The following is a 277,233-nucleotide window of genomic DNA, read 5'->3' as shown; positions in this document are numbered from 1 at the left end:
TTCAGATTTAGATATAGCTCTCATATACATATATATTGCCGAATTTATAATTATAGTGTAGGTGCAGACTATAATATAGTCAGTTCCGCCCGACTTTTACCTTTCCTTACTAGTTTTCACTAAATTTTGTGTTTGATGTAGGGTCTTTGTTCCATAAAAGACGTATTTATTACCCGGTTTCGCTGAAATTTGAAACAGTGACTCCTCGTTAATCCTGCCAAAAAAGGTTTCAGATCAGACTATATTTGGATATGGACTGATCTTTCGACTTAAGGTCTAGAGTTCTTAAAAATTCATTCATTATCCGATTTCCTTAAAAATTGGCAAGTTGGTAGGTATAAAAATTTCAACTTGTCCGAATTTAATGCCTTTTTACTTGTTTCTTTTTTCAGCGCAGTATGCACCTCTGGCAAAATTTTCGTTACCTTAAGGAATGCATTGATATATCCTAAACGAATTTTCGGTACAGTTACCGAAAATTTCGCTTAAGGTACGCAGCTCAATTAAATTTGTTCTTTGCGTAACAAGGTAACATAACAAGCGTTAGTGAATTTTTTCTTGCAACTACAAATGCAAATTTATTTTAAAGTACCAAATAAAGCACATACATATGTACTCTATTTGCCAAAAATGATTAAAATTAGGCCAAAATTATAAATCGATGTTTTTCGCCATCTTGTGTTCTACACAAAAATTTTTCAGTGACGACACAAATGTCTTGGCTGCAAACGAAAATTTCGATAGAGGTTCATACTCAACTTTAAATGCAAATAAAATCATGCGTTAAGAGCGGTGTGCCTCGCAAACGAAATGTTTGTTGCCATAAGAAATGCATTGGCATATCCTAAGCGTAATTTTCAGTTTACTTCGCGTTACAGGGTTTTTTGTTTAATTGCAAGAAAACTATAGCTTTGAATATTCTTTGCACCACATAATGGATTTATTTCTACAAAAGAATGCTTAGCTTTGATAAAACTTTTACTTTTACAAAGAAAACAAGTAACAGCGTGCTAAGTTTGGCCGAGCCGAATCTTATATACCCTCCACTAGGATCGCATTTGTCAAATTCTTTTTCCGGTATCTCTATTAAGGCAAACAAAGGATAGAAGATGGGACTTGTGGTGCTATTGCAACTATATCAAGTTATGATCCGATTCAAACCATAATTTAATTGAATGTTGGAGACCCTAGTAGAAGATATTGTGTAAAATTTCAGCCAATTCGAATAAGATTGCGTCTTTTAGGGGCTCAAGAAGAAAAATAGGGAGATGGTTTTATGTAGCGAATTATATTATGTACTAGCCAAGAACGTAGCCAGTAGGTGAGCCCTCGGGTCAGAGCCCGCCCCAAAATGATTTTTTCTAAAATAAATTTAAATTAAATTTATTCTAAACAAAAATTTCAATAACATTTTTTGTAATGACAAAATTTTATATTCATAATATTTTATAAAGACAACATTTTGCTGATGCTAGGGCCTTAAAATTATTTTTCATAAGGACAAAAATATAATGAAATTCTTAGTAAAAACTACATTTTAATGAAATTTTTTCTAAAAAATTTTAATGATATTTTTCTAGAGACAAAATATCAGCGTAATATTCTTTTATGACAAAACTTCAGCACGGGCCGGACCCCCTCGAAAATATTTTTTTAAAATAAAATTTCTTTAAAGGACAAAATTTAAAAAAATTTTTATTTAATTTTAATGAATTTTTTTAAGGACTAACTTTCAGCGAAAAAATCTCTTCTAAAGACAACCTAGCGTCTAGATTATTTTTTAAACCCAAAATTTAAACTTTACATAAACATTTTTAAAGTCTTTTTGTTATGCTTATCTGTCCCAACCTAAAATCGTAAACTATTTTCTACAGACAAATTTGAATAAATATTTTTAAAAACAAAATTTAAATCCACTACGCCTGACTCTCGATTCCGTTGTCCGATTTTGATGAAATGTTATCTCTATATTTAAAAGAGACTCGTGATTGATTGATTGGTTGACTGACAGATTGACTGAACAACTGCCAGCTCAAACGGCCTAAGCTAGAGTCATGAAATTTGGCACGAATATGGGTCTTGGACCGTAGGCGCGCGTTAAACGGGGTTTTGTAATATTCGTAAGTTAAAGTACGAAGTGGTGACTTTTTACCCAGCACGAACAGATGGGGCTAGTTTTATGATTTTGGGCTCCAATTAAAAAGGTCTCGACAAAATAATGTTTGGTGACAAAAATTTAATTGAGCTAGAGCTTTGACTTTTCGAATTTAGGTACACTGTGGCAACCTAAATTGGGATGCCAAAAAACTTTTTGGACATTTAGAAACAAAAAAGTGCCCAAAAATTTGGCTTAAATGATTGTTGTTGCGAAATAAAGGGGTATATAGAAAAAATATGAAAAATAATAATGGAAACGGAAGAAACGTACGTTTAGCACCGTATTTGGTACCATTTCATACATTCTTTACGGATAGAACTAGAGTCCTGTAATTTACATGTAGATTCTACTAAGAAATATATGTTGACTAAGTGATTTTTTAACAAATCATACATTTTGGTATCAAAAAGCTTTTAGCTTAGCTTTTTTACTTTTACAGTGAACGGAGAAGGGTAAAATTAAGAAATTTGCAAAAAATTATCGATGTCTTGACAAATATACAATAAGTTGTACCAAATAAGAAATGTTCAAATCGTACCAGGAGTGGTACCATTTGGTAGATTGAGCTACAAATCTGAAATTTGGGATACAGGTACATCTTGGTAGTATGTACCGGACGACTAGAAGATTTTTTTTGATATTCGTTCATTTTGGTACTAAAACATACAAATTGCTACTTTATTTATAGACTCAGATACATCTGTGCAATTAGGGATACAGGTAAATCTTGGCAGTGTTTAACGGATGACTAGAGGATCGTTTTGAAAAAAAACGAAAAAAACTGTATTAAATGATTTTGGCATAAAATAGAACCTGCTGTCAAAAGAAGTAGGATTATTGCCATAAATTTAGAAACCTGCACCAAATAGCTATCACATTTTAAAAAAACATTGTAGTATCTTCACCAATTTCACAGTGATAAGAGTTTTGGCAATTTTCGATTTTGAAGCCCCATATTTCACTTTAGCTCCATATTTCCATGGTCGGCAAACTTGTTCGGTTTGGGGAATGGGGCGGCCACTCAGTGGCTTGGCTTTGAAAATATATATCAAATTCGTGTTCTACTCTAAAATACCTCTTATTTGATTCCCATATTGCAATGGTCAGCAAATACGTCCAATTTGAGTGGGGTTATGGGGGTGGGGTGGCCCCATAGAAACTTTTTCCCGAATATTGATATCAGATTCGTGCTTAAATCCCAAAGACCTTTCATTTGAGCCCATATTGCTATGGTCGCAAATTTGTCCTCTTTGGGAGGTGTTTTTGGGTAGGGGCGGCCCCCAAACACTTGGTCACACATTTGGATGTCAGATTCGTATTCTACACTCAATAAATAATTCCTGTTTGGAGGGTGTTTTGGGGAAGGGATGGACCCCTAAAAAATTGATCCCACATTTGGATACCAGATTCGTATTCTACTCGCAAATATCTTTCATTTGAGTTCTATATTGCGATGGTCGGTATATATGCCCGATTTGGGCGTGTTTTGGCGGTTGGGGTGGTCCCCCAAATACTTGGTCCGAAAATTGGATATCAGATACGTTTTTAAATCTTAAATATCTTTCATTTGAGTCCCATATTGTCGTGATTGGTCCATATTAATATTTGGTAGGTTTTGGGGGTGGACGGTTCCCCTAGTTACCCCATCCGAAATTTGGATTACAGTTTTTTTTTAAATTTAACCTACTATAAGAGAGCGCACAAAACTTCGCTTAAATCGCACCACCCATCTCCGAGATCTGGCATTTTTGAAAATTAGGGTAAGGGGGAGGGTCCGCCCCCATCAAATATAAAAAAATTTAGTACCCTGTATTCACCACGGGATCATTATGCACCCTCTGTGAAAATTTCAAGGGAATCAGTTCAGCCTGATTTATTACTTCCCCACAGAAACCTCTCAAATTTTTTGGAATTTTTTCCATTCCTATGCTTTTATTTTTCACTTAAATTATAGACTACTTATTTTATAACTAATTTGATCACAACATTGTCCAAAATTGACTTTGCCAAAAATTAAAATCCATTCCATATCATTTCTCCCATTTTAAGCATCCTATCTATTGGCGATATCGATATCTGATGCGGCGCACAGTCTTGTAACGATAACCATCTTGGGCTAATTCTGCGCTCTTGGTCTCGGGCATATCAGCGGCAGCAGCGTCGGCGGGCATCTCTTCGGCGGGAGGCAAGTAGGCGGCAGCAGCATTATCGGCTGCTGGCATATCAGCTTCACGTCTGTGACGACGCAATTTCAAACGGCGCACAGTTTTGTAACGATAGCCATCATCACCCAACACGGTTTTTAGATCAGGGGCCAATTCTACATCGACTGGAGGCAAGTAGTCCTTGGAGGGTTTTTCAATTTCCGAAACATCACGTCTGTGGCGGGAACGGAATTTCAAAGTTCGCACAGTCTTGTAACGATAACCATCTTCGGCCTTCTCTTCGCCCGGGGGCAGATACTCCTGAGTAGGTTCATTAACGGGAGGCAAATATTCCTGAGAGACATCACGACGATGACGGGAGCGTAATTTCAGCTTATGTACGGTTCTGTAGCGATAACCATCATCGGCCAACTTGGTTTCTGCTTTCTCCTCTGAGGGAGGTAAATATTCCTGATTGGGTTCATTGACTGGAGGCAAATATTCTTGGGAGACATCACGACGATGGCGGGCGCGATATTTCAATTTTCTTACAGTTTTATACCGGTAACCATCTTCAGCCAATTTAGCTGCATTGGCTTCCTCGGCTGGGGGTAAATATTCCTGGGAGGGTTCGTCTACAGCAGCATCAATGGCATTAGATTGGGCGGATACCACAACGGCTAGACACAAAGTCAACAGGGTTGCAAAGAGTTTCTGGAAAGGGAATATTTTTGGAATAAAAATCTCTTTAAGGATTAATCCAGGCCTTAAGAACACTTACCATTTTTTTCTTATTTGTTAGAAAAAAGTTTGAACAAAATCAAATTGTAACAATTTCTATTTTGTTTACTCTTCTTCTTGGCTTGGCTTGTAGGCCAATGATGCTTTATTTGAGTTGCCCCCAAGTATTTATAGTCCAAAACTTCTAACCAAGCTGTGGTTAAGTGGCCTAGCATCTCTAGACAAACCATTAATGGGGTGGCTGACTATATGTCTAATGGGACCATATGTGAGTGTGTGTGTGTGTGTGTGAGAGTATGTACTTGTGGGTGTCTACACCCAATTTTTTTTTTTTTTTTTTTACTTGGCTTTTGGCCATAATAAAAGTACGAATTATACCATAAGTGGGTAACCAAGCACTTATAACAAATTCTGAAGTACTTTAATAACCAACACTGCTCGAAATCGCTTTTCATTCATCCATCCGTCCATCCATCATATGGTGTACCACAATTCTAGACCATAAACTTTTGGGATATGCTTACAAAAACAAAACGAAGTACAAAATCATAGAACTGCGCAAACAGTCTTCTTGCTTATTTTGCCCATTTTTATTCTAACTGAAGTTTGGTTGATGTGCCTTTTTCGAAAAACAAATACGAAAAAATAAAACAATTTAAGGTTTATATTTGGGAATTTTTTTTTTCATTTGGCCACTTGAAACGATTTCATTTTAATCCCCCCAAAGAGTTAACTACAAATTGAAGTTGTTGAGATTATGGTTATTAGTGTTTCATTTAAATTTGATTTATTTGTTGGCTTTTTTATAAACGGATCAACGTCACGGTGTTAATGGCTTAGCTTAAAATTGCAATGTGAAGAGCTATGGATACGGATTTGACCATGTGTGAATTGCATAATTATAGCAATACAAAAGTAAATCGATGCACTATTTCCTAAACAAAAGCAAGTTCAATAGCTTGGAGAAGAGTAAACCAGCTTAGAAAACCAAAAGTCGGGAGGGGCCGACTATATAATACCCTATACCATCGAGTATATGTACTACTTTTAACATACATAACATAATGTCTAAATCTATTGTAGTCAGACTTTAATTTTGAATACCTGTTGAAATATCGAATAGAACCTTGCAAGATTTTCTTATGATAGGACTTGCATTTTGGCTCCTACAGTCTTAAAAGCATATATCAGCTAAAATATATATGTATATGGGATCTATACGTAAATGATTTTGATAAATTTGGTCACATATGTTGAGACGTCAAATGAAATACCTTTTGCAAAATTTTGTTAAGACCGGACGAAAATTGTGGCTTCTACAGCTTATAATTCCATATCGGTTGAAAGATATATATATATATATATATGGGGTCTATATAAATTTTAAACAATTTTCATGAAACTTTGCACACATATTGGGACGTCATATAAAACACCTCATGCTAAGTTTTGTTAAGATAGGGACAAAATGGGGACATATAAAGGGTGATTTTTTTGAGGTTGGGATTTTCATGCATTAGTATTTGACAGGTCACGTGGGATTTCAGACATGGTGTCAAAGAGAAAGATGCTCAGTATGCTTTGACATTTCATCATGAATAGACTTACTAACGAGCAACGCTTGCAATTCATTGAATTTTATTACCAAAATCAGTGTTCGGTTCGAAATGTGTTCATTCACCGTAACGTTGCGTCCAACAGCATCTTTGAAAAAATACGGTCCAATGATTCCACCAGCGTACAAACCACACCAAACAGTGCATTTTTCGGGATGCATGGGCAGTTCTTGAACGGCTTCTGGTTGCTCTTCACTCCAAATGCCGCAATTTTGCTTATTTACGTAGCCATTCAACCAGAAATGAGCCTCATCGCTGAACAAAATTTGTCAAAATTTGAACACATTTCGAACCGAACACTGATTTTGGTAATAAAATTCAATGATTTGCAAGCGTTGCTCGTTAGTAAGTCTATTCATGATGAAATGTCAAAGCATACTGAGCATCTTTCTCTTTGACACCATGTCTGAAATCCCACGTGATCTGTCAAATACTAATGCATGAAAATCCTAACCTCAAAAAAATCACCCTTTACAACCTTGAAAGGCCATATAGGATGAAAGATATATATTGAAGCTATACCTAAATCCGATTCATATGAAATTCACCCGAGATATCGAAAGCTTTAATTGCATTATTACTGCAAATCGACCGAGCGTATATATGAGAGGCAGCGACGCACTATGGCTCAGATTGAGGAAACAGGTAGTAAAAATAAAAATTTTTATGTACGACTACGAAATTTTGAAAGAACCTACCTTATGTAAAACATTCCAACGATTTAAAAAATTCTACCCACAAAAAAGTCAGATTTTTTGTTTAGGAGATACAGCGTTTAAAGTTTACATTTTTCGATTTTCAAAAAAAAAAACAATTATAAGGCATTTTGGACCGAGTTCAAGTGTTATATCTCGAAAACTAGTTAAAGAATTGTCATTTTTTATTTTTTGTATGGAAGGATATACTTAATAATTGTAGAATTATCAAAAACAAGTAAAAGCGTGCCAAGTTCGGCCGGGCCGATATACTATTTTCATAGCATGAAATACCATGCTGTGAAAATAGTATATCGCTTGACTAACAGTTGAACAATATAAGTGCCTTTATCTGACTCCCATATAATCTTTATTGGTCTACGAATTTAAGTTTGGATGTAAGATATACTCCATTCTTAAAATACTTTATTTCAGCCAGATAAGGGGTGATGCCCTAAACACATGGTCCTACATTCGGATATCAAATTGCTATTCTAAAAAAAAGTAATTATGGCCGATTTAGGGGTTTTTGGGGAGTGGGGTGATCCCCCAAACACTAAGTCCTGAAAATAAATCAGCAACGTGCTCTATTCTCATATATCGATATATCATTTATTTGAACCCCATATTGCCATTGGGCTCAAAATTGGATATCAAATACGTTTTCTAATTTCAAATAGCATTCATTTAAATACCTTATTGCAAAAGCCAGGAAATATGTCCGGTTTGGGGTATGGGCCTTAAAAACTGTGAATATCGAGCACCACTGTCTTGAAGACCCAAATTGTCTTGGTGAGCAAATAAATACGTCCTATTTGGGGGTTGTTATGGTGGTGGGACGTCCCCAAGACAGTTGGTCCCGAATGTTGATATCAGATTCATGGTATACTACCAAATACCTTTTATTAGAGCTCCATTTTTCCATAGTCGGCAAACATGACCGGTTTGGGGGCTATTTTGAGGGATGTGGCCACTCAGTGACTTGGCTTTGAAAATGTATATCAGATTCGTGTTCTACTCTAAAAACCTCTTATTTGGGTGGTCCCCCCAAACACTTAGTACGACAATTGGATATCAGATAGGTTTTCTAATCTTAAATACCTTTCATTTGAGTCCCGTGTTGTCGTGATTGGTCTATTTGCAAAGATTTGGGAACGGGGCGTCCCCCCTAGGTACCCCATCCGAAATTTGGATACCAAATTTTTGTTTTTAGGTTACTGTAAGAGAGCACACAAAATTTGTTTTAAACCGCACCACCCATTTCCGAGATCTGGCGTTTCTGAAAATTAGGCTAAGGGGGAGGGTCCGCATTCTCACGGCTCCACTCATGTTTCCGATTAGACAGTAACCTGTAATGACGGACACAATGACTGAGAAGTCTATTCTAGCCAATGGCAGTAAAGCGGTAGACATCTTCAAATCTAGATTAGGCCACATTGTTTTGGAATGCTCACATCCCCTTGTTTGTGATCACCTGTCATTCGTTGTCCTTCGGGACTGGTCCTGAAATCTTAGCTTTCACCCACAGATTCGACTATCCCTGGAATGTGTAGGGTAGGTCCTAGTTTCGCAAGCTCGTCCTCTTTACAATTCCCTCGGATATCTCTGTAGCCGGCACCCAGATCAGGTGAATTTTGAACTGTTCAGCCATCTCGTTGAGAGAACCGCGACAGTCGAGGGCGGTTTTTGTGTTCAGAAATACGTTCTCTAGGAATTTAATGGCTGCCTGAGTATATATTAATGCCAATCATCGTAATGACATTATATCTAAGCCATTCCATCACTTCCTTAATTTGCAATTGCAAGGATCTCCGCTTGATACATACTGCAGTGGTCGGGTTACCTTTTCGATATAACCAGTTCTAGATCTTTAGAGTACACCCCAAAGCCCACCTGGTCGTTTAGTTTGAACCATCCGTAGACAAGTCTATGTAACTTACATTATTTGAAAGCATTATTGTTTTACATTATTGAAAGCAACCTCAATGTCAAAAAATGCTACCATGCTGCTCCCGCGATAAGATATGTTTCTATCAACCTCTCAAGAGTCTTCAGCATAAAGGATGACAGACAAATAAGACGAAAATCTTTCGCCTTCTCGTGGTAGGCTTTTCCTGCTTTAGGAATGAAAACGACCTTCGTGTCCCTCCATCCCACAGGTATATATGACATTCTGACACAAGCAGAGTATATCTCCCTATGCCAGAAAACCAGTCTATCAAACACAGCTTCAGTTCAATTCAACCGGTGACACATCATCAGGGCCTGCCGACTTAAAGGAGTCGAAACTTCTTATCGCCCAAAGGATTTTCGGCTCAGACACAATTTCCCTAATAGCCTTCGACGAATGCATACCATTGACAACTTCTTCTATCGCCACGTTGTCCGTTGGAGAATTTCCCTGGAAATGTGTATCAACGAACGAGTAGTTCTAGTGATTTCTCCCTAGACATTGTCCATACATTCTCCGACTTCTGAATATACACCATACCATAATAGGTCTCGAGGATCTCGAGTATCCTCCACGGGGCTGCAGAATTTTACCCAGGATTTTTTCTGAGCCTTTCTCAGTTCGCCCTTTTATTTTCTTAGCTTAGCCTCATAGATGTCCCAATCGTGTGGTTCTCTCGTGGCTTTTGCTTTGTTGAAGAGTTTTTTGCAGTCCTACCTTAGACCAACCAGCTCTGGGGTCCACCATGGCGGTCAGAGTTTGCCCCTTGGGTTGGCACTAGGACATCCTGACACAAGAGAGTCATTCAGGGCCATCGTGATCCGCCTGGCCATTATGTCTATATCCTCCGTAGTTTCCACTTCCTTTTCTGGTCTAGAAGGGATAGGCGTGCTAAATTTGTGCCGAAATTTATCCCAATCCGCCTTTCTTCTGTTTAGCCGATGGACCACTTCGACATACTAAGAACATCGTTAATCAAACACGGGGTTGGCATATTACTCACATACAGACACATTACGCAAGCCAAATTTGATTCACGACCACTGCATACGGTATTTACGGAGGTCTCTACGAAAACCGATATGACTCATTTTCAATCCTCAGAACGTCGAGACGATCCATAATATCGGGTCTTAGACAAATATTTCGAAGTGTTACAAACGGAATGATTAGATAAGTATAATTATAGTTTAGAAATGATTAGTCTTTTAGACATAGATTCATATACGAATTCTTATGAAAATTTAACAGAAGTTGAACAAAAAGAATTTATTTTTTAGTTAAGAATTTTAAAACACTAAAGCTTTAAAAAGGGGTAAAACATTATTTGTCCCTATCTAGGGACAATCTATAAATCCACAAATAATTTTGTATGCAAATTATTTGGAAATTTCGTCGTTTATACAAAAGGTGCAAAATGGTTAGCGGCGGAGATCTCTTCTACTATTGTTTTCACATTTAAGTCTCTGGGAAGATCGGCATTTCTAATATAATACGGTGCATTGACAATGGTGCGCAGGATTTTATTTTTCGTTTTTTGTATTTTTTCTACATCGGTCTTTGAAGCACAGCCCCAAAGCTGAATTCCATACGCTCATATGGTTGTATATCAGTAGTTTGTTCTTTATTGATACTCTGTTTTAACTAGCAGTCAATAGTTTGCTATATTTCAATTTTATTTCTTTGTTTTTCTTTCTACATGTTCCTTCCACCTGATTTTGGTATGAAGGGTCATTCCAAGGTATTTGGCTGTGTTTGCATAAGACATTTTTACATTGTTTAAATATATCGGAGTTGGTGATATGTGTTTCTTTGTGAATATCATGTGAACTGATTTATTTTCATTAAGATGCATTCTCCATTTGCTACAATATGCATGTATTTCTTACATTGAAGGTTTGCAGTTGCTTCTTTTTCAGAATCTCCGGTACATAGTAGCGAATATAGCTATGGTTGAAGTGTGGGTAGGGATTGGAATATCTCTGGTTTATAAAAGAAATAAAACTGGCCCAAGAACACTTCCTTGTGGTACGCTGCATTCTTTAGGGAGATCGTTATACAGCAATCCAGTGTGCCATACTTTATCGAAAGCTTGTCCTACATTAAGGAATGTTTGTTTTCTATAGCATTCACTGCAATATCGATTATTCGATGTACTTGCTGTACAGTAGAATGATGGTTTCAGAAATCAAATTGGTGTTCAGGAATTAAGTTTCTTTGAGTTATGATAGGCTATAGCCTTTTTTCTCGATATTATCGGTAATAAGGATATAAGTCTGTATTATTTTGATTCGTTTTCCGTTTTATCAGGTTGGTGAATTACAATTATTTCGGCTATTTTCCAAGATAACGGGACGTATTGTAGGCGAAAACAGCCGTTTATTTTGTATAACAAGTATTTTAGTGCTTTTAACGGCAGTTTTTCTTTACTTTCTCCGTAATTAAATCATATCCTGGGGCTTTCTTTGTGTACAAGTTCTTTCAACTTAGCAGGATTGATTTGTTGGTTATTCGATCTTGCTATTTTGCAAAGGTTTTCATTGGAAGATGCCTGTAACGATTGGAAAATATTTTGAAAATATTCCGCAGACAATTCAGATTTTTCAAGAGGTTTATTGGTCCAGTTGCCATGAACGCTTTTAATTGGAGGTATTTGAGGCTTGCACTCTTGAAGGGGTTTTTTAGCTCGCCGCAAGCTGTAGTTTGTTTCTTTGGTGGCTGCTAAGTTTTGTACATTGGTCGACATTGTTTTATTTCTAATTTCTTTTGTGGCATTTTTAAGTTCCATGACAAGTCTGTTTAATGTTCTCTTATTTTGTGGTGTTCTTTGTTGTTGCCATTTTTTCTAGCCTTTCGTTTTTCATACAATAAATCTCTAATATGTTTAGGAAAATTGCTACATGCAAAATTATTTAGTTCGGATGTGCTGAAAAGCTGAGCATTGAATAGCTTCAATAAGTTTTCTTCAATTTGATAAGACGTTTTCAGAGACATATTTATTTTGAATTTTTCGTTGAGAGTGTGTTTAAAGAAATGCTAATTGGTTTTTTCGTTGAAAGGAAATTTCTATTATTGTGTCACTGACGGTTATTATTTTTGGAGAATGATCAGGTTATGATAATGATGTTGAATTTTGAACTTGTATATAGTTTTTTGAAATATTTTTCATTATGAAAAAATCTACAAGGTCGGGTATAAGTTCTCTATTTGTTGGCCAGTATGTTGGTTCATTGCCTGAATATATTTCACATTGGAATGATTTACATGCCTTGCATAGCTGTCTTCCTTTTGTAGTTGTTATTCTGGAACGCCACAGTATGTTTTTAGCGTTGAAATATCCACCCAAGATAAAGTGATTAGCACGAATTTAAGCATATCCATGTACTGTCTCGAATTGATCGAATGTCTTGGTGGTGAACATAATTCTCCTACGTTAAAGGATTTATTTTGCCTCAAACTAATAGACTCACAAGCTATTTGGAACATTTCCTGCACAATCCTTTCTTCCTCATAGTCCTCCCCTTCTTAGAAGGATGTAAAGCGTTGTAGAATTTATAGCCTTAAAATTGACAAATGATTGTTTTGTGAAATGGGTTTGAGACAGTAAAAGAATATCGATGTTTTCTGTTCTAAGAAAATATTCTATTTCGTGGACGCGGTTTATCAAACCATTACAGTTCCAAGCTGCAATACGTTGGACTGACATTTTAACATTTCAAATTTACATGTTTATCAATAGCATTCAACTTTTTCATTAGATTTTTATTTATTGCGGTCTGGAAATCCAGCCTTCTGTTAATTTTTTCTAACTTTTTTTTTAAATCACAGCCAAAACTTCTAAAGGAAGTTTTTGGCAATTGGCATTTGTCACCTGAGAAATAGTTCTTGGCCTAGATACTTCACAACTTACTTGTGATGTCACAGGTACCTGCTGTGTAAAATAATGCCGTACATTTAAGTTCGGTTGTTGAGCTTCACTGCTTCTTTAATTTTTATTTGGTTCTTTAGAAGCAAGGCCTTTTTTTCTTAATTTTTGTAATTCTTTCGCTACCCCGCAGCCTCCATAGCTTGCAGGATGGTTACCTTTGCAGTTTATACATTTTGGTGTTATAGTCTTTGGCATTTCGCAATATGCAGTACCTTCCCTTTGGCAGTTGTGCTTTGTATGGTTGAAACCTTGGCATCGGTTACATTGTGGAATAAGCTTTGTTTGAGGTTTGAGAGCTTCCACTTCGACCTTCAAACTAAGTATATTTGTGATGTTATATATGTCTTCAATTTTGTCATCTTTATGGAATGTTACTCGAAATAGATTTTTATACCCTCCACCATAGGATGGGGGGTATACTAATTTTGCCATTCTGTTTGTAACTACTCGAAATATTCGTCTGAGACCCCATTAAGTATAAATATTCTTGATCGTTGCGACATTTATGTCGATCTAGCCATGTCCGTCCGTCTGTCTGTCGAAAGCACGCTAACTTCCGAAGGAGTAAAGCTGGCTAGCTTGAAATTTTGCAAAAGTACTTCTTATTAGTGTAGGTCGGTTGGTATTGTAAATGGGCCATATCGGTCCACGTTTTGATATAGCTACCATACAAACCAATCTTGGGTCCTTGAGCCTCTAGAGTGCGCAATTCTTATCCGATTGGAATGAAATTTTGCACGACGTGTTTTGTTATGATATCCAACAACTTTGCCAAGCATGGTTCAAATCGGTCTATAACCTGATATAGCTGCCATATAAACCGATCTTGGGTCTTGACTTCTTGAGCGTCTAGAGTGCGCAATTCCTATCCGATATGGCTGAAATTTTGCATGACTTATTTTATTCTTACTTTCAACAACTGTGTCGAACTAGGTTCAAATCGGTTAATAACCTGATATAGCTGCCATATAAACCGATCTGGGATCTTGACTTCTTGAGCCTCTAGAGGTCGCAATTCTTATCCGATTTGCCTGAAATTTTGTACGACGGATCCTCTCAGGACCATCAACATACGTGTTTATTACGATCTGAATCGGTCTATAGCCCGATACAGCTCCCATATAAATCGATCGCTTTATTTTACTTCTTGAGCCCCCAAAGGGCGCAATTCTTATTCGAATTGGCTGACATTTTACACAGGTCTCCAATATATAATTTAATTGTGGTCCAAACCGGACCATATCTTTATATCGCTCTAATGGCAGAGAAAATCTTTTCTTATATCCTTTTTTGCCTAAGAAGAGATGCCAGGAAAAGAACTCGAATGGTAAAATAAAAATTTTTCCAAACAATTTTTGATGATTTCGTATTCCTTGTATATAAACCTGACCTTTTGATCTCATAAAGTCGGATTTTAGTTTTATATAGCCACTTTATGGACCTCGTTAGGTAGTTGTGTTGATGGCTTCGAACTCCATGACGACGGCAACCGTTCATTTTTGCCCGAATGTTGTGGGTTTTCAACTGAAAATTCCTCCCCAAATTTCCCCAAGTTTTGCTGTCAATCACCATCACATCCCTAAGTCCCAAATCCAAAACTTCGTCCCTATTTTCATACTGACAACTCTGTTGGTAGCTGTGATCGCCGATGGCCACTCTCCAATCGAGCCCCATAAACATTTTATTAAGGAACAGAGGCAAACTTCTTACATATCTAATTTTTAGCTCAATGATAAGTGACCTCTTTGTTATAGCCGATTCCGAACGGCGTACCGCTGTGCGACACCTCTTTACGTGTCATGGTATCTCACAAATGTCGCCACCATTAGGATAGGATAGCCACTGCGGACATTCCATCCTCATCGCTACGGTGGCCTCCATTTTTTGGGTCTGACGTCAAAGTAAATGCGTCATATTATCGGAAAAACATTGTGGAAACTGCTTTGGAGCAGTGGGCACACAAACTTTTCGGTCATAGATCATGGATGTACCAACAAGAATCTGCATTGTTACAATGCTCATTTCGTTCACACAGTGGCTATCAAATTCGCCAGATGCCAATCTGATTGCCTTTTAAAAAAAAATATGCTAGTATGAAATCGCTGAAGAAGGCCATTGTACGGAAATGAGCCAAAATGCCGGTAGTTTACAATCGTGCAGCTTGCAAATTTCGACCGGCTCTGACCAATAGCCAAGCCAAATGCCGATCATGTCGAACAAAAGTGAATGGATTCTGAATTTTAGATTACGTCCATATTCGTCATTTGTGTCAATGAAAATATTTTCACACCAAAAATGTTAACGTTTGAATTGGTAACACTTCGTGTCCACTAACCTGTATAAGTATCTCCCTCCTACTTATTTGGGATTTTTCGATGACTTTTCCTATGTTCATCAAAAGCTGTACCAATTATAGTCCGAATCGATCCAAAACCCGATATAGCTCCCATAGTAATCGTATCCCGATTATTCTTCTTGAGCCTCTCGAGGACGCAATTCTTATCCGATTTGGATGAAAACTTGCACAACATCATAATTTTGCATAGAGTAAATATCTGGTCTTGATAGATCTATCAGGTTTACCGCCGCCGAAATATCTCGTACGCTCGGAGGTCTTTCGAATGGTATGTGAAAAAGTCTAATTATTCTGTAGTTTGCTCACACTGTCTTGTCTTATAGACATTTTGCACAGCCGAGCTGATGAGCATGTCACCTCGATTGTTTGCAACCCATCGGTTCCAGTTGCCTTGTTATTCTTCAGCTGGGTTACTACTCTGGCAAGTCATTCTGACTACTCGATATACGTTTTATACAATCATTACAGATGGATTTGGGATATCCTCGTGGTCGATACTATTGGATATCCTTTTCGCTAACCTTTTCGCCCCATTTATTAAGCTCATTTCCTGTATTTTTAACTGTTGTCTAGCGTTCGAAGTCATCAATACAAATGTATGGCATGGTGGTAGTGTAATTGTGTGGACAAAAAATCTTGCATTACACAAAAACACATGTATTGGGAAAAGTAAAGCTAACCGACAGGGTTGTCGAGCGTGGTTAATATGGTGTTTACATCATGAAGGCGTTTTCGCAATAAATTCGGTATAAGTACAACATACGTACCTAGGGCCCTTGGAGCCTTCATATCTTATATGGCCAATGAGTAATTCTAATCAAATTACGAGACGCGGCCCGTAGTGGTTGGTGTGTGCAAAGAAAATCTCCGATCATTGAGCTCCTCTGGAAAGAGAAACAAACAAAAAGTGTAAAAATAAGTGATCTCCGCCCTAACAGGCACAAAAAAAATTGAACAGATTTTTTTGGTATGGTAAAATTGTTCAGCTTGAAGCCTTTGGTATTTTGTAAGAAAAAGGAAGTTTTTTTATTGCTCTTTCCCACTTATTTTTTTTCAAGCCATTTTCTAATCAGTCGTTCAATGGCCAACATTTCATTACATGGTTTAAAATGATTTCCATGTTCCTTAAATTGTTTAAACCCATAAAACATTAATAAAAAATATTTTTTCCATGCTTTTTCTATGTCACCTTCATTTAGAGGTTATTTCAATTATTTCAACATTGGATTGAATGCACTCCATTAATGTCTTTAGTATTTCTAATTCATTTTTTGCCAAGCATTCATTTCCTTTCCCGTTATAAGTAGCGAAATAACATTTTCATTATGTTAAAAACAATAATGGAAAATTGTGGTTTGAAAAACAACAACAACTATTATAATTGCAATTAAAACAACTCTAAAACACACATAAATCGAACGAGAGATACTGCTTTATACATAGTTGAGTTGCATATACGGAACATTAGTGGTGAATATATATATACCCAACCATTTACATGCAAAGCAGAGGAAAAAGAGTGAAGAGCAACTTAATAAATTAATTGATTGGAAATTGTGTGTGTAGCAAAAATATACACTTGGTATACACTTATATATTAATAATTAATAACCTATAAAAATGTTTACCGATTAATGATGGTAACGGCTGCGAGTAGGACTATAATCATGTCTCTCGTTGTGATTGCTCTTGTTTGTCAACTCCCAAATGTATGCTATAAAAACCAAGGTAGTTGTCAGCAAATAAATAGGCAAATATCATTGAACAATGATTCCAACGGCATAATCCTTGGGCAACCAATAAGTTTCAAACACACACACACACTCATAAAGCATGTCGTCCCCAGGGCCCAAAAATTCAACCTATAGTCCTTTGGTAGCAAACTGTTTTTTGCAGTTCACTGAAAAAAAAAATATTTTAGTTACCATAATTTTGAAGTTTGTTTCCCACGAAATTGGCTTTTCGCAATGATTCCCTTGCATTCAGCGGAAATCACAAAGACTCGATTGTGGCGGCTATCATTGTGGTGGCTGCATGCAATTTTGTTAAAATATGGCGTATGCTTAATTAAAAACGAACCTCTCTGGCAATTGCTATGTATACCCATACTCGAAGCTTTTAACTTTACAATTTATTGGGTTTCTAGCCCCGCTGGCTTCGTTGCCAATATTTGGCTCTTTTGACTACCGCATTCTTTCATTTACAGTAAACATATATTTGTATGTGTGCTTGCATGGTTGTAAAAAATATGAATGGGATTTCACGCCCTAAACGAATCAGGGTATAATTTTTCTTATTGGCCACAAGGCCCAGGGCTTTAAATAGTGTGACAGTGCCTTGACTTATCGGTGGTTTCAGAAGAGAGAAATTTTCAATATCAACAACTGGATTATTATTGTAAGTATGGATATGGAACAAAAGTTTATATGGAACAAAAGTTTCCTTGGAATATTTATTTTCGACAATTAAAGAACTTTAAGTGAAATACCATGCTACGAAAATAGTATATCGCTCGACAAACAGTTTAACAATATAAGTGCCTTTATCTGAATCCCATGTGATCTTTATTGGTCTACGAATTTAAGTTTGGATGTAAGGTGTACTCAATTCTTAAAATACTTTGTTTCAGCTCGATATTCTCATGATATCTGATTTAGGGGTGTTTTAGGGGGTGCGGTGGTCCTCCAAACACTTGGCCCTGAAAAAATATCAGCATCGTGCTCTTCTTTCAAATACCATTTATTTAAACCCCATATTGCCATCGGTTTAGGGGAGTTAAAAAAAAAATTTACCCTTTGGGAGGTGTTTTGGGCAAGGGGTGATGCTCTAAATACGTGGTCCTACATTTGGATATCAAATTCGTATTCAACTCCCAAACACCATTATTTGAGTTTCATATTGCGATGGTCAGCAAAAAATTGCTGTTTGTAGGGTATTTTGGGGAAGGGGTAGACCCCCAGAAAATTGGTTCCGAAAGTGGGTATCAATTTTTGCTCTACCCTCCAATACCTCTTATTTAAGCTCCACATTGAAATGGTCGGTAAATATGCCCGATTTTGGGGTGTTTTGGGGTTTGGAAAATCCCCAAGCCCGGAAAATATATCAGCAAAGTGCTCTATTCCCATATATTTATATATCATTTATTTGAACCCCATATTGCCATTAGCCTCCATATTGGATATCAAATTCGTTTTCTAATCTCATTTATACTCCTTATTGCAAAAGTCAGCAAATATGTCCGGTTTGGGGTATTGGCCCTAAAAACAATAAATAATTAGTTCCCTATCTTTAAGACCCAAATTGTTTGGTGAGCAAATACGTCCTATTTGGGCGTTTTAATAGTGGTGGGACGTCCCCTAGAATATTGGTCCCTAATGTTGATATCAGATACGTGGTCTACTCCCAAATACCTTTAATTTGAGCCCCATATTTTCATAGTCGGTAAACATGACCGGTTTGGGGGATGGGAGGCCACTCAGTATGTTGGTCTTGAAAATATATATGGGATTCGTGTTCTACTCTAAAAACCCTCTTATTCGAGCCTCATATTGCAGAAAATACTTACTATTTGGGTGGTGTTGTGGGGGTGGGGTGGCCCCATAGACACTTTTCCCGAATATTGATATCAGATTCGTGCTTTACTCCCAAAGACCTTTCATTTGAGACCCATATTTCTATGGTCGTAAATTTCTCCCCTTTGGTGTCTGTTTTTGAGGAGAGTCGGCCCCCCAAACACTTGGTCCCATATTTGGATATCAGATTCGAATTCTACACTCAAATACCTTTTATTTAAGCCCTATATTCCCATGGTCAGAAAATAATCCTGTTTGGGGGTGTATTGGGGAAGGGGTGGACCCCCAGAAACGTGGTCCCACATTTGGATATTAAATTCGTATTTTACTCGTCAATTCCTTTCATTTGAGTCCCATATCCCCTTGGTCGGTAAATATGTCCGATTTAGGGGTATTTTTGGGGTTGGGGTGGTCCCTCTAACAATTGGTCCGACAATTGGATATCAGATACGTTTTCTTAGCCTAAATACCTTTCATTTGAGTCCCATATTGACGTGATTGGTCTAAATATATGTTTGATAGGTTTTAGGATGGGGCCTCAGGTAGGTAGGTACCTCACCCGAAATTTGGATACCAAATTTTTATTTTTAGGGTACTATATGAGAGCACACAAAATTTCGCGTAAATCGAACCACCATGTGCTTCGCTACATCTTAAAGTGTTTGTGGCCCCCTTTCGACATGTTCCAAATTTGAAAATAATTTATATTCGTATTTAATTCTCAAATACCTCTCATTAGAATCGCATATTGTCCCGTTTGGTATACATGTCCATTTGGGGCAGAATTTCGGGTTGGGGCGACCCCCGGAAGTTGGCACAAATTTTGTTTGAGCATCACAGCCACACTGAGGACGACACCGTTTGATACACTGAATTTAATGCTACATCTAATGCCTCTGGACATTGCGGCAAGCCAAATTGCTGCTACCACTGCCGTGAGGATAAGGGAGCTTACTCGTTGGTCATGTGGAGGCTACGTACACTGTGTTATCCTTGATACAATGTCCGATGTTCCAGGCAGTGTGTATTACGCCCTGCCTAAACCTCTTTTGATAAAAAGTACTGTACCATTTTTATACCCTCCACCATAAGATGGGGGGTATACTAATTTCGTCATTCTGATTGTAACTACTCGAAATATTCGTCTGAGACCCCATAAAGTTTATATATTCTTGATCGTCGAGAAATTTTATGTCGATCTAGCCATGTCCGTATGTCTGTCCGTCCGTCTGTCTGCCGAAAGCACGCTAACTTCCGAAGGAGTAAAGCTAGCCGCTTGAAATACTTCTTATTAGTGTAGGTCGGTTGGTATTGTAAATGGGCCATATCGGTCCATGTTTTGATATAACTGCCATATAAACCGATCTTGGTTCTTGACTTCTTGAGCCTCTAGAGTGCGTAATTCTTATCCGATTGGAATGAAATTTTGCACGACGTGTTTCGTTATTATATCCAACAAGTGTGCCAAGTATGGTTCATATCGGTCCATAACCTGGTATAGCTGCCATATAAACCGATCTGGGGTCTTGACTTCTTGAGCCTCTAGAGGTCGCAATTATTATCCGATTTGCCTGAAATTTTGTACGACGGATTCTTTCATGACCATCAACATACGTGTTTATTATGATCTGAATCGGTCCATAGCCCGATACAGGTCCCATATAAATCGATCTCTCTATTTTACTTTTTGAGCTCACAAAGAGCGCAATTCTTATTGGAATTGGCTGACATTTTACACAGGTCTCCAACATATAATTTAATTGTGGTCCAAACAGGACCATATCTTGATATCGCGCAAATCTTTTCTTATATCCTGTTTTGCCTATGAAGAGATGCCGGGAAGAGAGCTCGACAAATGCGATCCATGGTGGAGGGTATATAAGATTGGGCCCGGCCGAACTTAGCACGCTTTTACTTGTTATATATAAGACTAGCTGCCTGGGCCCGCTCCGCTGCGCCTTCTTTTACTTTATATGAAACAAATTTTTTCTTGGAATATTTATTTTCGATAATTTAAGAGGTTTTTGTGAAATACCATGCTACGAAAATAGTATATCGCTTGACTAAGAGTTTAATAATATAGGTGACTTTATCTGAATCTCATATGATAATTATTGGTCTACGATTTTATGTTTTGATGTAAGGTGTACTCTATTCTTAAAATACTTTATTTCAGTCCGACATTCCCATTATATTTTCATCGATTTACATGATAGCAAGTACAATTAACTTTTCTATTTGCTTCCTGATCTTTAATATTACGGCTGAAGCATCGCCTTTTGAAGTCTTGCATTCTGCCCTTAGGGTGCTGTCGGCTCAACTATCTATCTATTTTTTTCAATTGCTCACAATTTTCTCTTCTTGTTTGTCAATATTGATATTCAGTTGTTAAAGCATACGCTAGCTTTATGTTCATGGTTTGCCTAAACAGAGAGTAGAGTATTAAGGCCCTTAACCATGTACTCCTTCATCCGATTTAATTCTGCTGCCTACCTTTGCATGTGTAATTATGCGTTATGTGCTAGCCCCAAATAAGTAAAAATAATAGTCGTGTTTTTTTTAAATTAGAACTTGAAAACATTTAACAATTTTCGTTAAAATGGGGAAAAATAGATTAGATAATCTCTATTTAAATTTTATGTGATGTAGTAGTGATAGTTCGTTAAAGACTTTTTAAGACAATTTGTAGTCCATTGTGGTATCACAGTAGTGACATATCAGATTCTCTGGTGGAACTTCAGCTAATGAACAGCTTCATGATTTTAAATAAATTTTCTAGAAAAATTAAATTTGAGTAAAGTGTTACTATGAAAAAAAAAAACACAAAGGATTGTGCATAGTTTTTTTGGAATATCAATCTTAAAAAAAAATTGTTTTAATGAAAATTAACAATTAAAAAAAGATAAAAGGCCGATTTGTTATTAATTTCATTGAAAGGAAATGTTAAAATAATTTTCCCTCACAGCTTTAATATAAACCTTTTCTAAAAAAAAGTAGGGGAAACATTTTTTTTTTTTAAATTTTTTATAAATATTCTGAAAAAGAAATTTGTGGAACCCAAAATTTTGTAAACATTCTCTGCCAAATTTTTATATATTTTTTTTAATCAATTTTGTATTAATCGATTTTAATATATAATTCTGATACAATTTTATTTAGACAACAAACTACGAAAAATATGAATTTTATGGTTTTTAACGAACCTCAAATATTCTTCTTGCCATCAAAGTCTCATTCCTATCACACATGCATTGTGACAAAAGATGATTTTTTATAACTCCCTAAAAGTATGCTACTTATTTTCAGCACTCTTAAAATTTCTTGTTTGCAACAAAAACATTTCTAATATTTGTTTTTGTTATATTACTGCTCCATGGATCGTAAAGCAACCAGGAGCAATAACATGGAGTTTTTGGGAGCCAGATATAAAATTCGAAAAAAATCTCCTAGCTTAACGAAGTGTTGATAATGCGAAAATCACAAATCACTACCAATACTTGCATAAATAATTAAAAAGTTATTATTGTTGGAATAACTTTATAAGGGATTTTCATCACACACACATGCACACAATTTAGCAATGCATGAATACCTTCTAGCCATGCTCGATTTACAGAAGCAGGCTACATTGGAATACCATATCTTTTTTTTTTTTTTGAAGCATGGAAACAGAATGTTATGAATGTGAGTTACCATGGAGAAGGTTATAGTTGTGAGTTTGATATTAAATGATTATATTTTGATATGAAACAAGAATATACATATATTTTTTATTGATTCAAATGACGAAAATGTGTGGAAATAATCTAAATTTCAGAATCCATAACCTTTTGCTTGATATGACCACATTTTTCCTCGTTTATTGCTCTGAGTTGGAAGTAGCAAGCTACAAGAATGAAATCTTCCTGTATTTTGACCCATTTCCCGTGCTGTGGCTCTCTCGGGCACATCCTTGCTGGCATACTTTTTTAGTCCTTACCGCGCCCTCTAGAATGGCTTGAATAGAAAAGTTTTACGGATTAGCAACTAGGAAATTGGACAGCCACTGTGTTAACGAAATATAATGGGGAACATGATTTTAATCCATTCATAGTTTACTCGTTTTTTATGTGATGGTGCCGTGCCTTATTGTTATGCTTGTGGTCTGCGAACGAAATTTTTGCTTGCCCACGGCTCCAAAGCAGCTTCCAAAATGTTTTCATCATAATAGGTTGCGTTTACTTTAACGCCAAGCTGGATAAAAACGATTGGTTAGAGGCAATCGGCGGTCACATCTACGACGATATGGGCATATCATAGCTTGAACTGGTAAATTACGTCGGTTGGCCGTTCGAAGGTTCAAATCCTCGTACGCGTGCTCGGTTAAGCAAATACGATTATTTTGAGAGTTTACGAATTACTTAATTGAGAAATCTTTTCGTCAGAAAGCACGGTGATCCGAAATTCACTATGTTCATGCAAGCACAGCTACTCCTATCCTCTTTCGAGTCGAATTTTTTTGAAAAGCCATATCTTTACCTTCAGTTTGTTTTTCAATATTTTCAGTTTTTTGGCCATTTAATTGCCACTGCGAAATGGATTTCGTTTCAGATCTTATAACACCACCTTGGCTTTTGGCTATTCAAATTACATTATAGGCGTCGTATGAACCACGAGCTCTATGCGCTGTATGGCGACGATAGCATAGTTACACGTATCAAAATACAACGGCTCCGTTGGCTAGGTCATATTGTCAGAAGCTCCAGCAAAGAAGTGTTTTGAAGTTGACCAAAAGCCCGATGGAAAGATCAAGTGGTGGGAGAAACCTCGAAATTTAGTGTCAGAGATTATAAAATGAGCGCAGAAGATTTTTGCGCCTGGAACGCTATTATACGCCTGGAACTCCACCGCACAAAAGTTCTTAAGCACAGAAAATCGTTAAATTGACAATTTGATTTGATTTAAAAAAGACTAAATGATGACTATTTAATAGGTAGTCACATAGTCAATTATAGAAAATTACAATTACGTTATCACTCCAAGTGAGTAGCAGTAACATTTAAATTAGCGCCATCTATTGACTGTTTGCAATTGGATCAACTGAATGGAGACGCTAACACGAATGAAGAGAGGGCAAAGTGGTCAAAATTGATCATGCAGCATTTATATATGTTATGGCAACCTATCAGTCTTTAAAATATAAAATATAGAATTTTCGCTGCGGTCGTTTATGGTATTATTTTCTAACTTTAGCAATAGGTGTATCAGGTATCAGGTGTATCAGGCCTTAGCAATAGGTGTATCAGGTAGTTTCAGTGGCTATCTTAACAGGTAACAGTTTCAGCGAACTGAGGCAAGAAATCCGATTTTTATGGGATTAAGACCCAAAATTAAAAGATCGGTCTAATGTCAGCTATATCTGTATGGTCTGATCTGATCATATCTGGATCGGCTGGTCGGCTGTGGGAAGGCTTAAGACCCTTTATCGGCAGATCGGTCTATGTAGCAGCTACATCCAAATATGGTCCGATTTGGCCCGTTCCAAAACGGTACCAGTATGCATTAAAAAGACGTATTTACGCCAAATTTCAGCTCAATATCTCTATTTTTGAAGGCTGTGAGTGATTAAAACAGACGGACGGACAAACACACGGACACCGTTAAATCGTCTCAGAATTTTACGATGATCCGAAATAATTATATTTTGTAGGGTCGGAAAATGATATTTCAATATGTTGCAAACGGAATGACTAAATGAATATACAAATTTATTTAGTAGAGTGCGAATATCCAGGTTTGTGTTTAACGGTTAGAGGGGAAGGCTCAACGAACGAACACAGAATCAGAGCTATTGGAGAGTAGGTTGCATTAAAAAGGTGATATTTGTCTACGATTTGAAAGCGAAAGCGCAGTGGGCGGGTATGATTGAAATTTTAGCTCGACGATAAAAAGCCTCCTATTTATAATCGAGTCCAAATGGCGTGCCGATACCCAGTGGCGGAATCACATATCGCTCCCAACATGCAGGCATATAAATATACCACCTTTAGGAGTTAATCCACCATTAGTCACAACTTCTAAAATATGCATGATGTAACATATATTTTCGACTTTTGGGCAAAAGGCTCTTATACTTGCCCACACAACTTCTTAAATTTGTTGTTTTAATATGTCTGCTTATCGGCTCCAAAAGATGCGATATTTACTGCTCCTCCATTTCCTAAATTATGGCAGGTAGACATGCCTCAATTTGAGCTCAAAAAGCTCAAAATGATCCAATGCATATTAATTTTAATATTCTCTTCTTAACTATATATAAAAGCCACGCGAGATTTACTGATTGACGGATCACTAAAGGCTAAAGCTAGAATTAAGATATTTTGCACGTATGTTGGTCTTAGGTCGCAGACGCGAAATAAGATTGAGTTTGACGATATTCGTTCGTTAAGGTACTAAATAGTACCAATATAGTATGAAATGGTGCATGTTTGTGCAGTGTGAACGGAAAGTGCTGCGAGAATCATTTAGGGCTAAATCAAAAAGCTATTGAAAAAATAAGATTTAGTGAAAGAAATCTTCAAAAATAGTACCGGAAGTGGGAGAAATAGTGCGTTTAGTGCTGCAATTGGTACTATTAGGAACTTCAGTTGTTGCTGAATGAAATCCCTCAAGATGACATTATTGGCATTTTATTTAGAAAGAACTTTCTTTCTTTTGGTTCATATTCCCCACAAAAATATAGAGTTTAAAGCTTATCCAAACATTTTTCATAAGCATTCTGCTTCATTATACCGTTCATTTAGATTCACAGAGTGCTAGTCTGTTACCTTAACATAGCCTAAAAGTATGCATTGAATAATTGAATACAGCCAAATGCCCAGAGCTTGCACATACACATACGGACAGCAACGACGAGACTGGGTGTCTGTTATTATTTAATTAAATAAATTTTTTAAATCTCACATCCCAAAAGCACGAAAACCCTAAACAGAAAAAATGCATTTAATTTCATATATAGTATTTTGAAATTGAGTTTTTGTCTGCCGCGTTTTGGGTTTTATTGTCGATGATTTTATAAATTTTATAAACGTGTTATGTTTTGGTTTTTTTGCATTATTTAAAATATCCCCGCCTCTCGCAACATAGAGAATGCATTTAATGCCAATAAAATATTTTAATAGTTGATGTATGGGTTTGGATCGCTAAATAGGATAAAAGGGGGATATGATTGTGTTCTCAGTTGTATTGCCTTTGTTAGAAAATCAGAAAAGTATTAAATTGTGGTTGGCAAAATATTTCAACAGTAATAAGAATCTGTGGTTGTGGCCATTTTTTGAATTTAGTTTTAAGAAATTTAGTAAAAGGTTTTTGATTTAAAAAAAATTAATATTATAAAAGGGATTAGGATATGCTATAATACTTTAAATTGTATGTAATAAATACATCAAGTTTAGGTAGAATGGGTAGACCATCCCGAAACGTGAGTTCACTCGAAGGCCAGTTCGGCCTATTGTGACACCTGGTAAGAAAAAAAGAAAAGGAACAAGTAAAAGGCGTATCCAAAGTTCGGGCCGGCCGAACCCACCACCTCGGGTATATATGTAAACCACCTTTCGTCAAAATCCGGTGAAAAATGCATACCTTATGTCCCATAGCAGTTATATCGAAATCTGTTCTGATTTGGACCAAATACTAATTAGTACAAGTCATTGTTCAATTGTGAATAACAAAATATTGGTCTTTTTAATAGCTATATCTAAAAATAAACCGAGCTGAACCATATACGACAAGGATGTCGAAAAGCCTAACATGAGCCACTGAGTCAAATTTCAGTGACATCGGATTATAAATCCGCCTTTTATGTGGTCAGGACTTTAAATCGAGATATCGGTCTACATGGCGGCTATATCCAAATCTGAACCAATTTACGACAAGTTGCAGAAAAATGACACAACTCACTGTCTCAAATTTCAGTGACATCGAATAATAAAATGCGCCTTTCATGGCCCCAAAAATTAAAACAGAGAGATCGGTCTATATGGCAGCTATATCCAAATCTGGACCGATCTGTGCCATATTGCAGAAGTATGTCAAGGGGCTTAGCTTAACTCACAGTCCTCACTGTGTAAGGACTTCGGCTCATAAAAGGCTCATTTATTGTCCGATTTCGTCAAATTTTGGGATTGTGTTCGCCCATCTTTTCTTCCTCAATTTGGCTCAGATCGGTCCAGATTTGTATAGAGCTGCCATGTAGACCGATATCTCGATTTAAAGTCCTGGCCCCATAAAAGGCGGATTTATATTCCGATGTCACTGAAATTTGACACAGTGAATAATGTTAAGTTTTTCGACCTCCGCGTCGAATATGGTTCAGATCGGTTTGTATTTGGATATGGATACCATATTTTTTTACGTGTTTAATAAACACATCACAATTTGTATACTATACACCACTACTGTGGTATAGGGTATTATAACATAGTGAATTTGTTTGTAACACCCAGAGGGAAGAGATATAGACCCATTGATATGTATACCGAACGATTCAGAATTACTTTCAAATTCGATTTAGCTATGTCTGTCCGTCTGTCCATTTCAAACAAACAACAGTTCGAAATTTTTAGCCGATCTTCTTCAAATTTGGTACAGGTATGTTTTCCTGCCTAGAGACGAAGCATATTGAAATTGATATAGCTCGCATATATATGTTCGTCCGATTTTAAGTAATAATGCAATAAAATGGGCATTTGTAAGCCGACTCTCTCGGAATTTGGTAGGAAGGATTTTCTCTTGACTCTTACTGGTGAATTTCATAGAAATCGGTTCAGATTTTGATATATACATATATATATAAATATAAATATATATATATATATATATATATATATATATATATATATATATATATATATATATATATATATATATATATATATATATATATATATATATATACATATATATATATATATATATATATATATATATACATATATATATATATATATATATATATATATATATATATATATATATATATATATACATATATATATATATATATATATATATATATATATATATATATATATATATATATATATATACATATATATAATTTCAACAATATCTATAAAGTTTAGTCGAAAAAGGTTCACATTAAGACATACCTCCAATGTATATGTTAGTCCGATTTTGAGAAATATTGCAAAAAAGCCCGATTTTTTCCTTTCCTTACTGGTTTTATTTGGACTAGATCGGTCCAGATTTCGATATAGCTACCATATAGATCGATCTCTCCATTTAAGGTCTTAGGCCCATACTTGGCGCATTTATTGGCCGATTTAGCAAAAATTTTATGTTCGACTTTTCGATATCCGTGTCGTATATGGTTAAGATCGGTTTATTTTTGGGTATAGAAACTAATGAAGATCAATATTTTGTTATACACAATTGAACAATGACTTGCACTTATTAGCATTTGGTGCAAATTGGATATAAGGTATTCATTTTTCACTGGATTTTGACGAAAGGTGGTTTACATATATACCCGATGTGGTGGGTATTCAAAGTTCCGCCCGGCCAATTTAACGCCTTTTAACTTGTTTTGTGTACACTTTTAGCAGAGTCCATGGTGGTGGGTTCCCATGACTCGACCCGGCACATTTTTAGTTGTTATATAAGCTAATTTGGTTCCTTGAGCCGATAATTTGCATGCTGAAAATGCCTCACAAAGGTTCAGCTTTTGATAAGCAATGCCCTTGAACATTCCGTTAATGAATAGTGGCAAACTTCTCGCATATGAAGCAGTGCTGTCCGATTCAAATTTTAAGCCCAATGATAAGGAACCTCCTTTTTATAGCGGAGTCTGAACGTCATGCTGAAGTGCGACATCTCTGTGGCCAGAAGCTATTACATGGCATGGTAATTCACAAATGTAGCCAACATTAGTAGGGGATAGCCACCGATGAAAATTTTTATGGCAGCATCCGTCATATAAACCAACGCCTTTATTCAGTATCAACATAAAGTTCGTTACAGGTCTGTGGTGTGAGCCAAATTTAACTCCGTGTTGTTATACCATCCATCACATAGAATGGGGGTATACTAATTTCGTCATTCCGTTTGTAACACTTCGAAATGTTAATCTAAGAACGAAATATTCATCTACAAAGAAATACGATCCATATAGTTTAATGTTTGAAGATTATTCCATGCAAATGTTGACCGCGACGGCGCCTGTGTGGCATGTGACACCGTCTTGTTGAAACCACATGTCATGCAAGTCAAGCTCTTGATTTTGAGCAAAAAAAAGTTGGAGATCATCTCACGGTAGCCCTCACCATTCACAGTTACTACGATTCGCATCATCTTTGAAGAAGTACGGGCCAATGGTGCCACCAGCCCATTAACCGGTTGGTTACATTTTTTCCAAATCCCTTTTACGTAGGATGTAGTTATTACAGCTTCCCGAATTCTGATATTTTGTATCCACTCAATTGCATCATTTTCGAATATTAACTCTCATTTTAATTTGTAATCTTTACCCATTAATACAAGCCACCAGCTTAATTACCATCGATATTTTACATTATTTGCAAAAATACAACATCACTGAATTTTGAATTGTGAAGGTATTGCTGTTGCATTGATGCTAAGGCGGCTGCTCATGCAATAATTTTGCCAACGTTTGCATATTTTTCCAGCAATTGTCTGGGCACTGAGGCGGAAATGAGTTTTTAAATGACTTCGTTGTACTTACACATGTACAAGTATATGCATATTTTTGTTTTTAGACCAATTCATTTTCATACGATTATTATTGGTATTGTTAATGGGCCAGAGGATGGATTGATAGGCAAGGTAAGAAGGCAGTAGATGCTTCAGGACTCCATAGAAGCACTCAATTCAGCAGCACAGTCGAGAGTGAAGCAAATATTTATGGACACTGAGAAAAAGAAGTTAGTCCTTAAAACAATTTATTGTAGATTAGAATTAAAATTAGATTTAGATTTAAACTAAAACACATTTGCACACCTGTTTCTAGTCCACGGGCTTATGCCACAGCGGGAAACTTGAAAAGGACGCACATTTAGAAACCTTTCATAAGGCCTATAATTCAAACTCAAACCAAGCAATACAAACTTTAAACGTCCTTACAAATTTTGCCATTATATAAGCCCTTGTATCGAATCTTTTTCGCTTTATGGCCTCACTTCGTGCAAAAGAAGAATAAACAAGTAAAAGCGTTCGGCCGGGCCGAATCTTATATATCCTCCACCATGGATCGCATTTGTCGAGTTCTTTTCCCGGCATCTCTTCTTAGGCAAAAACGGATATAAGAAAAGATTTGCTGTGCTATAAGTGCGATATCAGGATATGGTCCCGTTTGGACCACAATTAAATTATATGTTGGAGACCTGTGTAAAATGTCAGCCAATTCGAATAAGAATTGCGCCATTTGGGGGCTCAAGAAGTAAAAGAGGGGAATCGATTTATATGGGTGCTGTATCGGGCTATAGACCGAATCAGACCATAATAAAAACGTATGTTGATGGTCATGAGAGGATCTGTCTTACAAAATTTCAGGCAAATCGGATAATAATTGCGACCTCTGGAGGCTCAAGAAGTCAAGACCCAAGATTGATTTATATGGCAGCTATATCAGGTTAAGGACCGATTTGAATTATTCTTAGCACAGTTGTTGAAAGTAAAAATAAAATACGTCATGGAAAATTTCAGCCAAATCGGATAGGAATTGCGCTCTCTAGAAGCTTCAGAAGTCAAGTCCCCAGATGGGTTTATATGACAGCTATATCAGGTTATAAACCGATTTGAACCATATTTGGCAAATTTGTTGGATATCATAACAAAACACGTCGTGCAAAATTTCAATCCAATCCAATCCAATTGCGCACTCTAGAGGCTCAAGAAGTCAAGACCCAAGATCGGTTTATATGGCAGCTATATCAGGTTATGAACCGATTTGAACCATACTTGGCACAGTTGTTGGACATCATAATAAAACACGTTGTTCAAAATTTCATTCCAATCGGATAAGAATTGCGCCCTCTAGAGGCTCAAGAAGTCAAGACCCAAGATCGGTTTATATGGCAGCTATATCAGGTTATGAGCCGATTCGAACCAGACTTGGCACAGTTGTTGGATATCATAACAAAACACATCGTACAAAATTTCATTCCCATCGGATAAGAATTGCGTCGTCTAGAGGCTCAAGAAGTCAAGACCCAAAATCGGTTTATATGGCAGCTATATCAAAACATGGACCGATATGGCCCATTTACAATACCAACCGACCTACACTAATAAGAAGTATTTGTGCAAAATTTCAAACGGCTAGCTTTACTCCTTCGGAAGTTAGCGTGCTTTCGACAGACAGACGGACGGACGGACATGGCTTGATCGACATAAAATGTCACGACGATCAAGAATATATATACTTTATGGGGTCTCAGACGAATATTTCGAGTAGTTACAAACAGAATGACGAAATTAGTATACCCCCCATCTTATGGTGGAGGGTATAAAAAAACGTGCATTGTCAGTAAATGTTCGCTTAATATAGGAATCTCTGGAAATAAATATTTTTTGAGTGTATATTCAGATATTCATGTTCGCAAACATTTTTCGTCGATATGCATTGAGAAGTTAAATGCTAAAATTTACTTCAATGTGAGTGATATGAGTGTATGTATGATGCATGTTTGTGCGCATGTATTTCCAAGTGCATTTGTAATGCTTTTAATATAATGAGATATACTCGTAGTAGTCGTTTCCCCCCAATTTTATTAGGTTGAATGAAGCAAGGCCATTTCCAAATAAGAGGTTTATCAACAATGTCATCGTCATCCCATGTATATCGATACCATTGATATCTCTTGGTAATCAATTCAATTTCATAAGTAAACAATTAGTACTATGAACAAAACCTGCTTGGCATCAAAGGCACCACGAACCTCTTGTTGTTCTACAAACATATGGTTATTCACATATTAGTGCTGTTGTAAAAGTGAAAACTTTGTACACCGAAATAATCGCAGTAACTTATGGGAAGATAGGAAAGTAACAATTGGAATACTTGTAAAATCGTTTTTTAAACCCTACACCACTAGTATGATGAGTATTTTAGCTTTGGGCATATGTTTGCAACGCTAAGAAGAGCTAGACCTATGCTAAACAAATATATATATAAAAATTCATTTGAATTTGTTTGTAGGTTTGTTTGTTTGTTTGTGTGTTGCCTATAGACTCAGAAACGGCTGAACCGATTTTCTAGAAATTTTCATAAATGGTACATAATGATGCCGTGGTGAATACAGGGTACCACCTTTTTTTATATCTAAAGGGGGGGTGGACCCTCCCCTTAACCTTATTTTCAGAAACGCCAGATCTCGGTGGTGCGATTTAAGCGAAATTTTGTGTGCTCTCTTATAGTAACTTACCAACAAAAACCTACCAAATATATATATACACCAAGCACCACAATATGGGACTCAAATGAAAGGTATTTAAGATTAGAAAACGAATCTAATATCCAATTGTCGGACCAAGTGGTTGGGGGACCACCTCTACCCCCAAAACACCCCACAATCGGACATATAGACCGACCATGGCAATATGGGACTCAAATGAAAGGTATTTACGAGTAAAATACGAATCTGATATTCAAATGTCGGACCAAGTTCCTGTGGGTCCACCCCTTCCCCAAAACACCCCCAAACAGGACTTATTTACTGACCATGGCAATATGGGTCTTAAACTAAAGATATTTGAGTGTAAAATACGAATCTGATATCCAAATGCGGGACCAATTTTCTGGAGGTCCACCCCTTCCCAAAACAGGACTTATTTACTGGCCATGGCAATATGGGACTCAAATGAAAGGTATTTAAGATTAGAAAACGAATCTGATATCCAATTGTTGGAAAAATTTTTGGGGGACCACCCCAAACCCCAAAACACCCCAAAATTGGACAAATTTACGATCATAGCAATATGGGGCTCAAATAGAAGGTATTTGGAAGTAAAGAACGTATCTGCTTTCCAATTGTTGGTTCAAGTGTTTGGGGGACCACCCCACCCTCATAACACCACTGTCACTGAGTGGCCGACCCATCCCCCAAAACAGCCCCCAAACCGGACATATTTGCCGGCTATGGAAAAATGGGGCTCAAATGAAAGGTATTTGGGAGTAGACCATGAATCTGATATCAATATTCGGGACCAATTGTCTAGGGGACGTCCCACCACCATAATAACCACCATAATGACGTATTTGCTTAACAAGACAATTTGGGACTTCAAGACAGTGGAGCTCAATGTTCATAGTTTTTAGGGCGGAACATATTTGCTGGCTTTTAAGGGGTTCAAATGAAAGATATTTGAAATTAGGAAACGAATTTGATATCCAATTTTGAGGCTAATTGCAGTATAGGGTTTAAATAAATGATATATAGATATATGAGAATAGAGCACGTTGCTGATACATTTTCATATCCCCCTAAATCGGGGATATTTACCGATCACGTCAATGTGGGGCTTAAATGAAAGGTATTGGGGGGCAGAGCAAGAATTGATACCCTTTTTTGGTACCAATTTTCTGGCGGTCCACCCCTATTCCAAAATTCCCCACAAACAGCAAACAGGGCTCAAATAAAGGTATTTAAAAGGTATTTGGGATTAGAAAACAAATATGATAACCAATTTTGGGGCTTTATGAGCTTATGGTCACAGCCACAGTTTTAATACAATCTTTACAATTTTTTGCAAGAAGTGTTTCAATTAACGTCTCAATCATACATGTGCACAATTCTATCAAAATACTCATAAGTCTAAATTAAGATGTGGCTCACATGTACTTTTCATTTGTTATGCTATGGTTATTAAAGCCATAATTTGGATCCGATCTTTACAAAATATTGAATTAGATGTTTCAGTTAAAATTTTTTAACGTATGTGCAAAATTCTATTAAAATCGGTTCAGGTATAGATATATCCAGAATTTTAGTACGATCATAACAAAGAGTGTTTTTAAATTTATTCATTTTGTTATTTGCAACACATCGAAATAGGCATTTCCGACCCAAAGTATATACAGTGGTAAAGATATATCAGCCTACCTTTTCATAAGTAGCAGTTATGTTAATTGACATTAGCATAATTAGGTTATGATTTTACCCTATAAATTTGAAATAATTATAATACAGAAAACCATGGTAAACAATTTTAGCAACAAATCAACAACAGAAAAACTTTTTACAACCACCACCAAAGTATAGCGGTTATACTAATCTAGTCATTCCATTTGGAAATTTGATACTAGTACATCTGTTCTGACTTCCAACTTAATTGCCGAGTAAGATCCGAATCGGTAAAAAAAACTGGTATAGCCCCCATATAAACCGGTTCCCGGAATTTACTTCTTGGGCCCTAGAAGCCTCAATTTTCATTTAATTTGGTTGAAATTTTGCACAAAAACTCCTGCTATGACTTTCAACATTCATGTCAAGCATAATCCGAATTGGTCTATATACTGATAAAGCCCCTATATAAACCGATCCCCGCTTTTGACTCCTTGAGCCTTCTAGAGGCCTCAATTTTCGCCTGATGTGGCTGAATTTGACTTAAAGAATGAATTTGAATTTGACACAAAGACTTTTGCTACGACATCCCGCGTCCGTGCCAAGTATGATCCCAATCGGTTTATGTACTGATATAGGTCATCAAATACCAATTTCTTCGATATGACTACTTGGGACCATAGAATGTCTTTGAAATTTTGCCTTTAGGGAAAATTTGATCAACATTTTTTCATAAGGGAAAACTTAATCGAAGTTTTGTCTTTAGAAAATATTTTATTGGAATTTAGTCTTAAGAATTTATTGGAATTTAGTCTCTAGACCAGAAAAGGAAGTGGAAACTGTGGAGGGTATAGATATAATGGTCAATCGGATCACGAAGGCCCTAAATCACTCCTTTGAGTCAGCATGTCCTAGTGCCTAACCAAGGAGCAAACAGCAACAACTATGGTGGACCCCAGAACTGGTTGGTCCAAGGAAGGACTGCAGAAAAAACAAGTAAGAGCGTGCTAAGTTCGGCCGGGCCGAATCTTATATACACTCCACCATGGATCGCAATTGTCGAGTTTTATGCGCGGTATCTCTTTTAAGGCAAACAAAGAATATTGAATAAGAACTGTTATGCTATTGGAGCTATTTCAAGTTATAGTCCGATCCGGACCATAAATGAATGCTGAACATTGTAGAAGTCATGTAATATTTCAGTTAATTCTGATAAGAATTGCGCCTTGTAGGGGCTCAAGAAGTAAAATTGGGAGATCGGTTTATATGGGAGGTGTATCAAGCTATTGATCGATTCAGACCATATTAGACACGCATGTTGAAGGCCGATGTACAAAATTTCTGCCAAATCGGATGAGAATTGCGCCGTCCAGAGGCTCACGAAGTCAAGATCCCAAATCGGTTTATATGGCAGCTATATCAGTTTAGGTACCGATCTGCGCCATACTCAGCACAGTTATTGGGAGTCATAACGGAATATCTCATGCAAAATTTCAATTTCAAATCGTTCTCATCCGATTTGAAATTAAAATTTTGCGCGCTCTATAGGCTCAAGAAGTCAAGATCCAAGATCGGTTTTTATGACAGCTATACCAGATTATGAACCGATTTAAATCATACTAAACACATTTGTGTATTAAGACCCTAGATCGGTTTATATGGCATCTTTATCAAAACATGGACCGATTTGAGCCATACTTACCGCAATTGTTGGAAGTGATACCAAAAAACCACGTGCAAAAACAAAAACAATAAGAACCAGTATTATTTCCCAGATGCTGTAATTATTGTCAAACTACTCTCGCCATACGACAAAAACTATTTCTTGAAGACTTTAAGCGAATTCAGAAGGAACACCAAATAAAATCTATCCTTATCAATATTAGAGTTTCAAACGGAAACCAATTTTTATATTAAAGAAAACCTAACACATTCCAACTATCAGATCCTTCAAGCTGCAGTTCGATTGAGGAAACAAAATCAAGTACATTCGGCGTACACTTATCGCGGATTGGTCTATATCAAACACTTTGTTAATGATAACCCAATTTGCATTGAACACATCAATATGCTGGATACTCTTTTTCGCTCTGCTGAAACTAGTACAACATAACGCAGATACTTGCTATAACAATAATGGTGAGAATCTTTTTAATTAAATTTTTCATGAAATTAAACCCTTTTAAACTATATTTTATTTATTTTTATTTATCTTTCAAACAAAATAACGTTGCCTTTTCATACATAAATTTAAAATCAAAGATTTGTACTGTCTACAATTACATCTATGTTTCTCAATATGTTGTTTCCTCGTAATGAATGGGAAAATTCTAGAGACAATCTACACCTGATGGTTAGGGTTCTAGCGCGACAGAAGCCAGGACTGAAAATTGTGCATATAAATGCTCAGAGCCTTAAGAACAAAATTGATGATTTTCGCAATATATTTGAGAAATCCGATGTTGACGTTATTGCGGTCTCTGAGACATGGTTTCAACCACATTGTGGGAATAGACTGGTATCCGTAGATGGTTACAGGTTTTTAAGATCCGATCGGGATGGCGGAGGTGGTGGAGTTGCTATCTATATAAGACATGACATAGATTTCAGACCGATTGCTTCGTCTAGTTTAACAGACAAAATTGAATATATTTTTGCCGAACTGTACTGTTTGCGTAGAAAAGTTCTGGTTGGGGTTGTATACCGTCCGAACAAAAGAGTGCAATATAACGACTTGGTGAAGAGACTTGAGGATATAAACTGTCATTATAATGAAATTATAGTCACTGGAGACTTTAATAGTAATGTGCTTGAAGAGACACATTTGACGGGGAAAATGCAATATTCCAATACTGCCACATACTATACAACGACAACAGAGACTCTAATTGACTTTGTCTTCGTAAGTTCCAAGACAGATGTGAAGTTATATGATCAATTATCAACACCCCTATTTTCAAAACATGATTTATGCTTTTTGACTTATGGCGTTCCAATGGAATATACAGGTATAACATATACGTACAGAGACTATAGAAACATTGATTATAACTCACTACTTTGTGAAATTGACACCGTTGAGTGGCAGGAACTTTATGCCATGTCTTAGGTAGATGAACAGACTGCATTTCTTCAACGTAATGTGAGTCAGATTTTCGACAAATGTGTTCCCATGAAGACCCGAACTGTTTTTTCGAATGGTTTGACAATGATTTTAAAGTATTGATACGTAAAATAGATTGTGCGTACTCTCGATGGAGGCGTTTTAGAACACCCGAACTCTTTAAGGTTACAAGCGTGCGAGGAATCAGACCACTTCTTGTATAAAGATGAAGAAAATAGCTTATTTTAGTCGTACATTTCAAGAGGCATTGAACACCAAAGATACTTGGAGACATATTAAGTCAATTGGAATAGGAAGTGATAATGCATCAATTGGTAGACATGCTGATTTAGATGAGATTAATAGGAGTTTCTTAAACATATCTTTTTCTGAGCCAAACGTACATTTCTACGACAGTGAATTTATTAACGTAAACCATGGTAGTAACAACACCCCACCAGACCTACGTTTTGATTTTGAGCGTTTTGAACAAAGCGATATCGTTAGCGCTGTAGAATCGATTAAGTCTAATGCCATTGGTTCTGGTGGTATTGACCCGAGATTTTTAGGATAATTCTACCCTTTATTCTTCCGTATATGTGCCATCTTTTTAACAATATTATTTTAAGGAGTTGCTATCCACAGTCTTGGAAACGAGCAAGGATAGTTCCAATACCAAAGAATAACAAGGAATTTAGGCCAATAGCAATACTTCCATACGTCTCTAAGATATTTGAGACTTATTCAACCAGACAAGTATATGGTGTATCATTTAACTCGTTCCTTAAGATACGCTCGTTGCAAATAATCCACAAGATAATTTATACCAATGAACCGTCAAATCTGGCTTCTGTATTGCGTTTTGCCAACTCTACAAGAGGTAAACAAGTAATACAAATACGCCATCAATATCGTGTATCTGAACAACAGTTCCTTGTTAATGCTATACGTCTCTGGAATAATCTTCACAATAGTATTCAAATTATAAGTAATGAACGACGGTTCAAATATTTGATTTATAATCATTTTAATTAATTATTTGTTTTTGTTTTTTTATAACTATTTATTAATTTATTTGATAAGTAACTTTGATTAAATTGTAAAATTTTCTTTAAAGTTTCTTTTCCTTTAAAAAAAAAAACTGTTTTAACCTTTTTTTACTTAAATATTGTATCAGTAACTTTGCTTGAATTGTTTAATATTTTGTGCCAATTATTGTTCTATTTAAATGAAAACTTGTTGAACTCATTGTATTTATCAATTTACTAACCCATGCTTAATATAAGACACTGTCTTTTGTATGGGTTTTATCATAATAAAATAGAAATACCCAAGTTCGGTTTATATGGCAGCTATATCAAAACATGGACCGATTTGGCCCATTTACAATACTAACCGACCTTCACTAATAAAAAGTATTTGTGCAAAATTTCAAGCGGCTAGCTTTACCTTCGAATGTTAGCGTGCTTTCAACAGACAGACGAACGGACATGGCCAGATCGACTTGAAATGATATGACGATCAAGAATATATACATTTTATGGGGTCGTAGACGCATATTTCGAGGTGTTACAAACAAAATGACGAAATTAGTATACCCCTATCCTATGGTGGAGGGTATAAAAATAAGGCGAAATCCACCAGGGCACCACACACGAGGATTTTGTAAAGGCTGAGCTTAGAGAACACAAGGGCGAGCTGAGAATTCCTGGGTGGAATTCTGCAGCTTCGTGGAAGTTACATCTGAGGCCTCTGGGCTAAGGAAGATCCTATACTCGATACCTCGATATATTCAGAAGTCAGCGAATGCATGGACAATGTCATGTGAGGAAACACCAGAACTTCTCGCTGACACACAATTCCCTGGAAACTCCCAGCGAACATCGTGGCTCTAGAAGAGGTTGTCACAGGTTTTCTTTCGTCCGAGGTTATTGGGGAAATTGTGTGTAAGCCAAAAATCCCTTGGGCTATAAGAAGTTTCGACTCCTTTAAGTCACCAGGCCCTGATGATGTACCACCGGTTTAATTACAAGCTGTGTCCGACAGACTGGCTCATTGGCTTAGGGAGATATACCCTGCATGTATCACCATGTCATATATACCTGAGGGATGGTGGGACTCAAACGTAATTTTCAACCAAAAGCAGGAAAACCGTATGATACGAAAAATTTAAGGTGCTTTCGATAATCTAAAACCGACTACAATCATGAAGTAGCTGGAGTTTCTTGCTTCAACTCTTCCGTAAGAAAGTTTATTTATAACTTACTAAAAGATGCATTACGGCAGGCTTGCGATCTGTAGATCTAACAAGTAAAAGCGTTCTAAGTTCGGCCGAACCGAATATTGGGAACCCACCACCATGGATTCTACAAAAAATGTATAGAAAATATATAATTTTATTCTACATGCCAAACTTCTGTCAAACCAGCAAAAATTTCAACACCGCATGCAAAATTTCAGCCAAATCGAACAAAAATTGCGGCTTGTAAGAGCTCAAGAAGTCAAAGATAGCCCATTTGCAATCCCCAACGACCTACATCGATATTAAGAATCAATGCAAAATTTCAAGCGGCTAACTTTACGCATTCGACCTCTATCGTAGTTTCAACAGACGAAAGGACGGACATGGCTAGATCGACTCAGAAAGTCGAGACGATCAAGAATATATATACTTTATGGGGTCTTAGACGAATATTTCTAAGTGTTACAAACGGAATGACTAGATAAGTATACCCCCATCCGATGGTGGTGGGTATATAAAGATGGGTCAGCAGAGGAACACCTCAAGGAGGAGTACAGTCTCCCCTACTTTGGAACATAACCATAAACAATATATTATTGTCCCTGGAAGAAAATGGTGTAAAAGTGGTCGCGTATGCTGATGACGTGGTTACTGCGGTTGGGGAAAAGTTTCCCAGCACTCTTAGAGATATACTTTAGAAAGCTCTATGTGCCACAGCAAAGTTGGCTGCCGAAAGTGGTCTAGGCGTAAATCCGTGCAAGACAGAAGTAGTTCTTTTCAACAGGAGATACTAGTTACCTCAGTGGCACCTGTCTCCTTGGGAGTAGAGAATGTTCTGGAAGCATTCCAAAATTATGTGGCCTTATCTAGACTTGAAGAGGTCTACGTCTACAGACGTCTTAGTCATTGGGTCCGTCATGACAGGTCACTGTCAGATCGAAAAACATGCTGACAGCCTGAAGGTTGCCAGTAACGACTTTTGCCGAAGGTGTGAGGACGTCGAGGAAAAAGACACTATAGAACATATACTGTGTATGTGTCGCACCGGCAGTTAGAAGGAATTCCACTTTAAGTTTTCATTTCTCTGACAACTTGTGTGATTTAGCGGATGTGTACTTTCGCAAGTTATTGGGCTTGTTAAAGATTCTGATGTTCGTTTCTGGGGCCTCGATCCCCTAGCAACCCACAATGCCGCCGCGAGGAATATATTTAATGTAGTGTCATCACGATGTGATGTCATCACACTCCTAAATTTTGAATAAAAATGAAAATTGTGTTTTCATAATCTACTCCTTAACACCTTTCAGAAATTTTCGTCGCCCTGCCAACCGTTTCGCTATCCGCGCTCTTAACTCGGAATGTGCCGACCCGAAAGGCTTCCGGTTAACCAAGTTTGTTACGGCAGTCCCCTGGCCTTCACTGCCAAATCGTTTGCTTTTTCATTCCCCCTAACTCAGCCTGTGGCCCGCTCTCAAACGATGCGGATCGCCCATTCTCAGAGAAAGCGTAAATCTCCTTCTTACACTCCAAGACTGTTCGTGACTTTACCGTCCTGGTTGGTGTTGCCCTTATGGCAAGTTTACTGTCCGTAGAGATGATCACACTAGACGTCCTCGCGCGAACACCACACCACCTCAGGCATTCCGTGATATCCCGGATCGTATTTTCGTCAGGTAGTTTAAAACAGATCTCAGTCCCTGTGTTCTCAATGTAGACTCCCAGGCCAACTACAATATGTTCGCTAGCTTCGATCCATCCGTGTAACACGATCTTCCAGATTGCAATACTAGGTACGAAGATTAAGTTCTTTCACGAATTTATTATTGTTATATTTTGAATTATATTTTTTTCTTTAACATTATTTGTCAACCAAAGGGGAACTTTATGGCCAGAAGGCTGAATATCGGTGGAATGAAAGGTTTATATAAAAACGGTGCAAAAAATTTGTTCACTTCACTTCTTTCGGTGTATATGTTCCTATTAATACGAGTATCGTCTTTGAAATACTTCAAATTAAGTTTAGCATGATTATTACAAATTACAATGTTGAGTATACAAATTGTCCCTTTTGCATGACAAGATATTTTATGATAACATGTGGACTTTACTTAGATGGATATGTGAAACTTTGTATTCGTAAAAGTGCAAAAAAGACTATGTAATATTTTAATGTTTAATTTTTCAGTTAAGTGAAATATTCATAGTTTATTTATCGTTTCATTAATATGTAATATTCAAACATTTTTATACCCACCACCTTAGGATGGGAAGTATACTAATCTAGTCATTCCGTTTGTAGCACCATATCTGGATGTCGAACGAATAAAGATATTCGCTTGAAATTTTGCACAGACACTTCTTAGTAATGTAGATTCAGATTTGGATATAGCTGCCATACAAAGAGGTCCTGCGACTTGAATTCTTAACCCTCTAGAAGCCGACATTATTATGTGATTAGCAAAATTTTCTGTTCTGTTTCAACATCTTTTATTCGTGCCAAGTACGGGTCAAATCGGACTATAACCTGATATAGCTCCCATATGAACCAATCTCCTGATTTGACTTCTTGAGCTGTTGGAATTCGCAATTTTTATACGACCAAATCGGTGTATAACCTGACACATCTCCCATATAACCCTTTCTCCCGATTTAACGTTTTGAGCCGATGGGAGCCAAAATTACTGATTTGGTTGAAATTTTGACCTTTTTACTTTATCATTATTGTGGATGTTGGACTATCCACGATAAGTATTGTCCAAACCTGATATAGCGCCCATATAAACCGATCTCCCCAAGAGCTTTCTACGGCCCTAGAAGCAAACATATTTGTTGGCTTGGCAGATATTTAATACAAAACGTACAACTATGATCTTCAAAAGTTGTAATTTTATAAAAGTTTTTAGCAGAATCCAAGAGGTGGACACTCAAGATTCGGCCTGGCCGAATTTAACAAGCCCGAGGTAGGCGTATAGCGAGATTTATCTGAAAAAAGGTGCCAAAAACCGGAACCTCGATTTTTATTTTTGGGCCCCTTCTATACTTTATTTTACCCAACTCCACCACTGTGGTACAGAGTTTTATAATTTTGTGCATTTGTTTGCAACACTTAGAACACTCAGAAATAAGTGATTCATAGAATCTATATATATTAAAATTAATTTGTTTTTGTTTATTTGTTTGTTTGTGGGTTTGTAAATTTGTTTGTTCCATACAGACTCAAAAACGAGGGAGTGGTCTGGAAGGAGCAATAGGCAATATAATTTATTGATATTGGTAGGGGGGCGGACCCTCCCCCTTACCCTAAAAGTACGAACCCAAAATAAAAGTGAACTGATCGGGACAATATGGGATTCAAATTAAAGGTATTCAGGAGTAGACTACGAATTTCATATCAAAAATTGGATCCAAGTGACTGGGGCACGGACCCCAAAATCCCCTAAAATAGGTTTATTGGACGATAATGACAATATGGGACTCGAATGAAAAGTATTCGGGAGTAGATTACGACAATTGATCAGGAAGGAGGAAAATGGTTTTTAGTTTGTTGATATTGGAAGGGGGCGGATCGTCCCCCGTTACCCCAAAAACACTACATTAAAAAAGAAGTGGACCGATAGGGACAATTGAGGTATCAAATGAAAAGTATTGGGGAGTAGAATTCGAATATGGTATTAAAAATTGGGATGAAGTATGCGAGGGGTCGTCCAACCCCAAAAACTCCACAAAACAAACATATTGGATGTAAATATCAATATGGGACTCAAATGATAGGTATTCGGGACTAGACTACAAATAATGAATAAAAAATGAGGTCCAAGTAATTGGGGATCGACCCACCCTCAAATGGGAATATAATTCGATCCTAGCTAGATGAGCCTCGAATTAAAGGTATTTGGTAGCAGATTACGAATATAACATTAAACTATGAGTTTGAAATAGAAACCAGAAATAAAAACACATTGGTCTAAGCTGGTTAAACCAACAACAAAATGAAATTTTGTGACCAAACTAAAGAAGCGCAAATAAGTGAAAAGAAGCACGATCAGCACGTTGAGAAATATGTGGTTAATATGCACATATTGAAAAGTTATTCTATGGCAAGCGAAGTTTGTCTGGATAACAAGTCCTTATCTTTGTGTGTGTTGTTGATGTTAGATGACTGTTTGAAGAGATGTTGGCTGTTAGAATTTAAATTTCTCTTACAGCGCTATAAGAAAAGGTTGAATAATAAGACCCAACATTTCATTCAGAGGACATGCTTCTACCATTGCACTTTCACTAATTAGTGAGTGGGTGGAAGCATGTAATCTTTTGGTGGCATAGCAGTCTGACGAGGCCCCTGGCAAAGGCCGAAATCGCAATCACTGCAGCTCGCCCCTTGATACATTTAACACACCACAAATGTTGAGACTCTTTAAAGTGTTGTTGTTGTTTTGTTTTGAAATAGAAACAAGAAATAAAAACGTATGGTCTAAGCTGGTTAAACCAACAACAAAATTTAACTATGTGTCCAAGAATCTAGATGGTGCTTTACCTTCTAAAGTCGCCTCCAATAGTTTATTTGCGTCAATCAAATTTGTACTCAAGTGGCAGATGGAGTGCGGCGCCCCCCACCAAACGGCTGTAAACACCAATTATAACAATATGTGGTTAAATTTAAGGTATAATGTTGTAGATTGCGAATATAATATCTTTATTCTGCTCATATATCTAGCGGACCACCTCACCTCAAAACAGTTGACCAATTATAAAGCCCTAACAGGACACTGCCGCCATACCCCATTATGACGTTCAGTGTGATAGGAGCAGTTGCAAACCTTAACGTCATAGTAGCCGCTATTTTTAGCTCATCGACAAGGAGCCATCTTTTCCTAGAAAAGTCCAAACAACGTGCTGCTGGGCAACACTTTCATGTTCAAAAGTTTAACATGGTTTAATTACTATGAACTATCGCCACCACACCTAATATAAAGGCTGGAAAATTAGTTCTTTACCACTGAGATCGTTTTATATGGCAATTTGATTTGATTTTTAAAAATACTAAATTATGACTATTCAACAGTAGCCATATAGTCAGTTATAGACAACTAACACATGATGATCAATGTTATAGGCGCTAAGCCGCTCCAAGCGAGTAGCAGCATAGACAAAAGAAATCTATAGAATCATAGCAATGTGTTCAAAAAAAAGTTCTAACAGATGGGAAAAATGTCAAATTCTCAGTCATATATATGTGATTGCGTTAGCATCCGGGGTGACATGGAATGGAGAAGTTTTAAGTTATTTTATTAACCTTTTTGGGTATTAAAGTCTAAACCTTTCCCTTATCGATGGCAGCACTAACATTTAAATAAGCGCCATCTATTCTGTTTTAAAATGAATCAACTGAATAGAGACGCAACCACGAACAGAGAGAGGTCAGAGTGGTAAAAATTGATCATGCAGCATTCATCTTTGTTATGGCAACCTATTGGTCTGTAAAATAAAGAAAAATTAAGTAAAGGAATTTCGTTGGGGTTGTTTGCTGTATTATTTCTTAAATTTTTCACCCTAAGACGGGACTTAACAATAGTTGTATCGGGCAGTTTAAGTGGCTATCTTTGCCATAGATAAAAATTTATTTAGTAGGGTGCGAATATCCCAGTTTGTGTTAAACTTTAGAGGGGAAGGCTCAACGAACGTACACAGAATCAAAGCTATTGGAGAGTAGGTTACTCTACAGAGGTGACATTTTTCCACGTCTTGAAAGCGAAAGCTCAGTCGAACGGGTTTGAGTGAAAATTTAGCTCAAATTTAAGAAGCCTCCTTTTTATAGTCGAGCACAAGTGGCGTGCCGATAAGCACACATTTTTCGCTTTATAAAATCAGCTGTTTTCAATGACTTGGCGAACGAATCGAGTGACAACAAGTAAAAGCGTGAAAAGTTCGGCCGGGCCGAATCTTACTTACCCTCTACCATGAATCTTATTTGACATTTTTTTGCTCGATATCTCTTTATAGCCAAACAAAGGATAATCGATAAAAATTGCAAAGCTATTGGAGCTATTTCAGGTTATTAACTAATTCAGAACATGCTTGGTTTGGCTTTTGGAGACCATAGTAGATGTCGTTGTGCAAAATGTCAGCAAAAATTGGATAAGAATTGAGCCCTATAGTGGCTTAAGAATTAAAATCGGGAGATCGGTTAATATGGGAGCTATATCCGGTTATGGACCCATTCAGAACATGTTTGGCACGTATGTGGAAGGTCATAGGAGAAGTCGTTAAAATAATGTTTAGCCAAATCGCATATCTTGATATCGCTCTAATAGCAGAGCAAATCTTTTCATATATCCTTTTTTTGCCTAAGAAGAGATGCCGGGAAAAGAACTCAACAAATGCGATCCATGGTGGAGGGTATATAAGATTCGGCCCGGCCGAACTTAGCACGCTTTTACTTGTTATTTACTCTTATTACTACTGTCAACTATACAACACATACAGTCCACTTCATCGGAGAATAAAGCGAATAATTATTATATTTAGAAATAACTGAATGTGTTTTTATTTGCACGGTATTCTCCATCATTTGATGGTCCTCCTCACCAAATATCGAAATCAGTGACAAGCGGGATAGTGCGGAATAAATAATTTAAAACAAGACACAATTCGGAAAAAACAAATCATTTATTTCGGGTGCTAGTCAGCACAATACGCGTTTGTTTATTCCATTTGGAAGAGAAGTTGTTTAAAGAAGACATGACTACATTGGTGTATACGAGAAAGAAGAAAAACATCGGTTTTACATATATACATAGTCAACAAAATAGAATCTGAGTCTCGGTTGATGACGAAACAGGTGATGCGGTGATGAAATACATGGTTAACGAGGTTTAAACACAGACACAAGTTGAAAAGAAAATATAAAACATATATGTATGCGTGAGTGTAATAAGAAAAAGCTTTACAGAGAGAGGCAAGAATTTGAATGTTTAACGGTCGTTGTGAAATTATTTTATGTTAATGAAAAGAGCTTTCTGTTAAAGCCTCTGTGAATAATTGATACACGCAACAGCGCATGTACTCGTGGGTCTGTTAACAGCTTATGGTTGTATGCTCATGCTCAAATGCTTGTTTACATTTTGTTTGGCTAGCGAGCGATACTTGGTGTGTTTTTATATGAATGTGACAGAATCGATACGAGATACATACAAACACATAAATACATTTCGGTTTCTATGGAGATAAAAACTTTTCGGTTTGTTTACATACATTCAAACATTTGGTTGGTGGTTTTGATTACATACGGACACGGTTGTTGAAATACACATTTTTACAGGCTACTGACTGCACATCGGGACGCAGTTTTGGTATAATAACAGAACACACTAACACGTCACACAATTCAAAGTAAGTACTTTTTATACCCTCCACCATAAGATGGGGGGTATACTAATTTCGTCATTCTGGTTGTAACTACTCGAAATATTCGTCTGAGACCCCATAAAGTATATATATTCTTGATCGTCTTGACATTTTATGTCGATCTAGCCATGTCCGTCCGTCTGTCCGTCCGTCCGTCTGTCTGTCGAAAGCACGCTAACTTCCGAAGGAGCAAAGCTAGCCGCTTGAAATTTTGCACAAATACTTCTTATTACTGTAGGTCGGTTGGTATTGTAAATGGGCCATATCGGTCCATGTTTTGATATAGCTGCCATATAAACCGATCTTGGGTCTTGACTTCTTGAGCCTGTAGAGTGCGCAATTCTTATCCGATTGGAATGAAATTTCGCACGACGTGTTTTGTTGCGATATCCAAGAACTGTGCCAATTATGGTTCAAATCGGTTCATAACCTGATATAGCTGCCATATAAACCGATCTAGGTTTTGACTTCTTGAGCCTCTAGAGTGCGCAATTCTTATCCGATTGGAATGAAATTTTGCACGACGTGTTTTGTTACGATATCCAACAACTGTGCCAAATATGGTTCAAATCGGTTCATAACCTGATATAGCTGTCATATAAACAGATCTGGGGACTTGACTTCTTGAGCTTCTAGAGGGCGCAATTTCTATCCGATTTGGCTGAAATTTCGCAAGACGTTTTTATTGTTACTTTCAACAACTATGTCAAATAAAGTACAAGTCGGTTCATAACCTGATATAGCTGCCATATAAACCGATCTGGGATCTTGACTTCTTCAGCCTCTAGAGGTCGCAATTATTATCCGATTTGCCTGAAATTTTGTACGACGGATTCTCTCATGACCATTAACATACATACGTGTTTTTTATGGTCTGAATCGGTCTATAGACCGATACAGCTCCCATATAAATCGATCTCTCTATTTTACTTCTTGAGCCCCCAAAGGGCGCAAATCTTATTCGAATTGGCTGACATTTTACACAGGTCTCCAACATATAATTTAATTGTGGTCCAAACCGGACCATATCTTGATATCGCTCTAATAGCAGAGCAAATCTTTTCTTATATCCTTTTTTTTTGCCTAAGAAGAGATGCCGGGAAAAGAACTCGACAAATGCGATCCATGGTGGAGGGTATATAAGATTTGGCCGGCCGAACTTAGCACGCTTTTACTTGTTTTACCTATTAAAATGGCAATGCCATTGATGTCGAAATGTCGGATTGAGAAGGGTGCGATTACACGGGCATTTACATTTGTGGAAGATCCCCCTGCCCAGTTATTTGCAGAGCAGATCGAGTCTCGACTTAAACGGTTGGAGGCGGCATGGAATGAATTCATGAGATTGGTTGGCGAAATGTACGCATTTGAGGAACAGGGCGGTTTTATTGATCCGGAGCGAGACATCATGGAATATGAGGAAAATATTTGCACTGCCGGGGAAGGCTGAATCGTATGGTGAACGATTTGTGTCCTCGCGAATCTACACCGGAGCCTCAGCATGAAATGTTTTCTCGTCTAATGGAACAGCACTCAACTTTATTACATAGATTGGAATCGCCAAATAGTTCGCGCAATATGGGCGGGGAATTGCCAAAATTGAAAATAGAACCATTCACGGGCAGTTTTAAGGAATGGCCAGCTTTCAAGGATTTGTTTGTTAGATTCAAAACCTAATCTATCGAATGTCCAGAAATTTCACTATTTGAAATCCTTATTGAAAGCCGACGCGGCAAATCTCCGAAGTTTCATACACAACAGCATGGGAGAGACTTAAGGAACGTTTCAACAGACCACGTCATATCGTTAACTCTTATATTGGCACATTTATGGGCCTTTCTTCGATGAAGGAGGAGAATGCTGCTATGTTGCGCAAAATTGCCGATACAGCTAATGAAGTTATAACAGGTTTGGGGTCAATTGATTGCACGGAACGTGATCATTGGCTAATATACATTCTACAGAACAAGATTGACTCGGAATCCCGTCGAAAATGGACTGAATATTCCCGGGATGAATCAAAGCCTACAATAGCTACCTTTTTAAGTTTTTTGGATCGATACTGCGAGGATTTGGAACTGGGAAAAACATTTCTTCCACACATTCAGGTCATAAACGGAACTCATCTACAACATTGGTTGCAACCAACACTAAGCAAAATTGTAATGACTGTGGCTCTGATGCTCATCAGACACATTAGTGCACACATTTCCTCTCTATATCGGTCGAACAGCGACGAAAACTGGTTAAGGATAAGACTCTTTGTTTTAATTGCCTATCGCAACAGAAATGTCGTACCTGTCAAAGGAACCACCACACATTATTGCACCATACACAAGTTGCCTCATCCCAGCAGGCTCATTTTGCTGTTGCATTAGAAGAACCACCATCAGATGTCGATAACTTGGATACTGGAAGTCCCCAACAGGTTTCTTTGAATACCGTAATTTCTCAGACAGGCACAACATCTGGATTAAAGAGGAATCTTACGTTTATCCTTTCTTCGGCTTTAGTTTTTGTTCGAAACAACAAAGGAGACTTGCTTGACACTGGTTCAGAGTTGTCGTACATCTCGTCCTAATGCTTCACGAATTTTACTAGAAGACTTTTACGTCGATGACGTCATTACAGGAGCTTCAACAAAGGAAGAGCTTTTGGCAAACCGTGAAGAACTTGTCGATTTACTTTCACAAGCTGGTCTAGCGCTTAGTAAGTGGGTGTCCAACTGTGAAGAAATTGATCCACATGGCGAAGAAGAGAATCATTTTCTGCATACGGTCCAGAATACCGCGACAAAGGTTCTCGGTATTTATTGGAATTCCAACGAAGACAGTATTCGATATAAGATAAATCTGGACAACAATCGACATGCCACGAAAAGGAGAGTGATATCGGACGTCGCTCGGATCTTCGACCCCCTGGGTTAGTTTCGCCTATTGTTGTGAAATTTAAGATATTATTCCAAGAACTATGGTTGCTTAATCTTGGGTGGGATGAGCCTCTACCGCAAAATCTGGCACGACTTTGGCTCAAGTACAGAGATGATCTACAGAACCTCGTACACTTGAAGTTACCTCGATATGTACCAAACTCAACAGCACATACAACTGCACGGTTTTATTGATGCCTCCATTAAGGCATATGCGGCTGTTGTGTATTGCAGACTGGAAGATCAAAATGGAAATATCTACGTTTCTATTATCGCATCAAAGACACGTGTGGCACCATTGAAGCAAATATCGCTTCCGCGATTAGAGTTATGCGGCGCATTACTTCTTACACGTTTGATTAAATCGATTACGACATCATTGCCTCATAAGCAGGTTGGAACAAACGCATGATGCGACTCTACTGTGGTTCTATCTTGGCTGTCGATGCAACCAACCAAACTCAAAACATTTGTAGGCAACCGCACGTCGGAAATATTGGAGACACGTCAACACCAAAGAAAATCCAGTCAACTGTGCGTCGCGTGGTTTAATGGTTTAACAACTACTGGAGCTTGACCTTTGGTGGAACGGTCCATCATTTCTAAGACAGAAACTAAAAGATATTCCGTTGGAGGATATTCAACCCTCATTTGAGAACACGGACGTACAAGCAGAGGTGAAACCTGCTGCATCAAGCGTCACAAACCTGGCTACTACAACTACAATGCATCCTTTGGAACCTATTTTGCAAGACATTTCTAATTAATATAGACTTACACGGATAGCGGCTTATGTAAAACGATTCATCAACATGCGAGTAAATAAAATCAAGAACCCTGCTGAATTCCCAACATTTGAAAAGATTTAAGAAGGAAGAATCATTTGTCTCAGAATGGCGCAAAATAGTTTCGCAACGGAGAGAACTAGTTTGCTACAAGGGAGAGATATTGACATTCTGCAGTTCAACATCCAATAATTCTTCCAAAGGAGCACAAGATTACAAGCTTTATACTTCAAGAAGAACACATCAAGAATCTACATCCAAAAGTCTCTACACTTTTCGTTATAGTTCGACAAACATATTGGGTCATTGGGACTAGAAACTTGATCCGTCAACTCACACACAAATGCTTAAAGTGTTTTCGACACGCTAAACATATCACACAACAACGCATGGCTTATCTCCCCAAGGTACGCGTCACCCAGGCTTTTTCCTTTCAAAACACAGGATGCGACTGTGCCGGTCACTTCACGCTCAAACTACACAAAGGAAGAAACGCCAAAACCCCCAAAGGATACATATGCTTGTTTGTGACATCGGCTATTCACCTCGAATTGGTGAGCGACATAAGTACTGAATGTTTTTTGGCAGCTCTACGTCGTTTTATGTCACGTCGTGGCAAATGCTCCAACATCTATAGCGACAATGGGAGAAATTTTGTCGGCGCAAAACGCAAACTGAATGAAATGCTGCGACAACTATTGCACAATCTGATGACCACAACAGCCCCCCAACCCCACCCCAACCTCAAAACAGATATATTCGACATTCATGTCAATATGGGAAAAAATTAAAAGTAGATTACAAATATGGCACAAACCATTAGGTCCAAATAATGGGAGATCGCCCAAATACCATTAAATGGGCATATTAGCCGACCATGGCTATATGGAACTCAAATGAAAGGTATTAGAGAGTAGATTACGAATATGATATTAAAATTTGGGTTCAAGTGTGTCGCTTTTTCTCCTAAAGATACGTCAAATGGGTTATTTGACCCATTAGGACAATATGGGACTCAAATGAAAGATATTTGAGAGAAAACGAATTTGATATCCAATTTTGGAGCCAAGAGTTTGGGGAACGCCCGAAAGCACTCCTTAAACTGAACTTAATTTCCGTAGGGAATAAAGAACGAATTTGATATCTATTTTAGTGCAAAATGCCGGTGCCCGCCCCAGCCCCAAAACACCCTCCAAACGGTTCATATTTACCGGCCATGGCAATATGGAGCTCAAATTAAAGGGATTTGGAAGTGCAGCACGAATTTGATATCCATATTTGAGTCGAAATGTCTGAGGTGCCATCCTTCCCCTAATGAGAAAATTACCCTAAGGAAGAACATTATCACCAGGAACCGAGAAGGGGCAAATTCTCACACATCAATGAGTGCTTCCCGATTCAAGTTTAAAGTCAATGATAAGGGACCTTTTTTTATAGCCGAGTCCGAACGGCGTCCCGCAGTGCGACACCTCGCAAATGTCGCCAACATTAAGAGGGGATAAACACTGCTTTGTCCGATGTTCTTGCCAGGATTCGAACGCGTTCAGCGTCATAGGCTACAACGGCACGAATTCGATATCCGCATCCAGGGTGAAGTGTCACCCTAAAATGATATTAGGGAGTAAAAGAAGGCGCAGCGGAGAGGGCCCGGTTCGGCTAGTCTTATATATAAAAATCAATTTGTGTTTGTTTGTGTGTTCCCTATAGACTCAGAAACGACTGCACAATGATCCCGTGGTGAAAATAGGGTACTAAAATTTTTTGATATCTAAAGGGGAAACGGACACTCCCTCTTACCCTAATTTTCAGAAACGCCAGATCTCAGAGATGAGTGGTGCGATTTAAGCGAAATTTTGTGTGCTCTCTTATAGTAACCTTCAAACAAAAATTTGGTATTCAAATGTCGGATTGGGTAACTAAGGGGGCGCCCCAACCCTACGTAACAATGGAATTATTTAGAGGCGAAATCGGTGGATATTTTATTTCACATTCGGAACTGGTCAATTGGCAGCCTAGATCGTGCGATTTAACACTTTTAGACTATTTTTTGTGGGGCTATGTTAAAGTTCATATCTATGCAGACAATCTCGCTTCAATTTAAGCGTTGGAAGACAACATTAAAGCATTTATTCGTCAGATAGCGACCGAAATTTTGGAAAGAGTATGCCAAAATTGGACTAAGCGGATAGACCATTTGAAGCGCAGTCACGCCAATATTTGCATGAAATATCGATTTAAATAAGGATTTCATGCATTTTCAGTATTTTATTTTTATACCCTCCACCATAAGGTGGGGGGTATACTAATTTCGTCATTCTGTTTGTAACTACTCGAAATATTCGTCTGAGACTCCATGAAGTATATATATTCTTGATCGTCGCGACATTTTATGTCGATCTAGCCATGTCCGTCCGTCTGTCTGTCTGTCGAAAGCACGCTAACTTCCGAAGGAGTAAAGCTAGCCGCTTGAAATTTTGCACAAATACTTCTTATTAGTGTAGGTCGGTTCGTATTGTAAATGGGCCATATCGGTCCTGTTTTGATATAGCTGCCATTTAAACCGATCTTGGGTCTTGACTTCTTGAGCCTCTAGAGTGCGCAATTCCTATCCGATTGGGATGAAATTTTGCACGACGTGTTTTGTTATGATATCCAACAACTGTGCCAAGTATGGCTCAAATCGATCCATGTTTTGATATAGCTGCCAAATAAACCGATCTTGGGTCTTGACTACTTGAGCCTGTAGAGTGCGCAATTCTTATCCGATCCGAATGAAATTTTGCACGACGTGTTTTGTTATGATATCCAATAACTGTGCCAAGTATGGTTCAAATCGGTCCATAACCTGATATAGCTGCCATATAAACCGATCTGGGATCTTGACTTCTTGAGCCTCTAGAGTGCGCAATTCTTATCTGATTGGAATGAAATTTTGCACGACGTGTTTTGTTATGATATCCAATAACTGTGCCAAGTATGGTTCAAATCGGTCCATAACCTGATATAGCTGCCATATAAACCGATCTGGGATCTTGACTTCTTGAGCCTCTAGGCTCCCATATAAATCGATCTCTCTATTTTAATTCTTGAGCCCCCAAAGGGCGCAATTCTTATTCGAATTGGCTGACATTTTACACAGGTCTCCAACATGTAATAATATAATAATAGCAGTGCAAATCTTTTCTTATATCCTTTTTTGCCTAAGAAGAGATGATATGCTTCTAAGTGAAATGTTAACGAGATATGTCAACTCAAAAGCGTCCTATATGTGCTTCAAAATAGACAATTTTTATTAAAAAAATTGGAAAAACCCTTCGATTTCTCAAATTCTAAAGCCCAGATCCCCATTTGAGTTTATGTTTTTTAACTCCATATGTCTCCTAAAACCCATGCAAAATTTTATTTTGCACCTTACAATATTTTTGCAGAATGCATGATGGGAATAACAAGCATCCATATATTTCTTAGCATGTGGCTTTGTCTGTCTCTGATAGCCCTGGCCAACTGGTACTGGTTTAAGGATTTGATTAGTGTGTCAACCCACGCATTGTTAGAAACTGCCACGCATGGCGTTACATTGAAGAAACCTTTTATCTAGTGTATAATCTTACATATATAAATTTAATTTGATCGAATCGTCTGCTGTCCACGAAGACCATAAAGCACACAATGCATGTCATGGTGTTCATTAAGGCTACATAATTTTCCTTTTTAGTATAAATATTTATGCTACCCCTGTGATTTGAAGCACACATTTCCTTCAAGCCCAAAACAAATTCAACTGCAAACTTAGGAAGTTACGTAAAATTCTAAATTCATTTTTAATCCTTATGGAGCATCTGCAAATACATACTAGCCTTATTTCCATTCTTCTTTTTCATGGTACAACGAATGTGTTCATTTATCCTTTTAATTTATGCATTACGCTTGACATCACTATCACACTGTGGCTAATAAGTTCATATTCGTCTTTGGTGGTCAACTTTGTGTCTACGTGACCATATGCATTTAAAATAACAACACATAAGTATAAACGTGCTAAGCTCGGTCGGGCCGAATCTTGGACACCCACCACCATGTACTCCGATAAAAATTTGCCTTTATTAATTCAATTCGTATTTGTATGATTTCACAACAATCAAATCGTTATGTTACCTTATTATACCCATTACCGTAGGATAGGGGGTATATTCATTTAGTCATTTTGTTTGCAACACATCGAAATATCAAATTCCGACCCTGCAAAGTAAAATTCTAAGACGATTTAACTATGTCCGTGTGTCTGTCCGTCTGTCCGACCGTCTGTTGTAATCACTCTACCGGCTTCAAAAATTGATATATTGAGCTGAAATTTGGCACAGATACGTATTTTTGATGCACACTGGTTAAGTTCTTGAACGGGCCAATTCGGACCATATTTGGATATAGTTGCTATATAGACCGACTTTCCGATAAGGGGGTTAATGCCCATAAAAACTTAATTTTTAATCCGATTTTGCTGAAATTTGCTAAGTAGCTTAAGGCCTCTCGACATCTGACCCAAATATGGTTTAGATCGGACTATATTAACATACAGCTGCCAAATAAACCGATCTGCCGATAAAGCGTCTGAAGCCCATAAAAGCTTTATTTATTGCCCAATTTCGCTGAAATTTGAAACAATGAATTTTAAGCCTCTCGACATCTGACTTAAGTATGGTTTCGATCTCATTTTATTAAGATATAACTGCCATATAAACCGATCTACCGGTGAAGGGTCTGAAGCCCATAAAAGTTCTATTTTTTATCCGATTTTGCTGAAATTTAAAACAGTGAGTAGTTTAAGCCGACATCTGACCTAAATATGGTTAAGATCGGACTAAATTTAGATATAGCTGTCATATACACCGATCTGCCGATAAAGCGCCTGAAGGCCATAAAAGCTATATATATTGCTTTAAAACAGTGAGTAGTTTTGTGACTCCTAACATAGGACCCAAATATGGTTTGGATCGCACTTTATTTAGATATAGCTGCCATATAAACCGATCTGCCGATAAAGAGTCTGAAGCCCATAGAAGCTTTTTTTATCCGGTTTTGCTGAAATTTTAAACAGTGAGTAGTTTAAGGCCTCCCGACATCTGACCCAAATATGGTTCAGATCGGACTATACTTAGATATAGCTGCCCTATAGACAGATCTGCCGATAAAGGGTCTGAAGCCCTATTTATTATCCGATTTCGCTGAAATTTGAAACAGTTGGTAGTTTTAGGTCTCTCGATATCGACCCCAAATATAGTTTGGATCGGAATATATTTAGATATAGCTGCCATATAGACCGATCACCCGATAAAGGGTCTGAAGCTCATCAAAGCATTATTTTTTACCCAATTTCACTAAAATTTGACACAGTTATTAGTTTTAGCCCGCCCGCCATCCGACCCAAATATGATATAAATAGGACTGTGTTTAGATATAGCTGTCATATAGACCGATATGCCGGTTAAGGGTCTGAAGCTCATAGAAGCTTTATTTATTACCCGATTTTGTTGAAATTTGAATTACAAAATTCAACAGTGACTTGTAAAGGGTGATTTTTTTGAGGTTAGGATTTTCATGCATTAGTATTTGACAGATCACGTGGGATTTCAGACATGGTGTCAAAGAGAAAGATGCTCAGTATGCTTTGACATTTCATCATGAATAGACTTACTAACGAGCAACGCTTGCAAATCATTGAATTTTATTACCAAAATCAGTGTTCGGTTCGAAATGTGTTCAAATTTTGACAAATTTTGTTCAGCGATGAGGCTCATTTCTGGTTGAATGGCTACGTAAATAAGCAAAATTGCCGCATTTGGAGTGAAGAGCAACCAGAAGCCGTTCAAGAACTGCCCATGCATCCCGAAAAATGCACTGTTTGTTGTGGTTTGTACGCTGGTGGAATCATTGGACCGTATTTTTTCAAAGATGCTGTTGGACGCAACGTTACGGTGAATGAACACATTTCGAACCGAACACTGATTTTGGTAATAAAATTCAATGATTTGCAAGCGTTGCTCGTTAGTAAGTCTATTCATGATGAAATGTCAAAGCATACTGAGCATCGTTCTCTTTGACTCCATGTCTGAAATCCCACGTGATCTGTCAAATACTAATGCATGAAAATCCTAACCTCAAAAAAATCACCCTTTTTTTATAAGACCACTCAATGTCCGTGCCGAATTTGGGTACATAAGTTATCCAATTTTCATAAGATTGTGACGAATGGGGGTTTACATATATACCCGAGGTGGTGGGTATCCAAAGTTCGGCCCGGCCGAACTTCATGCCTTTTTACTTGTTTTTTGCTATTTTTATACCCTACACCACCACTGCGGTACAGTGCATTTAGTAAGTTAACAACGCTAAGAAGGAGAAGAGCTAGACCCACCGATCGGCTTAGAATCACTTTCAGATTCCATTTAGCTATTTCCGTCTGTCCATGTATTCTTGTAATCAAGGTTCATGCCTCATTTGTTGTCCGATTTTCATGAAATTTTGCACAAGTCACTTTTTTGGTCCAAGGACGAACGCTATAACTATTGTATATTTTGAAAGAAATCGGGTCAGATTTAGATATAACTCCTATATATATCTTTCATCCTATATGCCCTTTTAAACCACAATCTTGGTCTGATCTTCACAAAATTTGGCATGAAGTGTTTTTGGACGTCGGAATAAATGTGTAAAATTTCATCAAAACCGGTTCAGATTTGATTATAACTCCCATATATTTCTTTCATCCGATGTGGCCTTTTCAGTCTTTAGTATCCACACTTTTGGTCCGATTTTACAAAATTCAGCATAAGATGTTTCGATTTAGATATATATCCCATATATATCTTTCATCCGATATGGCCTATTAAGGCTGTAGAAGCCACTATTTTGGTCAGATTTTTACCAAATTTAGCTTGTGTTTATTTTGACATCCTGATAAATGGAAAACCAATTTCATTTTAATCGTTTCAGATTTACATATACCTCCCATATATATCTTTCATCCGATATGACGTTTTAAAGCTGTAGAAGCCACAATTTTGGTACTATCTTTACCAAATTTTCCACGAAGTGTTTTGTTTGACGTCCCAATATGTGTGCAATATTTAATAAAAATCGGTGCAGATTTAAATATAGGTTAGGTTAGGTAGGAGTGGCAGTCCTTTGCAGAGTCACTTAGACAATTTTAAGTCCATTGTGATACCCCAGTAGCACAATACGAATCCAACTCGGGTGCCGGAGTTCTTCTTTTTAGCCGATATTTGCTTTTATACCTTCGGCTGCCAGAATTTGAGTCCTATTGTAAAAACATCTTGCTGTTTTATTCGATATTTTAGTAAGTATACAAAATGAAAGACTGACAAGACTTAGGATAAGGTTCTATACATTGAAAGTAGTAGGTAGACTCGGTGGTGTAGGGTATTATATAGTCGGCTACGCCCGACTTTAGCCTTTCCATACTGGTTTGATTTTTGTTTTTGCTTTTTTTATAATAATAATAAGTCAATAACTTAAATATAGATCGTATATATATATATATATATATTTTTTTTTTGTTTGCCACGAATATGTATAAAAACAATAACAATATCCCACACTTTAATATAAGATTACTAGCATCCCGATGGACAGCTTCGCTAGCCAAAACCTGGATTAAGAAGTTTTGTTATAATTGCGTGAAGAATTTCAAAAATCCGTCACGTTTTTGAAAGAAAGTACCGAAATTACTTTGTAAAGACAAATTACATTTTAAAGACAACATTATAGTTCAAAGACAAAATTTCTATAAAAAAATTTCAATAAAATTTTTATAAAGACTAGATTTTAATGAACTGTTTTAAGAACTAAATTTCAATGAATCTATAGCTAACCTAACCTCGAGATTATTTTTTAAAGCCTAAATTTCAATAAAATTTTGCATTTTGCAAGACCACATTTTGCAAAAACATTTAAAAGTCTTTTTATTATGCTTATAGGTCTCAAACAACATTTTCCTAAAATTTTTTCAATATTTTGAGGACAAAAATTTAATACATTACGCCGAGGGTCGGGCGTTGTTCCGTTCCGACAAAATGGTTGTTCCCCTACAACAAAAAATTTTTTTCTTAATATTTTATGACCATTTAGCGAAAACTGCAGAATTTTGGCTTAAAATCGCACCTGCTGTCATGGATTATTTCCATAAATGTATTTTTTTAATATAGAAACCATCAACTGCAACAACACATTAAAACGGATTTCAGAAATCTCACTTCTAAAAAGTTTGCAACTGCAATAACGTGAAAATCTCTTCGTATTTTTGATTTTTAGTTCGACCACCTTTTCTTATTTTATCTCCAATAAATTAGGAAAACTTTATAAAGATATGAAGGAAATTATAACTATATACAGCAATAGTTGGATGCAATTTGTACTTACCTTCTTACTTTAATTGGCAATAACAGAACATTTGTTGCACTAGCCGAACGTACAATAGAATAGCGTTCCAAGCGCCACGATCTTCTGCGCTCATTCAAAAATCTCTGACACCAAGTTTCGAGGTGTCTCTCACCACTTGATCTTTCCATCGGGCTTTTGGTCCTCCCGGTTTGCGTGTACCACCGTGTTTGCCTTCAAAACACTTCTTTGCTGGACCTTCTTCATCCACTCTGACAACATGACCCAGCCAACGCAGCCGTTGTATTTTAATGCGTGTAACTATGCTATAGTTGTCATACAGCTCGTGGTTCATACGTCGCCTATATTCTCCATTAACGCAAACTGGTCCATATATTTTACGAAGAATCTCTATTTTTCAATACTTCAAGCACTGCCTCATCTGTTTTCAACCCATGCCTCAGAACCAAATAACAACACGGGTAGTATCAGTAATTTTCGTCAGTCGAGAGGTGGCCTTGTTGCTAAACAGATTACCTAGTCCAAAGTAGCATCTGTTATTGCCAGACCCATTTTCACTGACTCTCTTTCGATTCTTTGAAAGGCTGCAGTTACTTCTTCCGGTGGCAGACGTATAATGTTGTTGTCGTCGGCATAGGCGAATAGCATGTGTTCTCTTGTCATTAGTGTGCCATATTTATTCAGATGTGAATAATCTTCATCAGGAGGATATTAAAGATATCACACGAAAGGCTGTCTCCTTGTCTGGAACCTCGTTTGGAATTGAATAGTTCGGAGAGATTCTTTCCTATTCTTACTAAGGAACGCGTATCAGCAAGTGTCATGCTGCAGAGTCTTATTCATTTTGCAGGTCAAACTCAAACATGGCTTGAAATACCTTTGAACGTAAAGGGGTATCGAAAGCGGCTTTGTACTCAACAAAGAGATGGTAGGTTTGATTTGTCCTTCTCGGGTCTTTTCCAGGATTTGGCGCAGTATGAATATCTGGTCCAGGGGGGATTTACCAGGTCTAAAGCCGCATTGATAGGGCCCAATTATCTTATTGACTTTTGGTTTTAATCTTTCACACAGTACTCTCGAGAGTATCTTGTATGCGATGGGGAGGAGACTTATTCCTCTGCAGTTGGCATATTCCGTCTTGTCTCCTTTCTTGTGTACGGGACATAGTATGCTGAGGTTCCAATCATCGGGTATGCGTTCTATAGCCAGATTGCGCAGATAAGCTGATGCATACGCCTTATCACCGTGTCGCCTCCGGTCTTAAATAGTTCAGTGGATAACCCGTCGGTTCCTGCTGCTTTGTTGTTCTTTAGTCGGGTCACTTCTACTAGGACCTCATTCTGACTGAATTCATCATTTTGAATTTCCGGACTTCATTCTGACTCTTGTACATCTCAGTTCGCTCACACTCACGTCTTTCCATTTCCTTTTTCTTTCTGCGGAATTGACGTTTCTCCTCTCTCCTTTTTGTCGCGACACCCCTCCTTCATCAGGCGTTGCAAGTGATTGCAGGGTTGCTCAATATGAGGCATTCTTGTCTTCAGTAGCATCTCGATACTCTAGGTCGTGCCATAGGTTTCTTGGAGGAGTCTTCTACCCAAGTAGGGATTTCGCGGCATTTTCCATGGGGTGGGCAATAGTTTGCCACTGCGCCATTATATCATCGAAACAAGGAGTGCTTTCATCAAACATATGGGTTAGTCGAGTGGAGTATGCCGTTGCCATCTGTTGTGTTTGCAGCTTTTCAATTTCCAGCTTCCGTGCAGTGTCAGATCGTACTTTCCTCGCCATGTTCAAACGGGTGCGAACCTTTGCTGCAACAAGGTTGTGATCCGAATCTATATATCACAACGGGTGTTTGATCGGGTGACAGCCATGTGGCTTTGTGAATATTTTTATGTTGAAATCTGGTGCACTCAGCATTAATTTAAGAGCCAGTGCCACCTGACTCCTCACTGAGATTATCCTCTTAAAAATCGCTGACTGCCCGCACACACACACACATTTGCAGCTACTCCGCATAAAAACGGACCACCATCCGCAACCTGTAGACGCGCCCGGTAGCTTTCAGCTAAGCTTCCCGTGGTAACGATGGACACTGCACAATTCGGAGCTCAAAGTTCCAGCCTGTATGGTGCTCATAGTAACCCCGTGTCGGCCGGGGGATGCAATTTTTACCGGACATCTTTTCCATCAAAAACGGTATTTCGATCGATTTTAATTAATTTGGAAGAAGAACTTAGCGACATCATTTAAGCAGAATGTGGATGGTTATTCGTAATAATTAGTCCAAATTAATTTTTTGAAATGTTGAACAATTGTAATTGCTTAATGTTTTCAGTTTGTTTGCGTAAAATTGTATGGAAATAAATGTCATTTAAAACCAATAAACAGACACAAATAATAAACTGTTGAAATCGTAAAACTAGTTTGAGAGCAAAAATGAGCGCAAATGAAAAAATTTCATCAAAATACTGAAACTGATTCGCTGAAACTTTCACTATAAAACTAAGAAATTCGCAAAGACAACCACAGTTTGAAGGCCTATAAATAGTGTGTTGGCAATCAGTATAAAATTCAGCTCTAACGTTATTACCAAATGACACCACACATAGGTCATTTCCTGCACTCAATAGCGACCACAATTTAAAAAAAAGTTATCTTTACTATTTTCACAGTAACAGAAAAAATTTTGGCAAGTTTCGATTTTGAAAAAGGTATATTCTAACCCCCTAATATTTACTGTCAACTTGTAACCGTATTCTAATTTTTGTACCCAAAAATAAAATTTTTAATAATATTCTGGTCACTTAAAATTTATAGTAATGGTGTAATTCAAATACAATTTTGAGAGCTTTTGTATGTTTGAGTACATAAATATGTATACAAATAAAAAATATGTTTTAGTTGCCCAATACATTCTTTCAAGATACCAATTACACCACAATTAGCAAGTTTTCTTAAGGCTGCAATAATGTTTGTGGAATTGCTTAATTTAAGCAGGCCCCGTTCGCTGTTGGCGAAGATAAGCTATTCCGTACTATTTTACACTTCTTGGTACCAAAATGTAAGAATTTTGATAGATTATTTAGTTACCTATCATATATTTCATTCTTGTACCTACATGCCAAATTCCCTAGTTGTACATGCATGCCAAATTTCAGACCTCCATCTCTATCTATGAAGAAAGTACAACATGGTACCAATTTTGGTACCAAAATGTGCGAATGATGAATATATCATTTAGCCATCCATTATATCTTTCTTAGGTGAACCTTCAAGCCAGATTTCAGACCTAAAGCTTCATTGGAACAGAAAGTACAAAATGGTACCAATTTTGGCACCAAAATTTGCGAAATTTGATTAGATCATTATGTCATCCATCATATATTTCTTCTTATTTCTTACCTACGTGCCAAATTGCGGACCTCTAGCTCCTACCATAAAGAAAGTACCAAATAGTACCAATTTCGGTACCAAAATGTTTGAATTGTGTAAAACGCATTAAGTTGCCAAATGTTAGACCTTCAGCTCCATCTGCACAGAAAGTAGCAAATGGTACCAGTTTTGGTACCAAATTATACGAAATTTTAATAGATTATTTAGCCGACCATCATTTATTTGTAAGTTGTGCCAGCTTGCCAAATTTCAGACCTCTAGCTCCATCTGTAAAGAAAGTACCAAATGGTACCAATTTTTGTGCCAAAATGTGCGAATTTTGAACAGATCATTTAGTCACCCATCACATATTTGCTTGTTGTACCTACGTGCCAAATGTCAGACCTCTAGCTCCATATGTAAAGAAAATGTCAAATGGTACCAATTCAGGAACTAAACGTACGTTTTCTTCCGTTACCAGTACTATTTTTGCATTTTTACTTTTCATCTCATCCTTTTGCATCAGATGTCCTTAAGGGCAATGTTCGCCCATTTCGTACCTTTTGGAACTTTTTTGGCACCTAAATGTACAAACTTCCAAAAACTCTTATAACCACCCAATTAAGGTTGCCAACTTACAAAGAAAGTACCAAATAGTACCAATTGCGGTACTAACCGTACTATTTCTCCCACTTCCGGTACTATTTTCCAATTTTTTTTTATCAAACCTTATTTTTCGAGCCCAATAAGTTAATTCTAGCCCTTACCGTTCGCGTTGAGTAAATTTCTACTATTTCGTACTTTTTAGTACCTAATCGTACGAATATCACCAAATCTGGCCTTATCCCGTGTGCTCGATGAAAACTGAGGCTTTTATAGACTTGAGAAGTCAACTGAGGACATAGGTTTGTAAGGGGACTTTACCAGTTTATAGATCGACGCGGATCATACTCGGCAGTAATATTGGAAGCCAAAACCCAAGTCTTTTTGCAAATTTTAGCCAAATCATATGAAAATTTAGATCTCTAGGAGCTCAAGAAGTCAAAACTAGTGATCGGTTTATATGCGATATGGCCCATTTGCAATCCCCAACGACCTACATCGATAAGAAGTATCTGTGCAAAATTTCAAGCAGATATCTTTATTCGTTCAAACGCTATCGTGATCGACTCAGAATGTCTAGACACTCAAGAATATATACTTTATATGGCCCCAGGTAAATAATTCGAGGTGTTACAAACGGAATGACTAGATTAGTATACATCCATACTATGATGGTGGGTATAAAAATACCCATTCTGTGGAAACCTACAGCGGTTGGTGAAAGCCACAGAAACTGAAAAGCATGTGTGTTCCATTTGCGATGAGAAATGAAAAATCAAAAAAAGCACAGCAAAACCTTGGTGACCACAAACGCTTAATCTCGCAAGTGACGAATAGAAGAATATGGAAACCACCAAAGCTACTTTTATTACACTTTTTTGAAAGTATAGTTCGAAGCATATCAGTCTTTGCATATGCTTAGAATTTTAAAATTTCTCACATTCGCCAGAAATGAACTTTTTAGGCGAATGAATTTTAATTCAGTTTATGGGGTGAGGGGAAAGAAAATTTAAACTTCAACTTGTTTAAAATTGGCATCAATTGTTTATTTTTTAGTTTTTTTTTATATATAAATTCGTTAACATTTTAAAAATAAGTCTAAAAATACTTATAATCAATTGGCTTCTATATTAAACTAGACTTTATACAAAATATTGCCTTAAATACTAATTTGAAAACAATTCACAGACCGAAAGGCTACTTTTAAACCTTCTTGTCTGAACTTTAATGTTAGATATGTGTAAAATTTTACTATACTGCCTTAGACAACGATTTCCAATGATTAAAATGTACATTACAAATATCACAATGGTAAAAAGGGAATGTGTACATGTGTGTTACATACTTAAGAAGAATAAAAAGCTATTATACGTATAGAGAACAATTGCAACTAAAATACAAACAATAAGGACATGGAAATGCTTGGCATTAAGAGGGAATTACAAAATAAAACAAAAACTGTACACTTTACAAAATAAATAGGATATTTATGCTTTCGATTCTTATGTGTCTCACAGGATTTTAAATGCCTAACAACATTTGTTTGTGTGTGGGGACTTTCATTTCATTATTAAATGACATACATAGTACTGAACATTTTATTTTTTTTTTAATTAATTTCCATTATCTTTGCTAGCTATTAAAAAAATTCTCTCGTCTGCCATAGCTGTCATTATTGGACATGGCACACATATCGTGGGTTTTCACATTTGAAAATAAATTGTATTAAACAATCACACCGGTTGTCACCATCATTCCACTGATAGCAATAATATTAATAATGGTAAGCCATAAACATCCCTCACGTGCCTTTGACAGCTGGCGAAATGTCATTTAAGTACTTAACACTTTTAAACTCAAATCGCAGCAAAGTTTATTTTTTGTTTTTCAAATAAAAAAAAGTTTAAAACAAAAATCAAACTTAGGGCCAAATTCTTAGTAAATAGTAAAAATTTAAAATAAAGAAAAAATAAAATAAACGATTAAAAACAAAAACATGCAACATGGAAAGGCCCCTTGAACATTGCGAGTGTCAAAATGTGCCGAATAAATTGGAAAAAAAAACTTAATCGAAGGGCAAGTTATAATTCCGAATGGCAAATGGCGAATCCTGACTTACAGTATTATGGAGGTCATATCTTAGTCGTTGAACATCAGCGCACTAAAGTATAACCAATTATTGATTGAATTTGGCCCCGCATGAACAAATACACCTAAATAAAATATAATGCAGACTCGCAAAGAGATATATGGAGTGAAAGAAAGAGTAAGTGAGGGAGCTTATTTTATTGTAATAATTCCAAGCTGCTAAGGAAATAAGTTTTTCTGCGGATCACACAGCCAGCAAAACTTAAGCTGGACCCAACCCTCTCGCTCCTCCCACCCCCTTGATCAAACTCTGTTTTCTTTCTCTTCTCAAAAACCTCTCCAATGAGTAACTGGTTTTTATACTCTCTCTTAATGCCATCAGAGGCTCTGCTCACAGCTGTTATTCAGTTCCTTACATTTTCTCCCTTTTACCATTTTCCACCTTCCAATCTGGCTCAAAGGCTTGATTGGTGCGTTGCATATCCAAAGCTGCTGCCGCATGATTTGCATGATTGATATTGCGTGAAATTTGCGTAGAATGACGTATGCCATAGACAAAATAAATGACATAACCAATGAAGACCCATATTGAAAATCTTATCCAGGTGCCCAAGTCCAATTGGAACATTAAATACAAATTTGCAAAGACACTTAGACAGGGTACCAAGGGCACCAAAGGCACCTTAAAAGTTAACTCTATGGTGGACACCGGTTGGAAGCCAATGATAACAGCTATGAGAATCAACACTACACCCAAAATACTCAATGCTATGATACTGTCTGTGGAGCCAAACTCAAAGACCTTGTCCATGCTGCACCAAAGAATGCATACCACTCCAAATACCACTACGCCGACTTTGGTTATGGCCGAGCTTAAATCATTTGGCACACTATATGAATTGCCATTGAAGAATTGCTTAATGACGGTGGGGAAACGTATCGTTACATCTCTGCCCTCCATATCTTCGTCTTGATAGCGTAAAACCAAAACACAAACAGCCACAATACTATAGGCCAGCAGAGTGCCAATGGACATCATGTCAATTAGCTGCTCCAAATTGAAAAGCATGGCCATCAGAGCTGAAATGAAAAGAATTAAATGAGCGATAAACATAGGAATGTTTTCTTTTTGAAAAAACAAAAAAATAAAAGAAACAAGTAAAAAGGCGTTTAGTTCGGCAGGGCCGGACTTTGGATACCCACCACCTCGGATATATATGTAAACCACCTTTCGTCAAAATCCGGTGAAAAATGCAAAAATGCGATTTGGACCAAATGCTTATAAGTACAAGTCATTGTTCACCGGTGTATACCAAAATATTGGCCTTTTAAATAGCTATATATAAAAATAAACCGATATGACCATATACGACACGGATGTCGAAAAGCTTAGCATAAGTCACTGTGTCAAATTTCAGTGAAATCGGATTATAAATGCGCCTTTTATGGGGCAAGACTTTAAATCGAGATATCGGTCTATATAGCAGCTATATCCAAATTTGGACCAATTTGGGCCAAATTGAAAAAGAATATCGAAGGGCCTAACACAACTCACAGTCCCAAATTTCGGCGACATCGGACAATAAATGCGCCTTATATGGGCCCAACACCTTAAATCGAGAGATATGTCTATATGGCAGCTATATTCAAATCTGAATCGATCTGGGCGAAATTGAAGAAGGATTTTGAAAGGCCCAACACAACTCACTGTCCCAAATTTCGGCGACATCGGTCGATAAATGCGCCTTATATGGGCCAAAAACCATAAATCGAGAGATCTGTCTATATGGCAGCTATATCCAAATCTGGACCGATCTGGGCCAAATTGAAGAAAGATGTCGAAGGGTCTAACACAACGCACTGTCCCAAATTTCAGCAAAATTGGATAATAAATGTGGCTTTTATGGGCCTACGATCCTTAATCGGCGGATCGGTCTATATAGAAGCTATATCCAGATCTAGACCGATCTGGACCAAATTGAGGAAGGATTTCGAAGGGCCTAACAAAACTCACTGCCCCAAATTTCAGCAAAATCGGATAATAAATGTGGCTTTTATGGGCTTAAGACCCTTAATCGGCGGATCGATCTATATGGGGGCTATATCAAGATACAGTCCGATATATCTCATCTTCGAACTTAACCTGCTTATGGACAAAAAAAGAATCTGTGCAAAATTTCAGCTCAATATCTTCATTTTTAAAGACTGTAGCGTGATTTCAACAGACAGTCGGACGGACATGACTAGATCGTCTTAGATTTTTACGCTGATCAAGAATATATATACTTTATAGGGTCGGAAATGGATATTTCGATGTGTTGCAAAGGGAATGACAAAATGAATATACCCCCATACTTAGGTGGTGGGTATAAAAAAAATAAAAAGTAAATGCGTTCTAAGTTCGGCCGGGCCAAATCTTATATTCCATTCATCATGAATCAAATTGGAGGCCACCGTAGCGCAGAGGTTAGCATGTCCGCCTATGACGCTGAACGCCTGGGTTCGAATCCTGGCGAAACCATCAGAAAAAATTTTCAGCGGTGGTTTTCCCCTCCTAATGGGTTGTGAGGTACTATGCCATGTAAAACTTCTCTCCAAAGAGGTGTCCCACTGCGGAACGCCGTTCGGACTCGGCTATAGAAAGGAGGTCCCTTATTTTTGATCTTGAACTTGAATCGGACTGCACTCATTGATATGTGAGAAGTGTGCTCCTGTTCCTAAGTGGAATGTTAATGGGAAAAATTTGTATTTGTATGAATCAAATTTGTTGAGTTATTTGCCCGGTATCTCCTTTTAGGCATAGAAAGGATAACGGATAAGAAATGCTATGCTATTGGAACTATACACAAGTTATGGTCTGATTCGGACCATAATTGAATTGAAGAACTGCGCCCTTTAGGGGCTCAAGAAGTAAAATCGGGAAATCAGTTTATATGGCAGCTATATCAGGTTAAGGACCGATTCAGACCATACTTGGCATAGTAATTGCGACATAAAACAAAACAGTTTACGCAAAATTTCAGCTAAAACGGATAAAAATTGCGCCTTATAGGGGCTCAAGAAGTAAATTCGGGACAATCGGGACAGTTATATCAGGTTATGGACCGATTTACCAAGCCAATGTCCAAGGACCAAGCTTAGCACAAGGACCAAGCTAAGCACAAGTGTTGGAAGTCATAACAACACCCCATACAAAATGTCAGCCAAAACGAATAAGAATTGCACCCTCTAGTGGCTCAAGAAGTCAAGATACAAGAACGGTTTACAGCTACATCAATACATGAACAGATATGACCCATTTGCAATCCGGACGAACGGACATGGCTAGATCAACTTGAAATGTCATGATGATCGTCATAGAATATATATACTTTGTGGGGTTTAAACGAAAATTTGGAAGTGTTACAAACGGAATGACGAAATTAGTATACCATCCTATGGTGGAGGGTATAAAAACTAAAGTCAAATCACGATAGCTTTTGAATGAATGAAACTATTCGTTTGAAATTATGCACATATACTTCTTATTGAGACCACAGTGGCGCAGAGGTGAGCATGTACACCTACGACACCGCACGCTTGGGTTCAAATCCCGTCCGATCTGTGTGGTGTTCTTTGCTATCACGAGAAACTTAGCTGCGAGCTACCGGGCGCGTTCACAGGTTGCGGATAGTGGAATGCTCCATACGGAGAATCTGCAACGACAGTCGCGGACAATCAGTGGTATCCAGAGGAGAGTGAGAGGTCGGGTGACAGTAGTACTTCTAACTCATGTTAGTTGGGACTTGACTTCATGAGCCCCTTAAAGCCCGAATTTTTAACCGATTAGGTAGTGCAGTATTTTTATTCCCTCCAAAACCCATGGCAAACACTGGCAAGGTAGGTCTATAAATAGATATAGCCCCTGTGTACCCTATATGCTTTTTTATGGGCTATTTCGAAAGAAGGAATGCGACAATTTTAAAAATTTTTTTGATCCCAATCGATTGCTTTATTTGGTTGTAACTATGCAACTTACAAATGAAATTGCAGCAAACTATATGAAAAAGAAGAGATGACAAAAAATGATTTTCATTTTTTTCATTTCGTTCTTGTAAAATGAAAAGACCAGTATTCGGGCATACATTGCATAGGTAAACAAACGCATATTCATAATTTTGGAAGAACATTCGTCCCCGCGATGATTAAAACAATCTTCTAGTAAAAATCTTTACGGAATTGTTCTTCCGTATGAGTCGCAAAACACTCTTCAACGATATTATTGGGCAATCAATATGTGTGCGGATCTTTTAGCAACTCTTCTTGCACAACTTGCATTGAATAATGTTATTCGATGTTTTGTTTTGAGTGGTCACCGTTCATAACACCAAACAGAAATCTCACTTGGTTTATATTTATGACGTTGGTACTAAGTATGACGAATAATACAAAATTTGTCTTTTAAGATTTTTCGTATCGTTTTTTGGTATGCATTTTCAGATTTTTCAAGCGAATAACGTGCAACTCTTTTAGAACAAAATTTAACAAATATTCCAAAACAATTGTTTGATTCTCATCCAGGCAATTAATGCGCAACTATTGTAGAAAAGTATTTTAATAATCTTCCAATACACCCATTTTTTATTCGTCCACACGATTCTTGCGCCATTCCAATATCTTCCAAGGCTCTGATGACTTACTCTTTAGCAACTCATATGGAAGATTCCGAGAACACTTTTCCAGAAGACTCGTCTTTAGGACAAAACTTCTCACGACGGGGGAGTCGTCTACGATTTTTAGTCGAGCTCGTCTGCGATCATAACCTTCATCTAGAAGAACCGCTGATGATTTTTTGGCGATCGAAAATGTTTGCAGGCGTGTACATATAAGTGCATGGGCGATGAATGTTTGTATGTTTCGATACTGGGTTAAATTCTTTTCGATGCAACAAAGCCCCTTGAAGTCTTCATTTTATCCGATTTGGTTAAAAATTTGGTTCAGATTTAGATAAAGCTCCCGTATAATCCGATCTCCCAAATTGACGTCTTGAGCCCTGAAAGCCTCAATTTTTGTCCGATTTGGCTGAAATTTTGCATGTAGTGACTTTCAACAACTGTGAAAAATATGATCCAAATCGGTCTATAACCTGATATAGCTCCCACATAAACCGATCTCCCGATTTGACTTCTTGAGTCGTTACGAGCCCCAATTTTTGTCCTATTTGACAGAAATGTGACATGCGGCGTTCTGTTACGACTTCCAATAACTGTGCCAAATACGGTCCAAATCAGATTATAACCAGTCTTGCAGTGTAAGAAGGAGATTAACGCTTCTCTGAGGATGGGAAAATCCGCATCGGTTGGGTGCCGGGCCATAACTGAGTAAGGGGAAATGAAAGGGCAGACAATTTGGCGGTGAACTGCCATCAGTAAACTTGGTTAACCCGAAGCCTTTCGGGTCGACGCAGTCCGAGTTAAGGGAGTGGGCGACAAATGCACATGCAACATTGTGGAACAGCGAAACTGTCGGTAGGACGACGAAAATCCTATGGGGGGATCCAGATCTTGAGAAGACGAAGCTATTACTGAAAGGAAGCAAGAAGGAGGTCAGTATTGCTATTCGTATCATAACGGGACACATAGGACTACGAGCTCACTTATGTAAAATCGGTGCGGCAAGTGATAGCATGTGTAGGGCATGAGGGGAAGATGATGAGACGTTGGAGCATTTCCTTTGTCATTGCCCGGCTTTCGCGTACTACAGATACCGGTACTTAGGTGGAAACACAATATCAGACATGAACCAACTTAGGGAAGTGGTATTGAAAACAATTAAGGATTTCGTAAGTAGTACGGAATCCCTTACTTAAAATTTTCAGAGGGTACTTTATAGTTTTTAGAGCGCACAACAAGCCGATTATTGGCTTAGGTGTATGTCCGTAGTGGCATGGGGCGGATTAATATCTGCACCCTCTTTTCAACCTAACCCAATTCCATTTTTTGGACGAGATGAATATTTTATGTTTCTGTAAACAACACAAATAGCGCTCGTATGTCAAAATTTAAATTTGTCTGCAGTGTTCTGTTATGCCAAGTACGGTTCAAATTTGTCTATAACCTAATATAGCTCCCATATAAACCGACCTCCTGATTTGACTTCTTGACCCCTTGACTTGAACATACTGTTCTGTTATGACTTCCGACAACTATGCCAAATACCATCCAAATCGGTCTATAACCTGATGTAGCTCCCATATAAACCGGTCTACCGAATATCCTGCTGGTTTGACAGAACTTTGGCATGTAGAATAAAATGATGCCCTTCAACTAAATTTATTATATCCACCACCATAGGATGGGGGTATACTAATTTCGTCATTCAACACCTGGAAATATGTGTCTGAGACCCCATAAAGTATATATATATTTATAATCGTCATGTCATTTTAAATCGATCTAGCCATGTCCGTCCGTCCGCCTGTCTGTCGAAAGCACGCTAACTTTCGAAGAAGTAAAGCTAGACGCTTAACATTTTGCACAAATACTACTTATTAGTGTAAGTCAGTGGGTATTGTAAATGGACCAAATCGGTCCATGTTTTGATATAGCTGCCATATAAACCGATCTTGGGTCTTGACTTCTTGAGCTTTTAGAGGGCGCAATTCTCTTTAGATTTAAAGTAAATTTAGTGTTTTAGTATCTCTTTCAACAATTGTGCTGAGTATGATTCAAATTGGTTTATAATCTGGTATAGCTGTCATATAAACCGATTTGGATCTTGACTGATCCATCTGATTTTGCTGAATATTAGCATGAGGTGTTTCGTTATGACTTCCAATAACTGTGATAAGTGTGGCGTAAAACGGTATAGAACCTGATATAGCTGCCATGTAAACCGATCTGGGATCTTGACTTTCTGAGCCTCTAGAGGGCGTAATTCTCATCCGATTTGGCTGAAATTTTGTACAACGGATTCTCTCATAACCTTCAACATACGTGTCTAATATGATCTGAATCGATTAATAGCTTGATACAGCTCCCATATTAACCTATCTCCCGATTTTGCTTCTTGAGCCCCTACAAGGCGCAATTCTTATCCGAATGAACTGAAATATTACACAATGACTTTTACAATGTTCAGTAATCATTTATGGTCTGAATCGGACTATAACTTGATATAGCTCCAATAGCATAACAGTTCTTATTCAATATTCTTTGTTTGCCTAAAAGAGAACTCGACAAATGCGATCCATGGTGGAGGGTATATAAGATTCGTCCCGGCCGAACTTAGCACGCTCTTACTTGTTTTGTATAAATTTTTAGCAGAATCCACGGTGGTGGGTGCCAAAGATTCGTCCCGACCGAACTTAGCACGTGTTTACTTGTTTTTTTTTTCGTTATTATGTTTGTAACTCCTCGAAATATTAGTCTGAGACCCCATAAAGTATATATATTCTTGATCATCGTGACATTTTATGTCGATATAGCCATGTCTGCCTGTCGAAAGCACACTAACTTTCGAAGGAGTAAAGCTAGCCGCTTGAAATTTTGCACAAATACTTATTATAGGTTTAGGTTGGTTGGGATTGTAAATGGGCCATATCGGTTCATGTTTTGATATAGCTCCCATATAAACCGATCATGGATCTTGACTTCTTGAGTCACTAGATAGCGCAATTCTTATCCGATTTGGCTAAAATTTTGCATGATGTGTTTTGTTATGATTTCCCCGAACTTTGCTAAGTATGATTGATATAGCTGTCATATAAACCGATCTGGGGTCTTGAGTTCTTGAGCCTCTAGAATGCGTAATTCCTATCCGATTTTGCATAATGACTTTTACTATGATCTCCAATATTAATTTCATTATGGTCCATAACTTCATATAGCTCCAATAGCATAGCAATTATTTTCTTTTATCCTTTCCTTTACTTTGTTTGCCTGAAAACAGACACCGGGAAAAGAACTCGACAAATGCGATCTATGGTGGAGGGTACATAAGATTCGGCCCGGCCGAACTTAGCACGCTTTTACTTGTTAATTTTCAGTTATATACTTACATGCAAATATGCCCGATATAATGGTGGCCAACAAAGGAGTCTTGGTGTAGCTGTCAACCTTGGATAGTTTCTTGAAAATTATACCATCATTACCCATGGCATAGAGAACACGGGGCAACGGGAACATAGCACCCAAAAGACTAGTGCATAAGGCAAAAATGGCGCCAATTGTTACAATCCACTTGATAGTATTCCAACCAATACTATCAAATGCTTCTGGGAAAGGGGCATTTGGGTTCTAAAAGGAACATTGAGAACATTTTAGTAACATTGATATGAATATGAAAGCAAAATAAACTTACCTGTAGATAATAAGGTAACATCATGGTCAAAACTGTGGAAACACCGAAATATGCTAGAAAAATTATAATCAAAGAGATTACAATGGCCAAGGGAATGTTGCGTTTGGGATTGATGGCTTCTTCACCGGTAGTGGCAATACAATCAAAGCCCACAAAGCCATAAAAACATTTGGCGGCCCCAGCCATTACACCAGCAAATCCATAAGGCATAAAACCACCTTTGCCATATTTCTCTTCAGGTATTTCCGACTCGGGAATGGACCAATTAGCAGGATCCGCTGTAAAACGGAAAAACATAAGCAATATTTGTGATAATTACAGATAAATACATTTCAAAATCATTACCGTTCATGGCTCCGGCAACCAAAACAATAAGAATAGTTCCAATATTGACACTAGTAAATATATTGTTGAGAAAACTAGACTCTTTAACACCAAATGCCAATACACATGTCAGCACTAAGACCATGCCAAATCCCAAGAAATCGGGATAATCACCCAAGAAACCCACATTGATGGGCATGACCTCCTTCAAGGTCTTGGACATAGTCTCATTAATTAGGGAATCAAAATAGCCACTGAGACCTCGAGCAACAGAAGCAGTTCCTATTAACGAAAGGGAAGAAAAACAAAGAAAATAAATATATATAAAACTAGCTTCGGAATAAAATATTATTGCCAAGAACATTTTTAAATATTTTTCTTAGAACAAATAAAAAACTAGTTTAGAAGGTCAAATTTTAAAGAATATATTTTTATACCCTCCACCGTAGGATGGGGGTATACTAAATTCGTCATTCTTTTTGTAACTCCTCGAAATATTCGCCTTAGACTCCATAAAGTTTATATATTCTTGATCGTCATGACATTTCATGTCGATCTAACCATGTTCGTCTGTCTGTCTGTTGAAAGCACGTTCACAATCGAACGAGTAATGCTAGCCTCTTGACATTTTGCACAAATATTTCTTAAAGGTTTAGGTCGATTGGGATTGCAAATGGGCCATATCGGTCCATGTTTTCATATAGCAGCCATTAAAACCGATCTGGGGTCTTGACTTCTTGAGCCTCAAGAAGGCGCAATTCTTATCCGATTTAGCAGTAATTTTGCATGACGTGTTTCGTCACAACTTCCAACAACTGTGCCAAGTATGGTTCAAATCGGTACATAATATATATAGCTGCCATATAAACCGGTCTTGAATCTTGATTTCGTGAGCCACTAGAAGACGCAAGTCTTATCCGATTTGGCTGACATTTTGCACGAGATGTTTTGTTATGATTTTCAACGACTGTGCCAAGTATGGTTGAAATCGGTGCATAACCAGATATAGCTGTCATATAAACCGATCTTGGGTCTTGACTTCTTAAGCCTTTAGAGGGCGCAAATCCTATCCGATTTCGCTGAATTTTAGCATGACGTGTTTTGTTATGACTTTCAACAACTGTGCAATTTATGGTTCAAATCGGTTCATAAGCTAATATAGCTGTCATATAACCGATCTGGGATCTTCACTTCTTGAGCCTCAATAGGGCGCAATTATTATCTGATTTGGGTGAAATTTTTACAACATACGTGTCAAATATGGTCTTAATCGGTGTATAGTCCAGCTCCCCTATAAAACGATCTCCCTAATTTACTTTTTGAGACCCTAAAGGGTGCAATTCTTATTCGATTTGACTGAAATTTTACACAATGACTTCTACTATGGTCTCCAACATTCATTTCATTATGGTCCGAATCTGACCATAACTTGATATAGCTCCAATATTATTATCTTTTATTCCTTCCTTTACTTTGTTTGCCTGAAAAGAGACACCGGGAAAAGAACTCGACAAATGCGATCCATGGTAGAGGGTATATAAGATTCGGCCCGGCCGATCTCAGCACACTTTTACTTGTTTTTATTTGTTATGGCTACTAGAGCCGGTGGTTTGAATAAATCATTCATTTGACATTAGTCAAGCTTAAATGACCACCAGAATATGTATTGGGTTGACCAAAAAGTAATTGCGGATTTTTCATATAGTCGGCGTTGACAAATTTTTTCACAGCTTGTGACTCCGTAATTGCATTCTTTCTTCTGTCAGTTATCAGCTGTTACTTTTAGCTTGCTTTAGAAAAAAGTGTAAAAAAGTATATTTAATTAAAGTTCATTCTAAGTTTTATTAAAAATGCATTTACTTTCTTTTAAAAAATTCGCAATTATTTTTTGGGCAACCCAATATTAGGAGTAAATATTAACAGCTATCAAACCATAGGCCATAGGTATCACACCACTGGCACACGCGTTTCTGAGATGGTAAGTGCCTTCGTTAGTGTGTGGTGAATCATATGTGTCCGTCTGACCGGCCTACAGTTTTATGGCATGTTAATTGTTCTATTTCTGCGCACGTGGACAAATCTACCACTTCACACATGCGAGTCAGTTTTCTGAGCAGTATATTCTCAAACAATTCCAATTCTCAACTTTACATCAACATGATGAACAATAAATAAACGAATAGCACGAAAATCAAACAAATATTTTGTAATGTCCACACTCTACCTTTACTTTTACTTTAATTGTCTTAACTTAACGCCTCGATCCTCGACCTCGACCCTTCTAAACACACACACACACTCTACTCACCTATGACATATTCCAAAATTAAATTCCAGCCAATTGTAAAGGCCACAAACTCTCCAACGGTCACATAACTGTAGACATATGCACTGCCAGCCTTGGGTACTCGAGCTGCAAACTCAGCATAGCATATGCCAGCAAATGCCGATGCAACGGCAGCAATGAGAAAGGAGATTGTTACCGCAGGTCCTGCAATGTCGTACGCCACGGAGCCAGCCAACACATACACACCCAGACCCAAGGTACTGCCCACACCCAAAGCGGTCAAATCCAATAGACTAAGTACACGCGCCAATTGTGATTCACCCTCATTTATATCTTCAGTTTTCCGTCTAGTCAATGCATTCCAAATTTTTGACATGTTGTTGGTTCTGTGTTGTGATCGTTGTTCTTGATTTCGAAATGTAGAAAAAAATCTGAAATAAAAGGATGAAGTTTTCCAATAGTTAAAAAAAGTCAAATAAAAAGATCTATACCGGATTCATATTTCAAGATATCAATTCTTTATTCGTTATCTCTTCTCAAACACTTTTCGTTCATATGTCATATGAACGATGACCCACTTGGCCATAAATTTTAATGTAAATTTTTGATTCTACTTCTTAATATTTTTTATTCCAGTCCTGATTGTCCTACTCGATAAACCTGTCCGTTCGGATAGTTTTGAGTGTAGAAAACGAATCTGACATCCAAATGTGGGACCAAGTGTTTGGGGGCCGCCCCTACCTAAAAACACCTCCCAAAGGGGACAAATTTACGACCATACCAATATGGGGCTCAAATGAAAGGTCTTTGGGAGTAAAGCACGAATTTGATATCAATATTCGGGTAAAGCGAATATGGGGCCACCCCACCTCCACAACACCACCCAAATAGTAAGCATTTGCTGACTATTGCAATGTGATGCTCAAATAAGAGGGTTTTTGAAGTGGAACACGTATCCGATATATATTTTCAAGGCCAACTCACTGAGTGGCCGCCCATTCCACAAAACACCACCCAAGCAGGTCATGTTTGCCGACTATGGAAATATGGGACTCAAATTAATTGTATGCGGGAGCAGACCACGTATCTGATATCAACATCAGGGGCCAACTTTCTAGCGGACGTCCCATCACCATAACAACCCCCAAATAGGACGTATTTGCTCACCAAGACAATTTGGGTCTTAAAGAGAGTGGAACTAAATATTCATAGTTTTCAGGGCCAATACCCCAAACCGGACATATTTGCTGACTTTTGTAATAAGGAATTGAAATGATATTAAGAAATGAATTTTATATTAAATTTTTAGGGCAATGGCAATATGGGGTTCAAATAAATGATATATAGATATATGAGAATAGAGCACGTTGATGATATATTTTCCAGGCTTAGTGTTTGGGGGACCACCCCAATCCCCAAAACACCCCTAAATCGGGCATATTTACAGACCATGTCAATGTGGAGCTTATATGAAAGGTATTGGGGTGTAGAGCAAGAATTGATACCCATTTTTGGGACCAATTTTCTGGCGGTCTACCCCTTTCCCAACATACCCCACAAACAGCAATTATTTAATTAATATGGGGCTCAAATATAGGTATTTGGGAGTAGAATACGAATTTGATATCCAAATGTAGGACCATGTATTTAAGGCATCACCTCTTCCCCACAACACCCCCAAAGTGTAAAAATTTTTCAACCATGCCAATATGTGGCTCAAATGAAAGGTATTTGAGATTAGAAAACGAATTTGATAACCTATTTTAGGGCCATGAGTTTGGGGGACGCCTCATCCTGTAAACTTCTCTTGAGCCAATGGCAATATGGGGTTTAAATAAATGCGATTTGAAAGCAGAGCACAATGCTGATATTTTTTTAGGGCCAAGTATCTGGGTGACCGAAAACACCCCTAGTCAGACATCATGAGAATATCGGGGTGAAATGAAGTATTTTAAGAATGGAGTACACCTTACATCCAAACTTAAATTCGTAGACCAATAGATCATATGGGATTCTGATGAAGGCACTTATATTGTTAAACTGTTAGTCAAGTTAGCATGGTATTTCACTAAAAGATCTTTAATTGTCGAAAATAAATATTCCACGGAAACTTCAGCCAAAAAAATGTACGCATACTACCAGTGAATGCAAAACCAAAAATTTCTTGCTTTTCATTTCGTGCATCTTTGACGTTAGTCAAGAAAACGCGTGGATACAAGAAAATAAATTTTCCAAAAAAAAAATTCTTCAAAGTTGAAGATATGTATTTGCGGTTGCATGAAATTCAATAATTTTGAAAACAAAAATTATGACGTGAATTGGAGAAGTGCAAACAGGAAAGTGAAGAGCATTTTAGAAATTGAATAAGGTATTTATGTATATTAATGTTACCCTATGGTATTGGAATATTTATTTATTCATCTATAATTTAGCCAAACCACATGTCAGCATTTAGATAATACTTCGAGATATTATACGCGAAATGCTGAGGTTGGTATCCATTACAATTTATTTCAATCTAAAATTGTTCATTATATGTACACTTTACAGACACGACGATTGTATGAGACGTAAAGGAAGGCATACCTGTACACAATATTCTTTATGGACTTTGGTTTGAAGCCACATTTTCAAATATGTTCTTATTTGCCGCGGTAAAACAAAATGCAATCACGGTTGAATAATATTGACATGGGTTTCGCCAAAATTCTCTCCAGTGCAAGTCTGTTTGTTTGACATGATGGTTGCACCGATTGGCAACATGTCAAAATCATACGAGGGAAAAGTGCAAATATTTATTAAATTACCAAGTTAAAGCGTGCTAAGTTCGGCCGGGCCGAATCTTAAATACCCTCCACCATGGATCACATTTGTCAAGTTCTTTGAATGACTTTTGTGCTACTTCAAGTTATTGACCGATATGGACCGTACTTGTCATGGCTGTTAGAAGTCATAGAAAAATACCATCTCCAAAATTTCAGGCAAATCGAGTAAAAATTGCGCCCTCCAGTGGATCAGAGTGTCAAATTGGGAGATCAGTTTATACGGCAGCTATATTAGGTTATAAACCAATTAATATCATCCTTGGCACAGCCCGTTTTTCCAGTCAAACCAAAACAACAAAAGCAAAATTTCAACCAAATTGGATAAAGATTGCGCCCTCTAGAAAATCAAGAAGTCTAATCGGGAGATCGGCTTACATGGCGGCTATAGCAGGTTATGGACTGATTTAGACCATACTTTGCACAGTTGTTGGAAGTAATTTCTCAACGATACGTGCACATTTTCAGCCAAATCGGAGAAGAATTGAGTCCTCTAGAAGCTCAAGACGTATAATCGAGTGATCGGTTTATATGGTGGCTATATCAGGTTAGGGACTGATTTCGACAATACTCTGCACAGTTGTTTGAAGTCATTCCTCAGAGTTATGTGCAAATTTTAATCCAAATCGGATAAAAATTGTGTCCTCTAGAATCTCAAGAAGTCTAATCGGATGATCGATTTACATGGCGGCTATATCAGGTTATGAACTGATATCGACAATACTCTGCACAGTTGCTCGAAGTCATTCCTCAGAGTTATGTGCAAAATTTCAATTAAATCGGAAAAGAATTGCGCCCTCTAGAAGCTCGAAAAGTCTAATCGGGTGATGGGTTTATATGGCGGCTGTATCAGGTTATGCTCCGATTTGAACCAAACTTATTGCAGTTGTTGGGAGTGATACCAAAATACTACGTGCATAATTTTAGCCAAATCGAATGAGAATTGCGCCTTCTAGAAGCTCAAGAAGTCAATTTCCAAGATCGGTTTATATGGCTGCTCCGAATCCCAACCGACTTACACTAATAAGATATATTTGTGGCAAATTTCAAGCGTCTAACTTTACTCCTTCGAAAGTTTGCGTGCTTTCGACCGACGGACGGACGATAAAATGTCATGACGCTCAAGAATATATATACTTGATGGGGTCTTAGACGCATATTTCGAGGTGTTACAAACGGAATGACAAAAGTAGTTAATCCTATGGTGGATGGTATAATATTTATAATTAGCAAAATACATGCCGTCATCGAAGCTAAAAAAAAATAATTAAGATTTGTGTATGTATTTTTATACCCACCACCGAAGGATGGGGGTATATTCATTTTGTCATTCCGTTTGCAACACATCGAAATATCCATTTCCGACCCTATAAAGTATATATATTCTTGATCAGCGTAAAAATCTAAGACGATCTAGACATGTCCGTCCGTCTGTCTGTTGAAATCACGCTACAATCTTTAAAAATAGAGATATTGAGCTGAAATTTTGCACAGGTTCTTTTTTCGTCCATAAGCAGGTTAAGTTCGAAGATGGGCAATATCGGACTATATCTTCATATAGCCCCCATATAAACCGATCCGCCGATTTAGGGTCTTAGGCCCATAAAAGCCACATTTATTATCCGATTTTGCTGAAATTTGGGACAGTGAGTTGTGTTAGGCCCCTCAATATCCTTCGTCAATATGGTTCAGATCGGTCCAGATTTGGATATAGCTGCCATATAGACCGATCCTCCGAATTAGGGTCTTAAACCCATAAAATCCACATTTACTCTCCGATTTTGCTGAATTTTGGGACAGTGAGTTGTGTTAGGCCCCTCGACACCCTTCGTCAATTTGGCTCTGATCGGTTCAGATTTGGATATAGCTGCCATATAGACCGATCCTCCGATTTAGGGTCTTAGGCCCATAAAAGCCACATTTATTTTCCGATTTTGATGAAATTCAGGACAGTGAGTTGTGTTACGCCTCTCAATATCCTTCGTCAATTTGGTTCAGATCGGTACAGATTTGGATATAGCTGCCATATAGACCGATCCTCCGATTTAGGGTCTTAGGCCCATAAAAGCCAAATTTATTATCCGATTTTGCTGAAATTCGGGACAGTGAGTTGTGTTAGGCCCTTGGACATCTTTCTTCAATTTGGTCCAGATCGGTTCAGATTTGGATATAGCTGCCATATAGACCGATCCTCCGATTTAGGGTCTTAGGCCCATAAAAGCCACATTTATTATCCGATTTTGCTGAAATTTGGGACAGTGAGTTGTGTTAGGCCCTTCGACACCCTTCGTCAATTTGGCTCAGATCGGTTCAGATTTGGATATAGCTGCCATATAGACCGATCCTCAGATTTAGGGTCTTAGGCCCATGAAAGCCACTTTTATTATCCGATTTTGCTGAAATTTGGGACAGTAAATTGTGTTAGGCCCTTTGATATCCCTCATCAATTTGGCGCAGATCGGACCAATTTTGGATATAGCTGCCATATAGACCGATCTCTCGATTTCAGGTTTTGGGCCCATAAAATGCTCATTTATTGTCCGATGTCGCCGAAATTTGGAACAGTGAGTTAAGTTAAGCCCCTCGACATAATCCTGCAATATGGTACAGATCGGTTAAGATTTGGATATAGCTGTCATATAGACCGATCTCTCTTTTTAAGGTTTTAGGCCCATAAAAGGTGCATTTATCATCCGATGTCGCCGAAATTCAGGTATACAATTTTCACCGGATTTTGATGAAAGGTGGTTTACGTATATTCCCGAGGTGGTGGGTATTCAAAGTTCGGCCCGGCCGAACTTAACGCCTTTTTACTTGTTTTAAATTATTTGATTGAATTTTGTTTAACCATTCACAATATAGGGATTTCTGCAGGTGACCAAACGTATAAGAGAAAAAATCATGGCAATCCAGAACACAGACGTTCCACATAAGCCTGAACTCGTAATTTATTTATAACTTCGTTGTACAGGATAGATGTCATTTCCATAAAATTTTCGGTGCACTGCACTATAAAGTACTAAAATAAAACAGAGTTTATATCGAGTACAATTTCCCAAAACTGGTACAATTCGTTAAGAACTTCAACTGCTCCAAACTGTTATCAAAGCACTTTGATGACATATTTGCAGATATCAACACAAATTCTTTGAAAACGATAAAACCATAATAAATAGCAATACCTTTAATTAGAAGGAAATTACACTTAGAACTGCAGCTAAACAAACATGTTCCCAACAACGATACCTATACCGCCTTCAACAAGTGTTTTGGACAATATATTTTCTACTTTTTTTTTTGTTTGGCGAGCTTTTATTGCATTCAATAAGATTGAATTTTTTCAATTAATCATAAAACTTCAATAACGACAGTATGTTTTCTTAAAATATTAATGTTATTATATTTGTGTTCTCATACAATGAAAAAAAATATACTTGGGAACTGATAACAATGTGATTGAATCGGACAAAGTGATGGCTAACTCGTATTATTTGTAACTGACCAAAAATAGGCTTAAATATAGTATTTTCACTTTTAAACCACAAATTTATAAATGAGCAAGTAGACCATAAAAATAAAAATGGGTACACGCAAAAAAATAAAACGTTGGGAAACTTTTAGGACAAGCAAAATACTTTTACCACGAAAATTTGATTTTATTGCAACCATGTAACGTTTTGCTTCAACACATCTAACTAAATTTCTTTATTGTGAACCCTTTACCTGCTTCGTCTTCGGTAAAAGGGCATTCCTTTTGCTGTAAAACCAAAAACTCTTTAATTGCAAAAGAGCTGCGATAGCCCCAAACGATTATTTGTGTACTGGACCGTTAATTATTCTCTTGTGTCTCTCCTAGTAGAGAGAAAGGGTGAGTATTTGAGCATATAGACCAGAGGTTGGAAAAAATACTATCTAAATACTAATGCACATTACTTTGTATATACACAAGAAAATAATCCCAAGCAGATGCATAGACTTGCAAATAATTGCAGTTTTGTGCTCGTCACTGGTATAGACACATTCACAAGATTTTTTCCCAAAAATCATTGGAGCAAATGGCCGCCAGGTAAATGAATTTCTAAGGCACATACATTGTTAGGTAACATTTACGCGATATAGAAATTTCCATCACAAAGAAGGTATTTTAATGTGCAAAAAATAACAACAACATTTTTGTTTTATTTATAGCACAACGAATACAGTAGATCATAACACAAAACCATAATGGGTTGTTTGAAAATGGAAGTCTTTTAATATAATCGTCTATCATAACATCGAAAAAAAATCCAAATTCACTCTGAACGAATTCGAATTACCAACTGAGATATGCTTATAATTCGTAAAAATTTGAGTTTGAATTATGTTACAACATTAAGTTGTACTTGATGTTAAATTTATTTAAAAATAAAGAAGAACTAGTTAAAACTTCTAGTTCTATATATCAAACATGAAAACTAAAAAAAACTTTGTATTTGACAAAAATTCTTCGAAGAATTTATCGCAAAAAACATGTACTTTTATCTTAACCAAAGTCCAGCGTTTTTCAGAAAAGAAGTTTGCTTGGCGAAAATTTCCATCATGTCAAACGAATTATGTTTGACGTGTATGTTAGGTTAATTTTTGACAGATTAGTAGAATACAAAAAATATTTAAAATAAGAATCTTGGTGAATTCTAGGAATAAAGTACATCAAAATAGAAAATATGGTACAAAAAATTTAAATTTACCACTCAAAACAATGAAAAATAAACTTATGGGGAAGGAATTTCTTACCATGAAAAAGTTTGAACGTTTGAATTGAAATCAACTACTTTGAACCAAACTGACTTTGTTCTTAGAATATTAATGTTACAGGTAATGCATTCAGGGTATACATGGACTAATGTATGTTTAGAATTTATTGTGGAACAGTTTGTAAAATTTCGAATATTAGGCGCATACAAGTACTCACAAATAATTACGATCCTTCGCAAATATATTCCATACAACTTTTAAATTATTTCTGTCAAATTCGAAAGCCATAGAATGTAAGGTCTTCAAAGTTGTATGTAATGTTTAACTATATACGAATCAAAAGTATTGCAAACTAAAATGTTTGTACTGCAAGTCAACGTTATTAATGCAAAAAATGTATTTAACACCAAAAAATACTACATTTATGTATACTCAACTTAACTGTGGAAATAAATGTTCCCCACATGCACAACAAAATATTATATCTTGACCAAAAGAGTCTTGTTGCCCATCATGAAGTTTTAGCCATTTAATTGTTTTTTTTTTATATTCTGCATTGTTCACTCCCTATACTATGTATGTTAATAATGAAGCATCTAGGATTCTTTGGACGATTGTAAATTTATATTGATATTAATTAATTAGTCTTAACATTCCTCACAATTTTTATTCTTTTCCTACTCATTGGTATTTATTCAATTTGGTCGATAATGGGCGCGAGTCTTGATATCAATATTGAGAGGTTTTTATCAATGAATTTTATTTCTTTAATTTATGTTTTATTGCTGGTTTTTTTATATTTTATGGTGAGTGAACACAACAGTTCATATATATACAGCCAGATGAGGTGGCGATAAAACAAACCTTTCGTCGTCCAATGAAAAATGCATAATTTATGCCCCCATAGCAGCTATATGAAATATGGTCCGATTTGGACCAAATTCGGCACATACATTGAGTGGTCTAATAAGTACAAGTCATTGTTCAATCTTGTAGGACAAATTATTGGAATTTTTGGTAGTTATATCCAAATATAGACCGATCTGAAGCATATACGACACGGATGTTGAAAAGCCTAACATAAGTCACTGTGTAAATTTCAGCGAAATCGGATTATAAATGCGCTTTTTATGGGGCCAATACCTTAAATAGAGAGATCGGTCTTAAAGCAGCTATATCCAAATCTGAATCGATGAAGAAAGATGTCGAAGGGCCTAACACAACTCAATGTCCCAAATTCCGGCGACATCGAACAATAACAGCGCCTTTTATGGGCCCAAAACCCTAAATCGAGAGATCGGTCTATATGGCAGCTTTATCCAAATATGGACCATTCAGGGAAAATTGAAGAAGGATATCGACTGGCCTTACACAACTCACTGTCCCAAATTTCAGCAAAATCTGATAATAAATGTGGCTTTTATGGGCCTAAGACCCTTAATCTGTGGTTCGGTCTATGTGGGGGCTATATCAAGATATAGTCCAATATAGTCAATTTTCGAACTTAACCTGCTTATGAGCAAAAAAAAAGAATCTGTGCAAAGTTTCAGCTCAATATCTCTATTTTTGACGACTGTAGCGTGATTTCAGCAGACAGACGGACGGCGATTTACGGCGATCAAGAATACTTTGTAGGGTCGGAAATATACTTCATAGGGTCGGAAATAATTATTTCGATGCATTGCAAACGGACGACAAAATGAATATACCCCCATCCTTCGGTGGTGGGTATAAAAATTTCCTTAAAGTAGAAATGAAATGCCCAAAAATAATTATAGAAATATTAGAATAAATGTTGTATCTAAAAAAACAGTAAGGGCAGGCACAAGTCGGGCGGGCTGACTATATTATACCCTACATCACCGTACCATACATTACACTCCCAATACATGTAACCCATGATGAAATCTAGTCAGACTTCTGTTTTGCATACCTATTGAAATATTGAGTAGAACCACATCCTTAAAAGGCCATATCGGATGAAGGATATATATAAGAGCTACATCTAAAATTGAACCGATTTTAATGAAATTTCGCACACGTATATGATATGCATATGAAGACGTCCTCGGACCAAAATTGTGCCTTCTACAGCCTTAAAAGGCCACATCAAATGAAAGATATATATGGAAGCTATATCAACATCTAGACCGATTTTTAAAAAATTATATATACAAACTAGGACGTCAAATAAAACAGCTCATGCAACATTTTGTAAAGATCGGACCAAAATTATGGCTGCTACAGCCATAAAATTCCATATCGGATGAAAGTTATATATGAGAGCTATATCTAAATGTGGACGGACTTTGACGAAATTTTTCACACAAACGAGGACGTTAAATAAAATACCAATGCCAAATTTTGTAAAGATTAGACTAAAATTGTGACTTTAATAGCCTTAAAAGTCCATATCGGATGAAAGATATTAATTTTTCATTGCAAAAGACTTTTTTTTGGCCCAAGGACGAACGCTATTGATTTGTCAAAAAATAAATGCGACCTGTAACTTGATCACAAAAATACATGGACAGACAGACAGACATAGCTAAATCGAAGCAGGAAGTGATTGTAAGCCGATACTTATCAATGGTTCTAGCTCTTCTCCTTCTAAGCGTTGCAAACAGATGCACAGATACCCTCTACCACAGTGGTGGTGTAGGGTTTAAAAAGAATTATAACAAGTAAAAGCGTGCTAGGTTCGGTCGGGCCGAATCTTATATACCCTCCACCATTGATCGCATTTGTCGAGTTCTTTTCCACGCATCTCTTCTTAGGCAAAAAAGGATAAAAGAAAAGATTTGCTTTGCTATTAGGGCGATATCACGAAATGGAATTGTGTACGGACCACAATTCAATTATATGTTGGAGACCTTTGTAATATGTCAGCCAATTCGAATAAGAACTTAGGGGCTCAAGAAGTAAAGTAGAGAAATCGATTTATATGGTAGCTGTATCAGTCTATAGCCCGATTCAGACCAGAATAAACACGTATGTTGATGGTCATGAGAGGATCCCTCGTACAAAATTTCAGGCAAATCGGATAATAATTCCGACCTCTAGAGGCTCAAGAAGTCAGGATCCCAGATCGATTTATTTTGGCAGCTATAGCAGGTTATGAACCGATTTGTACCTTATTCGGCACAGTTGTTGAAAGTCATAATAAAATACTTCATGCAAAATTTCAGCCAAATCGAATAAGAATTGCGCCCTCTAGAGACTCAAGAACTCAAGTCCCCTGATCGGTTTATATGACATCTATATCAGGTTGTGGACCGATTTGAACTATAATTGGCACAGTTGTTGGAAGTCATAGCAAAACACGTCGTGCAAATTTTTATTCCAATCGGATGCGAATTGCGCCCTCTAGAGGGTCAAGAAGTCAAGACCCAAGATCGGTTTGAATGGCAGCTATATCAGGTGATGGACCGATTTGAACCATGCTTGGCACAGTTGTTGAAAGTCATAGCGAAACACGTTGTGCAAAATTTCATTCCAATCGGATAAGAATTGCGCCCTATAGAGGCTCAAGAAGTCAAGATCCCCCATCGGTTTATATCCCAACCGACCTACAATACTAAGAAGTATTTATGCTAAATTTCAAGAGGCTAGCTTTATTCCTTCGAAAGTCAGTGTGCTTTCGACAGACAGACGGACGGACGGACATGGCTAGATCGACATAAAATGTCACGACGATCAAGAATATATATATACTTTATGGGATCTCAGACGAATATTTCGAGTAGTTACAAACAGAATGATGATATTAGTATACCACCATCCTATGGAGGAGGGTATAAAAACCCAAATTTTATATAGAACTACCTGATCCGGGCCCGCTCCTTCTTCTCCTTTGAATATTTTTTCGACAATTAAAGAGCTTTTAGTGAAATACCATGCTGCGAAAATAGTATAACGCTTGTTTAACAGTTTAACAATATAAGTGCCTTTATCTGAATCCCATATGATCTTTATTGATCTACGAATTTAAGTTTGGATGTAAGATGGACTCTATTCCATTCCGATATTCAGCCCGATATTCTCATGATATTTTAATTAGGGGTATTTTCGGGGGTGAGGTCGTCCCCCAGGCACTTGCCTCTGAAAAAATATCAGCATCGTGCTCTTCTTCTTCGAATACCATTTATTTAAACCCCATATTGCCATTGGTTTGGGGGAGTTTACAGGATGTGCCGTCCCCCAAACATATGACCCCAAAATAGGTTACCAAATTCGTATTCTACTCCCAAATACCTTTATTTGAGCCCCATATTCCGATGGTCAGTAAAAAATTGCTGTTTGTGGGGTATTTTGGGAAAGGGGTAGACCCCCAGAAAATTGGTCCCGAAAGTGGGTATCAATTATTGCTCTCCGCCCTAATACCTTTCATTTAAGCTCCACATTGACATGGTCGGTAAATATGCCCGATTTAGGGGTGTTTTTGGGGATTGGAGTGGTTCCCCAAACACTAAGCCCGGATAATATATCAGCAACGTGCTCTATTCTCATATATCTATATATCATTTATTGTAACCCCATATTGCCATTGCCTTCAATATTGGATATCAAACTTGTTTTCTAATCTCATTTAAACTCCTTAATGCAAAAGTCAGCAAATATGTCCGGTTTGGGGTATTGGCCCTAAAAACTATGAATATTTAGTTTCACTCTCTTTAAGACCCATATTGTCTTGGTGAGCAAATACGTCCTATTTGGGGGTTGTTATGGTGGTGGGTCGTCCGCTAGACAGTTGGCCCCTAATGTTAATATCAGATACGTGATCTACTCCCACATATCTTTAATTTGAGCCCCATATTTCCGTAGTAGGCAAAAATGACCGGCTTGGCGGGTGTTTTGGGGGACGGGCGGCTCCTCACGATTCGTGTTCTACTCTAAAAACCCTCTTATTTGAGCTTCATATTGCAATAGTCAGCAAATACTTCCTATTTGGGTGGTGTTGTGGGGGTGAGGTGGTCCCATAGTCACTTTTCCCGAATATTGATATCAGATTCGTACTTTACTCCCAATTATATTTCATTTGAGCCCCATATTGCTATGGTCATAAATTTGTCCCCTTGGGGGATGTTTTTGGGAGTGGCGGCCCCCCAAACACTTGGTCCCATGTTTGGATATCAGATTCGAATTCTACACTCAAATACCTTTTATTTAAGCCCCATATTGCCATGGTCAGTAAATAAGTCCTGTTTGGGGGTTGTTTTGGGGAAGGGCTTCAGATATCAACACATAGTACCCTATTTTCACCACGGAATCATTATGTACCATCTGTGAAAATTTCAAGAAAATCGGTTCAGCCGTTTCTGAGTCTATAAGGAACACACAAACAAACCTACAAACAAACACAAATTGATTTTTATATATAAGACAAGTTAAAAAGCCATAATATTGGGCCGAAACATAATTACCAACGACAATGTATTCTGCTAAAAATTATACAAAATAGCTCAATACACTAGAGGATGTTGGCTTATGACGCCGAACGCCTGGGTTCAAATCCCGGCGCGAACATCAAAAAAATTTTCAGCGCGTTTAACCCCTTACGAATGCTGGCTAGATTTAAGGTAAGGTGGTGTCGCTATGGACTATGGACTCGGCATAAAAAAGGAGGCCCCTTATCGTTGAGCTTAAAACTGTAATCGGACTGCACTCATTGATATGAAAGAAGTTTGTTTCTTAATGGAATGTTCATGGGAAATTTCGTATTTAGTTAGCTTAATACACTTGTAAGGACTCAAGGTATCAAATCCGGGAATCGGTTATATAGAAACCTATCTCTTCTTGTCTGAACTATATTAGCTTTGGTGCTTTTTTTACTGCTTTGACATTAATGGTTTCAATATTGAATATAGAGAGATTTAAACCTTTAATGCATAAAGCTGCCTATCAAAGTATATTCAACATTATTTTTTTGTTTGAAATCAATGGCGGCAAATTAGCAATTTTAAAACATATTTCTTACATAAAAGCGGAAACTTTATTTAAAGCGAGCGTCCTTTATAAAGAACGATATGAAAGGAAAGGGCCTATTATACCTCAATCTGCATCATTTTAATCATTAATTGCGAGAGCATGTTGTATGCATTTGTTTATACCAACCGGAAAAAGAAAAACATTGGTCCCTTTAACGTACGATGATTTTAAGTAAGTCTTCCTCACTTTTATTTACCTGCCCCGCTTGTATTTTTAGGCGGCTGGTGGAAACAAATCCATCAGTCAGTTTAGTCCATTGCGTGGCTGCTTTGAGGTATTTTTCTTTTCGCAGAATCAACCGGTGAAAACACCGGTATAAATGTCTCTATGTTGGGGACAGTTCGTTTTTTCATAAGTACGCCTTCGTTGTTTTTGATGCTTTTCTTGTTGTACACGCATAGCATTATAAGATAAAACCACGAAATGGATGCATAAGACAAAAACTTAAACCGTTGCTAGTGTGCTTAGAAGTTGATGTTTTTTTGCTTTGGCCACAGATTGACAAATTATTTCAGTCTGTGTTCTAATTTGAAACACAGACTGAAACGAAAGTGACAGACAATCAGGTAAGTGCACAAATATTTGCTAAATGTAAATAATTTGCTAACTGCTAAAAATATGCGCTAAATGATCCAAAATTTTAATTTTATTTTACTCTTTTTTTGGAAGCAATTCGATCGTCGATAAATGATAGAAGGATAACGCAACAGCTTAGAAGAGCGATATATTTAATGAAAAAACCATATTTAAAAATTAAGAAATAATATTTGGTATTAAATAATTTTTTTCCGTTTTGAATTAGTTCTAAATTGTTTTACTTTTTTAGGTAATGAATTAATTAATTTCCACTGTGGTTTTATTTTTATTTTGATTTTATTTATTGTTTATTTTTTATGTATGAAACAAATATTATAAAAGAATAAAAAAATGAAATGAACTAAATAAACAATTATTTTAAAATTGTCCAAACAGGTGAAGTGATGTGTTAGTCTTAACGGAGGAAATGACTGGTTATTCAAACCGTTGAAGTGGTGGAATAACCAATTTTTTAAACCAGTGAAATGACCAGTATTTTAAACCGATGAAATGACCGATTCAAAATTATTAGTCCCTTGGTTTCACATGCCCATATTAAAATCACCGGTAATATGGACAGTCAGGGGACCAGTCACTGGTCACTGAAAACCGGTGAAGTCACCAGTTTGGACTGGTTCAAAGCCTGCAGGGAAGCGAGGAAAAATTATGTTGTCGCAGTTAATACCCTACAGGATATAGGACCGGTCCTAAACTTTGGTGAATTTTAACATGGTCGCCGGAAATGGTCAATAATTTTGGACTAGTCCCTTTACCGGTTTGAAATATTGGTAATTTTGCCGGCTTAAAAAAATCGGTCATTTGACTGGTTTGAGATATTGGTCACTTCACTGGTTTAAAAAAGAACGCAAAAGTAGCCAAGTATTGCAGTAAAATAACTGGTGATATAACCGATAATTTGTGTTAATAGACACATTTAAGCGGATATTTTCACCGCATTATTCTGTGAAAGGAAAATGCGCAAAAGTACAGAAGCAATAGACTAAAATGACTGGTGATATGACCGATAATTTGCGTTAGTAGACACAATACACCCGATTCACCGGTTTATTCTGTGAAAAGAAAAATAAGCCAAAGCAGCCACGCAATGGACTAGAATGACTGGCTGGTAATTTTTGTTAATAGGGGATAATCTACCCCAAACTTCCTGCAGGGTACGATATACTGCACACACATATACATAGAAATAAGTACCACAAAATGAGCGAAATACATTTACAGAGCAATAATATTGACAAGTCACCTTCCGAAATGTATGCGAATGTCTGCCACATCTATGTGTACAAACATGAATTCGCATGGTTCTCGTTAAACCCCCTTTGCAAAAAACTGCCTAAATAATCAAAACCTATGGCCGGCCAAATTTTGTTTAGTGTTGAAGTATTAGAGTACGAATTTGAATAGGAAATTTGTGACAAGAATGCTATAACCACTCAAATAGACAATATAACAATGATATGGGACTCATATGAAATGTATTACGGATTAGAATGCGAATATTTTGGGTAAAATATCTGACAATAATTTTGTTTCCTTATTCATATGTTCCGTAGTGTATATTAATACATAAATCTATCCACTTAAACACTTTTGTCTTTATTGAGTACGCTATAGTTTTTTGAGAATGTCCATTATGTTGATGCATACAATCAACTGTTATTTATTTCAATGACTGTTTTTTTTATTCGATTTATGGAGTTTAACCTGAAACTCATTAAAATTCACATTTCAATATCATTGTAGCTGTTGTCGAATTGGATTATATGTATTTTCATTATTACACTTGTGGCGCCGAACGTGTTTTTCTACCGTTTTACTTATAGTATTTATACCAAATGCTTTTTCCAGTTTTTTTGTTTGTTGCTTATTTTGCGCCATTTGACACAAACAAATAGTAAAATTCGATTTTATACACTTTCATTGTGAGGGCTTATTAATGGCATAAAAGATTGAGCGATGTAAATTATCTAAAAAATTTTAATTTGATGCGAGTTTTTGCTTTGGTACATATACACTGGGAAAAAAGGTTAGAATTAAGTGTTAAAATGCAAATTGTATATTCTATAAATATCACATATTGCTATTTTAACAATTTGAAGCTTTTTCTAAAAAAAATACAATTTTTAAAAAACATTTTTATAGTAATGGAAATATTTTTTATGAAATAAAAATTTTTATAATATTTCCCACAAAATTCGCAATTTAACAATTTTTCCACAACAACCACACATATGGGTGAATCCTGTGTGACGAACACTAAATATGTACGCAATTTTCGATTGAAAAATATAATTTTTTTATGATGTAAAAAAAAATTTTATTCTACGTTTAGTGAATTAAGGGATTTAAAAATACTTTCGAATGAGAAAAGAATTAGTTTTCTCCCATATATTGTAAAAAAGTTGTCACTATGTTGTGTGACGCACGCTACAACAAATGTTTTTCGAGGTTAGTGAATATTTTGGTCCTTTCAAGCGAATTTTGCATGGTTAACCTCCAAAATTATATTTTATGACTTAAAGATGAACAAACGACAATTTAAAAAGTTTACAATTTTTTGTCTAAAGCCGTGAAACCTATGTCACGCACGCCTCGTGAAGAACGCTACATTTCTTCCACCAGCTTTTTGATGGATTAATGTGTGTTATATTGGGTTGCCCAAAAAGTAATTGCGGATTTTTCATATAGTCGGCGTTGAAAAATTTTTTTAACAGCTTGTGACTCTGTAATTGCATTCTTTCTTCTGTCAGTTATCAGCTGCTACTTTTAGCTTACTTTAGAAAAAAAGTGTATAAGTATATTTGATTGAAGTTCATTCTAAGTTTTATTAAAAATACATTTACTTTCTTTTAAAAAATCCGCAATTACTTTTTGGGCAACCCAATAGTTTAACAACAACATTTGCACTTAACGCTTTTAGATCAATTTATGAATTAATATTCATTTGTATATAAATTTTCTATTTTGGTGAGTAGTTTATGGCTTTTAAAAGCAAAAACGTATATGAAATGAAAACTTCAGCCAAATTTAGTAAAAATTGAGACATTTATGGGTATAAAAGGAAAAATTAGATATGGCTGTTACATTTATCTGTGGACTTTTTCGGATCGTATTAAATACGCGTATTCGAAGACGTTAATGTAGATTGGGTTAGGTTTAAGTGGCAGTCAGACTCACTTAGACGTTTTCGTCCATTGTGATACCACAGGAATTGGATATGGAAGATGTTAATGTAGATTGGGTTAGGATAGTTTTAAGTGGCAGTCCGCCATCAGACTTACTTAGACGTTTACGTACATTGTGATACCACAGGAATAGGAGATGGAAGATGCCTCTAGTTCCAACAGTGGAACCATTCAGATCGCTCTAAAAAGCCCAATAGCTTCCGAATGTTCATATCCGCCAAATCAGACAGGTTCTCAAGGAAATGAGAACCTAAAGTGGAACTCCTTCTGACTGCCAGTGCGGGATACACACAGAAGGTGTTCTATAGTCTCTTCTTCTTCGATGACCTCACAGCTTCTGCAAAATTCGTTACTGGCAACTTTCAGTCTGTCAGCAAGTTTTCCGATTAGACAGTAACCTATAATGGCGGACACAATGACTGAGACGTCTGTTCTTGTCAGCGACATCGAAGCGGTAGACCTCTTACAGCCCCCTCTTTGTGACTATCTATTATTCGTTGTCCTTCGGGACTGTTCCTGAAAACTAAGCTTACATGTCGCTAGAGGTATACCCACAGATTCGAGTTTCCCTTGAATGTGTAGGGTAGTTCCTAGTCTCGCAAGCTCGTCCGCTTTACAATTCCCTGGGATATCTCTGTGGCCCGGCATCCAGAACAGGTGAATTTTGAACTGTTCAGCCATCTTGTTGAGAGATCTACGACAGTCGAGGTCGGTTTTTGTTTTCAGAATACGTTCTCCAGCGATTATACACTGCAATTATACACTCAGAAAAATGCCTATCGTAAAAGTTTATTACATTTGATATTTATCCACGATTAGTTGAAATTCCTTAAGAGTGAGAAAATAAACGTTGTACGAATAAAACTATCTACTCGTGAGTATATATTAAGTAGCTTACAATTCAGGTGGAGTTAGTAATTTTCCTTAAAAGATTATTTTTCAAAATAAGCGAGAATTAAATATTGGCAAAAGCATATCATCGTTGACAATACATTTTATGAAATTTATTGGTGAATGAACTACGTACATTCCCATTTCTTGAGTTCACTAATGCATGCTCAAAACTAAGAACAATTTAAAAAACACACTCCAATGGTGAAACATTGCGTATATAAATAGAACATGACAAAGCTAAAAAAATAAACATGGCCTTCTCCGATGAAAAGAAGTGAGAAAATGTTTTGCTTTTGTGTTGTTAGTAACTATTGAAATTGGAAAATAGTCGAAGACTCAAACAATGTGGATGAATGCGTAGAGCGTTTGTTTTGTAATCAGAAGGTTCTTGGTCCAATACGCAGCTGGGACAAATTATAATTGCAAAGTTTCATATTAAATTTGTATTCTTCACAATAGCTGAGCAATTAGTAGCGAGCGGATGGGGGAGACAGGCGGAAATAATTGGGTTTGAGTAATTAAGATGTATCTAATAAGATGTTCCGGAGAGTTCGGAAAAAGCGATTTTTTCAATAATGTTATCTTTCATTTTCAATGCTTTTTAGTTAATATTTTAACAGTGGGAAGTTGAAAGTGGACTAATGCTATGCATAAACCATTTCGTAGCTAAAAAGAAATTGTTGAACTCGCAACGAGCATATTATTCTTTAGCGCCATAGATAGTTCAATATTTCCTAAATTTAGTTCATTTTAACTTGTGTTGAGGCTCAAAATTTTTTGAGTGCATCTTAGCCATTCCACAACACAATGCAGTGCACCAAATCCCCGAACCCAATGTAGGGAGTCTCTCTTTCTATTAGTGAGAGTCTTAGGATCAATCGCACCAAGCCTCTCAATAAACCTGGGAGCTATGCGTCTTCCAACCCCTTAAAGAGCGTGTTGATTTGCCGGGAAAGGCAGATGGCCTAGGCAAATTATAGGCATGCGAAGAAAGGATAGGTTCGGCCTTGTTCTTAAGAATCGAACCAGGTGTCTTCGTCAAAAGCCCTTGCTAACCAGTCGCCTGTCGGCTAGTGGAGCTTAGAGCAGCCGCTCCACCAGTCGAGGTTTCAGTAGCAGACAACATGATACGGCCTCATACCACCACCACCGCAGCTGATGGGTCTTTGAAGTCCATTCTAAGCCATTCTACTCCCGGGCTCTAGATGGAAACAAACGCAGATCAACAACCATATCCATACTATCGTAGCTATCCTTAAGTGACTAATTTTTTTTTCCAAAAATAATGACCCATTACGAGTAGCAGAAAAATTCTTGCGGAGCGAAATAACAAAACATCCGCTCCATTCACGGTTCAAACATAAATCTCTAATGTAACCCGTTTACCAAATTGTAGCCAAATCGAATCAATTTTAAGTCCTCTGATTCACAAATCAAATAGCAGTATTGGGTTATATTGAAATCGAAACAACATTTTAGCCCCTCCTAGCACCCCACTAACGTATATAACAGTAAAACTGTTTTAAAGTTGCTATTGATGAAAAGAAATGAAAACGAGCATTTTTTAAAGCTTTAAATTAAAATGTTTGAATTAAAATGTTTATGACAGATCCAACCGTGACGCACGCTACAGAAAATATTTAGCTATAACTTTTTTTCAGTGAATTGTCATATTTTTTTACATGAAGGACCACTCGAAGCCTCATGTCGAACAATATATTATCTTAAAAACCCTGATTTTGCATGTATAATATTCATGTTTCTAAAAAAATAAACTTTGTATACCCTCCTCAATAGGATGGGGGTATACTTATTTCGTCATTCTGTTTGTAACACCTCGAAATATGCGTCGATCATATTTATGAACGTCATGACATTTTAAGTTGATCTTGCCATGTCCGTCCGTCCATCCGTCTGTCTGTCGAAAGCACGCTAATTTTCGAAGAAGTAAAGCTTATCGTTTGAAATTTAGCATAAATACTTCGGTTGGGTAGATCGGTTGGGATTGTAAATGGCCCATGTCGGTCCATGTTTTGATATAGCTGCCATATAAACCGAACTTGGGTCTTGACTTCTTGAGTTGCTAAAGGGCGCAATTCTCAATCGATTTGGCTGAATTTTTGCATGAGGTGTTTTGTTATGACTTCCAACTGTGCATAGTATGGGGCAAATCGGTACATAACCTGATATAGCTGCCATTTAAACCGATCTGGGATCTTGGCTTCTTGAGCGTCTAGAGGACGCAGTTACTATCCAAGTTGGCTGAAATTTTGTACAACGGCTTCTCCTATGACCTTCAACATACATGTGAAATATGGTCTGAATCGATATATAGTTTGATACCACTCCCTTATAAACCGGTCTTTCGATTTTGCTTCTTGAGCCCCTACATGGCGTAATTCTTATTCGAATGGACTGAAATATTATACAATGACTTCTACAATGTTTAGCTTTCAATTCATTTGTGGTCCGAATCGGACTATAACTTGATTTAGCTCCAATACCATAACAGTTCTTATTCATTATTCTTTGTTTGGCTAAAAAGACATACCGCGCAAAGCATTCGACAAATGCTATCCATTGTAGAGGGTATATAAGATTCGGCCCCGTCGAACTTAGGACGCTCTTGCATATTTTTCTACTAAAACTAAAGACTAATAGAAGGGTAAAAATACTTAAATAGTTTAGTGCATATTTCAGTGAAAACCAAATTGTTGTCAATAGCTTCTTTTTAACTATAATTTTTTTGAGTGCATCATATTTTTTTTTTTTTTAATACTAACACTCGGACAGATATGTCAGTTAATTGTTTACAATTGTAACACGCTAATAATTTCAACGAATTTCACTTAACGTAAAATGTTAACAGTTTTCATGTGCGAGATATGAAGGGTGATAGTGTGCGTCGTTTTTCGTGTAATTTGCCTCTTAAATTGTAAATTATTCACAGAATCGTATCTACAACATGCTGCACGCTCAAAGATATCATTTTATTGGCCAAAAACTTTAGTAGTTGTAATCGGAAGGAATGACATTCAGAAATCCCAAATTTAAGTCGAGTACATGTTTACTTTATGTATGTACGAAGTATTTCTAAAGGGCTGTTGCTGCGAAGAGCTTATCGAGTGTGGTAATTGGAACTTGACCATATTTTTTTTGTTGATGTTCCCTCGTGTATAATACTTTGGATTATTTCTTAATGATGTCATCTTAACTGATCTTTATTTGTTATCGTTACTCAAGAAAGATAAAAATATCTCTAAGGAATTTATTTATTTTTATCTCAGACAACTTCATGGAAGATGTAAAAGATTGCACTTGCACGCATTGAAAAAATTCAACTGATATCAGCAAACACTGTCTGCTGATTTTAAATTAAAATTTTTTTATCTATTATAACAAACCTTCTCAATTTTTTAACTTTCAAAACAATAACTAAAGCATTTCCCATATTTTTATATGCATTTTTATACCCACCACCATAGGATGGGGGTATACTAATCTATTCGTTCCGTTTGTAACACCTCGAAATATTCGTCTAAGACCCCATGAAGTATATATATTATTGATCGTCTCGATATCACGATAGTCAATGTGGGGCTCATATGAAATTGATACCCACTATGGGGACCAATTTTCTGGAGGTCTTCACCTTTCTTAAAATAGACCATAAATTTCAATTATTTCCTCACCTTCGCAATATGGAAGTCAAATACAGGTATTTGGGAGTTCAATACCAATATCCAACTGTGGGAGCATGTATTTGGGGCACCGCTCTTTCCCCAAAAACCCCCCAAAGGGTAAAAATTTGCCGACCATGCCATTATGTGGCTCAATTTTTTGGCCAAGTGTTTGGGGGACGCCTCATCCCATATACTCAACTTGAACCAATGGCAATATGGGGTTTAAATAAATCGTATTTGAGACAAGAGCACGATGCTGCTATTTTTTTCAGGGCCAAGTATCTAGGGGACCACCTCACCCACGTAAACACTCCTAAATCGGACATCACGAAAATATTCGGGGGAAAATAAAGCATTAAACCTCCGAGGGAATTCGTGGTCCAAATTATTATATTGTTAGTCAAGCGATATGCATATACAATACTTTTTTCGTAGCATGCATTTCACTGAAAGCTCTTTTTTTTGTCGAAAATAAATATATAAATTCAAAGGATAATTTTGTTCCATATAAAGTAAAAGAAGACGAAGCGGAGCGGGCCCGGTACAGCTAGTACTTTATATACCTCAAATATTAAAAGATAAGATACCATACATACATACACCTTTGAAGGAATTCTGAAATTTTTAAGGTAATTTGGAGTTTTTACCATATGCAAACAGCAGAAAATGTTTGCTGTTTTAGCAAAAAATTAATGTTTTCTGCTGTTGCAGCAAACATTTTCACTGTTTCTACTATACTTGCTAGTGTTTTTGATTACTAAAACAATAGACATTTGCTTATTGGAAAACTATTCCTATTTTTTAGAATAAGTACTAGAATGAAAAGGAATTATAAAATCGTTAATTTGTTTAAATTAACGATTGGGGGTATACTTATTTGTCATTCTGGTTGTAAGTCCTAGAAATATGCGTCTAAGACCCCATATAAAGTATATATATTCTTGATCGTCATAACATTTAAAGTCGATCTAGTCATGTCCGTCCGTCTGTCTGTCGCTATCTTTCGAAGGAGTAAAGCTAGGCGCTTGAAATTTTACACATATACTTTTTATGTGTAGGTCGGTTGGAGTGGTAAATGGGCCAAATCGGCCCATGTTTTTATATAGCAGCTATATAAACCGATGTCATGTAAAACTTCTCTCCAAAGAGGTGTCGCACTGCGGCACGCCGTTCGGACTCGGCTATAAAAAGGAGGCCCCTTATCATTGAGCTTAAACTTGAATCGGACTGCACTCATTGATATGTGAGAAGTTTGCCCCTGTTCCTTAATGGAATGTTCATGGGCAAAATTTGCATTTGCATATAAACCGATATTGGGTCTTAACTTCTTCAGCCTCTAGAGGGCGCAATTCTAATTCGATTCAACTGAAATTTTGCTTGTGGTGTTTTGGTATCACTTCCAACAACTGGGTTGAGTATGGTTTAAATATGTTATGGTTTAAATATGCCATATAAACCGATCGTGGATCTTGACTTCTTGAGCCTCTAGAGAGCGCAATTCTCATCCGATTTGACTGAAATTTTGCTCGTGGTGTTTTGATACCTCTTCCAACATCTGTGCTGAGCATGGTTCAAATCTGTTAATAACCTGGTATAGCTGCCATATAGACCGATCGTGGATCTTGACTTCTTGAGTCTCTAGAGGGCGCAATTCTCACCCGATTTGGCTGAAATTTTGCATTACGTGTTTTGTTATGGCTTCCAACAACTATGCTTAATATAGCGCAAGTCGGCACATAATCTGATATAGCAGCCACATAAACCGATCTTGGCTTTTTAAGCCTCTAGAGGGCGCAATTCTCATCCGATTTGGCAGAAATTTTGTACAACAGCTTCTCCCATGGCCTTCAACATACGTGTTCAATATGATCGGAATCGATCTATAGCTTGATACAGCTCCCATATAAACCAATCTCCCGATTTTGCTTCATGTGTCCCTACAAGGCGCAATTCTTATCCGAATGGACTGAAATATTACAAAATGACTTCTACAATGAGCAGTATTTAATTCATTTATGGTCCGAATCGGACTACAACTTACATTTTCATAACATATTTGAGTAAAATACAAATATTACAAAATTTTCCATTCCATAAAATTTTTAAAAAATTAATTTTATAAAATATCAATTTTGGTAAAAGTTTCTGATGAAATTCTATATATAATTTCTGATAAAATTTTTGACGAAAATCCAACTTGAAAAATTCTTAAAACATTGAATGTTTTACACAATTTGCGATGAAAACCTAATTTTGAAAAAATTTTGCAATAAAATCAAAGTTTAAAAAACTTTTCTGACAACTATCTGACAAAAATTTAAATACATTTTTATTTTAAATTCTACAAACGACAACATTTTTATAGTAATCATAGTAATCTTAAAATAATCCTTAAAAATTTTTGCATTGGTGTTGATCGATTTTTCTGTGAAAAACATATATTCATAAAATGTCATATGAACAAAATTTAGATAATATTTTTGTTTTTTTGTTCCAATAGAACAAGTTTCAAGTTATATTAAAACATATTTAGCTTGATGCAAAAACGTTTTATTTTACTGTTTTAAGGGTGTTTAAGCACTAAATACAAAGGTGTTTGAAAGAGAATAAACATTTATACTTGCAACTGTAATTGATGTTTAATAAGTTAATTACATTCTTCCCATTAAGACATAATGGATGGCCTCAAGTTCCATTTGAAATTAAAAATTCCCATATTTTAGCACACATTAAGTTGATTGACCTTCTTTTTCTCTTCTGTAAACAGAAAATCCACTTTTTTGATTATGAACATCATTTAAGGTTTTTTTAAAAATAATCCCAAAGCTTGTCAGCTTCACATTTGTATGAATATCTTCTTGAAGATTTTTGTTATAAAAGAAACATTGTCATTACAAAATCACTTGACTGGGGTAAATCCCCATATGGGAGTTGTTTTATTTTTGCTGTTTTTTATTAAAAAAAAAAAAAATAAATAAAAATATTTGCAATTAATTTTTCGTGACGATTTCTTTATATAACAGCAAAATTTCGAATATTTGTACACTGTGATCAACGAGTTTAATGCAAATTTATATTTAATTTGTTGTTTTAATCACCTTTTTTGTATATTTTGGTAATTTTTTTCTTCTCAACACTTTTTATATATTTGCGTTAACGCTGTATTTCTTTTTAACGTACCACTTCCAGCCAAAAATTTTCAAAACAACCGCACGCGACGCGATCAAAACTTGTTCTGAACATCAACCGACTCTTTTTGTTGGCATTAAAGCTCAGAAAGGGCAAAACCCCCGTGCAAAGCGGTGAGAAAAAAGCACTCAAATACTAAAAACACAATAATTTACCAATAATTCTCGATTATTTCTTAACTGATATTGAAGCCAAGTGTGGAAGTAGTACCCATACAAAAACATTTACATATGTGTGGACTCTCACCGCAAATAAAAAGCAAAATAATAATATTGCCAAGCAAACTCAGTCGAGCGGTCGCTTCAGCATGCTTGGTTTTTAAAGCCGTTTATTAACTTTTTTACCACGTTTATACGACCCAGACATGTGCTGTTGCCATTCTACTCAATTACTCACGCACACATGCCCATACACTCACCCGCAGTTTTATGAGTGGCGGCTATATATCTCTTGGCCATAATAATATCACTTTGAGGCGGTTTAAACTGATTAATCATATCATTTTAACAAAACTCCCCAACACATGAGCAAACATACCAACATCATCACACAGTGGTGGCGGGTTACTTTATACGAACTAGTCGTTTACCGAACGAATACTGTGATTAATGATGGATCACCTTGTAGTAACGAGCTGCAAAAATAAACGTCATAACCTTAATTCGCAAGTACTTGGGTCAGAAGGAAAAGGAAGACACCACCAAAACGGAAATGAGAGCAAAAATATTCCATGCACAACCATTGTCGCAGACAAGCGTTGGTTTTTGGAATAAAAATGAAAAATTGGGGTATGTGAACTTGATTTTGATATAAAAAAGGTTTAAAAATAATTAGTGAAATCTCAGATTTCAATTGTTTTACAGAAGTAGAATCAAAAAATTTCTAAAAAGTTTCGGCTAAAGTAGTCATCTAATAATTTTCCAATGTTCTGTGAAGTTGTTGATGTATCTGTCGCACATTTCTCAACGAGATCACTGCACAAAAACAATAAGAGTTGAAAGAAGGTAATAATACCAACCACCGAAGGATGGGGGTATGTTCATTTTATCATTCCGTTCGCAACACATCGAAATCTTCATTTCCGACCCCATAAAATATATAAAGGGTGATTTTTTAGCTATTATCTTTTTTTTAACACTGGTTTAAACAGCTCACGCACATTTCGTGTTTTGTTTCACTGTCAAACATCTTCAGCTTGGTCTATAATTTAACTATGAATCGTCTTACAAACGAACAACGCTTGCAAATTATTTAATTTTATTATCAAAATGCGTGCTCTGTTAAGAAAGTTCATCGCTCGCTGTGTGTGTACAGTGACGAAGGTCATTTTTGACTCAATTGGTTCGTAAATTAGCACAATTGTTGATTTTTGGGTGAAGAACAGCCAGAAGCAATGCAAGAGCTGCATCCAGAAAAAATCACAGTTTGGTGAGGTTTATGGGCTGGTGGCATCATTGGACCGTACTTCTTCAAAGATGAAGCGAATCGTGACGTAACTGTGAATGGTAAATACTATCGTAAGATGATATCCAACTTGTTGTGCCCAAAATGCAGGAGCTCGACTTGCATGACATGTGGTTTGTGGTGGACGGTGCCACATGCCACACAGCTTAAGTAACAATGGAGTTATTAAGCGGCGAATTCGGTGCCGCCTAGATCACATGTCACTTTTTTGGGGCAAAAATCCGTTCAGATTTGGATATAGCTCTCATATTTATTTTTAACCGATCATCGCAAAATTTCGCACGAATTTTTTTTGTTACTCATCTATACATATACGCAAAATTTCATTAAATCGGGTTGGATTTGGATATAACTCCTATATATATTTCGCCCGATTTACACTTATAAGGCCGTAATAAACACAATTTCAACCCATATGCACAAAATCTGGCACGGATTGTTTTGTTACTGATCTTAACATATCTACAAGCTTTGATCAAAATAGGCTAAGATTTGGATATAGCTCCCATATATATTTATCGCCGGATTTGCACTTATATGGCCGTAGTAACAACATCTTTCAAACGATCTGTTCGAAAAAAGTCGGCTCATATTTAGATATAGCTCTCATGTACATACATCTATTGCCCGAGTTTATAATTGTAGGGTATTATATAGTCGGCTCCGCCCGAATTTAGCCTTTCCTTACTGGTTTTTACTTGACTTGACGTAATGAGATTAATATGTACGCCCGAGGTGGTGGGTATCCAAGCATTTTTACTTGTTCTAGTTCAAATTAACCAAAAGTGATTTTAACTTTGCACCATCGCTTTAGGAGTATACTAATCTTATCATATCTTATGTGAAATCTTGAAAGATTATTGTAAGAAGCTATTGTTATATAGTCAATAGTCAACGTGTCGCATATGGTGGCCCAATACACTCCAAACGGATAAATCGAGTAAAAAAGTGTAAATCGTTTTTATATATCTGAACAAGCGCAGACCCCCACTTACCCCAATTTTCAACAACGCACTGTGGATTAGGTTTAAAAACAAGTAAAATCGCGGTATGTTCGGCCGGGCCGAATTTTATATACCCTCCATCATGGATCGCAAGTGCCAAGTTCTTTGAATGACTTTTTCAAATTATAAGAGCTATATCAAGTTATAGACCAATATGGACCGTACTTGTTATTACTGTTTGAAGTAATAGAAAAATACCACCTCCAAAATTTCTAGAAGCTCTAGACTTCTTGAGCTTCTAAATTATAAATGGACCAAATCGGTCCATGTTTTGATATGCCTGCCATATAAACCGATTTTCCGACTAAACGTCTTGGGCTTCTAGAGGACGCAATTCTTAGCTGATTTTAAATTTTGCATGTTAAGTATTGTTATGACTTCCAACAACTGTGCCAAGTGCTGTCCAAAACGGACTATAACCTGATATAGCTCCCATATAAACCGATCTCCCGATTTGAATTTTTGTCGGATTTGGCCGCAATTTTCGTCGTATTTGGCTGAAATTTTGCATGCGGTGTTTTGTTATGACTTCCAACAACTGTGCCAAATAGGATCCCATATCGATTTATGTGGCAGCTATATCCGGTTATGGACCGATTTGAACTATTCTTAGCACAGTTGTTGAAAGTTATAACAAAACACCTCATGCTAAATTTCGGCTAAATCGGATTATAATTGCGCCCTCTTGTGGCTCAAGAAGTCAAGACCCCAGATCGGTTTATATGGCAGCTATATCAGGTTATGGACCGATTTGAACCATTTTTAATACAGTTGTAGGAAGTCATAACAAAACACGTCATGCAATATTCTAGCCAAATCAGATAGGAATCTATCCCTGTAGAGGCTCAAGAAGTCAAGACCCCAGATCGGTTTATATGGCAGCTATATCAGGTTATGGACCGATTTGAACTATTTTTAGCACTGTTGTTGAAAGACATAACAAAACACCTCATGCAAAATTTCAGCCAAATGGGATAATAATTGCTATAACAAAACATGTAGTTCAAAATTTCAGCCAAATCGGATAGGAATTGCGCCCTCTAGAGGCTCCAAAAGTCAAGACCCCAGATCGGTTTATATGACAGCTATATCAGGTTATGGTCCGATATAGCCTATTTACAATCCCAAGCGACCTACACCTGTAAGAAGTATTTGTGCAAAAACTCAAGCGGCTAGCTTTACTCCTTCGAAAGTTACCGTGCTTTCGACAGACAGACGGACGGACAGGGCTAGTTCGACTTAAAATGTCATGACGATCAAGAATATATAGACTTTATGGGGTCTTAGACGAATATTTCGAGGAGCTATGGTGGAGGGTAAAAAAATTATAAAGGAAAATTTGGTGAGTCACGATATCCATCTCTTCTTTCTGTTCAAATAATGTTTTCCATTCTTGTCTCACATTATAGTTACTGGAAGAAATTTAATATGCTGCAGTGGTATAGAAAAAATTATATCTCATCGCTTCTGCTCGGACTAGGTCAAACATACAGCGTAACACGGCCTAAAATGTGGCTAAGCATTCGAAATTAAAAAACAAAAAATTATTCTGCTGTTTTACTGGTCTTTATTTAACTTTGTTTAAAGTTCCAGTAACTTTTAAAATTGATATACGATCTACAATTTATACAGCCATGGAATATTTTAACGCAAATGATTTCGCAAAGGATTTATACTACTAATTACAGACGGACGTACACCTTTGATGGTAAGTATAAAATTTAAAATAAAACTACGTATATATACTGAACACTTTTTTTCCTTTCTCAACATGAGAATATATAATAATACATCTACAATTAAATGAATCGTTTCATGCGCATTGGTTAAAACTGAACGGAATAGAAGCCGGGATTTTGCCAAAATTTTGTTCAGTTGCATTACCACAATATTTTATTCCATCAATTGTGTTGATTTTAGTTCAAAATATCTTTCACGATTGTTCATCATGTGCACCGAATAAAGAGCAATTTATTTCCATTTATTTAACGTTGAACCATTACGATATTCATTTGATATAATTAAATTTTTGATTCACATTAACTAAAAACGAATAAAAATATTTTTAGCGCTATATGATGTTCAACTCTATTCCAAAGTAGTTTATTTTAACCCAACCATTGGGTCACTTTTTTTTGAGTGCGCATACCGCCTAACAGTCACACCGAATGCGGCCCAAACAGATCCATAAACAAATATAGCCTAGATATAAACCGTTCCTTCGTTTTGATTTCTTGCAATTTGGCTGAAACTTGATATGTGAACTGCCCACACTCAGAAAAATTATTTGCATAAAATAATGTAAATTACTTATTCCAAATAAGTTAGCTAATTTTAATCTAATTTGGATACATTTTGATTAAAACAAGGAAATATTGCAAATTTTTAGTAAGTTTTTCTCATCTGTAATTAGTCGCAAATAGTTCATAAACTTGGTTTTGGAAAGTCATTTTACTTAACCAAGTTTCTTTTCAACAAGTAATTATATTTACCCAATATAACCATGTTGGTTTGTTGAGTTCAACGCTTGCTGCAAAGCTATATTCTTCAAATTGAATAAATATTCGTTCAAACTAGTTTACGAATTCCCCAAATTTGAGTACTTAATTGAGATACAAGTTTTAACGTAAAATTTTGTTAAAAATAAATTTGGGTTGACAGATTTTGTAACAGAGATGATTAAATCCATTAACTTGCTTTTCAAACACTTTGTATGTCAATCGTAATTAATTAAAAACGTAGAATATCATAATACAAGAGCGTTTGATTTGTGACTTCACTTTGTATAGGACAATAGATCCATGTTAGAAATCCTAAATAAAATGACATTAGAAACTTTGAAAATGTTATAACTGATACAAATTCTTATTTTAAAGCCAATCTGCTTTTTAAATTTTTCTCCTTTAGAGTGCGCAATTATTATCAAGAATTCAAGCTCGCAGATCGGTTTATATGGCGGCTATATTAGGTTATGGACCGATTTGAACCATACTTTGCACAGTTGTTGGAAGTCATTGCAAAACACGTCGTGCAAATTCCAGCCAAATCGGATAGGAATTGCGCCTTCTAGAAGATCAAGAAGTTAAGATCCCAAATCGGTTTATATGACAGCTATACCAAGTTGTAGACCGATTTCAACCATACTTAGCACAGTTGTTGGAAATCATAATAAAACACATCATGCAAAATTTCAGCCAAATCGGATAAAAATTGCGCCCTCTAGAGGCTCAAGAAGTCAAGATTCAAGATCGATTTATATGGCAGCTATATCAAAACATGGACCGATGTGACCCATATACAATCTCAACCGACCTACACCTATAAGAAGTATTTGTGCAAAAACTCAAGCGGCTAGCCTTACTCGTTTGAAAGTTTGCGTGCTTTCGACAGACAGACGGACGGACGGACATGGGTAGATCGACATAAAATGTCATGACGATCAAGAATATATATACTTTATGGGGTCTGAGACAAATATTTCGAGGATTTACAAACAGAATGACGAAATTACTATACCCTCATCCTATGTGACTTTTTTTATGCTGTTATTGCAAACTGCATGTGTACATAATAAACACCAATGCGCAATAGGCAGTTGAGCGTCATGCGCAACATCATAACAGACTATAAAATATTGTGCATATGGCGTAACGGAAATTCTGGGAAAATAGTGTGCTTAATCCTATACGACTTATTTGCAATTGCGAATTTTTCGAAGCCATTGAAAACTAAAATATGATCATTATTATTTTTTATTTTATTTTATATTTTATTATTTTAATTGTAATTATATACGAAACTAGCTGACCCGGGCCCGCTCCGTTGCGCCTTCTTTTACTTTATATGGAACAAAAGTTTCCTTGGAATATTTATTTTCGACAATTAAAGAGCTTTTAGTGAAATACCATGCTAACTTGACTAACAATTTAACAATATAAGTGCCTTTGTCCGAATCCCATATGATCTTTATTGGTCTACTAATTTAAGTTTGGATGTAAGGTGTACTCCATTCTTAAAATACTTTATTTCAGCCCGCTACTCTCATGATATCTGATTTAGGGCACTTGGCCGTGAAAAAATATCAGCCTTGTGCTCTAATTTCAAAAACCATTTATTTAAACCCCATATTGCCATTGGTATAGGGGAGTTTACACGATGAGGCGTCCCCCAAACACATGGCCCCAAAATAGTTTTTCAAATTCGTTTTCTTATCTTAAATGCTATATATTGGCATGGTCGAAAAATTTTTACCCTTTGGGGGGTGTTTTGGGGAAGGGGTGATTCCCCAATACATTTCATTTAATCTCCATATTGACATGGTCGGTAAATATGCCCGATTTAGGGGTGTTTTGGGGATTGAGGTGGTCCCCCAAACACTAAGACCGGAAAATATGTCAGCAACGTGCTCTATTCTCATATATCATTTGTTTGAACCCCATATTTTGGGAAAGGGGTTGACCCCCAGAAAATTGGTCCCGAAAGTGGGTATCAATTCTTGCTCTACCCCCCAATATCTTTCATTTAAGCTCCACATTGACATGGTCGGTATATATGGCCGATTTAGGGGTGTTATGGTGATTAGGGTGGTCGCCCAAACACTAAGCCCGAAAAAAATATCAGCAACGTGCTCTATTCACATATATCTATATATCATTTATTTGAACCTCATATTGCCATTGGCCTCAAAATTGGATATCAAATTCGTTTTCAAATCTCATTTGAACTCCTTATTGCAAAAGTATGCAAATATGTCCAGTTTGGGGTATTGGCCCTAAAAACTATAAATATTTAGTTCCACTCTCTTTACGACCCAAATTGTATTGGTGAGAAAATACGTTCTATTTGGGGGTTGTTATGGTGGTGGGACGTCCCCTAGACAGGTGGTCCCTAATGTTGATGTCAGATACGTGGTCTACTCCCAAATACCTTTAATTTGAGCCCCATATTTCCATAGTCGTCAAACGTGACCGGCTTGGGGGGTGTTTTAGGGGATGGGCGGCCACTCAGTGAGTTGGCCTTAAAAATATATATCGGATTCGTGTTCAACTCTAAAAACCCTCTTATTTGAGCCTCATATTGCAAACGTCAGCAAATACTTCCTATTTGGGTGGTGTTGTGGGGGTGGGGTGGCCCCATAGTCACTTTTCCCAAATATTGAGATCAGATTCGTTCTTTACTCCCAAAGACCTTTCATTTGAGCCCCATATGGCTGTGGTTGTAAATGTGTCCCCTTTGGGGGATGTTTTTGGGGAGAGGCGACCCCCAAACATTTGGTCCTATATTTGGATATCAGATTCTAATTCTACACTCAAATACCTTTTATTTAAGCCCCATATTCCCATGGTCAGTAAATAAGGTTTTTGGGGAGAGGCGGCCCCCCAAACACTTGGTCTCATATTTGGATATCAGATTCGAATTCTACACTCAAATACCTTTTATTTAAGCCCCATATTTCCATGGTCAGTAAATAAGTCCTGTTTGGGGAGTGTTTTGAGGAAGGGGTGCACCCCCAGAAACGTGGTCCCACATTTGTCCGTCCCCCCTTCAGATATTAAAAAATGTTGTATCCTATTTTCACCACGGGATCATTATGCACCTTCTTTGAAAATTTCAAGAAAATCGGTTCAGCCGTTTCTGAGTCTATAAGGAACACACAAACAAACAAACAAACCTACAAACAAACCCAAATTTATTTTATATATAAGATATATACGTATTAGCAAAGTGCAAATTCGAAATGTATTAATAAAATAAAACAAGGAATTAATAAGAAAACAAATAGAACATATACAATTAAAAGAATTATTTAATGCGTATTAGTACAACCAAAATTTTGTTCAGATGTATTAACACACAGTAAGTATTTCGGATATTTTATTGCATCAATTGTATTGAGTTCAGTTCAAAATATCTTTCACGATCGTTCATCATATGCACTGAATAAAGAATAATTTAGTTAACGTTGAACTATAACGAAGTTCATTTGATGTAATTATATTTTAGATCTACATTACTTAAAAAGGAATAAAAATGTCTTTAGCGCTATATGCAGTTGAACTTTATTCGAAAGTAGTCTATTTTAACTCAACTCAAGGTTTGGGCCGAAAATATATTTCATATTGTCACTTGAAACACCTCGATCTTGACTGTAAAAAATGAAGTCGTATATGTTCTTCATCGCCATAACATTCCTTGTCGATGTGGCAATGTCCGACCGTATGTTTGTTTGCAAATTGTGGTTCTTTATTAAGGTTAGCTAGGGTGGCAATTGAGCCAATATAGCCCCATAGTCCGCAGCTCAAATGCTATTAGAAATGCATTGACACATCCTTTGTGCTACAGGGTGACATTTAAGGCATGGGGTACTTTTTCGGCTTCATTAAAAGAAAGCTTACTTTTGAATATCTTTTGAATACGCGTAATGGATTTTGATGGAGATTGGCCAAAGAATGTATAGTTTCTTATCACCATGTGTTTGCTACCGAAAATTTTGCTTGAGCTCTATACTGCACCTTAGATGTTGCTGCAACTTTTTTTAAAGAAAAACAATACAATATAACATTTTGTCATATCGTTTGATTGATAAGATGTCCATATTATTATATCCAATCTGTTTATGTTATTTATATACCAACTATGTTAAGTTATTAATAACACCACTGACCATGAAAACACATTTCGTTTCCAAAAAAGGGAAAGTTGTCACACTGACGGGCGATAAAGATAAAAACGCGAACAATTCTTTCGATATAATAAAGGCCCATACCATATATTCATTCAACTACAATCATGAATTGTTTTGATAAGCTATATTTGTAAAAAAAAAAAAAAAACGAAAAAATATGTATGTGAAAATAACAAAACCTACACCAATCCGATTGACATTATATTGGTTATAACAAGGTTTTATATGGGTGTTTTCATTTGCCAAGTGTGTGTTATTAATATTAGGAAAGATAAGTATTTGACCATGTAAATTGATTTACAGATGTCAATTGCAGCAAACCAAATGTACTGGATAAACAAATAGGTCAGGTAGCTCTAGAAATGTGCGTGTATGCCGCCAAAGTTCTAAGATAAACAAAACCTACGAATTACATTTCTTAGAATCAGTTTGTCATACTATGTCTTATAACAAGCTATCAATGACAAATAATAATCTTCAATTGCAGAGATAATTTTTGATTTATTAAATTCTATTCACATCGGTCATCCATCCCTTATCATCGATACTTGCCTAATATTAGGTTGCCCAAAAAGTAATTGCGGATTTTTCATATAGTCGGCGTTGACAAATTTTTCACAGCTTGTGACTCTGTAATTGCATTCTTTCTTCTGTCAGTTATCAGCTGTTACTTTTAGCTTGCTTTAGAAAAAAAGTGTAAAAAAGTATATTTGATTAAAGTTCATTCTAAGTTTTATTAAAAATTCATTTACTTTCTTTTAAAAAATCCGCAATTACTTTTTGGGCAACCCAATAATTAATCACTTAATATACTATTAAGTGATATAAGTTATAATACCTTGTTATCTAACAAGAAATTATACCTTGTTAAATAACAAAAAATCTTATCAAACTATTTTAAAATTTTGCCGAACTAAAGTTATCAAATACGCGTGTAAGGAAACTATCCGTGACATTCTTAAAAAACTAGGTGACGGCAAATTTCTATCAAATTGTCAGCTCAAAAAAGAAATTCTTCATGACTTCACCTAGGCGGTTAACAACAGTTGAAGAATGTCTCTAAGTTTTGCCACCCTGCTATTGACATTATTATCAAACACAAGATTTCCATACGATTATTGTCTTGTGGTTAGAAGGGCACAAAAAACCCCCCAGGCGACATGTGAGAAGTCTTATGAAATAATCGCAGATAAGGTATAGTAGCCACATATGAAATTATCGCTCACTGGTGCATTTCTGTTTTTATACCCTCCACTATAGGATGGGGTGTATACTAATTTCGTCATTCTGTTCGTAACTACACGAAATATTCGTCTGAGACCCCATAAAGTATATATATTCTTGATCGTCGCGACATTTTATTGTATTGTATGTCGATCTAGCCATGTCCGTCCGTCCGTCTGTCTGTCGAAAGCACGCTAACTTCCGAAGGAGTAAAGCTAGCCGCTTAAAATTTTGCACAAATACTTCTTATTAGTGTAGGTCGGTTGGTATTGTAAATGGGCCATATCGGGAAATGTTTTGACATAGCTGCCATATAAACCGATCTTGGGTCTTGACTTCTTGAGCCTCTAGAGTGCGCAATTCTTATCCAATTGGAATGAAATTGTGCACGACGTGTTTTGTTATGATATCCAACAATTGTGGCAAGTATGGTTCAAATCGGTCTATAACCTGATATAGCTGTCATATAAACCGATCTGGGATCTTGACTTCTTGAGCCTCTAGAGGTCGCAATTATTATCCGATTTGCCTGAAATTTTGTACGACGGATCCTCTCATGACCATCAACATATGTGTTTATTATGGTCTGAATCGGTCTATAGCCCGATACAGCTCCCATATAAATCGATCTCTCTATTTTACTTCTTGAGCCCCCAAAGGACACAATTCTTATTCGAATTTGCTGACACAGGTCACCAACATAGAATTTAATTGTGGTCCAAACCGGACCATATCTTGATATCACTCTAATAGCAGAGCAAATCTTCGGGAAAAGAACTCGACAAATGCGATCCATGGTGGAGGGTATATAAGATTCGGCCCAGCCGAACTTAGCACGCTTTTACTTGTTAAATCTTATTTAACTACAAAGTGCCAGATTTTTTTAAATTAAAATTCCAAACCGCATCGTTCTGTAAATATTTCATAAAAAAAAATCCATTGGCTTAAAGGCAAAACATTCACAGAACTAGGTTTAGGCTCGATTCACATACCAATTACTATTGGCCTTAACTAAGATCAATGACTTGCCTATGAAACTGAAAACTTAATGTAGCTGTGTCCGTCTGTGAGTTGTTGATATTAAACTTCAACTGAAAACATTTTGATTTTAATTGAAGCAAAATGAGACTATCTAAAAATAAAACTTTACCCCACACCATCCCCACCATCGCCAGCACAACCATTTATTACGACAAACTATTACAAACGACTCACGTGAACTTTTTGACCAAGTTAACAAACATCGAATGCATCGAATGTGGTAGTCTGGGAATGAATAATTTAGCAATTAAACCTTTTATGTTGTTGTTATTGTTGGATAGTTTGTTTTACACAAAAAATGCATAAAAAATCACTATAAAACGAAGACATTTTTTTTATCAAACCTTATACGCTAAAAGGGGAAAAAAAGAGTTCATTAATAAAATTTTTTAAGTGTTTTTCTATGACAGATAAAATGGAGAAAAATATATATACATTTTTATATAACTTGTATACTCTTCACCACTACTGTGGTACAGGATATTATAACTTAATGCATTTGTTTGTAACACCCCGAAGGAAGAGAGCTATTCCCATTGATAAGTGTACCGATCGACTCAGAATCACTTTATGCTTCAATTTTGCTGAATCCGTGTGTCTGTTGATTTATGTACAAAGTACTGGTCGCCATTTTCATTCAATCGTTTTCACATTTGCCTCATGTATCTTTTTTTCCTACATACGAAGCCAATTTCAATAGGAAGAAATCGGTTCAGATTTGGATACGGCTTCCATATATGTATATGTTCGTCTAATTTAGACTAATATTATAAAAACACCGTCATTTGTTGTTTGGACTTATAACTCGTATATCCCGGTGGTTTGCTTCGCCATATCCATTTTTAGTCTAGGACTTCCAAAAACCTAGGTAGTCACTTACTTTATATGATTACTAGCTGGACAGGCCCCGATCCACTGCGCCCTGAATGTGGATATCAAATTCGTGCTACTGTATCCTAGTCATAGGTGAATACCTATGACTCTGAACGCTTGCTTTCGAATCCTAGCGAGAACTTCAGAAAAAAATTTAAAGCGGTGGTTATCCCCCGTTAATGTTGGCGACATTTGCGAAGTACTATGCCATGCATGGTCATGTAAAAAATTCTTCCCAAAGAGGTGTCGCACAGCGGCACGCCGTTCGGACTTGCCTATAAAAAAGGTCCCTTATCGTTGATAAACTCAACTTGAATCGGAAAGCACTCATTGATGTGTGAGAAGTTTATATGAGCCCCATAATGACATGATAGGCAAATAAGTTTTTTTTTTTTGAGGGTGGCGTGGACCCCAGGGTCTTCGTTCTGAAAATGAGTATTAATATCCCGAAAATCGATCAATTTCCACCCTAAATAGCTTTTATATAATTGGGAGGTATTTTGGGGTGCGGCTGCTCCCCAAATACATGGCTCTTCGATTGGATATCAAATTCGTTTCTTTCTCTCCTCCACCTTTCGTTTGAGCTCTAAATTGTCGTGACTGGACTGGCGGGTTTTGGATGGCCCCCGAGGCATCCGACCCCAACAACAGAAAACATGCTTAGTTTTGACTGTGAGAGCGCAATAAAATCTGAACGAATGGCATTACCAATCTCCGAAATATGGCGTTTTGAAAATTAGGGCAATGAGAAGTGCTTTAAAGGGAAGGGATGTCACCTCAAACATATCGAATCAAATATGGATATCAAATTCGTGCTCAATTCCCAAATACCTTTAATTTGAGTCCCACCGTGGTCGGTAAATATGAACCGTTTGGAGGGTGTTTTGGGGTTGGACGGCCACCGGCACTATGCCCAGAAAATAAATATCAAATTCGTTATTTACTCCCAAATACCGTTGATTTGAACTCCATATTACCATAATTGGAAATTAAGTTCAGTTTAGGGGGTGCTTTAGGGTGTACATTTTGCTCCAAAATTGGATATGAAATTAGTTTTCTACTCTCAAAAACCTTTCATTTGAGTCCCATATTGTCATAATGGGTCAATAAACCTATTCGACTTATTTTTGGAAAGAAAAGTTCCACCAAGACTTGAACGCAAATTTTAATGTCATATTCGTAATCTACACCAAATACCTTTCATTTGAGTCTCATATAGCCATGGTCGGTTAATATGTCCATTTTGGGACATATTATATTTGGGCACCAAATTTTTTATGTCATATTTGTAATCTAATGTAATCTATATTGATAGGAACGCCGAATATATCTGTTTAAAGGAGTTTTGGGGTTGGGTCGGCCCACTGGGTACTCGGACCAACATTTTAATACGATATTCCTTTTCTAGTCTCCAATACCTTTGATTTGACCATATTGTCCCCATCGGATCACTTTTGGTTTTGGGTGGCGTTTTTGTAGTAAGGGGGAGGGACAATTTTAAGAAAATCGGTTCAGCCGGAACAAATAAAAAAACCGAGTCCCATATAGTCACGATGGGTCGTATGCCCATTTAAAGCATTTTTGGGAGGTAGGGTAACCCCTATACTTCGAACTGATTTTGTATGCCAGATTCGTAATATACTCCCAAATACGTTTCATTTGAGGCCCATATTGACATGAACGTCCAATATGTCTGTTTGGGGGAATTCCGGGGTTGGGTCGGCCCGATGGGTACTTAGACCCAAATTTTAATACCAGATTCGTATTCTATTTTCCAATACCTTTCATTTGATACCCATATTTTCCCTATCAGTACACTTTTGATTTTGGGTGGTGGTTTTGGGTATCGGGGAAGGTTCGCCCCCTTCCGAAATCAAAAAATTACGAAGCCTATTTCTCCTTTCTGTCCATTTTCGCAATCTACTCACGAACACCTTTCATTTGAGTCCCATATTGCCATGATCGTCCAAAAAACCTATTTTAGGGGGTTTTGGGGTTGGGGCGACACCCCAGTTACTTGGACCCAATTTTTAATATGAAATTCGTACTCTACTCCTGAATACCTTTCATTTGAGTCCCATATTGCCCCTATCGGTCCAATTTTATTTTTGGGTAGTACTTTTGGGGTAAGAGAGAGGGTCCGACCCCCTTCCGATATCAACAAATTATATAGCCAATGTTTTCTTCCAGACCGATCTACCCAATCTGTGAAATTTTCAAAGTAATCGGTTCTGCCGTTTTTGAGTCTATACGGAACAAACAAACAACCGACAAACAAACAAACACAAATTCAAATTTGTTTTCCCTCCACCATAGGATGGGGGTATACTTATTTCGTCATTCCGTTTGTAACTCTTCGAAATATTCCTCTTAGACCCCATGACCCCGTTCTTGATCGTCCTGACATGTTAAGTCGAAGTAGCCATGTCCGTCCGTCTGTCTGTCGAAAGCACGCTAACTTTCGAACGAGTAAAACTAGCCGCTTGAAATTTTGCATAAATACTTCTTATTAGTGTAGGTCAGTTGGGATTGCAAATGGGCTATATCGGTCCACGTTTTGATATAGCTGTCATATAAACCGAACTGGGATCTTGACTTCTTGAGCCGCTAGAGGGCACAATTCTTATCCGATTTGGCTGAAATTTTGTATGAGTGTTTTATTACGACTTTCAACAGCTGTGCAGAGTATGGTTGAAATTAGTCCATAGCCTTATATAGCTGTCATATAATGGCCTGGGGTCTTGACTTCTTGAGCCTCTACAGGGACCGATTCCTATCTGATTTGGCTGGAATATTGTATGACGTGTTTTGTTATGACTTACAACAACTGTATTAAGAATGGTTCAAATCGGTCCATAACCTGATATAACTGCCATATAAACCGATCTGGGGTTTTGACTTCTTGAGCCTCTACAGGGAGCGATTCCTATCTGATTTGGCTAGAATATTGCATGACGTGTTTTCTTATGACTTCCAACAACAGTGCTAAAAATAGTTCAAATCAGTCCATAACCCGATATAGCTGCCATTTAAACCGATATGGGATCTTGACTTCTTGAGCCCCTAAAGGGCGCAAGTATTATCCGATTTGTTTGACCATGAAATTGTCAAATATGGTCTGAATGGGTCCATAACCTGATATAGCTCCCATATGAACCGATCTCCCAATTTTAATTCTTATGCCACTTAAGGGCTCAATGCTTCTCCAATATTGGCTGATATTTTGCACAATGACATTTACTATGGTCTCCAACAGCCAAATCAAGCATGGCCCGTATCGGTCGATAACCTAAATAGCTCCAATAGCTTTGAAATTTTTATCCATTGTCCTTTGCTTGCCTATAAAAAGATATCGGACAAAAAAATGGTAAATGAGATCCATGGTAAAGGGTATGTAAGTTTCGGCCCTGCCGAACTTTTCACGCTTTTACTTGTTGTCACTCGATTCGTTCGCCGAGCTATATTCCCTTTATAAAATCAGATGTTTTCAATGACTTGGCGAACGAATCGAGTGACAAAACGAAAAACAATATGTGATTGGCACGCCACTTGGGCTCGACTTTAAAAAGGAGGCTTCTTATCTTTGAGCTAAATTTTCAATCAAACCCGCTTCACTGGGCTTTCGCTGTCAATATGTAGAAAAATGTCACCTCTGTAAAGTAATCTACTCTCGAATAGCTCTGATTCTGTGTCCGTTCGTTGAACCTTCCCCTCTAACAGTTTAACACAAACTTGGATATTCGCACTCTACTAAATAAATTTGTATCTATGGCAAAGATAGCCACTTAAACTACCTAAACACTTATTGTTAAGGCCCGTCTTAGGGTGGGAAATTTAAAAAATAATACAGCAAACAACCGCAACTAAATTCGTATACCTTATTTTACGGTAAATCAATTTTTATCACTCTTCACTATTCAGTTGATTCATTTGAAAACAGAATATATAGCACTTTTTTAAATGTTAGTGCTGCCATCGATAAGGGAAAGGTTTAGACTTTAATACCAAAAATAACTTAAAAGTTCTCCCTTCCATGTTGCCCCGGATCCTTGCGCAATCACATATAAACGACTGAGAATTTGACATTTCTCCCATCTTTCAGAGCTTTTTTGAACATATTGTTAAGAGTCTATAGATTTCCTTTGCCTAAACTGCTAGTCGCTTGCAGCGGCTTAGCGCCTATAAAATTGATCATCATGTGTCATGTCTATAACTGACTATTGGCTACCTGTTGAATAGTCATTATTTGGTCTTTTTTTTAAATCAAATCAAATTGCTAAATTAAATGATTGTTGGTAGTAAAGAACTAATTTCTCTGTTTTTATATTAGGTGAGGTGTAGACAGTTCTTAGTAATTAAGCCATGTAAAACTTTTGAATATGAAAGTGTTGCCCAGCAGCACGTTGTTTGGACTTGTCTTGGAAAAGAAGGCACCTTGTCGATGAATTTAAAATGGCGGCCACCTTGATGTTAAGGTTTGCAACTGCTCCTATCACACTGAATGTCATAACTTTGGGGGTATGGCGGCAGTGTCCTGTTAGGTCATTATAATTGATAAACTGTATTGGGATGAGGTTGTCAGCTAGATATATGAGCAGAATTAAAGATATCATATTCACAGTCCACAAACGTATACTTTGAATTTAATCCCATATTGTCATAATTGGTAACACAGCAGTTTGGTGGGTGGCGCCTCACTCCTTTTGCCACTTGAGCACAAATTTGAATGACGCACTCCACTTTAAAATATTTATCACTTGATACCCCATTCTTTTGAAGGGTCAAATAAACTATTGGAGGCGACTTTAGAAGGTAAAGCACCACCTAGATTCTTGGACACAAAGTTAAATGTCATATTCGTAATCTGCTACGAAATACCTTTAATTTGAGGCTTATCTAGCTTGGATCGGATTATATTCCCATTTGAGGGTGGGGCGACCCCCTTAGACCTCATTTTATATTAATTATTCGTAGTCCCTTTCATTTGAGTCCCATATTGATATTTACGTCCAATATGTATGTTTGGGGAAGTTTTTGGGTTTGGACGACCTCTCGCATACTTGATTCGAATTTTTAATACCATACTGGTATTCTACTCCCCAATACCTTTCATTTGATACCCATATATTTATTATCGGTCCACTTATGATTTTAAGTGGTGTTTTTGGGGTAACGGCCCCCTTCCAATATCAACAAACTAAAAAGCCTTTTCCTCCTTCTTGACCATTTTCGTAATCTACTCACAAATACCTTTCATTCGAGTCCCATATTGTCATTATATATATATATATATGAAGTTTTGTAATAATTGCGTATACAATTTCAGAAATCTGTCTCCTTCTGTAAAGAATTTACCAAATAGTACAATATAGTCGACCAACATATATTGTTAAGGTATACACGAATCCCAATTTTAAGCGCTTTAGCTCAATTCGTAAAAAAGTTTCATGTTTGTACTTGAATGTACGATTTTGAAAAAAATCTTCTGGTCGCCCAAAATATATTGTCAAGGTGTACCCGTATCCTAATTTTGAGTGATTTAGCTCAATTGGTGAAGCATGTACCATGGTGTAAGTTTTAGTACCTAACTGTATGAAAATCTAAAATATCTTCGAGTCGCCCAATATATACTCTCAAGGTACCAATTAAACCATAATTAGTACGCGAACGTTTGCCCTGTTTGCTACCAAAATGTACGAATTTTATTTGAATAGATCATTAAATCACCCATTATATATATGATTCTAGTACATAAAGGCCAAATTTCAGACCTCTAGCTTCATCTGTAAAGAAAGTACCAAAATGCTCGAATTGTCATCCATCATATTTTTCTTAGTTGTATCTACATGCGAAATTTGGTACCAAAATGTTCGAATTGTGAAAAATCATTTAGTCGCCCATCATATATTTCTAAGTTTCACCTACATGCCAAATTTCAGACTTCTAGCTCCATCTGCACAGAAAGTAGCAAATGGTACCATTAGTTGTAACGCAATGTTCGATTTGTAAAAAGATCATCCATCTGCACTGAAAGTAGCAAATGGTACTATTAGTTGTAACGCAATGTTCGATTTGTAAAAAGATCATGATCACCCATCAAATTTTTCCTAGTTGTAGCTGCATGCCAAATTTCATGCCCCTAGATCCATCTGTAAAGAAAGAACCAAAAAATACCAATTTTGGTACCAAAATATACGAATTAGATCATTTAGTCACCCATCATATGTTTCCCAGTTGTACCTATACGCCAAATTTCAGATCTCTAGCTCAATCTGTGAAGAAAGTACCAAATGGTACCATGGCGCAGAGGTTAGCATGTCGGCCTGTGACGCCGAACGCCTGCATTCAAATCGGACTGCACTCATTGATATGGGAAAAGTATCCCCTGTTCCTTAATGGAATGTTCATGGGAAAACCAACATTTGTGCAAAATTTCATGATTCTAGCTGTAGCCGTTTGGGCTGGGCGATGATTAGCCAGTCAGTCACGCAACTACTTAATATATATATATTGTAGATATCTGAACCCGGCACCCGGCACACCATATGAATTATATTTCATATGGATATTCCTTTAATAATAGTTGCGACAATAATCATTATCCATTAAAGACTTCAGTACAAAAACTTACGGCCTAGACCCCTAAATTTGTTTTTTCTTTCTATACCCTCCATCATTAACTTATTTCGTCATTCCGTTTGTAAAGTATCGAAATATTCATTGGGTCTCACCCAACAAAATATATATATATATATATATATATATTCGTCGTCGATCGTCCTAGCCATGTCGGTCCGTCCATCTGTCAAAAGCACGATAACTTTCGAAGGGATAAGGCTAGGCGCATGAAATTTTGCACAAATACTTAATATTAGTGTAGGTTAGTTGGGATTTTAAATGGTTCACATTGGTCTATGTTTTGATATAGCTGCCATATAAACCGATTTTGGATATTGTCCTCTTGAGCCTCTAAACGCCGCTATTCTTATCCGATTTGTCTAAAATTTTGTATAAGATGTTTTGTTATGACTTTCAACATCTCTCATAAAAACCGATCTCATAATTTGTCTCTTTGAGCCTGTAGAGGGGGCAGTTTTTATGCGATTTGGCTAAACATTAATTTAAAACTTTTCCTATGACCTTCCACATACGTGCCAAATATGGTCATATATCGGGCAAAAAATGGCAAATGAGATCCATGGTAGAGGGTATGTAAGATTCTGCTCGGCCGAACTTTTCACGCTTTTACTTGTTGTCACTCGATTCGTTTGCCAAGTTATCAGCTGTTTTCAATGACTTGGCGAACGAATCGAGTGACAAAACAAAAAATGTGTGCCTATCGGCACGCCACTTGGGCTCGACTACAAAAAAGTGGCTTCTTATTTTTGAACTAATTTTTCAATAAAACCCGCTCCATTGAACTTTCGCTTTCAAAATGTAGAAAAATGTCACCTCTGTAACGACCGGGCCGAATCATACATACCCTCTACCATGGATCTCATTTACCATTTTTTTGTCCGATATCTTTTTATAGGCAAACAAAGGACAATGGATAAACATTTCAAAGCTATTGGAGCTATTTCAGGTTATCGACCGATTCGGGCCATGCTTGATTTGGCTGTTGAAGACTATAATAGATGTCATTGTGCAAAATATCAGCCAAAATTGGAGAAGAATTGAGCCCTATAGTGGCTTAAGAATTAAAATCGGGAGATCGGTTTCTATAGGAGCTATTTCAGTTTATGAACCCATTCAGACCATATTTGGCACGTGTGTTTAGCCAAATCGCATAAGAATTGCTCAAAGAGGCAGATTAGGAGATCGGTTTATATGGGAGCTATATCGAGTTAAAAACCGGTTTGAACCATACTTAGCACAGAAGTTGGAAGTCATAACAAAATATCTTATACAAAATTTGAGACAAATCGGAAAAGAATTGAGGCGTTTACGGGGCTCAAGAGGTCAAGATCCAAAATCGGTTTATATGGCAGCTATATCAAAACATAGACCAATATGACCCATTTAAAATCCCAGCTGACCCACACTAATAGGAAGTATATGTGCGAAATTTCATGTGCCTAGCTTTATCCCTTCGAAAGTTATCGTGCTTTCTACAGATGGACGAACCGACATAGCTAAATCGAAACGGTCAAAAATATACATATATACTTTGTTGAGTCTCAGATTAATATTTCGATGCTTTACAAACGGAATGACGAAATTAGTTTATGATGGAGGGTATAAAAAGAAAAAACAAATTTAGTGGTCTACGCCGTAAGTTTTTGTATTGAAGTCTTAAATGGATAATGATTATTGTCGCAACTATTATTGAAGGAATATCCAGTGCTGAAATTTTTTTCTGATGCCATGGGTAGGCCGAAGATACTTACCTCTGTGCAAGGGTGACATTAGATAGGCCGACATAAGTTTCGATTGAATTCAAAAATAGACAAAATGATCACAATGTGATGGGAATCAACAGCGAGCATCACCAACAACAAATTCAGCGCCATCTATTGGGGGGTAGAAATTACTTAAATAGCAAAGCCAACCCGAACAAAGAAAATGAGAGGTACAGGAGAGTGTGTTCAAAGTTTATCATATGCTTTCCACTACTGTTTCGACAAGCTGTATGTGCTTCGAATAAATAAACAGGTAAAAACGTGCTAAGTTCGGCCGGGCTGAATCTCATATACCCTCCACCATGGACCGCATTTGTCGAGTTCTTTTCCCCGCATCCCTTCTTAGGCAAAAAAAAGAATAAAAGAAAAGATTTTCTCTGCTATTAAAGCGATATCAAGATTAGTTCCGGTTCGGACCACAATTAAATTATATGTTGGAGACCTGTGTGAAATGTCATCCAATTCGAATAAGAATTGCGCCCTTTGGGAGCTCAAGAATTAAAATAGAAAAATCGATTTATATGGGAGCTGTATCAGGCTAAAGTCCGATTCAGACCATAATAAACACGTATGATGATGGTCATGAGAGGATCCGTCGTGCAAAATTTCAGGCAAATCGGATAATAATCACGACCTTTGGAGGTTCAATAAATCAAGATCCCAGATCGGTTTATATGACAACTATATCAGGTTATGGACCGATTTGAACCAGTTGTCAGATATCATAACAAAATACTTTATGCAAAATTTCATTCAAATCGGATAAGAATTGCGCCCTCTAGTGGCTCAAGAAGTCAAGATTCAAGATCAGTTTATATGGCAGCTATATCAGGTTATTGACCGATTTGAACCATACTTAGCACAGTTGTCGGACATCATAACAAAACACGTCGTGCAAAATTTCATTCCAATCGGTTAAGAATTGCGCCCTCTGGAGGCTCAAGAAGTCAAGACCCAGTATCGGTTTATATGGCAGCTATATCAAAACATGAACCGATATGGCCCATTAACAATTCCAACTGAACTTGAAATTTTCACAGATGGTGCATAATGATCCCGTGGTGGAAATAGGGTACTAAATTTTTTGATATCTGAAGGGGGAACGGACCCTACCCCTTACCCTAATTTTCAGAAACGCTAGATCTCGGAGATGGGTCATGCGATTTAAGCGAAATTTTGTGTGCTCTCTTGTAGTAACCTACAAACAAAAATTTGGTATCCAAAGGTCGGATGGGGTACCTAGGGGGGGCGCCTCATCCCAAAACCTACCAAATATGTATATACACCAATCACGACAATATGGGACTGAAATGAATGGTATTTAAGATTAGAAAACGAATCTGATATAGAATTGGCGGACCAAGTGTTTGGAGGACCGCCCCAACTCCCAAAACAACCGGACATATTTACCGACCACGGCAATATGGGACTCAAACGAAAGGTATTTGCGAGTATAAAACGAATCTGATATCCAAATTTTGGACAAAGTTTCTGGGGGTCTACTCCTTCCCCAAACACCCCTCAAACCGGACTTATTTACTGACCATGGCAATATGGAGCTTACATAAAAGGTATTTGAGTGCAGAATACGAATCTGATATCCAGATGTGGGACCCAAATGTTTGAGAGGCCGCCCCGAGAACATTCCCCAAAGAAGACAAATTTACGACCATGAAAGGTCTCTGGAGGTAAAGCACGAACCTGATATTTTGTTTCATATAAAGTAAAAGAAGGCGCAGCGGAGCGGGTCCGTTGCAACTAGTATATATATACGGACCGATTCAGACCATATTTGGCACGTTTGTTAGAGGTCGTGGATACGGTGACTGTGCCAACATCGGATTAAATGTCATAGAAGACGTCATAGTATACAATTTCAGCCAAATCTGATAAGAATTGTGTCCTATAGAGGCTCAAGAAATCAAATCAGGAGGTCGGTTTATATGGGAGCTATATCAGGTTTTTGGCCGGTTTGAACCATACTTGGCACGTAAGATGGAGATCATTGGAGAAGTAATTTTGAGACCTCTAGAGACTCAAGAAGTGTTATTTGAAGATCCGTTTATATGGGAGCTATATCAAAATATGAATGATTAACAATCCCAACCGACCTACATTAATAGGAAGTATTTGTGCAAAATTTCAAGCGCCTAGTTTTACTCCTTCGAAAATTAACGTTTTTTTCACGGACATTCGGACGAACATGGCTATATCGACTTAAAATGTCAAGACGATCAAGAATATATATACATTATGATGTCTAAGATCAATATTTCGGGGTGTTACAAACGGAATAAAGAATTCAGTATAATATGCCGTGTGAGAATAGAATTTCAGCTGAGTGCTAGCGAGATGGTGTGCAAAATTTGAAGACAATAGGTTTTCCGGGCGCCTTTTGGCAGGCCCCTAAAGTGGGTCACCTCGGTATTTCGAAAATTTGTTGGCGCAACCAAATCTTCGTTTTGTTGTTCAATTTCCAAATCTTTTGCTGGATAGTGCTCAAAAATCGCTACAAAAAAGTCCGCTTAAGGTCTACGATATTTCGTCTTGCTTCGCAGATATTCGACTTTTAAAACGCAATTCTTGTCTGATTTGTCTGAAATTTTGCACATAGCTGTTATGCACATAGCTGTTATGACTTCCAAACACTGTGCCAAGTACGGTCCAAATCGGTCAATAATCTGATATAGCTCCCATATAAACCGGTCTCCCGTTTTACCTTCTTGAGCCCCTGGAAACCCCAATTTTTGTCCGATTTGACTGAAATTTTGCACATAGTGTTCTGTTACGACTTTCAACAACTGAGACAAGTACGGTCCGAATCGGTTTATAACCTGATATAGCTCCCATATAAACCGATCTCCCGATTTACCTTTTTGAGGCCCTGGAAGCCGTCATTTTTGTCTGATTAGGCTGAAATTTAGCAAGCGATGTTCTGTTACGACTTCCAACAACTGTGCCAAATACGACCAGTCTATAACCTGATATACCTCCCATGAAAACCGGTCTCTCGATCATCATTTTTCGGCTCCTAGAAGCGTTAATTTTTATTGGTTTGACAGAAATTTGGTATGTAGAATAAAATTATGCCCTACAATTAATTTATTTTGTATAAAATTTTTGCAGAATCCATGGTGCTGCACCCACCCAGCACCATGGATTCTGCAGGACGGGCCGAATCTTGTTATACCCACAACAGAAGGATGGGGGCATATCATTTAGTCATTCCGTTTGCAACACATCGAAATATCCATTTCCGATCCTATAAAGTATCTATAATCTTGATCAGCGTATAAATCTAAGACGATCTAGTCATGTCCGTCTGTCTGTTGAAATCACGCTACAGTCTTTAAAAATAGAGATATTGAGCTGAAACTTTGTATAGATTCTTTTTTGTCCATAAGCAGGTTAAGTTCGAAGATGGGCTATATCGGACTATATCGTGATATAGCCCCCATATAGACCGATCCGCCGATTTAGGGTCTTAGGCCCATAAAAGCCAAATTTATTATCCGATTAATGTTGAGTTATCCCCGTCGATTTTTTCAGTAATTAATCCAGTGTTTATATTCTGGGAAAACCTACCAAAAACTTAAATCAGCCTACCAACAAACAAAAGAACAGAAAGCTACCAATTTTGGTAGGAACCTACCAAAAACGGCAACACTGGTCTCTACCCGTTCTCACACGGCATGTTTTTTACCAGTTTTTTTCGGTTCTATCCCACTGTGTGGTAGTGGATATAAAAAACTTTGTTAACTCCTTTTCATCTACGTACTGATACGCCATCTATGCTTAATATTGATATCTCATCTATAAATGCTGACTTTGTGGGTATTGTATAATTAATTCGTTAACAAAGTGCTGTAAATCATTTATAAACCATAGTTTTTTCATATGAACCCTCCAAACACTGTGACTGGTGTTATACATTTAACGCCAATTAGATTCAATCAATATTTAATGTGGTTTTTCAAATGTTAGGTGTTATATGACGTATTTAGTGTTATAAGACTATAAGCTGCTAAATATATTGGGTAAATATTTGAACTACTAGTTTGAAATACGAAGACAGGTTTGGTATGAATTTTCCATACATAAAGACGTCATAGATTGTGTTAATTTAAATCTGGTGAAAGGCCAATATTATAAATAAGGCTACATTTTAGATGAAGATGTTCCTTTTTTTGGGACATACCTTACAATTGTGAAATATTTAGGCCAATTTGCAAGTTCTATTGTGGGTATATTTTCTTTTTAACCTTGAACAACGCAGGTGTCAATATTCGCTTGTTGCTCCATAAAATTCTTATCAAAAGAGTACATTCAAGTTTATAACCTGACGGCTATAACGGAAGTTTGGCGTATGTTTTTTATATTATTATGAATAAAATTATTAAAATTAAAACATTAAAATTTTAAATATAGTTTATAACCAAATTTGCAGATCTGGTTTTTGTGACTAATAAAAAACCTTTGAATTATTCCATAATAAAATAGAATGTGTGTTATTTGGAACCCATATGTGGACTATAGATTAGAGTTTGAGAACTATCGATGGATGGGCACTATCGCTACTATCGATTCCGGCAAGACACTATCGATAGTGTCCATCAATTCTACCGTCGATAGTTTGGGTTTTATCACCAAGTTAAATTTACGCGTCAATTTGTGGCATTTGCTAAAAAATATTTGTGCAGAAAATGATTAAAAGAGTTATACAAAGATAAAAGAGTTTTGTATAGAAATGGATCGCTTTCTTCAAAAAGGTATAATGTTTATTTTTATTGTAGTTATGACGTATTTTAACTATGTGTTGAGTTTAAGGTAAAAGTAGGAGCGAGCGCTGAAAGGCAGGCATGCGATTGCAGCAGCATGGACTTGGAGAATGATTTGGCGACCGAGAGGTGAACACAAAAAAATAAAAGTAAAATCTCACAAGTATGAAATTACTTTAAAAGATAAGGTGACAAACAATTTGCAAAGTGCATTAACTGCGGAAAGCAGTACAAAATCAGCAGAAATATTTAAACTTGCACGATCATTTGAAAATATAGCACTCTGGTTTGGAAATGCATGTCTCAGATCCAACACTCCAGCTATTTTGAAAAACAGCAGTTGTAGATTGTCGATGCATTCTGTAGCTTCTTACTTTAAAAGAATCAATTTGTATGACACAAACTCAATGCGAATCCTAGCCAAAGAATTTATCCAAACATCTCATCAAGCTATCACCTCTAGCTATTCCTATCAAAATCTTATATGGCATTTTATTCCGCCTGGAGCCCCACACATGGGCGGGTTATGGGAAGCTGGTGTCAAAAGCTTCAAGCAGCACTTCAAAAAGTCAGCAGGTTGTTCCAAGTACACGTTTGAAGAACTTCAAACTTTGTTGTCTAGGATAGAGGCATGTCTTAATTCCAGACCGCTGTCTCCCACGTCCGCAAGTCCATCTGACCTAACAGCCCTAACTCCAGGCCACTTTTTGATAGGTACCCCCATATTAGTACCATTAGACCCAGAGTATTCGCAAGCTCCTATTTCAATCCAAAATCGGTGGGAACGTCTAAAGGCGATTCATCAACATTTTTGTTCTAGATGGAAAGATGAGTACTTAAAGGAGTTGCAGAAGCGCTACAAGTGGCAGAAATCTAGCGACAACTTGAAAGTAGATGCTCTGGTTGTGATTAGAGATGAAAATCTACCTCCTAACTGTTGGCGACTAGGAAGAATTACCAAAGTTTATCATGGTAGCGATAATCGGGTCAGAGTCGCTGACATACTCACTCAGAAAGGCCTAATAACCCGAGCAATAACCAAACTAGTAGTACTCTTTGGCGAAAACTCCTAGATTCCAAGATATTCTATTTTTCACCTTTTAGAGTTTTCTTGATTTTACACAATATTTAGAATCTTCCAAACATTAATCAATTTCTTTTGCAGTATAATGAATTCCCACCACCATGAGAAAAAGAAGCCGGGTCATTCCTCCTTTGTATGCAGGCTGTGCAGGAAAATACATTCCCTCAAAACATGCCGTCTATTCCTCCAAATGAACACAAATCAGCGAATGGATGTGGTCAAAAAATACGGATACTGTCTAAATTGTCTGGCACACACACATTCTCAAGGTTCTTGCTTCACCAAAACGGGCTGCAGATATTGCCATCAACGCCATCATTCACTGCTACATATGCACCCCAGGTTAAAGAAGAAGACATTTTCTAGATCAACAAAGTCTCAAGCTCGAAGTAAGCCTAATAAGAAGTCCGAAACAGCTTCAGCCTCAAAAAATATTCCCACGCCACTCAGGCCCAATGAAGCAGCTAAAGAATCGTCGACTTCGCTCACTGCAATACTCCGACAGAATGCTGCCACCTTACTGCCAACAGCCTCGGTTATAATAAACGCAAAGGATGGGAAGCATTATGCCAGATGTCTACTGGACTCTGCATCCAGAATGAGTTCCATCTCCAAGCCGTTCGTGGACAAGCTGCAACTTACAACGTTAGAACTGGATAATGAGACCATTTGCCCCATCACTTTGTGGTCCCGTATTGAGGAAAATTTCAAGATAGAGACCACCTTAAGGGTTCATCGACGTATAAGTACGATGACTCCGAAAGAATCGTACCCGGTGAGCATAAAGTCGCACTTCCATAATTTAGTTTTGGCCGATAAAACATTCTACAAGTCTTCGGCTATAGATATAGTCCTAGGAGTCGACATACTTTCTCGAATCATGCGAGAGGGTCTTTTTGCAAGAGTTGGTCTTCCTACGGCCCAAAATACTGCTTTTGGCATGGTGATTTTCGGAACATTTTCTATTTAATTAGCAATACTTGCTGTTATGTTATAATATAATTACTCTATATAGCAAAAATATTTTGAATTTTAACATTAGAAAAAATAGTAACAAATACTATAGAATTATCATTAGAATTGAATATATATAACCTTAAAAGAACCGTATGCTTGAATTACTTTCCTTGAATTTGATTAAATTTGAGATATATTGCCCTTATTGAATTTCCAGTAATACTGCAAGGCGGGCGGAATGTTTACGTTCAAACGTAAACCCCTATTTACTTGTATCCCGAAAATTAAGTTAGAAATCCCATATTGGCTCTGTTAGTTACTATGTAAAACCGCCTAGAGAAAATAAGCGAATTTAAAAGTTTTATCGATTATTACGGCCATATTGTAAAAGCAATATCCGATGGGTTCTGTCTTGTATTTTCCTAACCTTTCGACAGTCCACACCTTGGTAAGCTCTAATCCAAAGAAATAAAATCCATCCAATGTCCAAACACTAATTACATACTTGTGTTTCATTGCTCTTTATTTCTACTTTCCATAAACTACATCGGGAGCAACAAAGCAAACAAAAATTATAGTTTGGTTTGCATTTGTTTCGGCTCGAGAGATCCATAACCAGTTTTACATCATCCAGGTTCCAGCTCTTTTCGCGCCCTTGCCTATCCCCTGTAGTCATTAAGCTGCGTTCCATTTCTACAATAACATTGACAAGGCTTTGACGGAAATGAGTGCCAAGGATATACAGGCTTATAAGTTATTTGAAAACGAAGGTTTTGTAAACTACTGTCAGGAATTGGATCCCAGATATAAGCTCCCAAGCAAAACCTCCTAAGAGATGTGCTGATGCTTAATATGGTTAAGGAAACTTCAGATAAATTAACAATAATGCTAGAAGGTATTTCTGATTTATCTTTGTGGACATCGAGAGCCAACCATAGCTTTTTGGCCATCACATGCCATTACGTGTATGATTATGATTTAAAAACAGCGTTATTAGCCACAAGAAAACCATTGAATACCACTAACCACTCGGCTCAAAATATTGCATACATTTTGAAAGGTATTTTAAAGTATTAGAATGTGCTCAATAAAACGCTTTGTATTGTTACGGATAATGCCAGCTCAATGTTGAAAGCGTGCGAAATGTTAAAAATTAGAAATCTTACATGCTTTGCTCACACGATGAATCTCGTGGTTCAAGATGGTTCAAAATTTTAAAACGACGATTTAGCAAAAGCCTAGCCTAGTGTAAGACCATAGTCATATTTTCCAAGCAAAGCACCATATTGGGCGAAAAATTCAAAATGGCCCAAGAAGACTTCTCTTATACATTGCTATAAGAAAAGCCAACCAGGTGGAACAGTTTCTACCAAATGATCCAGAGAATATTAGCAACAAATGATGCCACTACTAAAGCACCGCTACCTTTTACAGCTGAAGAAATCAATAAAAGATATAGAAAAAATATTATCATTTTTCCAACAAGCAACTGAAAAAATTTCTTGTGAAAAATATGTGACTCTTTCACTGATAATACCCATGGCATATGGGCTCTACCGCAAAGTGGAAAATCTTTTAGCACAACTTCCAACTTTGCAAGGAAAAAATATGTAAAATTCTTTATTAGAGTCAATCAATTTGCAACATCCGTCGAGTCCGAAAGAGTATTTAGCAAGACGGGGAAAATTGTTTCGGGGAGGTGAATCAGGCTCAAAGAAGAAAATGCGAACATTCTTTTATTCTCAAACCAATACATTTGGATCAAAAAACATTAATATCGTATTTGAATTTTAATTGAAGATTTAAATACAAACCAAAAACAAACCAAATATGTATATTATTGTAGACGGGACTATCGTCCGACTATCGATAGTACTATCGTCAACTATTAATGGTTGTAAAATTATTATCGTCGATTATCGATGGCGCCGAATATCGATAGTTCTCCACCTCTACTGTAGATCACCAATGTACAGTGAGAAGAAATCTTGAAAACTTTAAATAATAAGTAAAAATAAATTAAGGTGGCCCGACCCAAATTTAATATTCTCTCGATACACGAACGGACAGACGTATGACAATATTTGTCTATTCTGATATCACCATAGATATCACTTAAAGAACAACGGCGCATAAAATGTTATGCATTTAAAAAATGTTCTAGGCAAAATATTTCCTTTCGATTGTTATACCCTCCACCATAGGATGGGGGGTATACTAATTTCGTCATTTTGTTTGTAAATACTCGAAATATTCGTCTGAGACCCCATAAAGTATATATATTCTTGATCGTCGCGACATTTTATGTCGATCTAGCCATGTCCGTCTGTCTGTCTGTCGAAAGCACGCTAACTTCCGAAGGAGTAAATGGGCCATATCGGTCCATGTTTTGATATAGCTCCCATATAAACCGATCTTGGGTCTTGACTTCTTGAGCCTCTAGAGTGCGCAATACTTATCCGATTGGGATGGAATTTTTCACGACGTGTTTTGTTATGATATCCAACAACTGTGCTAAGTATGGTTCAAATCGGTCCATAACCTGATATAGCTGCCATACAAACCGATCTTGGGTCTTGACTTCTTGACTTCTTGAGCCTCTACAGGGAGCAATTCTTATCTGATTGGAATGAAATTTTGCACGACATGTTTTGTTATGATATCCAACAACTGTGCCAAGTATGGTTCAAATCGGTCTATAACCTGATATAGCTGTAATATAAACCGATCTTGGGTCTTGACTTCTTGAGCCTCTAGAGTGCGCAATTCCTATCCGATTGGAATGAAATTTTGCACGACAGTTTCTCTCATGACCATCAACATACACATATAATGGTCTGAATCGGTCTATAGCCCAATACAGCTCCCATATAAATCGATCTCTCTATTTTACTTCTTGAGCCCACAAAGGGCGCAATTCTTATTCGAATTGGCTGACATTTTACACAGGTCTCCAACATATAATTTAATTGTGGTCCAAACCGGACCATATCTTGATATCGCTTTAATAGCAGAGCAAATCTTTTCTTATATCTTTTTTTTGCCTAAGAAGAGATGCTGGGAAAAGAACTCGACAAATGCGATCCATGGTGGAGGGTATATAAGATTCGGCCCGGCCGAACTTAGCACGCTTTTACTTGTTAAATTTTTTAATTATACCACTTCAATGTTATTTGCACGGAAACATATGTTCATTATGTACGCGTACATACATACAGATAAGCTCAAAGTTGATATATTTCAAAATCTATATCATGCTTTGATTGTCACCAACACAATCGGCTAAGAATTTTTGGCGATTAAACATATGTATATCGCGGTCTATTCAATCTGGCTTAGATTACTAATTACGCCAAATGTCAACAATGTGACAATTGGTTCAGGCGATATTGTGTTCCAAACATTGGCAAGTGCCAATTTCGGGCAAAGTTCAAATTATTATTCCATTGAGATTCCATTGCAGGATATTGTCCGGATTTAGACAATTTGTTTAATGCTTTCTATTCGAAGAATAGTATAGCAAAAAACATTTAAAAAGTCAGCAAAAAGTGTGTAAAAGGTTTTAATGCATGATGAATCCTATATAAGTAAATTACTATACATTGTTAGATAAGAAAAATCTAAATAAAAAAAAATTTAATTCAAAATTAAAGACACAGTGGAGCATTTAAAAGAGAAATGTTACAAATTTGCCGCTATTCCTACTTCTACAAATCCTTTTTCATTTGCAAAGAAAATCTCTGATCATTGAGCTCGCCTCAAAAAAGAAACAAACAAAAATTGTGAAAATTAATAATCTTCGCGCTAACAGGCAAAAAACTTGAAAATTAAAAAATTCGGCAGAACCCGGCCGGGATTCGAACCTGGGCACACGGTTATCTAGCGTTCGAAGCCATCAATACAACTTCCAACAGATGCACAGAATCATGTGCACCATGAAAGTAGTGTAATTGTCGCAGAAAAAAGGTCTGCCATTTCACATGCACTATGGAAAAAGTACAGCTAAAAAACAGTGTTTTTGAGTGTGGTTAATGTGGTAATTGTATCATAGAGGCGTTTTCGTAATAAATACGATTCAAATACAACATACCAACGCACGGCCCTTGAACCATCACACCTAATACGGTTGAAAAGTCTTCTAACCAAAAACGAAACGCATTCCTTAGTGCTTGGTGTGTGTTGCTATCGCTGTCTTTAATTTTTCATTTGCAAAGAAAATCTATCATTGAGCTTGTCTCCAAAGAGAAACAAGCAAAAATTGTGAAATTTAATTATCTTCGCTCTAACAGGCAAGAAACTTGAAAATGAAAAAATTCATTATTTTAGCAAACGTATGATCATTAAAGAAAAAAACAAGTAAAAAGGCATTGAGATCGACCGGACCGAACTTTAGATAACCACCACGTCGGGTACATACGTAAACTACCTTTCATATTAATCCGGTAAAAAATGCATTATTTATGCACCCATATCAGCTATATTGAAATATGGTCCGATTTGGACCGAATTCGGCACGGACATTGAGTGGTCTAATACAAGTAACTGTTCAATATTGGTCTTTTTGGCAGCTATGTCCAAATATAGACCGATCTGAACCATATAGGGCACGGATGTCGAAAATCCTAAAATAAGTCAATGTGTCCAAAATACAGCGAAATCGGATAATAAATGTGCCTTTTTATCGGGCCAAGACCCTAAATCGAGAGATTGGCCTATATAACAGCTGAATCCAAATCTGGACCGATTTGGACCAAATTGAAGAAGAACAAATTTCAGCAAAATCGAATAAAAAATGTGTCTTTAATGGGCTTAAGACCTTAAATTGGCAGATCGGTCTATATGGGGGCTATATCAAAATATAGTTCGATATAGCCCATCTTTGAACTTAATCTACCTATGAACAAAGAAAGAACTTGTAAAGAGTGTAAAGGTGTTGCCTACAGAGGGTGGAAAAAATGTTGCATTTCTTACACCGTGCCAAGTCTACGGTGGAGAATGTCGCACTTAAAATCAGCGGCTATCATTTAAACAAATTCTGTTTGAACAGACATTTACAAAATGTTGTCAGAATCGAAATCACCATTAGTAACTGCGTAGATAGCATGAGCATATTGATTGTTGCTATGTTTAGTTGGGCAGACAAGAGTTAGGGCTTTTGTTAACCAACCCATTTCTACCCCAGGAAACAGAATCAGTTAATAAGAGGGATGGATCTTTCAAAAAACAACAGAAGCGAGATGTTAGCTCATTGAACACACAATAAATTACCTGGAGACTAAGGGCTATCTTATAAGTCTAGCGTTGATTCAAGATCTATAGATAAACAGATCTCGAGATGTCTAATTATAAACGGATCTCTATAAAAGAATGTGTAAAATATAGCCATTGTGTTATAGCTAAAAATAATTTATCATATATAATTTTGAATCAGTTTTACAACAGAGACCAAACCGTGGTGTTATTGTTGTGTGGGTATAAGGATAAACATCCCAAATAATGATTGTAAGGCTCCTCCTTTCTTAAAAAAAAAATTGCTTTTAGGAATATGTTTAACATACATTACCATATAAGTTAAAAAGTTCCTTTATATTATGTAAAAAAATCTTTTACCAAAAGAAAAATTTGGAAAATTAGTTTAATAAATCTTCAAAGTTAACACACAACATTTTTAGTGTGGGTAATACGCGGGAGATTCTTATTTTCTGTTAGCCGTAATGAAAGGCACTTTTGGATCAAAAGTATATACAATTTAACATAAATAGACAAGATCACCAGAGGACCATGCCAAGAGAATAAATATGTATCCGTTGCTGTAAGCCTTTGCATCGTCTTGCCCAGTTAGAATATAAAAAAAATAAATGGTGACGGAACAGTGATTAAGGATTAAAGTACGGTGATGGAACAATGATCTTAAAGAGATGCCAGTATGATATTCAACGTAGCTATACATAGAGGTAATAGCGCACTATATGACTTATCTACAGAGAAGTTCAAAGCCTACAAAAAGGAGTCAGAATTTAATATTTTTTACGACGACGCACCCGTTGGACAAAAATGCAAAAGTCGAAAGAAAATTATGAAATTTTTTACTAATCATATATATTTATATTTAAGGTCCACCTTCAACTAAAACTTCGTGCAAAGGGTTTTTATGAATGCTACATATTTCCAAAAATTTATATATTTGTTTATATAAACAAAATGTTTTTTTTTTATTGGAAAAAAATATAGAAAATATCTCATGAAGACGTCATTGTCGGCATATTTGTCAACGTAAAGTGTCACAGATATGAACATATGTTTAGTACCGTTACTTTGAAATAAGAGGCAAAAATAAATCGATAATTGCCAAAATTTTAATTTTCAGCAGGGTGTATCTAAAAACGTCCGACTTTAGCCACCCTAATTCTTGAATCAAAAAAGCAAAATTTCAGCTGCTCGAAATTCTGCCATTTGTATATTTCGGATTATTTTATAAAAAAAAGGTTTTTTTTTAGAAAAAGAATTGGAAACTCCTTCAATGTGGGATTTTACCATATGAAAACCTTCTACAAAAATGTTCATTGAAAAATTCTACTATTATCCCCTGATAATACCAAAACCCAAAACTTAACAAAAACGCCGGAAATCACAATTCAGGGACATAGTCGTACGTTAAGTACCGTAAACGCCTTCAATAGGCTAAAGAACTCAAATGAAGAGAATAGTTTATATGGAACCTATATATAGAGGTTATATTCCAATTTTGACCATACTTGTTATTTTTTTACTTTCGATTTTGACAGAGTTCTTGAGAGTCATACCAGAAGTCGCTGGGCAAAATTTTAGCAAAATGAATATATGGATATATGGGAACTATATCAGTCATCATGCAATATTACAGCCAAATCGAATAATAATAATTGCGACCTCCAGGAGCTCAAGAAGTAAAATCGTAAGATCGGTTTATATGGGTGCTTTATCACGACTTAGACCGATTTATAACATACAGCACTTTTTTCATATTTCACTCAAATATACATGTTTGCAAAATTTTAGAGCTCTATGTTAACTCTAACTACAGTGATACATTTGTCGCCAGTGTCAATCTAGTCTATCTTTACTAGTAAGAGTATGGTTGCCCAATGGAGACGGCTACTACACATATTTGTGCCATTGACGTATGAGATTGGCGGTATTTACCCAGAGATGCTGCAGTATGCCTACGACTTAGTATGTAATAGATACTTCCGAGTGTTGCAGGCACAGGGGTTACTATCTTGCCGCCGCTTATGATTTTGGTGGTACTCGGGATTCTTTATATATTTTAGATAATAGTTGTTAACGTGTGTTTATGGTAAAATTTTATGCTATGCTCCACAGATCTCAAAAGTTCAACACTTGTTCTGGATATGGAACTATACTGGAAACTTAGGCTTATTCAAATAACGTAGTTTGGGCACTTAAAGGGCGCTGTTCCTCTCCGAGTTGAGTAAAATTTCAAGTTTATTTACGTCATTTCTTCAAAGAGAGTCTAGCTGATTTGACCATGAGAATAAATGAAGAATTTAGTGTGTTCTTCCCCAACCCATATTTGTCGTATCCACTTTCATGGCTTGTTAATTTATGCCATACGGAAGTTAGGAAGTTGGTGGAAAACAAGTCAATTCCTGCAGCCTATTGAACAACGGCTTTTCAAGCGTCAACATCGTTTCTATTTACTGATTTCATTTTTGAATGAATTAGTGTAGAAAGAAAAAATTCGATGTATTAGCCGAAAGGTGGGGGTATATATGGTTCAACATTACCGAATTGAATGTATTGAAACCATTTTCTTTTTGAAATTTATTCATTTTCATTACCTTATTCAATCTGGACTAAAATGTATGTAGTAAGTTAAGAATTTTAAGAAGTTTAATGAAAGAATGTTAAACTTTTTTATTACTGGGTTTTTCTTCCCGGAAATTATATTCTAAGCATTTCAATGCTTATCATTAATACTCGTAAATTTCTCCACACGTTCTTCAATCAACTCATGTATTTCTGTCATTTTAATCTACCTTTTTTCTGTTTAATCTATAACAATGTTCAACTCCTTTCTTTGTATTGTATGCATAAATAAATCAACAATAAATGAGTATTTCATTATGAATCGCAACACTTTGATTCCAACAAGCTGTAAATTATTGTTCAAAAAAGTGCTCTAAATGTTCCTTTTGTGGTATACATGCATTAAAATATCTTCAGACAACTCAGCTAATCTTATCGTAGCACTTCACATCATTATCAATACTAAAATTGCGGGGGAAACGACAGACACAAGTATTGAACGTTAAAAGTTTATTGATTGCGCTTTCGTGAAAATTTTAAAAATCGATATGTGAAATATTTCGAATAGGGTAAGTGCTCCTAAGTTCGGCATGTACCAGTAGTCGACAATTTTATTTTTTAAACTCAAAAAACATAAGCATATGTAACATTTTCTATTAAAGAAATAGCCAATAAACGTCTCTTCTTTTGAACAAAAATATTTGAGCTGAGATTACAGATTACGGCAGAAATTAGCTTTTAGTGAGAGGGTGTCCATCAACAAATTCGAAAGTGCCTGGTCTTAAAAAAATATTAGTGGAAGTATCGACATTATAAGTTAAGAAAGCATAGAAACATTTAACATATTTAGTCACAAATAATCCTTAATGGTAAAGAACATTTTTGTAATAAAAATTATTCAAAAAATATTTTTGGGTATTTTTCTATTTTATGCCGCCTTTAGAGGCCATAAAAAAGTGGATTTTCCAGTGGACGGCATTTGAGTGCCTTGTGGAAAATAATTCTTCTGCGTCCTTCAGAAATCGAATGGCAGATCGACTTATAAGAAAAATATATTAATATATTGGCCGATGTAGCCTATTTTCGAAATTACCCCGCCTATGGACGAAATCATAATATGTACTACATTGGAGGCCTCCGTGGCACAGAAGTTATTTGTCCACCCATGAATCTCAATCTCAGCGTTCGAATCCTAACGAAAAATTTTCACTTAATTGATATAAGCTGAAAATTGGTACAGATTATTTTTTTTTTTGCCAGTGTGGGGTTCACTTCGATTTTAGAGACCCATTTTCGAACTACATTTTTATACGGCTCTTTATAACCCGAATTATGATCTTCAGCGCACGAAAGGCATATTTTTTATACAATTTGTTCGAAATTTCCAAAAATGTGCTATATTAGATATCCTTTTATTCGAAAATGGTCTATATTGTATCGTATTTTGATAAAGCTGCCACATAGATCGATCTGGCAATTTAAGGTTTGAGCATATGAAAGGCGAATTTTTTAGTCGCTTCCGCAAAATTTTGTATGAATGCGTTGTAGAGATAAAAAGAGAGATGTATGATACCCTCTATATTCGTGTCGAATACGTGCGATATGGAATATAGATATACTTATCGATTGAACTTCATGGCTTATTTTGTAACCGACTTCCCTGAAATTCGTACAGTTGGGTAATATTGACCTTTCTACATCCTTTCCTTGTATGGTCCACACCAAATCTTAGTTGAATATAGCTTTTAAAGGGTGTCTTTTTAATTACTATCTGTTTTTGGCAACACTGGTTTAAACCAGGGATTCGGAGCGGAGCGGAATAGTCCTATTTTTGCCGGAGCAGGAGCGAAATTGTTTTAACCTGAAGAGGAGCGGGAGCGGAGCGGTTGCTAATCTCAAAATCCACTCCGCTCCGACAAAATAAAAATCTTAACTTTTTTTTTGGTTTACGAACTTAAATTAAACTAACATCTAAAATTATTACATTAACTTGAGATAACTTAAGAGTTAGCTTTCGTTAAGTCGTTATCGAAAACAAATTAGAGAACAGATTTGTACCAATTTTAAAAAGTTCCATCTTACGAGCTGATAGGTAGGTAGGGCCGAATCTTGTATACCATCCATCCACCATTGATGGCATTTGTCAAGTTCTTTTTATAGGAAGAAACTAAAACGGAACAAGCACCAAACTTCATGGATTTTTATACCCACCTGCTGTGGTGGTGGGTATAAAAATCCAGCAGCTATATTAATTAAGCAGCTATATTAATTAATTAATTTAGTGATTCAGTTTGCAAAATATCGAAATACGTATATTCTGGATCGTCGTTAAATTCTTAGATGATTTAACGATGTCTGCCCGTCTGTTGTAATCACGCTACATTCTTCAAAAAGTGAGACATTGAGCTAAAGTTTGGCACGGATTCATGTTTTGTCTATACGCAGGTTAAGTTCTTGAATGAGCAAAACAGATAATATTAAGATATAACTGCCATATAGACCAATCCCCGGTTTAGGGTCCTTAGCCCATAAAGCCGTATTTATTATCAGATTTCGTTGACATTTTACCGCTAGTTGTACTAAGGCCCCCGATATTCGCATCGAAAATGTTCCATCTCAGGCCATATTTGGATATAGCTGCCATTTGGACCGATCTGCAGATCTGAGATCTTAATCCATAAAATCCTCATTTATTACCTGTACCTGAACCGAATATGATCCAAATCTGTCCATACTTGGGCAATAATTTAGATACAGTAGGTTATTTTATAGGTTACTAGTAAAATATGATAGTAAATATATCCATGGTGGTGAATATCCAAAGTTCGGAACGGCCGAATTTAATGTGTTATAACATGGTTTTTAAAATTTGGCTAGGAATTGTTTCGGGTATATGCTTGGAAGTAAAGTCGGATATCTGTTTATATAGGAGCAATAGACAACGATTCAGACTATACTTGGCATGAATATTGGAGATTATAGGAGAAATCACTATGCAAAATGTCAGTCAAATCAAATAATAATTGCGCCCTCTAGAAGCTTAGGTGGTAAAATCGGGGGATCGGTTTATTCGGCAGCTATAATAGGCTATGGACCGATTGAGATTATACTTTACAAAAGTTTTGGGGGTCATAAAAGAAATAGGTTTGCAAAATTTCAGTCAAATCGGATAAGAATTGCGCCCTCTAGAAGCTCAAGAAATCAATCCAGGAGATCGGTTTATATTAAGGATATAGCACGATATAGACGGCGATCAAATATACATATAATCGGAGTTCAATATTACTTGAAGTTGTAAACGTAATGAAACAAGTATTATATCACTTTATAGGGCACGGTGTGTATTAGAAGAAATTTTAAAAATAATGAGCGGAGGAAAAATTTTTGCCCGAGCGGGAGAAGAAAAAAGGTACCCGTTCCGGATCCCTGGCTTGAACAGCTCACGCGCGTTTCGTGTTTTGTTTCACTGTCAAACATCTTCAGTTTGGTCTATAATTTTACCATAAATCGTCTTACAAACGAACAACGCTTGCAAATTATTGAATTTTATTATCAAAATGCTAGCTCTGTTAATAATGTCCATCGCGTGCTTTTTCCATTGAGCGACGAAGCTCATTTTTGACTCAATGGAGTGTAAATATGCCAGAAGGAAGCATTGCAAGAATTCCCAATGCATCCAGAAAAAGTCACAGTTTGGTGCGGTTTATGGCTGGTGGCATCGTTGGACCGTACTTCTTCGAAGATAATGCGAATCGTAACGTTACTGTGAATGGTGAGTGCTATCGTGACATGATATCCAAAGTTTTTTTGCGCAAAATGCAAGAGCTTGACTTACTTAACACGTGGTTTCAACAAGACGGTGCCACATACTTCGCAGGATGCGTAACAATAGACTTATCGGGAGGCAAGTTCGGTGATCATTTTATTTTTTGTGGGACTATATTAAAGCTCATGTCTATACGGACAAGCGCACTTCAATGGACTGGAAGACAACATTGAAGCATTTATTCGTGAGATACATGCCAATATTAGACTAAGGGACATTTGAGGTTCAGTCACGGTCAACATTATAAATAATAATAATCTTCAAATATTAAATTATTTGGACCGTCCTGTCGAATCAAATTTTTTTTTTTTTTTTGAAAAACTTTCCTATAGCTTATTTTTCCTGGTTTTTTCGCTTTAAGTATGCGAGTTAATAAAATCTGTTTAAAATAAACGCATCAGTAATTTTTTATAATATTTAATATTTTCTTTACCAAATACTATATGTCGACTTCAGGAACATGTCATGCCGAACATTGGAAAATGGTGCAGACTACTGGTGAAAATTTAATTTAAAATTTCACAAAATTGATAAAAGAAATGGAAATTTTTGATTAATACATCTAAAACGTAACAAAATTTCGAATTGTAAAATACAAATTTCTATTGAATTGAATATTTGTACACGGAAGGAGGATGGATTGAAAAAGGCAAAATCCTTAAACAACCGACTACTGGTACACTTTATTTATCATTTTTAGTATTTTTCGAGTTGAGGAAAATGTTTACATATTTATTTGGAAATTACATATTTAAAATACATTTTGAATATATTTTTCATTTCTTTATAAAAAAAAATCACAAATACTTCAATACAATATTTAAAACAAAAACGCAAAAAATTGTTAACAACTTAATTATCATGGTTTTTACCAAACATGAATATTTTTTTTTTTCGAACAAAAAAATACTGCACAAAGATAGTGAAAAAATACTTCCCTCATATAAGTGTGTTATAGCTGACACCACAACACCTTCATAAACGTATCTATAAACTCTTTGTAATAAAAACTATTGTATGCAGTAAATCTCTTAAAGTAGTATGGCTTCTTAAGTGCGCAGTGTTTTTACACATTGTTTATTATTTTCATAGCAGTTTTAAATAGCAAATTATGACAAATGATTACATCGTTTTGTAATTTTAATCTGACACCTGCCAAGTTTAAAACAAACATGCATTCTGAAACTCTTGATTTCGTTCCCCTAAACTAGTAAATGTTCATTAAAAATATTTGGTTTTTTTTATAAAATAATAATTTTGCAGACAAAATATCTTATCAGCTGGCTTAACATCCAGCTAATTCTCCGAAGCCGTTTTCGGCAAGTTATTTTAGTGCTACAATTTGACATAGAGATGTTGTCCTCATGTCTTTCTATCTTTGTTTATGTTCTGAACGAGTTAAGATGAAGGTCAAACAAATTCTAAACTATTTTTTATTATTTTAGCTTAAAATTGTTTATACTTGTTTTTAACCCGTCTATAATAATTTATATTCACAAGAAATGTTATAACTAAAAATAACTATCAGATAATATGGATATGGAAAACTTTCAAGCCCTTAAGAAGTTCAGTCGAGATAACGGTCTATACGAAAGCCATACCTACCGTTCATATTTACTCAGAGCGATTTCCCGGCTAGGCTTCTTGAGTTTTCAAAAAGCTTAAAGATTTCGCCAACATTTGGTACGTTGAGTTGAACGGAAAGTTAAATATATAAATCATGAAAAGTTTCCAGACATTCTCAGAACGAGAGTAACAATACCGTCAGATTTTTTATACAGTAAGGCATAACTTCGTAACGTTTAAAATGTATTTTAATTCTCAAACCTTTATACAGTGCAACTCCCAGTCGATTTGACCAAAATGTTCATTGGCTTACACTTATGACATCGATTATCTATACCATGTAAGTGTGACACAGCTCCAGATTTCAATTTTGATCCCCTAGAGCGCTGTTCCTATCGGATTTGGATAACATTTTCATAATGGCTTCTGTTTTATTCATTACATTCCACAGCCGTGACAAAAACACAAAATCAATTGTAAAATCATCAAATCTCCAAACACATCTAATTTTTATACCCTCCACCATAAGATGGGGGGTATACTAATTTCGTCATTCTGTTTGTAACTACTCGAAATATTCGTCTGAGACCCCATAAAGTATATATATTCTTGATCGTCGTGACATTTTATGTCGATCTAGCCATGTCCGTCCGTCTGTCCGTCCGTCCGTCCGTCCGTCCGTCTGTCTGTCGAAAGCACGCTAACTTCCGAAGGAGTAAAGCTAGCCGCTTGAAATTTTGCACAAATACTTCTTATTAGTGTAGGTCGGTTGGTATTGTAAATGGGCCATATCGGTCCATGTTTTGATATAGCTGCCATATAAACCGATCTTGGGTCTTGACTTCTTGAGCCTCTAGAGTGCGCAATTCTTATCCGATTGAAATGAAATTTTGAACGACGTGTTTTGTTACGATATCCAACAACTGTGCCAAGTATGGTTCAAATCGGTCCATAACCTGATATATCTGCCATATAAACCGATCTTGGGTCTTGACTTCTTGAGCCTCTAGGGGGCGCAATTCTTATCCGAATGGAATGGAATTTCGCACGACGTGTTTTGTTATAATACCCAACAACTGTGCCAAGTATGGTTTAAATCGGTCTATAACCTGATATAGCTGCCATATAAACCCATCTTGGGTCTTGACTTCTTGAGCCTCTAGAGGGCACAATTCTTATCTGATGTGATTGAATTTTTGTACGAAGTATTTCGTTATAATATCCAACAACTGTGCCAAGTATGGTTGAAATCGGTTCATAACCTGATATAGCTGTCATATAAACAGATCTGGGCATTTGACTTCTTGAGCTTCTAGAGGGCGCAATTCCTATCCGATTTGGCTGAAATTTTGCATGACGTATTTTATTTTTACTTTCAACAACTGTGTCAAATAAGGTTCAAATCGGTTTATAACCTGATATAGTTGCCATATAAACCGATCTAGGATCTTGACTTCTTGACCCCTAGAGGTCGCAGTTATTATCCGATATGCCTGACATTTTGTATGACGGATCCTCTCATGACCATCAACAAACGTGTTTATTATGGTCTGAATCGGTCTATAGCCCGATACAGATCCCATATAAATCGTTCTCTCTTTTTTAATTCGTGAGCCCCAATGGGCGCAATTCTTATACGAATTGGCTGAAATTAATTTAATTGTGGTCCGAACCGGACCATATCTTGATATCGTTTTAATAGCAGAGCAACTCTTTTCTTATATCCTTTTTTGCCTAAGAAGAGATGCCGGGAAAAGAACTCGACAAATGCGATCCATGGTGGAGGGTATATAAGATTCGGCCCGGCCGAACTTAGCACGCTTTTACTTGTTATATTCCAACATTGTTTTTGTGATATGTAACGGTACTTGCCAAAGCGAAATAAAAAAAGTTGGCCTTGGTGTATGATCAAAATAAGACTCTAACCAGTAAGGAAAGGCAAAATCGGGCGGTGCCGACTTTATAATACCCTACACCTACCTTACGAATATGAGTACAAAGTGGGAGTTATTATTCTAATTCTGAATTAATTTTGATGAATCTCGGCGGATGTTTTCAGAGCAAATTTCGAGCAAAGCAAATATGTTCAAACTACGGTTGACATATGCCATTATTGCAAATTAGCCAAAATCTGACGAACATATAAAGGGTGATTTTTTAAGAGCTATAGGAAAGTTAACATCATGGATCGCATTTGTCGAGTTCTTTCCCCGGTGTCTCTTTTTAGGCAAACAAAGGAATAGAATGGATAAGGAGGGGATAGGGAGATCGTTTTCAGGGGAGCTGTATTAGGTTATAGACCGATTCAGACCATATTTGACGCGTATATTGAAGGAAGAAGCCGTTGTACAAAATTTCACCCAAATCCGAAAATAATTGCGTTCTCTAGTGACTCAAGATGTCAAGATTCAAGATCAGTTTATATGGCAGCTATATCAGGTTATGTACCGATTGGAACCATACTTGATACAGTTGTTGAAAGTCATGACGAAACACGTAGTGCAAAATTTCAGCCTAATCGGATAGGAATTGCGCTAAAGGCTCAAAAAGTCAAGACCCAAGATCGGTTTATATGACAGCTATATCAGGTTATGCATCGATTTCACCCGTACTTGGCACAGTTGTTGGATATCATAACAAAACACATCGTGGAAAATTTCAGCCAAATCGGATAAGAATTGGGTCCTCTAGTGGCTCAAGAAGTCAAAATTCAAGATCGGTTTATATGGTAGCTATATGAAAACTTGGACCGATATGCTCCATTTACAATCCCAACCGACCTACACCTTACTTACTTACGAAAGTTATGGACGGATGGACATGGCTAGATCAACATAAAATGTCATGACGATCAAGAATATATATATATATACTTTATGGGGTCTGAGACGAATATTTCGAGGAGTCACAAACAGAATGACGAAATTAGTATACCCCCATCCTATGATGGAGGGTATAAAAAAGACACATAACATTCAGAAAAATGCATGAAATTTTTTTTTGAGTCGATAGTACGGTCCATATAATTTAGTGTTTGAAGAATACTTCATGCAAATGTTGACCGTGACTGCGCCTCAAATTTTTGCGCTTAGTCCAATTTTGACATACTCGCTCCAACATTGCGGCCGGCATCTTACACATAAATGCTACAATGTTGTCTTCCAATCCGTCAGTTGAAGCGGGCTTATCTGTATAGACATGAGCTTCAACATTGCCCCACAAAAAAATAGTCTAAAGACGTTAAATTTGACCGGTCAATTGACTGGTCCCGAACGTGAAATAAAATGTTCACCGAACTAACCTCTCATTAAGTCCATTGTTACGCGCGCTGTGTGGAATTTGTCACGGTCTTGTGAAACCATATGACATGCAAGTTAAGCTCTTGCATTTTGGGCAAAAAAGATGGATATCATCCCACGATAGCGACCATGCCACCAGCCCCTAAACTGCTCCAAACTATGTCCTTTTCTGGATGCATTGGTAGCTCTTGCAATGTTTCTGGCTAATGTTCACTCTAAAATCGACAATTCTGCTTATTTACGTACCCATTGAGCCAAAAATGAGCTTCGTGTCTCAATGGAAGAAGCGCGCGATTAATTTTCTCTAACAGAGCACGCATTTTGATAAAAAAAAATTCAGTAATTTGCAAACGCTCTTCGTTTGTAAGACGAATCATGGTTAAATATAGATCAAACTGAAGGTTTTTGACATAAAACAAAGAACACAACACGTGAGGGGCTGTTTAACTAGTGTTGCCAAAAAGATAATAGCTATAAAATCACCCTTTAAATGGGAGCTACATCTTAATCTGTACCGATTTCGACCAAACTTCCTAGATATTGTGGTGGGAATCGAGGAAAGCGTTGTGCTCAATTTGGTAAGATTGGTCAATAAATGCGCTTGCAGTGGCTCTAGAAAAAAAAAATCCTCCCTGCAAAATTTCGAGAGAATCAGTTAATAAATGAGCACTTTATTGTAATATTTCTCAAAATCGGAAGTACATATATATGGGTGCTATATCTAAATCTGAACCGATTTCGAGAAAAGAAGATCTTAGATATTTTGGTAGTCGTAGAGGAAAGCGTTGTACAAAATTTGACAAGATTGGTCAATAAATGCGCTTGCAGTGACTCTAGAAGTGAAAATCGGGCGATATACGTATATGGCAGCTATATCTAAATCTGGATCGATTTATATAAAATTCACCAGAGAAATTGGACGAACATATATATGGGAGCTATATCTAAATCAGTTTCGATTGCAATGAATTTCACCAGTAATGTTGAAAGTCAAGAGAAAATCCTTTCTGCTAAATTTCGAGAGAATCGGTTAACAAATGACAATTTTATTGCATTATTTTTGCAAATCGGACGAATAAATAAATGGGAGCTATATCCAAATCTGATCCGATTTTTTCAATTTCAATTGGCTTCGTCTCTATGCCAAAAAAATACATGTTCCAAATTTGATGACGATCGGATGAAAATTGCGACCTGTAGTTTGTACACAAATTAACATGGGCAGACAGACAGCCAGGCAGACATACGGACATAGCTAAATCGAACCAGAAAGTGATTTTGAGTCGATCGACCTTCTGGGTGTTGCAAACAAGTGCTCTAAGTTATAATACCCTGTACCACAGGGTGTAAAGTATAAAACTTGAGTTTACTTAAAACTGAGATTTTAAAAAAATGGTATGCTAAACTATTTTTTTATTAAATGGAAGTTAATTTAAAAGGTTCTGCAACTGTTTGTAACCAATAATGTCAGTTTTGATTTTATTAGAATTAGCTAAAATGTTGATAAGAGTGTGCAGTTTACGACGTATGTGATTTCATCATCATAACGTTCGAAGATGGGATATATATTGATATAGACCGATCTCCCGATTTAAGGTACTGGACCCATAAAAGTCGCATTTATCGTCCGATTTGGCTGAAATATGGCACAGTGAGTTGTATTAAGCCCCTCGATATTCTTGCTGAGTATGTCCTAAGGAATCCATGTTTTGATATTCCTGATTTAAAGTATTCGGCATATAAAAGGCGCATTTATTATCCGATTTCATAATAATTTTACAAAGTGAGCTGTGTTAATTCCTTCGAAATCTGTACCGAATTTCATTTGGATCGGACCGTTTTTTAGATATAGCCCCCACATAGACCGATCTTCCTTTTGAAGGTTTTTCACACAAAAATGGCGTATTTATTATCAGATTTTGCTGAAATTTATTACAGTGCGCTATGTTAAACCACTATATCCCTATTGTCTTCAGCCCTTTCTATTACTCGATACATAAAATTTTTCACAGAATTTTTACGAAATGTGTTTAATATATATACCCGGGGTTGTGGGTATCTAAATTTCGGATCTGCTGAACTTAATGCCTATTTAATTGTTCGTCCCTTAATTAAATATTTTCAAGTGCAAACTATGTATGTGTCTCTTGACATTTGTAAATTTTGGACATTTGGTGTCCAAAAGTCCCTGGAAGAACTGGAATTCGGGGGGTACCACAATATAGGAGCTATGTTAAAAGATAAACTTATCTTTATAATTTTTACTTTGCCCATTTTACTCCTCAAAAATCCAAAATGCCAAATTACAGGCGACATTTGTTGAAAAATACGATCAAAACGTAAAAAATAGATTAGATATGACGGCGATGTCAAAACATGGACCTATCTTGATATTTTTTTGTTTGCATATTTGTTGCCATTTGCAAAGCCAAAATGCCATATTAATGAACCATTTGCCATATTATTGAACCATACCGTCAAATCCCTTTAAAACAGGAGAAACCAGGCGGTACCACTGTATGGGGGCTATATTTAAACATGAACCAATGTTCATGATTTTTTGTAATAGTGTTTTTACCCACTAGAATCATATATTTTGTAAATTTCAGATCGATAGCTTTATAGAAATATTTTTGTCGCACCTTCCCATACAAGCTAGAAGACTGTGCATTCGTGCGAAGCATGGTCCCATCTGATATAGTGCTTAAATAAGCCGATCTCTACATTTGAATTCTGGAGAATGTAATTTTTATTCCCAATATTTCCGTTTATAACACCTTGAATTACGGATATTTTGCAAAACATTTGTCGAATTTAATGATATAGAAGAAGTATATGACATACTTGCTTTTCCGTTTACCACCCTATTGCTAAATCAACACATTGCTCTTCTGCCAGCATTTGCTGTGTAAGTTTTAAAATTGTCTGTGTTGGAGCCATTTGTTTTTGGGTTTTACCCACTTTTCTCAGTAACATTATATAAAAATTATTCCTCTCTTACTGTCAATTGAAATCTGATAAAACTGGGGGTAATTATAAACAAATTATACCTTTGCTTTGCTATGATGAATTGAAATTCTTTTTTCAAACACAATCAATGACACATATTATAATTAATTTGTCAATTGTAATAAAATGTTAAATAATATATATTACACTTAAAACAACAGACTCAAAAAGATTATCAAGTTATAACTTCTGTTTACATTCACACAACTTTTTGTTGTTCCCTGTTTAATGAAGACAAATGTATAACAATAACAACAAAGTAAAAACTTTTACCCATTGTGCTATTATAGAAGGTAGCGCTATTGCCCAACAACAATGACATCAACGATGCAGCACTGTGGGGATGGCGGTAGAAATTCCCACTCTTCTGTCAAACTTCTGTACACTTTCAAATTGACATTCTAGTTTTTATTTGCATTGCCACGTGCAGCAGAGAAAAAATTAAAAGATTTGTGATTACAAACGTATAAATTATAAACTAAAATATTGAAAATGTGACAAAAACTTTAAAATTTAAACAAACCGGTTGACATAAGAGTGTATTTGGATACCACTCTGAAATTGTAATATTTTATCAGCTGGGCAAGTGAATTAGCCTTCTTTAGTGAACACTGCATTTACCCATGACAGATGTAAAAATGTAACAATAAAGAGAAATAGAGAATGATTTTTTATGGGAAAACAAAAAAGAAAAACAATTATTTGTAACTGTTTTTTAACACCGAAGCAAGTTTTCAGAAAAAAAGAACACAAAAAGAAAGAGTTGTATATTGAATTGAAAAGTAAAATACACTTGGAAAATTTATAATATAGATGATTATCTTCAATGATAGCTGTGTCAAATTAAATCGGGAGATCGGTTTATATTAGAGCTGTACCAGGTTATAGGCCGATTTGAACCGTACTTGGCACAGTTGTTGAAAGTCAGAAAACTACGTGCAAAATTTCAGATATATCGGACAAAATTGAGCTTCCTGTAGCTCCAGAACTCAAATCGGGAGATCAGTTTATATGGGAGCTATATAATTGTTGGAAATCATAACAAAACACCATTGGCAAAATTTCAGCCAAATCGGATGAAAACTGAGGCTTCCAGGGGCTCAAGAAGTCAAATCGGAAGATTGATTAATATGGGAGCTATATAAGGTTATTGACCGATTTGAATCGTACTTAGCACAGTTGTTGAAAGTCATAGCAAAACACTACGTGCAAAATTCCAGACAAATCGGATAAAAATTGGGGCTTTCAGGGGCTCAAGAAGTCAAATCAGGAGATCGGTTTATATGGGAGCTATATCTAAATCTAAACCTATATGGCCAATTTGCAATCCCCAACGACCTACAAGAATTTGACCGCTATCGTGATTTTGACAGACGGACGGACTTGTCTAGATCGACTCAGAATGTCGAGACGATCAAGAATAAATATACTTTATGGGGTCCTAGATCAATATTTCGAGGTATTACAAACGGAATGACTAGGTTAGTATGGTGGGTATAAAATAGTCAACAACCAACAGAATTAGCTTTGGGATTGGTAAAGCCGAGGTGAATCTTTCGTAAGCACAGCTATTCCCAATTACAAATTTCTTAAGATTATTTCCATCCATCTCCATATATGGTTTTTACAATATCACTTCCACAGGTTTTTGCGCAATAACGCAAAAAAGTAATATGTTCAAAATTTCGTTATGATTGGACAACAAATATGTCCTGCACTTTGATTACAAGAATACATGGACTCACAGACGGACATGGCTAAATCGAATCAGAATGTGATTCTGAGTCGATCGGTATGCTTATCAATGGTCCTTCTTAGCGTTGCAAACAAATGCACAGCGGTGGTGTAGGGTGTAAAAATTGTAAAGCATATAATAGTACATTAATCACACATCATATTGATATATCATACCCTTCGCCAACATTTATTCATGGACAAAGCATTAAGAAGCAGCTGTTTGATTCAAGTTTGAGCTTGAAAAAATAAAATGTTTGAGACAAGTTTTTCCTTTATTGTAACTAAGTAACGTTTCGCTTAAACACCTAAAACGTTAGCCATAAACGTAGTATTATCGATTATCGATCGATATTATGTAACTAACTTTATTTATTGTAAATCCTTTAACAATTTCGCCTACCGTAAAATTACATTTCTTTTGTTGTAAACCAAAGAACTCTTTAATGGCAAAAGTGTTTCAATAGCCGCAATCGATTATTCGTTTACCGAATTCGTAGTAGTAGTAGTAGTAATTTTGTCTGTTGTTATTTAATTTCGATCAAAAATTAGCACATTGTACAAAATTTAAAAAAATTTTTAAGTTATACGTTTATAAAAATTAAACAACGAGATGGAATAGACAAAATTTTTGAATTATTTACATTTTTGAGCTTTTTGTAACTTTTTTGAATTTAAAAACAATAGAAAATGTTTGCTGTTTTCCGGCAGATTGTCTGCTGTTTCAGCAAAAATTTTTGCTGTTTGTGGTGACAAATTTCTATGAGTTTTTTTTTTAAATTTTTTAATAGCTCTTAAAAAATCACCCTTTACATATACCCTCCACCATGGATCGCATTTGAAAGCCCTTCAAATAGCACTAACATTAGCTAATTTTATCGATTTTAATACCCACCACCATAGGATGAGGGCATACTAATCCAGTCATTCCGTTTATAACACTTCGAAATATTGATCTGACGTCCATAAAGTATATATATTGTTGATCGTCTTGACGCCCTGAGCCGATCTAGCCATGTACATCCGTCCGCCTGTCGAAATCGAACGCGTAAAGCTAGCCTCTTGAAACTTTTCACAGATATTTAAAATTGATGTAGGTCGTTGGGGATTGCAAATGGGCCATATCGGTTTAGACTTGGATATAGCTCTCATATAAACCGATCTCCCGATTTGAGTTCTTCAACCCTTGGAAGCCAAAATTTTCATCCGACTTGGCTGAAGTTTTGCTCATAGTATTCTGTAATGACTTCAAACAATGTCCTAAGTACGATCCAAATCGGTCAAGAACCTGATATAGCTGCCATATAAACCAACCCCGATTTGATTTCTTGAGAACCTGGAAGCATCAATGTTCATCCGTGTTGGTGTTGTGTTATAACTTTCGACAACTGTACGGTTTAAATCGGTCTATAACCTGATAAAGCTTCCATATAAACCAAACCCGGTTTAACTTCTTGAGCCACTGGAAGCCGCAATTTTTGTCCGATTTGGCTGAAATTTTGCTAGTAGCGTTCCGTTATGACTTCAACAAATGTGCAATTCAAATTGGTCAAGAACCTGATATAGCTCCCATATAAACCGATCTCTCGATTTGACTTCTTGAGCACCTGTAAGCGTCAATATTCATCCGGTTTGGCTGAAATTTTACACATAGTGTACTGTTATGACTCTCAATAACTGTCCCAAGTGCAGTTCAAATCGATCAAGATGATTAGCTCGTATATAAACCGATCTCCCGATTTGACTTCTTGAGCCCTTACAAGCCGCGATCTTTATCCGATTTGGATGAAATTTTATACACAATGTTCTGTTATGATTTCCAACAACTTTGGCACAGTTGTTGGTCCAAATAGGTCTGTAACCAGATATAGCTCCCATATAAACCGGTCTCTCGATCGTCCTTGCTCGGTTCCTAGAACATTTAATTTTTGCTGGTTTAACAAAAGTTTGATACGTAGAATAAAACTATGCCCTTCAACAAAATTAATTTTATTTAGATTTTCAGCAAAATCCATGGTGGTGAGTTCCCAAGATTTGGCCCGGTCGAACATAGCACGCTTTTACTTGCGTGATTGCAAATGGGCCATATCGGTTCAGATTTAGATATTGCTCCAAATGAACCTATCTCCCGATTTGACTTCTTGAGCCCTTGGAAGACGCAATTTTTGTCCGATTTGGCTGAAACTTTGCACATAATGTTCTGTTATGACTTCCGACAACTGTGCCAAGTACGGTCCGAATCGGTCTTTAACCTGCGCCTTCTTTTACTTAACATGGAACAAAATTATCATTTGAATATTAATATTCTGCAATTAAAGAGCTTTTAGTGAAATGCCATGCTACGAAAATGATATATATTGACTAACAGTATAATAATATAACTGCCTTTATCTGAATCCATATGATCTTAATTGGTCTATGAATTCGCACGGAGGGTTTAGGGCCATTCTTGAAAGACTTTATTTGAGCCCGATATTCTCATGGGGATTTTGGAAGTAGGAAGGCACCCAGGTTGGTGGGTAAAGGGTGTAGTGTGAAACTCAAAAACGTGGTCCCGAAAGTGAGTATCAATTACGTGCTCTACTCCCAAATACCATTCATTTGAGCCCTATATTGCAATGGTCGGTAAATATATATGTCAGATTTAGAGGTGTTTTAGGGGATGGGGTGATTCCCCAGACACTTAACCCTGAAAATATACCAGCATCGGGCTCTATTTATTTCAATCCCATGGCAGCCGGTTGTACGTACCGGATTGACCCGATGGAGCTTTTCATTGGCAAGGGCTGCCGCCTCAGTGTATAACACACTGCTACAACAACAACAACAACAATGTATTTAAATCTCATATTGCCATTGGTTTAAGGTGAGTTTATGGGATGAAACGTCCCCAAACACTTGGCTCCAACAATTGGTTATGAAATTAGTTTTCCAATATCAAATACCTTTCATTTAAGCCACATATTACTATGGTCGCTAAATTGGTAGTCTTTGAAGAAGGGGCGTCGCCCCAAATACGCATTCGGATATCAGATTCGTATTCTACTCCCAAATACCTTTATTTGAGCCCCATATGGAAAGAAAATTGGTCCCGAAAGTGGGTATAAATTTTGCGCTCTAGTCCTTTTTGAGCCTCCAATTGCAATGGTCAGCAAAAATGTGGGTGGTGTTGTGAGAGTGGGGTGACCCCATAGACACTTTTCCCGAATATTGATATCAGATTCTTGCTTTAATTTGAGTCCCATATTGCTTTGGTCGTAAATTTATCCTCTTTGGGGCATGTTGTCGGGGATGGGCGGCCCCCAAAAATCACATTTGCATTCTTCACTCAAATACCTTTTATTTAGGCCCCATATTGCGATGGTCAGTAAATAAGTCCTGTTTGGGGGGTGTTTTGGGAAAGGGGTGGATCCCCAGAAATTTGGTCCCACATTTGGATATCATATTCGTATTTTACTCGCAAATACCATTCATTTGAGGGGTGTTTTGGGGGTTGAGGTGGTCCTCCAAACACTTGGTCCTACAATTGGAGATCAGATACGTTTTCTAATCTAAAATACCTTTCATTTTTGTCCTTTATTGTCGTGATTGGTGTATATATTTGGTAGATTTTTGGGGTGGGGCGCCCCCTTTTTTGTTTGTAGATTACTATAAGAGAGAGAGATCTGGCCTCCCCTTCAGATATCAAAAAATGTTGTACCCTATTTTCACCACGGGATCATTATGCACGATATGTGAAAATATCAAGAAAATCCGTTCTGCCGTTTCTATGTCTATAAGGAACACACAAACAAACAAACAAACCTACAAACAAACACTAATTGATTTTTATATATAAGAAGATATTGTCCGATATAGTTGGTATTTTTGCCTATGGGATCTGTTTCATAATCTTACTTCCAGATGAACTGATTTTTCATATTGGCTTCGAAATAAATGACATCTTTAAAGATTTTGTTTGGAATGTTTTGTTTTTTGCGGTATTAAAATTTCTACAGTACCGTAGTATGCTTGTCTATGACTGTTAAATTAATTAAATGCGAACCACTTTTCCTTCGTTATCGATGAAAACCTGAAAACCAGAAAACCAAAGTTTTGTTCAGCAGTAGCCCCACATCAAGGTTAACAAGTTGTAACCCATTGGCGACATTGAAAGGAATGCAACAGGCAGAGCGACAAAGAGACACTCGACAAATAAATTATTTAAAATGGTAACAAACGAAGTACTAAACAACAACGTAATAAAAAAGTATGAAATGGAGAAAAAGAAAAACAACCAAAAGCATGAAAGAATAATTAAACATTTTTAAAGGCACCTGTAGGCTAATCCACGACAAGTGAAGAAACAATTTCAAAGTTCGTACATTAATGCATGCACATTGGCGTTTTTTCTGAAATTGTATTACATATACACACAGAAAAAAATGGACCTAAATGTGGTATTTTCGAACGAGGTGTTAATTGCTTTAATACTTTTTGACATAGAAATTCCATTTTCTTTTGTATCACGGCTAGTGGTTGGTAAACAAGGCAAACGTTGAACATATTTTCAATAGTCCGAATGAAATTGTTATTGAATAGTATAAATTGTGCATTGATCAAGATGACATTGTGTTCACATTCATATATTGAGTTGCCCAAAAAGTAATTGCGGTTTTTTTAAAAGAAAGTAAATGCATTTTTAATAAAACTTAGAATGAACTTTAATCAAACATACTTTTTTTACACTTTTTTTCTAAGGCAAACTAAACGTAACAGCTGATAACTGACAGAAGAAAGAATGCAATTACAGAGTGAAAAAATTTGTCAACGCCGACTATATCAAAAATCCGCAATTACTTTTTGGGCAACCCAATATATGTAATGCGAAAAGAAGGGAGAATGAGTCCAATATATGTCTCTCGTCTATCATATGCAGACACAAAGTAGCGTGGCTAGACAATAAAAATATCAAAAACAAGTAAAAGTTCGGACGGGCCGAATCTTGGGCAGCCACCACCATTTATTTTGTTGAATAGTATAATTTTATTCTATATACCAAACTACCAACGTTATTGTACCTTATGTAAAACTCAGAGCAGATTTATTCGTATCCTAGTGAATGAATCGAATGTAGAAAAGATATTGATGGGGTTGAAATGTAACGTTTCTCCAGGGTATGATAACATTGACTCCTGGACATTGATTGAAGTAAAATATTATGAAATACCAACGTTAGTAAGAATCTTTAATAAAATACTGCAAACAGCTAGATATCCTGATTGTCTGAAGATTAGGAAATTGTACCTATTCCAAAGATTAACAAGTAAAAGCGTACTACTTGCAAATCGGATGAAAATTGCGGCATCCAGGGGATGAAGAAGTCAAATCGGGAGATCGGTTTATATCTAAATCTGAATCCATATTGCCCATTTGCAATCCCCAACGACCTACATCGGTATTAAATATCTATGCAAAATTTCAAGCGGTTAGCTTTACGCGTTCGACCTCTATCGTGATTTCGACAGACGGACGGACATGGCTAGATCGACTCAGAACGTCGAGAGGATCAAGAATATATGTACTTTATGGGATTTTAGACGAATATTTCGATGTGTTACAAACGGAATGTCTAGATTAGTATACCCCCATCCTATGGTGGTGGGTATAAAAATGCATCTTCTGTGCAACACTTTCGCCGAATTTCTCTGTTGTCTGTAATAGACAAAGTTTTGAGAAAATTATTCATAAGCAATTGTCTGAATACTTTGATGGAAATAAGTTTTAATATAAATACCAATTTGGGCTCAAGCGGGGATGTGGGACAGAAGAGGCAGTTCCAACCGTTGTGAAATATATATGTGGTGCTTTGGATTAAGGATACATTGAAGTTGTAGGATTGTTTTTTGGAATTCTCAAAATCATTTCATGTTATAGTTCATGAAATGTTATTAAAGAAATTGCTATATTACGGTGTTTGTGGAAAGGAATTTGCACTTTTTAAAAGCTATTTGACCAACAGGATACAATATGGCGTTGTGTCTGGAGAAGAAAGTAATATGGCTATAGATGAATGTGGTGTGCCTCAAGGCAGTTGTTTCGGACCTCTATTGTTAATGATATACCTGAATGACATTGATGATTTCAATTTATCTGGCAGTGTGTATATGTTTGCGGATGACAATTGTATTTTGTATCCTTATAAGCAATGACTGCCACTAAAAATTGCAATAGAACACGACTTATCGCTGGTAGTTGAATTTGTTCACAATAATAAGTTATTTATTAATGTGCCTAAAACCAAATTGGTAAGATTTAGGCCACATTCATATCATAATGAAATTTTTTCAGCTTTATTTTGAATGGAAACGAGGTTAGTGAGGTTAATAAATTGAAATATTTGGGTTTTACCCTGCAAAGTAGTCTCACGTGGGATGCGCAAATAAATTGTGTCAAAAATAAAATTGCTCCTGTATTGGAATATTATATAAGATAAGGTACGTCCTTGACACTAAAACTAAATCACTGCTTGGCAATTTTAAATGCATCATTCAAGTGTATTGAAAACGTTACAATGCATGCTAAACAAGGCTTTAAAAGATACTTTTAAACTACAGCTAACTTACCCAACCATAAATCTGTACAGTGATATTTGTAAAACGGTCCTGCAGATTCATGCTTTGTACCAATATCAGACATTAATCTACGTGTTTAAATCTTGGAGTAGTATTGGCTATTGCACAATACATTTTTCGCAAAATCTAACGGTTATTAATACTAGAAACCGACATAATTTGAAGGTACACAGAATAATATAGACCTTAATTTGAATGAATAAACATGGTATTGACTTATAAAAAAGTTTTTAAACAAGGTGTTAGTTGTTTTAATTATTTTTGACATTGAAATCCAATTTTTTTGTATCATCGTAAGTGATTGGTAAAGAAGGCATACGTTTAACATATCTTTAATTGTACGAATTAAATTGTTATTTAATAATACAAATTGTGATTATCAATTTCTTCGATCTGTTGTGTCCTCTTTCACATATATGTAATGTGAAAAAATTAAATAGAAACAAATTTGAGGACATGGTAGAAGGTATGTTGTTATCCCCATAGAAATTATATTGTCTTGGAAAACAACGTTGATGACGAAAGATAACATATGCAGTATTCCGTGGATCTATTTCGTGGTATTGTGCGCAAAATGCTAAGATTGGTATTTATTACGATTCACTTTAATATGTATATACATTATCTTGTTCATTATACTTTTTACAGACGGTATCCACGACAATGAAGAGAGGCTCATAAAGGAAAGACAATTTGTTCTTTTTTGTTTTAGAAAATATAATAAAAAAATAAATATTTTAAAGCATTATAATTCATTGTTATCCGCAATTAAATCCAATAAAAAAATTGTTTATTAATGCAAAAATTAGCAATTATTTTACATAAGTAAATTGGAAAATTGCTATTTGAGAAAAGGGACAACTTTCAAATAATTTGGTTTATTGATTTAATAACCGCTTTACTTGGATTTTTGAGTTTGTCATAAATCCAAATTACAGAATTGTTAATCGGTAATAGAATCTTATAATTAAATGTGCAAATTTCATAATTGAACCATGTTTTTAATTTCTTTTGTGTAGTAAGACGCAGGTTAGAAACAACAAAGCAGAGTATTAACTATATGGGAAGTTAAATGTATAATAACACACCAAATATTGGGTTGCCCAAAAAGTAATTGCAATAGGACCCATTTAAAATTCCAACTGGCCTACGCTACTAGGAAGTATTTGTGCAAAATTTCATGCGCCTAGCTTTATCACAGTGTGGGAGGGTTAAAAAATAGAACCGAAAACAGTCAAAGGTTAGTTCCTTTTTATACCCTCCACCATAGGATGGGGGTATACTAATTTCCTCATTCTGTTTGTAACTACTCGAAATATTTGTCTGTGACCCCATAAAGTACATATATATTTGTTCGCCGTGACATTTTATGTCGATCTAGTTATGTCCGTCCGTCCGTCTGTCTGTCGAAAGCACGCTAACTTTCGAAGGAGTAAAGCTAGCCGCATAAAATTTTGCACAAATACTTCCTATTAGTGTAGGTCGGTTGGGATTGTAAATGGGCCCATGTTTTGATAAAGCTGCCATATAAACCGATCTGGGGTCTTGACTTCTTGAGCCTCTTTGGGGCGCAATTCTTAGCCGATAGGAATGAAATTATGCACGACATGTTTTGCTGACTTTCAACAACTGTGCCAAGTATGGTTCAAATCGGTCCATAACCTGATATAGCTGCCATATAAACCGACCTTGGATCTTGACTTCTTAAGCCTCTAGAGGGCGCAATTCGTATCCGATTTGACTGAAATTTTGCACGTGGTGTTTTGGTATCAATTCCAACAACTGTGCTAAGTATAATTGAAATCGGTTCATAATCTGGTATAGCTGTCATATAAACCGATCTTGGATCTTGACTTCTTTAGCCAATAGAGCGCGCAACTCTTATCCGATTTGGCTGAAATTTTGCATGAGGAGTTTTGTTATGACTTCCAATAACTGTGCTTAGTATGGCGTAAGTCGGTATAGAACCTGATATAGCTGCCATATAAACCGATCTGGGATCTTGACTTCTTGAGCCTCTAGAGGGTGCAATCCTTATCCGATTTGGCTGAAGTTTTGTACAACGGTTTCTCTCGTGACCTTCAACATACGTGTCTTATATGGTTGGAATCGATTAATAGCTTGAAACAGCTCCCATATAAACCTCTCACCCGATTTTGCTTCTTGAGCCCCTACAACGCGCAATTCTTGTCCGAATGAACTGAAATATCACACAATGACGATGTTCAGCATTCATTTATGGTACGAATCGGATTATAATTTGATATAGCTCCAATAGCATAACAGTTCTTATTCAATATTCTTTGTTTGCCTAAAAAGAGATACTGCGCATAGAACTCGACAAATGGGATCCATGGTGGAGGGTATATAAGGTTCGGCCCGGCCGAACTTAGCACACTCTTATTTGTTGTATATAAGAAGCATCTTTGTATACAAACATTTTACATATAAAGACGCTGCTATTTGTAATGCTATTTTGCGTCCTTAACTATGGTTCATTGTCGTTTTGTCCCAAGGTCAATTTTGACCTTCATTTCAGATTTTATACCAACCACAATAGGATGGGGGTATACTAACCTAGCCATTCCGTTTGTAACACCTCGAAATATTGATCTACGATCCCATAAAAAATATATATTCTTGATCGTCTCGACATTCTGAGTCGATCTAGCCATGTCCGTCCGTCCGTCTGTCGAAATCACGATAGCGGTCGAACGCGTAAAGCTATCCGCTTGAAATTTTGCAAAGATACTTAATATTGAAGTAGGTAGGGTTGCAAATGGGCAATATCATTTGGTTATAGCTCTCATATAAACCGATCTCCCGATTCGACTTTTTGAGCCCCTGGAAGCCGCAATTTCTGTCCGATCTGGCTGAAATTTTTTAACAAAGTGTTCCGTTATGACTTACAACAACTGTGCAAAGTACGGTACGGGCCCACACCACATTTTTTAAAAATCGAAAATTGAAAAAATTCTTCTGTTACTGTGAAATTGGTAACGATACATCAATTTTTATACCTTACACCACTACTTTGGTACAGGGTATTATAACTTAGTGAATTAGTTTGTAACACCCAAAAGGAAGAGAGATAGACCTATTGATAAGTATACCGATCGACTCAGCTTTGATTCGATTTAGCTATGTCCTGCCTTTTTGTACAAAGTACAGGTCGCAGTTTTCATCTGATCGCCTTCAAATTTGGTACAGACATGTTTTTCGTCCTAGAGACGAAGCCTATAGAAATTGGAAAAAATCGGTTCAGATCTGGATATAGCTCCCATATATATGTTCGTCCGATTTTCAGTAATAATGCAATAAAGTGGTCATTTGTTAACCGATTCTCTTGAAATTTAGCAGGAAGGATTTTTTTATGACTATCGACATAACTGGAAATCGGTTCAGATTTAGATATAGCTCTCATATATATATCGCCCGGTTTTTACTCCTAGAGCCACTGCAAGCACATTTATTGACCAATCTTGCCAAAATATTGCACAACGCTTTCCTCGACGACTACCACAATATACATAGAGATTGGTCAAAATCGGTTCAGATTTAGATATAGCTCCCATATATGTTCGTCCGATTTGCAGTTATGTTGCAATAAAATGGCCTTTTGTTAACCGATTTTCTCGAAATTTGGCAGGAGGGATTTTCTCTTGACTCTCAATATTATTGGTGAAATTCATGGAAATCGGTTCAGATTTCGATATAGCTCTCATATATATATAATGCCAATTTTAACTTCTAGAGTCACAGCAACCGCATTTATTGACCCATCTTGCCAAAATTTTGCAAAACGCTTTCCTCGACGACTGCCACAGTATCTGAGGAGTTTGTTCGAAATCGGTTCAGATTTAGGTATAGCTCTCATATATATGTTCGTCCCATTTTGAGAAATATTGCAAAAAAGTGCTCATTTATTAACCGATTCTATCGAAATTTTGCAGGAAGGATTTTCTTATAACTCTCAATATTACTGGTGAATTTTATAGAAATCGGCCCAGATTTAGATATGGCTGTCATATATGTATATCGCCAGATTTTCTCCCTAAGAGCCACTGCAAGCGCATTTTTTGACAAATCTTGCCAAAATTTTGCACAACACTTTCCTCGATGACTACCACATTATCTGAGAAGTTTGCTCGAAATCGGTTCAGAATTAGATACAACTCTATGTTCGTTAGATTTTGGGTAATTTGCCACAATGTTGTCATTTGTCAACCGTAGTTTTTACAGTTTGAACATATTTGCTCGCCGAGGTCTATCAAAATTGGTTCAGAATTGGATATAGGTCACATATTGTATAGGGTAGGTGTAGGGTATTATACAGTCGGCACCGCCCGACTTTTGCCCGTCCTTACTGTTTTTTTTTTAATTATGGCCGCTATTGGTTGCTGGGACTGAGCCATCGGCGGTGACATTTTCTCATAAAGTCAGAGCTGAATTTTGTACAACCAACACTATTTATAGGCCGATCCTAATCTTTCAAACCCTTCAAAGTGTGGTTGTCTTAGTTTTATAGTAAAGGTTTCAATGAATCAGCTTCAGTATTTTGATTAAGTTTTCATTCGCGTTAATTTTTGTTCTTTTTCTCTAATAAATTAGGAAAATTTTAGCATTGTTGAAATCAGTTTTATGAAAGAAAAATTTTCTCACTTAAGGTGGGTATTAAGTTCGTGTTTCACATTGAAAATTAATATTTTTTACAATTACTTCTTGATAGATAATAGATTTTGAAGCAAATTGGCTTTCTTATTTCATCCATTAGGGCGTTCCTATTATTAATGATAAAGTTTTAATTAAAATGTTATGTTATCAGTGTTATTTTAGTAGTTGTTCAAAAACTAATCTTGAAAAAGTGGGTATTTTACTGTGACACACGAACGTAATACTATCAAAAATTCCCAATCCCATGGCAGCCGGTTGTACGTACCGGATTGACCCGATGAAGTTCTTCATCGGCAAGGGCTGCCGACTCAGTGTACCACACACTGCTACAATAACAACAACAACTATCCTTTTTGTAAATTTGAAAATTGACTCATCGAATTTAAAGATTTTCGTACATAACACATAAGGAAATCATTCTTTGTAAAATCTTGTAATTTTTTAAAATGTTTTAAATAATATTTCACTGTGCTCAATCCTACGGTCAAAGCCAACAGAACAAAAAAATTTCTTCTAAGTTTTCGTCACTTTATCTTAATGGGCCCCGTATCAATTGCCTTAAATACTGTAGTGAATTATGGAATTCCAAGAAATAATGGTGTTATTTGAAATAATTATTTTAAAATGTAAATAAATCTGTGTGAATAATTCGGGGTTTTTGTTTTTCCGAGTCCTTAATATTTTTCATTTCATTGCTGACGTAATATTAATTAAATATTACTAATTATTATTTGGAAAAGTTTTTCAGACTAAGTAGCAAAATATTTCATTTAAATAATATTTTTTCTACAGATAAAATTTCAATTAAAATAATAAAGTGAGAATTAAGAGAAAACTCAAATAGAATTATATCTTAAAAAAATATTTGTTAAATGCTTGTCTTTCGGAACAATTTTTATAAAAAAAATGACAAGAAAATTCCTTGAAGATGTTGGCTTAAAGAAACTTTTTATAACTTTTCGTTTAAAAAACATCACAAAAATGTTATCTTTTGAATTTTGCATTAACCCATTAACAACGAAAATTTTCAAGAATAGGCTGCCTTAGAAAAATTCTAACTCGAGTTAGGAAAGAGGTATTGTAATGAAATTTGGATTGAAAGTGAACGTCTGAAACCAGTAACAACAATTTTTCCCGTCATGTTTTGGGGAAAATTAGCTTGTCGAAAGTCGGCAATTTTTTATATCCCAAAAATCAATCTAATACATTTCTCAAAATCCTTAGGAGTGAGATTTCTGGAATCCATTCTAACGTCTTGTTGCATTTGATGGTTTTTATGTTAAAAAAATAAATGTATGGTAATAATCCATCAAGTGTCCCAAAATACTTGGCGTCACATTTGACAGCTTTACACATTCTTCCCACATACCACAGCAATTTGTCAAAGTCAAAAGTAGAAACAAGGTCCTCAAGTCACTTGCTGGCAGCACTTGGGGTGCAGACAAAGAAATCTCGCACCGGTCTGTGGTAAGGTATGCAGCGCCAGTGTGGTCTCGTCAGCTTTGTGACACGCAGTGGAATAATATTCAGATCTGTCAAAATGCCGCCCTCCGAACTGCGACGGGCTGTCTTCTCAGTTCTGATGGGGACCACTCCATCAGGAGACAAAGATCCTACCAATGCGAAGACATAACTACATGCTGCCTGAGCAATACCTTTTGGGCTGTTATCGCAGCGACCATCCAAATCATCATCTTGTGAATAGATATCCACCGGTCAGAAGCCTTAAGGTAGACCTACATGATCTAGAGCATGAGGTTCAGCGTTACAAGAGAGAACCTCTAGATTAAGCGGCACATCAAGCAGGTCTAGACAACATTCATGCAGATACGGTAGCACTTGCGGTAAATGGCTACCGGGTGAATGTAGTCCTTGGAGAACGACCGCCTCTCATTGCAGCTGAAGAAATTGACCTCCCCTGGCAAACCAGAGTAGTTCTGGCTCAATTACGTTCCGGCAGATGCAGCCGCCTCAACTCCTACAGAGCAAGGATTGATGCCGACATGCATGATGTATGTCCCGATTGTAACCAGGGACCGCACGATACACGTCACCTGTTTAACTACTCAGCCAGACCCACTAGACCCAAATTCCTGTGGACGCACCCCATCTTAGTCGCAGAGTTCCTGGGTCTTGACACCCAACAGAATCAAGCAGGCGAAAGATAGAACACAACAAACTGCTACAACAACAACCTACATTAATGCTAAGTATCTGTACAAAATTTCAAGAGGCTAGCTTACGCGTTCGACCGCTACCGTGATTTCCACAGACGGATGGACATGGCTAGATCGACTCAGAACGTCGAGACGATCAAGAATATATATACTTTATAGGGTCATAGACGAATATTTTGAGGTGATAGACGGAAGTACTAGATTAGTACACCTCCATCCTATGGCGATGGGTACAAAAAGGGAATGATATTAGGCTTGGGGGCACCACCTTTTTCCGCTGGAAAACCAATCTAACATAACCCTAACCTACGTAGATAGGATATTGTCCAAACATGGAGCACTTGTTTCTTTCTTCTTTTTAGAAAATAGAGAAACCAAAAACTAACTTTCAAAAACTAACCAAGAACTAACTTGGCAATATTTCGATTTTTTTTCTAAAAAAAAATTTTAAAATTAAGATCTGATATTGAATTGCAATGATATGACAATTCATGTTGGTTAGTTCACACGATGAGGCGTCCCCCAAATACATGGCCCCAAAATTGGTTATCAAATTCGCATTCTAATCTCAAATACCTTTCATTTGAGACACATATTGGCATGATCGAAAAATGTTTACCCTTTGGGGGGTGTTTTGGGGAAGTGGTGATGTATAGTCCTACATTTGGATATCAAATTCGTATTCTACTCCCAAATAGCTTTATTTGAGCCCCATATTGCTATGGTCAGTAAAAAAATTGCTGTTTGTGGGGTATTTTGGGAAAGGGATAGACCCCAAGAAAATTGGTCCCGAAAATGGGTATCAATTCTTGCTCTACCCCCCAATACCTTACATATCTCCATAGTCGACAAACATGACCGGCTTGGGGGGTGTTTTGTGGGATGGGCGGCCACTCAGTGAGTTGACCTTGAATATATGTATCGGATTAGTCTAAAAACCCTCTAATTTGAGCCTCATATTGCAATAGTCAGAAAATACTTACTATTTGGGTGGTGTTGTGGGTTTGGGGTGGCCCCATAGACACTTTTCCCGAATATTGATATCGGATTCGTGCTTTACTCCCAAAGACCTTTTATTTGGACCCCATATTGCTATGGTCGTAAATTTGTCCCCTTTGGGGGATGTTTTTGGGAAGAGGCGGAAGGAGTGGACCCCCAGAAACGTGGTCCCACATTTGGATATTAGATTTGTATTCTACTCGCAAATACCTTTCGTTTGAGTCCCATATTGCCATGGTCGGTAAATATGTCCGTTTTAGGGGTGTTTTGGGGGTTGGGGTGGCCCCCCTAACACTTGGTCCGACAATTGGATATCAGATACGTTTTCTAATCCTAAATAACTTTTATTTAAGTCCCATATTGTCGTGATTGGTCTAAATATATGTTTGGTAGGTTTTAGGGTGAGGCGGCCCCCCTATGTACCCCATCCGCAATTTAAAACCCAAATTTTTAAGTATTTATTATTATTTATTAATAGATTTTTGAGTACACAATGATAGAGGTTTGAAATTCAGTGTTGTTGTAAATCTATAAAGCTGGCATAGCAAGAATGCTGTTAGCCATATAATTCATTGATATTACCAAAGGTTGGCTGATTATAGTATGTTAATCTATGTTATATAAAGTTGTTTACATATTGGAGACTATAAAAAAGAGAAAGTGCTATTTTAAAAGTTAAATTCATTTTGTATAAAGTTTCTATATTTAATACAATTTTCTAAATATTTGTATAGAGATAAAAAATTCGTGCCATTCAATATGCTTATTACTTCGTTTACATTAAGTGTGGGCTTATTAAAGTAAATAATTCTGAGATTTGTGTATATTGGGCACGAGCCGATAAAGTGGAAGGTGTTCTCGGTTTCGTCTGTGTTACAAATTGAGCAAACGCCATCGGTATTGTCTCTGAAAGATCTAGCATTTAAATTAAGTAACCCGCCTCTAGCCTTTACAATGATACTTGTAGCACGTGAAGATAAGTTCGCAGTGAGTTCCGGTATCCTGGTGTATTCAAGCTGTGGGTAAAGGTCATGGAACTGTGAGCCTTTTGCCCTAACCTCAAAATCTAATCTCTCCTTTGATTTAAGTAGTTCTATAACTTCTTTCCAGTACGAGGGTAAATGTGTCGCGTTGTAGTGCAAAGAAAATCGCAGAGATTGGCATATATTGGACCATTCTTCTGCCCAAGACATATTCAGTTCTATGATCTTCAGCGCAAGAATACGTGGTAATCGTCGACAGTCTAGTTGGAGTACTCTGTCAATGTAGCAAAAATGTGTCTTCAATGTAGAACAGAAAAGTGAATTGAATCCAGTTTCCAGATATAACATGTAGTTAGGCGTATTGTTAGGCAGATATAACATTTTCTTAATAAAGAATCTAAACAATTTCTCCACGTCCTCATATCTTACACATCCCCAAATTTCTGCGGCATAACACATTATAGACTTTGAACACGATTCAAAAATTTTAAGTTTATTAGCCTTCGATATTTTTGGGTGATTAATATATCTTGACCAAGTAGAATTTATCGCCATTTTAGACGCAGTGAGCTTGTTCTGAAGATGTTTTCTAAATGATAAGTTGTAACTTAATTCGACACCAAGGTAAGTGTAACTATTCACAATTTCGATATTCTGATTCCCAAACCGCCAATTCAAGTTTCTAGCGACTCTTGTGCCCTTCCGGAAAATAAGTATCTTAGATTTGGCAAGGTTTACCTTCAGACTCCATGTCAAACAATACTCCTCAAGAACGTTAATCATATCTTGTAACCCTTCTGCAGTTTCAGACAGAATGACAATGTCGTCTGCATACAAAAGAACTTTAATGTTAGTATCTGCTACGTTCACACCTCCTGGTAAAGAATCGGGTAAGTCATTAACATATAAAGAGAACAGTACTGGGCTGAGTGTACAACCCTGCTTCACTCCTGTTTCCACCGAAAAGTAATCTGAGAATGCATTTCCGTCCCAGATTTTACTCGTAGTATTTTCATACAATAGTTGCAATATCCGCACAATCTTCGTAGAGAGTCCATAGCTTGACAATTTATAAAATAAGCTGTTTCTGGGGATCAGATCGAAAGCAGATGAGAAATCTACAAAGAAAGCGTAGGTAGCCTTGTTCTTCAAATTATTCAAATTAACAATGTTAACCAGATTGAATATATTGTCAAGCGTGGAGTACTCTTTTCTGAACCCAGACTGGAACTCATTTAGAATGTCATTTCTTTCTATCCAAGCAGATATCCGATTCAAAAGCAAAGAGTTAAAGATCTTACAGTTAGTGTTTAGAAGTGAAAGTCCCCTATAATTAGCCGCAATGTTAACGTCACCTTTTTTAAACAACGGTATCAAGGTAGATTCTCTGAAAGATAACGGAATCCTTTCATTAAGGAATATAGTGTTGAAGACAGCCAATATTTCTTCTAGAAAATTGCGAGGAGCGTATTTATAGAACTCATAAGGGATTCCATCCAGCCCTGGAGACTTATTTCTTCTAAGCCCTTTAATAACAAAGAATAGTTCACACAGTTCAAAGGGAGAGTCAAGGAATGGGTCGACGTAATAAGGCAAACACCAGTGTATGTTCTCGGATTCATTTCGGTTAAGTAGTAATGCCTTAAAATGTACCATGTAATCATCAGCATTAAGATTTCCTTTTGAATTTTGTGATCTATTCTTCAATGAATTCGACAAGTTCCACCAATCCTTGCTACTCGTTACTCTGTCCAGTCTTCTGAGGTTCTCATTATAATATTCCAATTTCTTCCTACTACATAGTCTTTGAAACTTGGTTCTCGATGAATAATATCTTTTCTTATTAACATCAGTATGGAGAGCCCTAAACGCTTTAAGGTTCCTGCGCATTACTGAACGCAAACGGAAGCATGTCCAATCAAACCACGGCTGTTTAGGCTCAAAAAATTTCCTGTTTGTGTTTTTGACATGTGCCTGTCTAATCTTTTGCGTTATACCGCAGATCATGTCGTCCACAGACATACTTACCAAATTTTTAAGTATAGGGTACTATATGAGAGCACACAAAATTTCGCTTAAATCGCAGCACCCATCTCCGAGATCTGTCGTTTCTTAAAATTAGGGTAAGGGGGAGGGTCCGCTCCCCCATCAGATATCAAAAAATTTAGTACCCTATTATGCACCATCTGTGAAAATTTGAAGAAAATCGGTTCAGCCGTTTCTGAGTCTATAAGAAACGCACAAACAAACAAACACAAATTGATTTTTATAGAGATTCCATTACAGGATTTTGATTGATTTTTATATATAAGATTTTAAAAAAAATTGACAACTATCCTACTTCCCCGTTTTTTTCCAAATGTGGCCTTCGTTCAGAGGTGACTAATGAAATTTATGAGAGTAAACCACATTTACTTTTTTTCCTACTGCCCATTAAAATATGTGTGATATTTTTCATTTTCCACAAGTGTCAATTAAATTAATTTCTATTTTAAACATTAGTTATTTCCGAAATAAACTCATAATTATATAAATTGTTTGTAATGTCTATTTATGGCAATTAAAAATCACCACATTAACCGCAAATGAAATTTGTAATGTGTGGAGAATATGCATGTCATATAACGCTCTAACCTACTCTAATTATGTTTTCCATGGCTTAACATTGGATTAGTACAGAGCAAATAATTTGAAATATTTTCTTTTTTTGTACTGACACTTGACAAGAGTTTTTGTAAGTGCATTGGTGTTTTTTTAATTGAGATCCATTTGGCTTTTAACAACTGTGGTTAAAGTTACAGAAAGGAAAACTTTGTAAAATAAAACGCAAAAACTCGAAAAAACAAGATATGGTCCGGTTTGGACCACAAATAAATTATATGTTGGAGACCTGTGTAAAATGTCAGCCAATTCCAATAAGAATTGCGCCCTTTGGGGCTCAAGAAGTAAAATAGAGAGATCGATTTATATGGGAGTTGTATCGGGCTATAGACCGAATTAGACCATAATCAACATGGTCATGAGAGGATCCGTCGTACATAATTTAGCCAAATCGGATAATAATTGCGACCTCTAGAGGCTCAAGAAGTCAAGATCCCTGATCGGTTTATATGGCAGCTATATCAGGTTATGAACCGATTTGAAACTTATTTGACACAGTTGTTGAAAGTACGAATAAAATACGTCATGCAAAATTTTTGCCAAATCGGATAGGAATTGCGCCCCCTAAAAGCTCAAGAAGTCATGTCCCCAGATCTGTTTATATGACAGCTATACCAGGTTATGAACCAATTTGAACCATACTTGGCACAGTTGTTGGATATCATAACAAAATAATTCGTGCAAAAATTCATTCAAATCGGAAGAGAATTGCGCCCTCTAGAATCTTAAGAAGTCAAGACCCAAGAACGGTTTATATGACAGCTTTATCAGGTTACAGACCGATTTGAACCATACTTGGCACAATTGTTGGATATCATAACAAAACACGTCGTGCACAATTTCATTCCAATCGGATAAGAATTGCGCACTCTAAAGGCTCAAAAAGTCAAGACACAAGATCGGTTTATATGGCAGCTATATCAAAACATGGACCCATATGGCCCATTTACAATACGAACCGACCTACACTAATAAGAAGTATTTGTGCAAAATTTCAAGCGGCTAGCTTTACTCCTTCGGAAGTTAATATGCTTTCGACAGACAGACGGACGGACATGGCTAGATCGATATAAAATGTCGCGACGATCAAGAATATATATACTTTAAGGGGTTTCGGACGAATATTACGAGTAGTTACAAACAAAATGACGGAATTAGTATACCCCCCATCCTATGGTGGAGGGTATAAAAATAATTATAATAAATTTGATAAAATGAAAGGTCTTTGGAAGTAAAGCACGAATCTGATATCAATATTCGGGAAAGTGTCTATGGGGCCACCCCACCCACCACAAGACCACCCAAACAGTAAAAATTTTCTGACTATTGCAATATGAGGCTCAATAAGAGGGTTTTTAATGTAGAACACAAATCCGATATATATTTTCAAGGCCAACACACAGAGTGGCCGCCCATCGCCCAAAACACCCCCCCAGCCAGTTATAGTTTTTAGGGCCAATACCCCAAACCGGACATATTAGCTGACTTTTGCAATAAGGAGTTTAAATGAGATAAGAAAATGAATTGTGCCACTATAGGGCGCAACTCTTATCCGATTTGGAAAATTTTCCACAATGACTTCTCCTATGACCCCCAATATATATGTCAAATATGGTCTTTATTGGTCTAAAACCTGATGTAGCTCCCATATAAATCGATCTCCCTATTGTACTTCCTAAGCCTCTCCCCTTGATCCCACAAGTTCCAGTCAATGGAAGGCATAACTATCGTTTTGTTTTGTTTTGCAGTTGTGGTAACGGGTTTTTGCAACAGGGACGCTACAAAAGTAGACCGATAGGGACAGCAAAAGGAGCCATATTTGTTGCCGCTCTTTTGACATTTCTTTTCAGTAAGGTTTGCCATTTCATGATGGAAATTTACTACCGAAATACGGAGTCAGTGGCCTCAACGTTAAGAGCACTAAGTCCAATTTATGGTCGGCATAATCGTCCTACCAGATCAACAATTCAGCGTCTAGTGGAAAATTCGAATCAACAGGCACATTACAAAGTATTCCCGTGCCAGTGAGACAAAAAAGTGCCCGCAGTGTCGAGAATATTGCTGCCGCTGAGGCTTTAGTGAAAGTATCTCTCACACGTCGTTCTCAAGCGTTGGTCATCTCTGGGACGTCATTGTGGCGAATTGTGCGAAAAGATCTTGGCCTACATCTTTACAAGATCAAATTGACCCAAGAACTGCAGTCGCTTGATCATCAAAAGCATCATATGTTCGTGGATTAGGCTGAGCAACCACTTGATTGGGCCAACTCTTTTTGGCCCAATTGGATGATATGGACTTGGAGGACATGTAGTTTTAACAGGACGGCACCACAAGCCACACAGCAAATGACACAATTAATTTATTGGGAACCAAGTTTGGAGAAAGTGTTATCTCACGAAATGGTCCAGTTGATTGGCCGCCTCGGTTCTTCGATTTGACGCCATTAAACTATTTCCTGTGGAGCTACGTCAAGTCTATTGCTTTTGGCAACAAGCCAGCGACGTAAAAAATATGCCGTGTTTGAACGGGTAGAGATATCTCTTTGAAATTTGAAATGGTTAGAGCTGAGATATTAACGAGTTGATTTCAAACCCGTGTAACTTGTGACTGAAAAATTAGATGTGGGCACTTGTCGCGGCAAAGTCGTTTTAAATTTTGTCACAAATCCAAATCATGCATGCTAGATCGATCATTTCGCCTATAGTGCGTAGCAACCAAATGAATATATAAAGAACTTATTATATCCCTTGAAAGGATGCAACATTTATTATAACAAGTAAAAGCGTGGTAAGTTCGGCCGGGCCGAATCTTATGTACCCTCCACCATGGAACTATATCATGTTATGGTCAGCCAATTCGAATAAGAAATGCGCGCTTTAGGGGCTCAAGAAGTAATATAGAGATCGGTTTATAGGGGAGCTGTATCAGGCTTTAGACCGATTCAGACCATATTTGACACGTATGTTTAGGGTCATGGGAGGAGCCGTTGTACAAAATTCCATCCAAATCGTATAATAATTGGGGCTTCTAGAGACTCAACAATTCAATATCACAGATCGGTTTATATGGCAGCTATATCAGGTTATGAACCGATTTGAACCATATTTGGCACAGTGGTTGAAAGTTATAACAAAACACGTCATGCTAAATTTTTAGCCAATTCGGATAAGAATTGTAGCTCAAGAAGTCAAGATTCAAGATCGGTTTATATGGCAGCTATATAAGGTTATGGACCTATTACAACCATACTTAAAAAAGTTTTTGGAAATCGAAACATCATGCAAAATTGTAGCCAAATCGGATAAGAATCGCATCCTCTAATGGATCAAGAAATCAAGATCCAAGATCGGTTTAAATGGCAGCTATATCAAAATATGGTCCATTTACAATCCCAACTGACCTACACTATTAGGAAGTACTTGTGCAAAATTTCAAGCGGCTAGCCTTACTCCTTCGAAAGTTAGCGTGCTTTCGACAGACAGACAGACGGATAAGACAAATATTTCGGGGTCTAAGACGAATGTTTCGACGAATTACAAACAGAATAACGAATAACGAAACGTATACTTACCCCCATCCTCTGGTGAAGGATATAAAAGCAGCACAAATTTACACCAAAGCTTGCGCGAACGTGATGAACATCGGGAAATAAGTAAACTCTCAAATGATTTGAGCCTACGAACGGCCACCCGAAATAATGTTTCTTCTTAAAAGATGGACGGTATGGACTGTTGCCACCGATGGCCGCTCTCCTATCTTCAAAGTGAATGACACTTATTATCGGGAAAACCTTTTGGAAGCAGCCTTGGAGTTGTGGGCATGCAAAGCTTTCAGTTGTAGACCATGGACGTTTTCGGTTAAAACGGCAAAAAAATCGCATTTCATTTCATCTACACAGTGGCCGTCCAATTCGCCAGAGCGCAAGGGCATTTAGAGGATTAAACAATATGCCAGTATGAATGCGCCGGGGCAATGAACCAAAATACCGGCACATTACATTCGTGCAGCTTGTAACTCCTAACTCATATCGAGCAAAAGTAAAAGCATATAAGCCGATCTCGCATATTGACTTCTTGAGCCGATTTGGCTACAATTTCGCACCAAGTGTTTCATTTGAACTTCTAATAACTCTGACAAGTATGATCTTGACTTCGTGAGCCTCTAGATTGCGCAATTATTATCCGATTTGGTTCAAAATTTGCATGAAGTGTTTTGGTTTGATCATCAACAAGTATGGCCCAAATCGGTTCACAACCTGATATAGCACCAATGTATACCGTTATCCCGATTTTGCTTCTTGAGCCTCTAGAGGGAGTAATTCTTATCCGATTTGGCTGAAATTTCGCACAATGTTTTCCACTGTGGCCTCCAACAGCCAAACCAAGCCAACCAACCACAAAACTTTCTTTGTGGCTATAAATTTGTCACCTCTTAGCGCATCAATCGACTGAAATTTTATTTTTATATTTTACCTAGGCTCTCTGGTTATCTATCAACCCACAATTCTCAGATTACTACCTCAATCCATAGCACACTAATTGTCAAGGTTAATTATTGCTGCAGAAAAGGTTCCTCCTGTCCGCCGACAAATCGTCAACCAACCACAAAATTATATATACTACCCTCACAGCAAAATACTATAGTATGTGCGATATGACACCTGCAGCCACCCACTTACTTACTCACTGCCGGTCTGTGTAGCTAGCAAACTAAAAATGCGAACAATTTAACGAACAATTAGCTGAACTCTTCTTCCGCTACTTAATTTGAATTGAGTCACACCTCCTAAACGATTTAACCGATTTCATGCAATCAGACAGTTGCCTCCCCTTTTCTATTATTACAGTGTTTGTATACATTTGGCGGCAGTATTTTAAAATTAGCATATAGCTGGTAATGAATAAATATTTTAAACATTTATATTTGCTTTTGTAAAACAATTGTTAATTATGTTGCAATTAAAACAAATTTGTCAGTCTTTGTATAATTTGCGGCGGATCTTGAGTCAACATTGGCTCAGTTGGGATTAAGTTTGATCCAGTTTTAACTGGAAAATTTGGTTTTAGATTTAAGGAAAACTTTTCTTTGATCCAAACGTTAGATTTATATGACCTCAAAAGCTCAAAAAAGTTAAACGCAATTCAAAATTAGTAAAACTACATAAAGAGCGATTCGGTTCAAAAACATGTAAAAAAGCGTGTATGCGTTTGACCGGGCCGAATCAGTCCTACCTACTTTTACACCCTACAGCATCGGAAGCGTTGGTGTCAAGTTCTATTGAACATTTCTTCCTTTAGGCAGAAACTGAAAGGGATTAACGAAATTTCACTAAAAAGGCTGGTTTTGAGTTCGTGCTTCGCAATGAAAATATTTTTCGTGATTACTCTTTTTGGATAAATCATCAATTAAAAACAAGTAAAACAAGTAAAAAGGCGTTAAGTTTGGCCGGGCCGAACTTTGAATACCCACCACCTCGGATATATATGTGAACCACCTTTCCTCAAAGTCCGGTGCAAAATTCATACCTTATGCCCCATAGCAGCTTTATCAATATATGTTCCAATTTGGACCAAATACTAATAAGTAAAAGTTATTGTTCAATTGTATATAACAAAATATTTAGTAGTTATATCTAAAAATAAACCGATCTGAACTATATACGAAACGGATGTCGAAAAGCATAACATAAGTCAGTGTGTCAAATTTCAGTGCAATCGGATTAAAAATGCGCCTTTTTTTTGTGGGGCCAAAACTTTAAATCGAGAGATCGGCTTTTATGGCGGCTTGATCGATCTAGACCAAATTGCAGAAATATGTGGAGGGGCTTAACTTAACTCTTTGTCTTGAACTTCGGCAACATCGGACAATAAATGCGCTTTTTATAGCCCCAAAACCTAAAACCGAGAGATCGGTCTATATGGCAGCTATATCCAAATCTGGACCGATCTGAGCCAAATTGACGGAGGATGTTGAAGGGCCTAATACAACTCCCTGTCCCAAATTTTCGCAAAATCGGATAATAAATGTGACTTTTATGGGCCTAAGACCCTGAATAAGAGAATCGGTCTATATGGCAGCTATATCCAAATCTGAACCAATCTGAGCCATATTGACGGAGGATGTCGAAGGGCCTAACACAACTCACTGTCCCAAATTTCAGCAAAATCCGATAATAAATGTGGCTTTTATGGGTCTAAGACCCTAAATCAGAGGATCGGTCTATATGGCAGCTATATCCAAATCTGAACCGATCTGGGCCAAATTAACGAAGGATGTCGAAGGGCCTAACACAACTCACTGTCCCGAATTTCAGCAAAATCAGGTAATAAATGTAGCTTTTATGGGCCTAACCCTAAATCGGAGGATCGGTCTATATGGGGGCTATATCAAGATATAGTGCGATATAGCCCATCTTCGAACTTAACCTGCTTATGGACAAAAAAAAAGAATCTGTGCAAAATTTCAGCTCAATATCTCTATTTTTAAAGACTGTAGCGTGATTTCAACAGACAGACGGACAGACGGGCGGACATGTCTAGATCGTCTTAGATTTTTACGCTGATCAAGAATATATATACTTTATAGGGTCGGAAATGGATATTTCGATGTGTTGTAAACGGAATGACAAAATGAATATACACCCATCCGTCGGTGGTGGGTATAAAAATGTTTAACCCACCACCATGGATATATTTATCATAGTATTTCCATAGTTCTTTCCAAATATGGGCTGATCTACTTCATATTTCATTAAGGCGATGATAAGCCTTATACAAATCACAGTTTCAGCGAAATGGGGCAATTAATCCTCTTTTTATGGTATTAAGACCCTAAATCGGAACTATATTTAAACCGGATGTGGGTGTCTTAATACAACTCATTGTTTAAAATTTCAGCAAAATCGGATAAGAAATGCGCTTTTTATGGCCTTAAGGCCTTAAACAGCAGATCAGTCTATATAACAATTATACCTAAATACGGTCCGATCTGGAACATATTAGGGTCGGATAACGGGAGGCCTATTTCAACTCACCGTTCTAAATTTCAGCGAAATCGGGCAATAAATGAGGTTTCCATACGCTACAGACCCTAAATCCCAATTCTAGCCAAATCGATTAATAGATGCATCAGTTATGGGCTTAAGACCCTAAATCGGCCAACCGGTCTATATCGCAGATATATCCAAATCTGGTTCGATTTGGACCATATTCGGCTCGGATATCGGGGGCCATAGCAAACTCACTGTTCCTAATTTCATCGAAATACCTCCATAAAAGGGGCATTTACCTATCCTATGGTGATGGGTATAAAAAATATTTTCAATTATTAATAATTTCTTGCGTTTTATTGCCTGTTTGTCGATTTCCAAAATGGAATACACGCACTCTGATTCAATTTCGCCTCTCTGGGCGGTTCTCTCTCTCTTTTGACATTGGCAAACCCATGTATATTAGGGTGGTTTTAAAAAAATTGTTTGGCGGCACCCCCCTAAAATGTTTCATTCTGTTAGATTTTAAGATTCCCAAAATTTTTAGCACAATTGGAAGATGGTAACACATGCTGCTGGGGACTCGAAATTTTGAAAATCTACATTTTTTGGTTATGTGGCATCTTTAGGGACTTCGACGACCCATATCTCTGAAACGGCTATACTAACATAATAACTTTCTAACATTTTATGTTCAATAATGAAGAACGTAAGTAGTACTGAATTCGAGATCATGAAGCCAATGTCCCTAAAACGTGCAATAATCCTTGTGCTGATAGTAAGTCTGTCGTTTTTTATACCCTCCACCATAGGATGGGTTAATTTCGTCATTCTGTTTGTAACTCCTCGGAATATTCCTTTAAGACCCATAAAGTATATATGATTGATCGTCATGACATTTTATGTCTATCTAGCCATATCCGACCGTCTGTCCGTCCGTTTGTCTGTTGAAAGCACGCTAGCTTCCGAAGGAGTAAAACTAGCAGCTTGAAATTGAAAAATATAAACCGATCCTGGATCTTGACTTATTGTGCCACTGGAGCGAACAATTCTCATCCGATTTGGCTGAAAATTGGCACGATGTGTTATGTTATAACTTCCAACAACTGTGCTAAGTATGGTTAAATCGCTCCATAACCTGATATAGCTGCCATATAAACCGATCTGGGATCTTGACATCTTGAGCCTCTAGAGAGCGCAATTCCTATCCGATTTGGATAAAATTCGGCATGACGTGTTTCGGTAAGACTTCCAACAACTGTGCTAAGTATGGTTAAAATCGGTCCATAACCTGATATAGCTGCCATATAAACCGATCTGGGATCTTCACTTCTTGAGCCTGTATAGAGCGCAATTGTTATCCCATATAGACCGATTTCCCTATTTTACTCTTGAGCCCCTAAAGGGCGCAATTCTTATTCGCATTGGCTAAAATTTTACACAATGACTTCTACTATGGTCATTTCAATTATTCATTTCAATTATAGTCTGAATCGGACCATAACCAATAGCATAGCTGGGATCTGGGATCTTGACTTCTTGAGCCTCTAGAGAGCGCAATTCCTATCCGATTTGGATGAAATTCGGCATGACGTGTTTCGGTAAGACTTCCAACAACTGTGCTAAGTATGGTTAAAATCGGTCCATAACCTGATATAGCTGCCATATAAACCGATCTGGGATCTTCACTTCTTGACCCTGTATAGAGCGCAATTGTTATCCCATTTAAACCGATTTCCCTATTTTACTCTTGAGCCCCTAAAGGGCGCAATTCTTATTCGAATTGGCTAAAATTTTACACAATGACTTCTACTATGGTCTCCAATATTCATTTCAATTATAGTCTGAATCGGACCATAACCAATAGCATAGCAATTTTTTTTATCCTTTCTTTGAATAAAAAGAGATGCCTGCAAAAGAACTCGACAAATGCGATCCATGCTGGAGGGTATATAAGATTCGGCCCGGCCGAATTTAATACGCGTTTACTCGTTGTAATTAAGGTAGAGATCGCATTTATTATCCAAGCATCACGAATATTTGCACATATCACCTTCTAAGCCCAAAAACAAACGTTATCAATTTTGAGAAAATCGGTTCAGATTTAGATGTAGCTCCCATTTATGGCTCCCGTATTCACCCAATTTACACTTAAAAGGGCTGTGAAAGAATTGAGGACCACTTCAATTGGCTGTTGTTCTTAAATTGAATTTTATTTAAACAAAATATTTCTAAGCTAGCTTAAGCCTAGCCAGCATGTTCCCATGCTGTTGGGTTGCTCACCTGTGTGAATATGCAACGTATGTATATTCACACGGCAACGCGGATGGGTGTCCATATGCGCGAATCAGATTACCTAAGCCAGACAATGATCATGACCAAGGCCAGACAATTGTCTCACACATATACACACTACATCTCCCTTTTCACAAAAAAATGATTACTTGCTAATCATTTTTTAATATGTACAAAATTACTTAATAGATAATTATTTCTTATGGAAAATATAAACGTTTTTAATAAAATCTTAAAGTTAAATAATTTTTGTTTTGTATGAATTACAAAATGGCTTAATATTTATTTATTACTACAAAAGGAGAGGAAAATATTTAAAATTATGTTATAAAATTAATTTGATTTATATATAAACAAACATTAATAGATTTTAAAATTAGTAAGATTCCTTATTATTCATTTATATTTAAAAAAAAAATATATGACAAAAGTTTTTTTATATTATATTATTTATTAAAATTTATAACAAAATTTATGAATAAAAAAAAAATTAATTTAAAAAACATTAATTATTAATTCTACAATTTAATTAAATGTTATGTGTTAGTTAGATTAATTTTCTTAAAATGACAGGATATACATTTAACAAAATTACAAAAAAAAAATTAATAATAAATGCTAAAATTAACTTAATTATGGTACACGAATTTGAATATATTAAAAAAGAAATACCAAAAAAAAAAAACTATGAAAATAAATTGGTGAACAGGCCTGTCTCTAATCTATTTTCTAAATATTTTTAATCTATCGCTATGAACAGTAATAGTCTTTTTGCCCTTTATAACGTAATTACCATTTTTCATCACGTCAATTATGTTATAAGGGCCTAAATATTTACTATCTAATTTGTGACCAGTTTCATTACGAAGAAGCACAGTATCACCTATATTGAAAATTGGTTCGATTTTTCCTTTATCATGCCTTTCTTTACGCTCTATTTTTGCCGTTTCTAGCAATTGCCTTGCCCTTTTATACGCCATTTCCATCCTGTATCTTACTTCCTTGGAGTAATCCTCAGGATTATACAATGGTTGAATATCCTTAATTTGATTAAATACCTGAAACATGTTCGGAACCCTGCCGAATAACAGTTCATAGGGGCAATATCCGTGAGAAACTGAAGGTGTCGTATTGTAACAATACGTGAAGTACCTTAACCACACATCCCAATCGTCCTTGTCAATGGATATGTAAGACCTTACATATTCGTTGAAAGTCCGATGGTTCCTCTCTACTGTCCCAAGAGTTTGATGATGGTAGGCTGTGGAAGTAATGTTTTTCACTTTCAAATATTTGCACAAGTGTTCAATCAAACTGTTTTTATATTCAGTACCCATGTCAGTAACTATAGTTCTCATAGGCCCATAAGTCAATATATGAGACTCAAAGATTGCTTTAGCTACTGTTTTGGAATTTTTGTCCGGTATTGGCAAAGCAACTCCTGTCACGGTCGCCATGTGAAAGAATTGAGGACCACTTCAATTGGCTGTTGTTCTTAAGTAGTTACAATAATTTTTGACGAATATGCTTGAATTTCAATATGGAATGTTGTATTACCCATCTGAAAGCCTATGCCAATTTTTAGAAACAAAATGTCAAAAACATATTATCTAAAAACAACATTATAATAAAATTTTCTGTAAAAACCAAAATAAAAAATATTTTTTTAGAAAAAATTTTTGAGATCTTTTTTTTTCATTAAAAATTTCTTTCAAGTTAATATTTTCATGAACATTTTTCGAAAGAGAAACATTTAACAAAATTTTCTTTAAAGACTTAAATTTGGGAAAACTTTTTCAAAATTGACAACTTTTGGAATTTTTGAAAATTTACAACTTTTGGAATACTCTTATCCTTTTTTATAGCCAGCACCATAGGATGGGGTATACTAATCTAGTCATTCCGTTTGTAACACCTCGAAATATTAATCGTCTCGACATTCTAAGTCGATCTAGCCATGTCCGTCCGTCCGTCTGTAGAATCACGATAGCGGTCGAATGCGTAAAGCTAGCCGTTTGAATTTTTCAGATACTTAATATTGATGTAGGTTGTTGGGGATTGCAAATGAGCCATATGGGTTCAGATTTGGATATAGCTCCCATATAAACTGATCTCCTGATTTGACTTCTTGAGCTCTTGGAAGCTGCAATTTTGTCAAATTTAGAGGAAATTTTGAATGCGGTGTTCTTTTATGACTTCCAACAAATGCAAGGATGGTTCAAATCGGTCAAGAATCTGATATATCTCCCATATAAACCGATCTCCCGATTTGACTCCTTGATCCCCTGGAAACCGCAATTTTTGTCCGGTTTGAATGCGGTGTTTTGTTGCGACTACCAAAAACTGCGCCGAGTATGGTGCAAATCGGTCAAGAACCTGATATAGCTCCCATATAAATCGATCTACCGATTGGACTTCTTAAGCCCCTGGATGCCTCAATTTTTGATCGATTTGTCCCGATATAGCTTTCATATAAACCGATCTCCCGATTTCACTTCTTGTTTTCATGCGATTTGCTGAAATTTTGCATGTGGTGTTCTGTTATGATTTCCAATAACTATGCCAAGTAGGGTCCGAATCGGTCTATAACCTGATATAGCTCCCATGTAAACCAATCTCCCGATTTGACTTCTTGAGCACCTGGAAGCCGCAATTTTTGTCCGATTTGGCTGAAATTGAGCGTGAAGTGTTCTGCAATGACTTCCAACAACTGTGCCACATACGGACCAAATCAGTCTATATGGTGGATCGATCGATCGATGGGAGCTATATCAGGTCTTCCTTGTTCAGTTCCTAGAAGCTTTAATTTTTGCTGGTTTGACAGAAGAACAAAATTATACCCTTCGACTAAATTTAATTTGCATAAATTTTACTTTTTCATTTTTATACAAAACATAAGTACACATGATGGCTCATATAATTTGCTCAAGTTTTTCCATCTAAATGCTTTTGTAATAACAATTTTACGAATAATGTTTTTTTAATGGCCACGTAGGAAAAACAGTTGTGAAAATTGACTTGCCGAATTCCCAAAATGTTGACAAAAAAAATCGAAAAACTTTCTAAATTTGGAAATTGTTTCAAATAGATAAGATTTCTATTGTACGCAATAAAGGCTCTATTACACGACATGTAGTTGTCTTATGACATGTCAAATGTAGCACATGTTGAGTTGGATATATCGTGTGATTAATAATATTTTTGATTAGAGCGTGCTCTATTTCTTTTGACAAAAACGTACCCATAATTAAAATGTTTCTATTATATTGGGTTGCCCAAAAGTAATTGTGGGTAATATAGTAGTAATATAGTCGGAGTTGACAAATTTTTTCAACGGCTTGTGACTCTGTAATTGCATTCTTTCTTCTATCAGTTATCAGCTGTTACTTTTAGCTTGCTTTAGAAAAAAAGTGCGCGAAATTTTGTTTACATTTGTTTGTTTGGCGTCAATTTTAATATGGGTATTGAAAGAAATTCATTTAACAAACCGAATCAACGCTTGTGATATGCACCTTAAACGCAATGAATTCGATCCGTTTTTAAAACGAATCATAACTGGAGATGAAAAATGGATTGTTTACAACAACGTTAGTCGAAAACGATCATGGTCCAAGCATGGTGAACCAGCTTAAACCACTTCAAAGGCTGATATCCACCAAAAGAAGTATATTTGAGCTGTGGTATATTTTGAGCTGCTTCCAAGGAACCAAACGATTAATTCGGATGTTTACTGTCAACAATTGGACAAATTGAATACAGCCATCAAGGAGAAGCGACCAGAATTGGTCAATCGTAAAGGTGTCATATTCCACCAGGACAACGCTAGACCGCACACATCTTTGGTCACTCGCCAAAAACTGAGTGAGCATGGCTGGGAACTTTTGATGCCTCCACCATATAGCCCTGACCTTGCACCATCAGACTACCATTTATTTCGATCTTTGCAGAACTCCTTAAATGGTAAAACTTTCGGCAATGATGAGGCTATAAAATCGCACTTGGTTCAGTTTTTTGCAGATAAAGGCCAGAAGTTCTATGAGCGTGGAATACTAAATTTGCCAGGAAGATGGCAAAAGGTTACCGCAATTACTTTTTAGGTAACCCAATAGTTAAGAATCATAACACACACAAACAACGAAAAATGGCGCGAACTAGTAACCAACACAAAATCAGAGTTACACTAATCACTGATTTTGACAGATAGTGCACTCAGTATTTTGTTGTTGGGCAACTGCCACTACCTGTAAATGAATATATCTTGTGTCTATACAACATTTACATGAAATAATCTTCAAACCGTAAATTATTTTTTTTCTTCTGAATTTAATGAGCTTTTTTAACTTTCCTGTAGCTCTTAAAAAATCACCCGTTAGCTTCTTCAAATGCATTAAAAAATAATAAAATACTGAAAAAATAGTATTCCATGGAAATACAATAAATAGCTTCAAAACGGATTGTCAAAATTGGGACAATATTCAAATCCACTTGATTTGAGATTGGACCATAGATTGGAGCGAATATCGATAGTTTCTCTGCTCTTTTCAGCAGAGGCCCCTGGTAAAGGGCGGTATGCATCTCAAACGAAATTTTCGTTGTTTACTTTGTGTTGCAGTAATAGTGAAAGCAATAGACATTTTTATACCCACTACCATAGGATGGGGGTATACTAATCCAGTCATTCCGTTTGTAACACCTCGAAATATTCGTCTAATACCCCATAAAGGATATATATTCTTGATCGTCTCGTCGTTCTGAATCGATCTATCCATGTCCATCGGTCCGTAGAGCTAGTCGCTTGAAATTTTGCACAGATACTTTATATCAATGTAGGTCGTTGGGGATTTCAAATGGGCCATATCAGTTCAGATTTAGATATAGCCCTCACATAAACCGATCCCCCGATTTGACTTCTTGAGCCCCAGGAATTCGCAATTTTTGTCCGATTTGACTGAAATTTTGCAAATCCAACTACTGTGCCAAATAGAAACAAAAAATATAAAAATCCCTGAAACCACGTTTACACCAAATTCACTTGATATTAGATTAACTTCAAAACTCGTTTACTTTTACTTTTATCGATTATTCAACCAGAAAATCGGGTTTATTTGGAATTTAAAAATAAATCCTGCAAAAATGGGTTTATTTTTATATACTAAAACATGCAAATAAACAGGATTTAGCAGTAAAACCTTGAAAAGGCCATAAATCCATATTTAGTGGCCAAGGTAAACGTACTTTTACACTACGATTCAAGTGATTTGCATCCCTGCCCTGATCCCAACTTAGTGCTTTTCGCACTAAATTCATTGCTTTTAGGTCACCAAAATCCCGAAAAGGTAACATCTAGTGCTAAACGAAAAAAAGGCACCAAGTGGACGCTTTTTGCATATCTATTTAGTGCTTTTTACCCTTTTTGTAAATTTCAGGTTTTTGCTGTCGCTTTCTATTTTTCAATTAACATAACATTCCCCACTCACATTTCATTAAGGAATAGAAGATACTTCTCTCATATCAATTAGTGCAGCCCGATTAAATGATCAACGACCACTTTAGCCTGCGTCTTAAATGGGTAAATACATCACTAAAAAGAGGAAAACAACTACTGAACGATGTGAACACCACTACTGAACATTTTTTTTCTGAAGTTCTACGCGGGATTTGAACTACGTGTTCTAACGTTTTTTGCATCAAATCGTACACTCGTTGTTCTCTTCTTGAATTTATGATTTATTCCAAGAGAAATGCTATTGCTAATCCACGTTATATTTATAACTATACACATATTTGCAAATTTTCAAAAAATCTAAGTTAGTGCTTTTTACTCATTTTTACACAAAACTTTACTCTTCTTTATACCCTTTTTGCAATTTCTGTCACTCTTTTTTTGCTGGTACTATGTTCGTTTTTCATGACATTTTTATACCCTCCACTATAGGATGGGGGTATACTAAATAATTTCGTAATTCTGTTTGTAAACCTCGAAATATTCATCTAAGACCCTATAAAGTATATATATTCTTGATCGTCATGATATTTTAAGTCGAACTAGCCATATCCGTCCGTCTGTCCGTTTGTCCATCCGTTCGGCCAAGTTCGGCCCGGCCGAACTTAGCACGCTTTTACTTGTTTCGTGATTACTTTTTATACCCTCCACCATAAGATGGGAGGTATACTAATTTCGTCATTCTGTTTGTAACTACTCGAAATATTCGTCTGAGACCCCATAAAGTATATATATTCTTGATCGTCGCGACATTTTATGTCGATCTAGCCATGTCCGTCCGTCTGTCCGTCCGTCCGTCTGTCTGTCGAAAGCACGCTAACTTCCGAAGGAGTAAAGCTAGCCGCTTGAAATTTTGCACAAATACTTCTTATTAGTGTAGGTCGGTTGGTATTGTAAATGGGCCATATCGGTCCATGTTTTGATATAGCTGCCATATAAACCGATCTAGGGTCTTGACTTCTTGAGCCTCTAGAGTGCGCAATTCTTATCCGATTGAAATGAGTTTTTGCACGAAGTATTTCGTCATGATATCCAACAACTGTGCCAAGTATGGTTCAAATCGGTTCATAACCTGATATAGCTGTCATTGCACAGATCTGGGGATTTGACTTCTTGAGCTTCTAGAGGGCGCAATTCCTATCCGATTTGGCTGAAATTTTGCATGACGTATTTTATTTTTACTTTCAACAACTGTGTCAAATAAGGTTCAAATCGGTTCATAACCTGATATAGCTGCCATATAAACCGATCTGGGTTCTTGACTTCTTGACCCCTAGAGGTCGCAATTATTATCCGATATGCCTGAAATTTTGTACGACGGATCCTCTCATGACCATCTACAAACGTGTTTATTATGTTCTGAATCGGTCTATAGCCCGATACAGATCCCATATAAATCGTTCTCTCTATTTTACTTCGTGAGCCCCAATGGGCGCAATTCTTATTCGAATTGGCTGAAATTTCACACAGGTCTCCAACATATAATTTAATTGTGGTCCGAACCGGACCATATCTTGATATCGTTTTAATAGCAGAGCAACTCTTTTCTTATATCCTTTTTAGCCTAAGAAGAGATGCCTGGAAAACAACTCGACAAATGCGATCCATGGTGGAGGGTATATAAGATTCGGCCCGGCCGAACTTAGCACGCTTTTACTTGTTTTAGTTAATAGATTTTGAGGCAAAAAAAACTTGCTGATGAAAAACGAGTATAGCACCAGCCTTTTGCTGATAAATTGTATTGATCTTTATAGCCTGCCCCATGCATTAATAGCAACCACATTTTGCCTTAAACTTAAAAAAAAGGTTTTTTAATTTGCTTTCTATTCTAAATAGAAACAAGAATGAGCCCTATTGGTTTCAAAATCCAACGATTTTGACAAAATTTTATTAAGAAAAAATAGGTAAATATTTTTATAGCAATATAACTTTGTTGCTCTACAATGTACCTTACAAAAGTCACCAGCACTAGGAAGAGATAACCACCTCCTAAAATTTCTCTTATGTTCTCGCCAGGATTCTAACCCAGACATTCAGCGTCATCGGCGGACATTCCTACGATGCGATACAATGGCTTTCAATAAATACATATAAAGTACTGCCACAAAATTTTCTATAGGAATGTTAAAACATTTTCCTGTAAAATTTTTTTTTGACAAATTTTCCATAACAAAACTTTTTTTAATAATTAAAAAAAAAATTAACTAATCATTTTGTTTAGTTAAAATTTTCTTTTGAAACAAAGATGTAGAATTTTAAATACCCAATAATCACTTTTTTCAAAATCTGCTTAGTTTTTTCTATTTTTTTTTTTTCTCAGTGTAATAAATCATTTATTTGTATTTACCCAAAAGAAATCTTGGAATTAAAGTATCTTAAATAATTCAAAAATTGTCTGGAATTATTATTTGACCTCACGGCCAATGACGAAGCACTTCATTCATATTACTGTCACATTTATTAACACATATGACACACCGTAAATAGAATATTTAGCTAATTTTAAACAAATGAATTGAATAATTTGTTGTATCCATTTTGTATGAACCAGTATTTCTTATGGATTTCCTGAGATTCAAATTGTATTTTGTTGATGTTTATTGTTTTTTTTTTTTTGGCAAAGCTAGCGTATGTTAATGAAATCTCGTTTAGTTTTTTGGCAAAGCTAGCGTATGTTAATGAACTCTCGTTTAGTGTGGGTGGAATTGGTATATTCTTCGCAAAACTGGTCAGTAGAGCAATCAATGATGAATACATCGATTAAATTTTTAAACACTAACAGCTAAAAAACAATTTTTTTTGTTCTGTGTTTAAGATTTGTATTCTTGGGAATAGGCATTGAAAAGGAATTACTTTTGCCGATCTCACTTTATTTTTCTGTGCCTTTTTCGGTTAAAAAACTATTTCACAAATGTTATGTTGAATAGTTTTGTTGCTACTGCCACCGAATTTTATTTCATTCAAATTCTCAGCTTCGCAATTGATTGAGGTGAGCAAATTGAGCGTCAACAGCTTGGAGAGGCTTTGTTCGTTCTTCGGTAGCATGTAGTAAAAAAAAACAACAAACATTCTTAGCTCAACTGCACAAATATAGAGGCTTATATCAACAGTTCTGAGCTTGTGTGTGCTTGTTCGTCTGTGGATTAACAATCATTTTAATTCACAGCGTCTTTTGCAAAAGCAACAGATTCAGTTTTTGGATAAATGGCACTGATATTAATTAAAATGAAATACGTCATAATGTAACCATTAACTGGTTGGTACAAATACCAAAAGGTACGTTAAAAAATTCTATTCTTATAAAAATGACTTGCTGTATGATTTTTTTTTTTTTTTTGTTCGTAAGAAAGGCTATATAGTAATTTTTGGCAAATTATGAAATAATTCTAATCACATTTTTATGTTGTCTTTATTATCAAAATCGGAATCTCGCATTTTCCTGGATAATTGAAGCTATTAAATGAATTAATAAAATTTCCCCATTCTATAACTAAGACTAAAAACGTTGACCCAGCGATGAACCCAACATCATTCCCATAGGCGGTGGTTGCGGTTTTCGAGCATGAACTTGTGCAGCTGCACCGGGTATTGTTACACAGCCAACACAGGTGTGCAATGTCTCATGTATAAATATATCACAATCCAAACAGTATATCTGAGAGCATGCCTCACAGCGGTAAACATTCTTGTCAGCGGCTTCCGTAAGTGGTTTTTGGCAAGCATAGCATATCGCCGCCTGACCATTATAAACAAGTTCTGTAAAATTCTGCACCGGGAACAAGTGATGATAGGAACGGGCTAAATGTGGTGCCGAAACTAAGGTCAAACCACAAGTCTGACATTCCACAGGCAATTCGCAATATTTGCTCACGCACTGAGGGCAATGGAAGCCTCCAGAAGAAATTTTGCTGGGCTCATCGGCATTTTCAATGTGACACATACACATTGACAAAGGTGGATCCTTTTCTTTGCCCTCATCCTGACGTGCATGCGGAAAGCCCATTTTTATTAAGGAATTTTCTTGTGTTTGAGCTGCTGGCGGCGGATCTACATGCGAAAGAAGTTGATCCCGATAGTGTGAATCATCCAAAACAGCTCCATATGAACCACCAGTCTGTTGTGTCAAATATCGGCAGACATGTATTTCTGCTGATAGCGAAATAACCGAACAACGTATACTCTCTTGCTTAAGAGCATCAATCGTTATATTGATGTCTACCGGATCACATGTGGTAAGTGAACCCATTATTATTAAAACTTCCCTGGAAGCATGCGAAGGTACAACTTTTAGAGTCTTCAATGCCAAATCCAAACCATTTTGCAACGAAGGCTCTCCAGTAAGATTAATTTTCTGCAACCTACAATATTATATATATTTTTATATGTTTGTCAATTAACATTTATACATTATACCCTTCCAAGGCTTTAAGATGCAATTTGGCCGTTCCAGTTAACTCAGTAATCTTTTCCGCACGTTTACCCTTCAAAACGATTAGCCCCATTTGGCTTATAGGATTCTGATCGAAAAACTCATCAATAAATCTTTCCAAAAGCTAAAAATATTAGATATAGTCTTATTTAGAGGATAGTTTAGAACTTCTGCAGCCGAACCTTTAGGGTACATAAAAGTCTTGTGGGTTTTAAATCTGGCACTGTCATTGATTCAGAGCAATCCAACATCAAGTACAAATGTCTCATCATGCCCAATTTATTTTGCATTGTCTTTTGGGCCTGCCTCTTCCTCTTGGCCTTTTGAATAATATCCGCAATGGCACCATCCAACAGGCCATCATCGTCTTCCTTAATAGCCTCCCTAAGATAAACATATGGCCTTATGACAACATAACTTTTTATACGTATTTATTTTTATCATTTACCATGTTTTCTCATAGCCGGTCTCCCAGCGATACTCCTTTGCATCCTCTTCATCACCATGATCCATTTTTATCTCTATACTTCCTTGCTTGGGTTTAAAGCCAATAAGAACTGGCCGGTGTTTGTGAATTTTATTTATTTATTTATTTATTTATTTATTTATTAACAAAAGTAATACCAAAGCCTTCGCGGCCAAAAACGTATTACCAAGATTACATTCCCAAATAGAAAAACTTATATATACATTATTCTATTGTAGTTTAATACAGCGTTCACTTTGACTTGATAACACGGAAGAATATAGATTTACAATGAGACGAAATACAACACTGTATATTTTTATTCACCACAAGCAATTTATGAGTCCTCCAGTTTACACTCAAAAGGTAACCTTGATTGGCACAATAAATGCGTATCTCAAATGTCATATTTGGTGTGATTTTATTTATCAGCCTAGCGAATAGTTGTAGTATATTTAAATGCTTTATTTTACAAATTAAACATTTAATTTAGTTTCAAATATTATTCTTTAAAAACTTATAATTTGTCTATTAATAAAGTTCGAATTAGTTTTAAGTTTTATTTCATTCGTCGTGAATTAAAAAGTTACAGTCCTTTGTGTCGAATGGTAGCTAAGTTGTAGGGATAGTAAAAATATGACGTTAGGTGTGGTGAATAATTTTTGAGTAGCCCAGGTGCTAGTAAGATTTTTGACGGCACAACAAATTTTGACGTTTCATTGAGCAAAGTCCAATGTCATGGCGAAACAATTAAAGGTGGTCTCATTTGTACAACAACCACAATCATGTGGTGCAATCCGCCATTTTGCCATCAAGCTGATCGACGGTTTGCCAACACACACAAAGAAATTTATGTTAAATCCGCCTTGGTTCCATGTCAGCAATTGTAAATTCATTTGCGTTTTGATAACTAACTTGCGCCTGATATAATTACCAGGTAGTGTACCGTAAACAGCTGAGTACAATTTTTTTCTCGCGAAGTTCACTATCTGTCAACGAGTTTTGGTTGTGTGTGTGTGTGTATTATAGTTAAGAACTATAACACGCAAACAACGAAGAATGGCGCGATACAGTAACATACACAAAATCAGAGTTGCACTAATCACTGATTTTGACAGATAGTGTACTGAATATTTTGTTGTTGGGCAACTGCCACTACCCGTAAATGAATATATCTTGCAACTTGCGTGCGGCATATCTTTGCCGCCTACATTGTGGACAGACGTCACTAAATGTAAACGACTTATTTGGCGTAAAATAAGTAAAATTATTTTTTACTATCAATGGCAACGGGATTCTAAATGGTTGTTATGTAACATTAATGGGTAAAATAACAGTTTTGTGTTTGTAGTTTATTGAAATGATAGCGCCATTGTTTAATGATTTTTCTATAACGGCATCAATAGTTTGCTTTCCTTACATGAGTTTTGTTCATCATTTTCAAGATATAAAGGGTGATTTTTTTGAGGTTAGGATTTTCATGCATTAGTATTTGACAGATCACGTGGGATTTCAGACATGGTGTCAAAGAGAAAGATGCTCAGTATGCTTTGACATTTCATCATGAATAGACTTACTAACGAGCAACGCTTGCAAATCATTGAATTTTATTACCAAAATCAGTGTTCGGTTCGAAATGTGTTCATTCACCGTAACGTTGCGTCCAACAGCATCTTTGAAAAAATACGGCCCAATGATTCCACCAGCGTACAAACCACACCAAACTGTGCATTTTTCGGGATGCATGGGCAGTTCTTGAACGGCTTCTGGTTGCTCTTCACTCCAAATGCGGCAATTTTGCTTATTTACGTAGCCATTCAACCAGAAATGAGCCTCATCGCTGAACGGTGAATGAACACATTTCGAACCGAACACTGATTTTGGTAATAAAGTTCAATGATTTGCAAGCGTTGCTCGTTAGTAAGTCTATTCATGATGAAATGTCAAAGCATACTGAGCATCTTTCTCTTTGACACCATGTCTGAAATCCCACGTGATCTGTCAAATACTAATGCATGAAAATCCTAACCTCAAAAAAATCACCCTTTATTAAACAACTGAAGGTGGTCTCATTTGTGCAACAACAGCAAATCATATGGTGCAATCTGCCATCTTGTCATCAAGCTTCGCTTATCGAGCGAAGAGTCTCAGTGAGAGGTCGGGTGGCACAAAGATATATTCATTTACAGGTAGTGGCAGTTGCCCATCAACAAAATATGGAGTGCTCTATCTGTCAAAATCATTGATTAGTGCAACTTCATGAGAAAAAATTGTACTCAGCTGTTTACGGTGCACTACCTGGCAATTATGTCAGGCGCAAGTTAGTTATCAAAACGCAATTGCTGACATGGAACCAAGGCGGATTTAACACAAATTTGTTTTTGTGTGTTGGCAAACCGTCGATCAGCTTGATGGCAAAATGGCGCATTGCACCACATGATTTGTGTTTGTTGTACAAATGAGACCACCTTTAATTGTTTCGCCATGACATTGGACTTTGCTCAGTTAGTTAGTTACATACGCAAAATCAGGGTTGCACTAAACGCTGATTTTGACAGATAGTGTACTCAATATTTTGTTGTTGGGCAACTGCCACTACCTGTAAATGAATATATCTTTGTGCCACCCGACCTCTCACTGAGACTCTTCGCTCGATAAACGAAGCTTGATGACAAGATGGCAGATTGCACCATATGATTTGCTGTTGTTGCACAAATGAGACCACCTTCAGTTGTTTCGCCATGAACACGTATAAAGAATTGTAGAACCGAACTCAAGGTATGGTTTTATTCATGGTACAATTAAGAGGTAGTGTCATTAACCCAACAACAAAAATCTAACCCCAACGAAACTACCTTGAGTGGCAAATGCCGTAAATTGAAATATCAAAATTGTTTTAGAAATAAACTTTGCTTCACAACTTATCTTCTTCATATGTGTTTTATATTTGTCTTTTCTTCATTTTAAAAGTGTTTTTTGTTTTGATTTAAGAAAAACACAGCTGTGTTATCAAATCAAAACAAAGTAAAAAGAATTTTACTCATTTGTCGCATGACGTCACCTTATAAGGACACCCTGGGCTTTATTAGAGTATTGTATATATTCAACGCCGTCATTGCATTTATATTGTTCCTTATCCTTTAATATATAATCAACAATTTTGTTTACTTATATACACAGAGAAAATTTTCCCAGAGTAAATACATGTGAGCAACATCACTAACAAACACTCAGTTACAATTATAAAGTTTGGTGACCGCGTTTATTTTGCGTGAGAAAATGACTTGTTGAACAGCAACTGTGATTAAGCTTGTGCTCTCAATGGGCGTCCCGAATTGTAAATTTTTCCTAGACGAAAAAACAAGTTATGGCGAAACGAACACATTTCGGCAAATTTTTCCGTTTGTTTTTTTATATGGAATTTTAAGGCGAAACCCGAATATAGTAGCATATATAAGATTTATGTTATCATTGAAATTTTTTTAGTGTTTCAGAAAAGTAACCGTGAAAAAAAGCCATTAATCAAAAAATAACAAATATTATAAAAATTCTTTATGAAAAAAAGTTCTTATATTTATGAAACTTTACTTCATACATTTAAAGAAACTTTTCATAATATTAATAATTTTTATCATAAATATTGGGTTGCCCAAAAAGTAATTGCGGATTTTTCATATAGTCGGCGTTGACAAATTTTTTCACAGCTTGTGACTCTGTAATTGCATTCTTTCTTCTGTCAGTTATCAGCTGTTACTTTAAGCTTGCTTTAGAAAAAAAGTGTAAAAAAAATATATTTGATTAAAGTTCATTCTAAGTTTTATTAAAAATGCAATTACTTTCTTTTAAAAAATCTGCAATTACTTTTTGGGCAACCCAATAAAATATGTTATGTTATTGAATTATGTTTATGTAGGTATAAAAAAATTGTCTCATTTATTAAGTTTTGATGGGGGAATTTTCCAGGTGAATTTCATGTAAACTACTAAATGTATACTTGGAACAGGTAGAACATTTTGCCACTATTTCTCATTTGTTTGTTTGTTGTCAATTTTTGCCCAAATGCTCTAGTTGTGTGCAAAAGAAAGAATGAAAAAACACACTCACGCATACCTACCATGTTTTAAATTACAACAATGCACAACATGCACAGTTAGATCACTGCGTCATTCATTCTACGTAAAATCTTAAAGCTAAAGGGTTTTTTGTGCTAAAAAAGTTTCCAACATGAAATAAACCTGAAAATTCGCGATATTTCATTAGAATTCAATAATCTTATAACGCATCTTTAAATTTTTTTTTACAATTCAATAATCTTATAACACATCGTAACATTTTTAGGAGCGTCCCGAACTGACTTTTGCCTGTGCGAGGAATTGAAGCGTAAGAACTTGGTACATAATTTGCAAAGTGAATCCATTGATATACTATAAAAAAGGCAACCGTGAAATAATACTTTTTCAACTGTGGAACACTTGTTTTCGTGTACAGCGTCGGTTTTACGTATCGAAACGATCCAGCCTTCCCAGAGGCTGATCAAGAATCGCTACCCCCTTCCACATGCAAGTGTTACTACAACAACAACAACATAGTACCTAGATTTATATACAAATTTTATCTCAATAAATTTAACTAAATATCCAAGTTTTTGGTTTTATTTTTCTTTTTTATAAATGTAATGAAAACAATAAAAATTTTTAATTTTATGAAATTTGTTCCGTAATCTTTTTCTTTATTGTAATGAAAGTTTTTCATTAATGTTATGACAACTTTTCATAAACAATGTTTCATTGAATTGAAATTTATGAAACGTTTTCATAAATGTTATGAAAATTTTATTGGGTCGTATTTAAACATTATTTCCATAAATGTTAGACAAAATCATTAATATCGTGAACATTTTTCTTTCTGTGCAGTTAATGTGTTCTTCGAAATTTAGTTTTTGGTCGATAACGATGTCGAGATATTAAATATCATCCACATTTTCTATTATTTCTCCATTAAGCCTAGTACTGTCTTCGACTTTTTGTCCGAAGAACTGTCAAAACGCATTATAAAAACATGGTGACGCAGAAAATGCGAATACATTCTGTAGAAGTGGTACTGAGTTCTATAAGCAATCTAGTAGTGGCATGACGCTGCGCCAATACAAATTTCACATCAATTAATTGCCAATATAATTAAATGCTCACGAAATGGGCACGAATCAACTCTGTTTTAATGATGCCGTTTCGAGGGTTTTTTTTACTAGCATTTGGCTCACATCATTTTGGTTTCTTGCATAGTTTATTTGGTCGTTTGTGTACGTTTTGCTTTTGGTGGCCATAACGTACCCATTTCTTATTGCACGATAGTCTTGCTATGCTTGAACGGTATTTGGTACTGTGCTCTGCTGTACATTCCCATATTGCATGACATAATTACCAGGTTGTGTACCGTAAACCGCTGATTAAAATTTTTTCTCGCGGTGCACTATCTGTCAACGACTTTTGGTTGTGTGTCTGTATTTTAGTTAAGAACCATTACACACAAAAACACCGGAAAATGGCGCGAACTAGTAACATACACAAAATCAGAGTTGCACTTATCACTGATTTTGGCAGATAGTGCACTCAACATTTTGTTGTTGGGCAACAGCCACTATCAGTAAATGAATATATCCTAGTATGGACACATGACATAACTACCAGGTATCGTACCGTAAACAGCTGAGTAGATTTTTTTCTCCACCGATCATCCAATATTCGTAAACAAAAGGAAAAACATCGTTTAGACGAACATTCTACAACAGAGATTTGGAAAAAAAATTCTCACAAGAACTATGGCACAGAACCGGAGAATTTACCTTAAAGTCAAAACGAAGAAAACTATAAATAGGTCGGATTGAGACCCTCAGTGTATTGCGAAGGCAATGGGACCAATCAGGGTAGACAGAAATAGACGAAGGAATGTCGTGTATGCGTCGCAAAAGTAAAACCAATAGGAAAACAAACCAACGGGCAGGACAGACTGTCCCTACTTCCGGGGAACCATATGCTGGAGATCCTTGACATAACCCCAATGGGCCTCCCATTCAAGTCTTCCAGGGTCCTACCCGTTCGTCCGGACACCCAGCAACGTACAACGCGTCACTCAATACAAAGTTTCTATGAAGAATTTCTTGACCGGGAAGAAAACTCACCTCCCGGCAACGGGTGTTGTACCTCGAAGAGGCCTTCTCGTAGGCCTTGTGAAGGTTCGCCTTCACTTGACTCCTCACAACCTGATTACGTCGCCCTTCGACAGTCAAATGCCGATCCCAATCCCGCTGGTCCTGGGCCACATTAGCCCTTATGGCGGCGGCGATCGTACGGTTGACTCTCTCGGACGCATTCGCCTGGGGAAAGTACACAGCATTATGAATATGCCCACAACCATACTTTTCCAAAAGTGACGAAAATTCGTGGGACACAAACTGCCTGCCGTTATCGGAATGCACCAGTCGAAGTACCCCGAATTTGTGAAACACCTCCGACTCAAGGAATTTCACAACCAGAGATGTAGTCGCTCTGCGTAATGGTTTGAGGAGCACATATTTAGTCAAGTGGTCGAGTACAATGAGAATAAAGGCGTTTCCCGATTTCGACCTAGGAAATGGACCCAGGAAATCCATATAGATTTTTGCCACGGACTGTGGGTTAAGGTCTCTGCTCCCATGAGTGGTCACAAACCCTTACACGGAGCCTTTATTTCCTTGCACAAGACACATCTGGCTATGTAGTCCTCACCTGGCCTGCCATCTTAGGCCAATAAAAATACTGCCGAAGGTTGGCGATGGTCTTACCGATGCCACAATGTGACTTCGTGGTAGATTCGTGCGCGTTAGCCACAAGTTGCCCCGTCATTTCTGATGGTACGTAGAGCTTCCAGGAGAAGTCCTCTTGAACGGGATTTCTATCAGAAGGCAAAGTTCTCTTATACACAAACGAATTAGTTGGACATATTCCTCGCCTTCGAAAGCCGGAGATCCCAAAATCAACCAACGGCCTCTCGTCCACAAACATACCGATCTCGTGCGCATGAAGGCGCGACAATGTATCTGCCACTACATTCTGGCTGCCCTTTCTGTGCTCGATTTCGAACGTAAAGTTCTGGAGTTCAAGGCTCCACCTAGCGAGTCGTCCACTTAACTCCTTTTGACCCATAAGCCACTTTAATGCGCTGTGATCGGTGACCACGACAAACTCTATTAGCTCGATGAAGGGTCTGAATTTCTTAATCGCGCTCACTACGGCTAAGCATTCGCATCAGACTGCACATAAAAGTGTCTTGTGAAGTCAGGATGAGACAAAATCGGACTACTGGTCAAAGCGGATTTCAATTTGGCAAAGGCCTCTACCGCCTCCGAATCGAAATGGAAAGTCTTAGACTCCTTGAGGGTACATGTGATCGGCGCGCACACGGTCGCATAATCCTGAATGAATCGACAGAACCAGGAACATAATCCAAGAAAGCGACGGACATCTCGGGTACACTTTGGAATCGGGATCTTCGTGATATCGATTTTATCCGGGTCAGGCTTAAGCTTTCCCCCTCCAACAATGTATCCGAGATATCTTAACTCTTTCTGACAGAATCGTGACTTCCCCAGGTTTATGGTAAGGTTGGCATTGGCAGAAAGTCACCAACCCTGCGCAGCAAGCACATATGACTATCGAAATCAGCAGACACCACCAGCAAATCGTCTAAGTAGACGAAGACGCGCTGACGCAGTTCCGGAACGATCACCTTATCCATTAACCGACATAACCGTTGGGCTGCATTGCACAGTCCAAACAGCATGACGGTGAACTGATAATGTGATCCTCCAGGAACTGTGAAGGCCATCTTCGGCCTACTCTCTACCGAAAGGGCAATTTGCCAGAAGGCCTCCTTAAGATCGATACTCGATATGAAATATGTATCCTGTAGTCTCCCTAGTAAAGCATCAATGTATGGGAGTGGATACGCGTCCTTTACCGTCTTCTCGTTGAGTTTACGAGCGTCCAAGCATAGCATGTTTTTCTCTGTGCGTCGTACCAGAGTCACAGGAGAATTCCATGGACTATTGCTGACTTCTATTACTCCTAAACTCAACATTCTGTCCAACTCCGCATACATCAATTTCTCCACCGCGGGAGAGATAGGATAATGCCGTTGCTTGATGGGAATGGCGTCTGATGTGTCGATCGCATGCTCCTCCATCCAAGTCTTGCCTAAACCGTGGGTCTCGAAGTCCAGGAAGTGCGACTTAGCCTCCCGAAGGACCTCAGCCTTTTCAACAGAGAGATTATGAGCATTGCTATCTAGGGAGACGATTTCAGCACTAAAGCTGGAGATAAGTTTAGGAGCCACGAAAAATTCCCTCCAGAAATCAACACCACAATACATATGATTCTCTAGGGATGGAACCAAATAAACATCCATCATATGGACCTGACCATCGCAGGAAAGTCGAACCGAAACCTTTCCTATACACGAAGCCCTAGCGTCATTCGCAGTACCGACACTGCATTTCGGCACGACGTGCAAATCCATGTCCTTAACAAACCTCTCACAAAAAGCAAAAAGGACAAGATCTCCAGCAAGGCAAGAATCAACACGATACAGACCAATGGTCACAGAATCTAATGAATCACGGAACAAAAAATTAAATTGATTGCTTAGGCCCATGAAATGCCAAAGCGAATCAATTACTTACCAAATGTAATTGTGCCACGGTAATCGTATAAAAGAACACACCACGTGTCCTCTTAAAAATAAGAACTATGACAAGTCGAATTAAACCCACTTCGAGTGGACGTCCTACCCCAGCCGACTCTTGCAAAAAATCCGTAAAAATCTGCAACGAATTAAACTAGAAATCTCCCCCTCCCACTAACGGGTAGCCAGATGTTGAAAATTCGCATCATTATCACTACGAAATCGACCAACTAAGGAGAGTTGCCATTCATAATCCATGCCAATTACAGCGCAACACTCGGACGCAGTACGGTGTAAAGCGGGTGAACGACCCGTTGCACAATCACTGAAGCATGCCAACGTGACACAACAGTGTTAGTGATATTGCTCACATGTATTAACTCTGGGTGGAAAAAATAAAGTGTTTGTGGAGGCATAAATAAGAAAGTATTTTTTATATATAAATAAATATACTCGAAAGAAAAATAAATATTTCTTTCACTACAAGCAACTCAATCAATCTGTACGAAACAAAAAGGTTTGTGAAATAATGTGTTGTGCTTTTGGCCTGCAATTACAACAACAATATTTGGATGAATGTGGAAGATTCTGACAAAGGCTTTTGAAAAGTTGCGCTTATTTAACTTATAACAGGGGTGGGTTTTGGTTGAAACAAAATACATGAATTTCAAACACTGACATTTGTGTGTACACATGCACGTAAGCAGCTGATAAATTTTTTGATGCCATATTAATTTATATATGTAAATGACAATATTTTGGCAAAAGAACCCCAAAAATCAAATGTGGTAACCTTGCCAAACCACAAAAAAAAATGTATGTAAATGTTTAGCCAAAAAAAAACCTAGTACCAGCCTTTAAGGCTTCCTTATAGACTCTATAAAGGCTGAACCGATTTTCTTGAAATTTTCACAGATGGTGCATAATGATCCCCGACAATATGGGACTCAAATGAAAGGTATTTAAGACCAGAAAACGCACCTGATATCCAATTGTCGGACTAAGTGTTTGGGGACCACCCAAAACATCCCTAAATCGGACATATCTACCGACCATGGCAATATGGGACCCAAAAACACCCCCCAAAGAGCAAAAATTTTCGAGCATAGCAATATGGGGTTCAAATGAAAGGTCTTTGGAAGAGGTACTTTAGAGTATAATACAAAGCTAATATACATTTTCAGAGAAAGTCACTGAATGACCGCCCCATCCCCCAGAACACCCCCCCAAACTGGACATGTTGGCCGACTATGCAAATGAGGGGTATGAAAGGTATTTTGAAGTATTGTAGATCACGAATCTGATATCAACATTCGGGACCAACTGTCTAGGGGATGTCCCACCCCCATAACAACCCCTAAATAGGACGTATTTGCTCTCCATGTCTTTGCAATAAGAAGTCTAAATGAAATTTATTTGAGATTAGAAAACGAATGATATTGAGAATAGATAACGATACTCTTTATTTTCAGGGCTAAGTGTTTGGGAGACAACCCCACTCCCCAAAACACACCTAAATCGGATAGGGTCAATGTGGGGCTCCAATGAAAAGTATTGGGGAGTAGAGCACGAAATTGATATCCATTTTCGGGACAAATATTCTGAGTCTACCTCTTCCCAAAAACACCCCACAAACAGCATTTTTTTATTGACCATCGTAATATGGGCCTCAAGTAAAGGTATTTGGGAGTAGAATACGAATCTGATATCCAAATGTGGACAATGTATTTGGTGCACCGCCCCTTCCCCAAGAGTACATATTTACCCACCAAATGAAGGGTATTTGAGATTAAAAAACAAATATGATAACCAATTTTGGGGCCAAGTGATTGGGGTACGCTTCATCCAATAAACTTCCCTCTAACCAATGGCAATATGGAGTTAAAATAAGTGGTATTTGAGAGAAGATCACGTTGCGGATATTTTGTTCAGGGCCAAATGTCTGGTGACCAACTCACCCCAAAAAAAAAACACCCATAAATCGAACATACATTTTTAAGGGTCAAGGCAATATGGGACTGAAATGAAGGGTATTTGGGAGTAGATCACGAAATTCAGACCCACTTGCGGGACCACGTTTCTTGATGTCCACACCACCCCATAAACCCACCAACCGCCACCCTGGGAGCCTTCTTAATCCCATAATACCCATGAGAATATCGGGCTCAAATAAAGTCTCTTAAGAATGGAGTACATCTAACATCCAAACTCAAATGACCCTAAACCCGTTAAGCGAATTGATAAATTAGTAAAGGGATTCAGATAATAGCATTTAAATTGTTTAACTGTAAGCCAAGTGATATACATACAAATACTATTTTCGTAGCATGGTATTTGCCAAAAGCTCTTTAATTGTCAAAAATAAATATTTAAAGGATTATTTGTTCCATATAAAGTAAAAGAAGGTGCATCGAAGCGGGTCCGGTTCATCTAGACAATGATAAAATCATTATTTTTTTACAATTTAACAGTAAAAGCTGGTACTATATTCGCATTTCACGATATATTTCGCCGATTACTTTTTTTAGATAATAGATTTTAAAGCAAAACGACTTGCTGATTTCATTCAGTAGGATATTCCCTCATTACTTAAGGTTGGTACTATATTCGGTTTTCGCGGCAAAACTTCATATAAAAAAATGAGCGGAAAATATTGATGAAAAGTGTTCGTTTCGCTATAACTTGTTCTTTCATCTAGGGGAAATTTAAATTTACGACGCCCAAAAGGAGCACAACCACTGTCACTGCGCAACAAGTCGTTTTCTTACGTAAAATAAACACGATCGCCAAACTTCTAGTTGTAACTAAGTGTTTGTTAGTGTTAGTGATCTTGCTAATATGTACTTACTTGGGGTGGAAAAAACATTATTTGGGAATGCATAAATAAGAAACTATTGTATATAAATATAAATAAATATACTTCTAAAATAAATAAAAATAAATGTTTCTTTCATAACAAGCTATTGCAATAAATCTGTACGAAGTAATAACGATTGTGAAAGAAAGTGTTGTGCTTTTGGTCTTGCTATTAAACATTATTTTTATACAAGTGGAAGATGCTGGCAAAGGCTTTTGGAAAGTTGTGCTTATTTGACTTATACCAACGAAAATACCACAAAATCTAATTTTTTGTATAAATAAATGCTGAATTCGTTTCTTTTTGAATAGTTTTTTGTTTGATTTTTTATTAATTTCGAAGGGGGTTTTGGTTGAAATTGCAAAAACGCGTATGAATTTTTTGTACGATCCACACACTGACATTTGTGTGTAAGCGCTGATAAATTGGTTGGTGCCATATGAATTTTTTATATGTAAATGGGAACATTTTGGCCAAAGAAACGCAAAAAAAAATAAAATGTAACCTTGTCAAACCACCGAAGGAACGATTTAGGGCTATTTTTCCCAAATAACGTAGTGCCAGCCTTCATGGTAAAATGTTAATAAAATTGTTATTTTATCATTCTTATTCGTGCAGTGTTTCAAAAAAGTAATCGCGAAAAAATGGGATTACAATGGTGAAAAACGAATATAGTACAAGCCATTATAAAGGGAAAACGAGTTGTTTGCTCAAAATAGCTTTGGCCTGAACCAAGGCGGATTTAATAAAGTGGTCTCACACGAACAGCGGTTAGCAGCCGGTTAGCTTTGACGGTATTAAGATAACAGTTTTCTGTTTGCATTGTCTTTGTTGTTATCTTCTTTATCGCATATTCTCTGCTCATGTACGCACACGTATACACACACGCACACAAATTTTTTTATGTGTGTTCGCAAAACGTCGATCAGCTTAATGGCAAGATGGCGAATTGCACCATATAATTTTTTGGTGTTGTAGAAATGGGACCACCTTTAATTATTTCGCCATGGGCATAGTATAATTGGCAATTCGATTGTACTCATACTTTACAGTATTCAATAGGTATTTATTTTGTGTGCATACTGGGATAAGATAATCAAAATACAACACTGTGGTGAGAATGTAACAATCGGTCAAGATTTTCACCACCGCGTGTGATTGGTTAAAAACTGCTTCCATTTTGAGGCGAACGGAAAGCAGACCAAAACGAAATGTTAAATGTTATAATTTCGTATTTCGTCGAGTAGAGTCCGGTTGATTTTCTAAAAATATTAAAATGTCGCTATGTTAATTGAAAATAAATAATATACAAAGTTAAGCATATGTTCTAACATGGAAATGTGTTCCAAGTTGCAAGTGAATTAAGTTACAATTCACAAAAAAATCGGTCTACAAAAGGTCTTAAGTGAAAAAGTGTAGTGAATAAAAGAACTTCGAGCCTAAAATAAATCCCAAACACTTTAGTATTAAGGTAAAATTGTGCGAACTTATAAATAAGAATTTCATTACGAAGAAATTAAGACACTTTTTTGCCACCGTTGACATTTACCAGCAATTATTGAATGAAATTGTTTCGTGGTTTCATTTAGGTACATAGTTGCAAACGGGCGCCCTTTATTTAATGAGCTACGCGATTGACAATAGGTTTTTATCTTGTTTTAGAACCAATTTTAGCCTTCAAAATGTGATAGTTTTTCAGTTTTGGCGCCGCTTTTTTTTTTTTTTTTTTTTTTGATGTATTACCAAAATTGTTACCAGTGCAACTCTTCCAACCATATTTGCTTCTTCTTTGGGCTCGAGCTTTATTATGTTTTCATACCTTCCCTATTTTCCAATTTGTAAATGCATTCGTATTTTGCATAGAATGGCATGAAAACACACGGGAGAAACCTATTCAGTGTTGTATTGTGTCGACTGTACCGAGCATGGTTGCTGCAACGAGCATTCACCAAGAAGTGCTAGCATCCGGGAGCGGGGTTTCTCATTCAACATTCGTTTTATTTTTTACAAAACATTTTTAAATGAAAAAGTTATTTCTTGCTAATCTTTTAAGGGGATAATAAAATAATAGAAACAAAACTCAAGAAACAAGTTCACTACTTTTAAATGTTTAAAAAGACAGTCACTAACCATATTATATTGCTTCAGTATTTCCCAGCTCTACTATAAGATGGTGGGGCGGGAAATTGCTCCAACCGAAATAGGCAAATATGCCAAATTAATTAAAGGTATGTATTTGTATGTTATACTAAATCGTGTAGTTATACTAAATCGCGTTTATTATCTAGGCGCCCAAGAGGAAATGGCTACTATGGACGTTTTGGTATGTGGCCGCTGCTTGAACGTGTTTCATTTTATAGAGGATTTTAAACTTCACAAACAAAAAACTTGTTTTAAAGAAAACAACAATGTTAGAGAGTGCAATGATACTAAACCCAAAATTTGGGCATTTCTCCTCTGGAAAGCTACCCAGTTACACAACAATAAAGATAACAACATCACCAGCCCAAATTCATGGGCATTATATCAGACTTGGGTTAAAATGGAAGAGAGCCTTAGGGAGACGTGGATTGTTGCTGGTAAAACCATCCAATCCTTTGCCAAAGTATCACAGGGTAATTTGCAAGAGATGCCTGTAAAAATAACAAAAACGGTGGTAAACAATAATGCGGATGGAATATCTCCAGGAAGAAGTATGACAACAAACCCTATTAATTTTTAAAAATATTGTTTTAATGGTTTTGCACTTCGCTTTTAAAATTATTTTAATTTAGAGCCCCTAACACAAACCAAACCACAGGTTGCTAACCTTAAACCACCAGCTAAACTTAATGTCAGCAACAAATCAAATGCTGACTCGGAAAATGAAACTTCGCCAATGAAAAGTCCTATGGCGAATAACGCTTTGCAAAAGATTGTCAAAAAGCCTGCAACAGTGTCTCCACAACTACCAACGAAGCCCCCGGTGTCATTAGCAGCGACACCAACAGCAACGCCAGCATCAGCAACTGCCACACCAGCTGCAACAAAACCTTTAACGTAAGTTGCCAGAAGTGAAACAATTACAAAATAATTATTGATATTATTGATTGAACAGAAATGACAAAATTATCTACATAGATATTAAAGCTACTCCGTTATAAACTTAACAATTGAAATAAAAAACGTCAAGAATTAAATATTACATAGCTACTCCTTATTATCATTCTCTTGTATATTCAATAGGCGTCGCGCCAAACGTACTGTGCCCAATTCTGAGGATTTTATTGAAGAAAATGTCGAGAAAATTGTGGCGAAACGTTTCAATCCTCGTCGTCGAATGCATGAATACTTGGTAAAATGGGAAAATCGTGCTTTAGAACAAAACACTTGGGAACCAGCATCACACTTGGAAAATGTTCCGCACCTATTAGAAACTTTTGAAAAGCAATTAGCCCGCCAAAAAGAGACAAGGGCGGCTCTACAAGCCAAACAGCAGGGTGGTACTACTGGACCGGTTGCTGTCAATAAGCCAGGCGAAATAAAAATTAGTACCAAGGATTCATCATCTCAGCAATCTTCACCATTAGATACTCAGAAAGCGCAAATAGCTTCGCCGTCTGAGAGACCTCAGCGTTCTTCAAAAACTAAGGCCATGGACCAAGTTAAGCAGTGGGTAGCTGGCAACTCAACGTCTTCCGCCAATTCCCCAAACTCGGAGGCGGCCTCCCATCAAAACGAAAACGATAAGGACTGGGCCATGAACGCCAGTTCCGGATCTATTCAAATGGGGGGCCCGAAACGTAAACTTGATGACTCTGATTACAATGATTCGAATGCAGAAGATATGCCACCAAGCACGACCAACACCATGGAGGATCTAGAGGAAGATCTTATACCTTCGCACACACTCAAAAGAATGAAATATGGCAATTCCGTTTCGGTTGAAGTTAAAACCAAAACTGAAATTGTAAGTGCCTTTTGACTATAAAACCCCATTTTTAGCGCTCATTTAACCACAATTTCTGCCTCACTTCATCTGATGTTATAAAGGCAAAACAAATGAGTGAGCCATAAAAACAGATTTTAATGACAAGTGTTAACGTGCTTTAAGGTTCTGGGTTATAAATGTTCTAAACAATCAACAAAATTAAAAGTTCTAGTGCTTCTGTTAATGTTTAACTTTTTTTCGTTTCACTTAAATTTTCCATATAGCAGACTAAACAAATAAAAGTCAACGGAACAGCGCCTGCTCGCGCTGAAAGCCAAACAACGTCGTCCCCTTCATCAGCCGAAGTAATAATTACCCAAGACACAAATGCTTCAGGCGTTGTTAAGAAACCAGGTTTCAGTGGCACAAGTGCAGTAAGAATCTCTTCAAATTTCTTTATGTGTTCATTTTCCTTAATATAAATTTTTTTGTTGTTGACTAGAACAATAAACCTGAAGCACAAATTCGGGTTCTTTCGAAAGGCGAATCGGCCATCTCTAACAGTGGTATAATTCGAGTAGGAAGTAACAACGATATCAATTCTATATCCTCGCCCACGCCTTCTCCACAGACAACGCCTATTGTGGAAAGCAGATCACAACTGGTGACACGTAGTTCACATGTGCGGACAGTAACAAATAATGCAGCTGGACGTTCAACGCCCACTCCTGCTAGACAAGTGGTACAACAACAAATCGTTCGAACGCCCAGCGGCACAACAATACAACGGAAAACTATACCGGCTTCAAATGCATCTTCCATCCAGCGGGGTCCTGGTGGTATGTTACAATCTCGTACAGTGACACAAACATCACCTTCATCCGGAAGAATGATTATACCTAGACATGGTATGTCCAATGCTCCAAGGATCGGCCAACAAAAAGCCGTTACCCCAGAGCAAAAAATACTGCAGCTCTCAAAATCAGGTGACCTAAAAGTAACTAAGAAAGTCATGACTCGTGAAGATGTGGTCGCCCATCGTCAACAACACCAGCAATTGCAGCAGAGACAACGGCAGCAGTCTCAGGTGCACATTCAAAAAGTTCAGCAATTATCTGGCCCAGCCCAGCGCAACACTCCCATTACTCAAAGAAAACAAGTCGTACAACAGCAAGTGATTCATCAACAGCAACAACAACAAGAAGAGGAACATCAAGCGCAGTTATGTCCTATAACAGGCAACATCATAGGACAGGAAGACCACCAGCAAATACAGGCGCAAGTAGATCAGCAGCATCAATTATCCCTGCAACAGGAACAACATCAGCAGCAGTTGCACGATATTGATCCAAATGTTCTACTTACACAAGATCAAATGCTTACTAACGAAGATGGAACTCCTCTGTTAGTAACTGGCGAGGACGGCACTGTGTACCAGGTTGCTGGCAAAAACGTAGACGGTCAAACCATATTAGTTAGCCAAGGGCCAGATGGTGAACAACAATTTGCTTACGTTGCTGCCGCTGAGGGGGAAAATGAAAATCAAGTGTTGACTCTGGACAATGCTGTAGCTGAGGCCGTTGCCCAGCTACCTGCTGATCAACAAGCTGAAGCTTTGGCAGCCGCTGCAAATGAACCTGGCAATGGTGGTGGCCAGTACTTGGTCAAAACAACACAAGAAGATGGCACAACTCAAGTTGTCACTATGACGGAGGCTGAACTACAACAGCATCAAGCATTAGCAGCGGCTCAACAACAACAAATGGCAGCGCAAGTTGCCAACGCTGCACCGGGAGCGACAAATCAATTATGTATTCAAACTGGCGATGGCTCTGATGGCCAAGAAGCCAACATACCAGCTGAAGTGGTCCAAGCCGAACTGCCATCACCGGGTATGTTGCAACATTACTATAGAAAACGATGCTTTGTGCCGACTTACTACATTTTTAATTTACAGGTGGAACCCGACGAGTTGTTTTACTACTTCAGGATGGTACATTTATGATGACTGAAATGCACGACGACGAGTTTAAGGCTCTAAATATTGCGGCTTAATTTCATAGGAATCTACAACAGAAAAGAGACAGTTCTTTGTGAATCATCACTTCTCATTTCACTTTCCTTTCCATACGTATATGAACATAGATGGAGTGTAAAAAATTATTTGGGGAGGTCATTGCGAGTTAACGTAACTTTATTTGCAGTAATCAAATGTAAACGTTTATCTTCACTCATACTTAAAATATTGTACATTATTTAAATCCTCGTTTCGTTAAGTTGTTTTTTATCATTCTGTTTAATGCACTAAGCTCATGCAACAGGATACATTCATTAGAAGAGTTTCATATTTTTATCCAATTTAATGGATATACCATATAATTGATTGTCGGCTATTGATACGCAAACAAAAAGTAAACAACATAGAATTTAAATTCGTTTTCTAATTAAACTGATTATAAACATAAATAAAGATAAAAACATTAATTTATAGGCTAATCTGTATTTAAATTTGATTTTTATGATCTAACAACAATAAAGCATAGGTTTAAACTACATCAGTTTCTCTTCAAAAATTTTGCTATAAAAAAGCCGACTGTGTCAATAGATATTTTATTATTTGGTCCGAAACGTTGCAGTTTTGTTCGATCATCCTCCAGCAGTCCTTCGCAAGGCCAACCGAGATCTCCGTAGATGGGTTCTGATGACTGCAAAGTTAATTCAGGGAATTTCCTTAAAGCCCAGACAACGATTTCTTCATTTTCGGCTACATTAACAGTACAGGTACTATAAATCATAGTACCACCTTTTCGAAGAAGTTTTACGGCATTTGCAAATAATTTTCTTTGAACATTAGCATAAGATTTCAGCATTTTTGGGGATATGTTATTGGTCAGCAAGGGTCGAATTCCCAATGCACTGCAGGGTGCATCTAATAAAATCCTATCAAATGTTTCAGCTTTAAATGGAGGCCTAAAGTCGGCATCATTGTGAGTGATAACGTCCGAAAACGATTTGGTGGAATCATAGGCGTACGCTTTCACAGAGCTTAGACTATTTCGAAGTATCATTTCTTTAACCAATGATATTTTGGTCTCGGTTTTGTCTAGAGCCACCAGCACTCCACGATCCTTCATAAGTTCAGCTAGATGTCCAGTTTTATTTCCGGGTGCAGAACACATATCCAATACTATTTCGCCTTCTTGTGGATTAAGAATTCTCGCGCAAATTATGGAAGGGAGGTTCTGCAACAGCGCTTCCGAGCTACTCAAATCTCCTATAGAGGGTACACCAGATATTGTGCTAAGCATTTTAACGGCCACTCCTGCCGAAGGGCCCCCATTTCTAAATATTTGATACCTTTGCATAAGTACTTTGCCCTGGCCCAAATATATTTTTTCTTTTGAATCGTAGTGTACCTTCAAACCTTTCTTGCATTTGCCAGATAAATCCGCGTATACATTTACCATATCGTCCAATTTTGTGTCCGACTCCATACCCAAAACTCCAATGGCATATATATGAGCACCTCTTAAAATAGCTCCTCCACAACAGCAGTCTACAACAATTTCCTTTTGTCCTTTAAAGGGACCAACACATGTTTCTTTAGATGAGTCTATACAAACAACCTCCGGTATATCGGGCAAGAAGAATACTTTTGGCGGTGTTGTGTAGTGCTGTCTGAGTAAAGTTTCGACATAGTTTTGAAACTTTTCAACGGATGTTTTCAAAAGATTCACCCTATACGTGGTAATGCGTGGACTTTGGCATAACCATGGTAACAAATGCTCCAGTAAAGCAAACTGAAAAAATAAATGAAACATGTGGTTAACAACATACATTTATTCTGTGAGACAATTCGGTTGTGTGAAAAACATTGGTGTTAAATGAATTGTTTAATCCTTAAGCTTAGAGATCCTTTTTGGAATTATGGCAACAACTTCTCAGATTTATTCAACATATTTAAAAGACGCACTTCGCTAGCGATTGCATTGCATTTTAACGCCAGTGCCATCAGAATATACAATATATTTAAACATTGAACATTGGCAACTCTAGCAGCCTAGTAACTCTATCAACGTTTATTTTTACGATCAATTGCGGTCACTTGAATTAATGAATACAAATTTGCTTCTTCTGTTGCTGTGATATTAGCAAAGTGGTACACTTACATTCCCTTTACATATTTCTGATTCAACAAGAGGATAGCGCAAGAAAGGTGACTTTGGATAAAACATTTTTACAAAGGCGGTGTGTACATGTGTGTTGTACGGCAAATAAATCAATTTTACTTTAGAAAGGTTTCCACATAATTTAGGTAGTGGCAACAATGTCATGTTAGTTTATAACTCACGGGATGCCGTTGCTATTTTATAACGCCGATTGGTATTTTATGACATACGGCGATGTAACTCAATAATTTTAAGCAACTGTTTGTTTATTTAAAAAATATAATGGAGATGATTCTCGTGTAGCCCGTTTAAAAAACAACATCGGTGGTATATTCAGTGCGTTGGGCTTCTTTATTACTGCTGAAATTTAAGAAATTAATGAAGCAGATAAAAATTTTGATTGTTCAAAAACCACCATAAAGATATATAATTTAACTTAGCATGATCCCAATAATAAAATTTTAAAGCAAAATCATATACAGCCTTATTTTGTTCGGACAATTGTCTAATTCTTAAAGTTGAAAAGTAATTATAATTAATGTGTACAACAAAATATATAAAATTTCAGCTGGAAGAGATTGTGAAAACGGGTTAAAATAAAGTAATAAACTGGTGCTTGCAAAAAAATCACTACGATTTAAGATTTTTAATGTTCATACGTTGTATTCCGATACAATTTCATTCTGTTCACAAATTCTTAGGTGTGAACGACCTAAAAATCATGCCCGTATATGTCGGTAAATATTAATTTTGAACGCCGTCACTAGTCTCGAATAGCCTCCATTCTCTGCTTCAAACACGACGTGGCAGCTTTTCTCACTACAATATGTTACTATTGCTGTCACACTCTAGTCCACGACTTTTACGGGCAAGAATTTATTTATCGTACACTGTCGGCATTGTGTCGTTTGCAGTTTTTTCACAGAATAAGTCCCATCATTGTTGTGCGGTTTTTGATAAATTTCATCGAAATTTTACAAGTATTCGGCACAATTTCTTGTGCACCTGATTTAGGAAAGCGGTGCGTATTGATATTAAAAGACATTTATTGTTCGCTATATGAACGTAGCAAAAAAGCGTAGATTTTCAGTAAAACATGGATTTTATTTTTTCGTACTTTGGAATTTCTGGCGCATAGGTCTTTCATTCCCCTATTGACGGCATGTGGTGAATTCATTTCATTCACTGTTGCCATCTCCCTCCCTCGAAATTGCAGATTTACACGCAGGGTTGTATTTTGGGGCGAATACAGTATTGCCACACAGTACGTAATGAGGTTAATTTAGTCTGAAAACTATGCCTTCCTGTTGCTTGAGAAACTAAATAATCAATTGTAGTCAATATGCTCCGAAAATTCTTCTGATCTTTATTTGAGAAAATATTGTACGTACATAATTTATTGGGGTTCGGTGATTTTTGAAGTTATCTTCAATATGGCAACACCATTTTAATTCAGCTCCTCATTTTTCAGTCGCAGTCGTTAGTCATTTATTTTCACCATTGTTTCCCGATAGTCATAATTTAACGTTGGAAAAAAGTCTTGATAATATTACTTTTTTAGCCAAAGTAATGACACCAATTTCGATATTATAAATTGTGTTTTGTTAATTGTAATAAGGGTTCGCAAAAAAGTAAAAAGTACAGGAAAAGTTGTGATTAGTATTAAGAACATTCGGCATTTTTCCCTTGTGAATATAGCATATGAAGTTTTCTTTGCTGAGTTTTGTGCTATGCCGATAAAATTTTCCCTGACGTATGGACTATGTTGTAGAAAAACTGATATACTTTGTAATCACACTAAATTTTTTTACATTAATGAAATTTTCTTTGGAAGCGACATAAAATTAATGAAAAAAGAAAGAAAATTACGTCGCCGTCATCATAATTGTGGTGAATTATTTTCTCCATTATTGTATGTGTTCAATGTGGTGGTGTAGTGTCATACAACTTTATGTTAAATCTCCGTTTTGTTTTCTCATTCTCACCACACTCTTGACTTAAGTTTCTTTTTTTCGTATTCGTGTGACGTAGGGTGGTGCTGTTGGCAAAAAATTAATTTAGCAATATTTCTCAATATCTGAAGAGATACATTTTATTTAATTGCAAGGAATTGATATAACGGTAAAGAAAGTTCAAGTGTGGAAAAAACTAATGAGAAATAGTGTGCAAATTCAGAGAAAATGCGTATAACATATCCGTTCTAAAACAAGGTGGCGGCGTCTGTCTATGTCGGGTTTCGGGTTTCATGCTGGAGCTACGCAAGCAAAATAATCCAGACTGACGAATGGATTATTAATGACGAGGAGTAATTCAAAATGATGAAATATAATATTTAAAATAAAACCTAAACATCACAGCTACAGACAAAATAGGACTTTAAACTATGTTCGTGGAGAATTCCAAAATATACTTTGCTACTGCTGACTCACTTCAACATTTCTACTATTCTCGTATTTAACCCCCTTTTACCATACTTCTTCTTACCCCCCCATTCGACTGCTTTTTCTTGTTCCTTCTGTGAAGTTTTCATTTGCCTCTATATGTTCAACGTCATTGTCTTATTCATTATCTACTGTCTTGATAAAATTGTATATCGTAGTGTGGCCTCCCCCTCTGCCAATGAGAAGCATGTAACCTGCAGCAATCGTTGAATAATTTTATTAAGTGTTTTATTAACTTTATTTGTTATAAAATATAAATATTAATTATTTTGAGATTTCTGAACGCAGTTCTGTTTTGCAGACATTTTTGTTAGTTATTTATAGTATCGAAAGAGTCAAATTTATATATTTAACTTTTTATTTGGTTTTCATATATTGCAACCCTATGCCTATGTGGAAAAAGTTAAATAATTTTTGTTATATTAAAAAATAATATTTTGCTCCATGTGGATTTCAACACAATGTCTTTTTGTGTCCATTTTCTTAAATTAGTTTTTTCGCCGGTGCGGGCAAAGAAGGCGAATAACGGCAGGAACCCGTTGCAGGGAGAAAATGAAATTTTTTGGTTAGATTTTAATAAATTAATTGAGGGACATAAATGTGAACTTAAGCCTATTCTGCAATAAGCATTGATAAAATTTGGTGTACAAATTTTGATAATTGCGTCGGAGTCCTTTATCGGTAAGGGCTGCCGCCTCAGTGTACAACACACAGTTACAACAACAAAGGTATCCAAAGGCTTGGTTGAGGTAAGTGTAGTACCTCAACCTAAGCAACACTGTATTTGATTTGATGATTCTGGAAGTAAAGTGATCCATTATAAACCTGTAAATGGCATACACACATATAGTGGTGTGCAGAAATAAGTACATGTTTCAATAGCCGTAATTATTTCGCCAATTAAAAATCGACCATTGGACAAAATCTGTTTTTGTTGCACCTTTTCTCCCATTAAACAAGTTTCGAAAAATCTATTGCTAATTATATCTATATGTGGAGGTGGCGATCCTCGTCTAGCTCCTATAGATGAGCAAGCTCGTTCCGGTCCAAAGGACCGATCGCCGCAGGGACATGATGACCATTGGTTATTTAAAGGCGCCAATAACTCACCTTGTCATATCGAGCATCATAGGCACTCAGTATTGTTGCTAGAGTCAGTGCCGCCCGGCCTCTCACTGAAACTCTGATCGATATCGCTTATTGTACGCGACTGTAATTGCAGCTACTCCGTATGGAGCACTATCTGCAACCTGTGGACGTGCCCAGTAGGTCACAGCTAAGTCGCTCGCGATAACGAAGATAAAGTTTCAGTCTGTGTGGTGCTCATTTGTTTAATAGTTTAGCTTAGTATTTTTGTGATTTCACTGCCTAGATTTAACTGTTTTTGGCCCGGCACGGGCTAGTTTGTGCACCACACAAGCTGGAACTTTAAGGTCCGATTTGTGTGTGTTCTTTGCTGTCACGAGAAGCTTGGCTGCGAGCTACTGGGCGCGTCCACAGGTTACAAATAGTGCAATGCATATGAAGTAGCTGCAACGGCAATCGCGGACAATCAGCGGTATCGAACGGAGAGTTTCAGTGAGAGGTCGGGTGGCACAGGCACTTGCACAAATACTGAGTGCTTATGATGCTCGATATGACAAGGCAAGTTATTGGCGCTTTTGAATAACCAATGGCTACCCTGTTCCGACGGCGATCGGTCCTTTGAACCGGAACGACCTTGCTCACCTGCAGGAGCTTGTCGAGGATCGCCACCTCCACATGATAATGTGGTTACATGTAACGTTTTGAAGCACCACAGAAATGGGTAGTGGTCTAAAATGGTTTAAGGTCAAAGAATAGATATACATTTTGAATACAAGTTTCATCAAAAATCTCATAGCAACCCCTTTGTTCTGCGCGAAACTCAGAAAATCCGCTTTGTAACTAAAGTGGCTAACAGATAGTATTTCGTTTTTATTTGTTTATTATGAAATTATAAGCCACAAGTGGCCTATTAAAATTAACAATATTCAGCATGTATAATACCGCTTCATTAGAAAAAATGTAATTCTAAACTTTAAAGTAAACCCTGTCATTGGTATGCTTAATTAATATGTTTTCATATATTAATTAACAGTAATTTTGTCGAAACTTGTTAAACGGAAAATATAACAAAAAACAACTGAAGAAAAGTATGCTATAGAGTGAAAAATTTAATGATGTATTTAGAAGGCTTGGTAAAATATTCAATGAAGTATTCTTTACGTCTATATGGTTTCTGCACCATCGACGTGTAAATAATAATTTAAGATTCGTCAGGCTTATTTTTTTTAGTAATTGTAGAAAATCTTGTTCTTGGGCTTCAAAGGTTATTCGCTAAACTTAATATTTCATTTTTTTTATGAGCAAAGTACGCAGCTGGCTAAAACGATGACAATGTTATCATAAATTTATGGATTTTGTGTTGTGTATTTTTTTTGTATCACATTGAAATGAGCATGGTAATATCACTTCCCCTTCTCATGGGCTTTCTACAAACAGTTGTCAGCATACATTTCGTGCCGAATGAGACAATTCTTCTTATCATAGACTCTTCGGTTTTAAAATATCACTAAAACGAAAAAATTTATTACCCCAGACAGGAGCTAATTGTAAAAATAAGGAAGGCTTATGAGAAGACAGACAGAAAATTAATCCATCCGGCAAGCACCCGAGACGCAATTTGAGCTAGGCATAAAAAATGTTTACAAGAATCTGGCAAAATAAATATAAGCTTGTTATTAATTTCTTCTTAGTCAATTGCATTGTTCTTTTTAAAATAATATGATTTTTCGCTTTCAGATAAACTCTAGAAATCCGAGTAGAGCTTAAAATCCATATAGGCCAACTCGGAATAGGATACGAAACTCTTAAGAATTCCATATATATAAAAAAGAGTCCTTTTTTATATTTATACGTAAACGCTACGCTCTACGCCTAGTAGTCAAGGAAAAGAATACAGCAAAAATGGGGAATGCTTTTGCAAATTTATTTAAAGGTCTCTTTGGCAAAAAGGAAATGAGAATATTGATGGTCGGTTTAGATGCTGCTGGTAAAACCACAATTTTGTACAAACTTAAATTAGGCGAAATTGTAACAACGATACCTACCATTGGTAAGTGTGCTATTAGCACGAAGAATCAACAAAATTTAAACCCTTGGAATAAATATAAAATTTTAACTTTTATTATATAGGTTTCAACGTCGAGACTGTAGAATACAAGAATATTAGCTTTACTGTATGGGATGTGGGCGGTCAAGATAAAATTCGTCCATTGTGGAGGCATTACTTCCAAAATACACAAGTATGCAATTTTGATAATGATTTTGATGTCTGATATAATCCATAATCACATTAACCACATTTTTCTTTAAGGGTCTCATATTCGTCGTTGACAGCAATGACAGAGAGCGTATCGGTGAAGCGAGAGAAGAATTGATGCGTATGTTGGCTGAAGATGAACTCAGAGATGCAGTTTTACTTATATTTGCTAACAAACAGGTAAGTCAAGTTCAACAATTTTTATGTACGCATAATATTTTTAGATTTTTATTGCGTTCATTGGCAAATGATATGGCCACATAATGTTATCGTGTTTGTATATTTGATAAGATTTGTAGTCAATGATAAGAAGCCTCATAGCTTCAATATTTTTGGAGATGGTCTTAGAGTAATATATTTGATTAGTTATTGATAGTTATGCAGATGTGAGTAAGGCTTGTTTTATGAAACAACTTTGCAAAGCATTTTCTCTATAGCCCTCTAAAAGGAAAGAAAAACAAATCGAAATACATATTTAAATATTTAGATTAATTTAGAATTTAAAGTAATAATAATAAATTCTAATTCTGCTCATGAGGGATTAAAATGAGTGGATGGAAAAAACGGGATTTTTTTTTAATTAAATGGCAGGATTTTTTTGTATAGCTGGGAAATTATAATCTCCAAAAATTTCTCAAAAAGACAAATTTCATACAATAAAATTTGACAAATAAATGCTGGGTTTGCGTCCCAAAATAAAGTCTATCTACAGCTGCAAATAAAATCTGTCCTGTACGTGTAGTCCCAACATACGACCAGTCGGTTCAGCGGATCCCACTAATATTGAAAAATCTATAGGAAAATACAATTAAATAAATAATAAATAAATTAATTAAATTAAAAAGTAATTGAAAAATAAATTTTGTAAATAAAGAATAACAATAAATAAGTAAAAAAAGAGAAATTAATACAGTTAACAAATACGTACAGATAGTAAATAGTAAGATAATAAGATAATAATAAGTAAAAAATAAATACAAAATAAATAAATAATAAAAAAAGACCGGAAAAAAATTACTAAAAAAAAACAATTTTTATATTTCATAAAATTAAATTTTTAAATCAAAAATTTATATACAAAAATAATGAGACACTTTGGGATTAAGTTGGTGTAAAGGTTAGCTTATACCACTACGCAGCTTGTTAGCTTGTACGCCATTACGCATGGCAAGGCAAAAAAAAATTACTCAAGTTCCTATCACACGATATGTACGTTACATATGTGCTGCCACTTTCTGTATCCAGAAGACTTATTTATTTATGTACTTATGACTTATTTATTTATGTACTGTAATTAACAACTGTAATTAAAGCAGAAAAACTTCCTATGATTATAGCTACAACATTGTTGATAGAAAAAATAGAAAACTATCTACGTAGAATAAGGCTTACTTTCAGAAGCTTAAGTATACGATCAAAGCGAAAGCCGGTATAAGATGGACAAAAAGTAGAAATCAGGATCTATCAGAGTTGAAATAATTTTATCGCAAAGCATTGTTTGAATGAGAGAAATCTCTCATATCAATCAATAAAAAGTTTCAGTATCGAGCAATACTCACAACGAAAAATTTTCCGTACGACGAACAAGATATCCTAGCAATTACAAGTGAATAAATCACGCAAAGGAAAACGTACGCCATTTTGAATAATTTTATAAAACAACTGCAAGTTAACACTATTAATACACCTCTCGAAGGAAACGCCAAGAAACTCGGACGAATTCAGTTATATGTTCACGCTTGCGAAAATTAAATACAAATCGAACAATGGTATTCATAATACGCCTTAACTTCCGAATGTTGCCCACGCAGTACCAGACACAACCTCCAGACCATATCTAATAGTAGGCATCAACATAGCAATAGCCTGCCGTTTCCTCACCCAAATAAATGTTTGTAGCATATATCCTACGCAAGATATAGTACACTATACTATGTACATGGTCAATATGAGCTCCAAAATGTAGGTTCTTAAGGTTCTTAGGTTCAATTTAGCCTTTCATCTAAGACCAAAAGATACCCTATTATGTAATTAAATGAAATTGGCCGTTACTCAATAATCTAAGCATACATATTTTTTAAAACGTTCAGTTTTTCTTTAGCAATTATTGTATATAGAATTATGAAATATTTCCAATTTTTCTATTTTATAGGATTTGCCAAACGCAATGAATGCAGCAGAAATAACCGATAAACTCGGCCTACACTCACTACGAAATCGCAATTGGTATATTCAGGCGACGTGTGCAACCAGCGGCGACGGTCTATACGAGGGTCTTGACTGGTTGTCCAATCAACTTAAGAACGCTAATCGCTAAATGGAATTCTTATTTTTCTTTAAATTAGCATCCGCAGCAGCAAAAAAGAAACAACCACAAAATCAACAACAACAAATAACATACAGATTAATTAATTTTGATTTAAAAATAATATTAAACCCGAAAATAAAGTTATTAAAAACAAAAAACCAACCAACAAAAAACATCAACAAACAAAATGAAAATTTCAGTATGTACCATCCACCACCACAACCAATACATAACTCCCTCTCAGAGAGGAAATAAGAGAGACTCCAACCAACAATTTCTTTTCTCTTAAGCGCATCATCAGCAATTCAAAGGAAAAAGTCCAAACTTTTTTCATTTAGGCTAAACAAGAACAAAATAAGACAGAAAAACCTACCAACCAATAATGAAAAGAAACAACGCTTTTAGTAGCGTCTGTTTTTGCGATCACTAAAGAAAAGAAATTTTAAAAAGTAAAAGTAATAAAACCCAGAAAAATTAAATGCAAAACTTTTTGAAAAAAATGTATGTTAAAACATAAAAATCCATTAATGATAAAGAATTACGGAACTATATAAAAAACACACTTTTCTAAGTATAATTTTATCTCTACATATATATTTTTAATTTTTTAATGATTGTGTATTTTTTATTATTTTTGAAATTCTCTTGTGTCCCACCAGAGAGAATATCCGCTTGTGTTGTTCGTTTCTCATTGCTTCAATATGATTAGAATCCTTTTTGTCAAATATTGTTTGTCCGTGTCTATAAGCGATTGAATATTTTTTCTAAAAAAATGTATCAAACAAAACTGAATATTTTCATTCGCTACAAATAACATCAACTACATTCTACAACCAACAAACACAAACAACAACCAACTACTACAACACATACTTTATATTTAAATATAATTAAAAAAATAAACATAAAATTTAAATAAAAAACTGTGTAATAATAAAACAACATTTGCACCGTTTCCAACTTGTATTTAAACATAGAATTAACGTCACTTTGTGTAAGCTTGAAATTACTGCAAAAAGGCCAAGCAAGGGAATATGGATAGATGGATCGCCTGGCTCGATTAAAATTACCAACGCTTTAAATATCATTATATTGCATTGCGTATTAAACGTCACTTTGTGTAAGCTTGAAATTGCGTCGAGAACGTCTTAAAACAGCTTGATTTATGAATGGGAGGTATGACTTGTATTCTTTTAAATGTCCCGCTAAAATCCCTTTTTGTTTCAATTTTGATTACTCTTGCTAATTGAAGTAAAAAATGCAACCACTGTAATTTGCATAGTTTATAAGGACGTTTTGTACAAAATAAAATTCGCAGACTTGGCAACACTGCTTTTCCGTAGATGTGAAACGCATATGTGATCGAGTGCGCTTTCGTATTTAATGGGTTTTATACCACATTTTAATTTAATTTCTTTTTATAAATTATCGATTTAAACATTTGCATTCCTAAATTTCAAAATTTGTGTTTGAATAAAGAAATGCATAATCCACAATAGAGGGATTTCCAACAATTTTACTCGTTCACGTCTGTCTGATTTACCAATAGTAGCAAAGATTTTAGAAATTTTACAAAATGATCTAACTGCTAGGTCTTTTTTAGTAAGTCACCACCTCTACATGAAAATGTGGAGGTGGCGTCAAGCTCTTTTAGGTTCCGCTCTAAAGGACCGATCGCCGCGGGAACAGGCCATTGTGCAAGAGCCGGTGCCGCCCGGCGTTTCACTGAGACTCTCCGCTCGATACCGCTGATTGTCCACGACTACCGTTGCAGCCACTCCGTATGGAGCATTCCACTATCCGCATCCTGTGGACGCTCCCGGTAGCTTGCAGCTAAGCTTCTCGTGACAGCAATGAACACTACACAAATTGGAGCTCAATGTTCCAGCCTGGGGCCGAATTACCGCATACGTGAACGAGTAAAATCGTTCGAAATCTCTATTGTGAACTATGTATTTTTTATTGGATGGGAATTTTTAAATTTTAAGAACACGAATGTTTAAATCGACCATTATCTACAAAAACTTTGACATAAAAATGTATGTACATACATGTGGTATAACTTCCATTAAATACGAGTTCAAATTTCATTCTATACGAAAGCGCACCCGATCACGTATGCGGTAATTCGGCTCCTGTGTGGTGCTCACAGCTATCCAGTGTTGGAAAAATTTGCTAAATGTAAACATCATACCGCAAGTAAAAAACAGCGGTGTGAAACTGGCGAGCGATCGTATAGACCGGAACGAGCTTGCTCGCATGTAAGAGCTTGACTAGGATCGCCACCTCCACATGCAAATGTGGCAACAGCAACAACAACAACCAAAAAACAAAATCAAAAGATGGGTGATTTGACCCCTGAATTTGTAATCCGTTTTTGGGGTGAAGTCTCCTAGGTCTCAAATATAAACATCGAGTCAAGTCACTTAATTACCAACACCTATTAGCTTGACATTTGTTGTCAAATTTTGAGAGCACAAAAATTTCTCTGTAATTTCAATCCTCTTTAGAAAGACTCCATTGGCTGAATCCTTTACGTACCACCGGCTGCCATGGAATTGGGGCTTTATGTGTTTTATTTTAGTTCTATCCAGTGGAAGTCAGATGTAATGGTTAGAATTCCCGTGCAAGTTGTACTGGATAGTTGCCAGTGCGATAATTATAATAACTAGAGTCCGCATTTTTATGCAAAATCGAAATATTTCAATCTTAAAATTTGCAATGTGTTAATATTTCGTAATAAAATTTAGCTTTTTGTAGTTCTGTTTATAAAATTACATTTTATTATTGAGATTCCATTGCAGAATATTATCCGGCTTTAGACCATTGTTTAATGCTTTCTATTCAAGGAATAGCATAGCAAAAAACATTTAAGTTAGCAAAAGTGTGTTGTTGCTAGAAGCATTTGACTAGCTATCCGTATCGCAATTTCATTTTCGACCAAGAAAAATCATCAGCGAACGACGTCAAATCATGAATCATGGTGCTTTGCATACCACCGCAACTAGAGTAGGTTGTAAAGCACACATCTGAATTTGAACAGGGCTCTTTAAGACGACTTGTTTCAAAAGTGCAATAGAAAACAAATCGAATTTTACTTCCCTTATTCAAATCCATCTTATCCAACAATGCCAAGCAACAAACACAAATATTTTTTGAAAAACTCTTGTGCTCTTCGCACGCCAATCGCCCAACGGTTGATGCTGCCAGTGCTGTGTTTGTGTATAGGCAGTAATACCTACACAACATGCGGCGTGCCTTTCGTTTGGTTTGTCTGCTTGCGCTTTCTTTTTTGGTCCTAAAATGCTTTCTATTCAAAGAATAGCATAGCAAAAAACATTTATTTTTTAAATACGCAAATAATAGATAGCAAAATTTAGATTTTGCATAAGAATCCGTACTTGAATAATAATCCATAAAGGTTAGTACTATGTTCGCTTTTTGATAGTGAAATTAATTTATATGAAAAAAATGGTAATTTTTCAAAAGAAATGTAGATTTTCCTATAAGGAAATATTTCTACGAATGGAAATACATATCCTAAACTACAACTTTAAAATGAAATCGTTGTAACAACAGCCTTGAATAGTTATTTCCACTATAAAATAAACACTCAGCAAATTTCCACTAGGCTGTCAAATTTCTGGACATTGTTTGAATTATCATGAGAAGCAGCCACAAGATCAAAAGATTTATGATTAAAAACAATTAAAATGTTAAAAAAGGTACAAAATGTGAGATAATTTTAAAATCCAAACCAAGCATTTGAAGTTCTATTAGGATTTGGAAACAACTCTGGAGTTGAACAATTCCATCAGCTGGGCAATATTCAATGTTGACATTACCTTGTCTAAGTATACACCGTATATATGAGTGTTGTTATCGAATTTGTATCGACGATTATTTTTGGGATTTTTTCTTGACGTTAATTGCATGTGTTTGTGTGCATATATATTTATAATATCTGCTAATCAGCCAATTTTCCAAAAAAAAAAAAATTAATTGAAATGTCAAAGCAGACTTCTAAGAAAAGTAAATGGGCGCTCGATTTTAATACCAAGTAAGTAATTAAAAAATACTTTCAAGTTTCATCATACATTTCTGCCCTCTGTCTTTAGCAAGTCCAATGACTTGCCTGCCCCACCAGGTTATAACCCAAGCAGTGCCATGGTTAACCAAACGGAAGTGGTTAGAGATCAGCATTTAGTTATGAAAAAATCATGGGAATTGGCATTGGGGCCATTGAAACAGGTACGTCGAGTAACAAATAGTAACTAATCGGCATAGTTTCATCCATACAATGTATTACAGATTCCCATGAACTTGTTCATCATGTACATGTCCGGCAATACTATATCGATTTTCCCCATAATGATGATTGGCATGATGCTGATAAGACCAATAAAAGCTATGTTTTCAATACAAGTAACTTCAAAGATGGCTGAAGGTGCCCAAGGTACGGGACAAAAGTTGGTTTACTTTTTGGGAAATCTTGCGAATGTTGCTGTAGCTCTGTATAAATGTAATAGTATGGGATTGCTACCAACTCATGCCTCAGATTGGCTTGCATTTGTGGAACCGCAAACTCGGTTGGAACATTATGGTGGGGGTGTTTCGTTTATTTAGAAAAAATCTATGATATACTAACTGGAGGTGGAAATAAAAACATATTAATTAAAAATCAGTAAAACTTATTTTTTTGAGATTTTTAATTAAATATGTAAGATTCATGAATCAAAGCCCGCATGCCAATTAAAAAAGTTTAGTAAATTTCTTTTTAAAGATGTAATTTATTATGCTGTATTTTATTATTTACTTATGGTATTCTACATGACTGTTTATTAAAATAACAATTTTGTGGTTATATAGAGATTGAGATTTGTTTTTTTATTGTGAAGTTTTAGAAGTGAATTAACTAGGTTGGCTTTTGTACCTCGTACTGGCATTTGTAGCTCTTACATCAATCCACTATTTTCTTGGCCCCTTTTTTGACATCATACAGCAATTGTTCTGCAGGATTCCTAAAAATAAATTGAAGATATTAAAAAAACATATGATATTGATAAAATATTAGCCCACTAATAGAAATGATATGAAGTGTGTGACAGTTATTAAACACCCCAATAATCGGTTGTGCTCTGGGTTTCGTTTTCACTTTTCTCGTTAACATAAATTGTTATCAACACGTTAGCAAAAAAACAAAATTTTTTGGTTAAATTTTCTCCGATAAAAACAAAAGAAAGAAATTTTATGATGAAAATTTATTGGTAACGCGATACATATGATAGTTTTTAAGAGAAAGTGACAAGACAGACCAGAGTATTTGCTTGTGAAGTCCAATATAATTAGATGCAAGAAAATTAAAAGTTTGCCCTTTGTAACAGTTTGATAATTTGATGTACGCGGAAGTAGTAAATAGATTTTAAACTAATGTTTCGTTAAGGCTACCATTTATAGGTTAAATTTTATTGCGGTCTGTCTGTGGTTAAATTTTTCTTTCTCCCAAAACACACATGCTTTGGAAAATAAGACAGCCAGTAGAACAAAGCGTTGTATGCATTTCTTAGGGTTGTATATATATAACACTCGAATTCTGTCAAGAATGATAAGGAACCTCTAATTCAACAGTCATTATTATTAACCTAAAATTTTAATCGAGCGGCACTCATTGATATGCGACAAATCGTGGAAAACCTTGTAGTTTCAATATTTGGAAATAATTCCAGATTTTCGCGAAACACAAGAGCACTCAACAAGAAGCTTTCTTCAGCGTTAGCTATCCCCTACCAACGGCAGCACTCATTGGCATAAGACAAATCGTGGACAACTTTGCACTTTTAATATTTCGAAGTAATTCCAGAGTATTGTACAACTCCCTGTTTCATAAAAAATGAAGAAAGCATTGTTTTGCTCGTTAAATTGATTTAATATTTGGAATGCATTTTTTTTCATTCTTGCTAATTCACATCGTCCCCTAACCACCAAAAAGATGTAAGTGCCAAAATAAAAACTTTACAGAAGAAGGTTTTTATTTGATAAATCATAGCACATCTTAGATTGAAATATGATTTTTACATATGTTTCACTTCTTTGGGTTATGCATATAATGCTAAAAAATTTTGTGCACTTAAATAAAGATGACGGTATTTTTGGCACTTCCTCCTTTTTGCTGTCACATTAATGACCTCGTCTTAAGTAATTTAGAGGTAAGTGCAATGAATACCATCGTTTGAAAGTAAGCTGAAAGTCTCAATTTAAATCCAATTTGGAACAGAGAGTCATATTAGACATCTCCACATTTATGCCAACTTTCGTCTATATTTGAATTGGATTTGGATTTAGGGTCTGAAGCACATTAAAGTCGCATTTATTATTTGATTCCTCTGAATTTTTGATCAGTGAATTGTTTTAAGCCTCGTGACATCCGGTCCAAATATGGTCCAGATCATACCATGTTTGCATATAGCTTCCGTATAGACCGATCTCCCAATATATGGTCTTGGGCTCATACTGAACTGGGCCCTTCCGCCCCCTTCGTCCCAAATATAACAAATACGTAATATTCTCCCAAAGTCATTTAATAAAAACAACCGATTCGTACTCTACTTTCAAATAAATATAAAACGTTTCATTATGATAACATGCATATTTTTTTTGCAATTATTGCCTAATTTGTTTTTAGGTACTTGTGTCTGGCGAAAATAATTTGAATGTCCTTCGTTGTCACGGAATTTATTTATCAAAATTAAAATGGCACTAACATTAAAATTGTTTTTGTAGTAAAGTCATAACGGCTTGGATTACCGACACAAAATTTCATCAGAAGGTGGAAACCATCGTCAGTTATCGCTTGCCATTAAAAACTGGAAATCCCAAAATTTGACACTTACATCTTTTTGTCGGTGAGGGGACGATATGCTAACGATGTTATGTTTAATTTCTTTAGTATAAATGGGGAAATTTTACCTAGAGTATAACTAAAGTTTTATATTTTCTGTTTAATAATACCTTAAAACGTATACAACACAAATACATAATCAGTTTAATCCTAAATTAAAACATTAGGGCCAACTAAAATTGATGAAACTTGGGCAATTAATTTTTATTCGCAGTTTGTTTTGTTGAAAATAAAAAAAATTATTACTTTTTACGATGTTCATCGGCCATTTCCTTAATTTTGTCAATTATTTTGCTCGGCTCGTCTACGCGGGGCACCTGCAATTAGAATGTATATTAATTCCCCAATCGATTAATTCAAAATGCGTGATTAAAAAATAATTTACCTCATAATTTTGACTGATGTAGATGCCGGTATAAATACCAGCGCTAAATGTTAGCTGCAAGAAAAAAAAAAGAATTAGGATTAATTTTTATAATGTGCATAGAATAAGATAAGAATAACTGTAATAAAAATCTGTTTTATCAAATTTTCTGTTTACTCCCAAGATTCTATCAATTTTCATTTGCTTTTTTGGGAATACTGGCATTTTGCATTATGATTAAATTTCATTCATGCAATCTGTGTGAATCTTGACCTCTGACTGTAAAATATAGTACAACTGTCCCATTGCAAAATGTGATATGAAGGACCACATACATCAGAAATTTATCCAAATCACTAACCACGACTTTAGCTAAATTTACAAGCATATTATTATATAATTTAACTAGTTTTGATGCGAATACACAATGTGTTGTTGACCAAGAAAGAAGTTTGGCGAACAAAGAAAAATCTTTCCAAAAAATGTGATGATTGGGGAGAGACAAGTGAAATCATAAAACCAAAAATAAACATCAGATGAGCAAAAAAAAACAACAAAACACAGGTAAAGATGATGGAATCCAATTACGTATTATCAATTTGCAAATAAAATTATCTTTAACTGCGTTAAAGTGCAAATGTTTAAATATCAACCGTGTCTGAGTCCGAAAGATTGATCGTTGGAATAACCCAAGAAACAAAGAAACTTACCAAAAATTTCAACATATTCCGTCCTAACTGATTTTGCCAGAGCGAGCAAATAATAAATAAATTTGAGAGATACAATGAATACTTTAATAACCGGTACTAAAGTGTATGCGATTTTTGCAAAGCTCACAGTCTTGTCGTTCGGCGGCTAGAAGTTCTCATATGAGAAAGGAAAAGCTTTCTTTTTTGCAATTTGTGTTGGTTTAAATCCAATTTATCATCTTTCCATGGGAGATATCGGGAGGAAAATAGAGAGAAGAAAAGAGTCCTCTCCATAAGAAGAAGAAATGGGTCCAAAGATTTTACATTTTGACATTATTATTGACATTCGCTCATTAATATGATTTCGAAAGGTTTTGATTCAACAATCTTCACCTAATATTGTCGAATTGTTCAGTTAACAGGGCTAACCAATTGATATTACCCAGTACTAGGGGTCATAACATAATTACCAGGTAGTGTACCGTAAACAGCTGAGTATAATTCTTTCTCACCAAGTTCACTGTTTGTCAACCAGTTTTGGTTGTGTGTGTATTATAGTTAAAAACCAACACACACAAACAAAGAAAAATGGTGCGAACTAGTAACATACACACAATCAGAGTTTCACTAATCACTGATTTTGCCAGATATTGCACTCAATATTTTGTTGTTGGGCAACTGCCACTAACTGTAAATGAATATTTCTTGCTAGGGGTTATATGAATAATTCATTCCATTAGTGCGATTCTCTAATTTTTCCTTATTGAACCGACATCGTTAATTAACGAAAAACATCGGTTGAATTAGCGATTAGGCTATTATGTAATTAAAGGTCACCGATTTTATATGTCGGTAAAAGTTAGCTACGAATCATGATACAATTAAGAGGTAGTGTCATTAGCACAACAAAAATCTACGCCCAACGAAACTACCTTGAGCCGCAAATCGAAATGTTAAAGTGATTTTAGAAACAAACTTTGTTGTACTTTACTTCTTCATATGTGTTTTATATGTATATGTATTTTCATTATTATAACACTGTTTTGTTGCTTATGTTTGGATTATCGGATCAAATAGAATTTCTTTTTAAGGCTTTAGAATAAAAATCACAGCTGTTATCAAGCCTTCGACATTTAGATTTACTGAAAATCAAAACAAATATAAAAAAATTGTACTCAGCTGTTCGCATGACTTCACCTTATAAGTGCATCCTGACTACGAATATAGATAAAAAGAGGAAATGTCAACACATTTATTTAGATTAACAATTTTTTAATTTTTTTCTTCTTAATACATTTTTTATACCCACCACCATAGAATAGGGCAATACTAATCTAGTCATTCCGTTTGTAATACCTCGAAATATTGATCTAGGACCCCATAACTCGACGCTCTGAGTCGATCTAGCCATGTCCGTTCGTCTGTCGAAATCACGATAGCGATCGAACGCTTAAAGCTAGCCGTTTGAAATTTTGCACAGATACTAACTATTGATGTATGGCGAAACAATCAAAGGTGGTCCCATTTGTACAATAACCACAAATCATATTATGCAATTCGCTATCTTGCCATCAAGACGTTATTTCAAAAATGGCATTGCTCTCAATGTCATTTGAGAAACACATCTTAATAACGTCAAACCGACAGTCTGTTTTCAGCTGTTCGGTTGAGATCACCCTTTTTTATCCACCTTGCAATTGATGCAGGATTCACTAAATAAGCCATCAGCTGACATAGATTTTTTTTTATTTTCGGCAGTACTTGGGATTGAGGATGTCAACTTGTTCTCTTTTCTCTTTTTACATTCATTCTTTGTTTACGTTTTTTTCTACTCGAAGACATTTTTAATCGACAGTTTTGACACATTTAAAGATGTTCATGAGGCCTATCCACTTTATGTTTTCGTAAGTGACTTAACCTTCTATTAGTGAGTCCTGCTATTGATGTAGGTCGTTTAGGATTGCAAATGTGCCATATCGGTTCAGTTTTGGATACAGCTCCCATATAATTCGATCTCGCGATTCGAATTCTGGAAGCCGCAATTTTTGCCCGATTTGGCTGAAACTTTCCACATGGTATTCTGTTATGACTTCCAACAACTGTGCCAAGTACGGTCCAAATCGGTCTATAACCTGATATAGTTCCCATAAAAACCGTTCTCCTGATTTAAATCCTTGAGCCTCTAGAAGCCAACATTTTTGTCCGCCTTGGCTAAAATTTTACATATAGTGTTCTCTTATGACTTCCAACAAATGAGCCAAGTACGGTCCAAATCCGTATATAACCTGATATAGCTCCCATATAAATCCATCTCGCGATTTAAATTCTTGAGCCCCTGGAAGCCGATTTTGCTGGAATTGCGCATGCGGTGTTCTGTTACGACTTCCAACAACTGTGCCAAGTACGGTTCAAATCGGTCTATAACCTGGTATAGCTCCCATATAAACCGGTCTCTCGATTATCCTTGTTCGGATCCTAGAAGCTTTAATTTTTGCTGGCTTGACGGAAGTTTGATATGTAGAATAAAATTATGCCCTTCAACTAAATTTAGTTTGTATAAATTTTTAGCAGAATCCATGGTGGTGGGTTCCCAAGATTTGGTCCGGCCGAACTTAGCACATTTCAACTTGTTTATTATTCAGGATGAAAATTCGTTTCCCTAGAACAATTCGAGCGCTGTACATTGCCCTTATAATAAATATTGCACATCCTGCATAAGAATGTCTCGATGCGTCCGAATTTAGCAACCTGTCGTTGCACGACTAATCTAGGACTTCTATCAGCAATCCGAAGTCATGGTTCTTCTACCCCAGGGTAAGGCACATTCTCTTTCGCGAAATATTCGGCCACAGGACATTTGTCACATTGCCCCCCAGAGCACCAGCCCACGGCTCACTCGAGCGGCCATCGTAGAAGGCGTCACCACTACCTAGAAACTTGCAAAGGGGAAGTCTCATTGATTCCGTAGCACGTTCTGTGCCTATCAGCGATCTGGCCAGCTCACAAAAATTTCCTTGTCTTTTTTCAATTACTTTTTAAAAATAAATACGTTGAGCACTTAATTGTTCAAGTTAAACTACTATAATTTTAATTTTTCCCCGATTTCGGCGAAATTTTTTTACAGTGAGTTATATTTTTTAATTTTTGACAGTACTTGGTATTGAGGATGTCAGCTTGTTCTCTTTTAACATTCATTCTTTGTTTACGTATTCTCCTATATTATGACATTTTTAATCGGCAGATTTGACATCCTTAATGATGTTCATGGGGCCTATCCACTTTATGTTTTCACATATGACCTATTAGTGCATCCTGTATTTATGTTGAAAATTATTTTTTCGAGATTACTTTTTTGAAACAATACGAAAATAACAATGATAAAATAATATTTTTTTTTTTAAATTTTACCAATTTTTACCAATGAAATCAGCAAGATTGTTTCCTTTAAAATCTCTTACCAAAAAAAAGTAATCTATGAAAAATATCGTGAAAAACGCCTATTGCCTATTGGAAAAAACGGAAGTGGAAAATACTCTACAAGCTCTTAATTCCTTCCACCCACAAGTCCAGTTCACAATGGAATGTGAATCAAACAACAAATTGCCATATCTTGATACCGTCGTCCACCGACATCAAAAAAAGTTAAAATTGGTATCAAAAATATACAGCATCTGGGTGACTTATAAATTATTATTCAAATCATACGAGAAGAATAAAAATATATACGGCTACTAATTTCATCGACAGAGTACTAAAAATCCCTGACAAAATATATCATCAATAAAACGAAACAAAAATTCAACAAATACTTCGATGAAATAAAATTCGTCAAAAATAGAACACCGAACAACGAAATTGAACCAACACCAAAAATCTTCAAGAAAGGCTTACCAATTCCAATATATACAACAGAGAAAAATACCAGCTTGCTTTAAAAGGCCACAACACACTAAACAGTATATTCAGCAGGACTAAATCAAGGATGAAAAAGGAGAGCAAATCAAATGTAGTTTATAAGATTAAATGTAATGGGGATGAAACTAATTTATGTCAAATGACAACCAAAACTAAATTAAAAACAAGATTATCATCTCACAAATATGACCTTTGGAACAAAAAACTGCACATTGCACTTTAACAGGGCATACGCCAAATTTTTAAGAAGTAGACATACTAGCACAAGAATCCAATCAGAAAAGACGATTTACATTAGAAATGTTAAATATTATTGACACCCCTACAAACAAACGTTTGAACTTTAAGAAAGACACAGACAATTGTGCTCAGATTTACAGGCATTTGGTACAAAAATACAGACAAAAATGAGAGAGCTTAGTCGAACTTGTGCACTGTGAAGGAAAGTCGATTGTTTTGTTTCAAAATGTAATTATTTTCAAATGTATAAATGTTTTTAATTTTTTTGTAAAACTACTTGTCTGTTAAATTTATAGTTAAAACTTGATGAAGATCACCGGCGGTGGTCGAAATATTGGTAAAAGTTACAAATAAAACAATTAAATAAAACACTAACACCTGTTTTTGTAAATTGTTCGATGACCTCGAGCCAAACCAAGAAGACAAAATTCCAAAGGTCAACAATAAAATCACAGAATTAATCATGTATGCTACATAAAAAATCGCAATCTCATTCTCGTGATATTCAATTGTGTCTCCATACGTGATCCTATTATGAAGGAATATTTCAAGACACGATCCCTCAAAGTGTCCTCGATGGTGCTGGTAAAGATACTGAAGAATAGAGTTTACCTTAATGATCATCATACTCCAGCGACTGCCTACCTCAACATGATCAGCAAGAAATTGCGAAAGAAGCTGGTTGTGACCAAGTACAAGGTCTAGGTGCTGATAGACTGAAGGCCAATTTGACTTTTCCTAATGGCACTGAGGTTTACCGAGATGTTAAGGAATGTGAAAATCTTCTCAATGCTGACAATGTTATTCCAAGTTAAACTTGTATATAGTGATGATATTTGTTTTTCTAGTATAATTTTTTCTTACTTTTTTCTATTCTTTGTATATATGAATCTCGTTTTTTTAAGATTAGCTGCTTTGTAGTTAATGAGTACTTATATAAATATTTTTGAATTATTGAAAATAATTTTAATGAATGTCTTCTGATTTCAATATTGGTCCTGTAGTTAGCAACAACAATATTCAGTCTTATGCATTGCATTGCATTAATGCATCCAGTGCATGCATGCAAGGATGCATTAATATGCTCAAAGTAGGTCATATAAATTGTCAGAGCATACGCTCTTCTGCTAGCTCGTCAAAATTTGATAAATTGCAGTCTGTTTTGTGTGGAGTCTCAGCTTGATGTCATTGGCTTATCCGAAACATGGCTCAAATTGGTTGTTTCAACGCGCTCTGTTGGTATTGAGGGATACAAATTTCATAGGAATGACCGTAAATATTCTAGATGTGGTGGTGTCAGTTACATTTCCAAGAAGCTAAGGCATAAGGTTATATTTGAGAGTTCCGTTTTAAATAGATGTGAATCTTTATTTCTCGAAATTTACTTTGCCTAGTCAAAGATTTTGTTTGGAGTTGTATATGTATATGCCTCTCCCAGGTGATATGACTGCATTTGAGAATTTGAGAAGATCCATCATGAACTTTTTTTAATTAGTCCAACACTTCCATTGCAGCCTCAGTTCGTTCCTCTTGTTCTAGGCTTTGTTTATTGGTTTTACATAATTCATGGCCTACCCATTGTACTCCATGGTACCATTTCATTACCATAAAATCAATAGTAATTAGTCAAAACCTGAAAAAGCACGATTTCAGCCAGGTTCAATGCCCTGCTATCCATGCCCTTATATTTGACCCTTTTGATTTACCTCTGCGCAAATTAGAAACCTTTTAAGAATTTCGTGACGGATGATGGATTTTAATTTCTCGCATATACATACATCGCCCGATGTACAAACTAATTGCCTGTTTGTCGACGTCGAACGCATGCGTTCGTTTGGGCTGCAAACGAAAAAAAACTGATTTCGGTTTGTGTATCTAATTTCAAACGAGTAACTTATCGAACGACAAGCCGAACAGAAACTTAAGAATTCCCATACAAAAATGGGTTCATGTATATCGTAACAGTTGTCAAAAATGCGAAGCAAATTTCAAAACCAGTCATTTGATAATTTGCTTTCGAGCGAGATTTTTTTTTTACCAAAAATACAAAGCAAAAACAAGTGAAATTATACCGAGGATTCTATGATAAAAATAAGGGGCAAAAAAGTTGTATATAACAATTTACGGACTTCTCTCAGCAAATTTAGCCACAAATTAGAGCTTCTAGGAGCTCCAAAAGTAACATGTCTGTATGTGGAGGTGGAGATCTTCGTCAAGCTCTATAGCATGCTCGTTCCGTGGGACCAAGATGGTCATTGGTTATTTAAAGGTGCGAATAACTCGCCTTGTCCTATCGATCATCATTGGCACTCAGTATTAATGCAAGAGTCGGTGCCATGCTGCTTTTCACTGAGACTCTTCATTCGATACCGCTGATTGTTGCAGCTTTTTCGTATGGAGCACTCCGCAACCTGTGGACGCCCGGTAGCTTGCAGCTAAGCTTCTCGTGACAACCAGGAACCCTACACAGTTTGGAGCTCAAAGTTCCAGCCTGTGTGGTGCTAAAATTAAGTTGAAGAATGTTGGGCTGCTCCTCTCCCGCCAAAAAAGTAAACGCCAACGAATGATTCCATTTATTAAACACATCACAATTTTTTATGCTAATAATGTTTGAACTTGTGTATGTGATTGAAATAAAGAAAATCATAAACAAAATCGACATAGTTGCACAATCGTTCATAAAAATTGGTCTTAGATTAGGAGAAATGGAAAAAATACGCCTATGGCAATCTCAAAACCCACATACACAAACCGAAAAAGATTCGATTTCGAGCGATTGTTGTTTGTTCGTCTGGATTATTGTTCGACATCCACAAACAGGCTATAAGTGTACTTCAATTTCTGCGCTGTTAGATCATCTGTTGTCATATGTACCTGTTGTTAGCAGAAGGATTGAGAACGCAAGGAATTAATGGATGAATTCCAATGATGTTAAATTGTTTCTGCCATTGCGGGACCTGGCATATTTTATGGAAGGTTTATTGCAATTATAGAAACAAGGTCAAATCTGTCATTCGCTGAGAAAAATGGAAGTATTTCTTTAGACGTTCTGATGGCCAATGGAAAATTCTATGTGGATCTGGATGTATGGGTGTATGTGCGCAGTGATTCACCGAGTTTGTTTCAAACTCTTGAGTTTGAATCCTTATCCTATCCTGGGGATGGATTTTCTTTCAGCTGTGTGGGAATTAACGATTTCACTCTTGCGGTTGCTAAGATAAAATCGAAATCTATTTGTGTTGACGGTATAAGGCTGGTACTATATTAATTTTTCGGCGATTACTTCTTATATTGTAGATAATAGATTTAAAGCAAAAAAACTTGCTGATTTCATTCAGAAGGACATTCCCTTATAACTTGTGGTAAAATTTTAATTAAATTGTTATTTTATCATTGAGATTTTTGTAATGTTTCAAAAAAGTAACCGCGAAATACATGGGTTGAAAACGGTGAACGGTGAAAAACGAACATAGTACCAACCAAAATCGATAAAATTTTTTAATATTGTTTTCGCTTAACGGATTTGATCAAAGCCGTTTTGACTTCCTCTGTTTTCCCGATGGCTTGGAAGATAGCTCGAGTGGTTCTAATACCTAAGAATTCACATATTCGAACCCATTTCTATTTAACCTGTTCTGTCTAATGTTTGGTGTTATGTTCGTTTTTCGCGACATTACTTTTGAAGCAAAAAAACTTACTGATTTCATTCAGTAGGACAATCCCTCATTATTTATGAAATAATATTCATAAAAGTAATAATTTTTCATTGAGATTTTTGTACTGTTTCATAAAAGTAACCGTAAAAAATTAGTGTTTTCAACAGTAAAAAACGAATATATAGTACCAGGCTTAACGTGTGTGAAATTCGTATGAGAGATCAGATATTTGCTCAGGTTACGGTTTGATTTTTTTTTACAATCAGAATGGGTTTTGAAAAAGTCGTAGCACGACATCTCACCTGCTTGATCTTGCTGATTCTATTCTAGAGAATTTTAATAAAGATGATAAAAGTAACCGTAAAAAATTAGTGTTTTCAACAGTAAAAAACGAATATAGTACCAGGCTTAATGTGTGTGAAATTCTTATGAGAGATCAGATATTTGCTCAGGTTACGGTTTGATTTTTTTTTTACAATCAGAATGAGTTTTGAAAAAGTCATAGCACGACATCTCACCTGCTTGATCTTACTGATTCTATTCTAGAGAATTTTAATAAAGACGATATGAGTGCATTAGTTTCACTTACGAAGGATTTACAATAGATTTATTTTTTCCATTAGTGTGTGCACACTGATTTTATATAAATGATAGATTTCAGTATGTGGATATGGACAATTGCGCTTCCTCAATTCTTCCTCTTACGTCTGGTGTGCCTCAGAGTTCTATCTTGGGTCACTTCTTTTCCTTTTGTATATGGATGACTAGCCTGAAATATTATCTTGTTCAGCGGGATCTGTCTTTATGTATGCTGATGAAGTTTTATGCTGTTTAGTGTTCATCGGGATTTTTCTGTTGTTTTGAAGAGTAATATTAACCATTGTCTTGATAGGGTTACACAATGGACTGAAGAAAAATCTTTTCGAATCAACCCACATAAAACTAAGGCCATATTGTTTGGCGGGCGCTGTGGATATTAATGGGTCAAGTGAGACTTGATTTTGTTGACCAACTCAAAAGTTTGACAGAGTTGCTTGACAGAAACCTTGACTTTATTTTCTCCCACTCTATTAGGAACACACACCTTATCATCCCAAGGATAACATGTTTGCTCTATGAAAGATTATTTCTTGTGCGTTGTTGGAATTTTTTGCCTATTGAATTAAGATTATCCTCCAATCGAATAATGCCTTTCGGTTATGCCTTTTTCAGCTCTGAAGCATAATTAATTATTGTCAACTTTTTTCTTGATTTAGTGGGATATTGTTAGCTTATATATTTTAATGGTACTTGTATTACAAACCTGACCAACTCTATATAGTTTGAATTGTATTGTTGTTGTTAATAAGTACATTTTTTCTTAATTACCAGTACTATTTGTTTTGGCTGGGGAGCCTATCATATCATTTAAGAATTTTAATTGGGTATACACTAACTTAGTATGTATTTACTTTGTATTATTTCTATTTAGATATGTATGCTATGTAATAAATTTTTTGACCACTTGGATATTACGAAATAAATGGATTCTAAAAAATACTTCGTGATCGTTTCAAGTAGTATCACCTCGTGTCAACTTTGTGTATTCCGGAAGTCAGTACACAGAAAAAATATAGACCTAAATTTGACCGATTAAACATGCACAGAAAAAATGAAAAACATGGCTCAATTAAGAAATTTGTTCATTCAATTAAAAAATTCGCTGAAATCGGACTTCTAAACGAATTTGTGTTATAGATTAACAATTGTGTATTTTGGATTTATGACAATCTCAAAACTCCAATTAAATTAGTTATTAACGCAATAAAACAATTGATTTGAAAGTAGCCCCTTCTATCAAATAACATTTTTAGTAATTTAATAAAAGGAAATAAATGAAATTTTTTTTCATTATTAAAAAATATTTTAGTCTATTTAATGGAAAAAATTGGCTTTAAAGCAGAAAAAATTAGAATTCGAATAAATGAAATAAGTACATTCCAACGAAACAAGTTTAAGGACATGGAAGAAGGTAGACAAGGTATTTGTAAATATTATTTTATTTAGTAAGTTATTATCCCTATAGAGACTATATTGGCTTGGAAAACGACGTTGATGACGGAAGATATCAAATGCAGTATTCGCAAATTGTTTGCGAATAGAAATTGTTTTGTTCATGTACTTTTTACAGACGGTATCCACGACATTAAAGAGAGAGGCTAATAAAGGAAATGCAATTTTTCTTCTCTCTTTTAAAAAATTCAAATTAAAAAGTAAATATTTTAAATCAATATAATTCATGTTTTATCAACAACTTAATCGAATAAAATTTCCTTTTATTAAATTGGTAAACATGTTATTTGAGAGTAGGGCAATTATCAAATAAGTAATTGTCATAAATCTAAATTACAAAATTTTTAATCAATAATATATATTCGTTTATAGGTCAGATTTCAACGAATTTCTTAATTGAACCATGTTTTTCATTTCCTAATATTTTATCCTGCTCACTATGAACAAGGGTACGATAGAAGTAAAATAAAATGGAAATATAAATTTTTTTATTTGTCTACATTCTATAATGTAACTAAATCACTAATTTTCAAAAGGAAATTAAAAGCTGTTTTATTTTTTCTTGGAAAAAATAAGTAATTTGTAATTTAAGTTGGATAAACCTATACTATTTGTTGGATACTAATAACCTGTTAAGAACTTACCAAAAATTTGAACATATCGTAGAAGTAAGAGCCGTCGATAGCCAGCTTGACGGATTTTAAAAAACACAGATAAAAGTTAAAAAAATATAAAAGAGAAATCGTGCAAAAGCACTAACAACAATTTAGTAGTCGTCCAGAGAAAACACTCGCGACACAAAAACGAGAGTAATTTAGTTAAGTCGTCTGTCAACGAATATGCTTGTGTTGATATATATATGTATGTCGTTAAATGTATCAGCAGATGGTCACAGCAAAATACCAATGACGCTATAGAACTAAAAGAAATAAAATTAAAAGAAAACAATGATAATTTCACTTTCTTTCCCCTTTTCTCAATGGTGGACACTTAAAATTGTTAAGATTATTTATATTTTTCACTTGATATTAAGTAATTAGATAATCACTCAAAAAAATATTTTTAAAACAATATTTTTTTTCGAATGCGCAACAAATCTGTTTAACAATAAATTTGAAAATCAATTGTCGATCTTAGTTTAAAATCCACACTAATTTTTTTAGTTTTTTACTATCGATCTAATCTGAGTGGACAATTGACAAAACACTGAGTATCTAAATAGTTTTGTTCGCTTTTCATTAATTTTTTTACGAAACACACATACCATTTTGCATATATGTGTATTTATAGATTGTTGTTGTTTTTGGCATTTGTTTAATTTTATGCATGTTTATAAATGACCATGACCATTGGGCGATAAACTTTTTTTTAAAAGAAGGGTTGTATTTTGATGTATGGTAATTTAGAAATTAACGGTTATTAGATTTAAAAAATTATCAAATGTTTAACGGTAGCGATGTAAAAAGTTTGGAACATCTAGGTAAATTTTTTAAAAGTTATTTTAAAAGTATTTATTGGAGTCATTAAGAAAAGTTAATTTTTTTATACCCACCACCGAAGGATGGGGGTATATTCATTTTGTCATTCCGTTTGCAACACATCGAAATATCCATTTCCTATAAATAATATATTTTTTTTATCGTCGTAAAGACCATTAAGAAAACGCGATTTTAATTCTTTCTTTTAGAAAATATAAATTAAAAAATAAACATTTTAAAGCTATTACATGTTTTATCAGCACTTAAATCCAATAATATAAACATTTTTTTATTAAAGCAAGAAATTGCAATTATTTTCTTTTTTAAATTGATAAAAATTTTATTTGAGAGAAGAGAAAACTTTCAAATAAACCCCTGTATACACGAAGAGGAAATGGCACGGTGTTCTCTGCTGCGGCTTAGCTCGCCGGATGGGGGGATTCTTTGTCCTCTAAGGGTTGACATTTTATATTTATGTGATGTGCCATATGGTTATAACGGCCAAAGAAAAAAATAAAATTCAATTCAAAACAAAACGGAATCGGATATACAATGACACTGCCTTTGACTTGGTCCAACTAGGTTCGAATCCTAAGGAACAGGGTGTTGCTGTTCCTCACGGCTACCCACCCCGTATGACTTCTCAGTCATCCGTGGTATTTCTTGGCCGGTTATGTTATGAAAATACCCCTAAATTTTATATTGCCATTTCAAATTTAATAGCCGTTACATTTTCAGCCTAAGGTAAATCATTCAATACATATTCGTTTGTTATACAAACTACATAACATGAATTATTTTTTTATATTTTATTATTATATAAAAGTTTTCATTTGTTTTAATTAATAGTTAATTATTTTAATTAGATTTAATGAAATAGATTAGAAGTTTGTTTATTATTAAATATATTTATACCAATTTTGTCTCTACTCGATTTATTTATTATGAATATTCTGTTGTTTTTATTTTTTTCAATATATGCATATATTAATAAATTGTTGTCTGAATATATTTTTTTGCATCCTTTGTATATAAATATATATAGCGTTTAAATTGTATATATTTATATATATATATATTTACATATGTGTATAATTAATTTTAATACAAAAATTAATAAATTAATGTATTTTGTTAAATTACAGTTATTTAATGGTTTTTTTTAAACATTAAATTTAAAAATTAATTGAAATTATTTATATTATATATATATTATGGCAATATAATCAATTATTTTAAACTTATTAACAATTATTTCACCACTCATATAACATTTGCACGAAAAGGTCTTCAAAATTCTGTTACACATGGCCATTTGAACTGTACTTTTCCTATTTTTTTTTCTACCGCCGACATATATTTCATATCCAAAAATATGTAAAATATCCATAAAAAGATTCCCCCATTCGTATGTAAGTGCTTATGTATACATATACAGGCGTATGCATGTACAAAAGTACACTCATAAACACATATATAATTATTATTTTTTTATGTTAAATTTAAAAATTAATTCAAATTTTACTTTGATAGTAACTGTTAATACTTTTGGTTTTTATGTATTTTTTCAGTATTCATGAATTCACTTTTTTTATACATAAATATTTATCTTTGTACAATTATATCTTACTTTTCTTTTTGTGTGTACTTTTTTATAATCATTTTTTTTATATTTCTTAATTAGTTTGGGGCCAAATTTGGTTGAGGAACGATAATAGCTCTGCATACCTTTCCTGAAGCAAATTTGGTTTGTTTTCTCTTTTACAATGTCTTTTTCTACTGACCTTTACTACTCAGGCCTTTCTTTCTTAACGGTTTATAAAAGTTTATGTAAATGATTGATATTCATAATTACAAAAATTTCTATATAGTTAGTTGCATTATTTAATATATACACATATAGGACGGCAACAGGGATATTAGCTTAATCATACAAGTAAGTATATTTACACTTTTCTGTCTTACTGTGGTGTTTCGTGCGAACAAAATTGTCACAACTTCCGACTCTGGCTTTAATGAATACGTCCTACAATCGCAGCTGGATCGACCCCGAATGCCGCAACTTGGTCCCACTGGCTGATATGGTTGTACTGTACCGACAAAAAAACACGTGCGTTGGCCAAAATGAAGAGGGCGCACCTATGCCGTCCCTATGCCAATTAAAAAAAAAAAATAGATATGATATAAACCACAAACTCTAAAGTCAGGGTACAAATTCGACGACATCAAACAGCTTCATTGGGAATTAACCACGGAACATGGTATGGAAGAAGTGGATGAAGAACTAGAAGACATAGAAGAAAATATGAACACAAAAATACAAAATATAATTGGGAGGATGAGTGGCTTGAAAGAAGAAACACAGGCTGTCGAAATAAAAAGGATAGAGATTCCATACTTCAATGGAAATGTGGAGGAATGGAATTCATTCCATGACCTGTTTAAGAAAATGGTTGATGAAAACTCACAATTATCCGAAGTTCAAAAACTGTACTACCTAAAAAAGAATTTGAGAGGAGAGGCCTTCCGTGCAATTCAGCATTTGCAAGTTACAGACGCAAACTATAAAGCAGCATGGAAATTGCTGGAGAAGAGATATAATAATAAAAGAATTTTGTTCACGAAACTAGTGGACAAGATTCTGGACCACCCAAGTATAAACAGCCAAGGGGCAGTGGGTCTAAGAAAATTGCTAGACAGCGTGAATGAAAGTATTCATGCATTAAAAGCAATGATGACACCATTGATGACATCTGCGATAGGTTGAACTTCTACCTCAACGAGCTTGCCTCATATTTCGCTGCAAGAAATCTGAAGATATCCGCCACCAAATCTTCAGCCACACTGTTCACTACAAATACGCGTGAGGTGAATACTGAGCTGACTGTGATGGTCGATGGAGAAATGTTTCCGACCATCAAGTGTCCCAAAATACTTGGCGTCACATTCGACAGCTCTTACACATTCCCCTCACATGCCACAGCAATCTGCAATAAAGTCAAAAGTAGAAACAAGGTCCTCAAGTCACTCGCTGGCAGCACTTGGGGTGCAGACAAAGGAACCTTGTTGACCACGTACAAAGCAATTGGCCGGTCTGTGGTAAGTTATGCAGCGCCAGTGTGGTCTCGTCAACTTTGTAACACGCAGTGGAATAATATTCAGAACTGTCAGAATGCCGCCCTCCGAACTGCGACGGGCTGTCTCCTCAGTTCTCATGTGGACCACCTCCATCAGGAGACAAAGATCGTACCAGTGCGAAGACATAACTACATGCTGTCTAAGCAATACCTTTTGGGCTGTTATCGTAGAAACCATCCAAATCATCATCTTGTGGATAGATATCCACCGCCCAGAAGCCTTAAGGTAGATCTACACGATCTAGAGATCTACACGATCTAGAGCGTGAGGTTCAGCGCTACAAGAGAGAATCTCTAGATCAAGCGGCATATCAAGCAGGTCTGAACAACATTCATGCAGACACGGTAGCAGACGCGGTAATTGGCTACCGGGTGAATGTAGTCCTTGGAGAACGAACGCCACCCATTGCACCCGAAGAAATCGACCACCCCCGGCAAACCAGGGTGGTTCTGGCTCAATTACGTTCCGGCAGATGCAGCCGCCTCAACTCCTACAGAGCAAGGATTGATGCCGACGTACATGATGTATGTCCCGATTGTAACCAGGGACCGCACGATACACGTCACCTGTTTAACTGCCCGGCCAGACCCACTCGACTCAGACCCAAATCCCTGTGGACGCACCCCATCTTAGTCGCAGAGTTCGGGACACTCAACAGAATCAAGCAGACGAAAGATAGAACACAATAAACTGCTACAACAACAACAACAACAACAAAAGCAATGGATATTCCTTTAGAACATGCGGATCCAATTTAAGCCCGAATTATCATACGTAAACTAGATAAGGAGGGGCTCGTCCAGTATGAGCAAAATGTAAAAAATCTAAAGAAATACAAAGACTGGCAGATGTGTTGGACTTTCTGGAATAGCAGTATCAAGCACTGGAGGCTTCAACGAGCAGAAAAAAATTCGTGCCAGGACTATTTAAGACACAGGATAGACCTGGAATGGCCTAAAAGGAGCAATGCCGATTCTGAAAGTTTAATGGGCATGACATTCTTGCTGGTAGGTGATTTGCGGCACAGTCATCGAACGAGCGATATAGATGGATAGATAAAGACAGCCCAGTTGTGCCTTAAATGTCTGAAGCACGGGAAAGATAAGCGGTGTTTGAGCGATGGCAAATGTCAGAAGCGCGGATTGAGCCATAACACACTAATCCATTTGGAGAGAATCTTCTGGCTACCGCCAAACTTCATGTAAAGTCTATACATGGAGAATACGTAACATTAAGAGCTTTAATCGACCAAGGATCACAAATAACTGAAGAAAAGGAATTGGGAGAATCATATAAAAGAGCAATGGCAAGATTTTTAAATTTGGAGAAAAGACTGGAAGAATGTGCGGAATTGAGAGGAGAATATTAAGAATGATAGGTGAGGTAATATCAATGGGGCACATGGTGAAAGTAAAGACGAAGAAAGTAGCGAAGTATTATATGCCACATCAAGCGGTTGTACGAGAAACAAGTCTTACAACAAAAGTAAGGGTTGTGTTCGATGCATCATCAAAAACATCGAATGGAAAGGCACTGAACGATATCCTTCATACGGGTCCACAACTACAAAAGGACATATTCGCCATCATTACTAAGTGGAGATCGTGGAGATTCGTCATATCAGTCGATGTGGAAAAAATGTTCCGACAAATTAAAGCAGAAGATGAAGACCAGGAATATCAGTATGTACTCTGGAGAAATAGAAAGTCCGAGCCGGTGCAACAATATAAGCTTACTACGGTCACATATGACACAGCGTCAACACCGTTTCTGGCCATAAGGACTCTTATAGAAATTGGTAAGAGATGTACAAATCAGGACATTGGCAATAAAATAAAGGGCGATTTCTAATCGAAAGAGCTAGAAACTTACGGTTTACATTTAAGAAAATGGATCGCAAATACCCCTGAAATTTTGTGTGCCGTAAGCAGAGTAGAGGAATATTAATTGGTACAAGTACGAGAAGATGAGTGTCTGAAAACATTAGTGTTAAAGTGTAGGCCAACCATGGATTGCTTCACATTCAACATGCAAATAGGCGATGAAGTTAGAGTCTGGCAAACATTTTCGATCCATTGGGTTTGCTGACCCCAGTCACGGTAACAACCAAGCTATTCATTCAATATTTATGCAAGCAACAAATTGAATGGGACGTACCATTGGAGGAAAAATTGAGCGCTGAGTGGAAGAGATTTGCGCAAAGTCTTCACTCACTGAAAAGTTTGCAGATACCAAGTTGGAAGCGAGATGGGGATATGTTAAATCAAAAGAAAACCCAGCAGATTTAGGATCAAGAGGCGTTTCCCTTAGGATCAAGAGGCGTTTCCCTTGAGACATTAATAACAGTATATTGTGGAATGGGCCTGAATGGCTAGTGAAAGGTAAGAAAGAAAGGCATGAAATAAACGAGAAATCAGCAGTCTCAGCAGCGACAAAAAATTCAGCTAAAGAGAATGGAGTGTATGAAAAAATGATGCAATTTTCGTCATTCAAGAAACAACAAAGGGTCATGGCATACATACTGCGGTTCATTAAAGGATTGAGAGGAACGAAAGCAGAAATAGAGCATTTAATAGCGATCGAGCTAGAAAAGGCTGAAATGAGAATAATTAAACTGCACCAGGAACTAGAGTGGCTAACGGAAATGAAACAATTAAAAGTATCTGGAGCCGTAGATCACTGAAGCAAATTAGCCTTATTACACCCCCAGTTAGACAGTCTTGGAGTGATGAGAGTCGGAGGAAGACCTCTTTATTCAGAATTACTGTAAAATCAAAAACATCCGATTATTATCCAAAAGTCGAGGTTAGCAGGAAACATCATCCGACATACCGACTTCGGAACACTGCATGGAGGAAACAGGGTAATGGAAAACATGATACGAAGGAAGTTCTGGATTATCGGTGCAAAGAACAGAATAAAGCTATGTAAAAGATGCTGCCCAAAATGTATACTCATCATGCTGTCTCAGATTGAAGCGGATCTTAATTCAAGGCCTATACACGAACTCTATTCTATTCTTAGATTTTTCGAAAGCGTTTGATCTTGTGGATCATGACATACTGCTTGACAAGTTGTCATGTTATGGTGTTTGTGGCAGTGAGCTATTACTTTTTAAGAGTTTTCTGTCACGGCGTATTCAATACGTTGAGGTCTGTGGGGCCAAGAGCGACATGACAGTTGTGGATTGTGGTGTGCCACAGGGAAGTTGCCTGGGACCACTACTATTTTTGATATATTTGAATGACTTGTCGAATTTGAAGTTATCTGGCCGTCTCTTTATGTATGCGGATGATGTATCGCTGTTCTATCCCTACAAGGATGAAAGGGCGCTGAGAATGACTATGGAAAGGGATGCATCTCTGATAATGGAATATGCCAGATTGAACAAGCTTGCTTTGAATACGACCAAGACTAAAGTAATACGTTTTAGGCCTCATTGTAATGTCGCGGGGTTACCATTCAGTATTGTTGTGGGTGGGGACACTATTGAAGAAGTTTGTATGGTGAGATATTTGGGTTTAACATTCCAAAGCAATTTGTCATGGGATACTCATATTTCTGGTATAAGGAAGAAAATTGCACCGGCCATAGGTATCTTGAATAAAATGAAATATATAATGGATACTAAGACGAAATTGTGTTTGTATCGTGCCCTGGTTCAAAGCCACCTTGATTACTTGGTATCCATATATGGTTATAGGAATTCAACCACTTTAAAAACCCTGCAGGCAATGCAAAATCGAGCAATAAAAGCCGTGTTTAGGCTGCCTCCCAGATTTCCAACTGAACGACTGTATTCTAATATCTGCAAATCTGTCTTGCCGATTCATACCCTATATAAGTATAAACTTTTGTTGTATGTTTTCAAAGTTTTACATTCATTAGGTTATCATACTATTACATTTTCTCAAAATCAAACAGCATTTTCAACAAGAAATCAACATGATCTAAGAGTAGTAAGATGTAGATTGGAGTTAACGAAACAACGTATTGAGTTCATTGGATCATTTGAGTTTAACCAATTGCCACAGAATATAAAGTTTGAAAATCGCATATCAAATTTCAAAGTAAATTTAAAAGCCTACTTACAAAATAATTGATAATATGCTTCTAATGTGACATTGATAATGCAAATAAGTTTAATTTTTTATATTAACTTTCATTAATTGTTTTAATTTAAATATATATTAATGTTTTGATATAACTGCCAGCTTGCCTCAATTATGCCTATTGGCGCTGAGGCCACAATTCTTTTGTACTTAATTTAATTGTAATAAATATTGAATTTAAAAAAAAAAAAAAAAAAAAAAAAAACTCAGTAGCAGCGCGGGCATTATCCGAAGCTCCGGCATCACAAAGCGGAGAATTGAAGAGACCGGTTCATAAGTTATACCCGCTAGAGCACGAAAATGAAATATTAGAGAAGAAGAATATGGAAAATTTGCAACAGAAAAATGCGCAGTTAAACATGACTAGGCGATTACCAAGAATATTGGTAAATCCCACAATGATGATGATTATGTTGGTAAACATTTGTATTTGTATGCTGAACAGTTCCACGACAATGTACTTGGATCCTATATCTCAGATACATATGTTCTCATCTTCATGGAACATGGTCATATATTTTGAAATGCAACCTTATTTGGATACGTTGGAGCTTGTAGCAAGATTACTGGACAAAGCCAAAGAAATATGTTCAAGACTCTGAAGATCAGTGCTGGTCAGTTATAAGAAACATGGAGTAAAAAATAAGTAAAATAAAGGCGATCTTTAAGAACTAGTAAAGAAGCAGACATCTGTAGTTGACACAACGGTCAATCTGCTAATGAAAAAGACGGATGAAGTCAATTCGCACTTTAAAGAAATGAAGTGCAAAATTAAGAAAATAAGCGCCACAATGAACGAGAACTATTACGTTTATAGAGAATCAATTCGGTTTTTACGATCACCAAAGAAATACACGAGAGTATCGCAGAATGTGATGAGGCGCAAAAAGAAGTCATCGATCTATTGTTGGAAGTGAACAATGGTCACTTTCACCCCATGATCATAAGCTCCAGTCAACTGCAGTCTGAGATAATAAGAATACGTAATGCTCTACAAGAGAAGTACGTTTCACCCGGTAAAAGCACTGGTATAGAACTGAAGGAGGTGTTGCATTTAATGAGAGGTCATGGAATGTTTGAAGGCACTCAGTAAATGCATTTTTAATAAAACTTAGAATGAACTTTAATCAAATATACTTTTTTTACACTTTTTTTAAAGCAAGCTAAAAGTAACAGCTGATAACTGAGAGAAGAAAGAATGCAACTACAGAGTCACAAGCTGTGAAAAATTTGTCAACGCCGACTATATGAAAAATCCGCAATTACTTTTGTTGGGCAGCTGCCACTACCTGTAAAGCTGAGTATTCTGTTCACATTTTTGAACGGATTGCTGTCAAACTCCATATAACATGCTTTTATTGAAACGTCTTCTTATTTGTCAAAATACATTAGACATGCATATCGAATTTACGTCTTGTTCTAACCTTCTTTGTCACTGAATATAAGCTACTTGCTATATGAGATTGATAATGTGTTAGAAACACTAAGGGAACGAAAGGGACAAAGCTTGATCGCGGCCTTTACGGTTGTACACAGAGCAATTTGTCTGTTAAAAAATAAACAAACAACCAATACTACCAAAACATTTAAAAATAGATAACAAAACGAACTGTTAACAGTAACACTGATGTAGTAAATTATAAGGTTATTGAATGAATGTGAAAAACACATTTGTACCACAGAGGATTTCATGTAAGTCATGGCGTATTTAATAAGGTGGCCGCATCAGCACAGCTGATGGAACTTAATATGTCAATTCATTTTTGAATTCGCTTTAGAAATATATAAACTTCAAAATAAATATATTATAAATTGATTTGATTGATTTGCTGCTGTTATGGTTCTTAAACTAAGGTTATATAATGGTACGCGTCGAACAACCTTAGTGAACTTAGATTCATTGTGTCGCCCCCGAAAAAGATTCAATAAACTCTGAAGAACACAGACGAAATTTACGGCAATACAATGCCAGACATTAAAATGAAGAAGATAAAGAGCCAACATGCATGACAATAGTGGGGACAAGTTCCCTCCAGTCTGCCATTTCAAGCCTCTATTGTAGTGAAGAATGGCGAAAGGACTAATTTAGACTGGAAAAAGGTCTTCGTGTAGCCTTAACCCTGCGCCTAGTCCCACAATTTCAGGTAGTGCCATATTTGGTACTCAACTGTCTATAATAAGTCCGCCATGTCCAGCCCAGCATGACGTTAAAGTACTGAAATTGTAATTTCTTGTCAGGAGCCCTTTCAGTATTGAGAACGGTAGCTTCACCCTAGGAGAGGTCCCCAGAACACACCATGTTACCTCATGTTGGTGAATAGCACCAACTTTATCTTTCGGGGGTTAACGTCAAGCCCATTGACCAATCATGGCAGCATACCATATGCACTCTGAACGACCACATACTAAGGTGAAAACGTCATCCTCGTAGCCAACAAACGTTAACTCCTTTTCATATGACCTGAAAATCCTACAAATATCGAAGAGCCTCAAAAAGGGATACAACCACCGTCCTTGTGGTGATTGAGCTCTAGTCACAAAAATCCTATTTAAGGTTAGGTCACATGCAAAACACAAAGTGGATAGGCCCCATAAACATCATTAAGGATGTCAAATCTGACGATTGAAAATGTCATCATATAGGAGAAAACGTAAACAAAGAATGAATGTAAAAAGAGAACAAGTTGACATCCTCAATGCCAAGTACTGCCAAATATTAAAAAAAAAGTATATCGGCTGATCGCTTGGCTTAACCTTATTCAGTGAATCCTGACTTTGCTATTGGAACGCTAATTATCCACCCCATGTCCACCACACCAAAGAGTCATGCATTTGACACATGTGATATGTGGTCACTGGCTATAATCGAGACACACGTGTAAGAATTTGGAATTAGTCCCAGCCCAATTGAAATTGAACCAGAACTACCCTGGTCTACACAGAAGGTTAAAGGCATTCACTTGGTAGCTATTTTAGCGCTATAATAACCTAGTGAAAACTATTTAAACCTGCCATTTGGTGGTTTTGTGGGTAAAGCCTCTGGCGCCGTTATGGTTTTTGAAAATTAGTTTTTCTTGCTTGACACTCCAAAATTGATAAACTTCTTTCTGTTTGCTCTGATTGGTCTAAGCTAATTTGCCGAAAACTTTAAGTCACGGCAAAAAGAATTTTCTTCGCCCTGTTTACAAATTTTGACATATCCTATTCCCAAAAACGATGCTTTGTTGTAGCAATTCGCCGATGTATATATATATATAAATACGCCTTGATGTAAGTATTAAATTTTTAAAAAAAAGGCTATTATAATAATACGATATAATTGTTTTAACAGGTATATAAGTTTCATTCTGTACAAAGCTAATGAAGTGAGTATTACTTTTATATATATTTTACATATGTACATATATACTATTTCGTACATAGAATAGTTGTTGTTAATTTGTTGTTGTTTTTTTACATTTGTCTGCCTCTGTGCGAACCAGGACAGGCTTTAAGAAAGAACTGATATTGTTGTGGTCTGAGTCGGTGTTAAAAGATTCGTGGATAATGGAAACAGGTGACATATAAGCCAAATCAGACCAGCGCATATTTTTTCTCCAAATTATAGATGTCGCATAATAGAGAATTTTCATGATCTTTTATACTTTCGATAAATATTTTTAAGGTGATAGTTCACGCATTTTCGAAGAACTTTGCGCTCGAAGACTTCAAGTTCATTGGCAACAGTTGGGGAAATGGAGAACCAAATAGGGCATCCGTACATTGAAATAGATCTGACGGCTGCTTTGTAAAGCAACAGTTTTGTAATTTGAGGTAAGTATCTTTTGTTAAGAAGATATGGGAATATGGGAGCCAGCTACTTTTTTTGCCTTTTGCAGTGTGTCTTGCGAGTGTGTTAAATTTAAACAGTTGGTTGAAATGTTTCCCAAGGTATTTGATGGACAATTTTATTGGGATGTTGATCCTATCAAGTGAAAGCCACAAGTATTTTCTTTCAGGTACTACGCCTCTAGGCCTTTCCTTGAAGCATTTCTGAAACAAATCACTACTGATTTTGACGCTTTAATTTTAATGTCCCATTTTTTTGTAGAAACTGTTGATGACTCTGAGATGTGTGCTTGCCGTATTTAATATCTGAGTAGGAGATGAATAGTGAAAGTAGATCTTGCAGTCGTCAGCGTAGAGAATAGTCTGGGAATACCCATAAGTGTGCACACTAAACACAAGAGGACACATGCTACTCGCCTATGTCGACGACATCGATATCATAGGTCGGTCACCGGAAGTAGTTACTGCAGCCTTTGAAGAATCAAAAGAGAGTCAGTGAAAATGAGTCTGGCAGTAAATGGAGATAAGACGAAATGGATGGTTTCAACTCCCAAAAAGCCTTACACAACCGAGCAGATAAAGAAAATGGAGAATGTTGGGAACCACAACTTTGAGACAGTCAGTAATTCTATCTACAAGGCCACCTCACGACAGAAGAAGATTACACTATACAAGACACTGATACTACCCGTGCTGTTATATGGTTCTGAAGCATGGGTACTTGTAAATGCAGATGAGGCAGTGCTTCAGTATTTGAGAGAAAGATTCTTCGTAAAATATATGGACCAGTTTGCGTTAATGGAGAATATAGGCGACGTATGAACCACGAGCTGTATGAGCTGTACGACGACGATAGCATAGTTACACGCATCAGAATAAAACGGCTGCGTTGGTTAGGCCATTTTGTCAGAACGGATGAAGAAGCTCCAGCAAAGAAGTCTTTTGAAGGCAAACACGGTGGTACACGCAAACCGAGAAGACCAAAAGCGCAATGAAAAGATCAAGTGGTGGGAGACACCTCGAAACTTGGTGTCAGAGATTTTTGAATGAGTGGCGCTTTGAAGATCGAGGCGCTTGGAACGCTATTCTGCGTTCGGCTAGTGGAACAAATATTCTGTCATAACCAATTAAAGTAAAAGAGCGGAAAGTCATAGAGAAGCAAATTAAATAATTTGCCTGATGCTGAGTAGATGTCTTGGATTTGAACTACAAATTTTAACCAATCAATCCTTACGATTCCAGTTTCTACCATATTATACTGTACGCCATTGTGAGATGCAGAGTCGAACGCCTTATCTATACCAAGGGCAATAGCCACTATGCAGCGTTGTTCTCTGAGGAGGTCCGAGACGTCTGAATGGAATTTCAAGAGTGCGTGCAGATTTTGCCAATATTTGAGAGTATGGATATCGGACGGAATTTATAAACAGATTTGCTATCAGGTTTTTCTTCTTTATCGGTATGATTCTTGCCATTTTCCCAGGATTCACTGAATAAGGTTAAGCCAAGCGATCAGCCGATATACTTTTTTTTAATATTTGGCAGTACTTGGCATTGAGGATGTCAACTTGTTCTCTTTTTACATTCATTCTTTGTTTACGTTTTCTCCTATATGATGACATTTTCAATCGTCAGATTTGACATCCTTAATGATGTTTATGGGGCCTATCCACTTTGTGTTTTTGCATGTGACCTAACCTTCTATTAGTGAATCCTGCCATTTTCCAAGCTGAAGGGAAATAGACAGCGTTAATGCAGTTGTTGAAAATTCATTCAAGGATGAAGGTGATTTTCGAAAGATAAAATTAGATATTCCATGGAGAACACTTGATTTTTTGTTATTATAACTGCAGATTATGTTGCGTATTTTTTCGGAGCTTATAAAATGAAATGTATCTGTGTTTTCTACAGCAGTGAAGTTATCGCAAAATGTGTAAATGTACCTCGGTAATGGAGCAATATAATTTGACACTCTTTTTTAAAACCATCAACGGGGTTTTGCGGAGTGGACTGTTGAAACTGCTTGGCTATATCATATTTGTTGGATATTATTGTATTATTACTTAAGATATTGCTAACAGAAGACGACTTATTTCTTCCAACTATTTTATCCACCTCTCTGAAAGCAGTTGGACCTGGTTTGATATTTTGAACTTTTTTGTTGAAATCCAGAAAATTTTCTAAATTTACAGGTTCCTTAATTATTACTTAAGGAGTTGTATTTGTTTGGACAGTATTTTGTATTCCGTACTTTGCCTATTACCCTCTCGATGGAAAATTTCTTCATTTCTTTTTGCCATTGGTGTTTGACGCAAAAAATTTTATAATTTTTTCTGAAACTGGGAATCCCCCATGCTTCAAAACTATTTTCTGCGAATGTGCTTCATGTATCGATGACAGCGTGTTGTTGAACTCGGAGATGATTTTATCAATTGCATTGATTTCAAGATTTCTATCAATTGCCGGCATCAACCTTAAAGACGCAGATTCCAATTCACCACGAATGTTTGTCCAGTTGGTATTCTTGTATGAGGTGTATACATTCGGCGCCTTCGTTATTAATTCTGTATGATTCAATTTCAATTTAAGTTTTAGTGGGAAATGATCTGAGAAGGATGGTAAGCATTCAACAGAATAATTCTTGTTTACTTGGTCTAGGAGGTTCGGACTTATTAGGTAATGTTCCAGAAAGGAAGATCCATTTGGGTAAGAAGGAGCAGAATCGCAAAGTCTTGTGACATCAATGGCATGGTCCAGAAGCCATTGTGTAAGTATTTTACCATTTGAATTTTCCGATAAATCGCCCCAGGAAGGGCTTTTGGTATTTAAATCCCAGCCAATAATAAAGCCATCAAAACCACCAATTAAGTCCAAAAGCTTGTTTAGATCCGTCTGAAACCTTTGTGTCACATAGCTACACGGAATATATAATGAACCAACTAAGATTTTTTTACTGGTACCATTAGATACCATATCTAATTGTACAAAACAAGAATTGAGCCCCAAATCGGTTAATACAATTCTATTATAGCTTATATTGTTTTATAATATAATGGCTACACCAAGGGGTGAGCCGTCGTAAATAAAGTTGTAATCCGAGAATTTTGAATTTCTGTATTTGCGCAAATGGCATTTTTGGCTTAAGCCAATATCAATCTTGTTGTTCACTAGTGTGTTGCAAAGGTCAACTTGTCTGCTTCGGTCGACAAGAGACCTCACATTGAATGTTAAACAATTGAAATATCTATGGACATTTGACTAAGCTTTTTTAAGCAGACGCAAAAATTCGGCTTTTGCCATAAATATATTTATCTTCTCTTCTATAGAGAGCTCCTCAGGCTCTTAGAAAAAATTGGCAAGTTTTAAGAATTGTTCAATTATTGATGACTTATTTTGTTGATAATTCGGATAAAAAAAGCTGGCATAAGATTTCACAGGGGTAATTGTAGACATGATAATTGCTCTACTTACGTTGTTTTGAGCGATGGTGTTTGTTTTGACGGCATTATTATTTCTCTCACGACGAGCTGCTATGTACGTTTTGTAGCTTGGGCATCGTTTTTAGTTCGCTGGATGACCTGTCTCTTTGCAATTGGCGCAAAAAGGATTGAATGAATGATTTCGCTTTTCCTTTTTGGTTTTTCTCAAGTGACGATTTGGTTGAGTATACCGCAAATATAAGTGACATCGCCCAATTTCTTTTCGGGAAGTAAAGAAACTAGAAACAGGCCAGTTTCTACATATATTTTTCTTTATCGATGCGGGAGTTTTAAACTTTGTTACAGTTGCAACGGTGTCTGGGACCAGATTGTCCAGTTCCTCCTTAATTTGTTCAAGCTCGGAATTTAAATGGAGTCCACGTAAGATGACTGCCTCTTGTCTCATTTCTTTTGGAGTGAAGGAATATGACGGTATTCTTGGCTCGAAGTAAAGCCATCATCATTGCATGAGTTTGAACATCAGCAAAGAAAGTCTTGCTTATGTTTTTTTATTTTATTTTATATTTATTCATTTAGAACATGGGAGGCCACCGTAGCGCAGAGGTTAGCATGTCCGCCTATGACTCTGAACGTCTGCGTTCGAATCCTGGCGAGACCATCACAAGAAATTTTCAGCGGTGGTTTTCCCCTCCTAATGCTGGTAACATTTGTGAGGTATTATGCCATGTAAAACTTCTCTCCAAAGAGGTGTCGCACTGCGGCACGCCGTTCGGAATCGGCTATAAAAAGGAGGCCCCTTGTCATTGAACTTAAACTACAAATTGGTCTTTTACAAGTCATATTAAAAAAACGTTTTATTTTATTTACTATTTTCCCAAAGAAAAAGAACAACAGGAAGTAAAGAAGCATAAACCATTTTTTTAATGTGCAATATACAATCCAGGATTCACTGAATAAGGTTAAGCCAAGCGATCAGCCGATATACTTTTTTTTTAATATTTGGCAGTACTTGGCATTGAGGATGTCAACTTGTTCTCTTTTTACATTCATTCTTTGTTTACGTTTTCTCCTATATGATGACATTTTCAATCGTCAGATTTGACATCCTCAATGATGTTTATGGGGCCTATCCACTTTGTGTTTTGCATGTGACCTAACCTTCTATTAGTGAATCCTGTATACAATCATTAATAGTCTGCTTGTGGCAACAGACGTATTTTCCACTACTCTTCTAAACTTCTAAGGTACTCACAAAGTTTACCACGATATGAATTATTCCTAAGATAAAATTGTTTTAATGTACCAGGTAGGCGGTTGAAAAGTCTGGCTACTCTAACCTGGAATGAATTATTCATAAAACCCCTAGTGCTGGGCAATATCAGTTGGTTAGTCCTGCGTTACCGGGTAAAACTGAACATTTCGACAAAAAAAAAAGATGGAGATTGTTGAATCAAGGAGAGAATTGACAGCATTGCAATTGGTCAGACGTGTTTTTTTACTCAGTGAAATTTATTTTATTTAATAAAGTCTTTTTATAAATAATTTGTCGAACATAAAACTAACGACCAAAACCAGTTTGCACTTCTGGGTGTGCTTGGCGATCTGGAAATTCAGCAAAACCTCCCTGTCAACAATCCTTAGTCAGACGTGCCATCAACAAATGAGATTACAAAGGCATGGAGTACTCCAATTTTTCTATTCATTGTGAATGTCAAAGATCTTATCGAAACGCTTAAAGCGAAAATACCAGCCACTTCATTTAAAATAAGAAATGTAAATAGAAAAAAGTGCAATTTTTTTCTCTGACTCTTCTGTTCACGCATCAATGATGTCTATTCTTAAGACTAAGAACATTTCCTCCTATTCTTTTGCACCAAAAGAATTAAAAGAATCATCATTCATCATTCGAGGCCTATGTGCAAATACGGATATTGGTCTTTTGCTATCTGAATTGGACAGTGTTGTTCCTGATACGGTTTCAAAGGTCATGAAATTTAAAACTGCGACTTCCATTAAAAACAATGTGGACACAGGTCTTTTTCTTGTTTCACTAAAACCAGAAAAGTTGCCAAATTCATGGTCTGCAAAATCAATTTATTCTTTGGGAAAGACCAAAGAAAACAGACGGTGACATTCAGTGTCGAAGGTGCCAGCGTTGGGGTCACTTAGCCAAGAACTGTAACTCACCGTACAACTGCGTTAAGTGTAACCAAAAACATGGGACGGGTGAATGTGAACGCAACCGATCAGATTCATCAGAGCCTTTTTGTACAAACTATATACAGACTGGTCATCCTGCAAATTATAGGGGTTGTCCCTCATATAAAAAATTTGTCCAACGCAGCAGAGGAGAGAACAAGCGCCAGACCCAACGTCAACAGAGCAGTAGCTATGTCGAGCATTTCACTAGGCAAATCATTCGCTAATCTTTTCAATGCTCGCATGACAGATAAAAGTGCACAACCATATACAGAGGAAATACACAGTCGGCTCTTTTCACATCCCTTGTGCATATCCATCTCATCGCTTTTTGACTGATTTTGACCGAATTCTTAAATATTGCAAAGATTTTCATGGTTTTATTCTCGGTGGGGACTTGAACTCCCGAAATCAATCCTGGGGAGATTTACATGATAACCCTAAAAAAACTCCTGTAACACTGGCTGGATGATAATGCATTGGATATCGTCAGACTTTGCGATCAAACACCATCTTACCCAAATGGCCCATCTTTTCTGGATCATTTCCTCGTCAGTGCAAATCTTATCGATAGGTCTCACCCATATTTAAAAATTTCTTCTTTTCCAACATTTTCTGACAATTTTCCTATCAAGTTAGATCCGAAAATGGATTCTTCAATAATTTTAAAATCACCACGTATCTTCACTTCTTATCGTAATACAAACTGGAACAGGTTCCAGCATGATCTGGATGCAGCAACACAACTTTTGCTGCCTTCAGCATACGGATGTTTAAACAACCGTGAAATTGATTCATTGATAAAAGATTTTAATGAATCATTTACACGAGTGCACAACGAACATACCCATATTCTGGAATACCAAGACGGAAAAGCGCCGCTATCTGAAAGTGTGGCAGAAAGAATTAAAAAGAATTTTTCATCGGTCAGGAAATTGATAAAGCAGTGAGCATACACTACTTTCTAAACAAATTCAACTGAGTTTTATGTCGCGCTTGGTAGTATCTGAAAAAACCTCAAGGCAGTAAAGAATATGCGGCATAATTAACGCATGAACCAGTTTGTACTTTATTGAAAGCGGTAAAAAAAGGTCAGTGTTATAAAGACGACGAAGTGCAAGATGGGTATGTGTAAGAACATTGTCTATATGTCTATCAAAATATAATTTATCATCGATATTAACTCCTAAACATTTTATATTTCGTACGAAATCATTCACTTGGTTGTTATAAACCAAATGTAAGTCCCTGCAGTTATGTGTGAAAAACAACATAGCTTTAGTCTTCGATAGATTAATGAACAATCTATTAGACACCATCCACGTTATTAATAGATTCATTGCATGATCAAGCTTGGCTTGCAATACATCCGTGTTGTAAATATCTCCAGTAAAAAGCAAATGTACATCATCCGCATAAGAAAAGGGTGTACACCAGTCCCTCAAGTCATCAAATAAATCATTCAAAAACATGATAAACAATATTGGCCCAAGGACAGACCCTTGGGGCAAACCACTCTTAACAAGGAGAACATCTGAAACCACTCCATTCCCATTAATATATTGATTAATCTCACACTCTTACTTGTGGAAGGTAAGATAAGGTAAGATTTTTTCGAGTACACTATATGAAGCCTACGAATGGGTATAGGGTAATCGATCCTATCAAATGCCCTCTCTAAGTCCAATGGGAAAAGGGCGCTGATTTTCTAACTTGAAAAATTATTTCTTATGCAGTCGGTTATTCCAAAAAGCAACATTGAAGAGCTCCTATGACTTCGGAAGCCACACTGAATATCACTCAAAAGTCTCCTCTCCTCTAAGTAGCCCTCGAGTTGTTTCTTCAGTACATACTCGATTTCCTTTGATAATACAGGCAAAATAGATATCGGCCTATAGCTATCCGAATTTAAAGGGTCAAATTTTTTCTTTATAGGAACGACTTCAGCCTTTTTCCACTCCTTCGGAAATGTGGAGGTCATTATTATCGTATTTACGAAGTGAAGAAAATTGGCAGATATATAGGGAAATAACATCCTGAAGAATTTCAATGGATAGCCATCGTAACCCGTAGCATTTGACTTCACATTTGAGAAGGCCCCATCAGAGGGTATAGACCTCAAAAAATCTCCCGATTCATCGACTATATCCAACTGGCTAATAAATAAGGCATTTAGTAAATTCATATCCAGGGTAGTAGATGATTCTGTACGAAAAGTTTCCGAGTGGATCAAACCATTATTTCTTATGATGCTCCAAAGAGATTTAGGATCCACACATCAATCAAACATAGCACTGTGTGCATTACGCTTCATTCTTCTTTTAACAGTCTTCGTTCGGTTGCGCACCTTGCAGAATATCCTCCAGTTCTCCGGACTTCACGGATATATGCTCTATGAGCCGAACCAGACGGAGACTGGTGTTAACGAACCTCCCGAGAGTTTAGCCAATCGTGACGACTAGTCTTATGGGCCATTGCAACTTTTCTGGGAAAAGCAGAATGGATAGTATTAATGCCATTCATAATGATGTCGTGTTGTACCTCAACATCTGAGGAGAAAAACATTCCAGTAAAGTCAACAGAATTAACAAGGGACTCCAACTCATTAACATCGAAACGACGAGTCAGGAATTTATGAACGCAAGTCATCCACCAGCTCTTTAATGTTCACGTTGTACAAAAATATTGGTGGACACCAAGATCTTTTGTTTGGCCCGGAGCTTTTGTCTGCATCGTGAGCACTTGCCGGTTGGTTTGTGCTTACTTGGGGTGTAGATTTGATTTCTAGGTCAGGCAGTACATCTAGAATATCAAATTTATTTCCATTTATTTATTACAGTAAAAATATAAACGTCGGATTTGTACCACACTAAATAAAATGCCATGTGTGTAATAGTTCTTAACTATTATACACACACACAACCAAAACTCGTTTACAGATAATGCATTTCGCGAGAAAAAATTGTACTCAGCTGTTTACGTTACACTACCTGGTAATTATGTCATGATGTAAATCCCACTAGAACGACAAAAGCTTTGTTTGAATTTTTGTACATTGTGTTCCTTTTTCACATTTTTATCGTTTGAATTTATATTTTAGACGTTTATAATGATAAGTCTTTTGATCTTGTGGCTGCTTTATATGATAATGCAAAAAAAAAATAGAATGTCAATTAGGACGTGTAAAGAAATTTGACAGCCTAGCGGGAATCTGCACCACCATTACCACAGGGTTGTATAGTTGATTTCGTTGTTGAGCTAATGACTTTACCTTGTATAAATTTGCCTAGATTGGAGTGTTAAAGCAGACGCAAATAGGGGAACACTGGTCAAAAAGCAGACAGCGGGATGAATGCCAAAATATTTTTATTTTTATGCCATCAGCTGTTCGATATTTTGCGTTTATCACAAAATCCTCTATTTCAACTGAAATAAAAATAAATTAATGGATATGGTGGACTGTGAGCGAGGAAACAGAGGTTTGTTACCACCCTCAATAGTGGCCAAATTAGTAAATTGATATGTATGTACTTTTAGAAAATGGTGAAGATGTGACTACTATTTATGATTTAAATGACGATTGTCTGGAATGCATATTCGAACGTATCCAAGATTTACCCACTCAAATACAAATATCCAAATGTTGTCAACGTTTTCAATCTGTCATACAAAATCTTTGGAAAAGACAATCGCATCACAGAGTCTTGGCCTTCAATATGTTGCCCACAATATTGCAAAATTACGACGATTTTGGCCATTACCTCAGAGCTTTGCGTACCGAATTCGACACTCTCTTGATTATCGATGACTGTTTAAATGTATTTCTAAAAGAAATGGAGGAATGCGGCATCGAAAGTCTACCTGCGGTGGAAAAATGCGAATTCCATGATGATGTTACGGAATGCTATCCAAACGATGATGACATTGAGTCATTAAGCAGACTAGTGCCTAATCTGAAATACCTCCAAATAACTGTACCAATATCGGGGAGAAATTTAACAAAGTTTCATAACTTGGAAGAGCTTCATTTGTACGATGAACAAACTAAATCAATTGAAATGGATGAAAATGCATTTAGAGATGTTCTCTTAAATCTAAAGAATCTGCGTGTACTGGACATAAGAAATTATGAGTGCAGTCAATTGAAATTGAGCTCAGCTATTTTAAAATGTACAAAATTGGAGGTGTTAAAATTGAATTTAAACACCTTAAAACCAGGCCTCGATTATGTTCTAAAAATGCCGCATCTTAAACAGCTAAAAGTGCTGCTGGATCAGGAAATTGATGTGTCCCAAATAGAGAATGTGGACACCCATGATTATATGATTTACGAGACCGAGGAATATTATCATATACTGCGCGAGAAGGGAAGTCATATTCTGGGTTTAGCTGTTGATTTTCACTTCTTACCCGTAAGCTCTACATGGTTTAAAGATTTTCGTCTTCTTAATCCAGAAAATTTAAGACTTTTGGCGTTGTCTAATTACGAATTTACTGCCGATGAATATGAAAACTGTTGTTTTCCTCACTTAGAAATGTTGTGTCTTAGACACTCGGAAAAATTACACGCCGTTACGGTTCTTGAAATGTTGCACCTTTGTCCAGTTCTTAAACATCTAGATCTGTGTTATTGCCTCAACTTGGACAAGTCCCTTCTAAATGGTTTGACTATATTCTTGCAAAATCAAAAAAGGTCGCATGCCTTATGTGTATACTACAGAATGTCAGGTTTGGAAAAAGAAATTGAAGAGGTATGCCAATGAAGAGATTGAAGTTGTTCCAGCGTTCTATCATTTAATTTAATTTTTTATTACAGAATTCAACATTTTGGACTTCTCAAAAATATTTGAAACTGCTCAACGACATTCCACCGGACTCCGATATTGGGTTAAGCTATGTGCAGCGAGGTTTTGCTTTCTATTTTTGAATTTTAATCGCTCAATTAAGTATAATAATGACCAAAAGGTACCAATAAAAACGGTATACGGAATGAATGTATGTATGTAGTATTTTTAGTTGTCATCGAATTAAAATTGGCGAGCAAAGGGTATAAACCGGGTTTAGTGGATTTTAATATCCGATAAACTCGTACAAATAAACCATTAAGAAAGAGCGGGGAGACTTCTCCCATATTAATGGGTGCGACTGGCTAAAGAAACCTTTAATGGATTTAAGTATCCGATAAACTCCTAAGAATAAACCATAAAGGAAGAGTGTGAAGACTTCTTCCATATCAACGGGTGCGGATGGCTTCAAGTTTCAAATCAATTGAAATCATTTCGATTAAAGTTTAAGCTTTATAATGAGACGTTACAACACACTGCTAAAACAACAACGCTTCCTGTTTATAGCCGAACCCCCAATTTTTTCTATTTACTATGGTTTTGAGTTACATATGTAAGTGAGGCAAATCGGAAAGGAGTCCTAATATTTTGCGTTTCTTGACGTTGCAAATATTTAAGGTCTTGCTGTTGTTGTAGCAGTTTATTGTGTTCTATCTTTTGTCTGCTTGATTCTGTTGAGTGTCAAGACCCAGGAACTTTGCGACTAAGATGGGGTGCGTCCACAGGGATCTGGGTCTGAGTCGAATGGGCCTGGCCGGGCAGTTAAACAGGTGACGTGTATCGTGCGGTCCCTGGTTACAATCGGGATATACATCTTGCACGTCGGCAACAATCCTAGTTCTGTGGGAATTGAGGCGGCTGCATCTGCCGGAACGCAATTGAGCCAGAACCACTCTGGTTTGCCGGGAGGAGGTCGATTTCTTCGGGTGCAATGGGTGCCGGTCGTTCTCCAAGCGAAATATGAAGCACGCTCGTTGAGGTAGACGTTCAACCTATCGCAGATGTCATCAATGGGTGGGGGGCCTGATGCCATGATCGTACAATCGTCCGCATTTGATACGATCTCTATGCCGTCTGGAGGGGGTGGGATGGAGGATAGGTAGAGGTTAAACAGAGCCGGAGATATCACCCCACCTTGGGGAACTCCCCGTTTCACTCTACGGTGTTTCGACTTCTTATCCCTAAATTCCACAAATGACTGGCGACCACACAGATAATTCGCGACCCATCGTTTCAGGCCTGGCTGGAGGGACGTGTTGGCGATGTCCTTAAATAATTTGGCATGGCTGACCGTGTCGAATGCCTTCGATAGGTCCAGTGCCACGAGGACCGTCCTATCACATGGCCTGGGTTGATTGAAGCCACGGCAAATGTGTGTGGTGATGGCATGCAAAGCTGTTGTTGTGCTGTGCAGTCTCCGAAATCCATGTTGATGCTCGGCGAATGGAAATTCTCCTACGAGGCTCGGGAGGAGTAATGCCTCAAGCGTCTTTGCCACTGGTGAGAGAAGGGAGATCGGTCTGTACGACTCCCCCAAACTCGGGTCTTTTCCAGGCTTCATTAGAGGGATCACTCTGTCCATTTTCCAGACATCGGGAACTATAAGAGTGTTCAATGACAGGTTGAGGACAGTGGTAAGGTACTCAACTCCAAGTGAATCCAGATTCTTCAGCATCAATGTAGAGATTCCGTCGGGGCCCAACGCCTTGGAAGATTTGGCGCCACGGATGACATTCGTAACTTCGCCCACGGTAAATTGTGGTGGCTGTTTACGGCTCGGAGACCACGAATACGGCGAATGGCTCTCCTCCTTGCCCTGTCTCTCTCGGGATGCACAATAAATTGACGGTTGAACAACCTGGCGCATCTCTTCGGATCAGTCACGGTTATCTCGCCAAAAGTGACTGAGGTCCTGTCGTCCCGTCTACCGGGGTTCGAGAGAGACTTTACAGTGGCCCACAGTTTGCCTGCACCGATGCCTAAGTTACATTGCTCCAAGTGTTCCAGCCACAAATTTCGCTTATGTTCGTTGACTACCCTGTTTATTTCCAGATTTAGCTCGCTGAATCTGGGGTTAGCGGGGTCCATAGCATGAATCCCATCACGCTCGTCTGCGAGTACCACTGCTTGCGCCGGCAAATTGGGTCGCACTTGGGGTATTCCACCGCCTGGTATAAAGCGAGCGGCTGCTGCGTTGATGTCTCGGAAATTCCTCTTGGTATACTCTCTGAAGCCAGTCCAATCGGCCTTCTTATAATTGATGAACGTCCGGCTCTCAGAGGTTATGAAGTCGGGTGGTCGGTCGATGGTGAGAATTATGGGGAGGTGGTCTGACCCCAAATAGATGGCGGCTTGCCAGGAGACGTCACTCAGGAGATCAGGGGATGCAATTGAGATGTCTGGCGAGCTGCTGCACCTCCTCGTAATTCTAGTGGGGGCATCCTCATTCACCGTGCAAAACGTGGAGCTATCTATCTGCTCTGCCAAAGCTATGCCACGCTGGTCGTCACCTAGGGGAGAATGCCATGACGTGTGATGCGCATTAAAATCCCCCAGAACCAGACGATTATGGCCAGATAGCAACCCCCTTATGTCGGGGTTGTAAGCCTGGCCACGTTGTATATCTCTATCTCGGCAGTACCAGACCTGACTGCTACCCTCATACATTCCATGTATGGGTCACTAGCGTCAAGCGCAGGCGAGATAGGTCTATACTGCACGGGATGGTGTATAACGAAGGCCAATCCCCCACCTCTATTCCTTGAGCGATCCTTACGTAGCACATTGTAACCGTGACAACTGTGCAAGCTGCAGGTGTTGGTCAGCTTTGTCTCCTGGATCGCTGCGACCGATACGATCTCATCGATCTTGCCACGCAGTCCGTTGCAGTTTAACTGCAAGAACGATACACTTCCCGGCACTGGCATGGTAATAGTAGGGCTAGGATGCTGTTGTTGCATAAATTGCCGTACGGGAGAGGTCGGGGGGGGGGGGGGGGGGGGGGGGTCACATAGTCCGACGACGAGGACGCCGAAGGCGACGACGGCGACGCTTGTGACCCACTGCTGGCTATGTTCGCACAGAACCTTGCGACATAGCCAGTATGACTATACTCCCGTAGTGAAGTTAGGCCAGGCAAGAACGGAAATGTACCCACTCCATGCACCTGTTACACCTCACCGACACCGACCGATGGCAAACCGAACAGAACCAGGGTCCGGGGTTGTTTTCAATCCCGGCACGGACCAGAAGCGTGCGGAGAAGGCACTCCGGGATGTGCCTCTCCCATGACGAAAAAAGACGAACACGTACACTGAGGCGGCAGCCCTTGCCGATGAGGATTCCATCGGGTCAATCCGGTGCGTACAACCGGCTGCCATGGGCTTGGCAGCCGGCAGCCCATACGTGTAGCTTGGAGTACTCCTCATACTTGGAGTACTCCTCGTACCGTACCATTAAGTTTGGAGTACTCTTCGTACCATTAATCTAAATGCTAATCTTTAAAGAAAACAATTTTACTTTTTTAAGGATTTCGCAGGTCATTTATTATTAATAGTACGTTTTAAAAAACTTCTCGTAAAAAATTCGAATTAATAATTTTTAAGCATGTACATATTTTTCTTTATATTACAAAAATCTTCAAACAACTATTATTGTTTATATCGCTACACGTTATCAATAAATTATTTCTAGCTATAGTAATTGTACAATATACATGCATACAAACTCTAATTAATGTACATGATTTTGTTTTCGTTTGTTCCAAAGAAATTCGCCAAAAATTGATATTATAAACTTATAATAAACTTATATTACAGTACGTGTTCCTACTGCCCTGTGTACAACAAAGTCCCAAGTATCTTTCCATCTTAGGGCCAAAATTTCTTCTATCGATAATTTTGTTGTTCCATAACTTATGGGTAAAAAACGTATATATACACCTATGACTGCTACGCACCAGGCCATAACAGCCAATCGATATGATCTCACCATCCACAATGAAGGTACACAGAAACGCCTGATCAAATAATCAATATGGTCAACAGTAAAGCAAAATAATTGCACTTTGTACAGGAAGGCCGGCATATAGTGGTGTAAAAATAGAGCACTATCCGTAAAGAAAAACGGTAAGAAGTGTAGCAGATATCCCATAAAAAATGTGTGGCCAACATGTAATAAACGTGTCCACTCCTCTTCGTCAATGTCATAACAGAGACGACGTCGACGAAGTAGGTAGAATGTGAATATAGCAATATATATAAAAATTGATAAAGTGCAGGTATACCAAATGACTATGTTGCCAAGCAAATGAATTTGAGCATTTGATTCAGATGAGACCCAATATGCAATGCCACGACTTAGTAAGGGCCACTCCAATGGATTTGAGCTGTACATATGACTTTGGACTTGACCACCGATGGAAATCATTTTAAATTGTAGTTCCAAGAATTTTTGCATAAATGATAATTGAGTTGGTCCAGTCGGTATCATCTCGGCATTCATCATGGTTCTTTCACGTTCTGCTCGATCAGAATCTACAATAGAAAGACAAAGAAAAGGGAAGGAAACTGTTATAAGAGCAATAATTTAATATTCTTCGACATCGTACATACGTTTACCATGTACAAAAAGTAGAGAACAAAGTTTTAGTAATCATTAAATTCTAGCTAAAATGCTATAATCGTCCGTCTGTCAAAGGAGCAAAGCTAGGCACTTGAATGCACAAATACTTCCTATTAGTGTATGTCGGTTTTAAAGGATTGTAAATGGGCCATATCGGTCCATGTTTTGATATAGCTGCCATATAAACCGATCTCGGATCTTGACTTCTTCAGCCTGTACATAGAAGAAAAAACATAAAAATCGGATTCAATCATGAAGTCACATAATCCAATTAATTTTTTAATTGAAACTGTCAAACCAGCAAAAATTAAAGCTTCTAGCAACAGAACAACGATGATCGAGAGCCGGTTTACATGGGAGCTATATCATGTTATAGACTGATTTGGACCGTATTTGGAACATTTGTTGGAAATGGTAACAGAACACCGGAAAATGGAAAATTTCAGCCAAATCGGACAAAAAATGCGGCTGTAAGGACACAAAAACTCAAATGGGTTGAAAATAGGGTGCAGATATGAATCCGCCCCATGTCACTATGGACAAGCACCTAAACCAGTAATCGGTTTGTTGTGCGCTTTAAAAACCATAAAGTTACCTCTAAAAAGAAAATTTTCAGATAGGAATTCCGTGCTACTTAGAAAACCCTTAATTGTATAATACCACTCGCCTAAGTTGGTTCATGTCTGGTATTGTGTCTCCACCTAAGTGGCGGTATCTGTTAGACCCGAAAGCCGGGCAATGACAAATGAAATGCTCCAACGTCTCATCATCTTCCCCACATGCCCTACACATGCTATCACTTGCCGCACTGATTTTACATAAATGAGCTCGTAGTCCTATGTGTCCCGTTATGATACCCACAGCTAGACTGACCTCCTTCTTGCTTTCTTCTCACGATCTGGATCCCCCCATATTTTTTTGCCGTCCTACCGACCGTTTCGCTGTTCCACAATGTTGCATGCGCATTCGTCGCCCACTCCCTTAACTCGGACTGCGTCGATCCGAAAGGCTTCGGATTAACCAAGTTTATGACGGCAGTCCTCTCGCCTTCACCACCAAATCGTCAGCTCTTTCATTTCCCCTTACTCCGTTATGGCCCTGCACCCAAACGATGCGGATTTTGCCATCCTCAATTAATCTCCTTCTTACTCTGCAAGACTGTTCGTGAATTTACCGTCCTGGTTGTTATTGTCCTTATGGCAATTTTACTGACGGTAAAGATGTTCATACTCGACTTCCTCGCGTTAGCACCACACCACTTCACGCATTCCGTGATCGCCCGGATCTCCGCCTGCAGCACCCTATTATGGTCAGGCAGTCTAAAACAGATCTCAGTAAACCCCGAGGCCCACTCTGTCCTCTAGCTTTGATCCATCCCTGTAACATGATCTTCCAGAAGGCAATACTAGGGTTCCGTTAATCCAAGACTGTGCTGATGGCAGCAGTGCCTCGCACTCGACTTCAAGGTTCATCTCAGGTATCTGATCGGAAACCTCTTCCCTTTCTTCCAGGTTTCCTATCGCCGCCTCCATTATACCGCGATGGTATGAGCTGCATTCTCCCATCGCCTTAAGTCTCATAGCCGCAGTGGCTGAGGCGGCAGCCCTTGCCGATGAAGAACTCCATCGGGTCAATCCGGTACGTACAACCGGCTGCCATGGAATTGATACTCTATAGGAATCAACGGGAAGGAACTACGCTGCATAAAAAGCTCATACAAGAACCAGACAGTAAGAATTGATGTCGAAGGGGATATGACAGATGATATTCTTATATCCAAAGGAGTGGGACAAGGCTGCATCCTTTCTCCATTACTTTCTAACGTATACTTCGAAAAAATATTTGAAGAATATTGAAAAAACGGGAATCAAATTAAATGGGATTTTAATATATCAGAAATGCTGATGACACCCCACTTTTAATTGGTGGCATAGCTGGTATTAAAAATCTGATGACAAAACCTATATGCGTAAGCGAATCACATGGACTAGAAACCTTATTGGCTTTATATTACATATTTGGTTAATAAATGAAAAAATGAAATGAAATGAAACCAACATAAACAAGAAAAAAGCGTTTAATTCGGCAGGTCAGAACTTTGAATGCCCACCACCTTGGGTATATATGTAAACCACTTTCGTCATAATCCGGTGAAAAATGCTAAATTTATGCCCTCATAGCAGCTACATCGGAATATGGTCCGATTTGGACCAAATTCGGCACGGACATTGAGTGGTCTAATAAATACAAGTCATTGTTCAATTTTGTAGTGCAACATATTGGTCTTTTCGGTGCTATAGCCAACTATATACCGATCTGAACCATATACGACACGGATGTCGAAAAGCCTAACTGTGTCAAATTTGAGAGAAATCGGATTATAAATGCGTCTTTTATGGGGCCAAGACTTTAAAACGAGAGATCGGTCTATATGCAGCTATATCCAAATCTGGACCGATCTGGGCCAAATTGAAGATTGAACGAGTGGCCTAAAAAAATCAGTGTCCCAAATTTCAGCAAAATCGGATAATAAACTTGAGTTACATACCTCGCGCGGCACTTATGCGTACTTAGCGTGCATGTCAGAATAAATTAAAATAGGTTGGTTTGTATTGTGCGAGTTACACAGCAAATGCACGGACGCATCTGACGGAGGAAGTTAACTAACTCTCAACTTAAAACGCGTTTCAGGACGCAAAACATATGATATCAATATGTTTAAAAAATAGTTTTGCAGACTGTAAATTTGGTTTTTACGATGATAAAGAATATATATACTTTATAGGGTCGGAAATGGATATTTCGATGTGTTGCAAACGGAATAACAAAATGAATATACCCCCATCCTTCGGTGGAGGGTATAAAAAGACAAAATTTATGATTGCCAATTATTGTATGAAGAATACCCCATTACATTACACTTAAATTATCTGATATTGAAATTGAGCGAGGTAAAAGTTTTAAGTTTTTTTTTGAGAGTAGTTATCACGGATAAATGGAACATTTTAAAAGAGATTAAAACCAGAATAGAAATGGGAGGGAGCGCTTTTCTCAAAACCTTCGAAGTGCTCACCAGCCATGATGTAACAGGCGGATCTACACGATCAAGAGCGTTAGGTTCAGCGCTACAATAGAGAACATCTAAATAGATCAAGCGGCATATCAAGCGGGTCTAGACAACATTCATGTAAACACGGTAGCATATGCGGTGAATAGCTACCGGGTGAATATGGTCCTTGAAGAACGACCATCTCCCATATGTTTGACCAGAGTGGTTCTGGCTCAATTACGATCCAGCAGATGCAGCCACCTAAACTCCTACAGAGCAAGGATTTATTCCGACGTGCAGGATGTGTGTCCCGATTGTGACCTAGGACCACACGTCACCTGTTTAACTGCACGATAGACTACAACAACATATAACAGTAAAAACAAAAACTCGCTTTATAAAATGTTATGTATGGTTCGTGCTATTATATGGAATAGAAGTTTGGAAAATAAAGGCCAATGATGAACGTTAATTAGAAGCATTTGTAATGTGGATATGACGCAAAACGCTAAAAATACCATGGACGGACCAAGTTACCAACGATGAGTACCACGAAGGATCAATCCCATGGCAGCCGGTTGTTCGTACCAGATTGACCCGATGGATTCCTTCCTTAAAAACAACAATAACAACAACAACTACGAAGGATCAACACTAGCAGAGAACTGATGTCGAATATTAAAAGGTGACAAACATCGTACTTGGGGCACATATTGGGAATCAACAAATATAAATTGCTACAGCAAATCCTTAAAGGAAAAATGGTGGTTAATCGCACCAAAGGTAGAAGAGAAATATCATGGCTGAAGAATATCCAACAATAGAGAGGCATATCCGATGAAGACACCATAATATACGCAGCGAGATGGTGGTTAATCGCACCAAAGGTAGAAGAGAAATATCATGGCTGAAGAATATCCAACAATAGAGAGGCATATCCGATGAAGACACCATAATATACGCATTTACCGATACAACATACACTTAAAAGCAAGCTAAATTCGGCTGGCCGGAATCTTGGGAACTCATCACCATGGATTCTGCTAAAAATTTATACAAACTAGATTTAGTTGAATGGCATCATTTTATTCTACATGCCAAACTTCTGTCAAACCAACAAAATTAAAGCTTCTAGGAACCGAACAAGAATAATAGAGAAACCGGTTTATATGGGATCTATATCAGGTCGTAGACCGATTTGGAGCGTACTAGACACAGTTGTTAGAAGTCAAATCGGATGAAAATTGAGTCTTCCAGGGGCTCAAGAAGTCAAATCGGGAGATCGGTTTATATGGGAGCTATACCGGGTAATAGACTGATTTAGACTGCACTTAACACAGCTATTGGAGGTCATAAGAGAACACCATGTGCAAAATTTAGGCTATACCAGGTTATAGACCAATTGAACAGTACTTGATACAGTTGTTTGAGGTCATAACAGAATGCTATGCAAAATTTCAGCCAAATCGAATAAAAATTGCGCCTTCCAGGGGCCCAAGAAGATTCAGGCCGGTCGGTACTTTTGTTTTTGAAATTTTAACCGGTCTGCATGTTTCCCTACTGCATCTTGCACATTACTCCAATCTAATTTTTTATTGGTGGCAAAAAGGTTTGTGGTTCATGCCCAAAGTATTGCCGAATAGCGAGTGAACTTTGTTTATGGTTCTTGCTTTATAACAGATTGCAGTTCTATGGGCTGACGCAGAGAAAAGAATGTCGAAGGTGATACCTAAAATCTTAGGCTGGTTTGTCGTTAGAATTCTTTGTCTATCAACTTTGATGTCTACTTCTCTCATTCAGGAAGTGAAGGGTCTGATGGTCGATGACTTTTCAGTTGAGATTTTCAGGTTGCAATCACTGTGGGATACTTCAGTGGAGAGTTGTGTAAATATCTATTTATCGATCTACACAGCTGATTGTTGCTATTGTCTAACTCAAAATTGAACCGTCAACAAATACGTTCCTTGATATCCTCTATATAAAGTGGCCTCAGAGCGCCTTTTGTAGCTTCTTTTCTTTTAGTAAGATATCAGTTCAACCGTCTTACCCTTTGTATAGCGATGTTCTTCTACGTTCCAGATAACATCTTTTCCGCCAGTTTCTCTGTCGGAAACAACTTCATGTTGACGGAAACCCCATCCTGGCAACATGCGACTTGAATATTTCAATGCTGCTCCGGTGGATACATGAATTAAACGCACCTCTGACTTTATAGTTTTCCAAATTGAGCCTTCCTAAATGAAAACAAAAAAAAAAGAAAAATATTTTAATAACTTATGAATAATAAAGTGCCGGTATTATCAAACCTTATCTCTGTTAGTAATATCCACTTTCCACAGCAATTCACTCTTCATATTAATACCATAGTCAATGTAGCACGAAACTTCCTGACAATTGGGCGTTAGAGGTGCAGCCACATCATGTGTGTTTAAAGCCCTGCTAGTTATGCCATGCACCAGCTGTATAATATCACCGTGGCGTATATATTCTGGCTTTTCTCCCACAACAATGTCATCATATTTGGGCTTCTTGACTATCCACCAATTATTAACATCTTTGAAGGGATAGCATGTCACTTGTTGCTGATGGGATGAGCCACGACCATCTGGATAGCGGATGGGATAGACATGGGCATGAGAGTGCAACCAACACATATGACCGTGGGTGTGTCTTAATGTTATTTGAGAACCATGAGCAACTTTTAACGGTTGATTTTTTGTTATGGAAGCCAAGCCGCCTTCTAAGGATGCTTGAAAAGCACTGGTCAAAACTACATCATGAGGTCCAGCCTTGTAGAGGGTGTTTAAATGTATATAGAAGATGCTCAGATATATTACAATCGGAAGTATGCAGAATATTATGAATTGTGCAATAGTTTGAAGAACAATGTGGAAATCTAAAAAGAGAAAAAAGGGGCACAAACATAGGCTAAATAAGCATTAAATAATAGTGTTGAACTACGTTGTTAAAGTAACTAAGAGTTTTTATTTGTGATTTTGTGTTTTTTTCTCAGCTTCTTTGAAGATCCACTTACTTTTAAATGCCAACATTTCTTGTACCTACCTGATTTTGTGCCATCGTACAGAAGATCCCACAAATATTTTACAATTAAATAGACTGCCAAACAGTAGGTGAAAAATCCCACATATTTAACGCTAAACGCAAACGTCAGCAGAGCCGATGAAGCCAATCCATTTAAGAGCCAAGAGATATGCAGGAATTTGGACTTATGAAACTTTAACAGAAAGTACAGGCCTAATGTGCAGAATAGCAACAGCATTGATTCCATTAGAATTAAGCGCGCCTGAATCAACATAGAATTGTCGAAGACCACTAAAAGGCCACCCAATAGTGAAGTGCGTCGGGATATGCCAATTTCTTTGAGGAGAAAGTACACAGCGCTGGGAAGCAAGCTACCACAAAAAGCGGGTATTAAACGCATCCAAAATAAGGGAAACGTTTGTTCATATGGCGAGCCCACATGGGCGGCTGTATAGTTGCCATCATAGCCTACTGATTCAGCCACAGCGGCTATTAGTTGTTTACCCAGCGGTGGATGGGTGTCAAAAAAGAACTGATTACGCATGTAGTGCGCCACAGATTTGCCATAGTGCAATTCATCGAAGACCACATTGCGCGGATAGGAAAGTCTGTAGAAACGAGTTACGAATGCCAGTGCAAATAAAAGCCAAGCAAAAAGATCCAAATGTATCTTAAGCATATAACTTTCCTCATAGTCTGTGGGATTTTTATGGGCATCTGCATTTTGAATAGACCTAAGTGCTGCTTTGGTTGTTGTTGTTGTCGGTGCTGGGGATGCGCTTTTTCTTGTCCCACTTGTTTCGGAAGATTTCTCTCTGCTGGTACTTCGTTCTCTGTCATCTCCGGTAGGAGTAAGAAATAACCTAGAACTAGATACAGAACGGGAACTGTTTAGCTCCTTCGAAGTCGTTGTAGGAATTATAGTTTCGCAGGTTTCTCTCGAATAGGGGTGGCAAACGGTTGCGTTTAAATAACAATTGACATCACGGCAACAGTCGATAACTGGAGTTTTTAGATTACCATTGCATAAGTTGTGTGCCCTGGTCTGTATAATATTGAGTGCCGCTATAGTGGCCGGCTGTAGATTGTCACAACTGTGGTGCTTGTTGCTTTCTCTGTCCGGTTGAAGTCTATCGTTTGTAGCGCCAGCGCCGGCAGAATTTATTAGCTGATCTCGTTCATTGTCGAACTTTGGTTTAAAAGTTTTCTTTTTTCGCCTCTGCACCACCATAGTCTTGGAAGACAGCATAATTTTAGGCCAATATGCATAAAAATGGAATTAGATTAAACTTTCTTTAAAAAAAATAGCGCAGCAGTGTAACAAAAAGCCGATATTTTTAAACAAAAAGAATTAATAAGATGATGTTGTTTACCGCTTCGCTGTCAATGGTGTTTGTCTTGTATACTGTTTTTGTTGTTAGTGTATTTTTTCTACCTTATGATTCACATCTTTGCTTTGCAAGTTCACACTTTCACTTTAATTTTTTTTTTGTTTCGATGCAATATTCGTAGGCATTTCTTTTAATATTAATAGTTATTGTTTCGATTCGTTTACGGAGCTTCTTCTTTTTGAAAGATGGTGAATAAAAATAGATTTTCCTTTTAGCCCCTTTTCATGTAAGCGCTTATTTTGTTTTGTTCCTCTGAGCATTTGTTATACATCTAACGCCACGTCTTATTGGACTGAAACTAAACCTGGCCAAATAAGCTGTTTGTTTCTTTCTTGTTATGCGAACACCATTTCCTCCGTCCATGCACCGCACACACACTCTCTTTTCTTCTGGTTTGGCTACTGCTCCAAACTGACTAACTGTGGCCTCTTGGTGTGGCGGCTCTCACATGTGCACGTTTACTTGTCTGAATTTGTTACCACTGCTATGTTTTATTATTGTTTTCGGCTTGTTCTTGTTCAATTAAAACTTGTTATTGGGAGAGTGGTTTTTTATGCATTTATTTTCTTTTTTCATATACCATACACAAGATCACAATCTTTAAACGTCTTTCTCCCTGTCTGGCCAAGAGTGGAATGAGGCGTTTCGAGCACTTTGTATATTTTTGAGTCTGTGTTTTTGTCTGCGCTGCCTCAACCAACAGACGAAAGATACACCAGCATTGCTGGTTTATTATGTGGCTCCCTATATGAATGAAAACGGGGGGTGTGTGTTTTTTGTTGGGCCTTTTAACCCATATTTTAGCAGTGTGTAAAGCTGTGGGGGTTTTTATGAGAATTGTTGCTCTCTTTTTATTCGCATTACATCTCTTGAAATTTGTTCTTTTCTCTCGGCTTCTCAACAATGAAGTAAACGTAATTTGTTTTTTATGTGCACCTTGCACCTGTTGTTGTAGTAGTTACACCAACGTTATACCTATGTTTACAATTTACTTTATGCTTTTTACTTTTTCAAATATGAATGTACCTATTTCAACATAGCGAAAAAATATTTTAAAGATTGAAATTCATAATACACACTAAATTATCTAAATACATGGTGAAAAATTAAAAATATATGTTGACATTAAAGATTTCCTATTAATGGCTCCTTGTAATGGGCAGATTGACGCTGCAATGAAATTCTTTATAATGTTCAGTCATTTTAGTCAACCAAATTTGTTATTCAAAACATCAAAAATGTTTGCTTAAACAAAAGTTTTTGTCTGCTGAAAATAGGAAAGCAGACATCACTGCTGTTTCTGCAAACATAGGGCTGCTGTATTAGCAAATATTTTTCACTGCTATTCCAACTAACAAAATCTGTTGTTTTAACACAAGTACACAAGTCTGCTGAAAAAAAAATGTATGCTACTTTTTATGGTTGTCTGTTACTTGTTTTGATTACTTTAGCCGCTCTTTAGAATTTTTTTTTTAAAACTTTGTTGAGATGGGTTTAATTTGTGGAATATTACTTGCTGTAAAGAAGCTACCTGATCCATCCATTGGTATACATTTCGAAATGTGGCTGGGCTAGCTCGCATTTTTTGTTATCGCTCCACTAATGTGCACATGTCTTTTGTATCTAAATTTAAAGAAAAAACATTATGGAAAGAAAAACATTACGGAAAGTGATTATAAACATCCACTGAGGCACATATTTACATATGTGTTCTTTTTTATACCCACCACCATAGGATGCATAGGATAGAGGTATACTAATCTAGTCATTCCGTTTGGAACACCTCGAAATATTGATCTGCGACCGCATAAAGAGTATTTATTCTGGATCGTCTCGATATTCTGATTCGATCTAGCCATGTCCGTCCGTCTGTCGAAATCACGATAGCGGTCGATTTGTCCGATTAGGCTGAAATTTTGCATGTGGTGTTCTGTTATAATTTCCAACAACTGTGGTAAGTATGGTCCGGATCGGCATTTAACCTGATATAGTGCCCCTATATACCAAATTCCCGATTTGACTTCTTGAGCCAATATAAGCCGCAATTATTGTCCGATTTAGCATGCCGTGCTCTGTTACGACTTTCAACAACTGTACCAAATACGGTCCAAATAAGTATATAACCTGATATAGCTCCCATATAAACCGATCTCCCGATTTGACTTCTTGAGTCCTTACAAGCCGCGATTTGGCTGAAATTAAGAAGCTTTCATTTTTGCTGGTTTGAAAGAAGTTTGTTATGTAGAATAAAATTATGCCCTTCAACTAAATTTATTTTGTATACATTTTTAGCAGCTTTTACGCTTTTACTTGTTTCTTCTAACATCCCCTTCATAAGCAGTCATTATCAGAAAACAACAGACTTGTCAGCAGTAAGCCTGCTGTTCTGAAATTTCAGAACTACTGCTGTAATAGCTGAACTTCACACCTTTTTCTATGAGTGTAGATGGATTTATCTAAAAATTTTAATCGCTGTTAGAAATACTCTCAAAAAGGTCTAGGTTCATATACAATAGGAAGAAAATTCCTCACATTTCAAAAAAAGAAAAGAAAATGTCATTGCGCAAAATCTTCGAAAAGAGCAAAGTTGTTCCCACACAATTACCATAGACAAAGGAAATCTATAGACTGATAACAATATGTTCCAAAAAGCTCTAACAGATGGGAGAAATGTAGAAATGTGCGCAGGAAGAACTTTTGAATTATTTTATTAACATTTTGAATTTCAAAGTATATACCTTTTCTTTGTCTATGCAATTACTACAGCAGAATCTCTAACTAACACTGTCTGTTAATAACATCTGTAAGAGTTGCCATTCGTTTCTTCGTTTTCCGTTAGCCATTTTGTATAATTTTAAATGTGTGGAACTTGAATGGGTGCTTTTGACAAAGACCATTCTTTCCTAACAGTTCGAAAGCATGTAAGAGTTAGGGACTTAAATTTCAGATTTCTAAACTATTTTTTATGCATATATTGCTCTGAGAAAATAATTTCTCAGAAATGACATTAAGATATGAACAAAAACCTGTCCGATTGAAATCAGCAAGTGTTTTTGCTTCAAAATCTATTATCTAAAGAGAGTAATTGAAAAAAATATTGATTTTCAACGCGAAAAACGAACATAGTATCAGCCTTATGTTGGATAAAGATAAAACTGAAATGTAGGCAGTTTAAGTTGGGGAAGGCCACCGTAGCGCAGAGGTTAGCATGTCCGCCTATGACGCTCAAAGCCTAAAGGCCAAAACAAAATGAGCTTTGTTTTTGAGCGTTGCGTTGAAAAATGAAACTATGCAAAAAAAATTGTCAACGTTTTACGACTGAAATCGAGCGTCATTCTGTGTTGTCATATGTGAAGTAGTTTTTTAAGACGTTAAAGTTAAAATTTGTTTAACTTTTACTCTTTGCTTTTGTGGTATTTGTTTGCAGAGTTGCATTTTTCAACGCACTTAAAAGCAAAATTTAACGCGCTCTTTCTGTTTTGGCATTGAGTTCGAATCCTGGCGAGAACACCACACAAAATTTTCAGCGGCGTTTTTCCTCTGCTAATGCTGGCGACATTTGTGTTACTGATTGTTATGGCTACCATGTACACATTTTTATGGCAACCATGTAATCACTTCTCCTCAAAGAGGTGTCGCACTGCGCCAAGCCGTTCAGACTCGGCTATAAAAAGAAGACCTCTTATCGTTGAGCTTAATACCTGAATCGGTCGGCACTCATTGATATTTGAGAAGTTTGCCCCTGTTGCTTAGTGGAATGTTCATTGGGAAATTTGCATTTTTTTAGTAAGGGAACAACAAAAGATTTTCCGATATATCTTAAAACAAATAAGATGTCTGTAGCTTATATTTGTATTTCAATTTATAAATTAATGCAATGAAGTGGGCACTTTGAGCATTTTTTTCAGATGCCATTCAATTCCATACACTTGACTACAAAAAAAAAGAAAATCTATAACAGTTATGTGTAAACACTTTGTCAAATAGAAAATATTTCCATCATTTAACACAAACACATTCGTACCAATCATGTGCACACAATGCTGACAGGGTTCCAATAGTTGCTTTAAAGGAAAGAATGTCATGTCGATATATACAGTTGTGTTCAAAATAATAGGAGTCTAAAAATCAAAATTAAATTTTTTCATAAAAATAATTTTTTTATTAAAAACCTTTTTACGAAAGATTAAAAACTAATCAATTATCAGAGTTTTTAACAATAAACTATTTAATAAAAGCTACAATAACTTAAAATGTTTCATTTAATAAATTTTTTACCCAAATTTCGCATTTCAAAATAATAGGAGTATTAATACTTAACCCAATACTTTGAAAGCAAATGGCACAGAAGTTGAAAATTAATTAATAACAAGTTAAAGCGTGCCGGGCGGAATCTTATGAACCCTCCACCATGGATCGCATTTGTCAAGTTCTTTTCCGATATCTCTTAATAGACAAACAAAGGAAAACGGATAAGAACTGCTATGTTGAAACTATACCAAGTTATGAACCGGGGCCATACTTGGTTTGCTGTTAGAGACCAAAGTGGAATTCATTGTGCAGAATTTGAGCCAAGTCGCATTAGTATTGCGCCCTATAGTGGCTTAAGAAATAAAATCGGGAGATTTGTTTATATGGAAACTACATCAGCTTAAGGACCGATTCCAGCCATATTTAGCACGTATGTTAAAGGTCATACAAGAAGTCGTTGTGCAAAATCTCAAATCGGGTAAGAATTGCTTCCTCTAGAGGCTCAAGAAGTATAATCGCGAGATCGTTTTATATTGGACTTATATATGGTTGTGAACCGATTTGAGCCATACATGGCGCAGTTGTTGATGGTCAAACCAAAACACTTCATGCAAAATTTCAGCCAAATGGGATAATACAATAATTTCGCCTTCTAGAGTCTCACGAACTCAAGATCCAAGATCGGATTATATGGGAGCTATATCACGTTATAAACCGATTTAAACCATACTAAGCGCAGTTATTAGAAGTAAGAACAAAACACTTCATAGGATGGGGGTATACTAATCTAGCCATTCCGTTTATTACACCTCGAAATATTGATCTAGGACCCCATCTTATATATAAAAATCAATTTGTGTTTGTTTGTAGGTTTGTTTGTTTGTATGTTTGTGTGTTCCTTAAAGACTCAGAAACGGCTGAACCGATTTTCTTGAAATTTTCACAAATGATGCATAATGACCCGTGGTGAAAATAGGGTATTACATTTTTTGATATCCGAAGGGGGGGCGGACCCTCCCACTTACCTTAATTTTCAAAAACGCCAGGTCTCGGATATGGGAAATTTTGTGTGCTCTCATATAGTACCCTAAAAATACAAATTTGGTATCCAAATTTCGGATGGGGTACCTAGGGGGACTGCCCCACCCTAAAACCGACCAAACATATATTTAGACCAATCACGACAAGATGGGACTCAAATGAAAGGTATTTAGGATAAGAAAACGTATCTGATATGCAATTGTCGAACCAAGTGCTACGGGGACCACCCCAAGCCCACAAAACACCCCTAAATTGGACATATTTACCGACCATGGAAATATGGGACTCAAATTAAAGGTATTTGCGAGTAGAATACAAATCTGATATCCAAATGTGGGACCACGTTTCTGGGTGTCCACCCCATCCCCAAAACACCCCCCAAACTGGACTTATTTTCTGACCATGGGAATATGGGGCTTAAATAAAATGTATTTGAATGTAGAATTAGAATCTGATATCCAAATATGGGACCAAGTGTTTGGGGGGCCAGCTCTCACCAAAACCATCCCCCAAAGGGTAAAAATTTACGACCATAGCAATATGGGGCTCAAATGAAAGGTCTTTGGGAGTAAAGCCCAACTTTGATATCAATATTCGGGAAAAGTGTCTATGGGGCCACCCCACCCCCACAACACCACTCAAATAGTAAGTATTTGCTGACTATTGCAATATGAGGCTCAAATAAGAGGGTTTTAGAGTGGAACACGAATCCGATATATATTTTCAAGACCAACTCAGTGAGTGGCCGCCTATCCCCCAAAACACCCCCCAAGCCGGTCATGTTTGCCGACTATGGAAATATGGGGCTCAAATTAAAGGTAAGTGAGAGTAGACCACGGATCTGATATCAACATTAGGGACCAACTGTCTAGCGGACGGCCCACCACCATAACAACCCCCAAATAGGACGTATTTGCTCACCAAGACAATTTTGGTATGAAAGAGAGTGGAACTAAATATTTATAGTTTTTAGGGCCAATACCCCAAAGCGGATATATTTGCAGACTTTTGCAATAAGGAGTTTAAATGAGATTAGAAAACGAATTTGATATCCAATTTTGAGGCCAATGGCAATATGGGGTTTAAATAAATGTTATTTAGATATATGAGAATAGAGCACATTGCTGATATATTTTCCGGGCTTAGTGTTTGGGGGACCACCCCAATCCCCAAAACACCCCTAAATCGGACATATTTACCGACTATGTCGATGTGGAGCTCAAATGAAAGGTATTGGGTGGTAGAGCAAGAATTGATACCCATTTTCGGGACCAATTTTCTGGGGGTCTACCCCTTTCGCAATATGGGGCTTTAACAAAGGGATTTGGGAGTAGAATACGAATTTGATATGCAAATTTAGGACCATGTATATAGGGCATCACTCCTTTCCCAAAACACCCCCAAAGGGAAAAAATTTTTCGACCATGCCAATATGTGGCTCAAATGAAAGGTTTTTGAGATTATAAAACGAATTTGATAACCTATTTTGGGGCCATGTGTTTGGGGGACGCCTCATCCTGTAGACTCCTCTTAAGCCAGAGCACGATGCTGATCTTTTTTCAGGGCCAAGTATCTGGCGGACCACCTCTCCCCCGAAAACACCACTAAATCAGATATCATGAGAATATCGGGCTGAAATGAAGTATTTTAAGAATGGAGTACATTACAACTCTTTGTCAATTTAGCATGGTATTTCACTAAAAGATCTTCGAAAATAAATTTTCCAAGGAAACTTTTGTTCCATTTAAAGTAAAAGAAGGCGCAGCGGAGCGGACCCGGGTCAGCTAGTAATGTATATATATTCTTGATCGTCGCGAAACTCTGATTTGAACTAGCCATGTCCGTCTGTCGAAATCACGATAGTTGTCGAACGCGTTGAGCTAGCCGCTTAAAATTTTGTATAGATTCTTTATGTTGATGTAGGTCGTTGGGGATTGCAAATGAAATTTGGTATGTAGTGTTCTGTAATGACTTCCAACAACTGTATCAAGTACGGTCCAAATCGGTCAAGAACCTGATATAGCTCCCATATAAACCGATCTCCTGATTTGACTTCTTGAACCACTGGAATTTTCTCAATTTTCATCCGATTTGGCTGAAATTTTGTACAACAACTGTGCCAAGTACGGTTCGAATCGGTCAAGAACATGATATAGTACTTGACACAGTTGTGACTGTCACAGTTGTGTCAAGTACGGTTAAAATCAGTCTAACTTTCGAAGGAGTAAAGGTTGACGCTTGAAATTTTTCATCAATACTTCTTATTAAAGTAGGTCGGTTGGGATTGTCAATATAAACCGATGTAGGGTCTTGACTTCTTAAGCTTCTAGAGGGCGTAATTTTTATCCGAATAAGCTGAAATGTTTAACATGTTGAAATCGGTCCATAACCTGATAGACTTTCCCTAAAAACTGATCTGGGATCTTGACTTCTTGAGCCAATAGAGGGCGCAATTGTTATCTGATTTAGCTGAAATTTTGCAACACGTGTTTCATTATGAATTTCAACAACTGTGGCAAATATGGTTCAAAACGGTCCATAACTTGATAAAGCTGCCATATACACCGATCTGCGATTTTGACTTCTTCATCCTTTTGAGGGCGCAATTATTTTCCGATTTGGCTGAAATTTTGTACAACGGCTTCTCCCATGACCTTCAATATAGCCTGATATACCTTCCCTATAAACCGATCTCCCTATTTTACTTCTTGATCCCCTAAAGGGTGCAAATTTTAATTCGATTTGGCTAAATTTTACACAATGAATTCTTTTATGGTATCTTACATTCAATTCAATAATGGTCCAAATCGGACCATAACTTGATATAACTCCAATTCTTTTCTTTTATCCTTTGTTTGCCTAAAGAGAGATACTGGAAAAAGAACTCTAGAAATGCGTTCCATGGTGGAGGGTATATAAGATTCGTCCCGGCCGAACTTAGCACGCTTTTACTTGTTTTTATATAATGACGCATTTGCAATCATTAGATCAAAGTATCCTACTCTTTATTTAAAGCCTGTTTGTGGATGTAGACCAATTGTATAATAAACGTATAAACAACAACCGTTCGAAATCGAATCTTTTGCGGTTTGTGTATATCGAAGTCAATTTTTCGAATCCGTAGTGGGCATCTAAGGTTCTTAAATGCTAATTTATGTATAATTTTATAATATAACATTTATTTTTTATTTTCCACTTTTCGCATTAGATACCCTTCTAAATAACCTCAGAGCATCACTTAATTTAGATTTTGATATACCACAAAATTTGATTTGTAAAAATATGAGTTGTTAGCACTCCTATTATTTTGAACACAGCTGTAACTAAATATGTCTATCATGCAGTGTGATGACAGTCACTCCCATGGATGAATTCAAATCCGAGAGCAAACATTTTTGATGAAAACAAAGGAAAGAAGAATGAAACAAGAAAAAAGCAACAGCAAAAAAGACACATACCAGGAAC

At 36.7% G+C, this 277,233-nt stretch overlaps 10 protein-coding genes and 1 long non-coding RNA gene across 17 annotated transcripts; 5 read left to right on the top strand and 6 right to left on the bottom strand.

Annotated features, from left to right (window-relative positions):
• Positions 1-4,202: 4,202 nt before the first annotated feature.
• On the bottom strand, positions 4,203-5,170 carry LOC106089779 (uncharacterized). The gene is made up of 2 exons (XM_013255757.2): positions 5,084-5,170; positions 4,203-5,016 (listed from the first exon to the last, which is right to left on the bottom strand). The coding sequence occupies exons 1-2, from the start codon at positions 5,084-5,086 to the stop codon at positions 4,216-4,218; spliced, it is 804 nt and encodes a 267-aa protein (XP_013111211.1). The 5' UTR covers positions 5,087-5,170; the 3' UTR covers positions 4,203-4,215.
• Positions 5,171-65,029: 59,859 nt separating this feature from the next.
• On the bottom strand, positions 65,030-185,814 carry LOC106089784 (cationic amino acid transporter 3). 3 transcript variants are annotated; one of them, XM_013255766.2, is made up of 6 exons: positions 185,731-185,814; positions 76,161-76,570; positions 73,874-74,134; positions 73,529-73,806; positions 73,227-73,464; positions 65,030-66,268 (listed from the first exon to the last, which is right to left on the bottom strand). In XM_013255766.2, exons 2-6 carry the CDS (start codon positions 76,513-76,515, stop codon positions 65,601-65,603), a joined length of 1,800 nt encoding a protein of 599 aa, XP_013111220.2. In that variant the 5' UTR covers positions 76,516-76,570; positions 185,731-185,814; the 3' UTR covers positions 65,030-65,600. The 3 variants fall into 3 exon arrangements, with proteins under 3 accessions (XP_013111220.2, XP_013111219.2, XP_013111221.2); XM_013255765.2 differs by lacking the exon at positions 185,731-185,814 and adding an exon at positions 101,138-101,297; XM_013255767.2 differs by lacking the exon at positions 185,731-185,814 and adding an exon at positions 101,220-101,287.
• Positions 185,815-186,267: 453 nt separating this feature from the next.
• LOC106089785 (general transcription factor IIH subunit 2) lies at positions 186,268-188,058 on the bottom strand. The gene is made up of 5 exons (XM_013255769.2): positions 188,000-188,058; positions 187,755-187,883; positions 187,489-187,690; positions 187,291-187,430; positions 186,268-187,235 (listed from the first exon to the last, which is right to left on the bottom strand). Exons 2-5 carry the CDS (start codon positions 187,817-187,819, stop codon positions 186,374-186,376), a joined length of 1,269 nt encoding a protein of 422 aa, XP_013111223.1. The 5' UTR covers positions 187,820-187,883; positions 188,000-188,058; the 3' UTR covers positions 186,268-186,373.
• Positions 188,059-200,550: 12,492 nt separating this feature from the next.
• On the top strand, positions 200,551-205,753 carry LOC106089781 (putative uncharacterized protein DDB_G0271606). 2 transcript variants are annotated; one of them, XM_059360198.1, is made up of 8 exons: positions 200,551-200,818; positions 201,496-201,575; positions 201,636-202,040; positions 202,122-202,386; positions 202,573-203,296; positions 203,545-203,691; positions 203,760-205,149; positions 205,215-205,753. In XM_059360198.1, the coding sequence occupies exons 2-8, from the start codon at positions 201,518-201,520 to the stop codon at positions 205,310-205,312; spliced, it is 3,087 nt and encodes a 1,028-aa protein (XP_059216181.1). In that variant the 5' UTR covers positions 200,551-200,818; positions 201,496-201,517; the 3' UTR covers positions 205,313-205,753. The 2 variants fall into 2 exon arrangements, with proteins under 2 accessions (XP_059216181.1, XP_013111213.1); XM_013255759.2 differs by having other exon boundaries at positions 203,542-203,691.
• LOC106089782 (tRNA (cytosine(72)-C(5))-methyltransferase NSUN6) lies at positions 205,418-208,236 on the bottom strand. Of its 3 annotated transcripts, none has more exons than XM_013255760.2 (2): positions 207,427-207,699; positions 205,418-207,057 (listed from the first exon to the last, which is right to left on the bottom strand). In XM_013255760.2, exons 1-2 carry the CDS (start codon positions 207,589-207,591, stop codon positions 205,813-205,815), a joined length of 1,410 nt encoding a protein of 469 aa, XP_013111214.2. In that variant the 5' UTR covers positions 207,592-207,699; the 3' UTR covers positions 205,418-205,812. The 3 variants fall into 3 exon arrangements, 2 of the variants coding, with proteins under 2 accessions (XP_013111214.2, XP_013111217.2); XM_013255763.2 differs by lacking the exon at positions 207,427-207,699 and adding an exon at positions 207,231-207,397; XR_001221693.2 differs by lacking the exon at positions 207,427-207,699 and adding an exon at positions 208,086-208,236 and having other exon boundaries at positions 206,968-207,057.
• A 98-nt stretch (positions 208,237-208,334) lies between these two features.
• LOC106089783 (ADP-ribosylation factor 1) lies at positions 208,335-216,473 on the top strand. Its single transcript, XM_013255764.2, has 5 exons — positions 208,335-208,447; positions 212,691-213,003; positions 213,084-213,193; positions 213,265-213,390; positions 215,363-216,473. The coding sequence occupies exons 2-5, from the start codon at positions 212,856-212,858 to the stop codon at positions 215,525-215,527; spliced, it is 549 nt and encodes a 182-aa protein (XP_013111218.1). The 5' UTR covers positions 208,335-208,447; positions 212,691-212,855; the 3' UTR covers positions 215,528-216,473.
• Positions 216,474-219,436: 2,963 nt separating this feature from the next.
• LOC106089786 (ER membrane protein complex subunit 4) lies at positions 219,437-220,212 on the top strand. Its single transcript, XM_013255770.2, has 3 exons — positions 219,437-219,578; positions 219,637-219,769; positions 219,830-220,212. Exons 1-3 carry the CDS (start codon positions 219,526-219,528, stop codon positions 220,142-220,144), a joined length of 501 nt encoding a protein of 166 aa, XP_013111224.1. The 5' UTR covers positions 219,437-219,525; the 3' UTR covers positions 220,145-220,212.
• A 76-nt stretch (positions 220,213-220,288) lies between these two features.
• Positions 220,289-223,588, bottom strand: LOC106089787 (short transmembrane mitochondrial protein 1). Its single transcript, XM_013255772.2, has 4 exons — positions 223,491-223,588; positions 222,802-222,855; positions 222,663-222,733; positions 220,289-220,539 (listed from the first exon to the last, which is right to left on the bottom strand). Exons 1-4 carry the CDS (start codon positions 223,503-223,505, stop codon positions 220,479-220,481), a joined length of 201 nt encoding a protein of 66 aa, XP_013111226.1. The 5' UTR covers positions 223,506-223,588; the 3' UTR covers positions 220,289-220,478.
• A 21,065-nt stretch (positions 223,589-244,653) lies between these two features.
• On the top strand, positions 244,654-246,920 carry LOC106089780 (uncharacterized). The gene is made up of 5 exons (XR_009396499.1): positions 244,654-245,330; positions 245,392-245,425; positions 245,725-245,873; positions 245,939-246,058; positions 246,151-246,920. It is a non-coding gene; the product is annotated as an uncharacterized LOC106089780 (long non-coding RNA).
• Positions 246,921-254,628: 7,708 nt separating this feature from the next.
• LOC106089778 (uncharacterized) lies at positions 254,629-256,525 on the top strand. The gene is made up of 4 exons (XM_013255756.2): positions 254,629-254,759; positions 254,818-255,006; positions 255,065-256,278; positions 256,344-256,525. The coding sequence occupies exons 2-4, from the start codon at positions 254,973-254,975 to the stop codon at positions 256,452-256,454; spliced, it is 1,359 nt and encodes a 452-aa protein (XP_013111210.2). The 5' UTR covers positions 254,629-254,759; positions 254,818-254,972; the 3' UTR covers positions 256,455-256,525.
• Positions 256,526-260,038: 3,513 nt separating this feature from the next.
• LOC106089788 (protein O-mannosyltransferase 1) lies at positions 260,039-269,115 on the bottom strand. Of its 2 annotated transcripts, XM_013255774.2 has the most exons (5): positions 268,521-269,115; positions 267,107-268,319; positions 266,350-266,939; positions 266,091-266,277; positions 260,039-260,906 (listed from the first exon to the last, which is right to left on the bottom strand). In XM_013255774.2, the coding sequence occupies exons 2-5, from the start codon at positions 268,314-268,316 to the stop codon at positions 260,179-260,181; spliced, it is 2,715 nt and encodes a 904-aa protein (XP_013111228.1). In that variant the 5' UTR covers positions 268,317-268,319; positions 268,521-269,115; the 3' UTR covers positions 260,039-260,178. The 2 variants fall into 2 exon arrangements, with proteins under 2 accessions (XP_013111228.1, XP_013111227.1); XM_013255773.2 differs by having other exon boundaries at positions 267,107-269,115.
• Between the last annotated feature and the right edge of the window lie 8,118 nt (positions 269,116-277,233).

Source organism: Stomoxys calcitrans, chromosome 1, assembly GCF_963082655.1.
Source record: "Stomoxys calcitrans chromosome 1, idStoCalc2.1, whole genome shotgun sequence".
In the NCBI taxonomy this organism is placed as follows: domain Eukaryota; kingdom Metazoa; phylum Arthropoda; class Insecta; order Diptera; family Muscidae; genus Stomoxys; species Stomoxys calcitrans.
This window is presented reverse-complemented; position numbering and strand designations above follow the sequence as displayed.

What these genes read in the sequence shown, in the direction of transcription:
- LOC106089788 (XM_013255773.2), bottom strand. Translation starts at nt 268,334, where the DNA reads ATGCTGTCTTCCAAGACTATGGTGGTGCAGAGGCGAAAAAAGAAAACT. An exon ending in GTACGATGGCACAAAATCAG is followed by an intron (nt 266,940 to 267,106) that starts GTAGGTACAAGA and finishes TTCTCTTTTTAG; the next exon opens with ATTTCCACATTGTTCTTCAA. An exon ending in ATATTACTAACAGAGATAAG is followed by an intron (nt 266,278 to 266,349) that starts GTTTGATAATAC and finishes GTTTTCATTTAG; the next exon opens with GAAGGCTCAATTTGGAAAAC.
- LOC106089785 (XM_013255769.2), bottom strand. Translation starts at nt 187,819, where the DNA reads ATGGATCATGGTGATGAAGAGGATGCAAAGGAGTATCGCTGGGAGACC. An exon ending in ACCGGCTATGAGAAAACATG is followed by an intron (nt 187,691 to 187,754) that starts GTAAATGATAAA and finishes TGTTTATCTTAG; the next exon opens with GGAGGCTATTAAGGAAGACG. An exon ending in GACTTTTATGTACCCTAAAG is followed by an intron (nt 187,431 to 187,488) that starts GTTCGGCTGCAG and finishes TAATATTTTTAG; the next exon opens with CTTTTGGAAAGATTTATTGA.
- LOC106089784 (XM_013255766.2), bottom strand. Translation starts at nt 76,515, where the DNA reads ATGTCAAAAATTTGGAATGCATTGACTAGACGGAAAACTGAAGATATA. An exon ending in GGTTGCCGGAGCCATGAACG is followed by an intron (nt 73,807 to 73,873) that starts GTAATGATTTTG and finishes TCCGTTTTACAG; the next exon opens with CGGATCCTGCTAATTGGTCC. An exon ending in TGTTACCTTATTATCTACAG is followed by an intron (nt 73,465 to 73,528) that starts GTAAGTTTATTT and finishes TGTTCCTTTTAG; the next exon opens with AACCCAAATGCCCCTTTCCC.
- LOC106089778 (XM_013255756.2), top strand. Translation starts at nt 254,973, where the DNA reads ATGGATATGGTGGACTGTGAGCGAGGAAACAGAG. An exon ending in CTGTGAGCGAGGAAACAGAG is followed by an intron (nt 255,007 to 255,064) that starts GTTTGTTACCAC and finishes ATGTACTTTTAG; the next exon opens with AAAATGGTGAAGATGTGACT. An exon ending in TGGAAAAAGAAATTGAAGAG is followed by an intron (nt 256,279 to 256,343) that starts GTATGCCAATGA and finishes TTTTTATTACAG; the next exon opens with AATTCAACATTTTGGACTTC.
- LOC106089783 (XM_013255764.2), top strand. Translation starts at nt 212,856, where the DNA reads ATGGGGAATGCTTTTGCAAATTTATTTAAAGGTCTCTTTGGCAAAAAG. An exon ending in AACAACGATACCTACCATTG is followed by an intron (nt 213,004 to 213,083) that starts GTAAGTGTGCTA and finishes TTTATTATATAG; the next exon opens with GTTTCAACGTCGAGACTGTA. An exon ending in TTATATTTGCTAACAAACAG is followed by an intron (nt 213,391 to 215,362) that starts GTAAGTCAAGTT and finishes TCTATTTTATAG; the next exon opens with GATTTGCCAAACGCAATGAA.
- LOC106089786 (XM_013255770.2), top strand. Translation starts at nt 219,526, where the DNA reads ATGTCAAAGCAGACTTCTAAGAAAAGTAAATGGGCGCTCGATTTTAAT. An exon ending in GCGCTCGATTTTAATACCAA is followed by an intron (nt 219,579 to 219,636) that starts GTAAGTAATTAA and finishes CTCTGTCTTTAG; the next exon opens with CAAGTCCAATGACTTGCCTG. An exon ending in CATTGGGGCCATTGAAACAG is followed by an intron (nt 219,770 to 219,829) that starts GTACGTCGAGTA and finishes AATGTATTACAG; the next exon opens with ATTCCCATGAACTTGTTCAT.
- LOC106089787 (XM_013255772.2), bottom strand. An exon ending in ACATCAGTCAAAATTATGAG is followed by an intron (nt 222,734 to 222,801) that starts GTAAATTATTTT and finishes TTCTAATTGCAG; the next exon opens with GTGCCCCGCGTAGACGAGCC. An exon ending in GCCGATGAACATCGTAAAAA is followed by an intron (nt 220,540 to 222,662) that starts GTAATAATTTTT and finishes ATTTATTTTTAG; the next exon opens with GAATCCTGCAGAACAATTGC.
- LOC106089781 (XM_013255759.2), top strand. Translation starts at nt 201,518, where the DNA reads ATGGTGGGGCGGGAAATTGCTCCAACCGAAATAGGCAAATATGCCAAA. An exon ending in ATATGCCAAATTAATTAAAG is followed by an intron (nt 201,576 to 201,635) that starts GTATGTATTTGT and finishes TTTATTATCTAG; the next exon opens with GCGCCCAAGAGGAAATGGCT. An exon ending in AGCCGAACTGCCATCACCGG is followed by an intron (nt 205,150 to 205,214) that starts GTATGTTGCAAC and finishes TTTAATTTACAG; the next exon opens with GTGGAACCCGACGAGTTGTT.
- LOC106089782 (XM_013255760.2), bottom strand. Translation starts at nt 207,591, where the DNA reads ATGACATTGTTGCCACTACCTAAATTATGTGGAAACCTTTCTAAAGTA. An exon ending in CAGAAATATGTAAAGGGAAT is followed by an intron (nt 207,058 to 207,426) that starts GTAAGTGTACCA and finishes TTATTTTTTCAG; the next exon opens with TTTGCTTTACTGGAGCATTT.